Below are 262,230 nucleotides of genomic sequence, written 5' to 3'. Positions count from 1 at the left end.
GGTAAGATTGCCAACTGTCCTTTCTTAGAAGGCTGTCTTTATTCTACCATTATATCCTTGTCGCATTTTCTGTGTTAAAATGCCCTTTTATGAAATCATAGTGCTGGGAGAGGGTATTTTTTATGTCCTTGGCTAAATAAAAAGTTGGCACAGGGTCCTGTGTTCCCAAAAGTCATTTTTGAAATGTTATTGGTTTGTGTATTCCAAAAGTCTGGGATCCCCTGCTATAAATGATAGAGCATGAAACTGGAAAACAAATGTCTAGAATGAAATATGTCTGTCATTTACTGCCTGTGTATGCCTCAATCTTCCTCGTGTGTAAGATGGGTTTAATGATATGTATCTCCTAAGTTATTGTAAAGACTACATGAGAAAACAAATGTGGCGAGCATGGCTTCTCATATGTGGTCGGTTCTCAATAAACCCTGAACAATGGAATATTGAATGAAACCACTGTTTGCCAACAGAGGGGGAGACACTTGGCCTTTGGAATCTGATTTTAGGTCATATTCATCTTAATTGCTGTTGGGATGAAAGGGTTGTCTTGCTATACAGGATTGCTTTTTTTGAATTCTCCATCCTCGATATGCCCTGGCCAGGTGTCCAGAAGGCAGACTTTCTTCTCTCTGGGATGGGCATTTGCCTAAGTGGGATCAGAGGGGACTGACTCAGAGGTCACACCCTTGACCCTGTGCTCGAGACCCCCATCAGACACAGGTGCAACTTCATCTTTCTGTTTAGCGAAGATATCATCCTCCCAGTGCACCTTCTGCTCTGCTCTGAGGCAGGTCTGCTCTGTGGGCTGCATCAGGGACATATCAACTTGCTGCTGGGAGTCCTGACCTGGGGACTAGGCCCCCGAGAATTCACTACATTCCCTCGGGTTTCCTTTCTTGAGGCTTCCTGATGAAGAAACGGGAAGGGGGACGGGGCACACAGGGAGCTGGCCCAGTTGGATGTAGATGTATGAAAAGAACAAGTCAACCACCCAGTCTCAGCCTCCATCCCTGAGCACAGCCACACATGGATGGAGGCCGAGAAGGCAGAGCATGGGCAGTTCCCAGTCTGGTCGAAGCAGCGAAAGGCTATCTCAGAGGTTTGTAATCAAGGGTCAGAGTAAGTGGTTCAGAAACTCAGAGCAATTGTCCTCTTGAGTATGTATGGTCAAGGTGGGCTTCCTGGAGGAGATGGAAAGTGGACTGGGTTTTCTAGTAGGGTTTTCTACTGGGGTGTGTGTGTGTGTGTGTGTGTTATGGGGGAAACCGTGAGTGGAACAGCCTGGTAGGGGTGAGGCCTGCTGCATTCTCTCAGTGGGGTAAGCGAGGCATCGCCAGAGGGCAGGGCTAGAGTAAAGGTCCACCTTAAGGGACCACTAAGCTGTTGCCCTAAGCCGGCCCTAGGAGAAAGTCTGCTGTCCCCATAGAAGGAGGGTATTGGGTCCTTCTGATCCCCTCCTTCCCAACATCGTCCCCTCCAGACTCTGGCTGCAAAAATGCCCTGGGAGCCCACATGCCCACCCTTCCCCAGTGACATTAAGGCACTAGTGAAAGAAAGCCCCCCCAGGTTCAACTTCCTATTGGGCTTGCTGCCTGCTTTCTTCTCAGCTCTGCCTGGTTTCTTTAGGATCTGCGAGTGTGAACTATTATATTGTTCTGTTCTCCCCCCCCGCCTCTGTGCAGGACCCCATCTGGGAGTGCCCGGAGCCCAACAGAGCCCAAAGGGCTTTCATCTCCAGGCCAACCCTGGCTCCACTGCCCTTGATCTCTCCAGTCTCCCCATCCTGCACTCCCAGCTGTTCCCCCAGCGCTCTGCCAGGGCCCTGGCCGGGACACCATGCCTCTCTCCTCCCAGGGAGGCAGAAGAAAGATGTGCTGACGGCTCAGCCAGTCCTGGACTGTGTCTCTGTGTCCTGCTGGGGCTCCAGGACGTCTGGGCCACCTGGACTCGGAGCCAGGTTGGAGAGTGAGGCACTTGGGGGAGGAGGAGGCCCCCGAGGTGCCGGCTGAGCCGAGCTGCCAAGAAATAAGGACCAGACTCTCCTCTGCCCCATGTCTGGAATTCACCATCTATCAGGGCTGAAGTGAGTTTAGACAGGGGCCCCGGGGGTGGTTTCAACAGCCTGGGCTGGAGGTGTTAGGGAGGGAAGGAAGAGACAGGATGGCCTGGGAGAGGGGGAAGAGGGAAGAGGCTTGGCAAATGGGGCAAGATGGAGGGTGGAAGGAGGGGTGAGGAGACCTGGGGAGATGGGGCTCACTCGGGAACCCTGAGGTGGCCCAGGGAGTGGGCTCACAGCCCCCCATGAGCACTGGGCTCCCCCCCTACCGCCAAGCCCTGCCCATGCTGTCCTCCCTGACATGCCCTCCGTCCTCTTCCCCACCCCTCTACATTTTCTCCTTCCGCCAATTTCACATCACTCCTTTTATTTATTCAATCATTCACCCGTTTATTTATCTAGCCCACTTGTGGAGTACCTTCTATATGATGCTATAAGGTCCAGCCCCTAAGTTCCAGGCACTTCAGGCTGTGGCTGGAATAAGACAGATACAGAAACTCCCATCTGGAAGACAGGGATGAGGGTCCTGTGATGTGGACAAGTGGCTGGAGAGCAGAGGATGGAGGGGGAAGGGCATAGAGGAGGGGAGCAGGGGAGACGGTCATGTTTGAATTGGTCTCTGAAGAAGGCACATGTGGTTCGGAAGAGTGGAGGCAGAGAGGTGGGAGCGCCAGGCACCGGGGACCGCGTGCACTGGATGGGTCTGGGAGACCGCAGCCCTGGTGGTCCAGAGCAGTGAGCACAAGGACCCTTGGTGGCTTCGTTCTGGAGGCGAAGGGAAGTGACTGGAACCAACTCAAGACAAGCCAGGACTTTGGGCATGACCATCGGGTGGTGCCCTGGGAGCCCAGCCCTATGCTCAGCTCGGCAGTGAGGGAGTGAGAAAAGAATAAGAGGCAGTCCTTGCTCTTGGAGGCTCACAGTGAGGTCACACGAAACCATTTAGTCATCCTCCCAGACACAGAGACCTGGACCCCCGACCCCTGGGGGCAGGTAGTGAGCCACAGCCAGGGCCAGGCGGCTGCTGGGGAGATCTGCTCTCCAGCTCCCTGCAAAGCACATCTTTTGTATGAGCCCCATGGCCCAACCTCACTCCCGCAAGCCCTGCACATCAGGATAACCTGCTATTACATGAGGCTTCTGCTGGACGCCTTCCAGGGAGAGACAGTTCCGCTGTGTAATGAAAGCTGAGCCCCACAGGCCACCCTGCAGGGTCCAGAGCAGAGTCAGAGTCAGGGACAGGGCAATAGAGGCTGTGACACAGACTGACAGGGGCTGTGATAGGGGCTGTGATAGAGGCTGGGACAGGGGCTGGGACAGAGACTGTGGCAGAGACTGTGACAGAGAATGTGACGGGGCTGTGATAGAGGCTGTGAAAGAGACTGTGACAGGGACTGTGGCAGAGAATGTGATGGGGCTGTGATAGGGGCTGTGACAGGGGCTGTGACAGAGACTGTGGCAGAGAATGTGACGGGGCTGTGACAGGGGCTGTGGCAGAGACTGTGGCAGAGACTGTGGCAGAGAATGTGATGGAGCTGTGATGGGGGCTGTGACAGAGACTGTGACAGGGACTGTGGCAGAGAATGTGACAGAGCTGTGATGGGGGCTGTGACAGGGGCTGTGACAGAGACTGTGGCAGAGAATGTGACAGGGCTGTGATAGAGACTGTGAAAGAGACTGTGACAGAGACTGTGGCAGAGACTGTGGCAGAGACTGTGACGGGGCTGTGATGGGGGCTGTGGCAGAGACTGTGACAGAGACTGTGGCAGAGAATGTGACGGAGCTGTGATGGGGGCTGTGACAGGGGCTGTGACAGAGACTGTGACAGAGACTGTGGCAGAGAATGTGACGGAGCTGTGATGGGGGCTGTGACAGGGGCTGTGACAGAGACTGTGGCAGAGAATGTGACGGAGCTGTGATGGGGGCTGTGACAGGGGCTGTGACAGAGACTGTGACAGGGGCTGTGACAGAGACTGTGGCAGAGAATGTGACGGGGCTGTGATGGGGCTGTGACAGAGACTGTGACAGAGACTGTGGCAGAGACTGTGGCAGAGAATGTGACGGGGCTGTGATGGGGCTGTGACAGGGGCTGTGACAGAGACTGTGGCAGAGAATGTGACGGAGCTGTGATGGGGGCTGTGACAGGGGCTGTGACAGAGACTGTGGCAGAGAATGTGACGGAGCTGTGATGGGGGCTGTGACAGGGGCTGTGACAGAGACTGTGACAGGGGCTGTGACAGAGACTGTGGCAGAGAATGTGACGGGGCTGTGATGGGGCTGTGACAGAGACTGTGACAGAGACTGTGGCAGAGACTGTGGCAGAGAATGTGACGGGGCTGTGATGGGGCTGTGACAGGGGCTGTGACAGAGACTGTGGCAGAGAATGTGACGGAGCTGTGATGGGGGCTGTGACAGGGGCTGTGACAGAGACTGTGGCAGAGAATGTGACGGAGCTGTGATGGGGGCTGTGACAGGGGCTGTGACAGAGACTGTGACAGGGGCTGTGACAGAGACTGTGGCAGAGAATGTGACGGGGCTGTGATGGGGCTGTGACAGAGACTGTGACAGAGACTGTGGCAGAGACTGTGGCAGAGAATGTGATGGGGCTGTGACAGAGACTGTGACAGAGACTGTGGCAGAGAATGTGACGGGGCTGTGAAAGAGACTGTGGCAGAGAATGTGACGGGGCTGTGACGGGGCTGTGACAGAGACTGTGAAAGAGACTGTGACAGAGACTGTGGCAGAGACTGTGACGGGGCTGTGAAAGAGACTGTGGCAGAGAATGTGACGGGGCTGTGATGGGGCTGTGACAGGGGCTGTGACAGAGACTGTGGCAGAGAATGTGACGGAGCTGTGATAGGGGCTATGACAGGGGCTGTGACAGAGACTGTGACAGAGACTGTGGCAGAGAATGTGACGGGGCTGTGACGGGGGCTGTGACGGGGATTATGGCAGATGCTGTGATAGAGACTGTGACAAAGGCTGTGACACTCACTGTGACAGATGTTGTGGCAGGGACTGGGCAGGGACTGGGCAGGGACTGAGGAGGAAATGTGACTAAGTCTGGAACCACAGCCAGAGTTGGGACAACAGTTCCTGGAGCCCAGGCCCACACTCCCACGGCCGACAGCGCAGTTGGCGGTGATAGCAGCAACACTGCAAACACATAGGCCCAGCCAGGCCCAGCGTTTGTGGAAACGCCAACAGGCTGAAGCTGCCACAGGAAGAAAGCAAGAGGGAGGTGAGTGAGGCCGGTTCCCGCCCAGCTCTGCTGTGCACTCCTGTCCGTCCGTCCAGGGGCAAGTTTCTAGGCCTCAGTTTCCTCGATAATGCCTGCCTTGGGGAGAGATCAGATCGCAGAGTGAGATAGGGGCTAACATGGACTGACCGAGGGGCCCTGTGAGGCTCCAAGTTATTGCAGGGGGTCTCTGAATCTCTGCAGTCTCCCCAAGCACAGCCCGCTGACTAAGAAATGCGCCTTCCATGTATATGAACAACCATTTACCCCATGTGTGGGTGTTAGTGTGATGAGTAAAAACACACATTTGTTTTAAAGCATAATTGAATTCATAGTCATGATAACTAACGTTTAAGGAGAGCTAGCTCTGTGCCAGACACCACGCCAAGTACTTGGTATGGATTAGCTCATGTAATCCTTGCTAGAGGCCTGTCAGGTAAGTGGTATTATCCCCATTTTACAGATGATTAAATTGAGGCTCAAGGGGTTGACTAACTTGTGCACACTCCCACGGTTAGAGGAAGAGCCAGGGTTTGCAGGCAGTTGTGTCTGACCCAGCCTCTTACCCTCATCCACCACTAGCAATGTTCTCAATCACAACTGCTCCCATGTCAGATGTATTTTGAAGTTTCAAAGTCAAGTGTTTTTTTTTTTAGTGCAAAAGAGGTCCCTGTACTCCAATTGGCTGGGACTTACTGGGAAGAATTCCTTCAGTCCATGGGCATTTGCGGAACTCATCTCCTCTCTGCACCCTACCCCCCAAGGCACTGGGAATTGGGGATGAGCAGGACATGATTTTCCGCCTAAGGAGAGCACAGAAGAGCTATAACGATTCCAAGGGCTATGGTTGTCATTGCAGCTTTCGGTCAGGCTCTCACTGACCACGTGGGTCATAAACAGTTCTGGCCAAGGAGTCATTGTCCTCTCTTGCTGTGCTAACTCTGGAGGCTATTCTGATGGCCCCTTGTCTCACACCCTTCTTGAGTCATGTTCAGAAAGGAAATTCTCTGCCAGGCCCCTTGAGAGGAAGGGCCCCTCAGCCTCTTCACAGAGACCCCCTCCTCTGCTGTCCTTGAGGGATGGCTCCTCATTCTCCCAGACCACCCCTGCCCCGTGGCCAGGAAGTGACATGGTTACTCCCTACGGCTTCTCCCAGACCACTGGGACCTCTACCACCCATAAAACTCCTCCACCCACCTGCTCCTCTGAGGCTCCCACACCCGGCCCCCTCAGGGCTGTCACCCAGGGATCATTGCCACCTGGCTTCCTCCCCACCTAAGTCCTGGAGAGGGCTGCGCTTGAACCTTGGCCCTGACTCTGGGTTTTCAGAGCCCTTCTTCTCAATTTCAGCTACCCACTCCATGGCCAACACCTAGCGCCGCTCCACCTTCTACAGTCTGAAATTCAGGCTCCCCAGTCTGACCTCAGCCTCGTCTCCTTCCACCCTTTCTGGGTCTCCCCATTACACCTGCTCTTTGAGGGTAGAGCAAGCTCTGTCCACCAACCTCCTGCCTCAGTCCCTTCCTTCCCCAGCTTAGACTCCATCACCTCAACCTTCACCTCCAGTGTCCTCTGCTCCCTTGTTCCAGCCCCACGATCCTTTTTGTTTATCCACCTGGAAACTCCAGCCCTGGATCAATGCAACCGCCAACCCTCTCTGAGGTTCATGGGCTACAGCAGCCCTGCTGAGGCAATCAGGGAAAAATCACAGAGCCGCCCAGATTTGCTCTTCCTCAAGTTCATCATCTAGTGTGCCTCGGTGCTGCCTGCCCGGCAACCCCATTGTATTTTCCTATCTGCCTTGTCTTCATCCTGTCCATCAGTTACCACTTCTCCCCAGTGTCCAACCTCTTCCTGCAGGATCCTTCCCATCCACATTTCAACCTGATCAAATCTTTTCTCTCCAAGAAAGGTCCTCCTTGAACCCCACTGTCCCTTTCTGTCCTTCCCATCACATCTAATCTTCTTAAAAGGGTGGGCTTCACATGCCTTCCTTTCTCAACTGCCACTCATTCTTTAGCCCACGGAAACCAAGCTTTGCTACCCATTGTGTCTTCAGCAAGACCAAATCCACCTTGCATTCCTGTCCCTACATGGCCCCTGAGCATCATGTGATGCTACTGACCACCTCCCCTCCCCCCATTCTCCTCCCTTGACTTCAGGAATACATACTCTTCTGATTTTCTTTCTATACCCCTGGCCAGTCCTCAGTTTCCCTTATGTGAGGAGGAAGGTTTCCTCTGCTGGCTCTTCACCTGTTGGCATTATTCCTGACTCTGTTGTGAGCCCTTTCTTTTCTCATGTGATCTCTCTCCCTGGACACTCTCACCAAGGCCCCTGGCTTCACTTCCCATCCTTGCCTTCAGCCCAGACCGCTCCCCTGGACTCCAGACCTGTTTAATCAATGGCCTCTTGGATGTCAAGCACCTCCCCCTCCACATGCTCTTCTCCAAAGAACCCCTGTTCTTCCCACTCAGTGAATGATACCAACATCCCTCTGGTGGCTAAAGCCAGAAACCTGGGCATCATTCCTGACATCTTCTTCCACCCCCTCACCTCCCACATCCAATCAATTCAAAAGTCTTGCTATTTCTCCTTCATAAATATCTCTCAAATATGTCTACTTCTTACCATGCCCACTGACACAACTCTAAATTATTTCTTGCCTAGGCTATGACAGCAGCCTCCTAACTGACCTACCTGCCTCGAGCCTTGTGTAGCTAGAATCCATTATCCATGATGCTACCAGAGTGGTTTTCCAAAATGTAAAACTGGCCATGTCTGCTGAAGACTCTTCAATGACTTCCACTGGACTTAGAATAAAACCCAAACTCTCTAACCTGGCAAGTAAGCTGCTTTTCAGCCTGGCTGACAGTAATTCCCCAGCCTTCCCTCCCATCAGTACCCTCCTTACCCTGGCACTCTACACCCCTGTACTTTCATAGGCTTTCTGCTTATGGTTACGGGGACACTCTTGCGCTGGTGATTATGGAGATGTCAGTTGTTGACAGTTATGGTGATGACTTTAAAACACTGCCCACCACATTTCAAAGGCAGTCCTTGGAGGCAGACCCCATCCCACAGTGCTCCCTTAGTCCTGTCTCCTGTTTGTTTATGTGTGCCCGTCTCAGAACCATCTCCCTTAGGGTTGTTTTAGGACTCTCTGGTCAGGCCCAGGCTATCATCCTATGTTGACTCTTGTATATCAGCCTGAACCTACATCCAATGTCCATCTTTTTCTAGCTTTGAGTTGGGCCCAGCATGTTGGTGAAGGAGCAGCAATGGCAACAAAGGTAGAGGAACAAGGTGATAAACGTAAAGATGCCGCTACCATCAGCACTTGGTGGGGAGACAGACAAGGTCAGCCACGGGACTGTAGAAAAGGGGCTCCAGTCAGTTGGTGCCCCAAGCCCTCTCTTTGCTGTGACTCTGTCTGTGATCAGCCGGTGGGGTGCTTTGTCCTTCTCAGAAGCTTCACTCTGTAGCACTGACCTGCCACCCACTGTCCATGTACGTCCAGGACCGACCCCCATCATGGGGCACTTACTTGGTTTGCCAAGCTGGGGATCTGATACTCCTTGTATGGACAACACCCCCCAATATTAGCATTTATTTGCATCTATAAATATGCATGGAGGCTATTTTCCTAAAATGGGGAAAGTGGTTGGGGGCTAGGAAGAAAAGAGATGAGCAGTCTGGAGGATGATGAAAAGGCATCTGCCCCTGTGGCGGTCTGAGTAATAGTCCCCAAAGATAATCACGTCCTAATCCCTGGAACCCGTGAATGTTACCTTATGTGACAAAAGACACTTGGCAGATGTGATTGTTTTGGATTGTCTGGGTAGGCCCTCAAGGCAATCATTAGTGTCCTTATAAGAGGGAGGCAGAGGGGGATCCAACACAGAACAAAAAGACAGCGTGACCCCTGAAGCATGATGCTATGCTGCTGGCTTTGAAGATGGAGAAAGGGGCCAAGAGCCAAGAAACACAGTGCAACACTAGAAGGTGGAAAAGGCAAGGATTCTCCCCTAGAGCCTCTGGAGGGAGTGCAGCCTGCCAGCATTTTGATTTCAGCCCAGTGAAACTGATTTCAGACTTCTGGCCACCAGAGCTGTGAGAGAATAAAAGTGTATTGTTTTAAGCCAGCAGGTTTGTGGTCATTTGTTACGGCAGCAATAGGAAACTCATGCTGTCCTTTTTCCTCTTCCCTCTCTGTCCCCGCCTCCCCTTCCCCACCCCCCTTCCTTTTGAGTTGGATTAATCCCCTTGGTGTTAGCAGGGAGGCCGGATAGAGGGTGGTAGAGGAGGCATCCTCCTCACCTCTACCTGGGGCTCAGTGCCCTCTGGTTCCAGGGAATGGTGGCTTTGGGAACATTAGAAGGGAGGTGCCTCCTCAGAGCAGTAGTCACACGCAGGTCACTGTTGGAATGGCTTTGCTGGCAGCCGGCACTGAACTAGGACAGGAGAGGAAGAATTCCGGAGAAGCCATATGGGGATTGTGGCTGACGGGGTGATGCCTCAGCATATGTGGCCTCCCTTTTTGGAACTCCCAGAAATACTTGTGGCAGAGGAGGAAGAGGGCAGAGGTCCTGTAGGTGCTGGAAGAGAAACAGCAGGAACTTTGGGTGATGGATGTTAATGGAACTTTATTTATAGTCCCAGACTGGGAGGGTTTGATAACATTTGTGCTCTGTCGCTCTTCCAGCTGACTACACCCTCCCTGCCTCTATAGAAGGTGGCTGATTAAGCAAATAATGACTTACAAACCCTTTTCATCCCCTTTCCCCCTTTCATTTAGTTTTCATCTTTTCTTTTAAAAAATTTATTTATTTATTATTTTTGGCTGCATTGGGTCTTCGTTGCCGCGTGCGGGCTTTCTCTAGTTGCGGTGAGCGGGCTTCTCATTGTGGTGGCCTCTTCCGCTGTGGAGCACGGGCTCCAGGTGCACGGGCTTCAGTAATTGTGGCTCGCGGGCTTCAGCAGTTGTGGCGCACAGGCTTAGCCGCTCCACGGCACGTGGGATCTTCCTGGACCAGGGCTTGAACCTGTGTCCCCTGCATTGGCAGGCGGACTCCCAACCACTGCACCACCAGGGAAGCCCAGTTTTCATCTTTTCTTTATAGAGTTGAAGGAGCACTTTCTATATTGGGGAGAATATTCTCTTTTCTATCATTTATTGCTACAAATATTTATTCCCCCTCACCTCATTTGTTATTTAACTTCTGTTATGGAGTGTTTGCCATGCAGAAGTTTTCAGTTTTATATATTGAAGCATATCAGACTTTGCTTTTATGATCTCTGACCTAGATAACATACTTAAAGAGCTCTTCCCCACCTCAAGAAATATTCACTTACATTTTCTCGTCCATAAATACATTTTCATATACGTATATAATCCATCTTCCCTCGTTAATTAGCAATGTCTCTTTTCTCATTTACTACATTTCTATATACATTTCTGAATTCTGTATCTGTTCCATGATTTCCTTTCCTTTTGCCATTCCAGTATCACTCCTTGCCCCACGCCCCCAAATTACTGCAATGTACTATCTTTTTTTATTTTCTGTTATCTTTTTAAAAAACAGATAAAGGAGTCCCTGTCCTCTACTGCTCATCTCTTTTAGAATTCTCTTAGCTATTTCTTTTACCAGATTAACTATAAAATTATTTGATCATGTTAAAAATCATGCTGGTACTTTGATTAGGATTGTGCTGAATTTATAAATTAATTTGGGGGAATATATATCTTTATATCAGGGCAAGAGGAAGGTCTGTCTCTATTTAAATATTCTTTTGTGTCTGAGGAGAATCTTGCCACGGTTTCAGCCCTCATTTTTGTTTCTTTTTGTTCATTTCTGTCAAGTTCGGAGAGGGTAGTTTTGTAAACCTGCATTTAAGCCACCATGATTCCCAGAAGTCTTTAGATTTGCACTGAATTGAGGGCTAAGGCAGGGGTGATGAGCTAAAGCTGTGGGTGTGGGTGAAATTCGGAAGGAGAGTAAATGCTAAATGAGAGGAACAGAAGCTTGCAAAGCTCCAGCATTTATGGGGAAAGTGAATGCAGTGGATGTGGATGAGGGCAAGCACAACAGAAAGGAGGGGTGAGAAACCAGTGGAGAGGTGTCAAGTAAGCCAGAGGAGGAGGAAAGTTCAAGAATGGCATAGTCAATAGAGGCCAGTGTTGCTGGAAGTTTGTGGAGAATGGCTGTGATGGAGCCGTGGGCTGTGTTGGTTGTAGCTGGTTACTGGTAAGGTGACCATATCACTTAATGTTTAAACTGGGGCACTTGGAGAAGACTCTGGGACAACAGGGATAAACCAGGATTATTCCTGGTAAACTGGGATACATGGTGACCCTGATTAGTGTTGACCCCTGAGAAAGTGATCTCAGTGGATGATGGCTGAGGTGCCCAGGTTGTGTGGGTTTGAAGAGTCAAGACAGTAACAGCAGATTCTCACTTCTTCTCTTTAGAAGTTTGGGTAATAACCTACATGGGAAAAGAATCTGAAAAAGAATGAATATATGTATACATATAACTGAATCACTTTGCTGTACACCTGAGACTAACACAGCATTGTAAATCAATGATACTCCAATAAAATAAAATAAAATAATTTGGCCAGAAAAGTAAGGAGAGAGCTGGGTCATAGCTGCAGGGAAATTAAGGTTGGAGAAGGGTTTATTTGCTTGTTGGTTTTGCAGTCTTGAGGAATTTGTTTGGGGAGGAAAAGAACTTAGTAAAGAGGGAGAGATTGAAGATGTACGATACAGACAGGATAAATAATAAAGAGAGGACATATAGGAGGGGAAGGAAGCAGTATCAACAGCCTATGCAAGACATGAGTTTAGCTTGGAAGAGAAGGAAGGTTAGTTCTGTTATGAGAGGCAAGTAAACGAATGCATGACAAACCGGCAAAAAGTTGAGGTGCAGAGAGGAAACTTGAGGAAACTCGTTTAACTTCTCAAGAATGGTTGCTGAGAAGGAGGTGGGCAAATCCATATAGGGCAAAAGCCTCCAAAAGGAAAGGATTGGAAACACTTCACCCCTTCCCTTGGGGATCAACATGGTCAGACCCTGTCTGATAGATAAGGATTGTTCTGAATGAGGTCCACTGGTGGCGGGAACTGACAGATTGTCCAAGCTCAGTGCCAGGCACTAAGTTGGCAGGTTTCTGGCTGGTGTGTATATGGGGCTGGAAGCTTCTCCCATCCTAGGCACTTTGGAACACTGGGGGTCTTCCTCCATTGGAGAATTACCTTAGAAAACTCTTAGAAATCTGAACCAGTGAGAACATCACTGCGTTGGTGGACAAAGTCACTGAGACTATACAGGACCAGATTCTACAGGGACATGTTGTGGGTAGCAAGAGAAGCCACAGCTAATTAGAGGCTCCAGCGCTCTTGTCACCTGGCCTTGGATGAACCGCCCTTTTGAGGAAGTCCTTGATGTGCTTGAGCAATTCAGTGTGGAGGACGAACCCAAGTGAGAGATACTGTATTTCTTGTTACTTCAGATGGTCTTAAGTGGTTAATTAAAAATACTTATGATGGGGAGAGGGCTCTGCACTTCCACTGCAGGGGGCACAGGTTCAATCCCTGGTCGGGGAACTAAGATCCTGCAAGCCCCATGGTGCAGCTAAAAGAAAAAAGATACTTATGAAATATTTATCTAATTTATACCCCAACTTGATAAAGCAGGTTCATGTAATAGAATGGTATACAGCCATTCAAAATGATATTGGAAAGTAAAATTAATTTGATGAAATGAAAAAGTATTCGGGATGCATTAATTGAAAAACTATTATAAACCCAACAATCCGATTTTTGAAAAGAGTATGTAATATGTCTATATAAGGACAGATATAAGATTGTAGGAATATATACCAGTTAGCAGTGGCTGTTTCTGGGTGGTGCAATGTGGAATCAAGGGTGATTTTTCTTTTTACTTACCTTGACTTTCTAAATTTTCTATGATGTGTTTGTATTGCCTTTTTTTTTGGTAAGTTGAATAACACTTGTTTTGTAAAAGGATTGCCAAGCAACCATAAGACCCTAACCTGAGCCTGAGGGAGAAAGCTGTTGAGGGGCTAGTGGATGCGGTTGGGTGTACTCTCTCCAGCTGCCCTCAGCAGCTTCTCTTTCCAAAGGGAAAACAACCTGGCCAAATTTAGCAATGCACCTAGCCCAGTGCTGCTAGGTGTTGCCCATGGGACACGTCGGGAGGAGCTGCCCTACATTCCCCATCTGGGGCTCCACAGACAGCCCGCCACCCTTGAGCCGGCATCTTCAACCTGGATGACATAAATGAAAGTTTCCCCTCCTCTTCACCCTGCAGACAAACTATTCTGAGCCCATTTGTACCTAAGACCAAAGGGAGAGAGGAGGTTTTAGGAAGGCTGAAATATCCAAGGGATTCTTGGAAGGAATAGACTGCTGTTTGCTGTGGCTGTGACTCTGGTTATGTGAATGCTGTGTTTGCCGCATTGTACGAAGCTATGGTTGTACCAACAGACTGTGGACAGAAGAGCGAGGACACTGTCAGATAGTTTCCATGGCTATGTGGGGGAAAGACACGCTGCCAGACCAGAACCCAGCACTCAGAGGGAAGGCCCTTTCAGTTCTAGCCAGAGTCCTTGGTGGGTCCTATTTAGCATTCAACCTTGAGTAGGAAGGTGAACACGTTCATCCTGCCTTAGGTTGTCGGTCCATCCTCCACGCATCAGTGAGTCTGACTCAGGAAAATCCTTTGGGCAGTTCCTGGGCTCAGAGGCTTTGCTCCAGGTCAGCCCCATTGGAGAGGAACCTAATGATGCTTCCTACCTACATCTGGCTGGTATGTGTAGTTGATGGATATGAGTGGTTCTCCATTGGGCCATGTGGAAAGGTCTGGAGGTTACCTGGCCCTCTGCTCTTTCCAGACTTCTGAGCTTTTAATCCCTGAATCAGATGTCACCACCTGCCCCATGGGAAGCCTGTGAGGCAGCCAGACCTCTGCTCAGTGCAACAGGGCCATCTCTCCCAAGAAGAGCACCTTTGCTCAACAACAGAAGGAGTGAAATGGGCAGGTGATGAGGGAGGGCCCTCCCCTGACCCACCTCCGTGCCCATATGAAATTCTATGCCATCTTTGGTACCTACTAGCTCTCTCTGAGCTTCCCAAAAAGACAGTGAAGGAAATACGCGATTCATCCCTGACTGATGACAGACATTCCATAAATATTTGTTGAATGAAATGAGAGTGGGAGTGAATTAATCAATTACCTAATTTTGTGGGCACAGAGGCCTTACATGGATGGTTGAGGAGATGGACCATTTTTAGAATGGGGAGGGTAGATAAAAATACCTATGGTTCTTGGCCATGAGTAAAAAAGAAAGGCTAACATGCCAAGGTTTATGACTGTGATTCAAAACTTTCATGTATTAATCATCTTTATGTATTAATCATGATACTTTACAAAATCTTCCTTTGGCATAAGAACCGTAGATTTTCAAGTCCAATCAAGTCCAAGTCTCAGATAAGAAAACTGAGGTCCAGAAAGAGAAGGGAGTGTCCAAAGCCACCAGGCTGATGGAGTGAAAGCATGATTCAGGTCTCTTGGCTCCCACCCTGCAGGGCTCTTCCCACTCTCCATGCCTGTGTGATTGGGGTCTTCTGCTCTGGGCAGGGAGGGGAAAGGCAGCTTCTCTTATAAATAAATATTGGTTGGGCACCTACTATATGCTGCATACTTACTATGTGTCAAGCAAGTTGCTAGATGCTGGTGATATAATGGTAATTAGATAGTGCCATGACAAGAGAAGAGATGGGCAATTATGATGAGGAAGGTGCACCTGGTTAGGGAAGCACAGATTTGGGGTGATGGGTTGGGTGGGGGGAGCTTAGGGTGGGGAGCAGACACCCTGTTAGATAGAGTCTCTTTAGGGGCATACCCCCAGCATTCCTGTGCTGCTCTGTCTCCTGTTTTTCTGAGAATGCCCAGCTCCAGGGGCCCAGGCATCCAGATAAGAGTCACAGCTCAGAGTCTAAGGGGACAGATAAGCAGGGCAGTCTGCTCAGATACAGGGGGCTCAGGCAGGGGTGTCAGGCTCCAGAGGGAGGCCCTGGGAAGGAAAGGACCCACTGTCCTGTTTGAGGGGATGTGCTGGGGGAGGTGTGGACCCCACAGCAGAGGCCTGAGCTCCAGGACCCTCTCAGCAGGCCCTCCCACCCCCAGGCAGTCAAACTGGGTTCTGCTCTTCAACCTCGAATCTGTCTTGTTTTGAAGCCAAAGCTTCTCTAGGAGGTCCTAGATGTCTCCTCATCTCCCTTCTCTCCTTTTTCACCTCCATCCTCCCATTGCTGCCTCTCCATCTCACTAGCAACTCGCCCCTCCTGCCTCATCAGCTCACCCTGAGCCGTTCCTTCCACACTTCCTTTGGATAGCTCCTGAAACTCAGTCTCTTCTGGGAAACGAAAGTTTGGAGGCAGAGGCAGAGATGGAGAAAGAGGGACATCCATGATCCTCCTCCTCCTCCCCTTCCTATCCCTAGCAAGAGGGCTAACCAAGACAGGGGCCTCTGTGTCAGTCAGGGGCCCCGCAGGACAGAGAAGACATATTCACACTAGGTCATGGAGGACAGGTTAATAAAGAGTATTTATAGGGGATTTCCCTGGTGGTCCAGTGGTAAAGAATCCGCCTTCCAATGCAGGGGAAGTGGGTTCTATCCCTGGTCAGGAAACTAGACTCCCACATGCCATGGGGCAGCTAAGCCCACAGGCCACAACTACTGAGCTTGCGCGCCTCAACTACAGAGCCCGCGTGCCACAAACTACAGAGCCCACATTCCCTGGAGCCTGCGCGCCACAACTACAGAGCCCACGTGCCCTGGAGCCTGTGTGCCACAACTAGAGAAGAGAAAAAACCCGCACTCCACAACTAGAGAGAAGCCCGTGTGCCACAAGGAAAGATCCTACATGCCTCGACGAAGATCCCACATGCCACAACTAAGACCCGACGCAGCTAAAAAATAATAAATAAAAAAATAAAATAAAATAAAAATTTAAAAAGAGTATTTATAAAGGGAAACCAACAAGGGACAGTGCAGCAGCCCACTGAGAAACAGCGGGAAGTGGCTTCCACCCTGGGCTTGAAGGGACAAATGGAAGGAGCAGTTACTGGAACCTGGAGTGAGCACCTCTCCAAAGAGGGCCACCTGACAGAAGCTGTGGCCTCTCATAGAGGGACAGAGCCCACCCACAGTGGCCTGGCAGGGAGGGTGCCATGGAACAAATACCCCAACCTGCCCTCTGGTCTTCTATGGTGTCTTCCAACGACCAAATCCAACCGGAGGCCAGAGGGCAAGGAAATCCACTGATGCAGTGCAAAAGGTCAGCTTCTCAGGCATTCCACAGTAGGATGGAAAAGTGCAGAGAGTGGGTCTGGAGGGGCACACTGAAGCTATCCAGTTCATCTGACTATGTGCGGGGCACCGTGCTAAACTGTCATATGGGTCATCTCATTTAATGACCATGACAACCCTATGAGGCATGCATTATTATTATCCCCATTTTAGAGAGAAGGAATCTGAAGATCAAAGAAGTTAAGGAACTTACCCTGAGCCTCAGCTACTAAATGGTAGAGTACAGATTTGAACCAAGGCAGCCTGACTCCTGGATTGTGGTTCTGTCTATGTCTTTGTTCAGAATCTGTTTGTCTAAACCAGTGCTGTCTGATAGAATTTTCTGCAGTGATGGGAATATTCTATATCCATACTACCCAGTACAGTAGCCACTAGCCATACATGGCTATTGAGCATGTGAGATGTGGCCTGTGTGACTGAGTGAGAACCTGAGTTTTAAGTTTCATTTAACTTTAATGCATTTTCATTTAAATGGCCACATGTGGCTACCCTGTTGGACCACACAGGTCTAGACCTTACTCTGGATCTTTGGCTGTTGGATTCTGGAGGGAAGAAATGCTGCCCATGTCACTCTGCCGCTCGCAAAACTTCGGGGAGAATGGATCGATTGTCAAAGTCATGGCACTGCAGGTTGGGGTAGACATGGACTGAGAAAACGTGCGGGGGCGTTCAGCTGCCCTCCCCCATCTCAGGCTGAAGAAGCTCATCAGATACTTCCCTCCACCTTCCCCTGGGCAGGAACAGTCTTGGAGGTAGGAGAACTGTGGGTCAGTAAGATACTGGGGGGCAGGGTCCTAAGGGAAATGGGACAAAGACATTTGGTCGCCTTCCCTAGTTAGACTTGCTGGCTAAAATAATCGTCTGTGGTAGGTCCGTTACTCTGAGATTTTATTGCTACTGCCACTTGGCCTGGGGCAGGCCCCTGAGCACTTTTCATGCTTCTTGATCAGGAGTTCTTAACTGGGCTACTAGGGTTCCATGCATTGCTCCAGGGGAGTCTCCGAAGCCCCTGAAATTGTGTGCAAAACATCACATACTTGCACATGTATCTTTGTTCCCTGCATCTGTGATACATAAAAAGGTGCAGAGGCCCTCATCCAGGTCTTTGGAGGAAGAATTGCCTCCAGCTGGCCTGCCCCCTCTCTTGAGGCCCTCCCCCCCTCCTCTGGGTTTCTCCCACTCCCGTGGTTCTGCCGGCAGCCTGTCCCCAGAGCCAGCTGGGGCCATGTGCCTCTCTGCTCACCTGGACACAGCACTGTGCCTCTATCGACTGTCCTATTTAGGAGCTGCTGAACTGACTGCAGAAACCGGGTCTGCATCTGCCCCCTCCAGAGGTGGCCAGGCTTTGAGGTGGGGTGTGGGCAATAGTCCTCTGAATCTCTGGGCTTGCAGGAAGAAGCATGAGTCCTAAAGTCAAGAAAGACTTGCTCTTCACCCTGGATCTGTGCCGCCTTGACAAATTGATGAACCTCCCTGAATCTCTGTTTCCTCATCTATAAAATGGGGGGAATGATGCCTCCCTATAGGGGTGTTGTGAGGATTAGCTGAGGTAATGGTTATAAAGCGCCAGGCACTCAATAAATGTTAGCTGTTATCTGGCACAACTGGATCCAGAAATTTTCTCTACAGTGTCCCTGGCAGGAGGTTGTCCTGCTCTGCCTGGAGAGCTGCCATGTCCTGAGGCAGCCCAGCCCCCATTTGCACAGTTCTGACTGTGAGAAAATCCTTACATCAGTCAGGAACTCTTTGAGTTGAAGTGACAGAAATTCAACTCAAATGGCTCACCAAAAAAGGGAATTATTGGCCCAAGAAATTGGGAAGGGCAGGAATGGAGGTGACCTCAAGAGCTCTAGAGATTCAAACAATGTTATCAGGACTTTCCTTCTCTCCCTCTGTAGCTCTTCACTCTGTTTTTCCATGTGACTGAGGAGAAGGCAATCAACAACTCTCAGCATATATCATCACATCTTAGTGAACCAGAAGAGAGCTTCTTTCTCCCAGTGACCACATATAAATTCCCAGGGGAGGATTAAGACAGGCCAGCCTTGGGTCACATGCCCATCCTGAGCCAATCACTGGGGGCAGGTCCATGGACAATCATGATTGGCCAGGCTTTGTCACATGACCAGAGTATGGGAGACAGTGTACTTTGAAGGTAGCCATGTTGGAACCATGCGGAGTGTGGGAGGGTAGGATCTGCAAAGGGAGGAATGCTGTTTCTAGAAGCCTGTGGAAAACCAGTGGATGTTCACTACTCTTCTTCCTTACATTGGGCCTGATTCTTTGTCCCTCTGACAGCCTTGAGTCCAGTGCCAGCCTTAGCTCTGTCCTCCTGGCCTGCACAAGACAAGGCTGTTCACTCTGCTGAGCCAGCCCCTCACAGATATGTAGGGTCATTATGGCCTCCCCAATCTTCTTTTCTCCAAGCAAAGTTGTTCTAGCTACTCCATCTCTCTGAGTACAATGGATTTCCAACTCCCCTCCTCCTCCTGGGCAGAAGGCAGCAATCTGGTAGAGGTCAGAATGGGGGCCAGACTTGAGAAGTAGCTTTTGGAATGCTGATGAAAATAACGGGGGCTTTAGTATCCCTTTGTGCTGGTCACTAACTTGATGTTTCCCTTAGCCACACAAGGGGAGTTGACTGGGGAGGAAGGACAAGGAAGGGGGAGAATGTAGGTGAGCAGAGGGAGGAAGGTGAGGAGGAGGAAGGAGAGGAGAGGAAAGAGTGGGAGGAGGAAGGGAAGCAGAGGAAGTAGAAGGAAAGGAGATGAGGAGGAGAATGGGGAGGAAGCTTCGGCTCTCTGGAAGCTCTCCAGCTGGGAAACACAATCAACTGCTTTAAAAGGTACCCAGCTTATATGGCACAGACTGTAAGTGCAGAAAGAGCTCAAGTCTGGGGAGCTATCCCCCTGGCTAGTCAGGGGAGGCTTCCTGGAAGAGGGGGCCTTGAAGGAAGAAAGATTGCAAAGCCGAGCCTGGCCCTGGGAGCTTGCTGCAGGAAGTGCAGAACCATCTCTGATTGCCCAACTGGGGAGAAGGGGGCAGGGGAAGGGGCTTCTGCTCTCATTCCCCCCCTTCCCCGCCACCTGTTATTCTCCCATTCCCAAATGGGCTGCTCTGCAGAGGTCACCCCTAGGCTAATGAGAAATCTTCCTGAAGTTTAAAACCAATTAAGCAACAAACGGCTTCTGATTAGTTATTTCTCTTGATGTGAATTTTAATGAACAGTCTCCTCTCTCCTCCCTACCTCCCAAGCACCCTGGGGCTTAACCAGCTTTTGGTGTGCCTTGAAGAGACCTCAGGGGTGTCTGGAAAGGCTAGAGAGGAAGGGGAGAGGGGCTAGGATGGGGTCCAAACAGCTTTTCACAGCACAGCATGCTCCGCCAGTCAGCCTGCATTTTCCCTAATATTTCAGAGTTCCACTGTGTCCTCAGGCAGGGGCTGCTCTTGGAGGGGAAGGGGCGAGGGGTGGGAGCACAGAGAGAAAGTGAAACAGAGAGATGGTGAAACACAGCCTCGAACCTCTGCCAGCGCACTCTAGTCAAAGAGACTGAGCATAAAGCGTAGAAAGTTAGCCCATGACAAAAGCTAGAAATTTTCGGTGAAAGATGTGTGACTAGGTCGGGAATGCCAAGTTGTGGGGCCGCAGAGAGGTGGGCACAGGGCTGCAGGAGAGGGCAGAATGGTGCAGTGGGCAGAACTCTGTTCTCTGGGGATGTGCTGAACAGCTCTGAACAAGGGAGCCTCCCATTTTGGCTACTTATCCTTCCAGAAATGTAGAGATGTAGAGATGCTGGCGATTGCTTGGCCTTCCTCTGGGGACTCTTGTGACCCTCCCGTGAGAAAACATAACAGAAAGTTTAGTGTAAGCCAAAAGGAGACTGGGGTAGGGTAGTGAGTATGCGGGAGATGGCAAGGCACTTCTTTACTGCCCTGAACCCTCAACAGGAGAAACACTAGGACAACAGCGGTTGGACCCTATTCACACCATCCCCATTTCACAGGCAGCAAACTGAGGCCAAAATATTCAGCTCTGTCTCCAGTATGGACAGGAGGGCCAGCTGCAGAGTCCAGCTTTCTCCATCCTAAAATGGGCGTCCTCTAGGACCTTCCCCTAGGACCTAAAGCCCCTGGGGGTAGCTGAGACCCAGAGGGGTACTCAGGAGCCTTGCTGAGCCTTGCTGTTCAGCCCTACACTCCTGACCACTCCTTCTAGCTGAGCAGAAAAGCTCTTAAAAGGCAAATAAAGTCCACGGTGTCTGCTGGAGGAAGGAAAGGGGGAAGCACCTCTTGGGAACTGCTGATAAAAGAAATAAAGATAGATTTTTCTGCAGATTCCTCTTCCTTGTCTCTCTTCTCTTCTCCCTATTCAGAGTACCTCTTTCCCCCTCTTCCTCTCCCTCCTGCCTCTCTCCCTCCCATCCTTTCTTTGCTTCCCAACCATGTTGGCTCCGAGGGACGTCTGGCTGAGGAGTTCCTGAGGGATCTGTCCAGGCCCTGGACTCCCAGGGAAAGCCCCGTGCATTTCACAGTGATTCCCTGAAATTCAGCCCCGCTGCCCAGGTCAGAAGAAAAGCATCATTTCTGGCTCAGGCATCTGAGTGATGACAAATTTAAAGAGGCCACCTCTAAGCCCAGCCCCTTTGGCTTCCATTTTGGGTACCAGGAGCCAGCCTGGCCCAGAAGATTGGCTTCTGACCAGGGCTCTGCAGCCCAGAACTGGGGCCAGCTGTTCCACGCCTGAGATTCTCCTGCACTTGGCCCCATCTCACCATCAAGCACCTGGGCCCCTCTGGTTGGCTTCATTGCCCCAGCTTTCTGGAACATGCTGGCTGTGTCTTCCTCAAGCAGTGGTGATGGATGAGGGGATAGATTGATCAGGTCTCTTGGTGGCAAGGGACAGAACCCAGTTCATACTAACTTGTGCACAAAAAGGGACTTTGTTGGTATATGTGGTGGTGCCAGGTTGTCCCTTATGAGAAGCTGGCTGGGGTCAGGTATGGGATATTGGCAAACACATCCCAACCAAAAGAAGTGTTGAACAGTCAATCTAGGGGGAGCAGGAATACCACTGGGCTTCAGGAACGTTTGAACTCAAGTCTTGAATGCAGCTAGGAATCTGCCTTCCACATTACACCTCTATCCCTGTCTCTGCTTCCATCTGACTACAGATCAGCTTCCTACACCTCCTGAGCTTCACCCCTAACACCTGTAGCTCCTGGAGAGAGATGGGCTCTTTATCTCAGTACCAGTTCAAAAAATCCCAGCAAAGATGTCTGATTGGCTCAGCTTGGGTGCTCCTGCCCCTGGCGCTCTCAACTATGGCCAGCGGACCAAATAACGAAATGGCAGCTCCCATGGGAACCCTACAGTGGACAGGGGGAAGGAGCAATTTACTAGGAGAAAGGGGGCCCTCCCCAGAAACTGAGAGGGGGGATGGAGAGTAGGTATCTACTTCACCTGCTCTCTCACCAGGAGGACTATGGGATATATTTGCAGGTCCTATTACAGAAGTTTTGTGAATATTACTCTCACCAGCTCTGGTTTGCTAGGGCCACAGACAAGCTGGATGTATTTCCTTCCCTCCTTCACACCTCCTAACTTGTCATCCTGACTCATGGACTGCTCTTATCTGTCACCCCAGATGTTGGCCCTGGTAACCCACACCTACCGTCTTGCCCTGGCATCCTCTCATCTTGGTCAGCTTTACTTAGCAGCTGGAATAAAGTCCAAAGACAGAAGCCTGGGATTTGAAGTTTGAATTAAGTGTCACCATTTACGACCTATTGGATCTTTTTTTTTTGGCTGCGCCACGTGGCTTGTGGAATCCTTGTTCCCCAACCAGGGATCAAATCCAGGCCCCCTGCAGTGGAAGCACAGAGTCCTAACCACTGGACTGCCAGGGAATTCCCTACCTATTGGATCTTAAACAGTTTCTATGAGGTCCTGATTCCTCACCTGTAAAATGAAGATGATAATAGTACCTAATCAACGGGGTTATGGTACAGCTTATAAGAGGTAGGAAATGTAAGCTCTGGGCACCTAGTAAGCACTCAATAAGTGGTAGCCTGAAAAAAAGCCATGCCAAGGTGTAGAGTCTTCTCAGCTCCTTTTTCAAACAGCAAGACCACTGTATCTGAGCAGGAGCTATTTGTGGCAGGTGGGAAAGGTGGTGGGGATTGTCTTCCAGTTCCAGGCTCCCAAATGCAGGCTGAGGGAGGGAAGCTCAATCCCCCTCCCCAGCTAAGTCCACACACGTCCCTTCAGGCCAACTCTGGGGAGCTCCCTGTTTGCTGGGAGAATGCCAAAGACAAGGTGAAAGCCCTCAGGCCTGCCATTGGCCTCAGCGAAAGGACTGATTCCCTAGAGTCTGTCCTGAGAGCAGAGTGGATCAGGGGAGAGGGACCCTGCATGGGACCCTGGCCACATCTGTCTAGAGTAAGCTCCAGCTTCCAAATATTTCAGGCCACGGGGAAAACCCTGAACGCAGGGTCCCATGGGGCCACGGTCTGCATCTGTGTTCAAATCAGCCTTGTGTATAAGCACAGAGTGCCCCTTCTGAGGAGCTGGCCATGACCAGGTATGGGATATTGGCAAAACACATCCCAGTGCCTTGTTTGGGCCAGCATCCCTGAGCTGCCAGCTGGTAGGCATAGTAGTGATGGGTCGGTGGTGAGGTGCAACAAGGAGGATCAAAGACATGGGCACACACATGCACCCACACACTGCCAGCCCTGTGTGCAGAGGGAAACAGATGGCCAGGACCAGAAGCTCTACCTGAAGCCTCCCAGATGCCTTAATAATAGTAACTGAGCTGCATTTACAGAGCACTTACCATGTGCCAGGCTCCGGGCTAAACTCTTTGCCTTCACGATTTCAGTGAATACTTTCCATGACCCCCAGATCTGGGCGTTAGTATCCCTGTTTTACAGATGAGGGAATCGAAGCTCAAGGGTTAAGTAACTTGCCCAAGGTCATACAGAATGTGACAGAGCCAACATTCAATCCCAGATATGTCTGATTTCAAAGCCCTGTTATCCTGCTGCCCACCTGGTACTTCAACAGACATAGTTTTCTGAAGGAGAGATCCAAAGGGGACGAAGGATTCTCCAGTCAAATGCACTGGTTCTTAGAGGGAGGCCTGGAGGGGACCAGCCTCAAAATCCCCTGGGGAAGTTGCTGAAAATGCAAGTTCTTGGGTCCCATCACCTCCCTCCATGCATCCCTTCCTCCAGTATTGATTCAATGGGGTTGGGGGCCTGGGAATATGCATATTAGGAAGCTGCCTAACTCCCATGAAAATAACTTCCTTTCCCATTGTAAAATAATAATACTGCTCATTGTAAGATCTCTGAATCCATGTGGGGCTCAGGACTCTGCATTTTTAATACATTCTCCAGAAGAAACCTATGTTCGCTGAAGTCTGAAAACACTTGCTCAGGGGTTTGAACACGTGGCCTTCCTTAGGTCAGTCCCAGGGATCTGCACAAAGGACCCTGGGGACTCCACAGTCTGACGTTTGGGAGAAGGGTGCTCCTTAGGCTCCGGTAGGCTCTGTGGACCCAGCATTAGAGGGAGGGCGGAGAGGGCAGTGTGCTCTACTCAGAGAGGGAAGCTCTACTGGGCTTTTCTGTCCACAGGGGGATGCAGCAACAGCTTCTGCAAGAGCCCATCCTCCCTCTGCTTCCCTGTCCAGGACCCTCTCCCTGGGAAGCCTGGGGCCACTCCTTGGATCCCTACTCGCTGAGTTCCTCCCACACCATTCTGCTAGACTCACAAAGCATCTCTTCCAAGAATGTCCTCCCCTGGGTAATTGGACCCTCAGGCCATTGGCATTTAAAGAAATGTTCTTGACCTTTTCAGCAGTTCCATAAAATCACAAAATAGAACTCTAAATATTACTGCAGACTCCTACTTGCCCAGACCCTGGCAAAGACTCATTTTCCAGGCCAACTCAAAAATGAGAGAAAATAGCAAAATTGCTAGGAAAAAAGGGACTCTTCTCAAAATCTCCCTTTTGGTAATCATCCCATTATGGACTGCTATTATCTGCATCAGAACTCTGTCCTCCACTACCACCGGCACCACCAACACATCCTCCCCACTATCACCACCCCCGACCACCCTTACTCTGTTCCCATCATCCCCTTAATTACATCATTCCGTAAAATATGGAGGATTTATGCTCTTGAATCTCCACAGTGTGATAGGTCTGCTTGTGTTTTAGATATTTGATCCAGGACCTCTCCCCACGTCTCTTCTTCCTCCATTGGTATGGAATCAGATGAAACAATGGATAGGGAAGGACCAACTACCGGCTCTGGAGGGAGACACAAGACAGGACAGAACCTTGGGAGGAGAGAATGAATGTGTTAAAGATTTTGAAAAAAATCAAGAAAATTTGAAAATAGATTAGATATTGGATCAGGAACATCCCTTACATTTACACAGCTTGGGTTAAGAGCAGAAATTTAAATTATTTTTCTCATGTTTCAAAAAAACGTTTTGTCATCTAAAAAGGAGTCAGCAGACTCCAGTCCGCAGGTCAAATTCAGCTCTTGGCCTGTTTTTGTATGGCTGTTGAGCTAAAAATGGTTTTTACATTTTTAAATAACAGCTCTGTTGAGATATTCACATACCATAAAGTTCACCTTCTTAGAGTGTACAATTCAGTGGTTTTCATTATATTAACAGAATTATACAACCATTACCACTATTTAATTCCAGAACATTTCATCATCCCCAGAAGAAATCTGTACCCTTTAGCAGTCAGTTTCCATCGCCCATCCCCACAATCCCTGACAACCAGTAATCTACTTTCTGTCTCTATGAATTTACTTATTCTTGACATTTCATATAAATGGAATTGCACAATATGTGAGCTGTTCTACCTGAATTCTCTTACTTAGCATAATGTTTTTAAGGTTCATCCATGCTGTAGCATGTGCCATATATGTAGTGTGTATGAATAATATTCTATTGTATGGATATAGATGTGGTGTTTTCTGATATCACTTCTGATACCAAATGTGTGGAGTTTTTCTCTGACACCAAGTACATGTCATTTTCCCACACCAAAAACAAACAATTCTCAGATACTAACTGCATGTCAACAGTTCAGTTCAATTCTGACGCTAACTATCTGAGTTAGCACAGACCTCAGAATTTAAGGACTCAGTCCCAGAAGACTGCCCCCATTTCAGATGCCAGCCACAAACAGAGTGCCCAGGGTACTAACACTTCTGCCTGTCTGACTACAAATTCAGGAGCTGATACCCCTCAGTTTCAGTAATTCACCAGAACAACTCATGGAAGTCAGGAAAATGCTTTACTTATAATGACTGGCTTATTATAAAGGATACAAATGAACAGCCAATTGGAAAAGACACATAGGGCAAGGTATAGGGGGTCCAGAGTGAGGCATGGCGCTTTCATGCCCTCTCTAGGGGACGCCATCTTCCCAGTATGTCAGTGTATTCACCAACCCAGAAGCTCTCTGAATCTCCTTATTCAAGAGTTTTCACATCCTCCCTGGAGGTCAGGGGATGGGGCTGAAAGTTTTCATCCTCTAATCATGTGTTTGGTCTTTTGGGTGACCAGCTCCCATCCTGAAGCCATCTAGAGACCCCCACCTTGAGTCACGTCATTAGCATAAAATCAGGTGTGGTCTAAAAGGGCTCTAAGGAACAACAGAAAACATTCCTATCACTCAGGACATTCCAAGAGTTTTAGGAGCTCTGTGCCAGGAACGGGGGACAAAGACCAAATGTATTTTTTATCATACCATGGCATACCACATTTTGTTTATCCATTCATCAGTAGATGAACATTTGGATTGTTTCCACTTTCTCACTATCATGAATGATGCTGTTGTGAATATTCATGCACAAGTTTTTGTGTGAACATAAGTTTTCAATTTTCTTAGGTCTACATCAAGGAGTAGAATTGCTGGGTCATGTTTCACTTTTTGAGGAACTACCAAATTGTTTTCCAAAGAGGTTGTATATGTTATATTCCCACCAGCAATGTGTGATGATTCCAATTTCTCCACATCCTTGTCAACACTTGTTATTGTCTGTATGTCTTATTTTAGCTATCCTAGTGGCTATGAAGTGATATCTCATTGTGGTTGGCTTTTACATTTTTAAAGGGTTGTAAAAGCAAATAAACAAACAAACAAAAACAAAGAATATGGGACAGAGACTGTAGGCTATATGTAGCCTATTTAGTATCTGGATCTTTACAGAAAATGTTTGCAACCCTTGGTCTGAAATATTCTAAATTATCTACTGAACTAAAAGGAAAAAATACAAATCATATATCAGGAGTTTAAATCCAAATTACTTAGCTAAAGCTGAAATTTTATTTTAAATTTTTTATTATATCTTAAGTATTTTTATTAAAAATATTCAGAATTTTGTACAGCAGAAATTAAACACAACATTGTAAATCAACTATACTTCAATAAAATTAAAAAAAATATATTCATGGGAATTCCCTGGTGGTCCAGTGGTTAGGACTTGGCGCTCTCAATGCCGGGGCCCAGCTTTGATCCCTGGTCAGGGAATTAAGATCCCGCAAGCCTTGTGGCACAGCCAAAAAAAAAAAACAATTAACAATTTTAGCATTCATTGTCTTTCTAGTTGCCAGAGTTAAGAATCAGCATCATACTTCAGGGATATCACATCTAGATCTAACATACAAATTTAAGAGTAACATGAATTCTTTAATTTTGCAAAATATTCCTCAGTCACCATATACAACTATTGCAAATACTGTAATTCATGAGTGACTCCAGAACCATGAACTAGAATATGAAGAGAAGCAAGAAAATGGTCTCTTGGCACTACTAGGAAGGATACTTCATTACACAAAATCTACTGCATTCATGCTCTCTAAGAGGAAGGATTTGACAAGTTAATTTGTCTTTTCTCTACTTAAGTGCTTCTGCTGCTAAAATCCTGCAGGCAGTGGACACATCTCCAACTTTAAGAGCAGCATAGTTCAGACGCCTACTGAGTGTTTGAATGCAGACCTTTAACCTAGAGGCCCTGGGGCAAGAAGGGTGGATAAGCCATTCTCTGGGGCCTGAATTTGTTAGTTACAAGAGTGGATGTTAGAGCTCTGGGCCACTTGTGCCAGACCTCAGTGCTGTATCCAGAGTGGTAGAGGTGCCCTTGTGATCCTTAATAAATTTATGTTCTGTGTGTTTGAAATATGTGGGAACCTCTAAAGAACAGGGACTTGTTCAGATCTGAAAGTAATACTATATTATTATATTAGAAGATTGAGGTATTATTATTAATTTGGTTAGGTGTGGTAAGGGTATTATGGTAATTTTTAAAAATCATCTGCTAACACAAGTATTTATGGATGAAATGATGTCTAGGATTTGCTTTATAACACTGCAGCAAAAAAAAAATCATGGAGATAGATAAAATAAGATTGGCAAAGTATTAATATTAATAGTTGTTGAAGCTGGGTGATGATATGAGGGTTCATTTCACCAGTCACTCTACTTTTTATATGTTTGAAATCTTTCCTAATACAAAGTTAAAAATAATAAAATGAAATGGAAAAGGACAGGAAGATGGGGGGGAGGCAGAGATATGCCTGCCTCCTGGGAGGGTGGCCACATGCTTCTCCCGGAGAGTGCAGGAGGAAGGCAGCAAGAACACCCATGAAGGGCCCCAGACGCAAGTAACTTTCCTAACCAGCTCCATAGAAGTTGGATAATAGCACTTGAACCTGAAGTAAAGGACTAATTAGTCCTTTCCAGGATTCCAGCTGTGCATGCAACACATGGTATGGCTACTTTGATGTGGACTGTTCCAACCCTCCCTTCCACAAAGAGGGTTCTATTTAAGGTCAGGTTACACCAGGAAGACTGGGGATTAGACGATCAAGCGTGACTGGGATGACAGATGACAGAAGAGTTACTGAGAATTTATGGCTTGACCTGCATGGTAGCTCTTTTCCATATAATTTTAAAAATTAGGAGATAAGTTCAGGAACCAAAAAAAGTATATAAAATAGTTGAACAAACATCCATGTACCTACCACTCAGCTTGGCAAATATTAACATTTTGCCATCTTTGCTTCAGACCTTTTTAATAAATTGAAATAAAATATTATGGATACAGCTAAAGCCTTCATGAATGGTCTGCAATTCCCTTTCTCCTCAGAGGTAACCACTAGCTTCAATTTGGTGTTCATCATTCCTATGAACATTTTAATATCTAAACTGCATAAGTACGTATCTGTAAATGATAATTAGTACTGCATTGCATATTTTTATTTTATTTTATTTTTTAACATCTTTGTTGGAGCATAATTGCTTTACAATTTTGTGTTAGTTTCTGCTGTATAACAAAGTGAATCAGCTATATGTGTATATCCCCACATCCCCTCCCTCTTGCGCCTCCTTCCCACCCTCCCTATCCCACCTCTCTAGGTGGTCTCAAAGCACTGAGCTGATCTCCCTGTGGATTGCATATTTTTTAACTTTATATAAATGGTATCACACCTAAGTATCCTTTGGTAATTTGCTTTCTTTCACTCACATTTTTGTAGGATTTATCTATGTTGATCCTGATTATATCACATTTATTCATTTATTCTTCTGTTGATGGACATTTATGTCGATTCCAACATTTCTCTAACACAAACTATGCTAAAATGAAAATTTTTTTATGTTTTCTCATGCACATGTATATAGCTGGATTTCTATATAGCTGGTAATAAAATAATTGTTGATTTCTAGGGTGTACACATCTTATATTTAGTAGCTCCTCTCCAAAGCAGTTGTGTAAGAGTCTGTGTCGCATCAGACTTCTTTTTTTTTTATACATCTTTATTAGAGTATAACTGCTTTACAATGTTGTGTTAGTTTCTGCTGTATACATCAGACCTCTTAATTTTTACCTATCTGTTGAGTATGAAATGATACGCCATATTGTTTTAATTTTGCATTTCACTGATTATTTGTGAGGCCGTGCATCTTTTCCCTTGTATTGGCCACTGAAACTTCCTTTTCACCTTTGCATTGTTGGTCCTTTTCTCATTGATTTGTAGAAGTTCTTTGTATATTCTATATACTGACCCTTTGTTGGTTTTATGTATTGCATAGCTCTTCCCCCCAGTCAAAAACTTGATTTCTCAGTAGTTATCTTTTTTGTGCAAAAGTTTTTATTCTTAATGTAGTTGAATTTATCTGATTTTTATTATTGTTGATGCCTTTCTGCCCTAACTTAAGACATCCTTTTCTACTCCAAGGTCACATAGATACTCTTTTATATTTTCCTCTGAAAGTTCTAAGGTTTTGCCTTTCACAATTAGATCTTTTAATCCATCTGGAATTTATTTTTGTGTATGGTATGAGCTACAGTTCTAATTTTTTACATGAGTATAACCAATGGTTTCAGCACCACTTACTTCTGATTCAAAATTCTACTCTATCGTATAATACATGAAACATCCATATAGGCACAGACATGTTGGTGGGCTCTCTATTATGTAGGATTTTCAATTTGTCAATGTTTATTCCAATAACACACTCTCTTAGCTACCATAGCTTAGACTAAATCTTGATATCTGGTCAGGGGAGTCTCTCCTTCAAATCTTTCTTAGCTGTTTTTTATCCTTCACTATTCCAGGTAAATATTAGGATCAAATTGTTTTGTTTCACTAAAAACCTTATTGAGATTTTGCCTGAAAATATATTGATTGTAGATATTTATTTGGAGATAACTGCCATCTTTACAATTTTGGGTTTACTCAAATATAAATATTATATATATATAAACATATATATATAAAACATATAACATAGCATACACACACACACACACACACACACACACGCACACACTTAGGTCTGTTTTAAAATCTTTCAATAGGGTTTTGTGATTTTCTCCATTAAATGTCCTGAATGTTTTGGTTAGGTTTATTCTTAATTATTAGTTTTGTTTTTGTTTTGCTGTTTTACTTGTATTTTTAAATTATATTTTATAAGTATTAATGCTACTGTATATGACTGAAATTGATATTTTAGCATTTTCATCTTCTATTCTTAGTTCTAGTAATTTTACTGTGGATTGTCTTGGATTTTTCTATGCAAATAATTTTCTAACGCAAATTTCTCTGTAAATAATGATGGTTTTGCTTCTTCATTTTTAATACATTTTGACAGCTCTGTACTAATTGCCTTATGCTTTACTAGAGGTATGTTTTTTTTCTTTCCAAGATCTTTTTTTTTCTTCTGCACTGGCTAGGAACTCACAGTACCTTACTGAAAAGAAGTCGTATTGGTGGCCATCCTTGTCTTATTCCTAACTTTCAAAGGAATGCTTCTAACACATTTGCTGTAACTTTTTGATTAGTATCCTTTATCAGGTTGAAGATGCTCCCTCCTAGTCTTATTGCACTACGAGGATTTTTGTTTTTAATTGTGAATGGGTATTGAATCAACTGCTTTCTCTGCATCTCTTAAGAAAGTCGTATGAATTTTCTCCTTTAATGTGTTGATGGTTCTGAGTTTCAGAGTTTCAGCATGGGCTTGTACGCAGGCTAGATTCATCTAGAGAGGATGCAGGAGGATGGTGACCACCACTATTAGAACAGGGTGCATTTCCTCTTTATCCAGCTGCAGTTGGAATTCACGATGATATAGATCAGGCCCCACTGAGGCAGTGTCCTCAGGCTTTACAGCTGCCTCTCTGACGAGCCATTTTTCCTCTCACTCAGAAAATGGGAGAATTTCTCTGAGGAATGCTCACACAAGCAGAAGACCCACATCCGGGGGTCCTTCTGCCAGTGAAGGCCCCACTGTGTCATGGGTGGCATGTACCTTCGAGACAGTAGGTCAAACTGATTTGGAGGAAGGCTGGAATGGCACAAGAGTGGTGGTCAGTAGGTAGATGGCTATAATGGGTGAGTCAATTCTCCATCAAGAATAGCAGTGCAGGGACTTCCCTGGTGGCACAGTGGTTAAGAATCCACCTGCCAACGCAGGGGACACGGGTTCGAGCCCTGGCCCGGGAAGATCCCACATGCCACGGAACAGCTAAGCCTGTGCGCCACGACTACTGAGCCTGCGCTCTAGAGCCCGAGAGCCACAACTACTGAAGCCCGTGCGCCTAGAGCCCATGCTCCGCAACAAGAGAGGCCACCACAATGAGAAGCCCGCGCACTGCAACGAAGGGTAGCCCCCGCTCGCCACAACTAGAGGAAGCCCGCGCAGCAACGAAGACCTAAAGCAGCCAAAAATAAATAAGTTTAAAATAAATAATAATAATAAAAAAAGAATAGCAGTGCAGGAGATGGGGGACAGAAAAAGATGCAGGAAGAATCATGTTAACCACATGGGGCTGAGGAGCGGGCTCCAGATAACCCTTGGGATCCAAGTATGGCCCAATAGTGAGGGAAAAGGAACCAAAGCATTGGGGTAGACGTGGTGAGCAGTTCTTTATATGTTAAAGGGTTGAGGTGCTTCAGAGACTGATTTATTCTGGCCTGTGAAAATAAAGAAATGGGAAAATTCCCGCATCTGAGGACTCTCATTTATATCATGACTGACTCTCATTTACATCTATCATAAGGGCAGATATTCTTGTTTCCTTTGTTCACCTAGACCAGAGCCTACTATACGAAAGGCATTCCACCTTTCCAATATTTGTTAAATGAATGTTTGTTGACAATTGAATGAAACCCATACACAAAGCAGTCAGCACAGGGCCTGGCACACAGTGTTGCAGAAGCCATAATGGCAACTCTGGGCGCTGGTTGGAGAGATGCTAGGTGAGTAGAGGCCCTCACAGAATTTCCAGAGAAGTCTCAGACAGGCAGTGTCTCCCTGACCAAGCCCAGGATGAGAGAGCATGGTAAAAGGGCAGCTCCAGCCTCTCTCCCCTCCCCTGGCTTCCCTTTGCAAACCCTCTAAAGCGCAGTGGAGCCAGACAAAAGAAAAGTGACAGGAGCATGTCAATTCACAGAGGCTGCTCTCCTTGGTATGGCTTCCCCCAGCTCATGCTTATTTGTTTCTGTTTCACTAAGAGAATGAGACACATATGAACATGTGGTCTGCTTTATTCCTTTCCCAGGAGCTGTCAGCTGGCCTGTCAGAAGTTATTCTTGCAAAACCATCAGTGATTAGAAAATACCATGGTTGGTCCCCTTTCCTTGGTGCCTCCAACAGAACTGCAGGAAAAGCACAGATCGCATCTTTCCCTCCCTCCCCTCCTATTACCCCTCTCCTGTCCTCTCCTCGCCGTGTCCCTGCTGGGGAAGATTGGCCTCTCAACTTCCATTCTACCTTCTAGTTAGATTGATGAAAAAGATAAAAGCTATGTTTCTTAGACTCCTTTGCAGCTAAGCTCCTGGATTCAAAGTAGCTGTCGCCAATAAATGCTCTCAAATTATACTTGGAAATAAGAAGTGAGGGGGAGGCCATCTTACTGCTGCCGGTGGTAAGCAAGGTTGATAGGGTTTAAAGGCTATGGCAGCAGCTAGACTCAGACTTCCATTGTCCAGTGTCCAGCTTTGTGGGATTAAAGTCCAGTGGTGTCTGTAGAATTGGCAGCAGTAGTGCATTCCTGATAGCTTCAGTGGTGTGTTCATTTATTCAGCAGCCTGGTGGCAGAACCCTGACTTCCACACCACAAATCTCTTCCCAAAACATACCTAATTCCTTGTGTTAAATCTCCTTCTGCACAAAATACTTAGAATGATTTATGTTCATTGCACTGAACTGCTTGATGCATCCACCCTCTGCTAGATCCCCTAAGTACAGGCAGACCTCAGAGATTCTGTGGGTTTGGTTCCAGACCACTGCAATAAAGCAAATATCGCAATAAAGTGAGTCACATGAATTTTTGGTTCCCCAGTGCACATAAAAGTTATGTTGACACTATACTGTAGTCTAAGTGTGCAATAGCATTGTGTCTAAAAAAAAAGGTACATACCTTAATGAAACATACTTTATTGCTAAAAATGCTAACCATCACTTGAGCCTTCAGCAAGTAGCAATCTTTTTGCAAAATAACATCAAAGATCACTGATCACATCACAAATATAATAATAATGAAAAAGTTTGAAATATTGCAAGAGTTACAAAAACGTGACACAGAAGACATGAAATTAGCAAATGCTCTTGGAAAAATGGTCCCAATAGACTTGCTTGACGCAGGGTTGCCACAAACCTTCAATCTGTAAAAAACGCAATAAAGCGAAGCCCAAAACAGGTATATCTGTATGTAACACTTTGCCCAAGAGAGAGTTCATTTCAGTTCAGTTCAGTTCAGTCTGTATTTATGTCCACTGTGTGCCCAGTCCCTTTTCTTGGGCCTTGTCTTCGGGAAGTTTCTAGTCTGTTAAAACAGCAATAGGCTCACACACAGGGGTCTGTATTAACAGTTGCAGAAGGTACTGTTGGGGCTTTCCATACACTGTCTTTGCTTCTCATCACAAACCTGTGATGTAAGTGTATTAAGAGTGCTTTTGGCCATGAGCATTAGAAAACCCTTCCACTTAGACAAGTAAGGAGTTTATTTTTTTCCTGTATGAATATGGTCAGGTTAGAAAATTCAGGACTGTATGGCTGGTCAAGGTCATTATGAAGAACTAGTTTTCTTCTCTCTACAATGTTTTACCACCATTAGTGTGTTTTTTTCTTCCTTGAGTAAAATAGAATGGATGCTGCACCTCTAGACATCCCATCCATGTTCCAGGCAGAAAAAAGGGGATTGAGGGAGGTAAAAAGTAAAGGGTAAAAAGCAACAGCCTCCCCCTTATCAGGCATTGCCTTTTATTCTAGAAGGGAAGGCCTCCCTGGGGCCTTCTGCCTGCATCTCATCAGCTAGAGCTGTGTCATGTCATGGCCACCTCTATCTGAAAAAGAAACTAAAATTTAAGTATTTCACTTACCAGCCTCTGTGGTAGAGTGAGGCAGGAGATAATATGGTTGAAATGAATGCTGAACCAGCTGATCTACGGTATTTGCCAGGACAGGTGTTATCCCAATTTTACAGATGAGGAAACTAAAGCTAAAAGAAGTCACATGATGAGCCTGAGTTAACTAAAGGAATGTGGACCACATACAATATGTCAATCTGTCCTGTAGAGAATTTGTGCATTGCACAGAGAGAGGTGAAGGAGTACCTTTCATCAGTGTCTATGCCAGCCTCCTTGGCTTCAGTGCCTCTTGTAGGCATCCCCAGACCTTGGACAGGAAATGTAGACTTGTAGAATTCTTGAGGCCACTGAGTATCTCTTGAGAAATTGACCTTTCTGATGCTGGAGCATTACCGTGGGGATGTATATGGCCAACATATCAAGGCCACTCGCCAGCAACTTTGTGTGGCACCAGCAAGGAGCATCAGGGCTAACAGAGAATTTTGCTCATTGTTGAGTTGGTGTAGAGGTTGGTTACAGCATGTGGGATAGCTTAAAAGAGAAATGGTGAAGAGGTAAATGGCTTGGGAAGGTAGAGGTGGAGGAAGAGTCTTTGTCCCTGTTGAATTGGCTTGGGCTTGAGTGGACAGAGAGACCTGGGGTGAATGATGGTGCCAGAGAGGAGCACTGAGATAGTTCTGAGGTCAGCAGCTGTTGTGGATGCTCCACCACAAGACCTCAATGAAGGTAACTATAAATTTTTGAGAGATTTGAGGAAGGCCTAAATAAATAGATGTATATGCCATGTTCTTGGACTGGAAGTCAATATTGTAAACATATAAATTCTCCCTAAATTGATCACTAGATTCAGTGCAATCCCAGTTAAAATCACAAGATGCTTTTATGGAACATGACAAAATGATTCTAAAATTTATGTGGAAATGTAGAAAGTGAAGATTATCCAAGACATTCTTATGAAAGAACAAGATAAGGGAACTTGTTCTAGCAGATATCAAGATTTATTATGAAGTTATGGCAATTAAGACAGTGTGGTCTTGGTGGAAAGATAGAAAATTGAGCCAATGGAGTAGAATAGAGAACTCAAGAATAGCTTGTGCATAGATAGACACTTAACATATGAGAAAAATAATATTGCAGATTATTGGGGAAAAGATAGGAGAAATGGGAGGTGATCATATAAATGGGTATCCATGTGGAAAAAAATCTGACCCTATCACCACATCATCTACAAAAATAAATTTTTTTGGATGGATTGGAACATTCTGGATAGATTGGAGTCCAAAAAATTAAAGGTAGAATAATAAAGTCTTTAAAAGATAATAAGGGAGAATACCTTCATGATCTTAGGGTAGGAAAAATTTTCATAATACACACAAAAGGTACCAACCATAAAAGAGAAAATTATTCGACATTAAAAACTTTTGTTTATCAAAAACACTATTAAGAGAGTGAGTAAACAAGACACAGAGTGGAGGGAGATATTTTCCACACTGACATTATATAAAGAACACCTACAAATCAGTAAGAAAAAGACAACATAATTTTAAAAATGGTAAAAAGTACTCGAACAGACGCATTGTAAAAAAAAGGAGGTCGAAATGGTGAATATACTTAAGGAAAGGGATTCAATCTTATTAGTCATCAAGGAAATGCAAATTAAAACCACAATGAGATTCTATTACACATCCATCAGATGGGTTAAATAAAATTCTAAAGTCTGGCAGCACTAGGCATTGGCTAGGGTGTAGGGCAAGGGGAACTTTCTTACACTGTTAATGAGAGTGTAATGTGGCACAACCACTTTGGAAAACTGGCATTTTCAAATAAAGTCGAAGATTTGCTAACTCTGTGACTCAGAAGTTCCCGAATAAGAACGTACATGGGCAAGAAAGTTCATAGCAGCATTGCCAGCAAAAGCATCAAACTGGAAACCCCCATGTTCATCAACAGTAGAATGGATTAACTGTGGTATATACATACAATGGAATATTATACAGCAACAAAAATGAAGCCAGCTATATTCAACAACATAGATGAATCTCACAAACACAATTTTGACCAAAAGAACCCAGAAACAAAGGAATAAGCACTACATGATTCCATCCATATGACGTGTAAAAACCAGCAAAACTAAACTACCTCATCTAGGCTTGCATACTTAAGTAGGATATGATTACTGTACATACCAGGGTAGCATACACCTCTTGGGGAGAAAGGGGGTTGTGATTAGAAAGGGACACATAGAGGTGCATCAATGGTGCTAGAAATATTCTTTCTTGACCTGTTGATTATCTGGTGTTCACTACATGAGAATGATTAAAATCTACATCCATGTTTTATGTACTTCCCTGGGTATTATATTTCAGAATTATACTCAGAAAGGACTTTAAGAGACGTTCTGATTTAGGCCCATCCCCATTTTCAGATGAGGCAACTGAGTCTGAGAGCTTTAAATGACTCATCCAAGGCTCAATCATCAGCACCAGGAATAGAATCCAGACCTCCTGCTTCCAGTGTAAAGACTCTTCTCAATCTACTTTACATTTGTCTCAGCCCACGCATCAATAGTTCCAATCAGAAAGGATTAGCAACACAGCTGAGAGAAGACCATTTCTGGGTGACCTCAGTTATCACTAGGGCAGGTAAAAAAAGCCTTATCCTTCTCCTAGGGTTCCAGCCCCATGCTGATGGTGCAGGGAGTATTAGGAACTGAGACTGGAGACTTGACCCTGATTTCTTTTGGATTGATCTCCTCTTATTTCCCTGCTCTGCTCCACATTACCTGAATGGCCCTTTTGGACCTAGAAGTCCTGGCTGGTGTGACCAGCTCTTGTGATTGTACCTTTTATTTCCTCTCAGTCAAGAAGAGAATGACCTAAGAGACATAGAGTATAAGCTCTGAGAGGGCAAGAACCATGTAAGTCTTGTCCGCTAGGCACTATATTCTCAGTGTCCAGCACAGGGGCTGGCACAAAGAAAGAGCTCAAGCAATACTGACTGGTCATTTGTTAAATGAGGGTTGGGTGGTCATTAATTGAATGGCCAGCCTAGGAGGGCTGTTGGGCGAGAAGGAGCTGGGAGTGAGATGGCGATGGGTGGAGCTGAATAAAGGTCCCATTCCTTACCCAAGGCAGTGCACGATGAGTATATGGACTTTGTAAGCCACCAATGCTTGGGGAAGGGAGAGAGCAATTGTGGGCTATCTGGTCCAAGAAATCACATTGGAACTGAGTCTTAAAGGATAAACAGAAATTGATAAATGGAAAAAGAATGGAAGATATTACAGCATGGGCAATGGCAGTGACGTGGGTAAACTCCAGCCAATTTGGGGGATAATGATGGGTTTGCCCTCAGAGAATCATTCAGGTTGGAGTGTGTCAATTCAGTCAGTGTGTCTCTCTGCCCTTTCTGATTTGGCATTCAGGAGAGCTTTACCCCATGGCTCATCACGGCCAGGGCTTCTGCACGGTGAGGTCATGCTTCCTCTATGGGGCCCAGCCCAGAGATCTGCACTCGGTGGCTTTGCCGAATCCCCCTTTAATCATTGGGCTCTCTGTCAGCAGTGTTCTTCCCTGTGACCATCTGGGTTCCAGATGACGGTTCTCCCAGATGTCCTGGTTTGCATTTTTTACAAGTTGAAGTACACTATTCCATCCTGGCTATCCCAAAGGCCCCAATCCTTCTTCATTTGGTCCCCCTGGCCCCCCCATATTTTCAGCAACCAGTGTAATTAATGTGCTGTCTAATTTGTTTTCCTGGAACTGTGATTATGCTCAAGCTATCTCAAAGCTTTTTATAGTAATTACTGGGAAAAAGTCTTGGAGACTATGAACTGTGCATGTGGAGTGAGCTGTTATCTGGCCCTTGGACACTTAGATATTAAAAATCTATCCAACTGTGTCTGCCTACATTTGCATTTCCAAATTTTTAGGTTAGAGGGCCTTTCAGTTGATTGAATAATGGGTTAATGGCATCTTCGCTCTAATTAAATCGAGATTGTCTCTTTGTGAAAGTGCACACTTGATAGTCTCTATCTGGATCATTCTAATTGCATTCTTAGAGCATGCCATGGGAGCTTTAAAGAAGTGACTGTCCTGTGTGAGGGTAGAAACTGTGCAAAAGGGAGAGGGGCAGGTCCAGGAATGCTCAGAGGCCATCTAGTGCTGTGTATTCGGTGTTGCTATAACATAAGACTCAGGAGAGCAGGGACCTGCTCTGTTTTGTTGAGTCCCATATATCCTGTGTCTGCCACTGTTCTCAATGCTGGTCCTTGGTGCTCGAAAACTAGTTCTTGAATGAATGAGTGAATCAATGAATGAATGATTTACAGCTGTGTTGTCATACTGACAACCCAGTGGGTAATCTGGATGGTTGCTTGGATACAGTTTAAATCCCAAATTTCAAAATATGGTTTTAGGATCTAGAGCTTGAGAAGGTCCTGGACATAGGAGAAGCTAGGTTTGAGCAGTTTCCATGTCTCTCCAAATATATGCTCCCATAATGAGCATTCTGTTGTAATTGGAGAGGCCATCTCCTCAACAAACTCTTGCCTTGCTAATAGCCATCTCTTTTCTATGCCAGTTATTCCATATGTCAAAAACTTTTATGTGAAATCCTCTCCTGATACAAATTCTGGCTAATCTAAAACATACTGCTCCCTCTAGCCGTGCATCTCTATGCTTAACTCTAATCTTTTTTTTTTTTTCCTTAACCCTAATAATCCTTGACTGCAGAGAAAGACTCTGTGTTGTGGTGGGAAAAGTATTCTGGGCATGTCCATTACAAAGACCTAGACATAAAATATAACAACCATTATTTTTTTTTAATGTGTGGTCCAGCTTAAAAGAAAGAAAAGTGAGTCTTTCATTAGCCATCAGGGAAATTCAAATTAAAACCACAATGAGATACCATTTCACACCCACTAGGGTGACTATTAAAAAAACAAACACAAAATAACAAGTGTTGACGTTCATTATGGTAATTACACCCACATTGTCTCTGAAGTTATGTGCTGCCTCCTGACCTCTCTATTCCAGAATTCTATCATCTCGTTGACGCTAGGGCTGCCAGATCTGCAGCAGCATCTCGTACCATCAACCCTGGCCTACAGAAGGCAGACAACACTGAGCCCCCTCACTAGCATATTCCTCATTGCCTTAATGAAGGAAGTGTCTTCTGGGCCTTCCCAGGGAACACAGTCAACTGGAGTGCTCTCTGGTATTACATAATAAGCCCATTCTAATACTTACCTCTTTGAGGGTTTTGACCTCCTCCTTAACACTGCTAAGACACCTCCACCTTATTTCCTATAGACCATCATTGGTTCCAAGCTTCAAGCAGCCATTCCAACAGCTTATTAGTGCCAGCTCCAGGCACCCTTGCCATGATATTAAAGACAAAGTAATGGAAGTGTCTCCATATCATTAAATCTTCCATACCAGCCCTATATTCAAATCTTTTTGTCCAGTAATCTTGAGGTCCATCCCCATATATGTTTTTTCACATATTTGCTATGTTCTGCAGCTCTTTCGGGGAATAATCTCTTTTATTCCATAGGAAGGACAATATTTTCCCCCTAAGCCATGCTGAAACCTGACCCTAGTTATCAATCTAAGGCTGCTTTCCTAGAAGTTGGTGGGGGGCACCCCTGCTGGCCCAGAGGATTCCAGGTTCTCAAAGGCTTCTACCCAAATATCCCTATCCTATGTGTCAGGGTCCTGATCTCACCTTACCAGGGCCCTGATTTTAGCATAGATTTGTTAGGGCTATGAATGCATCTTCCTTCATAATCAAATCTTGGCCTGATTTTTAGCACAATCTGTTCTCTAGCTGAAGGAAATGAGGGTCACTTTAAACATTGCCATGCAGGCCCGATGGCCTTCACAATGTGTCTTTGATTTGATAGTAGGCTGCTTTGAGCTTGTTTTTTTTTTTTCCTTTTAGATTTCTATGGCAGTTAACCAACAATTATGCTTTGAGTTGCAAGAAATAGAAAACCCAAATCGAACTGGATTGAAAAATACAGGGGATTTATGGGCTCACATAACTGAAAAGGACAGAGGTGAGGAGAGCTTCAGGGCTGATTTGGTTCAAAGGTTCAGCGATGCTGTTCCCCTTCAGAGACTGGTTTCTTCCCTCTTTTTGCTCTGCCTTCCAAGGCTCCAGCTTTACCCCAAGGCTGGCTCCCTTCATGGTGCCAAAGTGGCTACAGAAGTTCCAAGCTTTGCTGATACTTACCATGATGTCCCAGGGAGAGGACCTCTCTCCTGGTAGCTCTTTCAAAAGAAGAGGAAATTTTTTTCTCATATGGCCCAGACAACTGACACTTGAGTCTCCTTGGTCATATTGTGTCACATCTCCATTAGTGAATCATTATCCTGCTTATCTCGGGACAAGCAAGGCCCACCCAAAGCAGATGGGCTACCATGGGGAGGGGTAGCTATCTGAAAAAAATCTTGGGTATTGCTAGAGTGCTGGCTAGGCAGCTAACAGATAAATGTATTTAAGTGTATTCCAAATTTTTACTTACAATGAACTTGTATTTCTTTGGGAATTTAGAAACCATAAATGTAAAAATGCTCTTTGATATTTATAATAATAGTGTTCTAAATGCAACAAAAAGTAGCAAACTCCTTTCACTAGACTTTTTCATAGTAATGTATAGAATGAGGCCAGCATTCTGAAATCAGCCTTAATTTAATAACACAATTAGGGGTGATATTCAAAATATTTAATGAGGGCTTCCCTTGTGGCACAGTGGTTAAGAATCCGCCTGCCAATGCAGGGGACACGGGTTTGAGACCTGGTCCGGGAAAATCCAACATGCCGCGGAGCAACTAAGCCCGTGCGCCACAACTACTAAGCCCGTGCGCCACAACTACTGAGCCCACATGCCACAACTACTGAAGCCCGTGCACCTAGAACCCGTGCTCCACCACAAGAGAAGCCACTGCAATGAGAAGCCCACGTACCGCAATGAAAAGTAGCCCCCGCTCACCACAACTAGAGAAAGCCCGCGAGCAGCAACCAAGACCCAGTGCAGCCAAAAGTAAAATAAATAAATTTTAAAAATATTTAATGAGCAGTATGGCACAATTATTAATCAGGGTGGTCACCCAATCAATCAGGTGGTCAGTGGCTCTTACGCTGCAGCAGTGACCTCAGCCACAATTATAGTTACTATCATTTAGCAGACACCATCACATACAACTGTCTGGTCTACCTTCAGTCACCAGTGCTGGGCACCCCATAGCCCAGGGATCCTCACTGACACCCAGCCCATCACTGTACGTGGACAGGGGAATTCCCACCACCAGACACACAGCTTCAAGGGAGGTCAGGACTGTCACTGTCAAACACCAAGGGAACCATGGACTAAAGAGAACAAAAATAAAACTCAGCAAAAGCCTTCCTGGTCATCTGTTGCGATTATTGAAGAGAGACAGCATCGGAGTCAAGACAAGCCAGTGTCAAAATGAGCTTGATCATTTGTAGCTGTGTCACGTTGGGCAAGCTACTCCACTTTGCCAAGCTTCAGTGTTCACATCTATAAAATAAGTAATACAAGAATTGCCCTGAAAATTGGTTATGAACATTTAGAGGTAATGTAAATAAAGTGTTTAGCTCAGTGCTAGACACTTTAATCACTGAGTTAATCGAACATAAGTATCTGTTATTACCATCTTGAAGACACTGGTTGAAAAACTTCAGACAACCCAGGGGCTTACAAACATCCTTGTAGAAAGATTAGCTCTCTGATTTCTGAAGTAAGGAAACTCAGCCACAGACCTCTCCATCATTTCACCCCCATTTTGGGCTTGAACCATCCATTCATCCACGCTGCCCCTGTCTCTATAAATATAATGGGCTGACAGCCACTAGTGCTGGAAACAGCTCTTCCTGAACTGGAATTTCTGACAGCTAACTTCCACAAGCTGTTCATGAGTTATTTCAAGGGACATTTTGCTGTCAATCACTTACCCCTGAAGTGGACTGCACAGCCTGCTCTGCACCCAGGATCATGAGAGGGGCGGGTGCAACATTTGCTTCTTGGAAATTAGAACACTAGTTAGTGACCCATAAAAGGAAGTTGAGAAAAGGACTGCAATGCTAAACAAGGAAAGGAAACTAGTCTTACCAAGAACTCCATACATGTGAAGCATTATGTCACCTTGCAGAATCCTTGTAAGAATCCTGGGAGGCGGGTAATAGATTCCTATCTTACAGGTAGAGAAACTGAGGCTCAAAAATGATAATTTGCCCCATCCAGTAAAGGGAGGCGATGAGTTTCAAACCTAGGGCTCTTGGACTACAAAGTTCTTCCAGTATTTCTCAGAGGTGGTGCTGTGGGTATTTGGGGTGAAACAGTTTTTTATCGCACAACGTTTAGCAACTCTGGTCCCTGGGCATTAAAGGTCAATAGGATGTTCAGGTCATTGCAACAACTAAAATTGCCTCCACACATTTTCAAACCTCCCCTCATGGAGGGGTGGGATGCCCCAGGCTGAGAACCACGCAGATGGATAGATCTATGACGAATCTATCTGTAATAGATAGAACAGCATCCAATTTCAGAACAGGATCCTGACAGAGAGTAAGAGGAGGAAGGGAGCTTTGCAGATTTCCACACCTAGTGTGGAAATGCATTTGTGAATCTGATTGTGTGTCTTCCTACCTGGAGTTAATAATGCTCCTCTACACATAGTGTGTGCATGCAAACCAATGTGCACATGTATGAGGTGTGCCCTTGAGTATGGAGTATCAAGTCCCAGCCTCCCAGGCCCCCTACTTCCTTCCTCCACCTTCCATCAGTCTCTTCTGTCCTGTTGAGTCCCCCTCCTAAATACATCTCACACCCATTCCTGCTACCCTGCTCTACATCAGACCTGTTCACTTCTCATCTGGACCATTGCAATGGCCCTGCCTGTGGTTGCAGATACCAACAATTCATTCTCCACACCGATGCCAGCTTGATCTTTCTAAAAGGCAAATCAAAAGACCACATAACTCTCTAGCTCAAAATTCCTCTGTCACTGACATTGCCTTCACAGTTTTAGAAGCAGACCCTATATCTAAATGAAATCTTCAAACAGAAGTGCAATATGTAAAGCAGCTAAATGCAGGACTGCTCTGTTGAATTATGTAGACTCCTTAGCAAGGCATACAAGGTCTTTCATGATCTGTCCCCTGCCTACCTCTCCAGCAACATCTCTTAATGCTACAGAAGGAGTGTGGCTTGGTGGCTAAGCCACCAAGGACTCTAGAACCAAACTGCCTGCATTCAAATTCTTTGCTATCTGTGCACTTACTATCTGTGCAAACTTGGGGATATTGTCTTACATCTCTATCGCTGGGTTTCCTTACTGGTAAAATGGGCTAATAGCACTTCATGGAGTTCTTTTAAGAATTAGGTTAGTTTATATTGTGAAGCACTTAAACCCGTCCTGGCATATAGTAAACACTCAGTAATGTTAACTCTTATGACCTTTCTTATATCTTACCTGGAGTTGCCCTAAACTACAGGTTCCCTGAAATGTTTTGCTACCCACTCCATTACTTTGCACACCGTATATGTGTGTGGGTAGTTGCGCAGGGCTTGGCTGCAAGACCTGGAGTTATGAGGCTACTTGAGAAAGGAAGGGACTTTATTGTAAGGACACATGCGGACAGGATCTAGCATCAAGAAGCTATCCAGTACTCAAGGGGACTCCAGGCACCAAGGGCTCTAACCAGGTCCCCTCTTCTCTCCGAGCACAGGCTTCATCATCCTTCTACTCTGACTGGACAGCCCACTCTGCATTCTCTAAATTCTTAAGGGGTTCAGTCTGATTGGCTAAATTCAGTTTCCAGTGCCTGTTAATTGGTTAAAGCACTTTGTGCCCAGTTACTTCATAAGACACAGTCTTCCTGCCAGGAGGCCACCTCTCGTCCAATCAGCGGCCTCTGTACTTCAGAGGATGCTTTGCTTTTCTTTGAGTTATGTGCTGTGGATGAGGCAGTACAGCTGGAAGGGAGGTTATGATCAGTCTTCTCACATAACATCTTGCGACCTCCACTGGAATGACCTCCTTCCTACCTCTCTGCCCGGCAAACTTTCTATTTACCTATCAAGTTTGAACTCATGGACCACATGCTTCCCTGGTTTCTCTTCCCTGATTCTCCCAAACAGAATTGGGTGCTGTCCTTACACGTGCTGGACCTGGGTACAACTCTTCACTGGAGGATCTATCTTATCAATGTCTGTATTCCTGCCTGCCTATCTATTTTTAAAAACACAATTCATATATAACATTGTATTAGTTTTAGGTGTACAACATGACCATCTTTTCACAAGAATTTCTCTTGTGTCTCTAGCACCTGGCACACAATAGGTGCTTAACTGTAAATTTTATTAGTGAATGAAAGAAATCTAGATATTTATTCAAAAGAAGGTAAATTTCAGCCCATGTTTGTTCTCTTTGCTGACACTGTATCTTTTCTTCAGAACTAAGACAAGTTCAAATCAGAGAGGAAAAAATAGAAAATTGGGAGAAATAGATGTTGTTTCTGTGACATTTTCAAACCCTCCCCCACTACCTGGAGGCACAATTGCCTCTCATATCTGCTTTCTCTGCTCCCTCAAATTGGAACGTCTTCCAAAGGCTCCTCATGTCCATCCCTTGTCGACCTAGTGCACAACTGTTCACCTCTGAATAATCTCTCATGTGTTAGCTTCTCTAGGAACATGTCTTTGACCTCCTCCCCTTCTGGACCTAGACACATCATTCCTCTGTGCTCTGTGCTAAGTTTGTGTGGTGCCCTGTAGTTGCTTTTGTTACATTTATCACATAGGATGGAGATTTATTTCCTTACGTATTTGTCTTTTTGCCTAGAAAGGAGCTCACTGAGGGCAAGGAGAGGGATTTATTCATCTCTATAGCTCACATGCACCCAGGATAGTCCCTGGAACGAAGTAGGTGCTCAATACATGTGTGCTAAAAACAAACAAACAAACATGTGGGTTGAATGAATGAATGAATATAGGGTGTGTAGCTATTCCAAAATAGCAGAACATTCCCAAACCCTTTAGCTTAGTCTTTGAAAAGTGATCTTGCTGCAGACCTCCTTTTTTCATTGTGTTTGGTTCAGAGTGAAACTACTTATTTTCTCTTCTCATAGTTTTCACAATCTCCCTGAACATATTTCAGCTGACTAGAGGGTGTAAGGGGATGGAAAAATATTCACTAATGTTCCACTGAGACCCACTGTAAACGTTTTCAAAGTAGTTTTTGTATGATTGTTTTGCCTAAACAAGGTCTCAGCACTCACATTTGGACGATATGTGAAATTCCTCTACTATCCCTAGCTTCTTCATGCTTCCTCCCTCCTTTGCTACCTTTCTGCCATTTCTAGGTCTGACAAACGTGCATTGTGCAAAATGCCAAGATGTTTCTGCAAGAAGCATTATTTAAGGCAAAAAAAAAAAAAAAAGCTTCTTCTCGATGCTTATTAGCTCAAAAGCACTGATTCCTCACACCATGCATGAAAATAAATTTCAGATGTATTGAAGACCTAAATGTGAAAGCAAACTGTAAAACTGTGAGAAGGGAAAATAAGTAAATATCATTATGAGCTTCCAAGAAAAGAAAGATATCTTAAATAAAACATAAAAATTACAAACAATAAAGGAAAAAATAGATTTGAGTCCATTAAAAATAAAAAACTAATTATCATAGGGAAAGTTAGAACACAAGTAAAACACTGGGAGAAAATATTCACAACATATCTAGCAGACAAAGGATGGGTATCTAGAATATACGAAGAACTGCTATAAATCAATAACAAAAAGACAAACTCAATAGAAAATTGAGTTTCAAAAGGATATGAACAAGGAATTCATATAAGAAGAAAACGAAATGGACAGTGAGCATATGAAGAGATGTTTAATTTCACTAGTGATCAAGGAAATGGATATCAAAACAATAATGACTGTTATTTGCAAGAATTAAAATCAGACAACACCAGTATTGAAGAAGATGTGGGAAAATATGAATTTTCAACAGCATGGACAACAATGTAAATTAGTACAACCACATGAGAAAGAAACTTGGCAATTGCTAATAAAATTGGGAAAATGCATACATGTGACTGAGCAATTCTATTTTTAGGTTTACACCCTAGAGAATAAATTATACATGGTTACCTGGAAACACATAAAAGAATAAAGCTGGATTTTTTTTTGTAATCATGATACATTTGGGAACATTTTATGTCATAGTGTAGATTCACCCCAAAAACAGAGACCAAGACAAAGTCTTGCATGTTTATTTTGGGAAGTGATTCCTGGAAATAGAGGTGGGGGAACTGGGAAGAATGAAAGAGGGAAGGAGGGAAAGCCAGTCCAAGAATAGGTATGTAACTGGTCACCATTGTAAGCAACTCTAGTGGGGCTCCATTCCACTATAGATTTCTTTGGGAACCACAGAGAAAGCACCATGAAAATGTATTCCCCAGGGATAGAAGATGAGCACATTTATCCATGGTCTTCCAGCTTCCATTGGTCCAGGATTGTCCTATGGGGTGTTAACTCTCTTACTTTTCCAGGTTGTATGCTTGTCAGAATGGCTGAGTAGGATCTACTGGAACTCCCAGATTGTTCTTATCCTTTCTTTCACATGCTCTACCTCTTTGTCTTTTTGTCCTCCTTTCTGAGAGAGTTTCTCAACTTTATTTTCCAACTCCTCTACTTTCTTTTATATTTGTTCAACATATCTTTTATTTTCTGAAAGCACTCTTTTCTCTAATTGCTTCTTTTTTCATAGCAACCTGTTCTTGTTTTACAGATGCAATAGATTTTCATGTCTCTCTGAAGATTTGAATTATTATTTTTCTTTTCTTCTCTATGTTATCTCTTTTCTCTGTGGTCATTTATCCTTTCTTGTAGTCTCTTTTTTATGGTGGAGATTTTTCTCAAATATCTGATAATATTGTGGGTTTTTATTTAAGAGTGAGGCACTAAAAAACTGATTGCAGCTATAAAACGGGTTGGGCTGTAGAATTGGTGAACTTTGCTTTATGTTATCAGATAGGAAGTTCACTTTTACTCTGAGCAGCCCCCAAATGCCAGATAAATAGGAGTTATTTAATCTCTCCATGAAAGAACCTTCTGCTTGAGGAGAAACCCTGTGGCTAGGTATTTTACATTCAAGTAGTGAGAAGGTGTTCCATTCATAGACATTCCGTTAATCCATCTGTTTTCTGCCCCACATTTTACTCTGCCTTCTGGGGATACATGCCATCTCTGCCAGGCATGTTGGCTTTCTTCTAGGCTATATCATCCTTCTAAGATTCTCCAGGCTGCAGTTTCCTTTGATCTACTCTATCAGTTACCCTTCCTCATGTAATTTTTTTCTCTTCAGAAACTTGTTGAAATGTGAACAAAGTTCACAAAGTTCTCCTCTACTTTACTTTGAGATCATAGTCTTTTTCTCCCAGGTGAGTTGATATCTACATTTATTAATATGAAAATACGTTTGGTCTTTTATATTTCTTTGTTTTCAATACTTCTTTTTTGATATTTTGCTATACTGATATTTCACTTTATAATCTGTGATTACTTTTCTATGTGTGTACCTGTGTGTGTGGTGTTTTCATCTGATAATTTGAACATTTTATAGTCTAATGTTCTTCTAGTTGATAATCTTATAATTCTAACTTTATATAATGTAATTAATTTTATCATATAGCTAAACTTGAAAAGTATGATTTGAAAATTTATGTTTTTAATAAGAGTATAATCTATTTACATTTTTGTTGGTATCTATATGTTTGAATTTTCAGTACCAGCTTACACATGATTTCTCTTTACTATTTTTCTTTATTCTTCCTTTTTGTTGATAGGTTTTTCTTTATCCCAACCCTCTTGTTTTAGTCTACTCCTTTGGAACAAAGATTATACTTCTATTTTTTTAGTAGCTTCTCTAATTTGTTGAACATATACACACTAAACTAACTTTTCTAACAAAATTGATGTTATTAAATATTTTAATCCTACTTTCAGACATTGCCATAATTTAACTAGTTTTTGAACATCTCTTGTCCTCCATGTTGTTGCACTTCTTTGGAATTTCCATTTTACATTTTTACACAAAAAGTATTTTTTACCAGTCAATTTCTCTTCATTTTAAACAAATTTCTGTGCTATCATTAAATAAATCCTTTAATAATTATTTTAGTGAGTGTCTGGAAGTATAAACTTTCTTAGTTGTTATTACATTGAAAATGTATTTATTGCTTAAATTGAACACTGAATTAGCGAATATTGAACCATTGCTCCTAGGGGAAATGCAGGATTAGGTTCCTGAGAGCCTCTGGTCACCACATTTCATCAACTGATCAATACATAACCTTGTTTTATGTGTGTTTCTGTTTAATGATACCTTATTTAATATATATTGTTGATTCATTAACATAGAACTCAAAGGCAACAGCACTATAACTCATGTCTGAAGGATGCTTATCTAACACACATATTTTCTCCATAAGGCATGTCACAGCTTGAGCTTAGGAACACCAGCCAGCACTTCAGCATTATGCTTGGGAGCCATTTTAAACAGTGAAATCACCAACAAAAAAGATAAAAATGTGAAAAACATGGCAGTAGGTAGACTACAAAAAGGACCCTAGTTTATGATATGAGAGCTGAAACAAGAAGGCTGAGTGTTGCCTTGTTCCACCTTAGGTGGGACCACAAGTGTCTGATGACTCAGAATTTTCCCCTCAATGCGTATGTCTATGAAGGACCACAAAGGTGTAGCATGTATTGATTGGGGCGGGGGGTTGGGGGTTACAAATAAATTTTAGTGAGTAGGCATATTTGCAAACATGGAATCTGCAAATAAAGAGGATTGACTATATATGTAGCACAATGACTTTTCACAAAGTGAAGGCATCCATGTAACAAGCACCCAAGTTAAGAAATAAAATATTTCTAGCATCCCTTTGGGCCCTCTTCCAAGGGTAACTACTGTCCTGACTTCTAACATTGTAGATTAGTTTGTCTGGTTTTTTTTTCACATTATGTCAATGTAAGCATTTGTTGTGTATTCTTGTGTCCAGCTTCTTTTTTCAATATTATATTATCTGTATTGTTATATATGATATATAACATAATCCATGAATTATATTCACCCATGTTGTTGTAGGTCATAACAGTACTGATCATTTTAAAACATTTTTGTTAGTCTATTTTATACAATTAATTTTTTCAGAAGTGAGTTTGTATTGCTGTTGTTGCTTTTGTTGTCTTTCCTAGAATTATATTTCCTCATGTGTTTTAGACTTTCGATTTTTTAAAGTCATTTTAAGTGGGAAGTTCTCTTCTTCATCTTTCCTTTACTTTCTTTTCTTATTTTTAAATTAAAACAATTTTTTTTGGAGTATAGTTGATTTCCAATGTTGTATTACTTTCTGCTGTACAGCAAAGTGAATCAGTTATACATATACATATATCCACTCTTTCCTTTACTTTCTAGTAGTGAAGGGATGTGTTGCTGCCTTCCTCTAACCCCCCAGGCCCCAGTCCAGAACCAAGTCTTATAGGGGTGTTTCAGCGCCCCTCTTCTGCTGCAACGTTGGGGCTATCCCGTCACAGAAGCTATAGGAGACTTGGCTCAGTTCCTGCTTGTGAGGTTGTGTCTGTTCAGCTGCCTCCTTAGGTTCCTATCAACCTGGAAACAATTACACCAAGCAGCAGGGTGGCAGCCTTGTTAGTCCCCCTTCAAAGGAGGGGCACTGACTCCCACTCCTGGCTTCGTACAGGGAACCTGACTCTATTCTGTGCCTTGTGTGGAGCTGTTTGGCTCCTGTTTCTCTGTTGGAATGAGTCTCCTGGACTGTCTGGGTCCAGACTTGGAGCCCAGCATGACCCTGGCTTCATCCTTGCTCACTGTTGCGAATTTCTGGCCCCAGAGATGCTTGCCTTGTCTTTGATCCCAGTTATCTCTTTTTGGTTATCTCTTCTTATATCTGACCTGTCACTGTTATGTGTCTGGAGAAGGAAGAAGCTGTGGAGTAGTAAACTTAACTATATACTATGGTGCCTGGAAGTCTGCACTGCTTTGTTTTACAAGGATAGCAAAGCCATTTTTAAAAAATTAATTTATTTATTTATCTTTGGCTGCATTGGGTCTTCTTTGCTGTGCGCGGGCTTTCTCTAGTTGCAGCGAGCGGGGGCTACTCTTTGTTGTGCTGCACGGGCTTCTCATTGTGGTGGCTTCTCTTGTTGCGGAGCACAGGCTCTAGGCGCACAGGCTCAGTAGTTGTGGCTCGTGGGCTCTAGAGCAGAGGCTCAGTAGTTGTGGTGCACGGGCTTAGTTGCTCCGTGGCATATGGGATCTTCCCGGATCAGGGCTTGAACCCGTGTCCCCTGCATTGGCAGGCAGATTCTTATCCATTGCGCCACCAGGGAAGTCCCATGCAAAGCCATTTTTATTCAGATAAATAAAGCACTGTTCAAGAGTCCCCACCCAGGTGGAAACAAACCAAATGTCCATCAAATGATGAATGGTAAACAAAATGTGGTATATCTATATAATGGAGTATTAGTCAACCATTAAAAAGAATGAAGTACCGACGATACATGCTATTTACATGGATGAATCTTGAAAACATTATGCTAAGCAAAAGAAGCCAAACATGAAAGGCTGTCTATTGTATGATTCCATTTATATGAAATATCCAGAACAGGCAAATCTATAGAGATGGAAAGCAGACTAATGGTTTCCAGGAACTGGGGGAGGAGAAAATGGGGAATGACTGCTCCTGGGTATGGTGTTTCCATTTGGAGTGATGAAAATGTTCCAGAACTAGATAGTGGTGATGGTTTCACAACATTGTAACTGTCCTAAATACCACTGATTGTACACTAAAATGGTTAAAATCATGAATTTTATGTTATGTGAATTTTACCACAAGACAAAAAAGAGTCTCCACCCTTCTGCATACCTTCCCTACTGCTTCTTTTTGAATGTATCACTCCTACTTTGCACCAACAAAATACCTGGTCTGTACCTTTAGTGAGCATCTTCCACATTACACTGCAAATTAGTTGTTTTTGTGTCTGTCTCTCTACCAGACTATAAGCATTTTCAAGAGAAGAGTTGTGTCCTATTCAGATTTCTCTGTTACCTTGCTTAGTGTCTGGCACAGAGTAAGCCCAACAAATGCTTGCTGAATAAAGGAATGAACAAATTAGCTGAACTCACATGACCACTAAAAAAAAAATCACTCTTTCTCTGGGTCTCTCAATTTATTGTTAGAATGATCCCCTGGGGAAAGGATTTTCATTTGGAAACATATTGTGATGCACTCAGGGCTGAAGTCTTTGGCATGAGAAAACAGTGCAAGCAGCCCTGACCATTCCCTGGGGTCCCCCTAAAATTTTGACCTCCCAGCTTCTGTCAGTCCTAACCTACCATCTGCTGGAGGTGCAGTTGCAATGGCTGCAGGCTCAAATATTCAAAATATTCTCAACAACTAAGCTCAAACATGCTTCTGCTGAGTCACCCTCTGGCACAAAGCGTTTTCTTTACAATGCTCTCCTCTATCCTCTGAGGCGTAAATTGTAAATATCGTAGCTTCACTCTACAGAGGTGGGTTAAATGACTTCTCCTGGGTCAGGCAACAAATGATGGAATAAGTGATGCATCAGATTGGAAGAGACTTCAAGGGGGTCTTCCTGTCTATGCTCTGATATTTGACTATATATTTGTAGGCTTCAGGGTTGTAAATTTCCTGAATATACAGCTCTGAGATTAAGATTTTGAGATACAAAAATTTCTTCCTCAGCTTTAGCTTCAGTTCTTTATGATATGGCTGAAGATGTTTCTTCTTGTTCCAATTTGCGTGGAGATAAAGATAGGAAAGGGTTCATAACCACCTCCCCCGTGTCAGCCCTTTATACCCTCAAAATGATTTTTAAGTTATCCATTTCACTCTTTCATATTAAAATTTGCAATCTTTTTGTTAAAAATAATTGAGGGCCTACCATGTGCCAGGAACTCTGGATTCCAACATAAGTAAAATATAAGCCCTCCCTTGAAGGTATGAGTTCATGGTCTTTCTTTAGCGTTTGCTTCAAGTTCCTATTTCTGACTCTAATCCAGCTTGGTAAAATGTGCCCCCAAATCTACCAGAAGGCAAACATTTTACTAGCTTATTAGTATTCTCTGTGTGTTTAACAAGTGGAAAAAGTCTGTATTAATCTCTCTTCATGTTGTGCCAGTGATCAGCAGCCTGTGGACAGGTTGGAATTGTCTGTGCTCAGTCACATGGAAATCCCTTCAATTACCTGAAATAGAGCAGTTCGTTTTTGCCTGCGAAAGAAACAGAGCAGAAACTTGAAAATAATTGCTTTCTAGAAGTGAGTGTAGAGTTCCATGGAAACATCCCTTTCTTACACAGCATTCCCAGGTCTGACATCATGGAGACACCTCACCTGGCTTGACTTATGCAAACAGGGCTTTTCTGGGAAACCCCACAGCCGCCAGCAGTGCCCTGCAGTTTGCAATCACTGTGTGGTCCCCAGAGCTGTTGCTGAGGGACATGGCAGGCAAAGTAGGGGTGCATATTTCTCTATCATCTAGGAGACCCAAGGAGACTGAAGCGATCATTTCCTTTGCTGACTCAACATCCTAGGGAGAGGGGTTGGATGGGGTCCCTGGCCTGCTTTGAAAGAGACGTGTGAGGATTCCAAAACCAGCCCTGCAGCCTGCCTCCAACGATTATGCTGACTACTCATGAAACCAGCATCTCTCTGTCATTTGTGCCACCTGCAAAATAGAGTTACACAGTAAAAGGATTTGGGATCAAAAAATGTTCAGTGAAATAAATGACCATTTTTTTATACTTTGGGGCTACGTTTTAAAAAGCTGGTAACAGTCTCCTAAGAGGGGGATGGAGTAGCTCCTAGTCACCTGCTATTCATTAGTCCTGATCACAAATGCTGTTGTTCTACTGCTGCTGGTCAGCAAGGCATTGGAGGGTCTGCTTTGGATGCGAGAGTGACTTTTCCCTCCTCTTACTGCCTTTTGTACCATCTTCTTGCATGTGACTATATTATAGCTAAATATATGAAGGCAGGGAACTGTCTGCCTTGTCTGTCCCTGTCTTAGTTTGGGTTCCCCCAGAAGCAGAGCCTGAGACAAAAATTCAAGTGCACGTAATTTATTTGAGAAGTGATCTCAGGCAACACTGGTAGGGGAGGGAGACAGGGAAGAGAAGTTAGCCAAAAAAGAATCATCACCAAGCAAGTTACATCATGGGTAACTGGAGCCTGATCCCACGGGTGAACTCTGGGGAATGGGGTATTACACAAATCTCAGAGTTGTCCCACTTGAGGAGTGAGGAAATTGGGGTATGTATATGCCAGTGTCCATTAGTCATTGGTTGAGGGCTGTTCCTGTGTAATATTAATTTTATATCCATATAAGAAAATGAACCTTAATTCTTACTTCACTTTATACAAACAATTTAATGCAAGGAGGATCATATGTAAAAGATAGAACTATAAAGTTTCTAGAAGAAAGCATAGGAGACTATGTGTACAACCTTAGAGTATGCAGGGATTTCTTAGGTAGGACAAAAAAAGCACTAAAAAAAACCCTGAAAAATTAATAAATTGGACTTCATTCAGAATTAAATACTTCCGCTCTTTGGAAAACATTGTTAATGAAATGAAAAGGCAAGTAATAGAATGGGAAGAATATTTTCAATACATATATCTGAAAAAAACCTGTATTTAGAATACGTAAAGAACTCCTACAAATCAGTAATGGCAAAAGTTTTGAACAGATGCTTCATGAAATAAAATACACAAATGGCCAGTAAGCCATTTGAAATGAGGCTCAACATTATTCATTATCAGGGAAATGCAAATTAAAACCACAATGAGATATCACTATATATCCACTAGAGTTGCTAAAACTGAAAGGACTGGACAATACAAATGTCAGCAAGGACAACTGGAATTCTCATATTTTGCTGGTAGGAGTACAAAATGGTACAACCACTATGGAGAACTCTCTGGCAGTTTTTATAGGGTTAAACATATCTAGCTCTAGAAACTAGCAATTTCACTCAATATTTATTGAAGATAAATGACAGCATATCTCTACAAAAAAGACTTGTACAAAAAAATGTTCATAACAGCTTAAAAAGCCAAACAAACAGAAAACAATTCAAATGCCCATCAACAGGTGAGGAACAAATCATGATATAATCACACAATAGAATGCTATTCATCACTAAAAAGTAATGAACTACTGGTACATACAACAACATGGATGAAGCTAAAAGACAAAATAACACTGAACAAAAGAAGCAGATATAAAAGAGTATATTCTGTATGGTTTTATATATATATTAAGTCCAGAAACAGGAAAGCTAATCTACAGTGATTAAAATCAGACAAATGGTTGCCCTTGGGAGTTGGAGACTGACTGGAAGGAGGCAATCCTAAGGGAACTTGGGGCTTTTGGAAATGTTCTGTATCTTGTTTGGATGGTGGTTACATGAATGTATATAGGTGTCAAAACTTGCCTAATCGAACATATAAGATCTGTGCTTTTTATTGTATAAAATTACACCTTAATATTACAGATTTCTCTTTAACAAAGAAAACACAATGGCCATTAAAAACACAGAGTAATTTGCTCAATGTTCTGTCTACCTCCCCGTCTTGCAACCTGACACTAGAGCATATGCTTCAGGAGGGCAGTAGCCACATCGGTTTTGTCATCTACTATATCCCCAGCACCTAGTACAGTGTCTGGGACCTCTTGAACACTCAAGTCACATTTGTTAATATCATAGGTTTTTAAGAGCCTCTGTGCATTGAGCTGTGGCTTTAATCTCCCTTTGCAGATATGATCTGTTCTTGGCAGACATTGGTGGCCCCAGAAGCTTGAGCACAGGTGCATTGTCTAGGAAGGGAGCTTGCAGGTGGGAGCCCAGCAGGACCGTGGGTGTCCTTGGGCACTGACAGGGTCCCAACTGTGAGCACCATCTGCTCCTGTGAAGGGTTCTGACAGCATCCGCAGCCCTGGGCCTGGAAGGTGAGCACCTCTGAGACCGAATGTCAGGCTCCCATTCCCATCCTCCTGCCTACAGGGAGCCCACGGAAAGTCACTTTAACCCTGCAAATAGAAAGTACCCACAGTGTACCGCTTTGTAATTTACCAAGAATTTTCCCACGTATGATCTTACTTTATCCTCCCTAGGACCCTGTAAGGTGGGTATTTGCTAACCCTGTTTCACAGAGAAGTTAAGTGACATCCCAAGGTCACACAGCTGGCAAGTGCTGGAATTGGGATTCAAACTAAGTTTCTAACCATTTACTACTATATTAAATACAGTACTACTATGTCATTTAAGGACCTTCAGAAGCCATTTCTAAAATCTGACCCCTTCAAGCTCTACTGGATTAATGGAAAGCTAACTAAAATATATCCCTTGTCTTGAATGCAATTTATTCTACACGTCCCTCAAAGATTAGTCTGCCTGGACCACCATTATGATAGTGTCACTCCCCTATGCCAATTTTCCATGCTCCTCACCATCTACCAAGTAAAATTCACTCTCCTTAGCTGCTGTTCAGTGCTCTTCTGCCTAACTCACCTTTGTAGCCTCATCTTCCTTAAAATCCCTTGCATTCTGGCTGGTTATGTCACTATCCTCACCTCTGCAACTTTGCTCCTCAACTTGCCCTCCATCTGGAATACCAGTTTCTTCCATCTTCCCTTGGGATGCTTTTTCTCACCTTTCAAGTTAGGACTGAAATGTCACTGCCATTCCTGTTTGTGGACTTTTACCCTATCTGAATCCTTAGAGCACCTTCCACTTGGCATTAACTGTCGGGTATCATAGGTACCTCTCTTTGTCTTTTTTATTAGATCCTGAGGTCCTAGAAGGATAGATGCTGCCTTACCCATTTCCATAACCCCTGTGGTGCCTTACCCATTTCCATAACCCCTGTGGTGACTAACATAGTTATATACTGTAGATATTTAATGGTGCTTTGTTGAGTGAATAAATTACCACTTCTCCAACCATTGTCTATACATTTAATACCCTTTGAAATGCATGGTTTTAAAAACTGTTTGCATTTTAACTCTATTAGTTTGGTTAACATAGCTTCCATCTTCCATACACAATGCTTCTGATTTGACACAAACTGGATAGATACCCAAATTCTTTGCAATTGGGGTGGACACATGGAGAGATTGCAGAGTCCACAGTTCCACTCTGGCTGTGTAACCTTATACAAATTGCTTCTACTCTCAGGACATTATTTTGCCTCCATCTATTTAATGGGGGTAATAATCTCTGTTTTGCTTCTTTAATTTACCACAAGGTTATTGAGAGGACAAATGAAATAACAGATGTAGAAGTGCTTTGTTGATTATAAATCACTCAGGCCTGTCATTGAGTTGCACCTACTTTTGATTGAAGCACACCTTTCACTGTCTGCAACATCCCACCCATTCTCTACCTTCTTTAAAAGAGAACTTGCCCGTCTGGAGGGAATATGTCTAGTGGGCTGCAGGATGATGAGGAAATAACCCTACTTCCTGAATGGTGGGTGGAACTGGGGCTGTGTTGCGGTGGGGTTGAGGTGAGCAGCGCCACTGTCATCGGAAAGTCTTCTGTGAGGAAGGAAAACACACTTGTCCAGACAGCCTCGAAGAGCCGGCCTAGTCCCAGCACGTAGAAGTCACAGGGAGTCGTCCAGTTTTCCCAAAGGTCTCAGAGCAGCCGGACAATGACCTGGGCTGCCTGAGGGAAGGGGAGGGCCCGAACGAAGCAAAGGCAAGACCAACTACCATTTATAAGCGTCACAGCCCCACTTCAAGATGGAAGTTACCATCCTCACTCTGTCCACCCCGACAAGAAGACGCTCAAGGTACACAGCTACGCCTTTAACCCGAAGAGCACCGCCCCCAACCCCTACTCCCCTCCAACTCCCCCACCCCGCTCCTCCTCACCCAGCTTCCCGTTCGAGTCTCCGGGGCCTGTCCATTGGCTTCCACTCTTGGGGAGGGTGGGCCTTGGGTCACCTCGCTTCCTGATTGGTTAGTTGAGCCGATTGGCAGGCACCCGCGAGCGGCGGCTGCGCTAGCCAGGAGGCTGAACATGGCGGAGGCGGGAAAAGAGCACGCGGACTTCGGGCTTCCGGAAGGAGGTGCGGCACAGTGGCCTCTACAGCGGTATGGCCGCTTCATGCCCTCGGGCACTGGAGAGCCGCCTGGGCCTGGCCAGGAAGCTGGCACAGCCTCTTCCCCAACATGGAAGGTGAGGCCTGAGGGCGGGAAGGGCCGGGAGGCTCTCACCCCGCCGCGGGGAGGGAGGGGAGACTGTGGCCTGGTACCCGAGTGCCCTGCTGAGAGCCACGCCGACAGAAGGAGAGGACTGATAGGGGCGGTTAGCCGACAGCTAATGTAGGAAATACGTATAATGATTGGAACCCAGTGCATTCTCAAAATAATTATGCAAGGGAGTGGTAAACGTTCATATATTCGACAGATATTTACTGAGCGTCAGTTATGTGTTAGATTTTATTCACGGTGCTCGGGGATGTATATCAGTGAACAAGGTATAAATGATCCCTGCCCTCGTTTGTTTTTAGTCTAGTGGAGGACATAGTATTTATGCAGATACTGTATAATTATATAAACTAGTTTCACATCCCTTATGTGGAAGGGAGGGTTGAATAGTCTTTAATCAAGTTGTCTTTCTTCAGGCAGTCAAGCATTACACAGAAGAAGGACTAAATTTGAATCCTAGCTTTGCCACTGAATTTCTGTGACCTTGGTTAAGTTACTTATTCTCTCTGTACCTTATTTACCTTATCTTAGAATAGGGATAGTAATAGTATCTACTTGGTAAGATTGTTGTGAGCACTGATTAAGTTAATATATATAAATCACCTGGAACAGTGCCTCATATAAAGTTATGTAAGGGTTTACTGATATTATCCTTTTTTTTTTTTTTTGTCCTGGTGATATGTTTTAATGCCATGGGTTGCTGATCATTCAGTTCCTTTTGGTCTGGCTTGACTATTGGATGTGGACCCTGGGGTTTTGGATTATGCATGTGTGTATATGTTGGTGTGGTTTGGGCAGCAGCGGGTAGGAGAAAAGTAAAAGAAAGAGAACAAATATTCCAGGTAGAGTATGCAACGTGTGCAGAGGCCCTGCACCTGGAAAACCTCAGCATTTGTAATGTGCAGACAGAAAGAGTAAGGCTGGTGCTTAGAGAACAAGGAGACTGATAACATGGGATGAGGTTGTCTGGAGAGGTAGGCAGATGCCTTGTGAACAGTGTCCTAAAACCAATAGGAAGCCACTGAAGGATTTTAAGTTGGAGCATTTTCATCTTTGAAAGTTCACTCTGGTTGACGTGTGGAGATAGAATTGGAGAGGAATAGAATTGGAGAGGAATAGAATTGGAGAGGAATATGAGTAGAGTCAGGAAGATCACATAGAATGCTTTTGCAGTGTGGCAGGCAAGAGATGGTAATGACTTAGACGGGAGGGCAGGGGTGGGAGGATGGGGAGGGAGGATGGCAGTAGAAATGGGGAGACCGGGCATGTTAAAGCTATATTTTGGAGGCCAAAATGACAGGACTTGGAGATTGATTGGGTATAAGTGGTGAGAGTAAAGAACTTTTGGGTTTCTGGCAGGATCAACTGGGTTGGGAAACATTGGAGGAGGAACACTGAAGGAAAGATCCAAGACTTCAGTTTCAGATGTATTGGGTTTCAATGTGTTTATGCAGCATCCAAGTGGGGATATTGAATGGGTAGTTGGGTATGCTGGTCTAGACTCAGAAGAAACATCTGGGCTGGAGATGTAAATGTGTCATCAACACGAAGGTGACATTTATAGTTATGAGATGATACGAGATTCCAGGATCAAGCCCCAAGGTAGGTCAGGAGGGGACCGAGTCCCTAAAGAAGATTGGCAAGGGACAGAGAGTTGGGAGGCACCCAGGAGAAAGCAGGTCCATCAAAGCTACAAAAAGTTATTTCAAGAGGGAGAGAACAATTAACTTTGTTGAATAATGCTACAGAGTGAAGGATAATGACGACTAAGGGGTGTCCATTGGATTTAGCAACATGAAGGTCCTTAATGGTCTTTACCAAGAGAAGTTTCAGTGGAGTGAAGGGGGTGGAAGCCAGATAGGGGTGGGCTGAAGAGTGACTAGTAGGTGAGGAAGTGTGGCCAATGTGCGTGGACACCTCTTCTCAGAGACCTGGCTGTGAATGTGAGTAGAGATGGGGCATAATGAATTGTTCACCAAATCTAGACTATTAGAGCTAAGACCATTAAAAAAAGCATTAAATACTTAGTTGTACTCTTGTGGAACACGGTATCCTGAGAAATTGTATAGGCTGCAGATGCAAAATAGGGTGAATAAAGAGTTAAATTGAAGAATGACTAATCTATAATAGGATCTTGTAAAAAAAACTGGGAACGTTTGAGGACATAATTAATTTTTGAAACTGCCCAACAGGTTCCTTGATACCTTCTCTTAACACCCTTTAAACCCTTTCTCCTCAGGCATCTTTGTTGGATGCATGGCCTCAGATGCAACTGGGTAACTATTAGATTCCTATCTTGCAACCCAGAGGCCAGGGACATTCGACCATCCGAAGGAGCTGTTATTACTTTTTTTCCCTTTTCTTTGCAAAGCTCTTCATAATTGCGTATAAGGAGCAGCACTTTTCAACAGTTTTCTGATGTTTGGCATAAAGCCACAGCTACAGTGACAAGGGATGAGGTTTGGCTTTTGCAGTGCTTTTGAAAACTGAACATTTGTACCTTCCTTTGAATCTGTGCCGAACCATCCTACCTGCTGTGATCAGTTTCAGCCCAGGTCTGTCATTTTGGGAGGGAAAAACGAAAGAGAAAACAAGATTTGTTCTATTTTATGAGTTCTGTGACTATTGTGCAATAGTAATGATAAAAGATGAGCCATCTAAAGAGCTTTGCTAAGTCCCATGTGAATTTTTCATTTTAAAAATATGTGGTACCTGCAGTAAAAAAATGTGTTAGGTAAAGCATAAAAATATATTATTGTGGAGAATAGAGTCATTCTGGGCTTTTTTTTCTCTAGGGGACCTTTAAGTTCAACCTTGAAATCTATTTTGAGTTTTTTCATTTTTTCCTGAAATTGTGGGGAGAATCTGATTTCCTGGTACTGTTCTATATAGTTGTTTAATTACAGAGAAGACTTTCATCACAGTGGCTACATGCTAAGGCAAAAATGTTGACTTAAGAGAAAAAATGAATAGTACAACAAGTCTGGTACTTCTAAGACTTGAAGTCCTAGTTGAGAGGTAAAGTCAAGTCTAAGACATCTTATATATAGACTATGGAATGTATATATTGATTTATTTGTCTGAATTGAATTATTATGAAAAGTTACTATCTGTAGATAAGTTAACCACAATTTGGAAGCAAATACCTTTTTGTAATACTGTAAAAAAAAAAAAAGTGTGAAAAAAAATCAACAGTTTAGAACTGTGCTACTCAGATGTCAATGTGCATGGAAATCACTTGGGGATGTTTTTGAAAAATGCGAATTCTGACTTAGTAGGTCTGGTATGGGCAGTGAAATTCTGTAGTTCTAACCAGCTTCCAGGTGATGCTGATGCTGTTGGTTCAAGGACCAGACTTTGCGAGGCAAGAGTGTAGAAGACCTTGAATGAAATGGGCAGCCCTATAGTAAAATTAATAAAATAAATTTGTGGAGTTATGAGGTAAGGCAATCAGATTCATAATGAATATGCAAACATTTTATTAATAGGGTTAATATTTAAACCATCTGTCATTTAAGTGGAATGAGCAAATGAAATACATCTTGAACTTGATTTTAATTCCTTACATCTGTTAGCCCAGCCTTTCTGAAAGGATTATCATAATAACAGATTGCTCCATTTTATGTATTTTATGGCTGAATGTAATTTAGTTTACTAATTTGAGAATAATTTTGAAAGGTGATGTTAATCGCAGGTTGCTTTTATTTTATTTATTTATTTTTTAAACATCTTTATTGGAGTATAATAGCTTTACAATGGTGTGCTAGTTTCTGCTGTATAACAAAGTGAATCAGCTATACATATAAATATATCCCCATATCTCCTCCCTCTTGCATCTCCCTCCCACCCTCCCTATCCCACCCCTCTAGGTGGACACAGAGCACCGAGCTGATCTCCCTGTGCCATGTGGCTGCTTCCCACTAGCTATCTATTTTACATTTGGTAGTGTATATATGTTCATGCCACTCTCTCAGTTCGTCCCAGCTTACCCTTCCCCTCCCCGTGTCCTCAAGTCCATTCTCTATGTCTGCATCTTTATTCCGGTCCTGCCCCTAGGTTCTTCAGAACTTTTTTTTTAGATTCCATATATATGTGTTAGCATACGGTATTTGTTTTTCTCTTTCTGACTTACTTCGCTCTGTATGACAGACTCTAGGTCCATCCACCTCACTACAAATAACTCAGTTTTATTTCTTTTTATGGCTGAGTAATATTCCACTGTATATATGTGCCACATCTTCTTTATCCATTCATCTGTCAGTGGACACTTAGGTTGCTTCCATGTCCTGGCTATTGTAAATAGAGCTGCAATGAACATTGTGGTACATGACTCTTTCTGAATTATGGTTTTCTCAGGGTATATGCCCAGTAGTGGGATTGCTGGGTCGTATGGTAGTTCTATTTTTAGTTTTTTAGGGAACCTCCATACTGTTCTCCATAGTGGCTGTATCAGTTTACTTTCCCACCAACAGTGCAAGAGGGTTCCCTTTTCTCCACACCCTCTCCAGCATTTATTGTTTGTAGATTTTTTGATGATGGCCATTCTGACCGGTGTGAGGTGATACCTCATCGTAGTTTTGATTTGCATTTCTCTATTGATTAGTGATGTTGAGCATCCTTTCATGTGTTCGTTGGCAGTCTGTATATCTTCTTTGGAGAAATGTTTATTTAGGTCTTCTGCCCATTTTTGGATTGGGTTGTTTGTTGTTTTGATATTGAGCTGCATGAGCTGCTTGTATATTTTGGAGATTAATCCTTTGTCAGTTGCTTAATTTACAAATATTTTCTCCCATTCTGAGGGTTGTCTTTTGGTCTTGTTTATGGTTACCTTTGCTGTGCAAAAGCTTTTAGTTTCATTAGGTCCCACTTGTTTATTTTTGTTTTTATTTCCATTTGTCTAGGAGGTGGGTCAAAAAGGATCTTGCTGTGATTTATGCCATAGAGTGTTCTGCCTATGTTTTCCTCTAAGAGTTTGATAGTGTCTGGCCTTACATTTAGGTCTTTAATCCATTTTGAGTTTATTTTTGTGTATGGTGTTAGCAGGTGTTCTAATTTCATTCTTTTACATGTACCTGTCCAATTTTCCCAGCACGACTTATTGAAGAGGCTGTCTTTTCTCCATTGTGTATTCTTGCCTGCTTTATCAAAGATAAGGTGAACCTTTTTTGTGCATGGGTTTATCTCTGGGCTTTCTATCCTGTTCCACTGATCTATATTTCTGTTTTTGTGCCAGTACCATACTGTCTTGATTACTGTAGCTTTGTAGTATAGTCTGAAGTCCGGGAGCCTGATTCCTCCAGCTCTGTTTTTCTTCCTCAGGATTGCTTTGGCTATTCGGGGTCTTTTGTGTTTCTATACAAATTGTGAAATTTTTTGTTCTAGTTCTGTGAAAAATGCCATTGGTGGTTTGATAGGGATTGCATTGAATCTGTAGATTGCTTTGGGTAGTATAGTCATTTTCACAATGTTGATTCTTCCAATCCAAGAACATGGTATATCTCTCCATCTGTTTGTATCATCTTTAATTTCTTTCATCAGTGTCTTATAGTTTTCTGCATACAGGTCTTCTGTCTCCTTAGGTAGGTTTATTCCTAGGTATTTTATTCTTTTTGTTGCAATGGTAAATGGGAGTGTTTCCTTAATTTCTCTTTCAGATTTTTCATCATTAGGAAAAATGATGTATAAGAATGCAAGAGATTTCTGTGCATTAATTTTGTATCCTGCTACTTTACCAGATTCATTGATTACCTCTAGTAGTTTTCTGGTAGCATCTTTAGGATTCTCTATGTATAGTATCATGTTGTCTGCAAACAGTGACAGCTTTACTTCTTCTTTTCCGATTTGGATTCCTTTTATTTCTTTTTCTTCCCTGATTGCTGTGGCTAAAACTTCCAAAACTATGTTGAATAATAGTGGTGAGAGTGGACAACCTTGTCTTTTTCCTGATCTTAGAGGAGATGGTTTCAGTTTTTCACCATTGAGAACAATGTTGGCTGTGGGTTTGTCATATATGGCCTTTATTATGTTGAGGTAAGTTCCCTCTGTGCCTACTTTCTGGAGGGTTTTTATCATAAAAGGGTGTTGAATTTTGTCGAAAGCTTTCTCTGCATCTATTGAGATGATCATCGCTTTTCTCCTTCAATTTGTTAATATGGTTTATCACATTGATTGATTTGCATATATTGAAGAATCCTTGCATTCCTGGGATAAACCCCCTACTGGGGTTTATCCCAGGATAATTGATCATGGAGTATGATCCTTGATCATGGTGTATGATCCTTTTAATGTGCTGTTTGCTAGTATTTTGTTGAGGATTTTTGCATCTATGTTCATCAGTGATATTGGCCTGTAGTTTTCTTTCTTTGTGACATCTTTGTCTGGTTTTGGTATCAGGGTGATGGCCTCGTAGAATGAGTTTGGGAGTATTCCTCCCTCCGCTATATTTTGCAAGAGTTTGAGAAGGATAGGTGTTAGCTCTTCTCTAAATGTTTGATAGAATTTGCCCATGAAGCCATCTGGTCCTGGGCTTTTGTTTGTTGGAAGATTTTTAATCACAGTCTCTATTTCAGTGCTTGTGATTTGTCTGTTTATATTTTCTGTTTCTTCCTGGTTCAGTCTCAGAAGGCCCTGCTTTTCTAAGAATTTGTCCATTTCTTCCACGTTGTCCATTTTATTGGCATAGAGTTGCTTGTAGTAATCTCTCATGATCCTTTGTGTTTCTGCAGTGTCAGTTGTTACTTTTCCCTTTTCATTTCTAATTCTACTGATTTGAGTCTTCTCTCTTTTTTTCTTGATGAGTCTGGCTAATGGTTTATCAATTTTGTTTATCTTCTCAAAGAACCAGCTTTTAGTTTTATTGATCTTTGCTATTGTTTTCCTTCATTTCTTTTTCATTTATTTCTGATCTGATCTTTATGATTTCTTTCCTTCTGCTAACTTTGGGGTCTTTTTGTTCTTCTTTCTCTAATTGCTTTAGGTGTAAGGTTAGGTTGTTTATTTGAGATGTTTCTTTCTTGAGGTAGGATTGTATTGCTATAAACTTCCCTCTTAGAACTGCTTTTGCTGTATCCCATAGGTTTTGGGTCATTGTGTTTTCATTGTCATTTGTTTCTAGGTATTTTTTGATTTCCTCTTTGAGTTCTTCAGTGATCTCTTGGTTATTTAGTAGTGTATTGTTTAGCCTCCATGTGTTTGTATTTTTTACAGATTTTTTCCTGTAATTGATATCTAGTCTCATAGCATTGTGGTCAGAAAAGATACTTGATATGACTTCAATTTTATTAAATTTACCAAGGCTTGATTTGTGACCCAAGATATGATCTATCCTGGAGAATGTTCCATGAGCACTTGAGAAGAAAGTATAATCTGCTGTTTTTGGATGGAATGTCCTCTAAATATCAGTTAAGTCCATCTTGTTTAATGTATCATTTAAAGCTTGTGTTTCCTTATTTATTTTCATTTTGGATGATCTGTCCATTGGTGAAAGTGGGGTGTTAAAGTCCCCTACTATTATTGTGTTACTGTCAGTTACCCCTTTTATGGCATTTGCCTTATGTATTGAGGTGCTCCTTTGTTGGGTACATAAATATTTACAATTGTTATATCTTTTTCTTGGATTGATCCCTTGATCATTATGTAGTGTCCTTCTTTGTCTCTTGTAATAGTGTTTAATATAAAGTTTATTTTGTCTGTTATGAGAATTGCTACTCCAGCTTTCTTTCTGACACCCGGCCAGAGCACCAAGACCCTGTCAGCCACATGGCTCAGAAGAAAAGGGAGAAAAAGAAAGAAAGAGAGAGAGAGAGGGAGGGAGGGAGGGAGAGGGGGAGGGGGGAGGGGGAGGGGGGAGGGAGGAAGAAAATAAAGTTATTAAAATAGAAAAAAATTATTGAAAATAGAAAAGTAATAAATAAAAAGAAAGAGAAAGAAGAGAGCAACCAAACCAAAAAACAAATCCACCAATGATAGAAGTGCTAAAAACTATACTAAAAAAAAAACAAAAACAAAAGCAAAAAACGGACAGTAAGAACCCTAGGACAAATGGCAAAAGCACAGCTATACAGACAGAATCACACAAAGAAGCATACACATACACACTCACAAAAAGAGAAAAAAGAAAAAAATATATATATGTAAAAAAAATTTAAAAAGGAAGAGAGCAACCAAATCAATAAACAAATCTACCAATGATAATAAGCTCTAGATACTAAACTAAGATAAACATAAAACCAGAAACAAGTTAGATGCAGAAAGCAAACCCGAAGTCTACAGTTGCTCCCAAAGTCCACCGCCTCAATTTTGGGATGATTCGTTGTCTATTGATGTATTTCAGAGATGCAGGGTACATCAAGTTAATTGTGGAGAATTAATGTGCTGCTCCTGTGGCTGCTGGGAGAAATTTCCCTTTCTCTTCTTGTTCACACAGCTCCTGGGGTTCAGCTTTGGATTTGGCCCCACCTCTGCATGTAGATCGCCTGAGGGCGTCTTTTGGGAAGTCTGAGGTCTTCTGCCAGTGTTCAGTAGGTGTTCTGTAGGAGTTGTTCCACGTGTAGATGTAGTTTTGATGTATTTGTGGGGAGGAAGGTGATCTCCACGTCTTACTCCTCCGCCATCTTGAAGGCACCCCCGCAGGTTGCTTTTCAATTAAAGTTTTACCACGTTTTTCAGATTCCAAGGATTTCTCAGACATGCCCTAATTGGTTGAACCTGACAACTTCTTATTTTTTTCCTTTCAAAGGGAAAAAAATCCTTTAATTTTTAAAGAAGGAACTTAAAATAATTGCCCTACTTAGAATTAAGAAATACAAAATGAAGTTTGTACTTGAACTGTTAAATGCAGATTCAACATAAGATATACTTTGGGTCCTCTTAACAGTGTCCTTTTTTTCTTTATATTCCTTGTGCCTGCATATTACCTAGCATATGATAGGTGCTCAGTAAATGTCTGAGTGTGTGGTAACTTTTCTGAACTTTTTTTATGATAGTGTGCTAATTATGATGTGATAGCTACTATTTATTGTTTACTTTGGGATATTTCTTATAGCAGCCCTATGAAGTAAATATTATTATCCCCTTTTATAGATAAGGGAACTAAAACTCAGAGAGGTTCAGTGGCTTGCCCAGGAACACAGATAAGTTAAGAGAGAATTCAGACCCTGTTTTTCATGCCTCTAAAGCTTGTTACTTTAACCACTATGCTGTTTGTCTTAGAAGTGTTAATATTTCATTTGGGGAATAGCAGTTCAGTTATGTAGATGAGGACTTTTGAGATTAACACACAGGGTGAAAATGATAAAAATGATTGTAGGGTTTTTTTTAAGGAAAATTTAAGATTCAGTAAAAGCCCAAGAAAATTATTTTTGAAAATAGTGAAGTAGTAGTTCTTCTTTGCATACCTGGTAATTTTTGATTGGATGCCTGATATGAATTTTACCCTGTTGGGTGAAGGATATTTTTGGATTCCTATAAATATTCTTGAGCTTTTTGCTGGGATAAGTTATTTGGAAACAGTTTAATCCTTTCAAGTCTTGCTTGAGCTTTGTCAGGTGGGACCAGAGCAGCATTTGATCTAGGGATCATTTTTTCCCACTCCTGAGGCAAAATTCTTCAACATACGTACTCTACTCTACGCAGTGTCCTTAAATTATGAAGTTTCTCACTCTGGCTGATAAGAACAGACCCTATTCCCTGCCCTGTGTAAGCACTCAGGATTCTTCCTTTAAGTCCTTTCAGGTGGTTTTTTGCCCAGCCTCTGGTCATTTGCTCACACATGTGTGTATGCTGAAGATTTGAGGAGGGGTCTCTCTTGGTACAGCTCTCTCTTCTCCGGTATTCTGGCTTGCAAACTCTAGCCACACTGACCTACCTGGACTTGGCAGCTCTCTCCCCTCTACTCAGGGACAGCTCACCAGGTTCTGCCTGTGCTCCTTCTCCTTGTACTTTGGCCTGTAAACTTTCCCCAAGAAGTAACTAGGGCAACGGTAAGGCTCACCTCCTTTCTTTCTGTTATTTCTCAGGAATCGTGTCCTTTATTACTTGATATCCAGTGTCTTGAAATCTGTTGTTTCCTCTAATTTGTCCAGTTTTTTAGCTGTTTCAGGCAGGAAGGCAAGTTTGGTCCCTGTTACATTATGTTGGCCAGAAGTGGAAGTCCATAGTGGGTCATTTAATTCAGTCCCATTTTGTCATTTTCCACTTCAGTTCATCAATTCAACAAAAATTATTAAATTATCTATTTGGTACTTGGCATTTAGTTAGGCACTGGAGAAGCTATGGAACTGTCCTTGTGTTTCATCACAATCTTAAAATATTGGGGCACTTGAGCACAGGATTACAAAAATAGGTAGGGTCTGATCACTAGAGCGGTGTTTCTCAAAGTGTAGTAAGTAGGCAGAGTACTTTCAACAGTCCCTTGGGGGTGCTTGTTGAAGATGCAGATTCATGGTTCTTGTGCTAGACCTAATGAATCAGAATCTCTGAGGGTGACTGTCTAGGTGATTCTTATGTACTGCAATCTGTTTTCATGCCCCATTTCTGAAGGAAAGGTGGGGAGAGGGAACAATTGATAAAGTAATACTGATACTATTTAATGATTTATAATTTATGAAGTATTTTCATAAACCTCTTCACACTAATTCTCACATTTAATAGCTCTATTTAGATCTAATTACCATGTTATATACAAGAAGCTGATGCCTGGCTAGGTTAAATAGCTTGCCAAAGGTTTACATGGGAGTGGAAGAACTGATTCTAAAAGTCTTGTCTTCCTCAAGCCATTCTGCTGTGCACTGCTGCTACCGACAGTGGTATCTTCTCTTATGAAGATGTACGGGTGTCAAGAGTTACTATTCTTTCATGCAGCTTGCTTTTTTAAAGAGTTAACAGGTTATGTTGCTTTATTGATTAGGATTAAGATTGGCTCTGAATAATAGAAAATGCAAAATAACAGTGGATTAAATAAGACGCAAGTTTATTATTCACATAACAGTACAGGGCTTGTATGACACTCCACAGTGTCAGGAAATGAGGATCCTCCTATTTTGTTCCTCTGCCACGCACGGCCGTGGTCTCATAGTCCAAGATAGAACTGATATTCTAGACAGCCTGGTGGAGGAAAGGATGAAGAAGTAGACAAAAGATTCACACCTGCTGTCCCCTAAGGAAGTTTCTGGTAAGTTGCCACATGACACCTCCTCCTGTAGTCAGAACTTAGAGCTGTGGTCATCTTAACTGTATGGACAGCTGGCATATGTAGTCTGAATTCCACGAGATCATGTGTCCAGCTAAAAATCAGGGGTTCTATTACCATATAAGAAAGAAAATGGTTATTGGAGAACAAGAGAACAAGTCTCTTCTGAATCTGGAGACTGCTAAGAAATGAAGGCTTATTCCTGGGGGCCCTGGTTGGAACTCAAAAGGCATTTCTAATAACAATAGCAACAAACAAAAAAACTTATTTAGTACATAATTACTATATGTCAGTACCTAGAATGGTGATTGGCAGATACCCCCAAATCTTTATTGAATGAATGAATCAAGGTCAGGTATTCTGGTAAGTATCTGATTTTGCATTATGTCATTTAATCTTTCTAATGACCCTATAAGGTAGTTATTACTTTTTTTAAGTATACTTCCAAGTTGCAAAACAAGGATTTGATCCTAAATCCATCTGATTCCAGATAATGTCTTTTTTAAAGTAGTAGTCATTGGTGTTGTTCACCAGATATACTAAGATTGCATATCCCTGGCCTCTTTGAAGTTGTGTGTCATGTGACTGGTTTTGGCCAGTGAAATGTGAGCAGAAATGACCTATGTCAGGGACAGGAGCTTTAGGAGCCAGTATATGATTCATTGTTATCTTTCTCTTTGCTACAGTGTTGCAGGTATCTGCCGCTCTGTCAGCTTAGGTCCTACTGTGAGAAAGATGGGCAGTGTGAGGTAGAGTGGGAAGACAGGTAGAAAGAGGATGCATAGGTAGTGTGAGTGAGAAATAAAACCTTTGCTTTGGGGGGTTGTTAATTTCTACAGCATACTCTAGCCTACACCTGACTGATATAGAAATAATTTTTATAATTGTGGTTATGTTTAATTGAATTATATGTCACATACAGTGACATATTGTAGATTGCTTAGGCTTTTGAGGAAGAACCTTCTAACAGATGTTCTAACATTTTTTTTCCTATGACAAAATTTTTTTTCCAAAGCACCAGATTATAAATACATATTTCCAACTCTTTTCTCCTTCAATAAACAAAAGGTTCATTTTATTGTGTAACAGACATAGTTTTCATAGAGACTATGCCTTGTTTGCATAACATGATTTAAGGTAGAATTTATCTAGACAAATATAGTGAAGTTTTTGTTTTCAGTTTAGTTGTTGAAGGAGTCTAAGAAGTTATAGTTTAAAATGAGGCCTGAGAAAATTAAAATTCATTCATGTTTAGGATTTGTTCCCTGCCTACCATGTGCTGGACACTATTCAGGGCTCTGTTTAGAGATGATTAAGGCATCACCATTGGAAGATCTAGCCAATTAAGCTCAAGTACCTGCTCATTTGGAATCTAGGGTGCTTTTCACCTAAAAAATGACAACATGGCATCCGAGAAATAAATTAGAGTGTTTCTTGAACTCAGATTTAGAAATACAGTTTGGATATTGGAACTGTTATGGGCGTAAGTGAACCTTGTTTGTGAATAAATAGAAGAGAGTGACTATGAAGATAGCAAGGCAGGTGTGAGAGTTGCAGTGACCTAGGGTAGGTGTGCCAATGGGAGGTACCACTTTCTGGTATACTTGGTGATTTTCATAGGATTTATTAGTTTGGGAGATTTTTAAACGTATTGGAGAAATGTCCTAGGACTGTGTTTTATAGAAAGAACAATAACCAGAAGGGCCTTGATGGGTAATCAGGGCATAAAGAACTTATTCCTCTGTTGCATGGGAGGTCTTTTGAGTAAATATATTTTGCTTATGGCTACTAATCAAAGTGATCAAGTTAACTCCAATAGCTAGGTTTAAAAGGACTAGATAATTTCACGATTATTAATCTTATTTGGGTATATGTGGTAAAAGAAGGGGAATCACATCTCATGCTCTGATGCATGAGATGATATTTTTAGATTCTAAAGAAAGAACAGATTCCCCAGGTATATATAATTACTTTTTTTTTCCTCTTTGGGTGTTATGCTCTTATAATTGTGTTTATTATTATTGTTACTGTTAACACTTTGCATTTCTGTGAAACATCAAAAGCAAAATACTGAATTTTACAGTTTGGTAGTGGGTATGTAGCAGGGCCACTTTCATTAGCATAATATGTCCTACAAGTTTGTTGAAATAATTTATGAGGCTCTTTAGCTACCAGGAGTAAGTGAGGAGGCAGCTAATAGCCTACTTAACAATTTTGCACATTTTTCATATTTTATGATGCATAAATCATCAATGTGGGCCAATATATAGAGTGCTGACACTTTCTGAGGGGTCTTAAAAGCAGGAAAAAACTCAAGTACATAATTTGTCACATCTGACAAGTAACACTATTTTAGCCTTTCATGTAGGTATAAGTTACTTTAAGGTAAGTACATTTGAAATACTTTTCTATATTTTCATATATTTCTTTTAACCTTTTTCCTAATTAATTTTAGATTAGTCCTATAGGACATACGGTCTTGCACAAATACATGAATATAAAATAGGAAAAGGCTCTCTGATCATTTAACCAGTGTATAAGCTGTGCCTGAAAAGCTGTGCCTGTATAAGCTGTGATAGGCAGGCTCTGTATCTCAGTGTGTGCTACTGTGTTGATGGCAAAATACTACAATAGCAAGAGCTCAGGTTGATGTAAATCTTTCCCCAGTTTTATTGAGGTATAACTGATGTTTGACATTGTATAAGTTTAAAACGTACAACATAATGATTTGATAAATGTATATATTGCAAAATGATTGCCACAGTAAATTTAGTTAACCATCCATCACCTCACGTAGTTACAAATTTAATTTCCCTTGTGATAACTTAAAATCTACTGTCAGCAACTTTCAAATATACAATACAATTTTGTTAGCTATAGTCATGATGTTGTACATTACATCTCCAGAACTTATTTAGCATATAACTGGAAGTTTGTACCTTTTGACCACCTCCACCCATTTTGCCCACCCCCGCCTCTGTTTTCCACCAATCTGTCCTGTCGCTATGAATTTGTTTTTTCTTTAATTCCACATATGAGTGAGATCATCCAGTATTTGTCTTTCTCTGACTTATTTCACTTAGCATAATGCCCTCAGGGTTCATTCATGTTGTCACAAATGTCAGGATTTCCTTGTTTTTTTTTTAATGGCCCAATAATATTCCATTGTGTGTTTGTGTGTGTGTGTGTGTGTGTGTGTGTGTGTGTATACATACCATATTTTCTTTATCCATTCATCTGTTGATGGACACTTAGATTATTTCCCTGTCTTGGCTATTGTAAATAATGCTGCGGTGAACATGGGGGTACAGGTATCTCTTTGAAATAGTGATTTTATTTCCTTCTGATGTATACCCAGAAGTGGAATTGCTGGACCATATGGTAGTTCTACTTTTAACTCTTTTTTAGGAAACTCAATACTGTTTTCCGTGGTGGCTGTACCAGTTTACATTCCACCAGCAGTGCACAAGGGTTCCCTTTTCTCTACATCCTTACCAGCACTTGTTACCTCTTGTCTTTTTGATAATAGCCATTCTGACGAACGTGAGATGATATCTCATTGTGGTTTAGATTTGTATTTCTCTGATGATTAGTGATGTTGAGCACCACTTCATGTACCTGTTGGCCATTTGAACATGTTCTTTAGAAATATGTCTTTTTAGGTCCTTTGCCCATTTTTAAATTGGATTATTTGATTTTTGGTGTTGATTTGTATGAGTTCCTTATATTTTTTGAATATTAACCCCATATAAGATAGGTGGTTTGCAAATTTTTATCCATTCCATAGCTTGTCTTTTCATTTTGTTGATCATTTCGTTTGATGTGCAGAAGCTTGTTGGTTTGATGTAGTCTGCTTGTTTATTTTTGCTTTTGTTGCTTGTGCTTTAGGTGTTATATCCAAAAAAAAAAATCATTGCTGAGACCATTGTCAGGGAGCTTTTTCCCTTTGTTTTCTTCTAGAAGTTTTATGGTATCAGGTCTTACATTTAAGTCTTCAATTCATTTTGAGTTAAATTTGTGAGTGATGTAAGATAGGGATCTAGTTTTATTCTTTTGCATGTGAATATCCAATTTTCCCAGTACCATTTATTGAAGAGACTGTCTTTTCTTCATTGAATATTCTTGGCTCCCTTGTCAAATATTAGTTGATTTGTATATACATGGGTTTATTTCTGGGTTCTCTATTCTGTTCCATTGGTTTATGTGTCTAGTCTTTTGCCAGTACCATAATACTGTTTGGATGACTTAAATCTTAAGCAACATTTAGGTTAGCAACTAGAAAGAAGAGAAGATATGAACGTGGTATATGTTCTGACACCTTAAAATAATCTTTTTCTTTGAAGACTTTGTCGTTAAAAATAACTTTTTTTGAGTTTTTTATATTGTGCTAATGTGAACATTCCAGTAAAATGGTAAATTATCACCCATTAAATATATTTCCCAAGAGCCAGAAATAAGTAATTTTTTTCTCAGCTTCTTGGATTATATTAGGCATTATGATGTTTGGAATTTCTCGGAAGAGTTAGGATATTTCTTGTAGCATCCTTTGTAGTAAGCTGAATGCTTTTTTTTACCCTTGCTTCTATTTAGTCAACAAAAAAGCCTTATGTAAAACTTTTTGATTATGCTTGAATTTCTATATAATAAAGGTAGACGGAATATACGGTAAACCCACATGTACATATCAGCAGCTTCAACAATTACCAACTCATGGCCAATCTGACTTCGTTGCTACCCTATCCATGTCCATCATGTTATTTTGAAGCAAATCACAGCCATCATACCATTTCATCAGCTATTTCAGTTGGTATCTCTAAAAGATAAGAACTTAAAAAAACAATCGTAATATCATTTTCACCCTAAAAAAATAATGTTTTCTTAATATCATCAAATAGTCATTGCTCAAATTTCTAATAGTCTCATAAGTTTCATAATTCTTTTAAACAGGACCATACGTAGATGATTGATTAGTATTTCTTTTATTCTTTAAGGTTTCTTCTATGTGATCCACCTCTCTTCCTTCCTTGCAGTTTATTCGCTGAAGAAACCGAGTTCTGAAGAATTTCTGACAGTATGATTTTGCTGACTGCATCTCTGTGGTGCAGTTAATGTGATCCTTTGTCCTCTGTATTTCTTGTGAATTGATAACTGAATCTAGAGGCTTGATCAAGTTCAGGTTGAGTTTTTTGTTTTTGTTTTTGGGGTTTTTTGGCCCGACTGCTTAGTAGGTGGTTTAGTCTTCTTCCCATTGGAAGTGTGTAATGCCTATTTATCTCTCTGGGGAGTTGCCGCTATTGAAGCACAATGCCTAGAGCCATTAATTAATTAGGAGTTGCAAAAATGTTGATATTCTAACTTTATCATTTTTCTTCATTTATTATCTGGAATATAAAATATTTTATATTCTTTACAAAAGTAAAGAAAGATTTCCTCATATCCAGTAGAGTTTACCTGGAGGTCAGTTTGTATAGGAGAGGTAGGATAAATGCTTGATTCTTTGCCTTCATTTACTAAAAAAAAAATTGAGTTTGTTCTCCAGAATCTTCTGGTGTTGGAGAGTGACTTTTTTTTAAGACTGGAAGCTTTTAAGATCTTTATCCTTTAAATTTAGAAATTTTATCAGGGTGTGTCTAATTGTTGATTCCCTCCTCCCCCCCATCAAAGCCTGGAACTCGAACCTTTCCATCTTCTGTCTCATATCTCTGCAGTTGTGGAATAGTTGTTCTGCTATCTGTTTAATCATTGCCTTTGCTCTGTTTCTCCCCTTCCACTTTAGCTCCCGTTAACATTTGTTCTCCTGAGGCTGAGTCTTTGCTCCACATTATCTTGTACACATGATTTCTTCTTTGTAGTTATGCTCTGTGTTTCTGAATATTTCTCCTACGTGATCTTTCAGACCATTAATTTGGTCTCCAGTTCTTCAGTTAAGCTATTGAATTTTTATATGTTTTTAGCTCCAAGTCTCCTTAAGTGTTCTTAATAATAATTATTATTAGGACTTCCTTGGTGGTCCAGTGGTAAAGAATCTGCCTTCCAATGCAGGGGACGTGGGTCCCATCCCTGGTCGGGGAACTAAGATCCCACATGCCGCGAGGCAACTAAGCCCACGTACCACAACTACTTAGCTCGCACGCCTCAATGAGAGAGCCCACGTGCCGCAAACTACAGAGCCCACGTGTCCTGGAGCCTGCGTGCCACAACTAGAGAGAGAAAACTCGCATGCCACAACTGGAGAGAAGCCAGCGCGCCACAACTAGAGAGAAACCCCAACAGACCACACCGTAACAAGAAAGATCCTGCGTGCCTCAACAAAGATCCCGTGTGCCGCAACTAAGACCCGACGCAGCCGAAAAAAATAAGGAAAATAACTAAATAAATATTAAAAAAACTAAAATAATAACAATATTATTATTATTGTTATTATTTTTTGGCTCAAGCTGATGTTGATCTCCTCTGGCAGTTTTGTTCTGCTAGGAGCCACCTGTTCTGGGTTTTCTGTTTGTTCTTTATCGCTTTAGCCTATCTGGTATGTTGTCGTTTTCCTTTATCTAACTTATGCCTCTTCTTACTTTTGGGGCTCAAGTCCAACATACCTTAAGCGTTAAGTGTTGGGAGGTGCATGAGTCTCAGCCTTCTAGGTCTTCTGTAGAGGAGTAGAAAGGACTCAGCTAAGTAAGTTTCCCAGCTCCACTATGACACCTTAGAGGCTGGGAGACCAGTAGGAATTTCAGAATACACAGGCTGGTCTTCTTGGGGGTGGAGGGGATGACCAATTTCTACGGGTTAGTCTCTCTCCCAAGAACTGGGGCATTCCTGCCTTTGCCCTAGGGCTACTTGCTTAGGCTAGAGCCTCCAGTCTCATCCAGGGGGAAAACTCAGCTCTTTTCATCTGGATCCTGAGACCTCAGCCCACCCTTCTGGCCCACTTGGATGCTGATTTTAATAACTGCTCAAGGAAAGGTAATTGGTATTTGGATTGGATTTAGGAAGGGAAGACTGCAGGGATGCAATCAAATTACATTTTTTCTTGAACCTCTTGGAAGTCTTAAATTAGACATTTTCAAACTGAGCATACCGTAAAGATCTTTCAGATGAAATATTGCAACAAATATATGAAAAATAGTAACTGTGGAATTCCCAGATACCTGGTATCCTTCCCACGCGATACCTAGTAACCTTCCCATGCCGTCAAGTCTTTGCTCAAGCCTCACCTCAGTGATGCCCATGCTGACCACCCTATTTTAACATTCATGCCCTGTCTTTACACTCCCATTCCCCTTACCCTGCTTTGTTTTTTCCCTAGCTCCTAGCACTTTCTTACATACTAGATAATTTACTTATTTATTATGTTCAGTGATGTGCCTAGAACATATGAAACCCAAAATGGATAATTTTTAACACTTTCCTCCCCTAAATGATGAAATTATTTTCATAAAAATTTCATAAATGAAATTATTTATTATGCAGACAGTGAAATTTATTGAGATTCATTATTATAAGCGTGGCAGTAAGATAAATAAGAAAAAGGAAATGCACGCTATAGTATAAGGCAGGAAAAAAAGCACAAATGTTTAGCCAGTTTTTTATATCTAGGTAAATGTCTGAACTTTGCTTCTTTGGTTAGAGGCTGATATTTTATGTAATTGATTTCTCTTTAACTTATAAGTGATTTTAAAAAATAATACTGAAAATCTCCAAACATACAATCTAGGCAGCTAATGATAAAATTGCTGATATGTTTTATTCTCTTTTTTGTTATTTAGTTTGGAAACATTTAACAGTTTTAAAAGAATATTTTAATATTAAAGGTATTATTCAAATTTAGTAACATTTTGAGTGTGAACTAAAATTTGCATTTGCCAAACAAAAATGTTCCATCCCGTTGCTTGCACTTTCGTTGTTTTAAAATTTTAAGCACAAATATAAATGCCAAAAAGAAGATCCCATAAAATGACAGCATTGTAATAACTCACGTTCTGTTTCTTGGTCTTTACAGTCCCTGTGCTATCATTGTTTATTTTGAATCTATGGTTTAAATGCAGAAGAGTATCATACCACAGGGTTGAAGTGAAGTGCATCCTAAGAAAGGGTTTGAGACAAGAACTTTGCATTAGGCAAGCTTGAAGTATGTCAAAGCCTTGTGAGCATCTCTTGAAACAGATGTATGTGGTTAAGTCTGCATGTATGTGGGCCAGCTTTATAACTGGGAGTTTTCCAAATGAATGTCTATGTAGAAAACAACGTTTATTAAAGAATAAATAATAAAAATCTGTTAATTTGAAACTTACGTGTGTATTATTTAAACTCAGCAGTAACTATAGCAATTGTTTAGAACTTAGATCAACAAAAGATTTTTTTCAGGGAGGGGTATTTCATCAGTGACATTGATTAGAATTGCTAGCGCATGATAGTAATAAAAAGCAGCTGCTTTTTAGTCAGTTTGACTATTGTTTATAAATTCTCAACAAAGCACTCCCTTATTGCCTGTACCAGGGTTGACTGCTCCCACCATTCTACCCTTAGTGTGCCACTAATTATATTTATTGTTTACAGTTTTCTGTACCCTTGCCCTGCATCTCATCCCACATTAGCTCCATGAGGGCAGCTAATGTTTTGTTCAGTGATGTGTCCCATCTAAGAAAATGCTTGGCATCTGTTAGGTGCTCAATAAATATTTGTTGAATGAACAAATGAATCAGTGAAGCTCATGGTCAGGGACATTCCCTTCTATGTTTTTTTTTTTTCTTTCCCGAACATTTATAAGAGAGATCAGTACATAGTGAGTACTTTGTTAATGTTAAATGACTTAAATGCTTGGTATATGGTCTCTTTTCATGAATTTCCACATGAATTGTAGAATCAGCTTGTTAATTTCTACAAAAGAATTTAGAATTTTTGATTATTACTGCTGTAACAAATTGCCACAAACTTAGTGGCTTACAAAAACCCAAACTTAGTTTGTTTACGCTTTGCACACAGTTCTGGAGGTCAGAAGTCTAAAATAGGTCTTATGAGGCTAAAATCAAGGTGTCAGCAGGGCTGCATTCCTTCTGGAGGCTTTAGGGGAGAATCTGTTTCTTGCCTTTTCCAGCTTCTAGAGGCTGCCTGAATTCCTTGCCTTGTACCACCCTTCCATCTTCAAAGCCAGCAGTCACATTTCCTTCTCTGACTCTGACTCTTCTGCCTCCTTCTTTCCTTTATAGGGACCCTTCGGATTCCATTGGGACCATCTAGATAATCCAGCATACTCTCCTAGTCTCAAGATCCTTAACTTAATCACATCTGCAAAGTCCCCTTTGCCATGTAAGATAAGATATTCATACGTTCCAGGGATAAGGACAGGAACCTTTGGGTGGGGATTATTATTCTGCCTACCTCAGCATCTTAACAGTATTAAATCTTCCTATCCATGAACAAAGTATAACTCTCCTTATATTTACTATGTATTAAATTTCTGTCAGTTTTCAGTGTGCAGATCTTTCACTTCTTTTGTCATATTTATCTCTAAATATTTCATATTTTTCATGCTATTATAAATTTTGATGTTTCTAAAATTCCAAATCCAGTTGTTCTTTACTAGTTTGTATAAATTTAGTTTTCATTTATTGATCTTGTGTCTTGCAGTCTTTCTAAAATTCATTTATTCTAGAGAAATAAATTGGATTTTCTATATAAATGATTATGTTGTCTGTGAATTAAGACAGTTTTTCTTCTGCCTTTCCAGTCTGGAAAGGAAAGGCTTTTTATTTCTTTTTCTTGCCTAATTACAGTGGTTAGAACCTCCAGTACAGTGTCGAATAGAAGTGGTGACATTCTTGTCTTGTTCCTTATCTTAGAGAGAAAGCTTTCAGTCTTTCACTATTAAGTATGATACTAACTATAGTTTTTTCATAGATCCTCTTCATCAGCTTGAAGTTCCTTCAATTCCTGGTTTGCTGATTTTTTTTTTTTTTGTACTCAGGAATGGATGTTGAATTTTGTCAAATGCCTTTTGTATATTCTTTCATCTAGTGAGGTGATCCTATGATTTTTCTCTTTTAGTTTGTTGACATGGTGAATTACATTCAGTTCAAAATACTTCCTGATTTATCTGTTAATTTCTTATTTACCCATGGGTTATTTAGAAGTACATGATTTAGTTTCAAAATGTTTGGGGACTTTTTCAGAGATATTTCTGTTATTGATTTCTAATTTAATTTGTGCTCAGAGAACATACTTTAAAATTTACTAACACTTGTTTTATGGCCCAGAATTTGGTCTCTCTCAGTAAATGCTCTGTGTACACTTGAGAAGGATATATATTTTGCTGATATTGAGTGGAGTGTTGTATAAATGTCAATCAGGTCATGTTGGTTGATAGTGTTCACGTCTACTATATGCTTGCTGATTTTCTATGTTTATCAATTATTGAGAGAGGGGTGTTGAAATCTGACTATAATTGTGGATTTGTCTATTTTTCCTTACAGTTCTATCAGTTATTGCTTCATGTATTTTTTATGGTTTTTACAAATATTTTGTTTATTTTAATGAAGCTGGTACTGACGATGTCCATTTAAAACCTATATCCCAGGCCAAAAAGTACAAATAGAGTCAAAAAGAGCAGTGTTCTGTTGTATACACTTCTGCATGAATAACTTGAACTGCTAAGGAAAATTAGAACTTTTCTGGGATCTTCTGACAAGGTTTGTCCTTCATCTTAAAATGCTTTCTCTTCAGTGAAGCCATCTTTGGAGCTAGTCATTTATTCTCACCACCTTTGTCATCTTGACTCCAACCTGATATTCCTCTTCTTTTGGTCCAGACCCTCAGATTTTAAAAGTAGCTTCAAGCTAAGGAAAGGTCATTTTTCCACAGTTCAGTTCTCTGAAAAACTTCCATCTCCCACTGAAAGTCATAGTCCAAGAGTGAAGCAGTCACGTGCTAAAACTTCAGGGCCAGCTGGAAAGTCATTATGAACACTCGCATTAGTCACTGTTATTTATCACAAGCGTGCAAATGCACAGTCCTGGAAAAGGCGGCCTCTCTGTGCACACATGTAATTTTTAAAAAGGAGACGGCAATATGAAGGGGGCTGAGGTTTGATCACCAAAAATCAGCACAGTGAAAACAAACAATAATGAATAATCGACACTAGAATGCAAATTACCAGATGTTTTAAAGAGATGCCAATTTTCAATTCTGTTTTGAACATCACATTATGAAAGAACTATTTTTAAAAATAAAGGATTAGGGAAAATAAAAAAAATAAAAAGAATATCTAAACTGTTGAATGACCCCTGTTTGTTCCTGATAAACTTCAATCACATCTTCTCCCTCTATTACCAGTTCTTTTGGAGTATGATTATCAGCAATTCTCTGACCTTCAAAGAGAAACCTGGGTGAATTCATGGGAACTTCCTGTCTTTGACAGTATGATTCTTTGAGTTTCTTGAGATGTGTTGTCATTTTCACTTTGAAGTAAATCTCACTGCTCTCCTGTCCTGTGACTTTGAGTTTAATATATTCTCCTTCCTTCTTATCTCCCAAGTCCTCAGTTGAAGGTTTTGCCTCCTGGTCAGACATGGTGACGGTGGCTTCCCCCGGGGTCTCCGCACAGCAGCGGCCTTGGGTAGGCAGAACCTTGCCTGCTTCATGTATTTTTCAGCTCTTATTGGGGGCATGAATGTTTAGGATAATTATGTCTCTTGATTAACACCTTGTCATTATGAAATGACCTTCTTTATACCTTTTGGTAGTCTTGCCTAAAATTAATAGCTATTCCAGCTTTCTTTTGACTAGTATTAGCATGGTATATATTTTTCTCACCCTTTTGTTTTCACCTGTTCATATTTTTATATTTATATATAGTTGTGCCTTGTCTTCTCATCCTGTTGTCAGATTGCCTTTCATTGGGATGTTTAAGCCATTTACATTTTTTTAAAATAAAATAAATAAATTAATTTAAATAAAATAAATAAATTTTTAAATAAAATAAATTTATTTTAAAAAATCTCTTTAGAGGGCGAAAAAAAGAGCGGGAAGGGTGTAAAGAATAAATAAGGAAAGAGAAAAGGATTCTTAGTAATTTTTCATGTATTCTCACTGAAAAATAATGAAGAGAAAATGGGTAGCTGAGAAGCAAAACTAATCCTGATTAAGGCCATTTACATTTAATGTGATCATTGAAAGGGTTAGGTGTAAGTCTGTAATCTTGCTATTTGTCTCGTGTTTGTCCCACCTGTTCTTCCCTTTATATTCTTATTCTTGCTTCTTTTGGATTCATTGAGTGTTGTTTTTAATCCCTTACATCAGTCTTCTTTTAAAGAAGATATGTAGACAGATAAATAAGTAAATATAAAGAAACAAAATTGGAAAAGGGAATAAGAACTATCTGGTCTGGGTAATGGGGCAGGGAGCTGGTGGCAGTTTTCACTAGGATGGTCAGGAAAGGTGACATTTAAGCATATGACATTTAAGCAAAGACCTGAAAAAGATCAAGGAGTGAGTCATGTAGATCTAGGAGAAGACAATTTCAGATAGAGAAGCCCTGAGTTTTATAATCATGAATGTGCCTTGTAGGTTCAAGGAGCAGCAGAGGCCAGTGCGGCTGGAGCAGAGTGGCCAAAGGGGCGATGAGAGCAGAGAGGTAATGGATTGTGGAACACCTTGCGTGAGTCTCTGAATGAGATGGAAAGCTGCTCTAGGGCTTTGAGCTGGAAATGACATGACGTGACTTAGGTTTTAAAAGGATCACTCTGGTTACTGTATTGAGAATAAAATGTGTTGGAAAAGGGGAGCAAGAACAGAAACTAGAAAGCCAGTCAGGAGGTTATTATAATAATCCCACTAGAGATGATGCCAACTCAGACCAGACCTGTGAGAAGTGGTTAGATCCTGCATATTTTGAAGGATTTGCTGATGGATATGTGTATGCAAAAAGTAGAGGATTCAAGAATGATTCCACAGTTTGGCCTAACGAAATGGAAAGATAGAATTATATTCTGAGATGGGAAAACTGGGGGAGTCAAAAGCCTATAACAGCCTGGTCCATGGTAGGTGCTTTGTGTTGTGAAAGGCAGTCTTGGGCATGCAGTCTTGCAACCCCCTCTCTTGGCTGTAAGAATGGGCCTTGGGCCTGGAACACTTACTTAGCAAGAAATAGAGTCCTCACAGCCTGTGCTCCTGTGTTCTGCTTAAGCATCATATGGCACCTGGCCAGCCCCATTGTTGTATCTGTCCCCTGGGGGGAGAAGGAGGAGTCATTGTACTGTAGCCATGAGGGGCGGGTGCAGGCCAGCTGCCCTGCATGGCTGCCTAGGTTCCCCCTGCGGGCCATGGGGGAACCAGCCCCCAGTACTGATACTGATCTTGCTCTGTTTCTTCTCTGTGTGAGTCAAGTGCTGTTCCCTCCACTGCTTGACTGTGTTGTTTTCCATGGTGACTCCAGTACCAAGATGTAGTGAGCAGAAGTGTTTGGACTTCTACACCTGGTGACAGGCAACAGATGCCACTTGCTCGACACTTTGTAAATATTCGATGAATGAATGAATGGGAAGGTTTGGACTTCAAGTTAGGGGCTGCTAATTTTGAGATGACTATTAGACCTTTAAGTAGAGATGTTGAGTGGTCAATTAGATGTAAAAGTTTGGGGATTTCCCTGGTGGTCCACTGGCTAAGACTCTGCACTTCCAGCTGCTCGGGGAGCTAAGATCCCACATGCCGTGCAGTGCGGCCAAAAAAAAAAAAAAAAAAAGATGTAAAAGTTTGGAGGGCAGGGGAGAAAAAACAATAAAATTATTTGGAAAGAATTGGCATCTCCATAACGAGTGTTTCTACCCAACAAGAGGCATATATAAGAATGTTCATAACAGCATTATTTGCAGTAGATTTAAACTGGAAAACAATATTCATCAACAAAAGAATGAAAAAATAAATTGTGGTATAATCATAGAATGGTATTCTACAGTAATGATAACGAATGAACTGAGGCATATGCAACAACATTGATGAAGCCAGACATAAAAGAATTCTGTATGATTCCATTCATATAAATAAAACTAAACTATGGTGTTAGAAGTCAGGATGGATATTAGAGAGAGGAGGGGGCAGATAGTGATTGGGAGATAGCACTAGGGTACCTTCTGGAAGGCTTCTGTTTTTTTATCTGAGTGGTGATTGTGTGTTTACTTTGTCATCACTCATTGAACTGTTCATTTGAGTGTTGGACACTTTTGGGGATATATGTTATATCTCTAAAAAAAAAAAAAAAAGTTAAACTGTTATGTTAGAATATTGCCTCCCAAAGAATTTGCTTAACAGACTCCAGTTTCAATAGCTATGCTTCATTCCTAGCTATTCTTGAGGTTTTAAGTGGTCATGAAACATACAAGATAATCTATTTAAACTATAATGGGTAGAGCATTGTACAAATAACTGAATTCCTAATATTGGGAAAGAGGATGAATAACAACCACTGAAAGAAATAATGCAGGGTTTAGCATACCCACCTTGACATCTAAAATGTTATTTGATTTTTAAGTTTGGAATTGAAAGTGAATTAGAGAAAACTCAGTAGGAAATCTTGAGTTTAAATATAGCAGTGAAGCTTCAAACCCCACATATGGAACTATAAGATAGAACATTATTTCTCAATAGAATGCAGTAACCTTATAACGGTATACTTGAGTTAGGTATGTATTAATTATTTTGAGCTTTGAGCATTAAGGTGAATCTATAATTTCATCCTATTGTTTATACAAGGATGTTTATCTTTACAGTGTTTATCAATGATATTAAAGACACCTATACAGTGTAGTCACTTAAGACCCAAATCCCACTCTTAAATATCTATGAGTCATGACCTCCTTGACATTTTGCTTTAATTGCCTCAACTCCCCACCACAACTGTAGACCAAATCTAACAAGATAAAATATAATGGGGGTAAATGTAAGGTCTTATGTTTAGGTTCAGATGCAGAAAGTAAAAGTATGATTTACCGACAGAGATGATGAAGTTTCAGGGGGTTTTATTGATGTAAGATCACTCTTCAATGGGACTACCCCCTCAAAAGATAAATGTAATTGTAGGCTTCATTACTGCAAGTAATGGAGATAATTGGATCACACAAAGAATATTATGGTCAGTTTGGGGCACCCTATTTTTAAGAGTGACATTACAAATTAAAGCTCATCCAAAGGAAACACCAAGTTTTGAGGGGTTGTGAAAAATGGATTATGTGGCTAAAGAAACTGACTCTGTAGTCTGACAACAACCTGTAAAGCATTATCCCCATTTTACAGAAAGGAAACTGAGGCTTACAGATAATTCATGATTTATTAAAATGTAATTCAAAAGTGGTTGGCTCAGGCCCCATGTCTCTTGATTCTTCATTTACTGTTGTTGTTTCAAAATATTGGTTTTAGTTATATTTTATAAAAGCCTGGCTGTTAACCCTTATATGAGGAAAACTTGAAACTATAGGGGAATGATTACAGATTAAATGAGGGAAAGGGAACATTCAGAGTGGGAAGATCAGTGTGAGAAGATAGTTTGGTTATAAGTTTATTAGTATTACAGAAATGTCTTATACACATTTCTCTCTTTTTCAAGGTTTTTGACTCCAGTGAAGAATCTGGGCATCTTGTTCTCACCATAGTTATATCGGGTCATTTCTTCATTTCCCAAGGACAGACACTGTTGGTAGGTTTTATGCATATAGTTTAATATGTAGATATATTTATCTTTGTAGCTTTACATTAATTTTGTATCCTCAAGGTTCTTCAGTCTCATTGAAATTCATCAAATTAACAAATTCAACAAATTAAGCATTTATTGAATGTTCTGTAACAGTGGGAAATAAAAAAACATAATGAATATTTCCTGCCCTAAAGGGGTTTAGGGTTTTGTTGGGAGTCAAAGTGGATCGAAGGATTGAGATTAATCGGTGTTATAAAGGATTCTTCACTGGGGAGATTGGGTTGAAGACAGGTTAGATTTATAGAGAGATGGGTGTGGGTTTTCCGGATAGAATAAAGAGCATATGCAGAGGGATAGATTTGAGAAAATAGCTAAAAGAAAACTTGAAGCATGCTATTATCAATTGATAGAGTCCTCTATAAAACTCTAATTTTATTTTATTTTATTTTTTATTAAAGTATAGTTGATTTACAAGGTTGTGTTAGTTTCTGGTGTACAGCAGAGTGATTCAGTTGCACATATATATACATATTCTTTTTCATATTCTTTTCCATTATAGGTTATTATAAGATATTTAACATAATTCCCTGTGCTGTACGGTAAATCCGTATTGTTTATTTTATATACAGTAGTTTGTATCTGCTAATCCCAAACTCCTTATTTATCCCCTCACATTTCCTCTTTGGTAACCATGAGTTTGTTTTCTATGTCTGTGAGTCTGTTTCTGTTTTGTAAATAAGTTCATTTGTATCATATTTTAGATTCCACATATAAGTGATCATATGATATTTGTCTCATTTACTTCACTTAGTATGATAATCTCTAGGTTCATCCATGTTGCTGCAAATGGCAAAATTTCATTCTTTTTTATGGCTGAGTAGTATTCTGTTGTGTGTGTGTGTGTGTGTGTGTGTATACCACATCTTCTTTATCCATTCAGCTGTCGATGGATATTTAGGTTGTTTCCATGTCTTGGCTGTTGTGAATAGTGCTGCTATGAACATAGGGGTACATGCATCTTTTTGAATTAGAGTTTTGTCCAGGTGTATGCCCAGGAGTGGGACTGCTGGATCATATGGTAGTTCTATTTTTAGTTTTCTGAGGAACCTCCATACTGTTTTCCATAGTGGCTGCACCAACTTACATTCCCACCAACAGTGTAAGAGGGTTCCCTTTTGTCCACACCCTCTCCAGCATTTTTCATTTGTAGACTTTTTAATGATGGCCATTCTGACCGGTGTGAGGTACCTCACTGTAGTTTTGATTTGCATTTCTCTAATAATTAGTGATGTTGAGCATCTTTTCATGTGTCTACTGGCCATCTGTATGTCTTCTTTGGAGAAATGTCTATTAAGGTCTTCTGCCCATTTTTCGACTGGGTTGTTTGTTTTTGTTGTTGTTGAGTTGTATTAGCTGTTTGTATATTTTGGAGATTAAGCCCTTGTCAGTTGCGTCATTTGCAAATATTTTCTCCCATTCCATAGGTTGTCTTTTTGGGTTTTTTTATCGTTTCCTTTGCTGTGCAAAAGCTTGTAAGTTTGATTAGGTCCCATTTGTTTATTTTTGTTTTTATTTCTATTGCTTTGGGAGAGTGACCTAAGAAAATATTGCTACAATTTATGTCAGAATATGTTTTGCCTATGCTCTCTTCTAGGAGTTTTATGGTGTCATGTCTTATGTTTAAGTCTTTAAACGGCCTTTGTTTTAAAGTATGTTTTGTCTGATATGAGTATTGCTACCCCTGCTTTCTTGTCATTTCCATTTGCATGAAATATCTTTTTCCATCCCCTCACTTTCAATCTATGTGTTTCCTTCGCCCTAAAGTGGGTCTCTTGTAGGCAGCATATTGTAGGCTCTTGTTTTATTATCCAACCTGCCACTCTATGTCTTTTGATTGGAACACTTAGTCCATTGACATTTAAGATAATTATTGATAGATATGCATTTATTAACATTTTAAACCTTGTTTTCCAAAAGCTCTAATTTTATAAAAATGCATACATTCTTTATTCTGAATATACATAAACACACACATATTGTAGGAAACTTTTGGAATAAAGAAATATATAAAGGAGAAATAAGAATCTCCTTGCTTGAAAGTTCATTTTTTTTATTGAAGTATAGTTGATTTACAGTATTGTGTTAGTTTCAGGTGTATGGCAAAGTGATTCAGTTTTATATATATATATATATAAATAAATATATATATAATAAATATATATATACACACACACATATTTTCAGATTATTTTCCATTATAGGTTATTACAAGATATTGAATATAATTCCCTGTGCTATACAGTAAATCCTTATTGCTTATCTGTTTAAAAATTTTTTTTTAATTTATTTATTATTTATTTATTATTTTTGGCTGTGTTGGGTCTTCGTTTCTGTGCGAGGGCTTTCTCTAGTTGTGGCAAGCGGGGGCCACTCTTCATCGCGATGCGCGGGCCTCTCACTATCGCGGCCTCTCTTGTTGCGGAGCACAGGCTCCAGACGCGCAGGCTCAGCAGTTGTGGCTCACGGGCCTAGTTGCTCCGCGGCATGTGGGATCTTCCCAGACCAGGGCTCGAACCCGTGTCCCCTGCATTGGCAGGCAGACTCTCAACCACTGCACCACCAGGGAAGCCCTGCTTATCTGTTTTAAATATGGTAGTGTGTCTATGTTAATCTCATACTCCTAATTTGTCCTCCCCTCCCCCTTCACCTTTGGTAACCGTAAGTTTGTTTTCTTTGTCCGTTAGTCTGTTTCTGTTTTGTGAATAAATGCATTTGTATTATTTTTTAGATTCCACATATAAGTGATGTCATATAATATTTGTTTTTCTCTGTCTGACTTCACTTAGTATGATATTCTCTAGGTCTGTTCATGTTGCTGCAAATGGCAAAATTTCATTCTTTTTATGGCCGAGTAATATTCCATTGTACATACCACCTCTTCTTTATCCATTCATCTGTCGATGGACATTTAGATTGCTTCCATGTCTTGGTTATTGTGAATAGTGCTGCTACGAACATTGGGGTGCATGTATCTTTTCAAATTAGAATTTTTGTCTTTTCTGGATATATGCCCAGGAGTGGGATTGCTGGATAATAATGGTAACTCTATTTTTAGTTTTTTAAGGAAGCTCCATACTGTTTTCCATAGTGGCTGCACCAGTTTATATTCTCACCAACAGTGTAGGAGGGTTCCCTTTTCTCCACATCCTCTATAGCATTTATATTTGTAGATTGAAAGTTTATGTTTGAATTGGTATTTAGAAACAAAATGAATAAAGAAACAAGACAATTATTAACTTCCAATCAGAGAAATTATACAAGAAAGGAAATGTAAGAGAAGGTTATTACATCATTTACATTGACATAATGAATTTGTACAAATATTTACTGAATATCTACATAGGCATAATTTATTCACTTAACAATTACTGTATGCTTGGCATTGTACTAGGTGCTAAGGATATAGCAGTGAACAGCAAAGACATAAATCCCTATCATCATGGAGTGTCATCATTCTAGTGGGGAGAAACAGTAATAAACAAATAGGTCAAATATATTTAAAAGACATGAATTTTTGGTGAATCCCTTACACATTCTGTTATAATATGGCAGCATCCCACAGTTGTGTATTGTGATGATTCATCTTTCCACTCTAGTGGAAGATAGCCTTATCTGAATGTGAGATGACCTGCAAAGTCATCTTTGCTTTCCTTGTGACTTTTAAAATTGTAGCACTACTTGTACAGTTGTGCTTTATCTGCCACTGTTAGGGCTTTTATCAGCTGCCAAGAGGTAAGATTTGTTGTTCAACTTCGAGTGTAGAATCCCAGATGGTGGACTGACGGATGCCTAGCACATAGTTAATTCTCCTTGTCAGTATCATGGGTCTTTGCTGAATGGTGACATTAATGCAATTTGGCTTCCTCAGACATAGGGGCCCACCCTGTTCCTTGTCTCTGCTCCATTCTTTTGCACCAATGGTAGATGTTGTTACAAACTTGGTATCATACATGGAATGATTTCTTGCACTGCAGTAACAAAACCAAGTTTATCAAATTCCAAGACATCACTATTGAGAAATATTGTAGCTCTACAATTTGGTGCATGTTGTGTATACATATATAACTTGAGTAATATTTTTTAAAATCTTCTTTAAACTCTATTTATTTTTTATTATACCAAATGTTTATATAATTTCAATGTGAAAAAAACTTACATACATTTGTTAAGGTCTCATTGTAATCTGTGAGATGGATCACAAAGAAAGAGGTGAATGATATAAGCCATGGTCCCCAAAAAATTCACTCCGTGCATTTTGATTCCCACAGTGTACTTTTTGTGTAAATTTGTATCTTCAAGATGATTTCTCAGATGTAGTCATAAGCCCATCTATCAAGGGAGTTTACATCAGCAGATTGGGCAAGCACATCACAAGGAAGTTATTTCCAAATCTAAAGCCCAGGATGGGCTGGGTCAGGCCCTAGGCACCTGCTTTCCGTTGCCATCATCACAGACTTCCTGGGTACCTCACAATATTCAGTGTGAAAATAAAAAACACCCCAAGTCTTACACCAAAATATAGGCTCTTAGAAGTATGCTTTTAGCTTTTTTAAAAAATAAGACATTTGGGGGGGCGTGGGGGGGGATTTGAGACATAGTTAACACTTATTTTGGCAAGATAGCAATGAAAACCTGAAAAGCATAAGCTATGTGTCCAGATGCAAAAGTCATCAAAGAACCATAGTTTATCAGGGGAAAAATCCACACTGAACAAAAGATACAGTATGTCTACATATTTTGAAATTGTAATTTGAATCAAGAGTAAATGCTGAAAAATTATGCTCAGTGTTTGCTAGAGATTAAGTGTGCCTTTTCCTGCTTCCCCCAAATAAAATCGTAGAGCTTACTATTTAATCACTCCCCAAAGTTTCAGTTTTCTCTCAGTATAAAGCAAGAGCTACATACACATAATAAAATGTTATATGTTAATGTAATAATTCCCCTGGCTCATCCAACGTGCAAGTGCACATGACTTCAAAGACTACAATTTGGGGCAAGTATAGAAGAAATGAAAAAAACACAATTCAAGTTTCAAAACCTGTTCTTAAAATTTTATTTATAGGACACTCAGGTCATTTTAACTTCTCAGTAAGGTAAAGGTATTGCACTGTCATTTGATTATCAGTCCACCTTGGCATGGGAAGAATGTACATTACCACATGCCAATCTGAGGAACTAGAAATAAGACTTAAAAGTACTACATTTCTTAATGACTGAGTAAGGTATTTATAAGTAAGTTTATGTTCACATTCTGCTGAGACCTCTTTATAGTCTCAGCACCTGACAATATCTAACAGGCTCCAATAATCCTATCAGGTTAAATGATGATGCAACATTTTTTAAAGGAGCCAATTATTTCAGCTTACTTAAGTCATTCAGAGCCAAAAATCTGAAGAGCGAGCAAAATCAAATCTTTATTTTTATAACTATATAAATGTGATCCAAATGGGTCCACCACTAATTTTTCAAAAAGAAACATGCTGTAAATAAGCACACTGCATCTGCTCACTGATGTGTGTATGGACTCCCTAGATGTCTTCTTGGGTTTAAATACAGACCACTCACAGCAATACATTTTTAGTAGAAAGTGTAGCATGATGCTAAGCCATTTTAGCTTTTGCACATACATGTTGCACTTCTGGCTGATGATGCAGAAAGATTCTCAGCATTAAACTGTTAAGCTGGGCTGCACCCACCCCTTTACATGGCATCAATATCAATGTCATCGTCCTTGTTGTCAGACTTTACAGCTTCAACTTTCAGTACACTGGCAGTTTTTGAACACACCACCTCAATATTCTCATCTTTATCATCTTCTTCACCAGCACAAGATTCTTCCTCTGCTTCCTTCAACCATTTTATAAAAGGTTCCACTTTGACACGAATCTCTTTGGCAAGTTCTTTTGAAACATATTTCTTAGAGGCCTTTTCTGACCAGCTAAGGATGGCTTCTTCCTCCAAAAGGTCTGCATAATACATCTCCTTCAAGATTTGTGGAATCTTGGAGATGAGCTGAGCTTGGTGCATTGCTACCACACACTCCAAACAATGAAGAAGGTACCGTTGAGCTTTTTTGTTGTGACAAAATCGTAAGAATTGGTGCCTGTATTTCTTAATTTGTTCTCTAATGTTCTTATTAAAAAGAACTTCAGTCAAAATAAGAGGGCCCATGGCTTTTACATCCAGTCTTTCTGCTTCAGCTACAATTTCTTTGTCAGATGAGTCAATACTACCTTCTTCTTTTTTTTTCTTAACAAAATCAAACAAGAGGGCTTCCCTGGTGGCGCAGTGGTTAAGAATCTGCCTGCCAATGCAGGGGACACGGGGTTGAGCCCTGGTCCGGGAAGATCCCACATGCCGCGGAGCCACTAAGCCCGTGCGCCACAACTACTGTGCCTGCGCTCTAGAGCCCGCGTGCCACAACTACTGAAGCCCGCGCGCCTAGAGCCCGTGCACCTCAACAAAAGAAGCCACTGCAATGAGAAGCCCGCGCACCACAAGGAAGAGGAGCCCCCACTCACCACAACTAGAGAAAGCCCGTGTGCAGCAACGAAGACCCAACGCAGCCAAAAATAGAATAAATAAAATAAATAAATTTAAAAAAAAACCAGGATATTGACACGCTCTTCAACAGTCCTTTCCAAATCATCACTGAGGGTTAAAACTTTTGCGTGGTCACTGATTTCATCCATTCTTCACCTTTGAGCTTCCTCTGTTGTATCCTCCCCCCAGTCATCATCTTCCTCTTCTTCCACAGCATGTGGAGAAGGACTGATTTCATTGGGTGGTGGTGGTGGTGGTGTCTCACTGCTGGACACGGAGCCATTTTCCTTGTCTTTGCCCTTTCTAGTTTTCTTTTCCTTTTCTTTCTTTCCTGAACCATTGTCACTATTCTCAGGTGGGATTTTGAGAATGAACATGCAGAGTTTATGATGTGTGTCAAGCGTGCCTCGATAGCCACAGGCTTTACAAGAATTACCTGTTGTTTGCTTCTTTGGATTGACATGCACATCCATTTCGGGATTCTCACACTCAGGACAGAGAACAAATTTTTTAATGAATCCATCCAACATGCCTTGCAGCTTATTCGCCTCATGAGATCCACTGACAATGTAACGGTCATTCTTAACGTCATACTGGGTCTGTGCTCCCAGTTCACAACCAGAATATTTTGTGGGATACGTTGGAGGCCAATTAAGCGCTTTGGCTATGTCAACCATGTTGACTATAACTGTCTTGATTCCATTTCCTTTGCCCTCAACCTTGGCAATCGGACGGGGCATCTTGTAGCGATAGAACTGGTCTGACACGCTGCGGTTGACGTTGACAGACATTTTGGCTCATTAGTGGCTTTATCAATAAGATGAAGAGATCTTTGATTGCAACTTTTTGGTATCCCCTGTCTGGAGAATAAGGGATAACATAAACGACTGCAGGAGTTCTCGGTCTCTGACATGAAAAATTTTTTGCCACTGAGGCTGTAAGCTTCTTGCTTGTATGCTGTGTTTCCCCATTACAGGTACAAATGGCTGCGCAACAGCTCGTTTTCATCAAATAAAGACATAAACCCAACGTTGCTGTCCCGGGACTGGGATGAAGTGAGGCACGCGCGAACCCGAGTCCGAGGAGCGCGGCAGAGGCAGCACAGCGAGCAGTGGCCGGGCCAGGCACCGCCAAGCAGCAGGGACGGGCTGTCCCAGCGACGTCTGGGGTCCACACCCTTCAGCGCCCGGGGCCTGGCGACCTCTGGAATGTTCTCGCTGTCTGGAATATGGTTGTTTTCTTACTCCAGTTTCCCTAGAAAGGAAAACCTGAAAGCAAGCTTGCGTGCTGATGCTTTATTAGGAAGAAGTATAACCCCAGGGCAGTAAGAGTGAGGGCAGAAGAAAAGTAAGTAAAGAAGGAAGCTGTACTAGGTTGAATAGGGTCCCCCAAAACTCATGTCCATCCAGAACCTCCAAATGTGACATCATTTGGAAATGGGATCTTCATTAGGTAAGATGAGGTCACACTGGACCACTTAGGGTGGTCCTTACATCCAATGGCTGGTATTCTTATAAGAAGAGAGATACAGAGATGCACAGACACGCATGGGAGAAGGCATGTGAAGAGGGAGGCAGAAATCAGAATGATGTGTCTACAAGTCATGTAAAGTCAAGTATTGCCAGCAACCACCAGAAGCTTGAAGAGACAAAGAAGGACTCTTTCCTAGAAACAGCAGGGGGAGCCTGGCCTTACGGACGCTTTGATTTCAGACTTCTGACCTCCAGAACTGTGAGACCATAAAGTTCTGTTGCTTTAGGCCACCTTGTTTGTAGTCCATAATTATGGCAGCCCTTTCACACCCATAGGACTGATCTGATGATGGATCAGGGCCAACCACAGTCACCTGGGAGAGGAGTGCTCTAAATCACTTCTGGGCAGGGCACGTCTTGGTCCAGCACTGTATGCCCAGAGCAGTGGTCCTCGGTCCTGGGTGCACCAGAGTCACCTGGAGAGTCTGCAGAAAATGCATAAGTTCTGGTCTCACCCCCAAGGGATTCGAATTCAATAGGTCTGGGGCAGGTCCTGGTCCTCAGACAGGTCCCTCCATGCTTGCAAGATGGCTGCTACAGCTCCAAGCGGCAAGAGGTGTCCTGTACAGTTCTTGGGGTCTCAGAACACTCTGGGCCGTGTCCAGAGGCAGGAAACAAGAAGTCCCTTCTCGGCACAGCTTTTTACGAGCAGGGGATCCATTCCCAGAAGCCCCACCAGAGCCTCTGCCTTCTGGCCAGAACTGTATCACAGGGCCCCTTCTTGCCCACCTCTGGCGGTGGACTTGAACAAAGCTCTCTTTACTCTTTGGGCCAGAGAGGGACCCACACCACCCCTTAGGGCAGATGCCCCCACTTGGCTCTGCCAACAAGGAGGGAGCAGAAGGGATGGGTACTGGATAGGCCACTGCCGGGTCGGCCCCTGGCCTCCGTGCTGCGGTGTGGGAGAGCATGTGACTGTCTAAACTCTTTTTAAAAAGATACCTTTATTGAGGTATAATTTACACAAAATAAAATTCACTAATTTTAAGTGTTCGGTTTGATGGGCTTTGATAAATGTGTATAGTTGTATAACCGCCACACAGTCATGATATAGAACATTCCAATTAACCCAAAAAGTTTCCTTGTGCTCTTTTGCAGTCCATCTTCTCTGTCCACCCTTGGCACCTAGCAAAACCACTGATCTGCTTTTTGCCACCATAGTTTTGCCTTTTCTAGAATTTCACATAAATAAAATCATACATTATGTAGCCCTTTTTTGTCCAGCTTCTTCCACTTAGCATAATACTTTTGAGATTCATCCATATTGTTCATTTCTTTTCATTACTGAATAATACTCTGTTTTGTGGATAAACCTAATTTGCTTATCCATTCAATTTTTGATCAACATTGGGTTGTTTCCATTTTTTGGCTGTTATGAATGATGCTGGTATAAACATTTGTATACAGCCTTTTGTATGAACATATAGTTTCATTTTTCTCTGGTAAATTCCCAAGAGAGGAACTGTTGCTGGGTCATATAGTACATCTATGTTTAACTTTTATTATAAGAAACTGCAAAACTGTTTTCCAAAGTTGCATTCCTACAAGCAACGTGTGAGGGTCCAGTTGTTCCATGTCCTCACCAACACTTGGCATTGTCAGTCTTTTTAAGTTTAACTATTCTTGTGCATATGTAGTGGTATCTCATGGTGGTTTTAATTTGAATTTTCTTAATGGCTAATGATATTGACCATCTTTTTGTGTGTTTATTTGCCATTTGTGTATCTTATTGAAGTGTCTGTTTATATCTTATAACCTTGTTTAATTGAGTTGTCCGTCTTTTTATATTTGAATTATGAGTTCTTTTTCTTTTTTTGCATTTTAAAAAAAATTTTATTTTATATTGGAGCATAGTTGATTAACAGTGTTGTGTTAGTTTCAGGTGTACAGCAAAGTGATTCAGTTATACATATACATGTATCTATTCTTTTTCAAATTCTTTTCCCATTTAGTTTATTACAGAATATTGAGCAGCATTCCCTGTGCTATACAGTAGGTCCCTGTTGGTTATCTATTCTAAATATAGCAGTTTGTGCATGTCAATCCTAAATTCCCAATCTATCTCTTCCCCCTCCACCCTTCCCCCCTGGTAACCATAAGTTCGTTCCCTAAGTCTGTGAGTCTGTTTCTGCTTCGTAAACAAGTTCACCTGTATCATTTTTTTTTTAGATTCCGCATATAAGCGGTACCACATGATATTTGTCTTTCTCTGTCTGACTTACTTCACTTAGTGTGATAATCTCCAGGTCCATCCATGTTGCTGCAAATGGCATTATTTCATTCTTTTTAATGGCTGAGTAATATTCCATTGTATATATGTATCACATCCTCTTCATCCATTCATCTGTCAGTGGACGTTTAGGTTGCTTCCATGTCTTGGCTATTGTAAACAATGCTGCAGTGAACATTGGGGTGCATGTATCCTTTCAAACCATGTTTTCCTCCAGATATATGTCCAGGAGTGGGATTGCTGGATCATATGGCAGCTCTATTTTTAGTTTCCCAGGGAACCACCATACTGTTCTCCATAGTGGCTGTACCAGTTTACATTCCCACCAACAGTGAAGGAGGGTTCCCTTTTCTCCACACCCTCTCCAGCATTTATTGTTTGTAGATTTTTTGATGATGGCCATTCTAACCGGTATGAGGTGATAACTCGTTGTTTTGATTTGCATTTCTAAGAGTTCTTATTCTGATTACAGCTCTTTTATCAGAAATGGGTTCTGCAAATATTTCACTCAGTCTGTGGCTTACCTTTTCATTTCTTAGCAGTGTCTTTTGAAGAGCCAAAGCCTAAAATTTTAATGAATTCCAGTTTTTTCTCTTTGTATGCTATTTAAGAAATTTTCATCTACTCTAAGATTGTAATGATATTTTTCTGTGTTTTCTTCTGGAAATTTTATAATTTTAGATCTTAGATTTAGCCCTGTGGTTCATTATGAATTTTTAGTAGTATTTAATAATGTTAATGTTTATTATTATTTGATATAGAATCCCTTCTTCTCTTCTACTAAGGCAATGTGGTATTGAAAAAATTACTATGTTATGGACATAATCATGGATCTTAGAGAATCTACTTCTGGAACCATTGAATTAATTTTTCATATATAGTGAAGGTTAAGGGTCTGGGTTAATTTTTTTGCACATACATAACAATTGTTCCAGCATCATTTATTGAAAAGACTAACTTTTTGTCATTGAATTACCTTGGCACCTTTGTTAAAAATCAGTTTGCTGTGTATGTGTGTGTCTATTTCTAGACTCACTTTTCTGTTCTGTTGACCTAAATGTCTGTTCTTAATCCAATAACATACTGTCTTGATTACTTTAGCTTTGCTGTAATTTTTGAAATTGGTAGTGTAATTCCTCCGTGTTCTTTTTCTAAGTTGTTCTGTCATTTGCATTTTAGAGTCAGCTTTCCTGCAAAAAAAAAAAAAAAAAAACCTGCTGGGGTTTTGATTGGGATTCCTTTGAATCTATAAATCATCTTGGGGAGAATTGACATCTTAATAGAGTCTTCTGACCCATGAACATGTTATAACTCTCCATTTACTTATATCTTTTATTTATTCCATTTATTTATAAACTTTCTCTCAGCAGTGTTTTGTAGTTTTCACAATAGGTCTTATACGTATTTAGCTAAATTTATCCACACATACTTTATAGTTAAGTTATTATAAATAGAATTTTAGAAATCCCAATACCTAATAATTTGTTACTAAGGTATAGAAATACAATTAACTTTTTTTTCATGTTGACCTCATGTCCTGTGATCTTGCTGAACTCATTTATTAGCTCTACAGCTTTTTTTAGATGTTTTGTCATTTTTTCTACACAGGTGATCTGTTGTCTGTGAATAGACAGTTTCACATTCCTCCTTTCATTCAGTCTGTATACTCTGTCCAGCTCCCTGCTCTTTTTTCCCCAGATTGCACCAGCTAGGACATCCTTTAGTGAGAATTGACATCCTTGCCTTGTTCCTGATCTTGGGGGAAAAGCATTCAGTCTTTTTACCAATAAGTATAGTGTTAACTGTAGGGTTTTTGTCAATACCCTTTACGAGATTGAGGAAGTTACCTTCTATTCTAGTTTGCTGAGAGGTTTCAGTCATGAATAGGAGTTGAATTTTGTTGAATGCTGTTTCTGCATCTACTGAGATGGTTTTTCCTTTTTTAGTACTGTTCATGTAATAAACTTTAAAAATATTTAGTTCTTATGAATCAATGTTTATTATAGAAATATTTGATTTTTTAAATTATGTGTATGTGTAAGTGTGATAAAAATAAGAATACATATTTAAAAAACATTTTGCCCCCTAAATCAAGGAACAGTTTTGTCAGTTTATGCAATGTGTTCACAGTATTTTCTGGGTTCCACAAGAACCAACACATAGAAGAGGAAACATATTTAGATTATAGCACATTTCAATTGCAATTTTCTGTTGGTATTACATTTACACACCCTCTCCCTTCATACTAATCTGGGTTGTGATATATTTTTAGAATTTTTCCCATAAAAGGGAAGGACAGGATAGCCATGGAAAGTTTTAGCCACTTCTGTTTTAGTATGAGAATCTAATTATTGGCATGGATTAAAGTGTGCTGTATTTGTACTATCAAATTTTGTAGAAGCTGCACAACCAAAAAAAAAAAAGTACAGCGTCATTTCTTTCGGAGAAACTGATTGCTATGGCCCAGTAACAGCTCCCTCTGTGATGTTTTTGTTGAAATCCAAACAAGCTTTGGGCTCTCTGCTTGGACCCGGGCAGCTGTTTAAACTTGATTTCCCTTAAACTTCATAATTCTCTGCCACCTCCTGTGAGGTCCATGGGAACTTAATGCTTCAGATTAAACTGTAGCTTGGTGTACAGTAGTACCATAGGTTTCCATTTTGCTTGTTAAATTAGCACCTGCATGCACGTGAGGACATTAGTGTCAAAAGGCTCCATGCAAAACCACCACTAGGCCATTCTGTTATTTCTTTCAAAGGGTTGGTATAGCCAAAGGGCCTGGAGACCTTGACTCCATCTTTAGTCTACCTTGGCCCAAGTTCAGCTGGCTTCCCCTTTCCAGTCTTGGCATTTTGAACAGATTCTCTCTTACCTATGGTGGGCTTTTAAAATTTGTTTTTAATTGTGGTAAAACACACATAACATAAAACTTATCATCTTCATCATTTTTAAGTGCACAGCTCAGTGGTATTAAGTACATTTACATTGTTGTGCAGCCATCACCACTGTCCGTCTCCAGAATTCATTTCATCTTGAAAAACTGAAACTCTATACTCGTTAAACAACAACTCCTTATTCCCCCTCTCCCAGCTCAGCCCCTGGCAACAATCAATCTACTTTCTGTATCTATGACTGTGACTACTCTATTTACCTCGTGTAAGTAGAATCGTACAGTATTTGTCTTTTTGTGTCTGGCTTATTTCACTGAGCACAGTGTCTAAAAGATTCATCCGGTTACAGCCTGTGTCAGAATTTCCTTCCTTTTTAAGGCTGAATAATATTCCATTGCATGTATATACCACATTTTATTTGTTCTTCTGTCAGTGGACACTAGGGTTGTTTCTACCTTTTGCCTATTGTGAATAATGCTGCTATGAACATGGGTATATAAACATCTCTTTGAGACCCTGCTTTCAGTTCTTTTGGGTATATACCCAGAAGGGTTGTTGGACTATATGGTAATTCTATTTTTAATTTTTTGAGGAACTACCATACTTTTTTTCCACAGTGGGTGCCCCATTTTACACTCCCATCAACAGTGCACAAAGATTCCAATATCTCCACATCCTCACTAATGGTTGTTATTTTCTTGTTTTTTTAAAATTGAGGTATAATTGACATATAACATTATTAGTTTCAGGTATACAATGGTTCGATATTTGTATACATTGCAAAATGATCACCACAATAAACTAGTTAACATCCATCACCTTACATAGTTAAAAAATTTTTTTCTTGTGATGAGAACTTTTAAGATCTATTCTCTTAGCATCTTTCAAATGTGCAATATAGTGCAGATCTTCGTTAATATGGGATTATGTCTTGATAAACCCATCATAAATTGAAAATGCTAAGTCAAAATTCATTTAATACACCTAACCTACTGAACATTATAGCTTAGCCTAGCCTACCTGAAATGTGCTCAGAACATTTACATTAGCCTACAGCTGGGCAAAATCATCTAACACAAATTGTATTTTATAAAGTGCTGAATATCTCACGTAATTTATTGAATAGTGCACTGAAAATGAAAAACAGAATAGTTTTAGGTGTATTGGTTGTTAATCCTCATGATCCACTCGGTAGCTGGGGGAGCTGCAGCTCACTGCCACTGCCAGGCGTCACGAGAGAGTACTGTACAGCATATTGATAGCCGGGGGGAAAAGATCAAAATTCAAAGTACACTTTTACTGAATTTTATCGCTTTTGTACCATCATAAAGTTGAAAAATCGTTAAGTTGAACCATCATAAGTTGGCAACTGTATGTATTATTAACTATGGTCACCATGGTGTACATTACATCCCCATGACTTATTTATTTTATAACTGGAAGTTTGTGTCTTTTGACCCCTTTCACCATTTCTCCCACTCCCCACCCCTACCCTGGCAATTGCTAATCTGGTCTCTATATCTATAAGCTTGTTCTTTTGTTTTTGTTTTTAGATTCCACATGTAAGTAAGATCATACAGTATTTGTCTTTCTCTGTCTAACTTATTTCACTTAGCATGATGCCCTCAAGGTCTGTCCACGTTTACAAATGACAAGACTTTTTTTTTTATGGGCTGAATAATAGTCCATTGCGTATGTATACCACATCTTCTTTATCTGTTCATGCATTGATGGACACATAGGTTGTTTCCATACCTTGGCTATTGTAAATAATGCTGCAGTGAACATGGGGTGTAAATGTCTTTTCAAGATAGTGTTTTAACTTTTTTCAAATAAGTACCCTGTAGATTGCTGGAGCATATCGTAGTTCTATTTTGAATTTTTTGAGGAACCTCCATGGTGTTTTCCATAGTGGCCGCATCAATTTACATTTCCACCAACAGTGCACAAAGGTTCCCTTTTCTCCACATCGTCACCAACACATGTTATTTCTTATCTTTTTGATAACAGACATTCTAACAGGTGTGAGTTGATATCTCATTGTGGTTTTGATTTGCATTTCTCTAATGATTAGTGATGTTGAGCATCTTTTCATGTACTGTTGGCCATCTGTATGTCCTCTTGGGAAAAATTTCTATTCAGATCTCTGCTCATTTCTTAACTGGATTGTTTGGGGTTTTTTGCTGTTGAATTGCAGGAGTTCTTTATATATTTGGATATTAACCATTATCAGATATATGATTTGCAAATATTTTCTCCCATTCAGTAGGTTACTTTTCATTTTGTTGATGGTTTCCTTTGCTGTGAAGAAGCTTTTTAGTTTGTTGATATAGCCCCACTTGTTTATTTTTACTTTTGTTGCTTTTGCTTTTGGTGTCAGATTCAAAAAATCATCACCAAGATCTATGTCAAAGAGCTTACTATCTATGTTTTCTTCTTGGAGTTTTATGGTATCAGGTCTTATATTCAAGTCTTTAATCCACTGTAAGTTAATTTTTGTTTATGGTGTAGGATAGTGGTCCAGTTTCATTCTTTTGCATGTGGCTGTCCAGTTTTCCCAACACCATTTATTGAAGAGACTGTCCTTTCCGCATCGTGTATTCTTGGCTCTTTTGTGGTAAATTAACTGACCATGTATGCCTGGGTTTATTTCTGAGCTTTCTGTTCTGTTCCATCGATCTATGTATCTTTTTTTTATGCCAATACCATACTGTTTAATTACTATAGCTTTGTAATATAGTTTGAAATCAGGGTGCATGGTATCTCTAGCTTTGACCTTCTTTCTCAAGCTTGCTTTGGCTATTCACGGTATTTTGTGGTTCCATTTAAATTTGGGGATTGTTTGTTCTACTTCAGTGAAAAATGCCATTGGAATTTTGATAGGGATTGCATTGAATCTGTAGATTGCTTTGGGTACTGCGGACATTTTAACACTATTAATTCTTCTAGTCCATGAGCATGGACTATCTTTCCATTTATTTGTGACTTCATTTTTTTATTCATTAACGTCTTACAGTTTTCAATGTACATGTCTTTCACCTCTTTGGTTAAATTTATTCCTAGGTGTTTTATTCTTTTTGATGCAATTGTAAATGGGATTGTTTTGTAATTTCTCTTTCTGGTAGTTCGTTATTAGTATATAGAAATGCAGCAGATTTTTTTTTTTTTTTTTTTTTAATTTTATTTATTTATGGCTGTGTTGGGTCCTCGTTTCTGTGTGAGGGCTTTCTCTAGTTGTGGCAAGCGGGGGCCACTCTTCATCGCGGTGCACGGGCCTCTCACTATCATGGCCTCTCTTGTTGCGGAGCACAAGCTCCAGACGTGCAGGCTCAGTAATTGTGGCTCACGGGCCCAGTTGCTCCACGGCATGTGGGATCCTCCCAGACCAGGGCTCGAACCCGTGTCCCCTGCATTGGCAGGCAGACTCTCAACCACTGCGCCACCAGGGAAGCCCTGCAGCAGATTTTTGTATGCTAAAGAATTCATTTATTAGTCCTAACAGTTTTTTTGGTGGAGTCTTGAGGGTTTTCTGTATAATATCATGTCATCTGCAAACAGAGATAATTTTACTTCTTCCTTTCCAATATGGATGCCTTTCTTTTTTTGTTGCTTAGTTGATCTGGCTAGGACTTCCAGTACAGTAAGTCCCCTACATGCAAACCTTCAAGTTGTGAACTTTCAAAGATGCAAACGTGTGTTCCATCAGTGTCAGGTATGAGTGAAATTGCAGCTTGCCCTCTGTCTCCTGTTGCTGATGATCCTTCAGCTCTACCATTTCCCACCTCCTCTCCCTCCTCCAGTCAGTAACTGTTCTTGCCTGTTCACTCAATGCCACTGTACTACTGTACTTTTCAAGGTACTGTACTGTAAGATTAAAAATGTTTTATTTTTTTGTTTGTTTTTTATGTATTATTTGTGTAAAAAGTATTATAAACCTATTACAGTACAGTACTATATAGCCGATTGTGTATAGGCTAACTTTGTTGGACTTAACAAACAAATTGGACTTATGAATGCACTCTTGGAACAGCACTCATTCGTATGTAGGGGTTTACTGTACTATGTTGAATAAAAGTGGCTATAGAGTGGGCACCCTTGTGTTGTTCCTAATCTTAGAGGAAAAGTTTTCAGCTTTTCACCATTGAGTATGATGTTAGCTGTGGGCTTGTCATATATGCCCTTTATTATGTTGAAGTATATTCCCTCTATACCCACTTTGTTGAGAGTTTTTATAATAAATGGATATTGAATTTTGTCAAATGCTTTCTCTGCATCTATTGAGATGATCTTATGATTTTTATCCTTCATTTTGTTAATGTGATGTATCACATTGATTTGTAGATGTTGAACCATCCTTGCATTCCTGGAATAAGTCTCACTTGATCATGACGTATGATCCTTTTAATGTATTATTGAATTCAGCTTGCTAATATTTTGTTGAGGATTTTTACATCTCTGTTCATCAGGGATATTGGCCTGTGATTTTCTTTTCTTGTGGCATCCTTGTCTGGTTTTGGTATCAAGGTAATGCTGGCTTCATAAAATGAGTTTGGAAACATTCCCTCTTCTATTTTTGGAACCTCTTCTTCTATTTTTTGGAAGAGTTTGAGAAGGATTGGTATTAATTCTTTGAATGTTTGATAGAATTCACCAGTGAAGCCATCTGAGCCTGCACTTTGTTTTTTGGGAGGTTTTTAATTACTGATTTGATCTCCTCACTAGTAGCTGATTTGTTCAGATTTTCAGTTTTTTCACCACTCAGTTTTGGTAGGTTGTCTAGGAATTTAACTGTCTCTTCTAGGTTGTCCAGTTTGTTGGCATATAATTGTTCATTATATTGTTCAAATGTAGTTCTTATAGTCCTTTATATTTCTGTGGTGTCAGTTGTAAGTCTCTTCCTTCACTCATATTCTTCGAGTCCTCTTTTTTTCTTGTTTGAGTGTTGAGTCTAGCTAAAGGTTTGTCGATTTTGTTTATCTTTTCAAAGAACCAGTTCTTAATTTCATTGATTTATTTCTATAGTCTTCTTAGTCTCTGTTTTCTCGTTTTTTTTTTTTTTTATAGTAGCCATCGTAATGGGTGTGAGGTCATATCTCATTGCGTTTCCATAATGGTTAGTGATGTTGAACATCTTTTCATGTGCTAGTTGGCAGTTGTTTATCTTCTTGGGAGAAATACCTATTCAGGTCTTCGTGTATTTTCTGATTGGGTTTTTGGGTTTTTGTTGTTGTTGAACTAACTGTAGGATTGAGTGTGTGTGTGTGTTCTCTTAAAACTGTAACACATCTCCAAACATACAACACAAATACACACACACATTCCAGCTTGTGAATGTGTTTTGTTTTTGCTAGGTTTTACATGATTTTCTTCTTCTTTTAGCTTGTGCTGAGTGTAGGATGAGCACTGTGAGCCTTTTTTAGTCTGGGGACATGGAGGCGTGGCTTTTCTGGGGCACAGGGTTCTGTACCTTGCTGTGCCCTCATGCAGTCACCCTTAAGTATAAGATTGCTCTCGCCACCTGCTTCTTTGCTGCCCGCTCAGTCCTGCTTGGTTCCTTCCCTCCAGGTGCTGGAGCTCCTGATCATAGTGAACTTATCCTTCAGTGAGCTGCCATCCATTTTCTTTCACTCAAACTCCTTTTTTAAAATGTGGAATTCATAACTCCTTTTCGAATATTTCTCTAAATTTAAAAACATATTCTGTTTACAATTATAAATCTGTAAAGATCTACCTTTTATTAGTATCTCCCTTCTTGACTCACAAGTAGTTTCAGAATCCAGAGTCTTAAGCCAAGATTCTTAAAGATAGCCAAATGGGGGAAATTATTTCCTAAGACTTCAGCCTCTATTTCCAGGTACTCCTTTTTATCTCAGTTGGTTCTGATTCAGCACAAGTGTCTTCACCTAAATAAAATTATGTCTGAAACACAGAAGTTAAATGGCCTTGAGACAATTTTAATTCTATTTTCTTGGGAAATATGAGTCATCCTGGAAATGGGGTTTATAGTTTTTGGTTTGTTTTACTTTTCACACTCAGCCCAAATATTCTTCCAAAAGAAATAGTATGTTTACCAGTGAAAATGTTATATTCCTATTTAAATGAGCTCTGGAATCTTCCAACACTAATTTAAACCCAGTTAGTTTAAAAATATTTGTCCAAATCATAGTCTCAATTTCAGAATTTTCTGAGAGGAAAGATTTAGCACAAACTTTAAAAATCAAGTTATTCACACAGTTAAATTCTTTAAATTAGAACCAGTCTTTGGTCACTTTTTCAGGAAGGATCAAGGAAGACAGAGCTCTTCATAACTTTATTATTACCCCCTTCCCACATTTAAAACCACTGGCATCAATTAATATCACTTTTTTGTGTTTTGTTATCCTCCTACAGAGAGAGTTGGGTTAGCAAGAGTTAAAGCGTTTTGCTGCTCTATTTTTATACTTTCCCACATCTAAATAAACTTCAGCTCTTACGTATTCCTGGCCTGAAAAGTTGCTGTCTACCCATCTGAAAGACATGTGAGGGGGTCCTCTATCGTATCTCCTCTATCTCCCCTGGCTTTTCAGCCCTTTGGGAATCTGTGATCATCCTCCCCACCTTAGTGAGATGGCAGTGAGTTATGCCTTAGACTATCTTGTCTTTACTCTTTTGAATTATCCCTTGGGCTCAACTTTTCAGAGGTAAAGAGAACAGTTTGTGAACTCCACTCTACGACTACTCCAGGGGAAAAACTCACATAACTGCTCTTGTCTCTCTCGTCTCCATCCATACTTCCTCAGGCAGCGTTCCCTCACTTGTCTTCCCAACACTCCTTCCAAATTCTTTAACGAGGGTGGTGGTGTGTCTGTGCCAGTCTCACTTCTGATGCCAACTGATGTATTTCAGGTGGGTGGAAGGAGAAAGCACATTCATACACAGTGGAGTTAGATTAATTTCCTTGCTTAATTGGCAACGGCAATAGAATCTTTTTAGAAGTGAGGTGACCACTCCTGGCAGCAATAGGTACAGTGAATCTCAGCAGAGCTTTCCCTGACTGTGTTGTCTGATGACACCGTTTTTGCCAGGCTCTGGAAAAACTCACTTTTTCCTAAGCCATAGCCCATTTATACTTGGGATTTATGTTACCATTCCAGAAAAATTTATCCATTAGCTTCTGACTAAGGGAATGTTTACAAGCATTGGATTCACATCTAAATCTTTTTCTAAAGTTGAAAGCTGTCAGTCCTCAGGTGTTTCTGTAAGTTTTTCAGCGTTCTGGAAATCCACAGTGTGCTTCACATTTCTTATTAAGTTACTGGGCTTTTGTTGTTGGTATTATTGGCATTATCTCTCTAGAGTAAGAATATTACATCTTTAAACGTATGTTGAAATATTTTTTCTTGATTTGTTGTTGGCCTTTTTGAAAATGAGTTTTATTGGAGTATAACTTACACACATTAAATGTACTCAATTGAGTTCACTTGTGAGTTTTGATAAATGTATACAACTGTATAAACTACCATCACAATCCTGATATGAAACATTTCTCTTATCGCCAAAAGTTTCTTCTTGCCCACTCACCCCCATCCCCAGGCAACTGCTTTGTCTTTTTACTCTGCTTTCTATCACTACAGATTAGTTTTGCCTTTGCTAACAATTGATATAAATGGAATTATATAGTACATACTCTTTTTTGTCTGGCTTCTTTTACACAGCATAATGTTTCTGAGACTTGTCCGTGTTGTTGTGTGTATCATGTTCTCTTTTATTGCTGATTAGAATGTCATTTTATGGGTGGTATCACATTTGTTTATCCATTCACCTGTTGATGGATATTTGGGTTATTTCTGGTTTGGGGCAATTATGAATAAAGCTGCAATGAACATTTATATACAAGTCTTTGTGTGGACATATGTTTTAATTTCCTTTGGGAAAAACCTGGGAATGGAATTGCTGGGTTGCATGGTAAGTGAATATTTGACTTTATAAGAAACTGCTGTGCTCTTTTTCAAAGTGGTTGTATGATTTTGCTTTCCCACCAGCTCTGTTTGACAGTCCATGTTGTTCTGCATTCTCGTATTGTCAGTTTTTTATAACTTTAGATATTCTAGTGTCTGGGTAATGGTATGTCATTGTGGTTTAATTCTCATTTCCTAGATAACTAATGAAGCACATCTTTCATATGCTTATTGGCCAGGTTAAGAAACAACATTTTACTGAGGTATAGTTGACATTGTAACATTATATCAGTTTCAGGTATACAACATAATGATTTGATATTTGTATATATTGTGAAATAATCACCACAATAAGTCTAGTTAACATCGCTCACTATACATAGTTATAAAATTTTTTTTCTTGTGATGAGAACTTTTAAGATCTACTCTCTTAGCGACTTTCACATATGCAATACAGTATTATTAACTACAGTCATCATGCTGTATGTTACATCGCCATGACTTATTTATTTTATAACGGGAAATTTGTACCTAAGAAACAGAACATTTTGAGTACACCAGAAACCTCTCTCATATTCCCTTCCAGTCACTACTATAGACCACCACTCTCCCAAAGGCTAACCACCATTCTGACTTCTAACAGTACAGATTAGTTTTGCCTGTTTCTGGACTTTGTGTAAAATGAATAATACTCTTCTCTGTCTGGCTTCTTTAACTCATTATTATATGAATGAGACTTGTCCTTATTGTTGTGTGCAGTTATAGATTGTCCATTCTCATTTTGGAATATATCACAATTTGCTTATCCATTGTATTGTTGATGGGTGTTTGGGTAATTTCCAATCTTTAGCTATTAGAAATAGTACTGCTGTGAACATCCTGGTATATACATCTTTTGGTGAACACTTGTATGTATTTTTCCAGGAGTGGAATGGGTGAGTTTGAAGCAAAATGGATGAGTTGTAGAACAACACTTCTCAAACTTTAATGTGCATATGAATTACCTGGACTCTTAGGAAAATGCTGAATGTAAATCAGCAGGTTTTGGGTGTGGTCTGAGATTTTGCATTTCTAACAAACTCCTAGGTGATGTGTTGCTGCTAATCCATGGACATACTCTGAGGGAGAGGTCAGAGAGTATGCCTACATTAAGCTTTGGTAAGTACTGCCAAAGAGTTTTCCAAAGCGATTATGGCCAGTTTACACTCCCACTAATAATGTATGAGAGCACTCCACATTCTTTACAAAACTTGGTATTTTCTTTTTATTTTGGCAATTTGGGTAGGTGTGTAGTGATATCTCATTTTGGATTTAATTTATATTTTTCTTATTACTAATGAGATTGTATACTTTTTATGTTTATTGGCCATCTGGATATCCTCTTTTGTGAAGTGTCTGTTGAAATCCTCCCATTTTTCTATTAGGTTATCATCGATACACTTTTTACTTCTGTTACTACATTTTTTTATTCTGTTATGTTTTTTATTCTGCTATCACATTTTTGTTCTTCTTACTTATTTCTTATTTCTTCCAACTCCCACTTATTTCTGTCTTACTCTTAGCCAAACCTCAGTCTGTTACCTGATACTGGATCTTTCATCTCTTGTTTCAAAAAACCTGTTTTTAAAAATTTTATTAAATTTCACACAGGTAGTTTTAATTAAAAATTTACTTTGTTTCTAGGTTTTTTTCAAAATGATATGCCCTTTTTAATCTTGAGTGTTATATTTCCCTCTTTCATTTTTGTTGCAGAATGATTTCATAGATGTGATGGTGTATTATTTTCTCCTCCTCCTCCTCCTCTCCCCCCCTCCCCATCTTCTTTCTCCTTTTAAGCCCTCCTTCTCCTCTTCTTCCTTTGCCCCCTCCTTCTCCTCCTTTTTTCCATTTTATTCATCCTTATGCTTGGAGAAGTCTCATCAAGAGACCTGTGGGTAGAGTCATCTATAATAACCTCATTGTCCTTGGATACTCGTAGATTTTCCTTTCAAATATTGTATAACAGTACAGATTAGTTTTGCCTAATAGAAATCTACATGTCTGTTCATCCACCCAAAAGCCTGAGAGGAGTGGGTTAGGAGCCTGTCCTAGCAGGGGAGTCATGTCTCTAATTTCTCTTATGAGGAATGAGTATTTTGCTAGCCACAGACCAGCTGTATGCTGTAGTTACTCATCCACCTTCCTGCTATATCCGCCCACTGTTTATGGGAGAAATTCTTAGATTTCCTAGATCATCATTTGGTATACTGCAGTACATGTCTGGGGCAGTTGTTTCCAGTGCTCTTGGTTGGTAGTGGTAAAACAGATTCCAGATGGAGGGTTTCTTATTTTTTCCTATGGCCCACCTATTCCCTAGCTCTTGTTCTCCTTATTAATGGTGTTTTTGCCAGTATCTCCTCTGCTTTCTCTCTGAGTCACAGCACTTCTTTCTCAGGAAGATAAGTCACTAGTTGACTCTTGACATCTTTCTTCCATCCAGATCTATCTAACATGTCTTGCAGAAATTCTTCAACAGTTTTGTCATGTGAATGGCATCCATTCCTAGCTTCTATATTGATGTAGTTCTCTCCTATTTTAGACTTGCCTGGCATTTTAATTGTGATGGGATGAAGGTGTGAGTTACATGCCTATATTCAAGAAGTTCTCATCTCCGGAAGTATAAAACCTTCTAGATTATTTTCCTAATGTTTTTTCCACTAAAACACTTTTAGTGTTCTACCAAAATGTACCTTTTCTCCCCATTGGGTAACAAACAGTTAATGTTTTGAAATTTTCTGTGAGATTTGGTTGTTCATGGTGTCTCAGATGAGGTTATGTCTTAGTAGTTGGGTGATCTGCTGTCAGTGGGCTAGAATATCCAAATACAAATCAAGAACGTTTACGTAGATGAAAGTAATTCACTTATTATAGTGGATCAGACAAATGGGGCACTCAAATTGGGTGATCTTTGACCTAAGCCTGAGCTACTTTGTTATAGTAAGTGTTTTGTGGAAAGTGAGTATGTATCTCTAGCTTCACTGATATGGTAATGGCTCTGATAGGGAATTTAAGGCCTTATCTAGCCTGCTTTGCTTTTAAAACTATAATTATATTTTTGTTCTGTTGCACATCATTGTGGCCTTTCTATGTATTCCTTATCCTTTCTTCAGGGACTAATTATTGACAATAATTTTCAAAAGAGCTTCTATTTTATATTTAGTATGAAAATCTTAAGCATATGAAGCCACTAATATTGACCATTTCATTTCTTCTTTTTCTCATCTTTTTTCTTTTCTCTAAAGTGAGTCATAATTTGGGAATAAAGCTTTTGAAAGAATATTAGCTACTCACAATGAGAGTTATTTCGGCATTTAAAACCCAAGTGCCTTTTCCCCCCCTCCTTTTTTCATTTCCTAACATCCCAGAGTCAAACATATTTGCCAGATTTTGTAGATTGTGTCTTTATTTTTAGAGCTCCCATTTAGTTTACAAGATTTGTAGTTTGGAAGAAAAAGTGCCTCTTGGGGGCTAAATTCTGGTTGATTCTTGTTGTGTGATGTTGAAAGTTTGCACCAATATGTAGCTCACCAGTTATCTGTGATATGTTTTACCATCAGTGTCATAACTTCAAACAAAACATTGTAAATACCACGGTCTTAAAATTTCTTTTACAGTACTAAAAGAAAGTCTTCAAACAAAAGTTTTCTTCCCATCATTTTTGAATGCAACAAAATAATTCTTGGTTTAATTTATGTCCCTATTACCCTCTTGTCAAATTACATGGCATGAGTTTAGTCATAGTTCTCAGCCAGGCTTCTAGATTCCCTTCTCTTGTTAAGAGGTTATAAAATTTAGTCTTTCCGAAAACACATCTTTGGTATAAGATTTTTTCCCACAGTGTTCAAGTCTACACTAGTTTCAGTTGAATCAGCTTTACTTAGATTCCTTTAAAATAGCAAATCTTTCATTATTATTGGAGACCAGTTGTCATTGTTTAGATCACTAATATTAACGAAGAGGAAATGAGCAGATTTTACTTTGACTGTTACTACTTAAACTCTTCTTTTTAAACCTTTAAAGTAATTTAATACTTGTGAATGTTTCATACTTTGGTGGAGCTTATTGAGGAGACAAAATTTATATCCTTGAAACAAAGAAAATGCAGTTCCAAATGATGAGGTTTAGATTATAAGCACCAGCACCATAATCTTAAAAAAAAATCTTTTTATTTGGAAATAATTTCAGACTTACAAAAAAGTTGCAAAAATAGTACAAGGAATTCCCATATACCCTTCACCCAGCTTCCCCAAATGTTAACATAGGACAATGATCAAAAGCAGGAAGCTGACCTTGACACAATACCGTTAATCGACAGACCTCATTCTTATTTCTCCAGTTGTCCCACTGTCCTTTTGCTGACCCATGATCTAACCCAGGATTTCCAAATTACACTTAGTTGTCATGTCTCCTTGAGCTCCTCCAGTCTGGGACAGTTCTTCAGTCTTTGTCATTTATGGCTTCTACTGGCCAGTTATTTTGTAGAATGTCTCTGAAAGACAGAGATGTTTGACCTTTCTCAGCTCATCATCCTAGGGAGTACATGATGTTGATATGTCTCATTACTGGTGATGATAACCTTGATTACTTGGTTAAGGTGGTATCTACCAGCTTTCTCCATTGTAACATGATTGTAACATTATTGTTTTTCCCTTTGTAATTAATAAGTATCTTGTGGGGAGATATTCTGAGGTATGCAAGTTTCCTGTTTCTCATCATGCTTTTGCCTACTCATTTTAGCATCTGTTGATGATTCTTGCCTGCAACAGTTATTGCTCTGATGTTTGTCAAATGGTAATTTTCTATTTCTATGATTCTTTCTACATGTATTAATTGGAATTCTGTTATTTAAAAAAGGGTTTTCCCTTATTTATTTATTTATTCATTTATTTGATTATATCAGTATGGACTTAAGGATATTCACTTTATGCTATAGATTGCCATTCATTACTATTGTTATTTATTTTGCCACTAACACCATTTTATGAGTTAGAGTATCAGGGTTTTAAAATTTCCTCGTGTACCATGAAATTCAACTTTAGGCAAAATATCCAACTATTCTTATCCTCAGTGCAGTCAGTCGTAAAATGGAAATAATGCCTGCTCCTTTGTACATAAAATAGATTTCCAAACTATAAAATGATACAAATGGTAACAATGTCAATTACTTTGTTGTCAAATGCTGGTGAGTGTTTATTTATTTTTTAAAAATTTATTTATTTATTTTTGGCTGTGTTGGGTCTTCATTGCTGCGTGCGGGCTTTCTTTAGTTGCGGTGAGCGGGGGCTACTCTTTGTTGGGGTGCGCGGGCTTCTCATTGCAGTGGCTTCTCTTGCTGCGGAGCACAGGCTCTAGGTGCATGGGCTTCAGTAATTGTGGCACGTGGTCTCAGTAGTTGTGTCTCGAGGGCTCTGGAGCAGTGGCTCAGTAGTTGTGGCGCACGGGCTTAGTTGCTCCGCAGCATGTGGGATCTTCCCGGACCAGGGTTCGAACCCGTGCCCCCTGCATTGGCAGGTGGATTCTTAACCACTGCACCACCAGGGAAGCCCCTGATGGGTGTTTAGAGATCCAAGTTTGTTTTCAGGGGCAGACTTGAGAGTTAATTCTTTTAGAATGTTGACTTATTTCTATAGGGAGGGCCAAGAATGGAAATGGCCAGAAGAAAGCCAAAAATAAATCATAGAAATACAGAGCAGCATGTATTCTCACATTCTGCTGTATATTAAATACCTTCTGAATTCCCTAGGATATTATGCAATAGTAAATATATTTCTTTGACTATTAGTTTTGAAAACTCCCTTGTTTCATATAACAAAACATATTACCAAATTATATATTATAATTGCTTGGCTTATAAAAACAACATTAACTTAATTTTTTCCTGTACCTCAAACTGTTGTTTGGTTTGGAAATGTTATCTCTGGTGTACGTTATTAATGGATGTGTGAAGCACACAGAGCCATGAGGTGTTGTGAATGTTATTACTCTTGGCTTTTTTTTTTCTCCAATTTGCCTTGTGAGTCTTTTTAGGTACTAATGACAATACTGTGTGCAGAAGTCCTTGATGTGACTTTCTCTTATTTAGTTTCTGAGTCAGTATATATGTCCAATGCTCAGGATCATTTATTCCGCCATCCTGTTTGCTCTAGGTTTGGAGGATCTATTGAGGAGGATCTAATGAGTGCTAAATTTGTGATTTAAGATTTTATTTTATTTTTGTCTTTGGGGATGAAGGTTTTATTTCTTCCTGTCACAACAATCAGGCAAAAAATAGTAGACTAAGCTGCTAAATAAGTAGGTCAACTTGCCTGAGCATGGTGAGGTGGCAAATTCAAATGAGATTTCCTGACTTCAGCAGTTATTAGTGCTGGGAACAGGGAGTAGAAATAGCAGTATTTGAACTGCAAATAGTCAAGGAAGAATAAATGTTTCCACTTTGTTCAACATTTGTAACTGAGGAAACAGAAGATTTCATACCATGGAGTGTTTTTTCTATTTCATGTTAATAAATATGGCCAAATGAAGGCGTGAAACCAGAATGAAATAAAGAAGAGATTACAGTAAATGATTATATTAATGGGCGTAGGCTATTTCAGTTGGCATCTTCTGTGTTCTGGTGCAATAAAAGACTAGACTTGCCACATTGTTGTATGTATATGTTTATAAGAGCTAAAAAGAGTACTGAAGGTATCAAAGATTGCTGTTTTGTGCCAGTTATTTGGGGGATGGATGTTTTGTAAAATCCACGGAGACCTCAAAATCAACAATAAATGCTATGAACTTCAAACTCTGTGATTTAGCTTAGCTTTAGGTTTTAGTTTGGAATTTCATCTTTTTTTATTGGTCTTTGGCTATTGACTTGTTTGCACAGTGGCACTCAGCTGAACTCTCCCTGTTGTCACTGCTGTTCTAATCTGGTCTACCAAGTACCTAAAACTCTGCTGTTGACAGTGAGGACGTCGGGCTCTCTCATGGAACACCTGCCAAGGCTTTAGCACTTCTAAGTCAATTTACTCTGATTCCTTTTATTTAGTGGAACTGAAACCCCTTATGAGGGGGAAGTACTGTGGAAAAATATTTTTAATTGCTGCAAGGCCAAGTGGAGAATTTTTAAACAGAAAAATTAAATGTTCATCAGAATTCAGTTTGACCATTGCTATGGAATGCAGCCCTTTATGCTAATCATTCAGCTTGACGAAGAATCACAGGCTAATTTTTAATAAATTATATTTAAAAACAAAATATCTTTAACACTCATGTTCCCTTCATCTTAATTACCATCACCTCAATTTAGGCCCTCATTATTTCTCTTCTTTTTTTTTAATTAAAGCTTTATTTGGAAATAATTATAGATTTTAGGCCGTCTTTATCTCCTGCCAGGGTTACTTAAGTAACCACCCACCGATCACTTCTCTTATTTTCTTCTTTTATCTGTACTGGTATCTGAGTGATCATTCTAAAACACAAATCTGATCAGATCATTCTCTTGCTTATGGTTGCTTCAGTGGCTACCAGTTGCCTTAGGATAAAGGCAAACTTTCTTAGGGAGAATGCAAGGACTTTAATGATCTGGCCCCTGCCTGGCTTTTCTGTCTTTAACTCCTGCACTTCCTCAGTGACTTGTGATCCATGAAAACTGTAGTTTTCCTTCTCACCTTTGCTTTTAAAATTTCTCCGCCCGGCATGCTCTTGTCTCATTGTCATATTGATTAGCTCCTGTTCATGCTTCAAGACACAACTTAAACTTTTTATTATAGATATTGTCAAACATATGCAAAAGTAGAGAGGATAATATAATGAACCCCTGTGCATCCATCACCCAACTGCAGATTATCAACAGCAAATCTTTCAGCTTTTTTTTTCCAACTCAGTCTTTATTGTAGTCTTACATGACCTCCCTAGGCAAAGTGAGCCACTCCTGTCCTGTGTTCTCCTTGGCGCCATGACCATCCTGCTCTTAGAATGCTTGTAAGTTGATGTAATTACTCATTTACCTGTCTCCCTCTCTAGATCTTAAGTCCCTTAGGATAGGTACCAAGCCCTCTATACCTGGTGTTCACTGTGCCTAATGTAGATACTAACACGTAATTAGGTGTTTAATAAATATGAAAAATAATCAACCAACTTCATATCTTCCTCATTCCCACTTACCATCACCCCAACCTCCCCTTCGTCCCAGAAATACATACATAAAAATACCTTCCCACCAAAGAAGCCAGATACAAAAGAGTACTTATATTCAAGAGGAGGCAAAACTAATCTATGGTGACAGAAATCAGAATAGTATTTACCTTTGGCAGTGGGTAAGGTGGGGACATTATTGACTAAGAGAGATCATGTTCGAGGGAGACTTCTAGATCCTGGATGTGTTCTGTCTTGATCTGGATGATGGGGTGTGTGTGTGTGTGTGTGTGTGTGTGTGTGTGTGTGTGTGTAAAATGTATCAAACTGTAAACTTGTGTGCTTTGCTATATGTAAGTTTCACATCAATTTTTAAAAAAAATCCTGCTCTCCAATTATTTCTTTTCTTTTTGTACCACCATTTTCTTGATTACTCAAATTGGAAAACTGGGGGTTGCTCTGGATTCCTCCTACCCTCTCCTCTGAGTAAGTAACATTTGAATCCTTCCCTTTCTATTCATCCCCGGCACCTAGAATGCAGACCAGCCTATAGATGGGCCCACTTTGTGTTAGGTGTTCCCTGGTCTAATGGGTTGAGGGACAGAGTCATTGGACTTAACTACCCATTTAACAGTAGTTGTAGTTCGGGAAGACGATGATTTACTAACCAGTCTGGATTATGTGCGAATTTAAGGCATGTCTGTGAAGCCATTTTCAGTACCTAGATAGGAGGTACTGAAATGAGGTATGATATTTGAAGTGGAAAAAAAAAAAAGCCCCCAAAACTACTTATGCTTATTGCAGCACATTTTCAAGGGTGTAATATTCAGTGTAGTTGAGTAAATGTTAATTGAAGTTTTTAAAAAAGTTTTTATTACATGTAGTGTGGAAGTATATAGTAGAGTTTAAGGCAAGATACATTTTACACAAGTATTCCTTGTCATTTTTCCTCCATTGGAGAAAGGGTAGTAAGAGTAAAAATCTATAGGAAGGTCCAGGATAAATGGTGAGAGTTTATCCTGTGGGTCTTTGCCAGTCTTATTATTGAAGAAGGACAGAATTGATTCACTTTTAAACAAGCTGATTTCATGTTTTATTTTTCAGAATAAATGTTTCATTAGGTGGAGAGCAGATACAAAGATGCAGTATAACCACTGGAGCAGTAAATACTTAAATATATACAGTTCAGGAATAGAGTTTATTTTCTTCTGAAATGAGTTTTATTAAGATCATATTCTGTAAATAAGCTCAGGACTTAAGAGAGTTCTGTTGTGAAAAGTACAACACTAAGAGTGATCTTAGTAAGGAGAGAAAGCAGTTTTGGTTTATACAGAATGCAACACTTTGTATACTTTGTGGTCTCCATGTCATCATTAAATAACAAATATTATGGAAAAAATGAAAATCATATTTGATATTTCAAGCTGAAGACTAAATTTCCATAGTAACATTTTATCACACTAATTAAGTTTAGATTCTATTTAAGGAAGTTTTAGTACTGAAAATTTGTTAGTACATAAAAAAATTGAAAAATTTGTGTTGATTTTGTGACATTCTGGCCCATTCTTTAGATTACCATTACCTCCCCCCAAAAACTATTTGCAGACTATTATTTGAAAAAGGATGATCTCTTCAAGGCATGTATTGGTAGTGAAGTTAAATAATCTTGTTTTTGCCATTTATAAGGAATTATAAAGGAAGATTTAAGGGTTATTTAAAGATACTTTATTATGAAAATATTTCAAATAGAAAAACATAGGGAAAAAAATAAAATACCTTGCACCCAGCTTTAACCAGTCTTTAATGTTTTTCTATGTTTGTGTCAATTCTTACTGAAATCAATTGCATTGATAAGAGAAATGCAAATTTAAACTCCAGTGAGATGCCACTATATGTCTATTAGAATGGCCAAGATTAAACAAACAAAAGCTGCAATACAAACTGTTTGCAAGGATGCGGCGTAGATGGAGTTCTCACACTTTGCTGTTGGGAATGCAAAATCATACAGGCAGTAGGCAAAGAATTTGGCAGTTTCTTGTAAAGTTAAATATATGCTTACCGTATGACCTAGCAATAAAGACCCTTAGATATTTACTCAAGTGGAATAAAAACCTACTTTCACATGAAAATTGGTTCACAAATGCTTATAGCAGCTTTATTTATCACCCCAAACTGGAAAGAACCCAAAGTCTTTCAATCAGCGAATGTATAAACAAAACTGTGGTACATCCAGGCAGTGCTCTCAGCAATACAAATATATGACTGCTGACACACAGCAACATGGATGAATCTTAAATGCATTTTGCAAGTAAAAGAAGCCAACTCGAGAGGGCCTACTGTATCATTCCCTCTACCTGATGTTCTGCTGTGTTTGTTTGTCAAGCTCATAGAACTGTACATTACAAAAATGTAGATTTTACTGTATGTGAACTATACTTCAATAAATGTGACTTTAAAATTTCCCCCATCATTTAAGGATATAACAAAAATATTTACAGAAAAAAAGTGCTGTGATGCCTGGGATTCACTTCAGAATTATTAGGCAGTTGAACTACAGATGAAATAAGATTGGCTATGAATGAATGGCTGTTGGATTGGGGGATGAGTCCACAGTGTTCGTTTTACTGTTCTCTCTACTTTCATATGTGCTTGAAACGCCCTATAACAAAAGTTTTTTAATGTTGCTAATCTGATGGATGTGGAATGGGATCTCATGTTTTAAATTTTTATTTTTCTGATTACAATGAGCTTTCGCATTTTTTCATATTGGCAACTCAGGTTTCCTCATCTGTGAGTTGCTTTTTTTGTCCCATGCCCATTTTCCCATTAGGTTGTTTGTCTTTTACTTACCAGTGTTAGACCTTTATGTATTCTGGATACTAGTCCTTTGCCATGGACTAGTATGTGGGCTGCAAATCTCTTCTCCCAGTGTGTGGTTGGCATATTCTAATTAGTTTATGGTGGCTTTAGCTGTATGTAAGTTTCTAGTTTTTATGTAGATGGATTTATCAATGTATTTATTTGTGTTATTATCTTGTTTCAGAAATGCTTCCACAGAAATATTTTCATATTCATTTGTTTTTCACATTTCTGTCTCTGATCCTTCTGGAATTTATCTTTGTGTATAGTGTGATGTAGGAACCCAGTGTTTTTTTCCATATGGATGACCAATTGTCCTAACACTATCCTTTTCTTACAGTTCATCCCTGGGCTGCCTGCTGATGTTGGTTCCCTTCCTGGGCTACGGTCCTGTTTGGCAGGAATCCTAGCCCTACCTTCCTGCTCACAACTAGCAGTTGTTTCCCCTTCCCTTGAGTTTCTTTAGATAACTTAGGATTTACGATCTTTAGCTTTGCTTCCCCTCCAAGTTTGAAAATTGGTCATTTAAAATTCTTCCTCAGAAGTGTACTTTTGGAGGAGGGCAGAGAGAAGAGCAGACTACTGCTGATTTTACATGTTGGGCTGCCCTGGAATGAGCTGTTTACATCATTTTTTTGTTATTTATTAAAACATTAATTATACATATATGCTGCATAAAAATCTTATGAGCTTTGTTTTAATGGATTTTGTTAGAGAATATAAACCTTTTATTGTATTCTATTTTAATTTGGATTAAGAAACCCTGGACCTTGGGGTTGTCTAAATTTCTACAACAAAATTTCATCCTTCTCTGTAGCCAAACTAAATCATATTACATTCCTTGTTCATGTCATATTCCTCTACTCCTCTGTACATTTGTATTTGCTGTCCTCACTTTCTAGAATGACTTTTTCCCCCTTCTCTGCTTCATGTTATCTTCCTCACTAGTATGTGAGTTCTCACAGTCATATTTATCTTTTAATCCCATTTACCTTGCACTGTTCTTACAGTGTAGTAGGAGCCCCTGTAACTGTTTGTGAATGATCCTGCATTCACTGTGGTATTCTTCATGTATCAGACTTTTAAATTTCTCTGTAATTTTATTTGGCATTTGGTCAATCTTAAGTTTACCAATTAAATATGTGTGTGTTGTTATTAGTCAGGTCTTACCATGTGTACTCAACCTATTTGTCTCAAATTTGCTAAATCCACCAAGATTCTTATGAAAATAGTTTTTGTTCCTATTGCTGTATATGTAAATTTTCTGACCATCTCTTTGGTGCAGGCTAGTTAGGATCCCTTTATTATTATTATTTTTTAACCAATGCTCTTTGCCCTAAATAGAGCCTTTTCTTATCCAGTGTTCAGCTCTGGTTCTCCTTCTTAACCTGGTTATAGTTCATAGAAAATTCTGATTATAGCTTGTTTATTGTAGCTCTTTAATGTTGTACTTTTAATTTGAAAAGGCTTTCTTTTTATTTTTATTCCTAGTGATGGAGCATTTGAGGAGGGCATGCCTGAGAAATGCGGTTTGTGCAGAGAACATCCTTTCCAAACTGACAAAGAATTAACGTCCCACTGCTTTTTTTTTTCTGTTTATAAATAAATGTTTTCAGATTGATTTAGTCATTTTATGCAGAAAACTTACAGTAGGCCCCATAAATTAAAGTTAAGGAAAGCTTTGTTATTTCTTAGAAGCTGAAAGCTTTCCTTTTTGCATTTGGTCTTTTGTCACACACATTTTTTAATAATGGAAGAGAGAGAACAGAGAAATAGGACTCTGAATTGTGACCCTTCTCTTTTTTTAAAAGCTTTGCCACGTTGTCTTGATTCTGCTTTTAATGTCACATAGTATTGTCTAAGCTGTACTGAAATAGCAAGAGGTGGCATTATACCTAGCTCAGCTGGTTCACCGCACTGTTATAATTACTACTGCTTGTGAAATCTAAAACTTAAAAGTTTAAAAAGATGGCTGTGGTGCTGATATAACATGGCTGAAGTGCCACTAGGAATGAATGCAACGGAAGTGCTGTATTTAATACTTCAAGAACTAGATCAGAAATTAATGTCAACTGTGAACAGTGTGGATATACTTGGTTTGATAAGGAGTATAGTTTAATTCAGGCATACTTATTTCTTGATCAAAACTAAATTCAGTCATTTGTAGAATCGTTGTTACAACTGTAAATCTTTGCGGGGGGGATAAATGTAAATGAATGAAGGGTTTTTATAAATCCTGTCTTATATGCCTGAGAAACCAATGACCACGTCAAACTTACGTGCCCCTTAGGAGATCAAAAGCAAACAGGGTCTGAGAGAAGGTACTTATATAAATTTGTGTACTAACTTCATAAGTTAGAAACTTAGAAAGGATTTTCTAAATTACCAAGGAAAAGATCAAGAGATACTGACTATATAAAAGTGGAAAACTTTGGTATGCCCAATAAAATCCATAACCAAACTAGAAAAAATTTAAAATGGAGTAGAAGTCGTTTCTAAATCAGATATAAAAACCCAGAAACCCAGAATTGATAACGTTTGCCACATTAAAAAATCAAAATTTTCTGCATGGAGAAAATACCATAAAGTTTTTTTTAAAAAAGGGGAAAAAAAATGACAAACCAAAAAAAATTCAAGTCAACACAAAGTGTTCATTTCTTGGATTATGTAAAGAATGTCTACAATTCAATTAATAAATTATAACTCAACTTAAAATGGGCAAAAGATATAAAAAGATTATCCACAGAAATGGAAACTATGTATGTGTATAATTTAGATAAAATATATCATGTATGCATATCTGCTTGTTTATATAGAGGCTTTACAAGACCTTGGTTTCAGTGGTTGCTCAGGGAGGGGAACTGGGTGGCTGAAAGACAGAGAGAAGAGGACTTACTCTTTTTTTTTTTTTTTTAATTTACCATTTTAAAAAATTGGTTTTAAATGAGTGTTACCATAGATAAGCACAACCCAATAGAAATATCTGTGATGATGGAAATCCTTACTGTCCAATATGGTAGCAATAGTCACATGTGCCTATGCCTGTTGAACTTTTGGAATGTGGTTAGTTTAACTGAGGAGCTGAATTTTTAATCTCCTTAGATTTATTTATTTATTTAAATTGAAGTATAGTTGCTGTACAATATTATATGTTACAGGTGTACAATATAGTGATTCACAATTTTTTAAAGGTTATACTCCATTTATAGTTATTATAAAATATTAACTATGTTCTCTGTGTTGTACAGTATATACTTGTAGCTTATTTTATACCTAATAGTTTGTACCTCCCACTCCCCAACTGCTGTATAGCCCCCTCCCCGCTCCCCACTGGTAACCACTAGTTTGTTCTCTGTATCTGTGAGTCTGCTTGTTTTTTGTTATATTCACTAGTTTGTTGTATTTTTTAGATTCCATGTGTAAGTGATATCGTACAGTATTTGTCTTTCTCTGTCTGACTTTATTTCACTTAGCATAATACCCTCCAAGTCCATCCTTGTTGCTGCAAATGGCAAAATTTCACTCTTTTTTATGGCTGAGTAATATTCCATTGTATATATATATATATATATATATATATATATATATATATACCACATCCTCTTTATCCATTCATCTTTTGATGGACACTTAGGTTGCTTCCGTATCTTGGCAATTGTAAATAATGCTGCTATGAACATTGGGGTGCATGTTTCTTTTTGAATTAGTGTTTTTGTTTTTGTTTTTTTTTGGATATACACCCAGGAGTAGAATTACTGGGTCATATGGTAGTTCTATTTTTAGCGTTTTGAGGAACCTCCATACTGTTTTCTACAGTGGCTGCACCAATTTACATTCTCACCAAGTGTACAGGGGTCCCCTTTTCTCCACATCTCGCCGCCATTTGTTATTTGTGTTCTTTTTGATGGTAGTCATTCTGACAGGTGTGAGGTGATATCTCATAGTGGTTTTGATTTGCGTTTCCCTGACGATTAGTGGTGTTGAGCCTCTTTTCATGTGCCTGTTGGCCATCTGCATTTCAAAGAGGACCTACTCTTTACTTTGAAATATTGTTTAATATTTAGAGTATCTATTTAATAGATAGATACTCTAAAAATATGCATGTGTATTTTTTATTTTCCATTACATATTAAATAGATACTCTAAAAATATGCATATGTGTATTTTTTATGTTAAAAGTAGACATATGGAAAGGTTTCCCAGGGAGGTAAGATTGCTTCCAGGCTGAGTCCTGAGGAAAAGTAAATTAAGGTAGATCAGCAAAACTTTGTCACGCGAGATCTTCTTTGCCATGTGCGGGATCTTTTTTAGTTTCAGCATGCAGGATCTTTTAGTTGCAGCATGCAGGCTCCTCTGGTTGCAGCATGTGGGCTTCTAGTTGCAGCACGCTGGATCTAGTTCCCTGACCAGGCTTCAAACCCGGGCCCCTTGCATTGGGAGCGCGGAGCCTCAACCACTGGAGCACCAGGGAAGTCCCAGGGCCAGTTGTGTTTTTTAGATAAAAATGATCTTCTCACAGTAGTGTAGAGAAGAGGTAGGGTGGGCAAGAAGATACTTTAGGAGGCTGGTTAGTAAATCAAGAAAATGGTGGCTTGTACTAGAATAAAAAGAAATGGATTGATTGAAGAGATATTTAAAGCTAAAATCAGTAATTAGTGGCAGATTAGAAATGGGAGTAGGAGAGAGCAGTGTGAAGGGAAACTTCCAGGTTTCTGGCTAATGCAGCTCAGCTGAAGGTAGCATCCTTCATTGTGGTTAGGGGACTCCAGAGAAGAGCCAGCCTGGCAGCTGGGTGTGTGTGATGACCACGGCTTTAGTTCTGAACAGTTGGAATTTGAGGTGTCTTTGAGACACTCAAGCAGAGATGTCAGTTCCACATGTCCTCTTTACTGTTTAACAGCCTCTGGTTCTTTGAAGGTCAGAGAGAGGTCTGCACTAGAGATATGATTTGGGAATCATAGGCATTTAAATAGTAATTGAGACTGTGGATGTGGTGAGGATAGCCTGGGGAGGGGATAAAAAAAATGAACAATGGAAAGAGGAGGTTGAGGAGAATAAGATAGCAAAGGAGGTGGCAGAGAAGGAGCTGTCAGGGGTAGAAAGAAAGCTAGGAGAGTGTGGGGTCATAGAAGCCAAGGCAATCATGTTTCAAAAAGGAAAAAGGGGTCAGCTGTGGTGAATACTGCTGAGACATTGAGTAAGAGTAAAATTTTTTAAATTAGTTAATTAGTATGTTGTTAAATGAGAACATGTAGAGTTTTGAAAATGGTATGGCAGTTGGACAGGGAAATCTGGATAGATAATTGAACTCTTAAAAAGTAAATTATGTTTGCTTTAATCCATGTATTAATTAAATTCTTTGGGTTGCAAATAACAGAAACCCAGCTCAGTTTCCTTTAAACAAAATCACTTATTGCCTCGTAGAACTGTAATGTCCAAGGATAGGAGTGGCCTCTGGGACCACTGAATCCAGGGGCTCAAACAGTATCATTAGCTATGTGTCTCTGTATCTCTGTCTTTGTCTCTCAGCTTTGCTTTCCTCTAAGGGAGGATCTCTCCTCATGGTCCCTGGCAACTTCAGGCTTTTTTTATCCTTACAATCCTAACGGAAAGAGTGTTCCTCCTTCCCAGTTTTAGCAGCAATCTCAGGACTTACTTGGATTTTTCTAATTTATATCACATGCTTATCCATAAACTAATCACCTTGGTCAGAAGCAATTAGATATGCTGACAGGCAAGGCCTGAGTCACCTCCTCTCCCCTGGATCTGGACCAGGTAAGAAAGTAGTCCTGTTTGAATCACGTGGGCTGTGAATAAGGGAGAGGTGATTTCCCAAAAGAAAATCAAGATGTGTTCCCAGAAGAAGGAAGAATGTGTGCTGGGCAGGTATAAAACAACAGACATCTATTTCAACTGTAAAAGAAGCCTTTGGCTCAATATATTTGAGTACCCGCTTCTGCAGTGTACTTTGTAGGCAATCTTTTGGCCTAAAGGATGGCTGGATCTCTCTGTTACTGTAACTTACAGAAAGAGCCCCTGGGTCTGATTCTTATGGTTAGAGAAAGGTAATTATTCTTGCTGCATGTACTGCTACCAGTTTGGGAAGCTGAATAATAACTAATCTTCAACGAGTACTTGAAAAGATGCTCAACATCACCAGTCATTAGAGAAATGCAAATCAAAACCACAGGAGATATCACCTCACATCAGTTAGGATGACTACTATAAAACAACAAAAACAGAAAATACTAAATGTTTATGAGGATTTGGAGAAATTGGAACCCTTGTGCACTGTTAGTGGAGTTGTAAAATAGTGTAACTGCTATGGAAACTCTTATGAACTCTTACGTGTCTGGCTTTTTTCACTTAGTATGTTTTTGAGATTCACCCATGTTACAGTAGCTCATTATCTCTTATTGCAGAGTTGTATTCCAGCTTATGAATATTCCACAAGTTATTTATCCAGTTACATGCTCCTGGACATTTGAGTTGTTTCTAGTTTGAGGCTTTTCTGATTAAAGCTATTATGAACATTAGTGTACAAGTTTTTTTTTTTTTAAGTGTACAAATTTTTGGGTAGACATGTATTTCCATTTTCCCTGAGCAAATTCCTAAGAGTGAAATTGCTGGATAGTATGGTAGGTATGTTTTTAACTTCATAAGAAACTGCCGAGACTTCCCTGGTGGTGCAGTGGTTAAGAATCCGCGTGCCAACACAGGGGACATGGGTTCGAGTCCTGGTCTGGGAAGATCCCACATGCCACGGAGCAACTAAGCCCATGCGCCACAACTACTGAGCCTGTGCTCTAGAGCCCGCGAGCCACAACTACTGAAGCCTGCGTGCCTAGAGCCCGTGCTCCGCAACAAGAGAAGCCACCACAACGAGAAGCCCACGCGCCGCAATGGAGTAGCCCCTGCTCGCCACAACTAGAGAAAGCCTGCACGCAGCAACAAAGAGCCAACGCAGCCAAAAATAAATAAATAAATAAATTTATAAAAAAAGAAACTGCCAAACTGTTTTCCAAAGTAGTTGTACCGTTTTAAACTGACCAGCAATGCGTGAGTATTCCAGTTGCTTCATATCCTAGGCAACACTTGGTATTGATAGTCTTCTTAATTTTAGCCAATCTATTGGGTTTGTAATGGTATCTCGTGATTTTAATTTACATTTCTCTGATAATGAATGTTGAGTATCTTTTAATGTGTTTATTAGCCATTAATATATCCTCCTTTGTGAAATATCTCTTTTGCTTATTGAGTTGTCTGTCAGAGGTTTTTAAAAAATACATATTCTGAACTTAAGACCTTTGTCTGATGTAGGTGCTGTGAACATTTTCTCCCAAACTGCGGCTTACTTTTTCATCTTCTTAACATCGTCTTTGGAAGAGCTTAAAGATTTAAAATTGTCAGAAGTTCTATTTATGAAATGTTTTCTTTATGGTTCATACTTTTTGTGTCCTATATAAGAAATCTTTGCCTACCCCAAGGTTGCCAAGATTCTCTGATTTTAGAAGTTTTATAGTTGTAGCTAGTATGTTTAGGTCTATGATTTATTTTCAGTTAATTTTTGTATATGGTGTGAGGTAAGGGTCAAGGGTTTTTTTTTTCCCCACATGAATAATTCAGTTGTCCCAGCACCATTTGTTGAATAGACTATACTTTCTTCGTTGAATTGTTGTAGCACTTTTATTGAAATCAATTGCCTATGTATGTGGGAGTCTGTTTCTGGAGTCTCTTATGTGACATGGATCTATATGCCTATTCTTATGCCAAAACCATACTGTCTTGATTATCCTAATTTTATAATGCTCTTGAAACTGATGGTATAAGTCTTCCAATTCTGCCATTTTCAAGCTTATTTTGGTTATTCTAGGTCCTTTGCATTTCCGTATGAATTTTAGAATCAGATCTGCAAATTTCTATGAGATTTTAATTGGGATGTCCTTAAATCTGTATGTCAACTTGGAGAGAATTAAATCTTAACAGTATCATAATCCAGTCTATGAATATGTATATCCCTCCCTTTGTTTAGGGCTCACTTCATTTGTTACCCTTTTATCAAGTATCACAGTCTTGCGCTACTTGCTTTCCATTGTCTGACAACAGTTGTTTCCAGTAGTTTGTCCAGGTTTCTAGTTGTTTATGACAGAAGTATAATTTTTGACCCTCTTATTCCTTCTTGGCCAGAAATGGCATCATAGCTTTTGAACTCCTCAAATCTCCCCATAAAAAAAGATGAAATAGGAATGCAAAGCCCAAGACCCATGGATAACATCTACAACAAAACTAGAAGACTAGGCATGTCTTTGACCCTCCGAATACAAGTGGGTGAGGCTAAATCACTGACAGCTGAAGACCTGTGTGATCTCATCATCTGCACAGGAAGAAACAGGGAGGCAGCTGAGATTCTGATACCTTGAGATTACTAAAGGCATGTCAGAACTCAGGAGTCAACTTGAAAAGGTTCTCACTAGCCAAAGAGAGACAATTTCAGGATCAATAACTGCAGTGGATTGAAACAGCAAATATATTTAAATTTGTGAGTTTCAAATGATACTTCAAAAAAAAAAAAAACTCCTCATTGTCATCGTTGGAGTGTACTAGGGAACCACCTCATTATTTTGAAAGCTGGCAAATAAAAGAAGCAAGCATTTATCCTGCCTTTCCTATTTTTACCTAGGGTAACAAAGTATAATAGTTGATGAAGCAGTGTTTCTCTGTAGATGTATTTCAGCTCATAAATGAAGAATGAATGAAAAAACTAACACATCGTTTTGCAACCACTGATGAAATTAAATGAGTCTAGGCAGTGACGATCAATGGCTGCTAACTTCACAAAAAAAGGACAAGAAGACATTCCTGTGGAATCACACACCACCACATAGGAAGTAGGTACAAAATCTGGGGGAAAAAATCAAACCTGAACTGATCAAGCTTCTTGATCTAATTACCAGTGTATAGGAATTACAAGAGAAAGAGGTACCTAGTAAAAAAACAGTAAGGATACAATAACAAAATTTAGCGAGGATAACTCTACAGTAGGGGTCGGCAGAGTATGGCCCATGGGACAGATCTGACCCATTGCCTGTTTTTTTGTGGCCTGTGAGCTAAGAATAGTTTTTAAATTTTTAAATGGTTGGAAAAAAACTAAAAGAATAATATTGTGCAAGATGTGAAAATGATGTGAAATTCAAATTCCAGTGTCCACAAATAAAGTTTTGTTGGAACACAGTCGTGCTCATTTGCTTATGGCTGCTCTTGTGCTACAGGGGCAGAGTTGAGTAGTTGTAACAGAGACTATAGAGTCTGCAAAGCCTAAAATATTTACTCACTGGCCCTTTACAGTAAAAAACAAAACAAAACAAAAAACCTGCCAGTCCTTCATCTAGAGGACTAATGACCCAGTTTCTTCAACCGAAAAAAAAAAAGGGGCGGGGGGAAGAGATGAAAGGAAGAACCAGTAAAAAGAGACTTACAAGACATATTACTTGTCGTAATGTGTTCATCTTATTTGGCTCCCTATTCAAAAAAATGAAGCAACATAAAATAAAATCAGAAATGTGAACAGGCAAAGATATTTGATGATATTAAAGAATTGTGAAATAAGATTGGCTATATTATGAAAATTGTGACTGGAAGATGGATGCATGGTAGTTCATCGTACTGTTTTACTGTTTTCTCTACTGTCATATATGTTTGAAAATCTACATTGCAGAGTTAAAAATAAATAAATTATTTCAAAATAAAAGTTTCTTAAAAATCAGTTCAGGGGTCATTTCCTCTGGGCCTTGTAATCTAATGCCTCTTTTCTGTGCTTCTGCAGAAACATGGAACTTGCCACATTGATTGTTACTGCTAAATGGTTATTTGTTTGATTCCCCCAGACTATCAGTCCCTGAGCGTGGGGGCCATGTGTTATTTGACTTTGAGTCATAGAATCTGGCACATAACCTGGTACATATTAGATCCTCAATAAATATTTTTGGAACAAATTGTGACTTTTCACAGCATATTGTGATTTCTAGATGTTAAATATTCTAAAACATAGTAATCTTTATTTTGTTGACATTATTTATTAATTTTTATTTATCTTATGCCTTCTGAACAGCCTGTATTTCAGCATGAAGCCAAATTATTTATATAGCTCTTACAAATCAGGAAAAATATAACTCTAAAATGAAGCAAGTTATTGAATGGACATGTTAGTTTGAGCTGAGACAGGATGTTGTTTATCTTTATGCTAAGTGTGGTGAGATTCCTTCCAAGTAAGACAGTTATTTCTTCTCCAAGCACAATATTGCGTGTTTCTGAGTGTAGCAGAAATATCCATATTCAAATCTAAGGTCAAAATCTAATCCTCAAACCAACTATAAATTATTTTTTATTATCTACCTTTTTGTTCTTTATTTGCTTAATAAACAACAGTTAGTTATGATTGTTGACATTTTAAGTTTAAGAAATCCAATGCTTTGCTCACTTTCTTTTTTCTGCATGTTGTTACCTTCATATTCTGCAGAAGCACCTTTATCATGGATGTTTTCTTTCCTGTTTTCATTGTATTTTGAACCTCACAAACCCTGAGCTCCAGGGAAAGTGAGTTAGAAACACAACCCTGAAGCTTAAACCAGGATCTACTTTTCAAATAAATCACCTGGCACCTAAATGCCTCACATTCATGGAGAAGCCTTTTTGGTACCCTGGGCTTGGGGACTCGGATTGTGGATTGTCAAATGGTTAGTCATCAAGTTATTTTTGTAACCATATTCTCCTATGCTGTTTTCCTCTCAGTCAGGGTATTTGTAGCAGATGTAAGCATTTTTTCATTGTTGTTTCCATAAAAGTAAAATGCTGTGTTCTCTTCAAGGCAATTACGAGCATATCTAGCATGGTTTTAAAGCTAATTTACCTAGCTAAATGCCAATGACCGCTACGATACCCTCTTGGCTTGCTTGCTCAAACTGATAGATGAAGTCAGACCTGAGAGGTATCTAAAGCACTAAAGAAACTGGCTCAATGATAGAATCAACGGCAAGGGAAACAGGCTTGGTTAGGGTGAGAACACAGGTAGTTTTTTCCACCAGCCTTGGACATTAGATTGTCGATTGTCTACATCTAAGCTCTGCAATCGTTTATTTAGGTCCTCTTCTCTCTTATTTTGATGGCTTCCTTTTGGTTTATCTTTATGGTAACTCTTACGTATAACAACAGAGGGCAAGGAGAACATGGATAACTAAAATCTGGAAATGAAGTTCATAATTTATAATACTTGAAAGTCAAAACCTGAGGCTCTCTTTACATAAAAGTGTGGTGTGGCGCCTCACCTTTGAGTCATGTGGCATTCTGGCCACTGCACCTCAGGGAGACTGTGCAGAGCTGGACAGCATGAGGGGATGGGTCCAAGTATGACTGGAGGAAATGGGGGTGTGAGAGATTGGCATTCTTTTTTTATTCAACAGACATGCAAGATACAAAGATGAATGAAACACAGTTCTTGCTCTCATGGAGTTTGCAATAAAGTGGGAACTAGAAAAGGAGGGATAGAAAGACAGACATGTACATAGATATTACAGTGCACAGGACCTCCCGACTGCTGAATTCAGCACAGGCTTTTAGCCTTTATTTTTTACTCCATCCTGGGCATCACCTGACACTGTTGACCATTCTCTACTAGAAAGTCTCAGTCCTCTAAGCTTCCATTCTCCTCTATCCTAGACATGATTTCTTGGTATTGGCTTCTGTTCTTTTTGTCTGATAGTAAATTTGGTATTTCCTAGAGTACTTCGCTCTCCTTCTTCCTGCCCTGTACCGTCAATTCCAAACCACTTTTCCACCCTGGTACCTCCAGGGCATGTGACAGACTCATCAGTTAACAGTGCCTTCTTAGGCAGTGATTTTTGGCCAGGTCGGGGAACAGTATCCCAGGCACTAGGGAGAGAAGCTCCTTGGGTGAGTGTGATTCATTCTCCCTTCCCCTTGGGCAGATTCCGTGTCATTTTTAACCCCTAGCGCAGTGGCCGGCCATAGTAGGAGCTTAGTGATGGTGAGTGTTTCCATAGCGGCAGGTACAGTGTGCTGTGGGAGCACAGAGCAGGTCACTTAACTGAGAAAGTTAGAAAAGGCAGCACAGAAGAGCCATCAGTTGAGCTAAACTGAATGCACCAGAAGGACAAGCCTTAAAGGAGATTCTAAGAGGTGGATTTTCAAAGATAAGGAGCTCAATTATTAAAATGTAGGAATATATGAATGACAAGTGGTTAGGTACACAGAAATCTTTACTAAATCCCCAAATATTAGGACGGAAAAGTTCTTTCTGAATCTTGAATAAGATGAGTATAAGTAGGGAATTCCCTGGTGGTCCAGTGGTTAGGACTCTGCGCTTTCACTGCTGAGGGCGTGGGTTTGATCCCTGCTCAGGGAGCTAAGATCCCGCAAGCCACATGGTGCAGCCAAAAAAAAAAAAAAAAAGTAAGGTGTTCTGCATCATTGGACAGTTAATAAATTTGTGGACCTCATTGTTCCCAAGAAATGATATTGGCATGAAGTATTTTGTTAATTTTCATAAAGTTTCATTCTTTCATTCACTCAAAACTTACTGAAACATGTTCAAGTGTCAAAGACTATATAATAGGTGTTGTATGTATAATGGTAAGCAAAACAAACATAGCCCCTGCCTGTTATATGGGGTTATAGTCTAGTGAAAAAATAAGCATTACGTAAATAATCACTACAGACACACACACAAACTGTGATAAATGCTATGAAAGAAAAAAGTACAGGGCTATGGGAAAGTGTAATAGTGTGTCCCAGTTGAGATTAGGGTGAAATGAACAGTGGTTAGAGGTTAATTAGGTAAAAAGTCAGAGGGGAAAGGCAGAGGGAAGAGATGTATGAAGTTCTAAAGAAAGATGGTTTGGACAGATTGAAGAGGAGGAGCCATAAAGTGGCTCACCTCAGAGGCGCTGCCGGGGAGGAAGGCCGTACCCATTCCCGGCACAGCCACTGCAGAGTCCTGAACTGAGGGGCTGCTGGAGCTGACCTAGCAGCCTTTGCTGAATATTGTGATAGTTGCTGAGGATTCAGGGGGTAATAAGACACATTCTAGAACCTGCCTTGCCCTGCCTAGGGATTCTTATTCTTATCAGGGACAAAGAAATGTAACTAGTTACAATACAGCATGATAAGTACAATAAGATCCTGAGAGGGCATAGAATTCTGAGAGGTCAACCAGCTTTGCCTTGTGGGGAATGGTTGAAATAAAGCAGGGTTTTCAAAGATCAGTGAAAAAGGAAGGCCATTTTAGGAACAAGCTGTACAACGAAATCAAGGTGTGAGGAGCAGCCAGATGCAGCAGTGACAGTGTAAGTGGAGAGGATGGTGAGATGGAAAAAGCTGGGGATTGGATCTCTAAGACCTGGGGATTGATTGGTATTGAGGGAGAAGTGAGGAAAGGAGTCCACCAGGATACCAGGTTGATCACTTGGGGTGACTGGTGAATGATGCCATTCACGGGGGTGGCAATGTGTGGGAATGGCAATGTGTGTGGAGAAGAACTGTCCCAATCTGGGCGAGTTTACATGGAGGGATCTGTGAGCTAGCCAAGTGGAGATGTCTCATAAGACACAAAGTGGACTAGAGGTAGGAAGAGGTGAGGCCAGGCCAGGGCCAAGAACTGCTCATTTCTCTTCTTTTCTAATGAACTTTTTATTCTAGAATAGCTTTGGATTTACAGAAAAGTTGTAAAGATAGTACAGAGTTCCCATAGACTTATCATTTATTTAGGTCCTGCTTTCACCTCTTCCTTGAGTTTATGCCATATTGGAATGGGAATCCTTGTTTGCCTAAATATTCCCACATGCATGCATATGGGGTTTAATGTGGTTCAAAATTCAAAACAATATAAAAAGATATATAGTAAAAAATTTTACTTCAACCCCTGCCCCATCTGCACTGTTCATTCCCACTCCCTACAGATAACTGTTTTTATTAGTCTCTTGTGTACTAATCCTTCCAGTTTTTAAAATGTAAATACAAGCAAATAATAAGAATATACATTGTATGTTCTCTCCCTTTCTTATACAAAGGTACCACATCATGGACATTGTTCTGCAGCTTGCTTTTCTGCTGAACAGTGTATCTTACAGATCAATACATATAGACCTGCACTGTCCGGGAAGGGAGCTACAGGCCATATGTGGCTACTGAGCACTTGAAATATGGTTGGTGCAACTGAAAAACAGAACTAAAAAAATTTTTTGTAAACATCTTTATTGGAGTATAATTGCTTTACAATGGTGTGTTAGTTTCTGCTTTATAACAAAGTGAATCAGCTATAAATATACATATTTCCCCATATCCCCTCCCTCTTGCATCTCCCTTCCACCCTCCCTATCCCACCCCTCTAGGTGGTCACAGAGCACGGAGCTGATCTCCCTGTGCTATGTGGCTGCTTCCCACTAGCTATTGATTTTACATTTGGTAGTGTATATATGTCCATGCCACTCTCTCACTCTGTCCCAGCTTACCCTTCCCCCTCCCTGTGTCCTCAAGTCCATTCTCAACGTCTGCGTCTTTATTCCTGTCCTGCCCCTAGGTTGTTTTTTTTTTAGATTCCATGTATATGTGTTAGCATACAGTATTTGTTTTTCTCTTTCTGACTTACTTCACTCTGTGTGACAGACTCTAGGTCCATCCACCTCACTACAAATAACTCAATTTCGTTTCTTTTTATGGCTGAGTAATATTCCACTGTATATATGTGCCACATCTTCTTTATCCATTCATCTGTCAGTGGACACTTAGGTTGCTTCCATGTCCTGGCTACTGTAAATAGAGCTGCAGTGAACATTGTGGCACATGACTCTTTTTGAATTATGGTTTTCTCAGTGTATATGCCCAGTAGTGGGATTGCTGGGTCGTATGGTAGTTCTATTTTTAGTTTTTTAAGGAACCTCCATACTGTTCTCCATAGTGGCTGTATCAATTTACATTCCCACCAACAGTGCAAGAGGGTTCCCTTTTCTCCACACCCTCTCTGGCATTTATTGTTTGTAGATTTTTTGATGATGGCCATTCTGACTGGTGTGAGGTGATACCTCATTGTAGTTTTGATTTGCATTTCTCTAATGATTATTGATGTTTAGCATCTTTTCATGTGTTTGTTGGCAATCTGTATATCTTCTTTGGAGAAATGTCTATTTAGGTCTTCTGCCCATTTTTGGATTGGGTTGTTTGTTGTTTTGATATTGAGCTGCATGAGCTGGTTGTAAATTTTGGAGATTAATCCTTTGTCAGTTGCTTCATTTGAAAATATTTTCTCCCATTCTGAGGGTTGTCTTTTCGTCTTGTTTATGGTTTCCTTTGCTGTGCAAAAGCTTTTAAGTTTCATTAGGTCCCATTTGTTTATTTTTGTTTTTATTTCCATTTCTCTAGGAGGTGGGTCAAAAAGGATCTTGCTGTGATTTATGTCAAAGAGTGTTCTTCCTGTGTTTTCCTCTAAGAGTTTTATAGTGTCTGGCCTTACATTTGTGTCTTTAATCCATTTTGAGTTTATTTTTGTGTATGGTGTTAGGGAGTGTTCTAATTTCATTCTTTTACATGTACCTGTCCAGTTTTCCCAGCACCACTTATTGAAGAGGCTGTCTTTTCTCCATTGTATATTCTTGCCTCCTTTATCAAAAATAAGGTGACCATAGGTGCATGGGTTTATCTCTGGGCTTTCTATCCTGTTCCATTGATCTATATTTCTGTTTTTGTGCCAGTACCATACCATCTTGATTACTGTAGCTTTGTAGTATAGTCTGAAGTCCGGGAGCCAAAAACAGAATTTTAAATTTTATTTAATTTACATTTAGGTTTATAAATGGAAGCACTGTAAAATATTTTCCCATTAAACTCAACTCTGTTGTTTTGGTAGGATTGCATTTCACTTTAACCATTTAAAATACAGCATCTAAATTGAAATGTGGTATAAGTGTGAATCGTGCACTGGATTTCAAAGACTTAGTACAAAAAAACTATCTTGATAATGTTTTACAATGTTTGCATGTTGAAATAATAATGTTTTTGATATATTAAGTAGTAAAATTTTACCAATTTCTTTTTGCTTGTAAAATGTGGCTACTATTAAAATTACATATGTGGCTCAAACTGTAATTTCTACTGGACATCACTGTTACAGAGCTGTTATTTTATTTTACAGTTGTATGGTATTCCATTGCATAGAGTATCATACTTTATTTAACCAGTCCACTGTTGATGTATACTTGTTTCCAATCTTTTACCATTAAAAATACAGAAATGCTTAACCTTCTCCATGCATCACTTCATATGTGTGCAGGTTGATCCGTGAAGTGAATCTCCCATATTGAGGTTGCTGGGTTAAAGAGTAAAAGCATTCATAATTTTGATATCACCATATTGCCCTCCATAAGAGTTGTACCAGTTTGCACTCCTACTAGCAATGTGTGTATGTGCACTAGTTTCCCCACATACTGCCATTTGAAACCACAGTATCTACATGTTGGGGATGTAATAAGGAACATGTTTCTTTTTGCTAGTTCTGAGAGTTTTAAGAAGAAATCACAAATGGTTTGCCTAATTTATTTTTTCATTAAACCTCCTATTGATGATAAAACTCTTAGAATCAACATTTTAGAATGGACTCATTTTTTTTTTCCTTTTGTTACTGAAAAGTGTGAAAGAATTAACCCAGTTTTCCTGGACTACAAATTTCTTTGGAAGTTATAGCTTTTGTCATATTCAGATCTAGGAAGAGAGATTTTGTGAGAGTTCAAAAAACTTTTTCTTTTTTAAAGAGCTGTAGACTTCTCACATCCCTCCAGCAGCCTCCCCTGGCTGTGGTGGACTAACAGTACAAGGCAGATGCAGTTGCATGGTTTTGCATACTGTCCGTTTATCAGTTCCCTGGATGAGTTCTACTAAATTGTAAACACATTCTAACTTAATGGGCTGCGTAACTGAGGAAATCTGCTGACAACGTAACTGAGCTTATAAGTAGCCATAATCATTAGACAGTCCACTCCATTTACTTTATTAGTAAACTACAGAAAAAGTTTATCTTTACACCTTTAGTTGTCCCTCTTTTGAGACTTGTGTGCCCTCTACTGCCCTCTTTGCCTTTTTTGTTTTTTCAGATTGAAATGAAGAACTAAGCATTCAGCATCCAAAACCAAATTGCTTCAATTTTCCATTCATAGGAATCTGAAAATAAGATTCTCATGAAGAGAAATCTCACTATATAGTTGGGGATATGGCAGATAACTTAATGAGTATAATGGAAACTCTTGGCATCCAGAGATTATAAACTCACATTTTGGCAAATCCTAGAGGCATAGAAATGTATCTTATAGCAAATATGACTATGGGCATTTACTATCTTTAATAGTTTATTGATTTTCAATATGAAAAGGTTAAGAAAAGGAATAAAAGCTGAGACTATTAATGTTGATCGTGATGCGGGAAGAACACTAAGGACACTGGGACTCACTGGAAGGGTCATCCTTGGCAATTGGTAATATTGAGTCATTTCTATTGTGCTTACGTTACAGAATAAATAAATAGACAACTTTCTAATAGGAAGCAGCTGCACCACAGCTATTCTTCATGTCCCTTTTTGCTTCTGTTGCTAATTTTGTTTAATTATTTTGTTTCAGGAAGGGTTTTCACTCATTGGTAGCAAGAACTGGTTGAAGATTGTAAGACGCATGGATTGTCTGTTGTTTGGAACAACGATAAAGGCAAGATGCTTTTTGGCCAACTGTTTTTAAGTAACTGATCATACCCTTCTCATATGCTAAGTGTGTACGGGAGTGGGTGCAGGAGCTTCTCTTTGCAGGTGAAATGGTACTGGGAAGAACACGTTTAAGAAAGGTTTGCATTATGAGCAAAACATGAAAAAAGGAGTGTTAAGAGGCAGAAGCATTGTTAGTAAGAGGATGTTGCTGAAGAGCCAGGGCTTGGATTGATCTGTCAGTAACTGTCTGACAGAGCTGTGCAACCATTTTCCATCCCCCAGCACAAAATGGGAGGAGGTGGAGTTACATCATTGTTTGTCTTGCTATTTAGATGTTTAAAAGGTGTGCATTTTCAAATACTTCACTGAATATGTCTTTTCATTTTTTCTCTTTAATACTAAATAATAAAATTCTCTTTTATTTGCTTCCTAGCTGTATTAAATGTAAAGAATGATCCTCATCAAAGCAACATGAAGACTAATCACCTGGATTATTTTCTTTCAGAAATAACTATAAAAACCAATCTGTTAACATTCACTGACTAGATAATATTGAAATTTAGGTAAAATATCATAATTTTTAATGGGCTCATAGACTGAGAGTTGAAAGAGGTCTTCAGGAGCATCTAATAGGAGGGTCTTTATCAGTCCCTCCAAAGGATCCTCAGAGAATTCAGAAGGTCCATGAACTGCATGGATTTTCACTGACTTTTTTTTTTATTATTATTAATTTATTTATTTTTGGCTGCATTGGGTCTTCGCTGCTGCACGCGGGCTTTCTCTAGCTGTGGAGAGTGGGGGCTACTCTTGGTTGCGGCGCGCGGACTTCTCATCGTGGTGGCTTCTCTTGTTGCGGAGCACGGGCTCTAGGCCCGCAGCTTCAGTAGATACGGCGTGCGGGCTCCGTAGTTGTGGTGCATGGGCTTAGTTGCTCCGCAGCATGTGGGATCTTCGCAGACCAGGGCTCAAACCTGTGTCCCCTGCATTGGCAGGTGGATTCCCAGCCACTGCGCCACCAGGGAAGTCCCTTCACTGACCTTTAACTGAAATTTATCATTTCCTTCAATTATGAATGTTGGCATCAGACCACATTTGCACCAGTAGAAATCACATATCTTCATATCACGTTTCAGTTGTTTAAGATATCTTAAATGTCATTTATGCTCATCACTACCCCAGTATTATGGTGGTTGTTAGTCCTGCTGCTAGATCTTTTTATTGAGTACATTAATAAGGAAGCATGTATATTATTAGTTTACAAATTAGTGTTTTAATATTGTAATTAATTATTTCAGTATACTTGGTTTCTTTTGTACTCTTATATATTTTATGTGATTAAAAACATTGTTCTGAGAAGGCGTCCTCTGGCTTCACCAGACTGCTGAAGGGGTCTGGAGCACATACTCAAAACATTCAGGAGCCCCTGTTTTCATTTTACATATGAGGAAACTGAATTCAACATAAGCCAATAGCCAACTAGCTATCAGAAAACTGGGCCACCCATTGGTCTTCTGACTTCCAGCCCAGGACTGTGTCATGCTGAATGAATGTAGGCATCTTTTAAAAAGTTACACCATGCCATATGTCTGATATTTGAGTTTTAATTTTTTCCTGATTATGTTAAATTTTTAAATTAACTTTAAAGAGAAAAATAAAAAATAATTTGATCACTCAAAAATAATAATTAACATTTTGACATTTTTACTAGGCATATATATTGTATCCATTAGGAAAGTGTTCAGATGCATGTGATAGAAAATCCACGTATAATGGCCCCCCAAAATAGGGGGTTATTTTTTTGACTATATATGAAATCCAGAAGCAGGCAGTAGCTAGCAATTGGCTCAGCAACTCCACCCTGCTGAGGTCAACACCTTTGCAATTCCCTTGGCCTCTCCCTCACATTTTCAAATGGCTACTACAGCTCTGTTATATTTCCATTCATAGGAGACCAGCTTCATTTGTTCCTTTTATAAGGAAATCATAAGCTTTCCTGTAAGGCTCTCCACCTCCCACAACCCCTGACAGATGTTTGCTTCTGTCTCATGGACCAGAAAAGTGTAATGTGGCCATCCCAATCTGCCAAGATTAGCAAATGAGTGTTTGGCTTTTCCAGCCTCTGGTGTGGATTGGCTCATGGCAAATGAACAGTGTCTGCCATATAGATAATTTATAAATTTGGGATTGTGGTACACAGAGTGCTTTGTATCCTGCTTTCCTCATGTAACATTATATCTGGAACATTATACCAAGTCATTTCTTAAGTCTTTGAAAACATGATTTTCCATGACTGCCTAGTATTTTTACTGTTTGGATGCACCATGAATCAGTTAAGTAATTCCTGATTTTTCACTACTGTAAAAATGTTTTGATTTTCATAAGGATTTATTTACAGGGTTCTTGAGGTAGAAGTACTAGAAGTATGAATGTTTATTTTGTAAATGTGCCTTCCAGATAGGTTGTCCCTGTTTCTACAGCACTAACGATATGTAAAAATGCTCATTTATCCACATCCTCTCCAACAGGATGATATAATTTAAATTTAAAAACAAGTTTCCAATTTGATAAGCAAAAATGAGCATCTTCGTTTAATTTGCATTTCTTTGGTAACTAATGGGAATGAATATTTTTTGTGTGTTTCTTAGCCATCTGTATTTCTTCTGTGAATCACCTGTCTACTGCTTTTGCCTAATTTTCCTCTTCAAAATCTTTAGACACTCTATGTATAGAGATTACATATAAAATGCATGTATAGATGTTATATAGAAAAAAACATGTGTTTTGTGTAGTTATATAATTTTATATGTGATATTTGTGTATATGTCATATACTTCATATACAGATTTTTAAATATTTAAGTTTAGGATCCTTTTGTTATTGTGAATGGTATTCTTTATCCCAAACATATTTCTAGCTGCTATTACTAGATTTTTTTTTTCTGAATTATTTTAAATTTAGCTTCCTTACTAAACTTTTATTAGCTCTGATAATTTAATTTTTAATTTCTAGGAAAGTAATTTTATAATCTGCAAACAGTGGTAATTTACTTCCCATAGTTTGTACTTACTACTTTTCTCACCTTACTGAATTATCTAGACCTTCCAGAACACTGTAATTAGACAATTATACAGCCATCCTTGACATCTTACTGACTTGAATGGGAACCAGTGTTTAGACATTAAGAATATTTCTGGCTGTTGATTGGATACTCTTTACCATGTTAGGGAGATAGTCTTTCAGATATAGTTTATTTACTAATACTTTTATCAGGATTACAAATTAAATTTTAACAACTATCAAGATCATGATTTGTTTCATTTTTTTTAACCCCTTGATCTATTGATATATTAATACTGAGCCAACAGATTCTTCTTTTTGCCTTACCTGGCAAAGGGTACACAACTTTAGTGCTTCTTGCCTTGGATAACTTTTAGTTAACCAAGTATTACATAACAAACATTCTTGTTTAAATTGACAAATAGAAGTATTTTGAAATAAAACTTTCATTCCTTTGACAGAAATTTAAAACTTAAATTCAGGGGGCAATAAAGATTATACTTCTTTTCTCTCTGGCCCAAATAAGTAGATTGTATAAGATCTGCCTACTTGTAAGGTGGGCTTCCTTTTTTTCAGTAATTGTAATCAAAATGGTCTTGGCTGATTGGCTAACATATCTGAAGAGACTTTGGTTCAAAGGAGTAACCCTAAACCACTGTCCTCACCTCCAGTAACTCACTGAAGAATTTTTTCATGGTTTTGTCTAGCTTCAGCCTTGAGTATCACCTCTTTGTTTCAAAGCAAAGGATCAAAGAAAATGTTTGTCCCTTCTCTGGTGAAGTCCTTTTTCCATATACCCCCAATCCCAATTTCTACAAAGAGGAATTCACTTCTAGTGGTGGGGAAAACTGCTCCGGTTGGGCTCTTAGTGGTGATGGGAAATTTCTTATAGATCTGGGTGATGAATCTAAAACCAGCAGGAAAACATGCCTATGTTTGTGAGGATTTTCATGTCTCCTTGGCTGTCTTCCTACATGGTGCTAACTGGGCCCTGCGTCTTCCTGTGTGCTATACCCTGTAACATTAGCTATAGAGCCTGCGGCTTAAGATCTCTGCATGGAGATGCCATTCACACTTGTGAGTCAGCATTTAATTGGCCCAGTGCTTCCCAGATTTCTTGTGTGTATGTGAAGATAAATGTACAGAGACAAGCACTTACCCTTAACGTGTTTCCTCAAGGAGTTTTCTATTAGTTGTAAGAACTTGAAATTAAGTGTTTTGAAGCAGGGTGGGAACAACTTAAAATATAGTAATTTGGGGAATTCCCTGGTGGTCCAGGGGTTGGGACTCCATGCTTTCACTGCCAAGGGCCCGGGTTTAATCCCTGGTAGGGGAACTGAGATCCCACAAGTCGTGCGGCGTGGCCAATATATATATATATATATATATATATATATATATATATATATATATATATATATATATGTGTGTGTGTGTGTGTGTGTGTGTGTGTGTATAATTTTGAGCTAATCTCCTTAGATGATAGACACTGGAGACTGTTTAGTTGGGACAGTTCATGGCTGTTAGTATATACTTGAAAAACTTTCATTTCACAACAAGGAGCTCTTTCTGACTTTTAATTATGGTATAAAAATAAATCTCATCAAGATTTTCAACCTAGGAGTCCTTTTTGTTAACCATGTGGCAGGTTTTCTATTGTGGTACCCCATGACACTAAGGATGTGGGATGAAGATATAACTCATTTTCAGATTTTTCGTGATGTACCTTGGCTTTATCTTGGGTCCACATGTATTGAAGTGGTATTTCTGGTTTCTGATGATAAGCTCAAATTCTGTCCGAGAATTTTACAGAAGCAAACATGGAGCAAAACATCAGTTAGGCTATCAGACATAAAACCTTCCCTGTCATTTCTTGGAACTACATTTCAAAGAAACCCTAACTGTCCAAACTCATTCTTATGTACACTCACATATATATGTATATAGATACCTCTAGACAAGTGGTCTGAGATTTCTGCCCTACATATATACTTAATAATTCTGTTTCTACATATAGCTTTCATCTAGCTATGAGGCACAATTTTTTATGTGATTACTTCTCAAAAGGTTAGATAATTACAGAATCATCATGGAAATAGCTAATATAAAGGTATTTCATATAGATGTCCCCAGGTACAGTCTAAACTAGGGTGAGCTGGAAACAGCTAATTAATTGTAAACAAGAATGCTCAGTTTCACAGAAGATTCATAGAATTACCAAAAACTGAATGTAGAGTTCTCTTACCAGTTCTTTCCCCTTCCTTAAGGAAAGTTAGCTTTCAGAGACTCTTGATAATTTGGGGATTATTCATCCAAGAGAAAAATGGCTGAGGAAATGAATAGGCAATACACAAAAGAAAAAATACAAATGACTAATACACATAAGAAAAATATTCATATTTTTTCATTGTTGGAGGGGGCAGTGATAATGGATTACTTTTATACTCAGGGGAAAAAAAATTAAATGTATTAAAAAATGAAGAGAACCCAACAGAGGCAGTAAAGGGGCAGTGGTGTCTATTCTTCTAGACATGATACCTTACCACTACTTAGCCATACCAAGTTTTCTGTATCCTAAAGATGTGGCTTTGCTTGATGGCTTAGTATCTAAAAATTTAAATAGGGTAAACTATGAACAGGAAAATCAAGGATTTTCGCTTATAGGAACTTTCAGGATTTTGTTAACTGTGGTTAGAAACATTTTCCAGTTAGCAGTGTGATTTGTGTATTTAATAAATGAAAAATGCTGTTACTATGTTAGCATCTGAATTTCTTCACAGAAGAAATTGAACAAAGGTACACAATACATACGACCCATTTGGGGTGGCTTTTGTGTAAGCTGAGTCCTCTAAAACTAGGCAGGATATCAGACTAGAAAAAGGAAACTACTTCTATTAAAATAATGGGTTTATTGTTATTGTTACAATTTAGTTCTATTTTTTAACTTACAATTAAATAAATTTGATGTAGTTGCCACTTTTAAAAATTTTAATTGCATCTCTCCCATATTTGCGGATTTGCCAGGGGATGTAACTCATACAGCAAATTAAAGGCAACATGTGACTGATTTGTCTGTGTGATTTGTATGTTAAGTCTGGCCTCTTTAAGGATAAAGGGCACTACAGATTATTAATATGAGATACATTAGCTCTCAGCATTTGCCTGTCCCCTGATCCCGTTTTGTTTTTCAAATTCACTGGCTTGTATAATGTGGTATCTACCTGGTTAGCTCTTTTATATACTCAGGTTTGGAAAATTTTGTTGAGCCAGGACTATTAGCTTCACTGATTTTCCACCTGAGGAATTAGACGGTATGAAACCTTTGTTCCAAAGTAAGACAAAACATTGATCTTTTACTGCAGTCAGTATAGTGACCTTCCTGGTCTTTATGATATGGGATTTTCCATTTTTGCTGATGTCTGCCAGTTCCTTGAGGGAAATGAATTTAGTATGAGGAACAGCTCCCAAAAGGGAGAAGAAAACTAATTATTGGCTTTTCTATACCCACATCAACAATCTAGGGTAACTACTCCCTTATTCATACATCTTCCCCTTCAAACAAAGGGAAGACCTCACAGTAAATAAAAGTAAAGTGATAGGACACGAGGGTCACTGAGGATATCTTTTGATTTGTCACACAGAACAAGAGTCGTATGTTCCGGGTGCAGTTTAGTGGAGGCTCAAAGGAGCAGGCGCTGGAACACTGCTGCAGCTGCGTGCAGAACCTGGCCCAGTACATCACTGTCCAGGTGCCTGACGGAATCAGCCAGGAGCTCAGGCTGAGCCCTAGCCCGCTGTGGACAGGTGAAAGCCAAGGGAAGGGCCGTGTGCAGAGCATCCCACCACAGCATGATGTAAGTAGGCGAGTGTGTGGCTGTACGAGAAACCTGACAAGTTAATGCTCGATGGGGGCCAAAATCACAGTGGAATTTGCTGAGTCCACCAGGTTTGTAGGTTAAGGATATCTAATGTTGACTGACTTATTTTTATTGATGTATATATAATTAACTTATACTATTAGTTTCAGGTGTACAGTATAGTGATTTGATAGTTTTATACATTACAAAATGATCACAGTAAGTCTAGTTACCATCTTTCACCATGCAAAGTTATTACAGTATTATTGACTATATTCCCTATGCTGACATTAGATCCCTGTGACTCATTTATTTTATAACTGGAAGTTTGTGCCTCTTAATCCCTTTCATCTAGTTTGCCCATCGCCCTCCACTCTGCAACCACATTTGTTCTCTGTATTTATGAGTCTGTTTCATATTTGTTCGTTTGTTTTTTAGATTCCACATATTTTAGTGTGTGTGTATATATACCTCATTTGTGTATATATTCCGTTGTGTGTATGTGTGTGTGTATACATATACACACACAGACCTCATCTTACCCATTTATTGATGTACACATAGGTTGCTTCTGTATCTTGGTTACTGTAAATAATGCTGCACTGAACACAGGGGTGCATGTATCTTTTATTAGTGTGTTTGTTTTCTTCGGATAAATACCCAGAGTGGAATTACTAGATCATATGGTAGTTCCATTTTTAATTTTTTGAGGAACTACCGTACTGTTTTCCATAGTTGCTGCCAATTTACATTCCCACCAACTGTGCATGAGTTCCTTTTTCTCCACATCCTCACTGACACTTATTATTTCTTGTCTTTTTGATGACAGCCATTCTGACAGTTGTAAGGTAATGTCTTGTGGTTTGATTTGCATTTCCCTGATGATGAGTGATGTTGAGCATCTTTCCATGCACCTCAGGCAAGGGCAACAAAAGCAAAAATAAATAAATGGGACTGCATCCAACTAAAAAAAGCTTTGCACAGTGAAGGAAATCCTCACCAGAACAAAAGGGCAACCTATTGAATGAGAGAAGGTATTTGTAAATGATCCATCCAATAAAGGGTTAATATCCAAAATTACAAGAACTCATACAACTCAGTATCAAAAAAACCAAACAATCTGATTAAAAAATGGGCAGAGGACCTGAATGGACATTTTTTCCAAAGAAGACACTGAGTGATTTTTTTTTTTTTTTTAATTCAAGGTTGAGTCTCACTGTAGCTACCTGTAATACTAGAAATTAGATTAGCTGGGAGTCCCAGGTGTATTATGGGTATCACTACAGAACAGTGGTTCTCAAAGCATGATCCACGGACCCTTCCCTGAGACCTTTTCAGGGGTCCACAAAGTCCACATTATTTCTGTAATAATATTAAGATGTTATTTGCCCTTTTGCTGTATTGATATTTGTGTTAATGGGACAAAAGCATTGTGAGCAAACCTGCTGTCACCTTAGCACAGATCAATGCAGTGGCATCCAACTGTACGCAGTCAGGTTTTTCACTGGTCACTGAAGAAAAGAACCAGCTAACAAAACCATCTGTATTCTGAAGCACGATGGCTTTCTCCTGGGAAAGCACCTGTATGACTGCACTGGGTGCTGAACCACCTCTTTCTTCATGGAACACCGTATTACTTGAACAACAGACAAACTCTGGTTATTCAGATTTGGGTGTTTGGTGGACATTTTCTCGAATGAAGTGAGCCTGTTATTTCAAGAAAACAACTGACAGCATTTATTGATAATGATGAAATAAGCTTTTCGAGTGAAAATTAGAATCCTGGAAAACTTGTATCTGCCACTTGAGCTTCACAGCTTCCTAACCCAGAAGACCTTCCTGATGGTACTACTAATGAACGTGATTTTTAAAATAATTAAATGACAAAATGTTTCAACATTTGGGAGATCTGTATAGTCCAGCGAACCAGTATTTTTCAAGTGACGAATACATGATGCTACAAAATCATGCATGGATGAAAGACCCAAAGTGCAAAATAGGGACTTCCCTGGTGGCGCAGTGGTTAAGAATACACCTGCCGATGCAGGGGACGTGGGTTCGATCCCTGGTCCAGGAAGATGCCACATGCCACGGAGCAGCTAAGCCCGGGCACCACAACTACTGAGCCTGCGCGCCCTGGAGCCCGCGCACCACAACTACTGACCCCACGTGCCGCAACTACTGAAGCCCGCATGCTCTAGGGCCCATGTGCCGCAACTACTGAGCCTACATGCTGCAACTACTGAAGCCCACGTGCCTAGAGCCTGTGCTCCACATCAAGAGAAGCCACCACAATGAGAAGCCCACGCGCTGCAACGAAGAGTAGCCCCTGCTCACTGCAACCAGAGAAAGCCTGCACGCAGCAACAAAGACCCAACGCAGCCAAAAAGAAATTTTAAAAATTATTAAAAATGTATAAAGATCACAACAAATTTTTCAACGTGCAAAACAGACTAATGGATTCTATTTACTTATTTATTTTTGTACCCGTTAATCTCCCTCACCTATTTCACTCGTTCTCCTTCCCCATCTCCTCTGGTAACCATCTGTTTGTGCCCTGTATCTATGAATCTGTTTGTTTTGTTTGTTCATTTGTTTTTTAGATTCCACATGTAAGTGAAATCATACAGTATTTGTCTTTCTCTGACTTACTTCTTTCAGCATAATATCCTCTGAGTCCATCCATGTTGTCACAGATGACAAGATTTCATTCTATTTTATGGCTAATATTCGTTTGTATGTATGTGTGTTTGTACCACATCCTCTTTGTCCATTCATCAATAGACACTTAGGGTTAGTTTGCTTCCATATCCTGGCTACTGTGAATAATGCTGCAGTGAACATAGGGGTGCATGTATCTTTTTGAATTAGTGTTTTTGTTTTCTTTGGAAAAATACCCAGAGTGGAATTGCTGTATCATACGCTAGTTCTGTTTTTAATTTCTCTTCAATAAATGGTGTTGGGAAAACTGGACTACTTTTTCATACCATATACAAAAATAAAATCAACGTGCATTAAAGACTTATATGTAAGACCTGAAACCATAAAACTCCTAGAAGAAAACATAGGCAGTGCACTCTTTGACATCAGTCCTAGCAATATTTTTATGGGTCTGTCTCCTCAAGCAAGGGAAACAAAAGCAAAACTAAACAAATGGGACATCAAAGTAAAAAAAGCTGTTGCACAGCAAGGGAAACTATTAACAAAATACAAAGGCTGCCTACTGAATGGAAAATATTTGCAAACGATATATCTGATAAGGGGTTAATATTCAAAATACACAAAGAACTCATACAAATCAACATTAAAAAAATAATTACAAAATGAGCAGAGAACCTGAAGAGATTTTCCAAAGATATACGGATGGCCGACAGACACAGGAAAGATGCTTAGCATCACTCATCATCAGGGAAATGCAAATCAAAACCACAATTCAAGCTCGAGATGGTGAAGGACGTGCTCTCACCCCTTCTTACGAGAAAACCAGAATCACAACTAACAGCTGAACAACCATTAACAAAAAAACACTGGAACCTACCAAAAATGATAACCTATATCCAAAGACAAAGGAGAAGCCACAAGACGGTAGGAGGGGCGCAACTGCAATAAAATCAAATCCAATACCCGCCAGGTGGGCAACCCACAAAGTGGAAAATAATTATACGACAGAAGCTCTCCCACTGGAGCCAAAGTTCTGAGCCCCACTTCAGGCTTCCCAGCCTGGGGGTCCAGCAACAGGAGGAAGAGTCCCCAGAGAATCTGGCTTTGAAGGCCAGTGGGATTTGACTGCAGGACTTCCACAGGACTGAGGGAAACAGAAAATCCACTCTTGGAGGGCACACAAAGTCCTGTGCACACCAGGACCCTGGGGGAAAAAGCAGTGACCCCACAAGAGACTGGGCCAGACCTACCTGCTACTATTGGAGAGTCTCCTGCAGAGGTGGGGGGAGGGGGGGGCTGTGGCTCACTGTGGGGACAAAGACACTGGCAGCAGCAGTTCTGGGAAGTACTCACTGCCATGAACCCTCCCAGAAGCCACCATTAGCCCCACCAAACAGCCTGTAGGCGCCAGTGCTGGGCTGTCTCAGGCCAAACAACCAACAGGGAGAGAACACAGCTCCACCCATCAGCAGACAGGCAGATTAAAGTCTTACTGAGCAGGCCCTGCCCACCAGAGCGAAAAGACCCAGCTCTACCCACCACCAGTCCCTCCCATCAGGAGGCTTGCACAAGCCTCTTAGATAGCCTCACCCACCAGAGGGCAGACAGCAGAAGCAAGAAGAACTACAATCCTGCACCTTGCAGAACGAAAACCACAGTCATAGAAAGTTAGACGAAACAACAAAGGATTATGTCCCAGATGAAGGAACAAGATAAAACCCCAGAAAAACTAAGTGAAGTGGAAACAGGCAACCTTCTGGAAAAAGAATTCAGAATGATAGGGAAGATGATCCACGATCTCGGAAAAAGAATGGAGGCAAGGATTGAGAAGATGCAAGAAATGTTTAACAAAGACCTAGAAGAACTAAAGAAAAAACAAGCAGAGATGAACAATTCAATAACTGAAATGAAAACTACACTAGAAGGAATCAATAGCAGAATAGCTGAGGCAGAAGAACGGATAAATGATCTGGAAGACAGGATGGTGGAAATCACTGCTGTGGAACAGAGTAAAGAAAAAGAATGAAAAGAAATGAAGATAGTCTAAGAGATCTCTGGGACAACATTAAATGCACCAACATTCGCATTATAGAGGTCCCAGAAGGAGAAGAGTGAGAGAAAGGACTTGAGAAAATATTTGAAGAGATAATAGCTGAAAACTTCCCTAACATGGGAAAGGAAACAGTCACACAAGTCCAGAAGCACAGAGAGTCCCAGGCAGGATAAACCCAAGGAGGAACACACCGAGACACATAGTAATCAAATTGACAAAAATTAAAGACAAAGAAAAAATATTAAAAGCAACAAGGGAAAAACGACAAATAACATACAAGGGAACTCCCATAAGGTTACCAGCTGATCTCTCAGCAGAAACTCTACAGGACAGAAGGGAGTGGCACAGTGTATTTAAAGTGATGAAAAGGGAAGAACCTACAACCAAGAATACTCTACCCAGCAAGGCCCTCATTCATATTTGACAGAGAAATCAAAAGCTTTACAGACAAGCAAAAGCTAAGAAAATTCAGCACCAACAGACCAGCCTTGCAACAAATGCCAAAGGAACTCCTCTAGGCAGGAAAGAGACCAGCAACTTAAAACAACCTTGTACATATGCAGACTGCTATATCAAAACCTCATGGGGGGAGAGGAACCAAGATGGTGGAGTAGAAGGACGTCTCTCACTCCCTCTGGCGAGAACACCAGAATCACAACTAGCTGATGGACAATCATCGACACAGGAAGACACTGGAACTCACCAAAAAAGATACCCCACATCCAAAGACAAAGGAGAAGCCACAATGAGATGGTAAGAGGGCGCAATCACAGTAAAATCAAATCCCGTAACTGGTGGGTGGGTGACTCACAGACTGGAGAACACTTATACCACAGAAGTCCACCCACTGGAGTGAAGGTTCTGAGCCCCACGTCAGGCTTCCCGACCTGGGGGTCTGGCAACAGGAGGAGGAATTCCTAGAGAATCAGACTTTGAAGGCTAGTGGGAATTGATTGCAGGACTTTGACAGGACTGGGGGAAACAGAGACTCCACCCTTGGAGGGCACACACAAAGTAGTGTGCGCATCGGGACCCAGGGGAAGGAGCATTGACCCCAGGGGAGACTGAACCAGACCTAGCTGCTAGTGTTGGAGGGTCTCCTGCAGAGGCGGGGGGTAGCTGTGGCTCACCACGGGGACAAGGACGCTGGCAGCAGAAGTTCTGGGAAGTACTCCTTGCTGTGAGCCCTCCCAGAGTCTGCCATTAGCCCCAACAAAGAGCCCAGGTAGGCTCCAGTGATGGGTTGCCTCAGGCCAAACAACCAACAGGGAGGGAACCCAGCCCCACCCATCAGCAGTCAAGTGGATTAAAGTTTTACTGAGCTCTGCCCACCAGAGCAACAGTCAGTTCTACCCACCACCAGTCCCTCCCATCAGGTCTCTTAGATAGCCTCATCCACCAGAGGGCAGACAGCAGAAGCATGAAGAACTACAATCCTGCAGCCTGTGGAACAAAAACCACATTCACAGAAAGACAAGATGAAAAGGCAGAGGACTATGTACCAGATGAAGGAACAAGATAAAACCCAAGAAAAACAACTAAATGAAGTGGAGATAGGCAACCTCCCAGAAAAAGAGTTCAGAATAATGATCGTGAAGATGATCCAGGACCTCGGAAAAAGAATGGAGGCAAAGATCGAGAAGATGCAAGAAATGTTTAACAAAGACCTAGAAGAATTAAAGAACAAACAAACAGAGATGAACAATTCAATAACTGAAATGAAAACTACACTAGAAGGAATCAATAGCAGAATAACTGAGGCAGAAGAACGGATAAGTGACCTGGAAGACAGAATGGTGGAATTCACTGCTGTGGAACAGAATAAAGAAAAAAGAATGAAAAGAAGTGAAGACAGCCTAAGAGACCTCTGGGACAACATTAAATGCAACAACATTCGCATTATAGGGGTCACAGAAGGAGAAGAGAGAGAGAAAGGACCAGAGAAAATATTTGAAGAGATTATAGTCAAAAACTTCCCTAACATGGGAAAGGAAATAGCCACCCAAGTCCAGGAAGCACAGCGAGTCCCATACAGGATAAACCCAAGGAGAAACACACTGAGACACATAGTAATCAAATTGGCAAAAATTAAAGACAAAGAAAAATTATTGAAAGCAGCAAGGGAAAAACGACAAATAACATACAAGGGAACTCCCATAAGGTTAACAGCTGATTTCTCAGCAGAAACTCTACAAGCCAGAAGGGAGTGGCATGATATACTTAATTAAAGTGATGAAAGGGAAGAACCTACAACCAAGATTACTCTACCTGCCAAGGATCTCATTCAGATTCGATGGAGAAATCAAAAGCTTTACAGACAAGCAAAAGCTAAGAGAATTCAGCACCACCAAACCAGCTCTACAACAAACGCTAAAGGAACTTCTCTAAGTGGGAAACACAAGAGAAGAAAAGGACCTACAAAAAAACCCAAAACAATTAAGAAAATGGTCACAGGAACATACATATCAATAATTACTTTAAACGTGAATGAATTAAATGCTCCAACCAAAAGACACAGGCTTGCTGAATGGATACAAAAACAAGACCCATATATATGCTGTCTACAAGAGACCTACTTCAGACCTAGGGACACATACAGACTGAAAGTGAGGGGATGGAAAAAGATATTCCATGCAAATGGAAATCAAAAGAAAGCTGGAGTAGCTATACTCATATCGGATAAAATAGACTTGAAAATAAAGAATGTTACAAGAGACAAGGAAGGACACTACATAATGATCAAGGGATCAATCCAAGAAGATATAACAATTATAAATATATATGCACCCAACATAGGAGCACCTCAATACATAAGGCAACTGCTAACAGCTATAGAAGAGGAAACTGACAGTAACACAATAATAGTGGGGGACTTTACCACCTCACTTACACCAATGGACAGATCATCCAAAATGAAAATAAATAAGGAAACAAGCTTTAAATGACACAATAGAACACATAGATTTAATTGATACTTATAGGACATTCCATCCAAAAACAGCAGATTACACTTTCTTCTCAAGTGCACGTGGAATATTCTCCAGGATGGATCACATCTTGGGTCACAAATCAAGCCTCAGTAAATTTAAGAAAATTGAAATCATATCAAGCATCTTTTCTGACCACAATGCTATGAGATTAGAAATGAATTACAAAAAAAAAAAAACCGTAAAAAACACAAACACATGGAGGCTAAACAATATGTTACTAAATAACCAAGAGATCACTGAAGAAATCAAAGAGGAGATCAAAAAATACCTAGAGACAAATGACAATGAAAACACGACGACCCAAAACCTATAGGATGCAGCAAAAGCAGTTCTAAGAGGGAAGTTTATAGCTATACAAGACTACCTCAAGAAACAAGAAAAATCTCAAGTAAACAATCTAACGTTACACCTAAAGGAACTAGAGAAAGAAGAACAAACAAAACCCAAAGTTAGCAGAAGGAAAGAAATCATAAAGATCAGAGCAGAAATAAATGAAATAGAAACAAAGAAAACAAGAGCAAAGATCAAAAAAACTAAAAGCTGGTTCTTTGAGAAGATAAACGAAATTGATAAACCATTAGCCAGACTCATCAAGAAAAAGAGGGAGAGGACTCAAATCAATAAAATTAGAAATGAAAAAGGAGAAGTTACAACAGACACCGCAAAAATACAAAGCATCCTAAGAGACTACTACAAGCAACTCTATGCCAATAAAATGGACAACCTGGAAGAAATGGACAAATTCTTAGAAAGGTATAACCTTCCAAGACTGAACCAGGAAGAAACAGAAAATATGAAGAGACCAATCACAAGTAATGAAATTGAAACTGTGATTAAAAATCTTCCAACAAAGAGAAGTCCAGGACCAGATGGCTTCACAGGTGAATTCTATCAAACATTTAGAGAAGAGCTAACACCCATCCTTCTCAAACTCTTCCAAAAAATTGCAGAGGAAGGAACACTCCCAAACTCATTCTATGAGGCCACCATCACCCTGATACCAAAACCAGACAAAGATACTACAAAAAAAGAAAATTACAGACCAATATCACTGATGAGTAGAGATGCAAAAATCCTCAACAAAATACTAGCAAACAGACTCCAACAACACATTAAAAGGATCATACACCATGATCAAGTGGGAATTATCCCAGGGACGCAAGGATTCTTCAATATACACAAATCAATCAATGTGATACACAATATTAACAAATTGAAGAATAAAAACCATATGATCATCTCAATAGATGCAGAAAAAGCTTTTGACAAAATTCAACACCCATTTATGATAAAAACTCACCAGAAAGTGGGCATAGAGGGAACCTACCTCAACATAATAAAGGCCATATACAACAAACCCACAGCAAACATCATTCCCAATGGTGAAAAACTGAAAGCATTTCCTCTAAGATCAGGAACGAGACAAGGATGTCCACTCTCACCGCTATTATTCAACATAGTTTTGGAAGTCCTAGCCACAGCAATCAGAGAAGAAAAAGAAATAAAAAGAATACAAATTGGAAAAGAAGAAGTAAAACTCAGTTTGCAGATGACATGATACTATACAGAGAATCCTAAAAATGCCACCAGAAAACTACTAGAGCTAATCAATGAATTTGGTAAAGTTGCAGGATACAAAATTAATGCACAGAAATCTCTTGCATTCCTATACACTCATGATGAAAAATCTGAAAGAGAAATTATGGAAACACTCTCATATACCATTGCAACAAAAAGAATAAAATACCTAGGAATAAACCTACCTAGGGAGACAAAAGACCTGTATGCAGAAAACTATAAGACACTGATGAAAGAAATTAAAGATGATACCAACAGATGGAGAGATATACCATGTTCTTGGATTGGAAGAGTCAATATTGTGAAAATGACTATACTACCCAAAGCAATCTACAGATTCAATGCAATCCCTATCAAATTGTCAATGGCATTTTTTACGGAACTAGAACAAATCATCTTAAAATTTGTATGGAGACACAGAAGACCGTGAATAGCCAAAGCAAGGGAAAAAACGGAGCTGGAGGAATCAGACTCCCTGACTTCAGACTATACTACAAAGCTACAGTAATCAAGACAATATGGTACTGGCACAAAAACAGAAACATAGATCAATGGAACAAGATGGAAAGCCCAGAGATAAACCCATGCACCTATGGTCCACTAATGTATGACAAAGGAGGCAAAGATATACAATGGAGAAAAGACAGTCTCTTCAGTAAGTGGTGCTGGGAAAACTGGACAGCTACATGTAAAAGAATGAAATTAGAACACTCCCTAACACCATACACAAAAATAAACTCAAAATGGATTAGAGACCTAAATGTAAGACCGGACACTATAAAATTCTTAGAGGAAAACATAGGAAGAACACGCTTTGACATAAATCACAGCAAGATCTTTTTTGATCCACCTCCTAGAGTAATGGAAATAAAAACAAAAATAAACAAATGGGACCTAATGAAACTTCAAAGCTTTTGCACAGCAAAGGAAACCATAAACAAGACAAAAAGACAACCCTCAGAATGGGAGAAAATATTTGCAAACGAATCAACGGACAAAGGATTAATCTCCAAAATATATAAACAGCTCATGCAGCTCAATATTGAAGAACCAAACAACCCAATCCAAAAATGGGCAGAAGACCTCAATAGACATTTCTCCAAAGAAGACATACAGATGGCCAAGAAGCACATGAAAAGCTGCTCAACATCACTAATTATTAGAGAAATGCAAATCAAAACTACAATGAGGTATCACCTCACACCAGTTAGAATGGGCATCAGAAAATCTACAAACAACAAATGCCGGAGAGGGTGTGGAGAAAAGGGAACCCTCTTGCACTGCTGGTGGGAAATGTAAATTGATACAGCCACTATGGAGAACAGTATGGAGGTTCCTTAAAAAACTAAAAATAGAATTACCATATGATCCAGCAATCCCACTGCTGGGCATATACCCAGAGAAAACCATAATTCAAAAAGACACATGCACCCCAATGTTCATTGCAGCACTATTTACAATAGCCAGGTCATGGAAGCAACCTAAATGCCCATCGACAGACGAATGGGTAAAAAAGTTGTGGTATATATATACAATGGAATATTACTCAGCCATAAAAAGGAACGAAACTGAGTCATTTATTGAGACGTGGATGGATCTAAAGACTGTCATACAGAGTGAAGTAAGTCAGAAAGAGAAAAACAAATATCGTATATTAACACATGTATGTGGAACCTAGAAAAATGGTACAGATGAACCGATTTGCAGGGCAGAAGTTGAGACACAGATGTAGAGAACAAACGTATGGACACCAAGGGGGGAAAACCACGGTGGGGTGGGGATGGTGGTGTGCTGAATTGGGCGATTGGGATTGACATGTATACACTGATGTGTATAAAATTGATGACTAATAAGAACCTGCAGTATAAAAAATCAAACAAAAAAAAACTAATACTAAACTTTCTTTGGGTTATTTGTATGGAAATATGTTAATATAAATGTTTCAGACATTACATGAAATTTCTAAAACTCTTATATGTTCTGGTATAATGTTATGTCATAATTCTAGTTATTTAAAATGTATATCTCAGGGCTTCCCTGGTGGCGCAGTGGTTGAGAATCTGCCTACCAATGCAGGGGACACGGGTTCGAGCCCTGGTCTGGGAAGATCCCACATGCCGTGGAGCAACTAGGCCCATGAGCCACAACTACTGAGCCTGCGCATCTGGAGCCTGTGCTCCGCAACAAGAGAGGCCGCGATATTGAGAGGCCCGTGCACCGCGATGAAGAGTGGCCCCCACTTGCCGCAATTAGAGGAAGCCCTCGCACAGAAACGAAGACCCAACACTGCCTAAATAAATAATAAATAAACTTATTAAAAAAATGTATATCTCAGAAATAACTAAATTTCCTTGTCAATTGCATTATTATGAACTTTAATCAAATCTTTAACCATGGTCATTTTTACGTCTTTTGTCATTTACAGACAGTTCTGGGTGTACTCTGATGCTTTTGCAAAAATGTTCCTATAAAAGGGTTTCATCTTCAAGGAATTCATGGAAAAGACTCTGACAAGTACAGGTTTCTGCTAACTGACTATACTGCTGAATTGAATGAATAAGCATTTTCAGAACTCTAATGGAAAACTGATGAATTCATAAAAGTGCTAACAAAAGATCAAGATGAAAAAAAAATTAATTACATGGGACTGAGTGAACTGATGAGGATGATTATAATTTTTGTGACTTTGAATAAAAAAAGAAAAAAAAGATTTAAAAAATCTATAAACAATAAATGCTGGAGAGAGTGTGGAGAAAAGGGAACCCTCTTGCACTGTTGGTGGGAATGTAAATAGATGCAGCCACTATGGAGACCGTATAGAGGTTCCTTAAAAAACTAAAAATAGAATTACCATATGACCCAGCAATCCCACTACTGGGCATGTACCCTGAGAAAACCATAATTCAAAAAGAGTCATGTACCACAATGTTCATTGCAGCTCTATTTACAATAGCCAGGACATGGAAGCAACCTGAGTGTCCATCGACAGATGAATGGATAAAGATGTGGCACATATATACAATGGAATATTACTCAGCCATAAAAAGAAATGAAATTGAGTTATTTGTAGTGAGTTATTTGTAGGTGAGGACCTAGAGGCTGTCATACAGAGTGAAGTAAGTCAGAAAGAAAAATAAATACTGTATGCTAACACATATATATGGAGTCTAAAAAAAAAAGGTTCTGAAGAACCTAGAGACAGGACAGGAACAAAGACGCAGAAGTTGAGAATGGACTTGAGGACACGGGGAGGGGGAAGGGTAAGCTGGGACGAAGTGAGAGAGTGGCATGGACTTATATATACTACCAAATGTAAAAGATAGCTAGTGGGAAGCAGCCGCATAGCACAGGGAGATCAGCTCGGTGCTTTGTGACCACCTCGAGGGGTGGGATAGGGAGGGTGGGAGGGAGACACAAGAGGGAGGAGATATGGGGATATATGTATATGTATAGCTGATTGAATTTGTTATAAAGCAGAAACTAACACACCTTTGTAAAGCAATTATACTCCAATAAAGATGTTAAAAAAAAAAAAAGACGACAATGGTATCACCTCACACCAGTCAAAATGGCTATCATCAAAAAATCCACAAACAATAAATGCTGGAGAGGGTGTAGAGAGAAGGGAACCCTCCTACATTGTTGGTGGGAATGTAAATTGGTACAGCCACTATGCAGAACAGTATGGAGGTTCCTTGAAAAACTAAAAATAGAGCTACCATATGATCCTGCAATCCCACTCCTGGGCATATATCTGGAGCAAAACATAGTCCTAAAGGATACATGCACCCCAGTGTTCACTGTAGCACTGTTTACAATAGCCAAGACGTGGAAGCAACCTAAATGTCCATCTACAGAGGAATGAATAAAGAAGATGTGGTACATATATACAATGAACTATTACTCAGCCATTAAAAAGAATGAAATAATGCCATTTTGCAGCAACATGGATGGACCTAGAAATTGTCATACTGAGTGAAGTCAGAGAAAGACAAATATATGATATCGCTTATATGGGGAATCTAAAAATAAAATGATACAAGTGAACTTATTTACAAAACAGAAACAGACTCACGAACTTAGAGAATGAACTTAGGGTTACCGGGGGGAAGGGATAGTTGGGGAATTTGGGATTGACATGTACACACTGCTATATTTAAAATGGATAACCAACAAGGACCTACTGTATAGCACAGGGAACTCTGCTCAGTATTATGTAACAACCAAAAAGGGAAAAGAATTTGAAAAATAGATACATGTATATGTATACCTGAATCACTTTGCTGTACACCTGAAACTATCACACTGTCGATCAACTATACTCCAATATAAAATTAAAAGTTTAAAAAAACATTAATGAGAATGACTTCAAAGTTAATGCTGTTTTTTATTATCTTAAAATCAATAGTGGATACTCAAGTGATCATTGTATCATTATGTCTTCATGTATTTTATATTATTTTGTACTTATTCATGTTTTAATAAAAATAAAACGATTAAAAAAAAAAACCACAATGAGATATCCTCACACCTGTCAGAATGGCTATTATCAAAAAGACAAGATGTGGAGAAAAGAGAACCCTTGGTGCACTCTTGGTGGGAATGTAAATTGGTACAACTGCTATGGAAAACAGTACAGAGATTGCTTAGACCAAAGGATTTTAATATAACAGAGTATAAAAAGTTCCTTGCTGTGATTTCAGATTCTATCTTGAAACTAACCTTTAAGAAACTACCACTTGTTGAGTTTTGGTGTCATATCAAGGAATATCCACAATTACCTGAAAAACCCATTTTTTTAAAAAAACTTTCCATCTATATATCTGTGTGAAGCCAGATTTTCTTCATATACTTCAACCAGAACAACATGTGTCGGCAGATTGAGTGCAGAAGTGGATAGGGGAGTCCAGCTAGATATTAAAGAGATATGCAAAAGTCATTATATTTTTGTGTTAGGAAATATAGTTTTCATTAAAATGTTTTTAATATAACATGTAATGGTTTTATAAGTTTTAAATGAATATTTAAAATTTTTGTTTTAATTTCTAACAGATAAATATCACATGTAACTCAAAACAAAAGCTGTAAGTGTAAAGGAGTCTTGTGATGAAAGTTTGAGAATCTTTATTACAGAATTTCTCCTCGAGGTACATATTCTAGCATTTCTTTGGCATAGTCCCACATGCTGCTAGCATAAGCTACCTCTGCTCTTGGGATGAAATTCCAGTTTCATGCTGGGTTTTCTTATTTTCTATTTTGAGTAATGATTTTCCAAACCTGGCTTTCCATCACTTCATCCTGGAAGTTCCCCTTAAACTCACTGGGCCAAGACAATTCACCTTTGTTGTTTTATCACCCACTTTCTTTTCATAGTTTATCTGGGGCGAACACAGATTTACATTATTTATCATACAGTGTTTTTCTTTAAACAAATACTGTATGATTTCTTCTTGACTATGTTTAATTTGCCAAGTCAAACTTTGATGTTTTAGAATTCTTCCCCTTCATTTGTTTCTGCATGACTTTTGTTGTGTACATGTCTTAACACTAAAGCTGGTTTTTGTTTTTTACAAACCCTGGATCTAGTTTAAAACATTTTTGCCTCATCAGCTGCTGCTGTATTCTTTAAGAATCCCCTCTCTACAGATGGGATGGAATGGCTTATTATAAGGTACTTTCTTGATTATGACGAAACTTTCATGTCTTTTCTTGATTCTGTATTCAAGTCTTCCTCTGATCTGTAGTTTGGTGTTCTGAGTAGATGAGATGGCACAGTGTTGTGCAAAGACCACAGGCTTTGGAATCAAAATGGATCTAGGTTTGAATCCTAGCCCTATTAGTAGCTACGCTGATCTCATGCAAGTCACTCAACCTCATCTGTAAAATGGTGAGACTGAAATTCTGTCTATAAGCAGCTAGGACAACACCTGGCAAATATCTAAATAACATGATCCATTATTACTATTACTGCCAGTGCTGTTACCCTTTCAGATTTGCCTTCCCTTGCGAATGAACAAATGAGCATCCTGGTCAGTTATTACTGAGGGTTAAGAACTCACGAGTCAATAGGGCCATGATAAGATGGCGTGTCTGATGCTGCAGAGCAGGAGACAAGATAAAGCTACTGGGTTAATTCACCAGCATGCAGACATTGTGAAGCACTACCTAGAACATTCTAGTCTTCCTAATGACAAAAAACCCTAAGGCTTGCCCTTAGCTGCTGCTGTGCAAATTTGCTATCATGCTGCCTTTTTCAGAATCCAATTCAAGAGGTGCAAGCTCTGGCCTATATATTTTCTTTTGTCTAAAACAGTTATTCTCTTCTTTGCAAATAGAGATAATTCCATGTCTATTTCAAGTTCTTGAGTCACTTCCTGGCTCTTTTGTTTTTACTTTTCCTCAGCCTTGTAATTTTGCTAATTGTGGCCTAACCAGGTATTTCTCAACCTGAGGGCTTCTAAGGCAACCCAGCCTATTCAGAGAGGGGGGCAGTTCCTAGGTGAACTCTTTCCTCTGTTAGCACGAGAAGTCCAGCAGAAAGTGGCCAGGGGCTCGTTCCTGTGTGCACAGAACCTTCCATTTCTCTGCACTTGGGTAGAGGACTGTCCAATCCTTAGAGCCACCCCAGTAGCCTCAGCTGCTTCCATCGCGCTTGGCTATAGTTCAGTGTGTATGGCATATGAATTTTGGTTGATGTCTTTCCCAGTTGTTTGAAGAACACAGTGTGAGCTGAACTGATGTGTCTCCTAGGAAAACATCAAATATCAGAGCTGGAAGAAACACTAGAGTCTGACTTTTCCAGATAAGGAAACTAAATAGAGAAATGGGGCTTGCCTAAGGATTCTAGACTCATTAAAGTCCCTTACCTTTTTGCTCATATTTATTTTAGTATTCTTGACTAGTTTTCTCTTTGTTCTTTCCTTCCTCTCTGTCCTGCCACCCCATTTTTGATGCTTCCAGATATGCATTTCTGCTAATACGCACTAACTAGCAACAGTCAGCTTCCATGTAGAACGTTTACTTCTGGCAGTCAGAACATGCTGCTGATAGAGACACCTTCCAGGGAGGGTCTTGGATCCTCCCTGTGTGATACCACTAGCTCCAACTGTCTGGAGATTAGCACTACAAGCACCACATGTATCCAAAACATAACCAGGCCTGCAGACACGTGGCTAGGAAGGAGGAGTGGTGGGGCTCTTGGAAAAGTTCGTGCTTTTAGGTGGAAGCAGCCCTCAGAGCCTCTTATGCCTCCAGGCCTCCTTCTATACCGTATTCACTGTTTGCCTAGAAAACATCCCCTATGTTCTGCTAGAGAACAAGCCCTCCTGTAACAGGTTCCTTTGAAGCAGCTCAGACTCTAAAGCATTCCTACCATTCATGCTTAGCGCACACAACCCTCCTGTACTCCCCTCTACTGTAAGCCTTAAGTCTTATATTTACCTCCATTCCAGCACTTCCTGGGTTGTATTCTAATTGTTGTTTTACTTGCTAAGTTCTTACTGGGCTGTAGGTTCTTGAGGGCCGGACCTCTACCTTGTTCTTTGTGGCTCCCTTCCCTTTATCACCCCAGTGTCTAGTACACAGTAGGCACAAACATTGTTGAATGAAGATATCTAGGAATTTTACTAACAAAAGAACTCATTCCCTCAGAATGTCTAAAATGAGATTTTTAAAACTTTTATTAAAAATGTAAGATTATCTTGCAGCTATAGGGTTTTTTCCCATTTTCCTTTTTTGCAGTGAACATGTATTACTTGAGTAATAATTTTTAGAAGGTGACAAATGATGATTATCAGAAGCTGGGCAATGTCCACTGAAGACAGAAGTACACCACGGTGTCGGACAAGAAAAAGCACTACCAGCCTATGAGACATAAGGAACACCAGGCACAGGGCAGGCGCCTCAGATTTAAACTGTCTGTACCTCTACTGTGGTAAATCAAGTAACAGCCAAGCTTAAACCAGGACAGACTACATCAACAATGATCTTAGCACTTTTACTGATGTTTTCTTTCTTTGAACATGAATGCATGTGTTTCCACTTCTTTAATGGCCTGTTCAGCCAGTCGCCTGATTGTATGTAGTTTCACTGCAGTCACACCAGAACCCGGAGCAGCAACAGTGGGTACTGGCTGGCACAAGCACCCCAAGAGGAAGGACCTCAGTGGCCTGGTTAGCTCAGGTAGGGCCTATTTCCATGTTCAGTTTTCATGTCAGGAAAAACAGTGATCCCGAAGAATTTGTATCCCTCTGTTCAATCCATTGTTCTAGAACAGTAACTTAAAGTGTTGCTATAGAAGATGGTAAAGACAGAGACAGGCCATCTCCACCTATCCTTGTTGTAAGATTAGACACGATGACATATACTGAAGAACTATTCTCCTGAGGAAATAAAAGATGAAGAGTGGTCTATAGTGTTAGCCTTTAAATGTGTGAGATAAAGAATTTATTCACCACCTATCCCAGAAAGGAATACAGGTAAGAATTTCAATTTAATTTTGGAAACGAAATTTGGAAACTCTTCTAATACAAGTATCAATATGAATTTGGAGTCATATCAAGGATAGTTTCTGTAGGGGCAGATATTCAGTGTGAGGATCTCAGCTAAGGATGTGTGGAGACCCGGGAGGATTCAACTCTGTTACCACAGAACTGCTTTCGGACATGCCCTCTCCCCTTGCAGTTTGCTGTTACCAAAGAAAGACTCCTGCAGAACTATTCATTCAGGCTCAGGGTTCCTGAGGCCTGGTCTGCTGGGAGCTCCTGAGGATGGTCTCCTCCTCACTGCATTCCCTGCTGTGCTCGACAGCAGGCTGTCAGCCTGTGCTTTCCACAGAATTCTGCATGGAATTCATCAATATTCAAGGATGAATTTCCTTTTTAATTTATCTATTAAACTGTGCTAACAGTGGTATGAGAAAGAAAATACAGGTGTTTTCTCCATCTGGCTCACCACTCACTCAAAATAAATAATGGACTATCACAGGGCAGACATTATAGTGTCCAGTTTGTAGCCTCATATCTGCACTGGGGTTACAGGTTAACTGATTCAGAGTGGCTGAGCCACAGAAAAAAAACATGAGCAAGGCAGTGTGTGATGTCCTTATTCAGGAAGTATCAGTTGCTATAAAAGGTGTACGTCAGCCCAGTTTATTTACATCATATAGGAGAACCATGTATAAAGAAGAAAAAGCACCAGGCTGGGAGCTCAGATATGTTACTTGTTTGCTCTAACCTTCTAGACAAGTTGTTCTTTGAATATAAGTTTGGTAAAACTCTTTGAAAGCAACTCAGCAATATAGATAAAATTTAACTTTATATCTTATTACCTATAATACCATTTCATCTACACAAATATACATACAAGGATGTTTTTCAGTGTTTTTTATAGTAAAATTGGAAACGTAATTATTCACTAATAGGATACTGAGTGGTTAAAGAGTGCTATGACCATAGGTGGGATAAAAATGTAGTCACTAAAAGTGATGTCTATATCTATTGACATGGAAAGATATTCATAGTACATTGTTTTTTAAAAGGCTACAAAATAGCATGATTTTTGTAGTAAAAACACACAACGTAAGTTTGGAAGGAGATACACTAACATGTTAACAGTGGCTCTCACTGGAGAACAGGGCTCCATTTTACTTTCATTTTCTTCTTTCTACCTTTAGATACAGTCTGGTTTGAATTTAGAAAAGTCAATTTCTATTATAGATAGTTCCTAGAGAAATGTCAGTTGTATACATATATACCAAACCATGCCATCCATGGAGAGGGTAGAAAACCACCTACCTAAGTAGAATTAACATGAGGAGCGAATAAGAAGGCTGAGTCAAAGGCCCAGACGTAATTGAACCACACACAGAGCTGGAGCCATCTTCGTCACGTGGGACTCTTGTGGATCCAGTGTCGCCTTATCTTCCACATTGCCAAGCTCAGTCAGACTTTTATTTGAACTCTCCTAATATTTAAATATTGGCAGCTTAGTCAAATGGTATTAAAATACAAGTTACCAAAGAAGGCATACAAATGGCAAATAAGCATGTGAAAAACACACATTATATGACATCCTGGAAAAGGCAAAACTATAAGGTATGGAAAACAGATCATGGTTGCCAAGGGTTGAAGGTCTGACAAGAGCAGGTAGCATGAGGGACTTTCTGGTGGTGGTGGAAATGTTCTGTCTTGATTGTGGTGATGGATACATGCCTCTACTTGTCAAGCCTCACGGACAGGACCAGAATAAGCGAGATAATTGTGTCCTTGGGATGGTCAGTTTGTGACCTCTCTGTATTACATTCAGAACCCAGTTTCCATATGATGAACTGCTCACACCCATTCTTCCACCTATAAGGTGGGAAGGATGAACTAAGTTAGTGGCGTCCATTCATCAATAGGCTTATCAATCCACAAACTTATCAGCACCATACTCTTCATTGAAGCAGGATCTTAACTTTGCAAATCGTTTCATTAATATACTTGAAATACCTAAGGATACAAGTTTATCTCACTTTGTATATTTAGAAACATTATGTAAAGGAACTCTGCAAAGCTAATTAACACTAATTTTTGGTGTCTGTTTCCCAAATCTTTCCTTAAGGCAAAGTTTTTCTGTGTTCTATTATTCAGGCTGTTGCTTTCTCCTGTAATCTCTAATAAACTACTCTTCTGCAATCCCCACAGTCTCTCCTGGCATCAGAGGAGCTGCCCATGGTCTATGAACAATCTGCATGGAACACAGAAGAGTTAGGCCCCTTTCTACGCTTGTGCCTCATGGATCAGAATTTCCCAGCATTTGTGGAAGAGGTGGAAAAGGAACTGAAAAAGCTGACAGGGCTGAGCAACTAACATTCTATGTACATACAGAACTGAGGAACTTGAGCGCAATGGAAAAAATGCTTCCTCCTAAGATTAGAAAAGATACTAGAATAAAGAGTATTATTCCAACACCTTTTATCAGTTTTATTTTTAAAAACAGGTGAATCCACTTTTTTATACATCATTGCACTTCAACAATTACACAAAACACAAGTCCATGCATCTACCATTACGCACCGTGTGAGAACCCTGCCGGGTGTGAAAATCTACACTCAATGAAAAAATACAGTGTCAACCTCAAAGTATAACTAGTTGCATAGAATACCATGCTGTAACATTTCAAGGTCATTGAAAACAAAAGGTAAATTATAAAAGTTTGCCTTAATTGAATGTACAATTAGGTTCAACACATCAGTGCAAAAGGATTTAAGAATTTACATGATTTAACAAAAGAAAAAATAATCACTTAAAAAGCAATCATACATATATACTGCAGTTCATTATATCCATTCAGTGGACTGTTCCAGCTTCTTATCAAAGTCATAGGTTAAGCCCTTAAAATTATAGATTTCAGTTTATATTACTCATCTTTATGTACCAGAACTGAACAGTTTCCTCATCTGACAACATATAGTAAGGAATGAGTATCAGCAGCTTAAAAATGAAACAAGCATTTATTTTATTTTGGATTTCTCCCACCCCCAAAAATATAAATATATATATATATTTATATACTGTATATATCTGCAGGTTTTGCTGTACTTTACAAAAATGTATCACTAGATGGCAGCAGTGCATTTTAGAGCTTTGCCAATTTAACAGCTGCATTAAGTAAAAAACGGTGCATGCATGATCTGATCCTCAGAGGACCTTTTTACTTCTATTTAAATATTCTACCAAAGGGAAAAAAAAAAAAACAACATTCACAGCACATCAAGCCCAAAATAGTTTACACCTTCTACACTGAAGCACTGTTTAAAATGTACCTGGCTAGGTCACCCTTACAGGAGAGGCTAAATAAGGCATGCTTTAGACAGTCGTCATGGTGCTGCTCACTTGAAAGGGAAAGAACCAAAGAGGTACAAGCAGAAAATTTAGCAGGTCATGTTGCCACCAGTTTCAGGAACCTAAAGATCTGTGAAGAAAGAGTATTTAGAAATTAAAAGAGAATATGCACTATTACTTAAGACTACACCAAGTGCCTATAAAACAAAGCTTTGGTTCAAACAGCATGCTCAGGGATGCGGTGTGGAATTCTGATCTCCATGTGCCTAACCGGAAGGTACTCCAGCCCAGCTGTGCCTGGCCACCATTCTCGCCTTGCCCTCAGAAGCAAAGTGGGACCAACTGGCCTCTGAGAATAATCCACCTAAGAAGGTGACGATTTCATTTTTACCTCTTTTTAAAGATGTAAGTAAAGTGGTAAAGTGATGTTTTGAAACATCATACATATTCTGAAAAGCATTTATGTAAATAAGTGAAAGAGCTCAGCTGAAAATCTTCCTTTCCAGCTGCTACACTGGACAGACAACTTGTTCCACCAGTATTGGCTGCTCTTGAAATCAACTAAAAGATCTTGCAACATAACACCAACTACTGAAGAATTTTTAATAAGGTCAACAGAGGCACATTCATTTGAATATAATTTTTTAAAATTTCTAAAGAAGGCCATACTTACATTATAAGTAGTACTTAATTTGTGTTTCTCTGGCGCAAGTTTTTATCTTTGTGATTGTTGGTAGAGTTGGTTTTCCTTTGGAGGAAAAATTGCATTTACAAGAGTTAAACTCAAGGTCAGTAGCAACTTTTGAAAGTATAACACACGGAAATACAGGGAGTCTTCCACTTACTGCCATCCCTGGTATAGTAAGAAGTTTTACTGCACAATATTAATACACAATTAATATTCCTTGTGTAAAGTGCCTACATACCTTAAATTAATAGATCCTTTTGACTCCCAAGGCAGACAATATACCGGTAACTTTCCCTTTGATTTGTAAACTATAATTACTATAAAGGTGAAATAGCAGTTTTTTCTCTACTCAACACCACTGTCTCTTCTCAAATGATAAAAGATACTCAATTATATACAGGCAGTGCTGTGCCCTCTGGCACTTAATAATTTGGGCACTGTTTGCCTGCCTCTGACTCCTTAGTCCCCAACTCTAGGAGATTCTGCTAATCTTGGATTGATTCAAAATTTGCAATTTTGTCTCTTGGATACACACAATTTAATGGAGCCAGGCAGTTTATCCATGCTACAGTCGAGCTTGAAATTAACTTTAACAAAACCTGAAGTCTCAGATATACTGGTGATTTCCCCCACATTATCAATTTAAACGTATGGGGTGTGCAAAATTTTAAACATTTTTTTTGCATGGTATTCCACTTTGTATTGCTACTAAAAAAACTGTATGGCCTGTCCTGGGAATCAAATGGCAATCAGTCAACTCCATGTCTGGCTAAGAAGTCTACACTGCAACAGTGTTTCCACTCACTGTCTTCCCCTACAGTCTTAGCTAGCCCTTTGATTAAACAGCAAATACAAAATAACCCAACCAGAAACTACTGAATCAATGTCAAATAAAGTACTTACATTGGCCCAGCTGGTTCATCGTCTACACAGGTGTTCAGTTTTTAATAATCCATTGAGAGACAGAAGAAGAAGGGAGAAAACTGTGAGACTGCATAAGGATTAACAGAACAGCAAATGGCAAGTGGCAAACATGGCTATTCATAGCATTTATTCAAGGCCATTCCATCTGGAGGTGCAAAACACTCATGGAGTTATTATTTCTAGATTCAGGTTTTTAATGACAGGTATGTTGTTTCAATGGTTTTAGTTAACACTTTGAATGCTTGTCATGAAAAACTGCAACTGTAGCGGACAGATAGGCTGCAATATCATTATACTCATCTTGTCCCCAAGTTCCAGTGGTTCACTCTTAAATAGATGAGAAGACAAACCAACATTTCAGTTGTAAAATCCTGCTGTTTGTTTTCTTGTGGTGAATGCATGTATAGTTTGGGCTCAATCCTGCAATGTAGATGGATGTGTATGTTCCATATGTAAACCACACATCCTCACTTCCCCAAAGGACACTGTTCTTGCTGTTTTGTAATCTTTAGGAGAGTCTTTAGTCTGGAGAATGAGATAGAGGAAGCCACAATGGTTCAACCTAATACTGGGTCAGCCAGGGTAGGCTATACCAGCAACAAGTGTAGGTAGACCAGAGGATGTTCTGTGACAGACCAGGGAAAGCTGAATGGTGCTGACATCCCTCTAGAAAAGACTTCAGATAGAAAAACTGGCTCACTCTTGTACCCTGGCCAAAACCAGAACCCAAACCCAGATGAGCCATGAGTTATCTTTTTTTTTCTTTTTAATCGAAAAGCTTACATTATCTGAGTTTAGTTAGGTGCCTTCTTAAATTGGTATTTTCTGATTCTGATTTAAGTTTTTCTTTCCTGTTTCAACTAAGGGAAACTTGGTCCCCTTTAATCAGGGATATATGTGTGTGTGTGTATGTGTGTGTGTGTGTGTGTATACACACACACAGATTTTTTTTTTTTAAGGCCCACAAAGGTGGGGGAAACAAGTAAGTGCTCTTAGTTTCTTTTTATTTTACAAACGTCAGGTAGACTAAATGATTCAGAACTGAAGGCTTCTAGAAAAACTCTCAGCAGGATTCCACAAGGGGGCTTGGTGCACATGAAGCAGTTATGGAGATTACAGTCTCAGTGTAGGCATCTGCAGGAGCACACGTCAGGAGTAATGTCTGTCAGAGGGAGACATTGCTCCACCTGTTCCTTTGAGGCAACGGAGAGGCAAAGCCACCGCCAGCACACACAGTGACTGGAGCAAAAAAAGATTTCAAAAAAAAGAAACAAAACAAAACAAAACAGAAACAAAACTAACCACAAACCAGTGACTTAGCCAGAACAACAGGCTAGCAACACACCAGTGTCCACAGGATTCTACTACTAACAATAGTACACTATCGAACAGTACAGAGAACAAACTAAGACTTAGACACCCAAGACATCTGTGTGCTGTGTATACAGTGGAGATATACAAAGATGTATCAGGTACTGAGACACACGAGCCCAGCCTAGATCCTCCCTCACCACAACACCCTAACGCTCTCAGCATCCTGGCCAAGCCAGCTCAGCTACATGCTAGAAACTAAGCACTTCTGGGACTTACAGGAAAGGACACAGGAGCAAACTTAGAATATTTTTAGTGCTCTGGCTGTGCACCCGAAAACACAAAATTCTAAAGCAAGATAGCTGATTCAAGAATATCACCAATCTACTCCCAATTTTCAGAGGAAAAAAAAGAGGAGAGGGAATCGCGATAGCCAAGCTAATCTTTTCAAAGCGTGACACTTCAGCACTGACCCAAGCACTTCACACCATGAGCTTTTCTTTCTTCAGTAATGGGGATACATGTACGCCCTGGTGTCTGACTAATAACGTCATTTTCCAGCCCAACAAGCCGATAACGTGCAAAGGGCTGCATGAGGGGTTTTAGCAACAGTGGCTCTGGTGTAGCTGCCATGCCTGCAAGTGGGAGCAGTTGCTGTTCACACTTGTGCCTACGTCTCACGAGCCCCTTCATCTCTCCCCCCAAATCCACTTCCACATTTATAAGGAACAAAGAAAAGAGCCTCAAGTCTCCCACCTTCCTGGACTGAATCACTATCTGCAGCACCACTCTCCCTTTACAGGTCAAACAACAAAACAACTTGACCTCTAACAAGGAAATCAGGAGAGAGGGAAAGAACAAAACTACAGATAAAAGGTACGAAAATCAAAGTAAATGAGGATTAAACAGCAAACTGAAATCCAAATTAGTTGTGAAAGTGAATGAAGTAAACTTGAAGAAAAGTGTTAACATTATGAACTGTGCATCGTATAGACTGAAGCGGAGATTAAACAAACTCCAAAAGCATGCATATCGCTCACTTACCACCATGTTTTAAGGGTTTGATGCAATTGAGGGGGGAAAAAAAAGAAGTCATAGTAACCGGCAAATATCAACATACCCCCAAACCCTCAGGGCAAAAGACAGCCGCTTAAACAATGACTGTTCTCTCCAGCTGGGTATTACTCACAGCCACTGACTAGATGAGAGGAAGAGGGCTGGGGGAGAGTGGAAACAAGATGCTTCTGGAATCCATCTTATGAGTGAAGTTCCTGGTGGACCTGTTGCACACACTGATTCATTCAGCTGAATGTTGTCTTCCCAAGTGAATGCACTTAGAGCCCTCATCCCCTACATCGCCTCAGAATCTGGAAGGGTGCTCTGCAATGCCTAGTAAATAACAGATTACCTGATACAATACCACCTCCAAAAAGATGGCTTTAATGTCAAAGTAAGTTGACTGTCTGGTCAAAGCTCCTTTTTCACTGCCTTCATCTCACTGAGGATGAGGTTTTATGGTTTCTAAACCCACTTAAATTTTGCCTGATCTCAGCAGAGTAGCATTAAACCCAAAAGAGAGTAACAATTATTTTCAATTTCTTTCCTTATTCAGTCCTATTGTATTTTCTTCATAAGGTAGCTTGTTACTGACCCAGATGACCCCTGGTTAAGAGACAACACGTGTGTTTTGCATATCATTTTTAAAAGTCACATTCCTTTTCCAACATTCCTGGCCTCTTGTAAAGCTTCATATGCTACCAATGTTTTGACCATTTAACTGATTTTGGAACATTAGACTAGCTCTTAATTCTAAAGTGTTAAAAAGAGTTTGGATACATCACAGCCACTAAAAATGGTTCCCACAAAACCTCAAATATCTTTTATACCAGTAACTTAAAGGAAGAGTGCCTATACTTGCTTATAAAATTATCTCCCTAACGTGATAATGGAAAACTCTTTTTGATGCCAGCACTTCTCTTAAATCAGCTCCTACTGTTTTCATTCAAGGTCAGCAAAATGTGCAGTAGAACTGAAGGCCCAAGCAACTAAGCAGGTTCACTCCCGATCTCACCAGGGTATTGGGAAAAGACTTAAAAGCACACTAATCACTCTCTGGGTTCAGTCAGCAGGGAATCAACACACAAGGTGAGCTCCAAACATATGTCCAGCTGTAAGGTGGATGGAAGGCTAGCGGGATGCTAGTTGTATCTAGTCTTTTTAGAGAATTATCATTTAACATTTTCAGAGAATGTAGTCAGGAGGTGAGTAAACTGAAAAAACAAAGCCCTTACTTGGCTCCACAATTCACCTGTTACTAAAAACATTGAAGGTTTAAGGTGATATGCAGATAATCTACCTACAAGACAACCCACTGGGGCACCGATCCTGAAAGACACCGTAACAGTGACCGAAAGGGATTTAGATGTAAGTTTCACTTACAAAATGTCCTGAGTATGCTCCAGTAGACAAGAAGTCATGGGCCTTTTTTGTTTTCCCCCTGGAAGCAGCTAAACCTTAACCCTAAGTATTTTCTATGTGAGAAATCTAAAGCAATATTTGCTCTTCTAGTGAAACATACTCAGGCTAAACTATGTAAGTTTAAATTTGTGTGTTTTTATACTTCTGTATTGTTCCCTTAGTGCTTTTCTAGTACAGCGCCGAGTTACCAAAAACTCACAGACTGCCCAAATATGAATACTATGAGTTTTATATGAACTTTTTTCATAAAAAAAAGGTCCAGTGACTCAGAAATAAATCACTGCTATATCTTGATAATAGTGTATTCATTTGGCAGAGAAAAAGCATGTCAGGCTTATTTTTTTCAAAAATCAATTTTCACAATTGTATAAATAAGTCAACACAGAACTACAAACGGTTGTCTGACAGGTAAAAATTCATCACCTCTAAAACTCCAAATCTGTATCAGGTATAAGGTACCTCCTCATTCATTCCAAAAAGGAGTGTATGCATATATCTATATGTAAATTTGAAGAAGGGCATATGGGAGGAAAGCATATGAAGTGAGTTTGCTCTTGTGAATTGCATAGGAGTTGAGGGGAAACTGGCTAAAGAAGAAAAAGACACAGCATAAGGAAAACTCACAGAGGAACAATCAAATTTTCAAAAAAATTACTTCCAGGAGAGAAGAAAAAAGGGGAGGGCAGGAGTAGGGAGGAGTCTGAGAAAAAGAGGCAGAAAGACAAAGAAGAAAACTATGGGATGGAAATGCTCGAGCAAGGGCATGTGATAGAGAATGGAGCCTGGACCGTGCTGGCTGTCAGGAGGGGAAGAGAGAGAAGGCAAACATTGCAATGATTCCAGCATCCCAGATTTTTCGCCCCAATTCAATAACAACAACAAAGTAAAAGCTGCTTGCATTACAGTATTCTTCTAAGACACTACAGCAAGGTTTTACTTTGCACTTACCCTGCAGTCATCTCTTTCACATAGGATTCATTCACTGCCTATAATAATTTATCTTAAAAAGAGATATTTTCCCTCCAGGAAGCTGTTCAGATTTGCTGGCCACAGGTGTCTCGTATAACAAACTCGTCCCCATTTGTGTTCAACAGCCATGGAGCTCTTAAAAAAAAAGATAGCTGCTTTCCCTGGGCAGGTGCCTGCACTTGTCAGATAGAACCAATACTAACCATTCCTCAAATCTAACCTGACGGTCTCTTCCACATATACTGGGATAGCAACCTGGGTAAGTGAAGCGGCTTCCTGCAAAGACAACAGCAACCTCTGACAGGGACAGGCTAAGCCAATGTGTCACTCTGCCAAGAGAGGGGCAGCCAGCCTTGTCTTAAAGTAAAAAGTCAGGTTTTGAAGCCCATTTTTACCTTTTCCTACTGACTTTTTACATCTCAATCTTTCCAAAGGGAAAGCTGAGAAAGGCGATATTTAGCAAAGCAAAAGCATTCAGCCCTTTTCAGGAGTGAGGCATAACTGCTCCTAATAAGCCAATGCTGAAAACACACTGACAGGCAACTCTCCCCCTTTAATCTCAGATCTAGACATAGGTACTCTGCCTTAGAAGTCCTAATTTGCAACAAGAAAGAGAAATTTAGAGAAAAAAGCATTATGCATATATGAAAATCCTAAGAAAGCACTTTTGCTTCATAGAATAGCAGTTCTGTGGACCCAGGAGAAAGAAAGTAAAAATCCCAGGACACTCTTATGTTGCAGGGCACGAGCCCATGTATTTACAAAAGCCCATCTGCTTCCAGCTGACGTCCATCCCATTCCTCCATCTAGTTCACTGGTGAATGTACATTTGGATGGAAGTCCACCAGGTCTCCCCACATACATCGTTAGTGTCACCAAATAACCTTTCCACCAGCCTCACTACAATACTCGCTCTACCTAGTGCAGGCAGAGAGACTTAGGAGCTGCTGAGAAGAAAGGAGAAGAAGGGGAGGTGGCTGCTGCTCTCAAACATGTCCTTCCAGAGACTCTGGAGCCACTGGCATGCCTTCAGGGCTGCGCTATTCCTGAGGGAGCACCAAAACTCCCTTAGTATTCTCCGCTGACACACATGGCTGGCACTGGGTCCTGGCCAGCCACAGGGACACAGACAGCTCTCTGGGGCAGGGTACAGCACCACAGTGCACAAGCACAGGCCCAGAACAGTCAGACCGGAGTTGGCATCCTCCCCATCACCCAAGGCACTGAGTTTAGGTGCACACCCTTCCAGCCCAATCAGTGACAGGCAAGTGGTGGTAATGGTTGGCTGGCCAATTAATTTGTTTTCGCTGATGCTGTTATAGGGCAAGAGAATGGGGCTGGGGAGCTAGTGAGGAATCTGAAGTACTACTGGTGCAAGTCTCCATCAGTAGTCCCCCCCCATTATAATAACAGGGTTAGAAATGGAACATCCATAACAAAAAACATAACTTCCAGGACCTTTTCTGACTCTAAGCATGTCTAACCATCTAAGATTCTTATTCTTTCCAATGCCTAACAATTGGCTGTGGTTCTGCTGCTATTATCCACTCCCTTCTCGGACCCTGGGCCAGCTTGAGGGTGCCACCTCAGGCAGGGACTCCAGGTGTTACTGCTTAGCTATGTCTTAAACTGGGGGTGGTAATGCATCAGATGCTCTCCACCATTCTTGTCTGTGAGACAGACAAAAAAGCCAAATGGCAGGGGCCTGCTTCACCACAAACCTTGAAAACCTTCTGAAGGGACCAACCAAGGGAACCAAAAAGTGGCTTGTTCCAATGGCTTTTCCCAATAACAGTCTGACTGGACTGGGGCAGTTACCTACAGGGGCTATACCAGGCAACCATGTGACAACCAATTAGATACCTTAAATCTGCCTGAAAGGCCAGGTGGCCTGCGATCTTGGGGTGGCTTCTAGGCTTGACTTGGATTCTCCTCAAGCTCAATCTGCCTGATGATCTGTATTGAAGGAGGACAGAGCTGAACAAAGAGACTGACAACTGCCCATTCCCCACAAGGGGCCTGAAGGGCAGATGGGACCGGGGTTGGAGAACACCCACATGGAGGAACAGAGCTAATAATTATAGCTCAAGGTGGCTAATCTTAGGGGTAGGGGGTGAGGAACCAGTATAAGAAATTTTCCTTCTCTCCTTTTGGGACTGAATCCCAACATTCTTATAGTCCTCTTTGCGTGCTTGGAAACCACCCCAAGGCTTGGAAACCAGCCCCAACATTACAGCTATTTTGTAGGGATGTTCTTACCGTCAGGAACTTCATCTGGCCTCTTCCTCTTTTCATACACAACAATGATCACCACAAGGATGATGATTTCCGCCAGAATTCCCAAGAAGGGCCAGAGTGGGGCCAGGTGGCTCCGTACCCTGAGGATGGTGACAACGGAGGCAGAGCCAATGGAGTTGGTAGCATTACATTCATACTCGCCAGGATCTTCTGTGATCTGCAGGTTTGTGATGCTCAGCTCAGTGTAATTTTCCCTGTTGATGATGATGAAGCGGCCAGAGGTATTGACAATCTCCTGCTCAGGAGCAGATAAAGTGATAACACACAAAGATCAGAGTAGGTGAATTAGTGCCCAATACAAGGCAACACTAACATCCTTAGCAAGACACTGGACGGGATGAGGGAGCAGTGTCTAGTACCATCTTTGTCCAAGGGACTTTGAGTACTTGATCACTGACTGCCCTTCAATCTCAACAACAACCAGTCAACAATCTTCTAGCAGAGCCAGGGTAAAAGACTCCCCTGCTGTTGGTCCTCTGGACTTCTCCAACTTGTATGAAGTGAAGGGAGGTCCTACCCTGTAGACCCAGAAAAGACCAACTCAATTTAGAAGATGCTGCTCCAAACACCAGGTAAGAAACCGTAACCAGGCAGAGGATGGAGAAGGGGTGTGAGCTCCGTGGTCAGGCATGTATCTGGTAACATCAGGCCTATCTGATGACTTCAGAGTCAGCATATCTACTTCACGCTTGGTGAATTCTGCAAAGTCTCCCTACACTTCCTCTAGAAACAATGCTAAGAACTTGCTCCTAGTCAGAGTGGGGGAAATTCGTAACTTCCACTTCCTTTCAGAATTACAGGGTTAAAGGAAAGTTTATTCAATCAATCAACAGATATTTACATTAGCATGTTACATGTTTTATATCCTACCTAAGGGGAAGGTGAGATAGAAATGGAAAAGCATGACACAAAAATGAACATGGAGATTGGCCTCAAGAGGGAACCAGACCTCCAAAGGGATGGTTAAAGGAACGTGTAAGAAGCCCCAACAGAGGGTATGTATAGGGCCACATTGCAATGAGGGAGTGGACATTGCTGGAAAGAGTCAGGGAAAGTTGGAGAAGAGCTAACATTTGAACTAGGCTGTGGGGGAGGAGAGCTGATCAAGCAAGACAGGAGTGCTCCAGGCACGTGTGGGAAGGCAGAGGTGAGAGTATGACCAGGGGTTTGGGTGGAGCTGGGACAGGTTTACAGCACTGATCTCATGGGATACTAGCAGGGGAAAAATCTGACTCATGTGTCAGTTCATATGCAGCAACCAAAGGATAATCAGAAACAGTAGAGAGGAAAGGCAAAGATAATCCCCAGAATGATGTCTAGCTATAGCATAAATCATGTCTACGTTTGAGTGTGGGTATGGCTGGAATGGGAAACTCACAGCCTTCAAAATTAGTTATTCTGTGAAGCTTCAACCCTAGGACTTGAAAAGCTGCCAACTTCTCTAACTCCTGCTCTACTCACTCACTAATTCCATGTTTTTCACTTATGACCTGAGGTGATTAGTCAGTGTGACCTTTGGTCCACAAGCCTTCAAAGGGTATTTTAAAAATACCACCATATGCAAGAAACTTCAGTGGTTTTGCCACTAATTTCCCTTGGTTAATATGTATAACCTTCCCAAAGAAGCTGGATTAAATGATCTCTAGGGTCCCTTCTGATTCTGAAGACTGGCAGTCAAAGAGGATGCCTGAAAAGTAGAGTGCTAGGCATACAAAGCCTGGGGAGGGATATATGACACCCCCTCTGACAGAATAGAAGACTGGTCAAGCATTAATCAGAGAGAAAGTGAGAGTCTAAAGTTTTGACTCTCCCAATACCATCAAGAATCATCCCACAGATTGGAAAAGATGTTTTCTTTGACCTTTTCTGGAGCAGATACTGTCAGATTTCCAATGTCTAAGGCTGCCCATGGGCCTCCTTAGATTGTCTCAATTCCTAATCAGTATTTCATGTGTTCCAGGAATATACTATTAATTGTTCTCACTGCCTTGCCTTCCCAAAAAAAACAAGAAAAGTACGTTAAGACCACTTTATGAGCAATATTTTCTTTAGGATAAATGTACCAGAATAATAGTAAAATTTTAAGATTGGGGTTAGCTCTCCTTGGTGTCTTATCTTGAAGGTAAACAGCCAAATCCTTTACCAGACAGACAGCTTTAACAAATCAGGTATAGGGATTCCATGCTGGTCAGAGACTGCCAATGACCTCCAGATTCATGATGTAACCACCAAGACTCTAGAAAGGGTGACCCAAGCCACGGGAGCCAGTATGGCAAGTTGCAGAAACTAGTCCAGATGTCTAGACCTCCCCAGGAGAAACTCCAGCAGCCACAGAGACCCACGTATAGAGAACCAGGGCTGCCTCCTACTCACCACAGGCATACCGTTCTCCTTCTTGCGCCAGATCCACTCTGGGTGGGGGTAGCCAACTGACTTGCAGTACATCACGGCATCCTGCCCTTCATTCTTGTTCTCACTCCGTTTATGGCCAGTGATGTCAGGAGCAGCTGTGAGAAAGAGTGTTGAATACAGTTACCATGGGAGCCTATGCTGAACAGGATACGAAGGCCCCAACTATTGGCTCAGAGCCCTGCTTCTCCTTAGACCCACCCTCATATTCAGCTTTGATAACATGCATTTCAGGTCAGAACAGAGCAATGGAACCAATCCCTTGCCCTAACCTCCCACCCACCAAAGCAGACACGAGGATTACTATATGTGAAGTTCTACTAATAATACAGGTGGTTCTCCAACCTACTGGAAGGGAGCACAGGTGCAACTGCATAAATTAAGTCATCCTTTAAAGAAAATGCAAACAGAAGCTATTACCTTCTCTGCCAGTCATGGTTTTTTCTTAATACACCTGTGTTAGCAATAATTATGTATTATATCAAATGCCACATATTCCCTTCAGGAAATGAGAGATCCCTGAGATCAAACACCTAAAATCAAGTCCTACTGCAAGGTATATAAAAACAATTAATGCTTGGAGAAGCTACGTGATGAATATCAATGGCCAAGGCTCTCCCAGAAAAGAGGGAATGCAGCAAACTGGTCTTCACAAGGGAAGAAAGAAATGAACAGGAAATTCAACCAGTGTCCCAAGAGATTTTATTAACCGCTTAAGAATCTGATTTATACACCTGATTTGCAGTTATCTCAATGAACCCAATCTTAGGGGAATTTCTAGACATGCTAGAAGCTGTTGATTTTCTCTGCTTTTAGGGATCACTTAGGAAGAAATAAACAGCACCTGTGGTTTAAATATTAGATAAGTTTCAAGGATCCAATAAGCCTGAGATAGGGGCTAATTCTTTGACTTTGGCCTTCTTTGATCTTAACTGTATTTTCCACCTTACCACACCAGTTACACTAATCTGAAAGCAATAAAACTCAAAGTAGGCCAGACGTCACTTTGTTGGCGAAGATGGGAAAGAGAATCAATAGGCCTGGTCCAAATTCCAGTTTTGCTGGTTATTTAATTATTCTGTGCTTGAACTCTATACCCCATTATCAAATGGAGTTATTTCTAGCCGCTGCCTATATCCAGTGTCTTGCATAGATAGATAAGATGTCAAAATATTCATTTTGAGACTGTAAAAGCCTGTACAATTGTATTATATCATGGGCTGACCCCATGTTTCCCTTCTGACTGGCTTGGCTTTTCTTGGCTTAAAAATAATCCAACATCCTGCTACTCCTAGACTGTGCTTCCCAGACCACCTCCTGAGGCACCTGGATAGGAAAAGAATGAGCAAGGCTCCAAGCCATCTCCACAACCTGCCAAACTAAGGCCTGCTCAGTACTACTCAGCGTGAGGTGTTTTCTAGATAGGACATTATAAAGGAAATATCTGTTTTTCCAGGCACAGTTCCTCACTACAGAAGGGAATGAGTCAGGCTGGCTCAAATTCCCATCACACCAAATTTCTCCCACAGCCAGTCAGTCACTGTTCAACCTGGTCACCTTCTTCAGAGCTTCCTGCAGTCAGTAAATATTAAGGACCATCTTAAGCAATCCAAGGAAGGAACACGCTCCATAGCCATACTTAAACACCATCAGGGGGGAGGAGGGAGACACAACAAGCAGAAGAGCTACCACATTTTGCCTCTAGTTGTGTTTCATTCATTGGACAAACATCTGTTGAGCACTCGTTACATGCCAAATACGTCAGAGTGGTGAAGGCCATTCTGATAAGGTGAATTTTAGCACAGTCATGAAGAAAATAAGGGCGTAGGCCACATATATCTGCGGGAAGAACACTCCAGGCAGAGGGAAAGGCAAAAGTTTTGAGGCAGAAGCATGCTTGTTATGTACAAGGACAGCATGGAGGAATTTGGCTGAAACACAGGGGGACGATGGTAGGAGACCAAATCAGAGAATGGAGCCCAGATTGGACAGGACTTTGTAGGACAATGAAATTACTTTGGCATTTACTCTAAGTCAGCTGGGAAGCCACTGGTGAATACTAAGTGCAGGTATGAAACTATCTATATGCTTTAACAGGCTCCCTCTGGCTACTATGTGGACAAAAATTGTAGAGATGACAGTGGAAGCAATCCAGGCAAGGGGGAGAGGGTGGTATGGATGAAGGCAGTAGCAGTAGAAGTGAGGAGATTCTGGATATATTTTATAGGTTAAGTTAATATATTTGTTAATGGACTGAATGTGGAAAGTGAGAGAAAAAGAAGTCAATGATGATTCCAAGGTTTCTGGCCTGAGTAACTGCAAGAATGGAGTTGACAGTTACTGAGATGAGGAAGACGGCGAAGAATTAGCGTTTTTTTTGGTTTGCTTGTTTTTATTTTGTTTTGTTTAGGGATGGAGCAATGATGGTAGTAAAAAACCAGGAGTTCAAAGTTTAGGACATGTTAAGACTTATTTAACAACCAAGTGAAGTTGTCAAGTAGGCAGCTGAATATCAAGTCTGGAGCTCAGGGAAATGGTAGAGACGTAACTTTCAGAAATCAGCTTACATGTGATGTATTTTTCCACTTTCATTCTCCTTTGCCCCACAGAGAATACTCACTCTATTTACTCTGGCCCAGTTATTTGACTAATTCCAATGTATTGTGAATTCACTAACATCAGCTTTTGCCTTGGAGACTCATCCCTAAGATTACACATAAGAACCACCTAGAAGGTTAAATGTTGAGTTGGTTTATGGCTCCACAGTCTCTAAAAAGCTACTATTCTTGAAGGCCAAGACCTGGGGAGACGGGTGGGGATGGCCTTCACTCCTGCCTTGGTGCTCAGGAGAACACCAAGTCCTCCTTTCATTCATCTACTTCCAGATTCTACAGAGGCTTCTATTTACAGATGGGAAGGCGCCTTAAAGGCTACTGTGTGCGGAGACTATACAGGAACTTAGTGTGCATCCCCACTCCCCACTTTATTGGCCACGTTTACACAGTGAAGCCTGTTAAGAGTTTCCAATGGTTATTAGATCTACTGCTGCTTTCTCCTCAACTCAGCAAAGAATACTGAGTGAAGCTTGGGAATAATGTCCTCAAAAGAATAATGCCCTGATTATTCACCCTTGAACTGGTGGAAGTATCACTAGTGTACCAGGAAGACAGAAGATTAATAACCCAAGTCACATCACTCTAACCTTATAAGGAATGATTATAACAACTATCACTTTAGCCTCTGGGTCAATGAAGTTTTTTCACTTCTCTCTGTCCTTTATGGTTGCTGCTCAATCAGAAAGCCTGTTCCTGCCCCACCAGCTGAGCAAGACAGCGGACCCACGGCAAGAAAGGTAACTAGGCTCTCAGAGCACATGTCAGCAATAGTCAGAGAGGGGGCCCCTTAGGGCTCAGAATCCACCTCTTAAATAGTCCACAAATTCTTTGATATTCTTCCCTGTAAGAGGTAGAGCCTAATTTCCCTCCTCTTGAGTGTGGGCTGGACTTAGTGACTTGATTCTAAAGAATAAAATATAGCATACGTTTTATATATTTATAAAATATGTATTTTATATATTTTTTCCTATATAGAACATGAATCAATATATAGAAAAAATATATCTATATGTAAAAATAAAGGTGTGCAACTAGTTCACAAAATACAAAGTGGCTTTCCTTGCCCTCCTTCCCTCTTGCTCGCTCTCTCGCTCTCTCTCTCGGAACACACGCTCTGGGAGAGGTTAGCTGCCATGCTAGGAAGACACTCAAACAGCCTATGAAGAGGCCCACGTAGTGAGGAATTAAGGCCTTCCTCCACAGCCCCTGAGGCAGCCATCTAGGAAACAGACCCTCCAGCCCCAGCCAACAACTGGAGAGACCCTGAGCCAGAACCACCCCACTGATCTGCTCCCAAATTCCTGACCCACAGACACTATGAGGTAATAAGTATTGGTTGTTTTAAGGTAATTTATTATGCAGCATCAGGTAACAAATATAACCACCCAATAAGGCAGACATTACCCCATTTTTATAGATTAGAAAACTCAAGTTTGGTAAAGTTATTTAACATCTAAAATTATACCGCTAGTAAATGGTATAGCCAGAATCCAAATTCAGGGCTGACTCCAGAGGCCATGTTTTTTGTACTTTACCATATAGAAGGGGAAATCACCAAACTAGAACAGAGTCCATAAACAATAAAAATATACAACATGCATTAATGGTAACTGCACAGCAAACTGCCCAAATGTTATCTTTGCTTGTAGATGTACTAGAACGCTCTAGACCTAAGGTGGGACTGATTTATCTGTCAGAGTTTAGCTACTTCATATACTATAACGTAAAGAGTTTTAGACTTAAGCCAGAGAAATTTGGCTCTACTGAGACTCTATTACTCACTGAGTAACCTAAGGTGGGTCATTTAAAATCCTTTGGGTTTCAATATTTACTCTTGTAAAATGGGAATAAAATACCCACACTTCATAGAGGTCTTATGAGGATTAATTTATATCTCTATACCAATCTAGCACATGATTGGAGCCCAGGGTCAAAAATAAACATTTAAATTGCATTATTAGTTAGGGAAAGGAAAGGTTAGGCTAAGACAGGCATTATGAGTTCTAAGAAATCAAAAAGATGCTGATTATTATGTGTTTTCTCCCTATTTGCTAATATAAGCAGGACTTTTGTTTGTGGCTCTAATAAAGTTTACTCAGGTCAGATACTGACAAATTATACTGATTAGTGGCCTATTTATATTGATTATGGTGCCTCGCCTTATATGGGCTTGCCACTTAATAAGGACCTACTTAACTAGGTCCCGTTGGTCTGCAGGCAGGTCTGAGGAGTCGGACAGAGCAAATACTGCTTAATTCCCTTTACCTTCTCAGGGAGGCAGAGACTGGGTAGCAAAGAAGTAACAGAGATCCTTAGAAGAGATCACACACCCACTTGGGAATTAACTCATGATCTGGCCTTGTTAGCTACATACTCTAATCCCATGAGTTAATGGATGGACCCTTCCAGTATCCTAATAAATGGCAACATCAGGGTTCCAAAAGTGTCTTAGTTACCCATCAACACCTGACCCAATGTCATTATCTAGGCGTTTGGCTGAGGACAAAGGTATGTTCCTCAGTACCCTCTGCTGCCTAACCCACAGGCATTTAAAGCAAAGCATCCAGCTTCTCTGCCAGGCTGGTGGCTGTAGAAAGTGCCAGCTTAGGCAACTGAGGCATGTTCAGCTGAAGATGATGTTAAATAAAGTTAACACAACAGAGCTGAGACAGGATCAAGGTATGGGGCCTCTTACCTGGACTGCTCACTTTTCAAAGCAAATTCATAATCTTGCAACTCATTTTCAAAGAAACTCCATCCTTAAAGATATTGCACAACGTCTCATCATACAACACACTGATAATGTAGAGATGGTCTCTTTGCTTCCTTCATGCAACCTATCAAATCCCAGAGACACCTCATATTTCCTATAGGCAAAAATAGAGGCTTGGCTGAAGGCAGAGGGAGAGTTAAGATTTACTGCTAGCCAAGGGCCAAGCCCAAGAAACAATATGAGACTGGCTGAGATGGAAGCAAGAAAGATGTTGGGGGACTTCCCTGGTGGTGCAGTGGTTAAGACTCTGTGCTCCCAATGCAGGGGGCCTGGGTTCCATCCCTGGTCAGGGAACTAGATTCCACATGCATGCCGTACCAGAGAGTTCTCTTGCCACAACTAAGGAGCCCGTGTGCCGCAACCAAATAAATAAATATTTTTTTTAAAAAGAAAGATGTTGGCTTTTTGGCTCAATAATTATACAGAATAGATTCATCAGTGTTTGTAAAGACTAGAGCAGTCTGGGACTTGCGCTGCCTTCTGCGGAAGAGGCTTTTCCCTTTCCTGCAGGTGAAACCACTGAGTAGGAGGCACTGAAGTCTCCACTAAGAATGATTCTAACCTTGGCTGTACACTATAATCATCTGGAGTGCTTTTAATAAGCCTGATGCCTAGGCCACATTTCATATACCTTAAATCAAGTTTGAGAACCACTGCTCTAACACTTTTCCTGGCATCAGTGTTTGAGATCAGGGGACTACAAGTGAGTGTCTCATAAGACAAGGAGATATACACGTAGACGTGTAGGGGGCACTGAGGTGACAGTCTCAAAGTTAAGAACCTGACAGTCACTACTACTAGGAAAAGCAGCTTAGAAATCGTTTCCTTCACTAACCCAACCTCTCATCTGTGTCCACATAAGGGAACCACAGATCTTTAGAGCCTTACAAAACCTTCAAGATCATCTATCTCATCTTACTTCATCATACACTTGGGGAATCTAAGGCCCAACGAAGGAAAGTGACTAGTCAGGGCCACAGCAAGTTTTTTTTGTTTTTTGTTTTTTTCTAACCCCAAGTAATTTATGACCTCACTATACCCCAAGCTGAACGCATTGACTTTTTTATATCTTTTTTTTTTTTTTAAACTTTGGGTTTGTTTGTTTATTTATTTATTTATTTATTTATGGCTGTGTTGGGTCTTCGTTTCTGTGCGAGGGCTTTCTCTAGTTGCGGCAAGTGGGGGCCACTCTTCATCGCGGTGCGCGGGCCTCTCATTATCGCGGCCTCTCTTGTTGCGGAGCACAGGCTCCAGACGCGCAGGCTCAGTAATTGTGGCTCACGGGCCTAGTTGCTCTGCGGCATGTGGGATCTTCCCGGACCAGGGCTCGAACCCGTGTCCCCTGCATTGGCAGGCAGATTCTCAACCACTGCGCCACCAGGGAAGCCCCCACGGCAAGTTTTTAATGGCAGGTCCAGGATTGGAACCCATTTCTTCTGTCAGTCCAAGACCCTTACATTGTTACATGCTGAACACAGCGGTGTGGCTTAGTGCTTAGGAACATGGGCTCTGGTACTAGGGTGCTTGGGTGAGAACTCTGGCCCCACTGGTTGACTATGTCACACTGAGCAAATCATTCAATTCCCTTGGAGCCTCAATTTTCTCACCTGGAAAGTGGAGATAATAATGGCATTTACCTCAGAGCTGTGAAGACTACAGGAGAGGAAAGGGACAAGTAATGTGCCTGGCACATAGTAAGCACACAGTAACGTTAGCTGTTCTTATTCTTATTAAGGTAGGTCAGGGTAGCACCCTGAAGAGAGGAAAAGAAGGAACAGGTATGGTTATTTGGGTTATATGGTTCATGTTCAAAATGTTCAAGCAGCTTCAAGATATTATTGTTATGCTTTCAGAGACTTTTCAAGTCAGGGCAATTCTGAGACAGAACCAGCTTTGACATCAGCTCGAACTTCAACTATGTCACAACCTCTAAGCATCTTCACCTCTCAAACTAGCTGCCTGTCAAACGAATAAATGAGCACAAAAACGCTCTGCGTGCTGAAAGTGCTGTACAAACGTGAGAGGTGTGTTATTACTCCTAATAATGGTATCTGTCACCATCACCATACAGTCCGCCTCGGCCAGTGTGAACTTTGATACATCAGTTTTAAGGCCACGCAACAGAGTAGGAAACAGGGATGCAGGGCAAAGTCACTTCTAGAAATCCTAACATTTAGTCATAGTATTCAAATAGCAAGAAAGCTAATAAGCAGGGAGAAGAAAAACAAGATCAATCTTGGCTCTCATAGCCACCAAAAGACTGAAACTCATTTGAAATGCCCAATGAGCAGGGAGACACAATGATGGCCCTAATAAAACACCAGACCCAAACCTTTCTGGGGCTGGGATGTACCTTTCACAAGCGGCAATGGCATGTCTGTCGCAGAGGACTTGTTGTGACCACCAAAATCCTTTTCTAAAAACAGCAATAAAACTCAAACTCCTTGTTTACTGGATTAATCAAAATGGTTGAAGGGTGAGGATAGGGTTTGGGAGTCATGAGAGGTATTTTCTCTTTTCAACTTTGTCAATTACATAGAAAACTTTAACTTGTTTTTGTGAGCACATTTTTTAATTTCAGAAAAGGAAGAGGAAGAGGGAGAGACTAAGGGCTAGAAAAGTTGAATAATTACAGGAATAGAAAATTCAACACCTATTCTTTCACAAATGCTGTATGGTAAGGTGTGGAGTCTCCGGAAGACACAACCTCTGAGGAGTCAAAAAGCTCAAAAAGGAAAGAGAAGCCTCCCCAGAGTTATCTAAGCAGATCCCTAGAGAGGCTGGTGATAGGACCGAGGTCCCACAAGGTGTAGTCATTGCTGTTTCCTCTCCCCCTGGCCAGCCCTGCTCCATCTTCCTCCCCCAGCATCTGCTCAGGTCACCTGCCAAATACCTAAGAAATGTAATCCTCAACAGTAATAGTATCTTCCTGTTTATACTGTGCCTCATTCTTGTCCTTTAAAAAAAGAGAAAGAAAAAACAAACCAACCTTACTTCAGGTGCAAGGCCTTCCCTACTACATGTATACACGACCATCCTTAAAATTCCTTTCTTGACAGGGATCTACAGGCTAAGGTGGAAAAGCACTGCCACCTCAGGTCTGTTCCCAGATATGTGTCCCTCCCTCTGATTCCTTCAGCCTTTTTTTCTTTTGTACATAACAAGTAACTCAAGATTTGGTCATGTGACATATAATGCCCAGTCTCTGGCTAGTCTAAGTCCTTCACTCCTCACAGTGCTGAGCCCAAACAACACCCCAGGGAAGTTTTCAACTGCAGGGAAAGCCAGATGGGGAAGAAAAGGGCTGAGTGTAGAATAAGTGCTAAAGAAATATGTATGTATGGTCTGAATTATATTGCCCTGAAATGTCGATTTAGTTAAAACCACAAATGAAGATTCTCAGAGACTCCTTCTGGCAGAGGTCACTTATGTTCCCTGAATCCCCTGAACTTCTCTGTTCTTGAGTGCAACCACCTCTTGCCTCTCTATTACTCAGCAGAGTTTTTAAATCATTATAGCTATAAAAAGATAACTGTCTCTTACCCCACCCTAGAGGAACTGAGGAAACAAGAGTTTATATGAAAATGCTGTGGGAACAACACATATACTGCTGTAAATTCAAGGCAGTTTTCTACCCCAACCATAATCGGGAGCTAGCTTAGAATGTCATCCTGGGCCTATGGCAAACCCTCCTAAACTTACACAAGAAAAGCCAAGTGTTCAGTCTTTACCAGACCAAACTCTCTCTAACCTAAAAGACATTAAGTTTTCAGCTGTTCTCTATCCAGGTGTCAGGGGAGAGAAGGAAGAAAGACTAGAATTCCATATGAATTTTCTTGACAGACTAACGTTATCTGCCCAAGCTAGTCACAGAGTACGTTTTAGGATTATATAAAACAGAATTCTCTTAAGGTCTACTTCTTTAAAATGAGGATATTAATACCACCTGCCCAATCCACCTCACAGGGTTATTGTACAGTACAAATACAACAGAGCACAGTACGTGCCTTCACTATGGTGAGATACTGTGCATGTTGTAACTTCCTCGGAAGACACTCCTGACTGCAGCCTCCAGACCACTTCTTATCTGCTAAAGAGAATGTGAGGAAAGATGCCTTTGGGGCCATCGGAACCTCACCTTCTTAAGCAGACAAACCAATGGAAAAATAACTCTCTTTCTACTCCTGAAAGTGCTGCTTAGAAATCATTAACGCTTGATCAATATGATTAGAGTTAGTTAAGACTTGGAATTATATGTAATTACCCTTTAGGCTTGGAGACCTCGATTAACTAGACACTAGACACTCTCCCTCCCTCACCCATCCCATTCCCTCTGCACTTGAACTTTGTGCCAAAAGCTTAGCCTGGAATGTTGCAGGGCCTCAGATCTCATATGAAGGAGTGAAACGTCTCCCCACGTAGCTCAGCTCATCCAGGTGGGGAAGGGCCCTTGGCTGGCTAAGAGAAAACGCTTTATCACACCTTCATCCTCATGTTGAATAAATATGGCACTCTTCAAAAACAGAGATAAACCCAGATCTCTACAAGAAAAGCCACGGAGTTAATCAAATCCTAGGTTCTCTGGCCTGTGTGGACTGTAACCATGGCACCGTGACTCCACCCCTTCAGGCGTTTAGAATCGAATCTGGCCACGAGAGGAGGCACTGGCCGTCCTTACGTCAACAAGGACACAAGTTAGGGCAAGTGTCACCAAGACACTACTTTCCTTCAGTAACAACATATAATAGAAACTTTGACTGTGTCTAAGATTTTCTTGAGTCTGAATTTTTAGTCTTCCAAATATTTTAAGAAAAATCTGAATACCTGCTATGTAGGCCATTCCCATTTCCTAAATTTATCCTTCCAGCTTCTAGGGATCACCCTATAGATTTAGAGAACAAGTTTGTCCTTCCTAAGCAAAATGAAAAGGACTAAAAAAGATCCTCATCTCTTCAGTCTGACCTCAAACAGTAGCCCTGCCTCCCCATGGTCATTTTATAAAATGGAAAATCATAGGGATGGGAGTCAAGACCTGGGTTCTATGCTAGCTCTGCCACAAACTCACTGTGTGACAGAGAGCTAGTGGTTTCACTTTTCTGGGTCTCAGCTGCTTCTTTGAAATAACACAGGAAAGCTGGGTTAAACGTTAGTTAGCTCTGACTCTTACAGTTCTATTGGCCTTTCTTGCAACCTTCAGCTACAATCTCATCTTTAAGATGCCATGCACCCAGAGTTTTTATTACAATTCTAATGAATTACCTACAAAGAGTTTATATTCACCCTGCACACTGTACTTTGCCAAATCCTGGCCCATTGGAGATATCTACATAATAATACTTCAAAGGCTCTAAGAGCTTTACCTAAGGATGAACCATATGAAACATTTGAACTACAAAAATTGAAACATCTTTTGAACTACAAAAACAGCAATTTCATATGGTTCAACCTACTATATTAACTTATTTAATCCCTCTAACCTACCCACGTGCCACGTGTTAGGTTTTACAAATGAGGCAACAGAAGCATAGAGAAGTTAATAACTCGCCATGGTCACAAAGACAGTGAATGATGGGATTTGGATTTAAACCCGGGCAGTTGAGCTCCTGACCCTTCAGTCCTAACCATAATATTATATTGCCTCCCGTTATGAAAACAAGAAAAGCTCAAAGACTGGAAGCCCAGACCAAGTCAGTGTCTCAGAAGGAGAGTGAGAGGCTCACACCGCAGCCTCTGTTGGGTTGTACCTTTTACTTCAATGGTGGCATTTGCTTTAGGAGCATTGAGAAAGTGATATACACAGTGGTATTCGCCTGAATCCTCAGCTCTCGGCTTATTGATCCTGCAGAGATGAGAAGAAAAATCAAGTAAGGAAGCTGGGAACAGTCAAAATACACAACAAAAGGAGGATCAAAGGGGCAACCACGGACCCTGCTCTCCAAGTCGTGCCCCTACATGCAACTCACCTCCTCCTAACTGAAAGCAAAAATCTCCCTCTGTGTATTAATAATTTACTTCTTACTGGGTGTCAGGAATACAGGTCCCTAACATTAAGATGCTCCAGTCTATTGGGAGAAATAAACTACAAAGCAAGTAATCAAAAGAGAGGGCTGTACAAAGTACTATAATCTACACTTAGATACAGAAGATGGAGCCATCACCAAAAAGTTCTTGCTCACCTGGTGGTTCCAGCCAAATAAATAAGAGCAGAAAAAAAGCAAATCCTTTTCTGCATCTCCCTGAAGACTTTTAGTAGTAGTGTTCTTCCTACCCTGCATTTTAGTCGCGTGCCTTTCAATAAGTCTACTAACAGGACATAGGAATAATGGGGAAAAAAATCTGCCATCAGAGCATCAGCCACAGAGATGCAGCTCAATTCTTAAGACTTTTAGGTGCAGCTAGAACTCCAGGGCCCTGCATGATCTGGCCCCTCTCTAGTGTCATCTCAGCCGCTTTCTAGCCCTACAGGTCTCTTTTCAGTTTTTCAATGTGCTGAACTTGTTCCTACCTCAAAACCCTGACACAAGATGCTCCTTTATATAGAATGCTCGTCCCATCACTCTTAGCCTCTTAAGTCCTTCTCCATCAGTCTTGGCTTACACGTCACTTCCACCTCCCAATCTAAGTGACATCCCTCTCCCTGACATTCTCTCTCATACTACACTGTAATTCTTCACAGCACTTATCACAATGTGTAACTATTTATTTATGTGATTGCTTGATGAATGTCTGTTTTCCCTACAGACCAAGTTCTATGTAGATAGGCACTGTTTATTTGGTACACAATTCTATACCCAGCACATACCCTGGTGCCTGGAATATAGTAGAAAAATGAATAAACACATGAATGAACACAAACTTAGAGTGAATAGCTATGCACAGATCCAGACCAAGTTAAGCAGAGTGAAAGAAAGGACTGTAAGAAGTGTGTATGAAGAGAACAGTATTTCCTCTGAATCCTATAGGGTGATCCTAAACAAGCTTTCTTGGCCCTGAAGGTCAGCTTCATATCAGCTCAGTTCGTGCTGGCCTAGACACATCCCCCCAAATGTGCAGAAAGGCTGGTGTGTAATTACAGAAAACAGAGAAACATCAGCTTCCAGTTGAGAAAACAAACATTATTTTGCTCCTACTCTTTTGCTCAATGGTTAAAATATGATACTTGTGATGGTCAAATCTCCACTGCACTAATGTCTGAGAAAAACACCTGACCTCAAACACTGGCCAAATGCATTTATCCATCTTACTGTTCATCCCAAAAAAGACTTGAAGAGAGTATGGATGAGGAGAGACATAGCCCACCCACAGGACTGTCTCAGCATACCCATGGCAGCATAAGATTCTAAGAGGAGCTGTCAACAGTCTTCTCAATTTGACACAAATGCCTATTCTTATATCAATATGCTCCCAATAGGGAAACAGACACAAGTTAGCTGCTCTTAGCAAATGTTCCAGAGTTAGGAGGAGGAGGAGCAGCAGCAGCAATATCTTTAGGGCTTAGACTTGCCTACAGTAAGTTCCTTGAGAGATGACTCCCAAACTTGAGGCCATGCCTATGGGCTCAAAATCTCCCCACAACATTTCCTCTGACTAGCTATTGGGAAGTAACTAAAGCAAATCAAAAATGTCCCCTACAGGCTAAGCAGAAGCAGGATCTGAGACTGGCTCCATGGCCAACTTATTAGGTGGCCCAAGGGCCTTATCAGTTGTTACTCTACAAAATGTGAGTCATTACTCTACAGATTCCCTGAAAAACTCTGACAATGCAGAACACTCCCCGGAGAGCTTCAAATAGGCTGAGGAAAAATACACTACCATGTTTAAAATAGATAGCTAGTGGGAACCTATGGTATAGCACAGGGAGCTCAGCTCAGTGCTCTGTGATGACCTAGATGGGTAGAACTGGGGGGTGGGAAGAGGAGGTCCAAGATGGGAGGGGATATATGTATACATATAACTGATTCACTTTGTTGTACAGCAGAAACTAACACAACATTGTAAAGCAATTATACTCCAATTTTTTTTTAAAAAAAAAAAAGAAGAGTCATTCTATAAAGTTAGGTTCAAACTTTACATAAAGTTACAGTTCAAAGCTTTGGGGGTAACATAGTACAAGACCCAAGAGAAACATGATTGGACGTGTGGTACCTTGCAAGAGGTATTATAAAAAAACAAACTTGTAAAACTAATGGACAGACCAAGAATAGATGCCTTTTATTCCACTCAGCATCTCTATTTGATTAACCTTTTCCAAACTACGAGGATATAGCTGAGGCTATGTTTCCAATTTTATATCAGAAGAAACTACAGTGGAGAGAGATTAACTACCTTGCCACGAAATGGTATAATACAGCAGAAGAACAAACAAACAAACAAACAAACAAAACGGAAAAAAAAACAATGACCTAGATTCTAGAAAGTCAGAAGACCTGGAACCTAGCCTTGGTTCTGCAACTTATTAGGTACAGTATGCTGCCTTGAAAGCAGTCAAGCATTATTACTCTTTGAGTCTCAGTTTTCTTACCCGAAAAAAAGGAGGATCCACAAATTAATGTGGGTCAATTAAATAAGGGGTATGAAATGATTTCAATTCTGCAAAATACTGCAGAATGTCCTTGCTACTACTAGGTACACAGGTTTTCCTGGTCTCACTCCAGTGCACTCTTTCTTTGCACTGCATCATCCTGCCAAATAGGATTAGCTGATCCTTTTCAACTAGGAACAAACTATTCTGAAAGGTGAGGTGCCAGGTGTTCTAGATATTTCCAAAAAAGTACCAAATCTCCAGGTGCTGGGTAACTTCTGCCAGCAAATATCCCCCTTTCATCAAAGGGTATTTCCAGGCTACCATCCTTTTCCAGATCACTAATGAGCTCTGTATCCACTGGTCCTGATCAGGTTATGATCATAATAAACACTCCTAAAAGGTAATTCACTAGGAAATCTACTCAGTGGAAATATCACTTAGGGTGATATTGCTCTAAGAGTCCTAGATCAGATTCCAATCTGATTCCTCAAACCACTGGATTTAGTCAAGAGACCTGCATTCTAATTGTGGCTTTTTTATTGACTAGCATTGTTACCCTAAGCAAATCACTCCCGATGCCCTTAGCTGCTCTATCATCATAGTGAAGGGATCTTTTATGGCTCTCAAACCTGGCCACTCATTAGAAATCCTTTCTAGATTCCTGGGCCTCACCCCAGATATACTGGATTAGAGTCTCCAGGGGAGGACCATGTCTCTCCCACATAGCATAATTACAGATTATGAATGTCAAGTAAACTCAACCATGTTCCCTCCCATCTTCCCAGGAGCTGCTAGCCCCTCTCACCTGTATTCCATGTTGCTGGCATTCTTACGAGTGGCAGTCAGTTCTACCCCATTCTTTGTCCAGTAGCTGTATGTAAGGGTGTGAGAGTTGGAGGTGAGGTTACACTGCAGGGTGACAGAGGGCGCAGGGCTTTCTCGAATAATGACTTCTTCACTGGTGACAATCCTTGGCTCTGTAATAAGAGTGCACAATGATAGGGAGCCACAGTTCCATGCTCTGCAGCCCTGGCCTGAGAGTTGGATGGGGTAGGTTGGGGAGACTAGAAGAGGGAGGGCAGACAGGACCACATGAGGAATTTCACTTTGCCACTTTGGAGGAAGTCAAGAAAGGAAAAACAATGATTATAAGCAAATGACCACTAGCGCAGACAACAGCCTGAAGACCAGTTGGCCTAGACGTGAAAAGAATGGGAGTATTATGAATGCTTGCACTGGCAACAATCCACTTACACTTTTGAATACCACCATTTTATGAGATAAGAACCACCAACCAATTCGGCTTCAATTAGAAAATCAGGCTCCACTTTGCAGTTCTGAAGACAAAGGCAATATCATTTAGATAACTAATAAACTAATAAACTTCCTGCCTTGTAACAGTAATAGTTATAATTAGGCATGTATGGCTTTTCCCACATTTAAATCTGATAAATCTATGGCAAACCAGCCTGGCCATTAATTATGCAGAAAAAGACAATGTAGATCCTAAAAGCAAATTTCCTATTGAAAGTCTATTGCATTTTCCAAATTTTGCCAAGAGAAAACTGTTAAGGAACCATCAGTTCTTCTCTCCAGCCCGTATTTTACTCCAAAGACAAAATTTTTTCAGAATTGCACTTTAAAACACTTTCCATTCTAAGATAATCATAACTAGAATGTGGTATATGTTGGTATGATGGGCTCCTAGAATTTTAGAGCTGAAAGGCCCTTAAGAGTTCAATGAATCCCACTCTTTAAGAGCTAGAAAGGTACAATGACTTGTGCAAGGCCATAATTATTATTAGTGACAAAGCTGGGCCTAGAAAACACATCTGACCGAATTCTTTAACCCTCCTCCTCCAACCCAAAAACACCCCCATACACCTTCCACCCTAGAGCAAGTTATATACTTCATCTTCTGGTTCTACCTGGGCTTAGATAACCTGGGATCACTCATTTAGTATCTACAAATATAACCTATTTGAGTCAAACATTATAACACATTGAACAGAAATTTTTTAAGGCACACTATATCAATACCGTTACTGTAAGGTTCATCTTTAAAGCACTTTGAATTCCATCACTATATTAAAGTCTTGAAGTTTGTTTATTGTCTTTTGTTGTTATTTATCTTTAATCATTTCCCATGGTTAGTTCTTTTTCTACTTTTGGTCAAACATTTTCAGGTAAAGTCTAAACTAGCCATCTTTTCCAATCCACAATCAGAGGTATTTGCTCTTTTACTTTTTTTCCAATTCTTTCTCAGAAATCCTTGACTAACTTCCCATTTCCCTACACCTGGCTACTTCCTGTCTACAACTCTGTAGCAGCTCCCTGACACCATTTTATAAAGTATAGTGCTGACTCTTAACTCTTGAAGACAAAACTCTCTCCCTTCACTGGAACTAAGCTTTGTTCATTGTGCAGGAAGCAGGAGAGGACGGAGAAGTCATGGGACACTTGAAAAAGGTAATGCCCAAGCACCTCCTAATCAATGTAACATTTCTGATTGTAGAGCTCATATCGTCAAAGAAACTTGTGATAAATAAAGCAAATCCTCAAGTTTGCTCAAGTAAATTGGTTCTAATTATTTTCCAACTCTGGCAAAAGGATAGTGGTTATCTTTCATTCAGCACTGGTCCTTATCCGTAACATCAAACAGGGTCTCTATGTACAGATAATGGAGGCATAGCAGCCACTAAGACAGAAGCAGATGCATGTAAACACATTAGCGCAGTGGTGTCCCATGGTTTCCAAAACACACTGGACAGAAGCCAAATCCCTGGGCCTCAAGTCGAGCAGAACAGCTGCAAACCCTGCAATGGAAGGCGCACACACACCATCGGCAGAAAGCACCACAATTTCAGGAAAATCAAAACCAAGCAAAAACAAAAGCGATAAAAAGAGAGAACCAGTACTCCACAGAAATTAAAAAAATATAAAGGCAACATTAAAATCCAAACACACTTTTAGATTTTTACTGAATTTTTATTATTCAATTTTATTTTCTGTCCCATTTGGGACTCGCCTTCTGGTTCTTCCTCTCAGACTGCATTGAGAAAGGGTAAACTCTGAGGCCAAGAGCTTCCAGATGCTTAAATTACAAGGAGGCCAAAGCAAATGCTACTCTTACCTGTGGTGATGCAAATGACCACTGCAGCTCAGGGAGATTAAGAAGGTGATGAAAGCAACCTGGTAGACTTTCTGCCAAGAATTCTCAGAAGGCAAAGGAAAGCACTTTTTCCCTTAAGTGTTTAAGATCCAGGAAAGAGTCAGCTGGGAGCAAGTCGATAATTTTAATAGGTTTAAATATGATTCTGCACCATAGGAGGGTTGTGGGGTGGGGTAACCTCCCTCCTGTAATTGCTGTATACGGAAACCAGTGCTAGACCAAGCTCCTTGGCCTCGGTGCCACATCTGCATTCTGCACCAGGATGAAGGTGGGGGGCTTTTATTTCTGATCGAACACTGGCGGTCAAGCATTGCCCATGACAGTCCAAGAGAGATGAACATTTAGGAGAAGCTCAAAAATTCTTACCTGCCACTTACTCCTATTTAGAAGCACTGGTTAGGAGACCCTTACTTACCCTAGCCATCATTCATATGTAGAACATGCTATGGACAGAGAGAGAACCTAAAAACTGGGCACGCTTCTCTTCCTGCCTTACATTACTGCCAGGAGGTCATTCTTAGATAGAAAATTTCAACTTCCCCTTGGAGACAAATGTCCTTGAGGGTGCTGAAATCATAAAAAAATCCAATTAGAGTGGAATTCAGGGTGTTGAAAAAAAAAGAAGCCTGGCTCTCTAAAACAGTTAACTAGCGTCAACTGATTGACAGGGAGGTCTAGGGAGAGTCTGAACTAGCCAAGGTTTGTTTCAACCACATGCAGACACCCCAAAATTAGGAAGCTTATTTCTAAGTAAACTGGGAGACTGCTGTATACTCTCCAGATTAAGAGGTAGGTACCCCAAAGCCTCATCTTCTTCTAGCCCCAAGGCATGACCTTTTAACTATGAGTCTACCTGAGTCAGGCTCCTGCAAGTACAAGTACCAAATGCCCAGCCCAGTCCATGCCTACAAACTTCTGCAGAGCTTTGTGGCCATTTGGGTAATTCTGCTTTTACAAGGAAAGGAGCAAGGGGGCAGGAGAAGGAGGCGTGCAAGGGAAAAAAATCGTTAAATAAAAGAAAAATCACTGGGTTAATGTTCCCCATTTTCACATAGACAAGGTTTTCTTTTTCCCTTTCCAGAAGCAGGTTCTCTAATTCAACAGTGCCAACTGCAGCAGCCTCTAACTCTACTCTAAGTCCTCTTCATAGGCATCTTCTGAGTTGCTATAAAGAACAGACAAGTAACTTGCTATTTTCCATAGAAGTATATAGATTCAAGGCCCATGTCAGATTACCTCCTGTGTTATTACCAATATCCTCATAAATGTAATTTACTATTTTTATTTACTCTCTCTAAATCAATCAGTTCTTTAAGCCTGAACTGGCTCTAGGGACTCCTACTGAGTCCTTGACAAGAAGGTGTAAAACCCAGAAGATCTTTCCATTAAATGGAGAATGCTTCCTCAACTATAATAAGGACAGATGTGGGCTAGAACTCTTTCTGGCCAGAAGCACTGGCTCTGTGGTGGCTTCTCCCTCCCTCTCCTTCCCACCATACAAGCAGCAAGACACTATCCAGAAAGAGGTGGCCACAAAAGCTCCTGTGTCTGATGTCTTACTTGTACCTGCTACTACAGATGAAGGGAAGGATTCTGAGCCAACTGCTCAGCTCACTGTTACCACACAGAGGAACAGGGTTGGAATTTAGTTTCCTTTTTTAAGACACAAGAAAGGCCAGTGTGAATGGCTTCCAAACTATTTCTGGGGTTGCCAGCCTCTGGAATGATAAGTGTGGCAGTGACTGCTGTGCCAACAGTCAGTCATCAGAGTCAAACTATCTGTCAACAGATCCAACTCTGACTTTGAAACAGCATGATGGGGTTTTAAAAAATACTTTGCAGCTTAGAGTCACCTGGCTCCTAACAGCAAGACATAAGGAGGAAATCTCAGGCTGCTGCTTTTAAGAGAATAGGAGACTAGCTGGGCAGGACCAGTGAGGAGTATACTGCTGCAGTGGAGGGCTGTTATCAGAGAAGCACATGCTACTGTTTTAGAAAAGAAAAAGAGCTAGAACTATGGAAATATCCAAGCTTACATGCCACCCAACAACCAAAACACATCACCACACCACACTCATGGCAACATTCCCATCACAGAACAGGATGACACTAAGTCACAGTGAGGGAAGAGGCTGGGCAGACACAAACTTAAAACCATAGAGGTGAAGGCAGCTACTCAGAGAGCTTCAAACAGTTGAACAGAAGAAATAAAAAGTAGTTAGACTGGGGAGAGAAATAAAAATAGAAAGGCACCAGAGAATAAATCAGCAAAAGGATAGCAGAAAACCTACTACAAAATTAAAGTAGAGGGAAAGAAACAATTCAACACTATCCTGGTTTGACTGCTTGGTTTTGTGAGTTTTAAGTGTTTTTTTTTTTTTCTTGTTGTTAGCCTCCCCAGTTCTCCCTCCCCACCTCTTCCCAATGCAGATGATTTTGGACAACCACAGATTTCCCCAAGTTCTTTGTTCCTGAGGAGAAAGACACAGAGAAGGGTTGGGGGATAAGGGAGGTAAAGAGGACAGCAAAGAAAAAAAAAAAGTTGCCACAAATATTTTCATACACTACAACCAGAAGGATCGTGGGTTTGAAAAAACAAAGACAAGGGGTAGGGTGAGTGATCATACTGGGGAAGAGGGAAAGGAAGCAGAAGGGAAGGGTCATCGGGCCACCTCTAGTGACTACAGTACTACTACTGTAGGGTGCTGGACTCACTCTGAAGGACGCTTATGGTGGCCTGGGCTCGAATCCATGTTATGGAAGGGTTTTGCCTCAAGTCATTCCTCTTGGGGTCGTTGCTGGCCCTGCACTCGTAAGTCCCAGAGTCCTCCAAGGTGAGCCGGGTTATTCTCAGCACACTCACGCCGTTTGACCCGTAGGCGGTGTTTACGGTGACACGGCGCTTCCGAGCACCGTCCCACAGCTGTCTGAAAGACTCTGCCCGGTTGACTTCTGCGTACCACCACTGGATCTCTGGCGTGGGGCTCCCGACCACGTCACAGTACAGCTCAAAGGCGTCCCCAGTGAGCTTAGTTTCTGACATGGGCGACTTGACAAACCCAGCTAGAGGGAGGGGGAGCAGGAATGCAGTGACAGGCCAATCAGAAAAAAAAAAGAATCAACAGGTGTTAATAGTAATTTAAAGAAAAGAAAAGAAAAGAAAAAAGCAAATGAGCTGCAAAGAACAAAAAGGATTCATTTTTAAACTATAAAGAGACAGTAAACAGCATTTCATACAAGCTTTTAGAAGAAGAACCACCCTGGGAAGCTTATGAAGCAAAGGCAGGCTAATTACAAGCTGGGGCAGCCCAGGTGCTGGCCAGGCAGAAGCAAGCCCACTGGAAAGCGTTTTAGCAATGGGCCCAGCCAGTAGGAATGAGAAAGCCTCGGGTCTCAGGGAAATCTCTTTCCTTAGAGCACAAACCATTACCTTTCCAAACTCAGGCAAGTGATGAAAGATAACCGGAAGTGACAATAGGTTATATGCAAGTCAGGATCTCTCTTTTGGATGGGTGAACACTTCGTTAGACATGCAATGTCTTTTATGGGTCACAACAAGAAGTGTTAACTGATCTACTGACACCTTCTTTTGGGAGTCAGAATCCAAATTTCAACTGAAAGGCTAGCAAATTTCTCTCTCATGCAGGATCCTATCCTGAATTCAGGTTAAACTTTCCCCACATCCTCTTCTTCCCTGGGCCCATGGCAAACAACCCAATTGTCTGTGAAGCAGCCTCTACCTGAATGCAGACCCTCAGGCACAGGAGAGCAAGACAGTCTGTACTTCAGAGTAAGAAATACTATGGGGGTCAGCTCAGGAGTAGAACCAACAGTAACAGTTACTCAACTCATTGCCAGTGTCTGGAGGGACTATGCCCTCCATAGTCCCATAAATTTATACAACTAAAAAAATCTCCTGAAAAGTCTTAAAAATAACCATGGGATAAAAACAAAAATAAAAACAAAACAAAAAAATAACCATGGCATTTGACAGGCTCTCTTCACATAATTTAGTTGCCTGGCTCCTAGAGGCCAGATCAAAAAGAATGAGAACTGTACAATGATGAATGAAACTAAACTCTATGGTGAAGGCTAGGCCTCAACAACATTGCCAGGCACTGCCCAGGAACTAAAAGTTGATGCCTACTTCCAACGGCCCATAATTTGCTTGAGGTTACACTTCCATAAGACAAGGTGGCAATGGCAAAAAGAGAGTAAAAAAAAATCCAGACTTACTGGAAGAACTTGGAGTGGGGTCCATATCACAGTGCAAGCATACTCTCTCTCACCCATTTACTCCACCACCAAGGGTTCGTTCAGCATTTTTACCAATTCAGGCTAAGGTATTCAGTATCTAAAGTACAGGTGAGAAGCTAAAAGAGGGTACTCTGAGTCACTCTTGGGACCAAGCCAGATCCTCTGCAATGAGCAGAGTGGGGCCAGTATCTACCAACATCAGGTGGAGAATATTTCACAGGAGAGGTATGAATTCAATGGAAGTTTTCCTACAGACCAAAAGCCAAGGATATAATGGGGCTGGCTGAAAATGCAGGTTGCTAAGTGGAAATTTTTCTGTTTATATCCATAGAAGTATTTGCCTTTGGAGATAAACTCTACACCAGGGACCTCAGATGTCTAAGGGAGGTACTACACTTACTCAAGTAGAGGTCAAGAACTCCAAATTCATACTAGTCCTTCAATTCATAAAAGATTCAGAGTCTGGGAAGGACAGGAAGCAGTAATTAACAGCCTTAGATTAATTGTTCTGCCTTCAAATGCCACTCTAAACTACCTTTTGAGATGCAACGTCAGTTCCTTGAAAGGAACTAGCTATGAGAGGCCCCAAGAAGCCAAAAAGATATCATTCTCAGATGCAGGGGAAGTTTTAGAATTCCAGAAGGGAGACACCAAGCCCCTGCAAGAAAAGCTGAGCTCACTCCCAGATAAAGGGGTACCCAAGAAGCTATGTTTTAGTCTCACAAACTGCCACCTGCCCACCTGTCAAAGTTAATGCCAACTAATATACAGAGAGAAGGAAGCTGGTTTTGTTCATTTTACTACTGGTTCAATCACTAAAGAAAACTGGTTATCAGTAAATCCCTAGAGAGCAGTAAAAAGTATTACTCTGTTTTAATCATATTCTTGATCGTTAAGTGGAAATCACAAATGCTTATTCTCACATTCTCTGTGAACTGGGGGAGTTTATGTCCTCTCGAATGCTGTGATTATGTGCTTGATTATGCTCTAGAAATATGTTGCTAGTGGATTTGTTCTGTATTTTTTCTCCCTTCTTCTGAACTGCACTTCAAAACAAGCTTAGATTTAAGTCTGTTCATCCAGTCTACTAACTACGCTAACGTAAAAGGAATGCCTGCAAATATGTCCAGAACCACCAAGAACCCATCCGATTCCAATATAATCACAAATCCCAACACACCACAATTCAAAGGTAGCTGAGAAACAGTCTGAACACAATTCCCCACTGCAGAGAACCAAGAAAGTCACTCAAACTGACACTGCAACCACTGGACAAGACACTCCTAAAGAAGGAGGAATGCTGATTTGATTTAGTTCAGTTTTCTACTTGCATACAGGACAAGAGGACCAAGTTGAAAATGTCCTTTGAATTAGTAAATTAAATGATATATATTTAAGCAAACTTATCCAAAAACAAAAGTAAAAATCCCTTAAACACTAACAACAGACATCTATCTGTGCTCTCTTTGACAGCTATTACTAGTATTACTTATCATTAGACATGTATATCAACAGGTAACATTTTCTAAGTATGTGTTATGTGTTAGATGATGTGCTAAGCACTTTTACATGATCTCATTTAATCCTCACAACAGGACATAGGTGCCATTATAATCCCCTTAAAGATGTGGAAACTAAGGCCCAAAAAAGTTGAGTACTTTCCCCACAGTTATAAGCTAATAGTGAAAGAGTCTGGACTGGAATCCAGGTGTGTCCAAAGCCAAAGCATGGTCTCCTAACACTTTCCACAATTGCGGTCAATGTGCCTCACTGGGCCAGGAAAGTTTTTGTAGTTAAAGTTACAGATATTTTTGTCACCACTTAAATGTAATTAATTAATTAATAATTTCTAGCTATGAAAATTCAGGACCCCTCCATTGGAATGTGCAGCACACTACAATCACTAACTCCTTAAAATTATAATTCTATTAAAGAATGGAGATAGAACAGCACAGAATCAAAGAGGTCCTAAAGCAATTCTGTTTGTGCGTGTGTGTGTGCTGGGGAAGGGGGAGAGAAGAGTGAGAAAACAGAAGATGGTTCAGAAGCAAGACTTCCCCATAGTTCTGATGATTCCACCACTCTTCTCTTGAAAAGCCTGGCTTCATAGGAAAGAGTTTAAAAAAGACATTACAGGCAATTCTCTGGTGGTGTGGTCAGTGGCCAAATTAATAAAGGGCAGCACCTGAAACTTTTATAAAACTTAAGAGTTTACAAAGTGCTTTCACACATATCACATCTCACTTCGTTCACATAATTTCACAAGGCTCACAGGGCAAGTACAGAGACAGGTTCATGATTTGATCAAGATCACTTAGGTAGCTAATCCTGAGTGGAGCTGGGATCAAAACACAGGTCTTCAGCGCTTAGTCTATGGTTCTTTCCAAAAAACCACACTGCCTCTAAACAAACCAACTAGGGGATTCCTTGATAGCTGAACGCTCATCAAAAATCATGAAAGCAGATCTATTTCTCCTCCTAGCAGTAGGGAAAAGGAAAAAAAAAAAAACACCCTCTCTACACAGTACTGTGGCAAGGGAAAGTTTATTAGCAACCATCTACCTGATTATCATCCAAAATTAGCTCCAATTCAGGAGAGGAGAAGAACCAGCTCGCAGCAGCAGCAGCAGCAGCAGCAGCAGCAGGAGGCAGGCAGCTCAGAGCCTGACTCACTGCCCTGCCTTTCATTACCACGGGCTTTCAAATATGTGCCCTCAACATGAGAGCACACACTGCCTAAAGTTGGGAGGCTAGCAAAAGCATCTGTTTGATCTCCAGGTCAAAGCTCATCCAGTATTTTGGAAAGAGCCTAATTTCAGAAAAACAACCTCCCGCCCCTTCTCCACCATCATCTCCACCCACTGTAATATGTAACTGGGCTCAGATCTCAAACAGGTTTGACAAAGTACTAATATCACTGCATTCAGTTCAACAATGATAAAGAGGGGAGCCAAAGACTGGTCACTGGCTTTGTGGGACGGAGGAACTAGAAGCTGAGGGTGGAGTAGGGTGGCAGGCATAGTATAAAAAATGAAGACAGTAAATCCAGGAAAACCATAAAGTAAAACAGCATAACTGGGGATGGGGGATGGGAAGCGAAGATGACAGCTGGGGCTAGCAGCAGAGAAAAGGAGGAGCTCTCTGGCAGGAAAAACTGGATGTGTAGATATGTAGCAGAGTGAGAAGAAAAAGGGAACACAGAAGAGCAAGTTGAGCCCAATCCCAAGAAAACTGCTTTTACATATGCCCTAAGGTAGCAAAAAAGCTAACCTAGCTCCACATGAGGGATCATCGGTGATTTCACCGAAATTCTCATTTACCTCCAGGGCAATCAGTGACCAGATTATAAAACTCACTTATCTCGCTCTCTCAGCTGACTACTGCCAAGGCCAGGCCTTTAAATTTAGCCTGCTTTTGTCACCTTTTATTTTTTTTTAAAAACAGCTGTTCCCTTCAAGCCCCTCTCTACTACTAATTCCCTGTGGGTGGCTCATGTTCTTTCCTTCACGCTTCATAATAAAGAGGAGATGACAGCCAAGGACACAAGAGCTTTCTCTCCCCCTCCCTCACTCACTCATATCATGCACCTCAAAAAGAAGAAAGACTCTGAGCCAGACAAACTGATATCTAACTGCAGTTATAGGTATGGTATTTCAAACCTAAGTGACTACGACACAGCCTGACTGTCCTTACTGTTTATTTTATTAATTCTTTTTTTATGAAATAAACTTCTTTATTTATTTTTTGGCTGTGTTGGGTTTTCGTTGCTGGGCACAGGCTTCCTCTAGTTGCGGCGAGCGGGAGGGCTACTCTTCGTCACGGTGCGCAGGCTTCTCATTGCAGTGGCTTCTCTTGTTGCGGAGCACGGGCTCTAGGCGCGTGGGCTTCAGCAGTTGTGGCACACGGGCTCAGTAGTTGTGGCTCGTGGGCTCTAGAGCACAGGCTCAGCAGTTGTGGTGCACGGGCCCAGCTGCTCCACGGCACGTGGGATCCTCCTGGACCAGGGCTCGAACCCGTGTCCCCTGCATTCGCAGGTGGATTTTTAACCACTGCACCACCAGGGAAGTCCCCTTACTGTTGATTTTGACCACTTATCACTATTCCTCAATACCAAAGGCAGGTCATAAGTCCATATGCACTCATTCTGTGTTTACCAACCAAGGGTAAGTCAGGCCTGAGGCTCTGAGAGTGGATGAAAATGGGGTAACCTCATTCTCTACAGCAGGAAGGATGTATATGGGTCTGATCTCATAGATTAGTCTGCTCTGTAGGTGAAAGATGGCAGCAATTACAAAGCATTTTCCAAATTCAAACCTGTTCCTTTCACAGCTACCTGTATCAGGCAGACATGACAAAGGCTTAGAAATTAAGATCTTCTCCATCACTAGCTTCTAAGCCAGGGCCCATCCTTTATTCTGAAATTATAGTATCAAAATAGCTAAAATAATCTGCTTCGGCATATTTTAGCCAGCTTTCTGCTTTAAAAAAAAAAAGGAAAATCTAGTTGAAAGGAGACTATGTGGTTTAGTGGTTAAAAGCAGCAAACTCTAAATTTGGATTACATCGAGGTGCTGTCACTAATTCTATGACCTTAGGCAAGTGACCTAACCTCTGAGCTTCTCCCTAATCTGTAGACCTGGGCTAATAATAGTAACAACCTCAGAGAGTTATTGTGAGGATTACATGAAGTTGACATAACACAGCTTAAAACAGTGCCTGGGACATAGTAAGCACTCAATAATGTTAGCTATTATTATATGTCTCCATAGAAATAATGCTGAACAAGCCATATGCAGCAGCCTTCAGCACTGTTCCACAACAGACTGGGAAGCAGAAACTTTGTCTTAAATGAGTTCCAACTTAGAATCCAACTTCTTCAATAAACGACAAAAAATTAATTTTAACCTTTAAAATGAGAACTGGAATGGAAATATTAATTGCAGAAGGCAATGAAAAAGTTGGGGATTCTTCATTCCTTCCTATCCTTAGAGCAAACTAAAATAGGGAGAGTGATAATAGCAGTGTGGACTCAAAGAATTAGCAAATGTTATTTCAGAGGTATAAGTCATTAAATCTGAGATACTATGAACAATACGGAAAGCCCAAGAGTAATGAGAATAAAAAGAGGCAGTACAAGATTCTCCTTTAAAAAAAAGAAGTAAAGAATAAGCCTACTAATTACAAATTAAGCTGCTAAGCAATGATATATGGGAAGATACTGGATACTGGGCAGGCCAAACTGTAAATTCACAAAAATGTAAGATAACATGGTAGTTACAGGATTCTGGATTACGTCAGATTAGTTTATTTTTAAAGAAAGAGTGTCAGCTTTTGAGTCAGTACCTCCACAGCTTAAATTCTCTTAACTTTGAACAGTTTCTTCAAGTGAGAATGATGTCACTTAGGGTAGTTATAGAAGTCGTGTGATATATATGGAAGAGTTCTGTAAAGCTCTACAATGTTAAGTTACTTTAGGATAGATAAGGAATAAGCATCTGATATGACTGATCTTCAACAAGGATTTTCATTCAGTCCTGTTGTCAATTCCCTTTGACAAGCTAAACAAGCATGATCTACCTAGATCCATGGGACTAAAACTCAGTGACCAAAAAAAAAAAAAAAAAAAAGTTGTAAGTATGATAAAAAGCCACAGGCTTCTCTCAACCCAGAAAATACACACAAACAAAAATTTGCATATAACACAGGGGTGTCCCAAACACCAGGTTAGACACCCTGAGTCTTGACTGTACTGCTATTGGATGTGTGGATAGATTAAGTGTCTCTCTATTTAAACTGAGAGCTCACCTTATAAGGAAATGAGCCATGGTTTACAACATCTGGGTTGGTTTCTTCAACTTCTTCAAACTCAGTCTCCTCATCTGAAAAATGGGGATAATAATTCCTACCTTCTTCACAAGGTCATGGTGAGGTTCACATGAACAATGTATGTAAAGTTACTTTGTAACCTGTAGAGCTAAAAATGTAATTATATAACATGGCCATTTTATGTAGGCATTCTACTCTGTAACTTAAAGGATGACCTAAACCATTCCTAGGTATTCTGTTGAGGTATCTCAAAAACACTGTGGGTTGAGAAAGTTGGGGGGACAGGGCTCAGAGACTCACCCATGGTGGATGGGAGTTGTCCATCATACTTTTTCTGAATTTTTCAATTTTCCAAAAGAACAAAGTATTGAAAACCAATGATTCAAAGAATTTCAACATGTTTCAAATAGGATGTGACATTAAATAAGGTAAGATTGCCAGCATTAAATTTTTTTAAATTAGAATAAACTCTAGTTTAAAAAAAAAGAGAACTTGACACCAAATCTAAGAAATAGAAGGGACTGAACTTTTTAATAGCAGAGAGAACAATCAGCTCAGAAATGACCTCTCTTGCATTTCTTCATGCATATCCAACATGCTCCAGGCAGGGGCTCAGTAACACATGCCTATGTCCCTGAATATCCTCAAATGGGCTATAACAGATTGAAAACTCTGCTTACAGGTTATCTATCATAAAATTCTAGCCCTTAGTCTATGCTTTTATAGTCCTCAGGTAAACAGCTTCATTATTAAAGACTCTCCTTGAGACTAACAACATTTCTTCCTCACCTCAGGGAGGAAAGGGGAATTTTAATTTAATCTTGAGCAAAGAAAATGAAGTTAAATATAGATCAGGTCTCAATTTTGACTGTGACATCAAAATAACCATAACCTTAGTTTTTAAAAACTAAGGATGTGTCGAAGGGGGAAAAATGCAGTAGCCACAAACTGCTGTCAAGCTAGTCTTTTCAGGAATTTGAGAAAATCTACTTTCTAACTCTATAAACAGTAGTCAAACTGCTAGTATACAAAGGAAAAAAGCTAGTTTTGCTAGCCATTAAAAACCACAGATGTCTCATCCAAAGGAAACAGACAATGCATACAAACCAGCAGTATCTCAAAGAGTGTTCTTAATGAAAGGTTTCCTTTCCAAGAAACCCTTACATATTTAAGCAAATGCTAACAAAAGCTCTTACCCCAAGAGACTGTCAAAACTGGCTAAGGACCAATCTAGAACCACACCCAAAGGGAACGCTGAAGACAGAAACAAGTTTTTTGGCAGGGGGAGACACTATTACAGAGCATTTTAAGAGTATGCCTCAGTTGACCCTTCAATTAGGATTTATTAAAGGCAAAATGAAAACAATACTCTAGAAAGGTTGAATACTCCAGTTAAATAAACCATTCATTCTCAAAAGCCATGGGGGGAATTCCCTGGCAGTCCAGTGATTAGGACTCAGCGTTTTAACTGCTGAGGGCCTGGGTTCGATCCCTGGTCAGGGAACTGAGATCCCACAAACCGCATGGCCACGGCCAAAAACAAAACAACAACAAAAAACTAAAAAAAAAAAAAAAATTATGTAATCCTTACCTATACCACTCAAAAGCCATGGGTAGTTACTAATCAAAAGTTAACCTCCACTAATTACTTTTTCTGTGAATTTCACTTGTCTATAGATTCAATATAACTTTTGATAACAAACTCACTTTCTTGTCCCTGACAACATACCAACAATCAGGATTTAAATATTAAAAATAACACAAATTCAGCTCATTCTTCCAGAGGATAATACAATTCATCTCATTCTTTCATCCTCATATATCCCATGAGAATGACAATGAACACAAGTAGTTGGAGCTGACAGTCTGGATTTAATCTAGAAGACATTTTAACTGAAAGAGGTAGGAAGCCCCCTCTCCCAGCTTCTTTTAAACAGCCATTCCCAGAAGCCAGAGTCAAATACTTTGCACACAGGGAAATTCAATCTTTGAATCACATCCCAGGATGTTAGGTAATATAGTCAGTCCCAGTCTTCCCAGTTGATGAATTATTTCCAAAGCATAAATAGCTTATAGCGGAAACCACACTGGAAACTTTGTTATTATATATTAAAGGCAATACTTTCCTTAGATGGCAAAATCCTAGAGCAGTGATTCTTAAACTATCATGCATTAGAACCACCTGTTAAAACACATACTGCTGGGCCCCATCCCTGGAGATTCTGATTCAGTAGGTCTGGAGTGGGGCCTGGGAATGTGCATTTGTAACAAGTTCTCAGGTAATGCTGGTATTGCTGGTTCACAGACCACACATTGACAACTAATGTATTAGAGAGTCTGAAACTGCTAAATTTTTAGCTTTTTCAAATAGAAGAGAATAGCAGAAAAGGAACCACACAGATGTTTCTGAAACCATATAAAGACTCTCCTAGCAGCTGAGTCTGTGATTCATAACCAAAAGAGGGAATGTGGCCAAAATGGTTTCTAAAAAACTGTCACTCACTATGACTTCATAATGACTTTTATCTTGTATTCGTTCAACTTATCTGTAAGTTGAGAGAAGGCTTTCAAATTCAATTTACCAGTTACTGAGGGCTTATTTACTAAGGACTGTGCACAGGGATAATTAAAATAAACTTTGCTCCTAAAGGGACTCAACCTTGCAAAACATGAGACAGAAAAATAATTACAATACAATTGACAATGGCCACTTTTACAACAGATGTGTAAAAGACAACAAAAACATATACGAAATGATTTTGCTGGGGGGAGAGGGCTTATATACGCACAGAAACCTTACGCATAAAATCTGAGTGCAGGGACTTCCCTGGTGGTGCCGTGGTTAAGAATCCGCCTGCCAATACAGGGGACACAGGTTCGAGCCCTGGTCTGGGAAGATCCCACATGCTGCGGAGCAACTAAGCCCGTGCGCCACAACTACTGAGCCTGCGCTCTAGAGCCCGCGAGCCACAACTACTGAAGCCAGCACTCCTAGAGCCTGTGCTCCACAACAAGAGAAGCCACCACAATAAGAAGCCCGCGCACCGAAATAAAGAATAGCCCCCAATCACCGCAACTAGAGAAAGCCCGCGCAGAGCAACGAAGACCCAACGCAGCCAAAAATGAATTAATTAACTAATTAATTTAAAAAAAAATCTGAGTGCAGTCTTGTCAGTTGGGGAGATGGCCTTGCTCTAGGCAAGAGGAAACAGTTTTTTTTTTTTTTTTTTGAGGAAACAGTTTTGAGCACAGTGTTGAGAAGTGCCAGAAATGATTAGTTCTAAATAAAGTTCAAAAAATTCAACATTTTTTGAGTGCTTTTATATGCCAAGCACTTGTTAAATGTTCATGCTATTCATAAAAATAAGACAGTCTATGGCCTCGACACCTCACAATTTAGGGAAAATGACAAGCATCCTCTGCAGGCTAAGCAGCTTGGAGTTCTTTCTATAGAATAAGTGATGTCATGGATCTGACTGGTGGCAGTATGAAGGATGGATGCAAATTGAGAAAGGAGTTAGGAAACTCATTCAATAATCCAAATGAAAAATGAGTCTGAACTAATTAAGAGTAGCTCTAGGAATGGTGAGAAGATGATGGATGTAAGACATGTTTACAGGATAGAATTAACTGAAATTACTGACCGTGGAGTGGAGAGTGATGCTATAAACGGAATAAAGGAAGGCAGGCTGGGAATTGGCTTTGGAGGCACATACAGGATGGGCTATGGTGGTGAGATGTTCAGATGTAACCAAAAAATGTGGATCTGGTATTCAAGAGAGAAGCAGAGGCTAGAAATATGCACTTGGGAATTATCAGCTTAGGTGGAAGTTGAAGCTATGGGAGGAAATGAGATCACTCAGAGGATGAAAAAGGAACCGAGGATGGAACTTTCTGCATAATTATAGTTCCTTCCAAATGATTCACCAATGAATGTAATGCACTTTTATTAGGATAAAATACACCAAAATAGGAATTAATCCCTTCCTATATCTGGGCAACACTTAATAACATTAGGTAAACAATTTATTATTCTGTTTTGGGAGATTAAAAAGAAGGATCTTCACATGTTCTTGCTGTCAATGACTCAGATAGAAGGCACAGTATCCATGCCAGAATCTCCCAAAGCAACATTAGACTTTACTTGAGTAGACCATGTAATGCTATTAGCCTTAACAAAGAATCCTTAACCTTTCATAAAAATAGCACCTATTTGGCTCCAAACATATCTTGGGAAATGCTTTTTCTTTGAAAAAGCTAACGCTTAATCCCGACTAAATTTTCTCAACTTTTAAAAAAGGAAAACGTACAGAATCTCAGCCTAAAGCCCAAGGCTAAACCAACTCTCACTCTGCACTCTGCAGTAGAGACTGAAATGAAACAAAGCCAATATGCCACAGACCAAGTGATTCCAAAGGGGGAAAAAAAATCAACAAGAATTGTAGCTCCTATTTTACACTGTGATAAAAGTTTGTGAAGTCTGCAATGTTTATGTCCTTCTTCCTGCCTTCTGGTCCACTTCAATATTTCTGTAAATACTAACCAGATATGATTTTGGAAAATAAGGGAAGTGCCCAAGAGATTCTCCACTTCAACAATGGCACAGAATGGGAAATTTCCTTCCCCACTCTGGGCCCCAACGGTCTCTAAATTTAAAATTTTGAGGAAACTCAATAGAACTACACTGAGTTTTACTTTCCATTTTTTAAAAATGACTTATGAAAACAAATTTGACTCCTTTACCTACGCACCATGTTAACAATGTGTTGAAATTGCAACTTTCCCACTATTTAAATTGTTATGATGGCAAAATTATTTATATGAGTCCAAGGAATGTTTGGTTCTACACACTGTTCATGGAGATCTGTACTTCCTCCCAAATCTCAACAATTAATATAATTATAGTTCATTCCAGGAATTTCACTTGCTTCTCCAAAGGGGTTAGTAACATTAAGAAAGTTTTACATTTAAACAGGAGAGGAGAAAAAAGGAAGCCACTGGACAAATAATTCTTAAAGCAATAAGCAACTTCACCACCACCACCCATAAATGGGAATTTAACATACATTCAATCTGTTGTTAAAAAGAACTAAGATCCTTCTTGTGGAATTTAGTAAGCCTATCTAGAAACAGACTATCAATAACACTTTCTTAAAATTAAATATACTTCCAGACAATGGAATATTATTCACTGCTAAAAAGAAATGGGCTATCAAGCCAGGAAAAGACATGGAGGAACCTTAAGTGCACAAAGCAAATCTAAAAAAGGCTACATACTATATGATTCCAACTATATGACATTCTGGGAAAGGCAAAACTATGGAAACGGCAAAAAGATCACTGGTTGCCAGGGTTCAAGGGCGAGGTGGGATGAATAGGTGGACCTCAAAGAATGTTTAGGGCAGTGAAACTATTCTCTAGTAATAATGGTGGATATATGGCATTATACATTTGCCAAAACCCGTAGAAGGTACAACACCAAGAATGAACTCTAACGTAAACTATGGACTTCGGGTGATAATGATGTGTCAACGCAGGTTCATCAACTGTAACTAATGTACCACTCTGGTAGGGATGGTGTTAGTGGAGGAGGCTGTAAGTGTGCGTGTGGGCAGGGGATATGTGGGAACTCTCTACTTTCTGCTCAATTTTGCTGTAAACCTAAAAGCACTCTAAAAAATAAAGTCTATTTAAAAAACTAAATATACTAACTGAAAATACTTATAATTATGTACTGAGATTTATTTGCCCTTGGGATTGAGTGTATCTGATTGCAGATAAAATTTTTAATGATACATAAATGCACAACTACCTTTGAGCAATGAGAATTCAGTTTTACCCAGACAAGCTAAGTAACATCCACCTATGTTGTGTTTCTGATGCAAGCACAGAAAACACAGGGCTCTTTTCTAGCCTATAAATCGTCTTAAACCTTGAGATCACCCTGATCTCCACTAGGCTATCTTTATTAATGCCCTCCTAACTCCACTGAACAGAAATCTCCCAGCTTAAGGAAAAGAATCTTACCCAGTACAGGAAGACGTTTCTTATGTGTTCATCACATTAAGTACTCGAGGGCAGATATTACATTTATGGGTAAAGTAACCACATAATTTACCATCAAAATGAGAACACTTTTAAGAAGGAAAGGGATGTTATGAATAATTTTGTTGCAATAGGCACAAACAGAATTATGATCACCCTACTTCGGGAAACCTGGAGGTTGTGTTGTGTACGATCAAGCAATTAGAGTGGAGTTATCCCAAAGTAAAACTCTAGGTCAATTAACTTCCAATTCTAAACACAGTATATTTGTGATTTACAAACTTTTCCCAAGAACGTTGAGCAATAATTTTCTAAGAACCCTTTTGATTGTTAAATAGCTACGCCTCAAATTTAAATGTATCTAGTCCTACAAAAGCACCTCCAAATTCCTTGGTTTTTTTTTTTCCCTCTATCAAAACTGATAAATCCTCAACCCCATTCTCCTACCATTATTTGGTAGCTATACCACCCTTGGTTCAGATAATTTTCCCATTAACCAGAATCTCTTGCCTTACTGTAAAGTATGCAGTATATAATCAAACCCTACTACCTTGATTTCAAAAGACAGTATACAAAGATCAATGAACCCTAGTATTTGAAAAAGGTAGCTCTCTACTTAGTAGTCTGAAAGTATTATCATATCTAGCAAAATTATAAACCCTGCTACAGAATAGGCCGAGATTGACTCTCTAGAATGTTTTATCAGGTACTCTCTGATAGTGTTTCAAAAATGAATGCCAAACTGCATGGTAATAAAATGCTAGACATATCAATTTAAATTGTGACTTTAAAAAAAGTATAAGAATGTGTAGAGGGTCTTCCCTGGTGGTGCAGTGGTTAAGAATCCGCCTGCCAATGCAGGGGACACAGGTTCGAGCCCTGGTCCGGGAAGATGCAACATGCCACAGAGCAACTAAGCCTGTGTGCCACAACTACTGAGCCTGCGCTCTAGAGTCCACAAGCCACAACTACTGAGCCCGCACGCCTAGAGCCCATGCTCCACAAGAGAAGCCCACGCACCACAACGAAGACCCAATGCACCAATAAATAAATAAATAAATAAATAAATAAATAAATAAATTTCTTAAAATGAAATATTGTATAGAAATCGTTCCATTTAATAACAAGGGTTATATGTAACACTCCATATAACATATATATTAAAATATGAAACCTCAGTTCCCTTGTGTGTATAATTAGAAGATTGGAACAGATGATTTCTAAGGTCCTTTCAGCTCTAATATTCTGTAAATCTATATATTATACATGCTCAATTAATTGAAATACAGTATTCTATAAATCCATGAAGATGCATGAGGCAATAATGTGTTTGTGAGAAAGAGTATATTTTAACAAATTATAAATCATCTAGAGACCAGGATACGTCTCTAATTTTGTATCCCCACAATTCCTTGCTATACATATTATACTCAATAATATTTGTTAAAAGAATGCTGAGAAACACAATTCTCATTAACCAAGGATTAAGCTTAAAACCCTTTCATTAAATTTCATCCTATTAACAACTTAAAATGTACTAGTGATTATGAGTACTTTAATGAACAGTATAATAAATAAAACCATCTTTCTTTGACTAGGAGAGTTTTTCGTATCAGAGCCACCTTTCTGAATATCAAGAGAATCATAAATTCTAGGAGACTAGACTATGACATATTTGAATTTACCAGAGATTTCATAGAAGTTACTTTTTATTAAAAAAAAAAAAATCAAATCCCTAATGTCAGTTTGTTTTCCTGCTATGCATCCATTAATACTAATAGGCAAGGAAATAAAAATTGAGTGTAAAACAGATTTCTGATTTGAAATTTTACTTTACATTAGAATGCAACTTTCCCATTCTTTTTCAAATTACGTAATGATTCTACCCATCATCAATTCTAAAAAAGAAGGAAGTTCAGATTCCCTGTAAACCTCCTAGAATCAAAAACAAACAGCCTAGAAATCTCTTTCTTTGAAAAGATAACCTTTAAGAAAAACATCTGTGGGGAAGGGGCAGGGAGTAGGACATTTTCTAACTAAAATTATTTTTTTTTAAAAAGAACATTCCAAAAAGATTACTGAACGCATAACTGAACGTCTCTGAAACCAAATTATTATAACAGCAGCTAAGCTTTATTGATCATTCATATATGTCAGGCATAGTGCAAAGTATATTATATAATTTAATTCACTACCCCTTAAGGTTGTACTGTCATTCTACAGATGTGCAGAGGCAGGAGGCACACCCTGGCAGTTATAATTCCAAAGCTCAAAACACTATACTATACTACACTACCTCACTAATAGCAATGTTTTGTTTACTATGGACAATTAGAACTAAATAATATCATACATACATTATTTAATTCAAAAACATTTTATCTTAGGATAACTGTCACACAGCATGTTCTATTATACTTCTTTCTCATCACTGTTACCAGTTCAGGCTTTTATCACTACACCACCATCCCCAATTATCTAACTTACCTCTATGGAACTTCTATGTGGGCCTGTGAGTTTAAAAAGTATTTGACATTACTAACTGTGACTTAACTGTTTTAAGCTGGCATTCCTAACTAGTAAACTGAAACTTAGTAGTAGATCTCCAGTTCTTACTGGCAGATCTTCAAGGTGGTTGCTACCCCTAAGATTTTCTTCCCACCAAGCGATGAAACGTTAATAGTACTTTCAATCCTTTTCCAAGCAGGGTCTCAATAGCACACCTCTGTTTTCTCCTATCGAGTGCATATTCCTGGATTTCAAAACTCAGGACAAATGACAGGTAGCTCTTTCTCACAAAGAAGCTGACAAACCTTGCAATAAAAATTAGTTTACCAAGTCCATTTTGCATAGGATGATTATCTTTGTGCTATTTGATAGATTCTGCCTTAAAGGGATCATCTTTCTTTTGGTCTTATTTTCAACCGTGGACACATGTATTAGTATAAATATTTTAATCATCTACCTTGCGAAGTATCCACAAGACCTTTTTCAAGCAGATATCAAGACTGCCCAAGTGGACTGTGAACCAAAAACATCCTTGTGCAAAAACTTCAGAAGTAGGTCTACAAAGGGGTCATCCATTTCACTAATTTTAAAACCCTGCTCCTTAGGCCCTAAGGATTCTTTGGAACAATTAGAGGATTCCCTCTCCCCCAAACAGCTCATTTATCTAATTAACAAATTAAGATTTGACTTATTTTTTAAATAAAAAGAAAAAACTTTCTACTGCTATAGGTTGAAAGTTCCTAAATTTAATTCTTGCCCCAATCTAACACTTAGATATACCATGGTCCAAAGAGGCTGTAATGTAGTTTCGAACCCTCACCAGAATCCAAAATTCCTGATTCCTGTTCATTAATGTTCCGTCTACTAAAATCTGTTCCTTCCTCAATTCCTCAGGAAATCCCAATATTCAGTCAACAATCTAAATCTACTCTCTTCTTTCATAATTACTTCTCATTTGTACTCTTATCTTGTTTCAGGTCTTCATTATCTCATAACTCCACAATCAGGTAGTACCTCTACCTCCACAATGAGGTGGAGAATCAGGTTATATTACTTACCTACTGCCCCAAACACCAGCAAAAATTATTGCTGCTTCTCTTGAAAAGGGATAGCAAAATTGTATACAGAATGCTTCCATTAAAAATTAGTGGCGTGGTCCCAGGATTATTTACATGGCTAAATAGTAAATGTATAAACATTTAAGATTTCCACCAAAAAAATATGACAGGATAAAAATACAGCAATATATTGTTCTTTTTCCATTTAATGAAGCTTTTCCCTGTTTGGAATGAGAAAGGTCCTCCCAGTGTGCCAATTTCTATATCAAGAATTCAGTCATCAACATAATTCCCTTCAGTGACAGTAACAACAGATGTATCCTAGAGGCTCCATACACTTATATAAATGAAAATATCTGTCACTCCAATTACTATACTCAAAAAATGAAGGCTATAAATACCACGATGAATTATAACATAATTAATACTACTAGAGCATTACAGCCTGTAAATGACATGTCTACAAAGAACAAGCTTTGAAAAGATACACAACAAACTACTGACAGTGCTTATTTGAGGAGTGGGAATTGAGGGGTAAAACTTTAATATTTTACTTAAAACACCTAAGTATAATTTGAAATTATCATGTTAAGCAAGTCCTTTCCTAATTTTTTAAAATCCAGTAACTTTCCTTCTTTTTCAAAATTTTAAATTAAATAATTCCACGTCAAAATGTTGTTTAATCACTATCCAAGGTAGGAAAAGTCATCCCCTCTGCCTGCTAATATTGCCTCCTGTAGTTAGCTATATTCATTCTTTGAAAGTTCAACCTGATGAAAACTTCATTAAATTCTAGGCAGAGATAGCTGACAAGCTTATATATCTGGTTACCTCAGGCTCACCTGGTACTACTGGGCCTGTCAAGTTTTTCCAATGGTGTATTTTGAGAGTTTAAGACTCAATACAATTCTTGAGCTTTTTCAGTGACAAATGGATAGTGTTGCAGAATGGTAAGGTGACACTCTTCAGACACTACTAAAAACACATTCCACTCAAATTCTTTCCCATTCTGACTTTAAATAGCTGGTAAAATATACATACCTGTTACTGAAATACAAATGCCAACAAGCTCCTACTTCTGGCTATTTCTGAGCAGTTTTCACTATAGCTTAATGCTGTTCCTAGAGCTAATAACTACTACTCTGTATACTCTAATGGGGTTTTTTTTCTTTAATGCTTATCAAAGTTTGCCCTTTCATCCTACAGCTGTAAAATCTGATTACCCCTAACACTACCCCCACCCCATAAGTGAATTTTAATGTCTACCTGCCACGGAGTAGCAAATTATATGCTCCATGGGCATACATTTCAGAATGTTTCATGTGCACTCCACAGTAAGAGGTAGCCTTGCAGGGTTACCTCTAAAGCACTAAAATTTACCAGCCCACACCAAGTACCTCACAGTTCACAATCAATATTCATTACTAGCTGCCTGCCTGGAATTCTTTCTGCCTTGATGTCCTCAGTGCCTTCAGGAATTAACTTCCTTTGTAACTAGGCCTCGAAGGCTAGCTAAGCTGCTTCTGAGAAATATGGACATTATGACCCTGTGGGGATTAAAATATTTAAAAAGCACGTTAGAAAAATCTCCATATAAAGAAAACCATTAAACAGCTACTAGGAAAAGCAAAAATACCCAGAAGTCATAATATGCAAACACACGAGCTCAAAAGTCAGTCAATTAAGCTAAATTTTGTCTATTAGAAGTATAATAGAATTTGCTACCTCTCTGCCCCTCAAAAGGATTCAAATAAAACAGGACAAAGAATTTAAAAGTGCCAAATGTTTATCTAGAAACAACTGAAGATACCAGAAAGGATAGGACCAAGTAGATATGGGTAAGAAGACACTAAAGTTGAGATAGGAGAAACTGGGGGTGGCGGGTTAGACCTTACAAAAATAATACATACATATCACTAAAACATAGGGCTCAAAATCATATTATGGAGGAAAACAAAGATGAACAACAGAATCTGAGAATAGGAACAAAGAGATAAAGCACAGGTATTGCTTTAACCATTTAGATCAATTGTGCTAATTACTAAAGAAAAATGAAAGTTAAGAAAACAGTTTCTGCTGCTAAAGTATGAAAACAAGATGTACAACAAGATGTATATGCCTCTAAAGCATTTTACACGAACCAAGAAAACGTAAAGCTTTCAGAACATTCACTGGGCAATTGAAAGAAAATCATACACCAGAGTTTCCTAGTAAAAATCATGTTGCTACATTTCTAACTCAAGTAACAACTATAAAAATATGTCACTTCTGGGTTTCCCTGGTGGCGCAGTGGTTGAGAGTCTGCCTGCCAATGCAGGGGACACGGGTTCGAGCCCTGGTCTGGGAAGATCCCACATGCCGCGGAGCAACTAGGCCCGTGAGCCACAACTACTGAGCCTGTGCTCCGCAACAAGAGAGGCCGCAATAGTGAGAGGCCCGCGCACCGCGATGAAGAGTGGCCCCCGCTCGCCGCAACTAGAGAAAGCCCTCACCCAGAAACGAAGACCCAACACAGCCAAAAATAAATTAATTAATTTTAAAAAAAAGTCACTTCTATAGCATAATCTAATTTTGAAGATGCGATAAAGTACTGCAGTACTAGCAAAATTATCTGCTCCAACGTTACTTCAAAAATAAATAAATATGCTAAATAAAGATCACTGCTCTGCTAAGATTGAAAGCTAACCTCAAAGACTAAGGAGGCTATTCTACTGGAATAGTTTGGAATCCGTACGTTTAGTGTTACAAGCGTCAGGCTCCAAATAGCTTAAAATGATCAGGCTCCAAATACCTTAAGTGGTAGGTAGGTTGTGTGTTAACCTAAAAATTTCATTTTAATTACTTCCTTGTTTCTGTTAAAATTAAGAAGCAACTAATATCCCCCATATTAGAGATTCCAAATTTCATAACCATTTCACTATAAGGCATAGCTAGCTTTCAAACAGATTAAAAAGTAAACCAAGATAACTGAAAGGATATTAGTGGCAGAGAAAAAATTTTATCAAACATGCATCTTGTGTCAGCTATCATGCTAGTTCATTTACGCATGCAATCTCATTCTAACCTGTGAAGGTGTGTATTATTCCAAATAAACAGATGAGGAAACAGAGTAAGAGGCTTGGCAAAAATCAAGACTCCAATCCAATCTTTTAGGCTTCAAAATCCATATCATAATTCTTTGGTGAAGAGCACACAAAATGCGGGCCCACTGACAGTTTTATTTGACCAGCACAGTATTTTTAAAAGCCCAGCTTTCAGTGTTTTCAGTCAAAGCACGCGTTATATTCTCCACTTTAGCAAACGGTACTTGCCTAGCTCCTATGGTAAACTAGTTTGCAATCCCTGCTTTAATGCATGTCAACAAAACGGTACTTGCCTAGCTCCTATGGTAAACTAGTTTGCAATCCCTGCTTTAATGCATGTCAACAAAAAGAATAAAAACAAGTGAACAGCTACTCTCCTTGCCTGTCCATTCCTAAAAGAGGTGTGGCTTTGACCAGGGGTTGTCCCGGGAACTAGGTGCTGTAATCCTTTATCAGAGGATACTTACAAGTGCAGACACAAAATGGAGATATTCTCAACAGGGGCTGCTCTGACTTTTATGGAGCATTCTGAAAATTTGTGGGTATATTTTTGGTTAACACAATGATTGGGATAGCATTACCAGCCTTTAGTGGGCTGGGACCAGGGATCTTCAATATCCCACAAAGTAGGAAAAGTCTTGCACAACAAAGAATTGTCCCTCTTTCTACACAACTTTCAAATGACATTCAAGATGAAAACTTGGTCTGAGCCTAGAACCTAACTCTGTTTTAAATACACCACAAAGTATTCTTGCATGGTTTTAATCATCATTCAACTTTCCAGGAATGCAGTTACTATGTAAAGTGAGGATAGATTGTACTTTTGCTTCATTTGGAACTTTACCAAGAGTTGTTCACCTTTTCAGAAAATCACATTATCAACAGCAATGCCACCTGTGATATCTGAGTCACTATTACAGCACAACTAAGTCTGCACTTGTAGCTGTCACATTCCTGGTTTTTCCACATATGGACAAAAACAGCAGACTACTTCATTGTCTTCCTGTGCTCATGCCTGAGCATTTAGACTGAACTACTGAATAAATATTTTACCAAGTTATTTTCTCCTTTATATTACATTCAAGGGATTATATATATTTTCTTAATAATGTGTATGTAGGTTAAAACACCTATGAATTTCACTTCAGGATAGCAAAAGCGAGTTACAAAAATGTGTTATAAAGAGAGGGTACAAGAAAGATACCTGACATTGCTTTCTGTCACACACCTGGGAGAGGGAGAGAAGGAGGATGAAGGGTAACACGGTGTCCCTGTAACTAGGTTTAACTTGAGAACAGTACTGGGAGGTACGTAACAAAGATTATAAAAAATTCAATATTGACCTTCCCTAGTAGAGGGAGATAATTCAGTGAAAAGGCTAGTCTGGTAACAACCATCTAAAATGCACATGTTATGATATGATATAGTCATAAAACCAACCCTGAAATAATCTGGCCCTTCTCACTAGAACTTTATTTTCCTCTTCACTTTCCTATGAACTACCAGAGTTGTAGTTAACCCATTAAAAGTAAACACTTTATAAGTACCAGGCCCTATAATTCAAAGCTATACATACATGCCACTCTACAGTAAAGCAGTTTATAAAGCACTTTCCATACATTATCATCTAATCTCATAAAAACCCTACAGATTAAGTATTATACTAATTTAAAAAATAAAAACCATAGGAACTGAAATAGAAACAGAATTCAAGGCTACTGCCAAATCCAGCGCTCTTTCCATGCAACTACATTGCCCCACAAAACGACCTTTTGAACATAGTTTTTATTTACATTTTACATTTACAAGGGTAACAGACTGTATCAATTTACTTATCCAGTACTATTGTCTCCAACTCAGTTTAGGCATCAAATTTAAACTATACAAATTTTCTAGTTTCATAAAAACCATGAGTTATTTTTAATACTTCTTAAAACTGCCTTAAATATATTTCAAATGAATATGTTTAAGTATAGTTATGATTATGCTTTATGTTACTTAATATCATTCACCCTGGAGCCTATTACACTGTTCATTTCTTATTATTTTTATAGCCACCTCACCCCAGTCCACACCAAAAGAAGGTAGATCTCTTATACTGAATGACTGACACAATGACATACCTCTGATCAAAGACCTTACAATAAATCTCATGAAACCATGATTTTTTCTTAGTACTGAAATTTAACAATAAAGAAATTACATCCCTCATTCACTTTCCCTGACTCTCTAAATCGGGTGGTTATAATTAAGCAAGTTAAAATTATTCTGAACCCACTAGGAAGAAAAGGGTGTGGTCAGTCACATCTTCATTCATTCTTTTTCTTCTTTCAAGACAAGAATGCAAATATGTTCCAAGCCCCTAAGCAAAAACTGAAAAAGGACAATCTTTGAACCAATAGCCCCAGAAACATCTCTATCATATACCCTCAGGCAACAGTGCCCTAAATTTTAAAATATTTTAGGTAAGGAGAGAAAAGGGGAATTGCTAAAAAAAAAAAAAAAAAAAAAAACAGCCTGAGGCCCTCTCCTCACACCCTTCTTGAAAATAGCTTTAATTTTTAGAGAATAAATGAAAAACTTACTCTGTCAAAGGTAAGGTAGCAGAATTGAAAAAAAAAACATATAGAAATGTGATGTAACCAGAATAAAATAATACTACCCTAAACTACACTTACTCATACAAAATTTGCAATATAACATGATTTTGCTCATATTAAATCTACTTTTTAAAGGTTTCTTTTAATACACAAAAACTCACCAAATTACAAGACTCTTTGTTAAGTTCTAAATGGAAGGTCAAAACAGCAAAAAAGACATTCTTCTAGGATCACCAGATGTACGAAATAAAAATTCTTCGTTGTTTATCTGAAATTCAAATATAACTGGGTGTCCTGCATTTTACCTAGCAACCCTACAGTCTTCGAGCTAATTAAAGTGAGCTCCCATCTCTACCAAAGTATTGCAGCACCAGCTCCACTCATAAAACAGGCTGGGGCTTCTGTCACAGCAGTATTTTGACTGAGAAGCCTTAAGAGTTAGTCTGGAAGTGCTCATTTCCTGATGATAAGCCTTTCTTAATAGCTAAAATTTACCACACAAAAGAAAAGTCTAATTTCTAAGAGCCAAAGGTTAAACTTTTACTAGGTTCCATCCAGCCTAGTGAATGAACTCTTACAAAGCTTATGCTTCTGTGTGTGAAACAGAGATTGGAAAAATTTCAGTGTAGATTTTTGATAACTAAACAAAAAAGTTGCTTATGAAGTTTACAATAAACAGAATCCTGTTTAAAGTATTACAGGCAGGTCTTAAAAGCTACTTTAATGGATTCCAGAGTTAATCTACCATTTTTCTTGAATTCATAATCATAGAAATTTAGAGTTAGAAACAAACTAATTTCTGACCCTTAAAAACTTCTGGAACAGGAATTCCCTGGTCCAGTGGTTAGGACTCTGCGCTTTCACTGCTGAAGGCCTGGGTTCAATCCCTGGCCAGGGAACTAAGATCCCGCAAGCTGAGTGGCATAGCCAAAAAAAAAAAACTTCTGGAAAGCCCATCTCATTTCCTATTAATTCCCATAAAGGTTTTTTTCTCCTCTTGAGCTCCTAAACGAGTAACAGATATAACAGAAAGAGATACTCTCTTGTTTTATGAGGTCCCTGTCAACCAGCTCTTTGCCCTACTTATAATGGCTCTAACTGTGAGTGACTGCAAATAACTCTATTCTTCTGCTAGTTTCATTTAAATCACCTTTTTAATACTAAACCTATGCTTTTCTTCCCAGTGGTCTAGGCCACTGCTCTTTGATACAGCCCATCCATCTTTGGAGACTGCCTAATTCCCTTACTTCATTTACACTGCTACCTTGAAGGTATTAATAGATAATCACATCCCCCTAGTGCTCCCTTTTCCTAATTTTAGCTCCTTCAGGCTTTTCTCCTAAGTCTCATGCTACCATCAATGTAGAACTATCTGCATCTTTTCCTAAATGTGGTTGGAAAGTGTTAGTAATTATTTGGAGTTCAATCCTAGTAAGAAAATGGAAACCATAATTTTGATATGTGATCACTATCTTCTTTGTCTAAGGGTAATTCAATGACAGTTCACTGCAAGTTATCTGAAACCTCTTTACACTTGCTCTTTTCCAGCTTCCTGGTTTGCATTAAGGCCATTTATTTCATCTTCCTTGATGAATTACTTGAGATTCAGCATAAACGATATTAATTTCCATGCTGGAGCTGCTTAGTTATTTTTTCCAGGTGCTCCCAATGGTTTCCAACCTGTTAAACTTGTATAATCAAAAAATCTTAAATTAAATTTAACATATTCATTCAATCTATGGATTGAAAATTATTTCACAGATAGTTGCCAACACAGTACAGGACATCTTGCCTTTTTTTCCTTCAAGAAGCAATGTCTAAAAATAAGAAAATAAACTTGCTACTCTAGGATCTTAAACAGGAAAGGCAAATGACTCTTCAGTGATGGTTCTGCTTTCTGTCTCTTCCCTTGGCCAGTGTTCAAGTCATTCTGTACTCACCAGAAATGTGCCTCAGACACAGCATCAGAGAAAGCATTCAGCTCAGAATAAATTGTAGTGCTCCCGGTCCTGTACTCAAGCAATAACTCAAAGGTAGGGCTAGGGAATAATGACTATAAGCGCTAATTTAAAAGAAAGGACAACTAAACATACTGGGAAACTTGTGCTTTGATTATGATATTCAAATTATTGTAGCTTTCCCTTTTTCTGAAATTCAAATGGAGAGGGGGAATCAATATTGTATAAGTAATGGGTAACATTAATTAAACAATGCTATATTTTCTTTACTAATGATGACTAATAACAGTACATGTTGATATTACTGATAAATGCCTCGTGAAAGTCCTTATGTTTACAAAAATCATCATATTGCTTCAGACTACATAGTATATAAAAATAAAACAAAACTACTCCATACTTGAAAATGCTCTGTTTTTCAAACATGAGTCTCATAGCTTGTTAATGAATTACGAAATCAATTTAGAAGGTCACAATAGTTTCCTTCAAATACATTAGAGTAAGGAAAGGTATTATTTCACAAAACGTTACATATTTCTGCATATACTTAGTCACAAATAAAGTCTATTTCTTTATCTGGGTCAAGACAAAAGTTTGAAAGCCTTTTGCTAAAGGGCTTTTATATTTTTAAAGTCATTACAACATAATTACATATGAACCAAATTATTTCTATTTTACTAATGTAAGTTAATCCCTAACTACATTTCAGCACCTAGAAAATTTTAGTTTGTAATGTTAATTTTTCAGGTTATTTTTAAATTAATAAGCAGCAAGGATGTGGCTAATAACTGTTGACACTACATGATGATTATATGGGAGTTTTTACATTATTCATTCTACTTTCTAACGTTTGAAATTCTAACAAAATGTAACAAAGAAAAAATAGGAAATGGACCTACCCAATAAGGTAGTATAACAAATAAATTTATAAACTGAGACTTTGACACTCTGTTTCTAAGGAATATCAATCTACAAACTTGCTCAGATTTAATTCAGGTAACACTTGGGTTGCCCTGTCCAACTATAACGGACAGGTTTAAAGGTCTTTAACAAATGCATAGGGACAGGAGAAATTAATTCATAAACAGAAAGCAAAACTCCTCAAAGGATAACATAAAAATACAATTAGTTAAGTGTGCTTCAATGTCTCTTCAACAGTCAACTACTTTTCAACCAACAAAGAGAACACAAAGTATCTACCTACCTGGCAGTGATTTTCATTTCTTAATTGTTTAATTCACACTGGCAATTTTCCTAGCAAGCTTAATATGCGATCTCTATAACAGACACCATTCTGCCTTCTTTGAAACATGAACTACAAGTGTTGTGTGAAGTAGGTTTACAGGCAGTTGGATTTCAAAACAGTGCATGCCCTCAAAGTCAATTTTCCTTAATTCCAAAAAGTTAGTTTCGAAAAATTTATTAAAACGAAGTATTCTCTCTCTAGGCCTTTTAACCATTAGAAGCAGTACCTAAACTGTAAGGTCCATAGCACTGTGTAATTTTAGAACTGGAAGGGAATTTACACATCATGTAGTCTAGTGGTTTACAAATACTATCATCAGGAAGAAAAGAAGAATCGATGACATAATTTATATATGCAAGCACACTCTCTTTTTTTTAAATGTATCTTACTGCATATGGAACATTTTGCCTTGTCAGTATTCTGTCAGAAAGGACTTGACATTTTGTCTTGTATTTTATATTTAATCACTTTTAGAATGTGAGTATACATTTGGATAGGATTAAAACTATGTGTGCAATTTGGAACTTCATGTTTTCTAATAATAGAGCCTTACATAATATATAGAATCCTGACACCTTCCGAGTGATCTCAAATCATCTCATTATATTTCACTGTCTAGTCAATTTGAAGCAATACTTAGGTGTAACAATGATATAAATCAAGACAAAGCAAAGGGAAGCAAAGCATATCCAAATTGACATACTTCTGGGAAAAACCATAAAGCATATACCATAAGGTTCCAGTAAATAAGATTATTTAGAAAGAAGGTTAGTCTTAAAACATTCTATAATTGTTTCCAGAAATGCAAAAGAATACCATTCAGTTCTTTTTAGTACAAGGAACTTAACACAGTATGTTTCCATCAAAGCCGGCCACAGCTTTAATGAAGAGATAAGACTAGGTTTTCTAAATTTGAAACACAACGAAAACAAGAAACAAAAAAAAACAGTAGATGTGTGAGGAACATCAAATAAATCTACCACTAACTTACTGTATGCAAATAAATGTAGATACCTAGGGGAATTCTTTAAGTATTTAGTAAACCCCCATTTCCACACAGACCAATTAAAAGTTCTCAACGATAACGAAAAAGTAACCTCAAGTTAATTAAGTTTGATTAATAAATGTCTATTTTTGCACATACACAAAAGCAAGCAACAACAAAAAAATTAGGCCTACTTTCAATTTTAGACAACATAGTAAACTGGAATTGTACAAATCCTGACTCTTGAATAAACCTGAAAAACATACAATTTACTTGTGTATTCAATTTTTTAATGTAAACATCAATACCTTTTGGAATAATGTTTTTACATAGCATCAGTAAAATATTTTACTTTAAATTCAGTGAGAAGTTTACTTCTATATACATAAGCCTATAAAATGCAACAGTTTATATTCGACTAGTTTTACTGGAGAAGTTTCCTGCTTTCACAACGCTAATCCTTACCAACTAAAATTAGGAATTCCGGGGGAAAAAAAATCCACAAGAACCTCACAATTTAAAAATGCATTATCTAAGGTGCTTAAAATTAAGCTCCATATCATCAATGGCATTTATAAAAATTCATGTAAAATGACAGTGTTTTGTTTAAAGAGGAACACTGAAAGCAAGGCCAACTGTTCACAGGCAGTGATTTTGCATCATTACATATTTTAATTTTGATGTTCAGATTTACTTTAGAGGACCCTGGTCTATTTATTCTTTCTAACAGATTCTATTTTTCCAGATGCTTGTCAAAGGAAGATTCATTCCTCACTCTTGCTTCCTGTTTTTCTCCTTGTACTATTACTATAGCCTTTCTTCTGTCTTTTCTCTTAGAACTTCATTCTCTACTTCTGACCCTGTCCAGACTGTGCTCACTGTAAACAAACTGAATAGAATGCCTCAGAAATTTTTTCACACAATTCACTTCTTCCAAAATTTCTTTGCATAATTTTATTCAAGCTTTTATTGAACATCTCCTGTGTGATATCCACAACAGTCTCATTATTTTCCTACATGCTTCATTTGTATAGATATTAACACCTTATCTCCTTCCCAAATTGTCTTGAAAAAACACCTTTACATAGACCCAGCAAAATTTCAGATTCTAAATATGAAAAAACATCTTACTTTGAAAAAGTCGCTCAAACTAAATAAATGAAAAACAATGTCCAAATTGACAGAGCACTTTTCTAGTCATATCTGATCATCTCTGCAGGCCCAGTTAAATATTTACTTTTATTAAAAAAATAAAAATAAAGACAACACAATTACATTTTGTCTTTTATTAATGTCTAAAGGTATACTCCACAGGAGGAGAAAATGTTTCACATCAAAACTCTATTAATGAGAAAAATCACAGGATTCCTTCAAGACAAAACAGTCTAATTTTTCATGAGAATCTGTATAACTCACACAAAGTCAGACCTGTAATGAACTTCAATTTTAATTTATGGTAAATCTTTGGACTGTAGGATACATTTACATATAAAGGCTTTTATTGCCTTTTATTGTTTTAAACCTTGGTATACTAACATGTTAAGCTCTGTTATGTCTGACAACACAAAAACCTACCTGCCTCTTTTTCTAATTTGGATCCAGAAATCTTGAAAAACAAAGACTAGAGCCCAGGAACAGATCCTGATGTTGTAACATGGCCTTACCACCCTGGTCCCCTGACCAATTTCTCATGCCTGGGTGCTTCATTACATCAGTAGTGACACTGTTGTCAGTTGCCTGAGAGTCTGGAGGCTTATGATCTCCTTAGGAAATGCTAATAAATTCCAAGGCAAATAGTTTCTTCTGGTCATTTAAAATCTTATTTGGACTAATTATGTTAAGATTTGCTGCTTGATATTTGGCATGTCATTTGTGCCACAGTTGCTATAGATAACACGTCTTCCACTGCTCATTTTAGTTCACCCAAAGGAGAGATGCACTATCAATAGCAAACGTCTAAAAACATACTCAGGGAGAGAAACTGCCAAACCACTGAAGCAAACAGCACTTGACAGAAAAGAAAAAGATTCATGAATCATCTAATGCAAATACTGGCACTGTTACAAAGCACAATGTTCACAACTATCTAGTATCACCCAAGCAAAATGGTTTCTTAAAATTTAGATCATTAATAAACTCATTTTAGATTATTCGACTCATCTTCTCCCCCTAAACAGTGTTGTCTATTTTTATATTTTCAGTATGAATATATTATATTTTTACACTCCACATTCATTCATCAGTTAACATCTCCAACACTTCACTGTGTGCCAGGCACTACATTCTATTTCTCTTATTCACAACAATGAGATGCTATGAAAAGGTGCTACCTAGCCATGAAAAGATATTTAGTTCACTGAAAGAGAAAGAAAACCATGAAATCTCCCAGACAATGAAATGGAAGTATGAACTTCCTCACCAGAATCTACAATTGCAGAGGCAGCACAGCTGGTCACTTTTATTAAAAGGTTACATGAGCAAAAAGCACAAATCTGGGGCCTTCAAATGGTCTACTTAACTTTTTTCAAGATGACAGTGAGCAGCATTAACGATTAAATGCTTGACATATACATGAAAAAAAATAATTAATAATGGTATTTTTAAAGGATAATAATAGCAATAGATAACATTTACTCACTATAGTAAACATTTAGTACATATAGTATTGTTATGCTACATATAGTAATGTAGCATATGTTACATATAGTAACATATGTTACATATAGTAACAAGTGTTACATATAGTAAAAATTTACTCCCTACTGAGACTCACTATATGCCAGGCAGAAACCTAAGTGCTTTATGGTCATTGTCTCATTTAATTCTCACATCATCCCTAGGGGATTGGCATTATTATAAACCCCATTTTACAGATGATAAAACTGAGACTTGGAAGTATTAAGCATCTTACTCAAGGTCATTCAGCTACCAAGAGATGGGACTCAAACCCAGGTCTATCAGGATCCAAAGTCTGTGCTCTTGATCATCATATAATACTGTCTAGTTTACACTTATTCAATTTTAATTTCAGTCAAAAGCTTTCAAAGTCTTACCAGGAAGGTTATACTTTAGGACAGGTTTCTTCCTTTAAAATGACACGTTAAATAGGATTTTACTTGAAACTATGGTCCTACAAGTCTAACTATTTGGATGGGAAACAAATTCTATCTGAATGAAAAATCCTGAATCTCTATGGTAATGGGTCACAGCTAGAAGAGACCTTGAGAGTCATCTAGTCCAAATTCTTCATTTTAGGAATAATGAAAAACATCTATACTCAGTCTAAACTACCACATACTCAATCCAGAAATACTTCGGTTTGGGGACGTTTTTTAAAAAGTCATCATTTTAAATAGATAATCCAACTTTTCAAGATCATCCAGAGCATAGTATCCATTTCTGAAAAACACTATAAGAAAATACAAACTCCATGACATGAGGTCACACGATTGTAGAGCTATTACCAATTGAAAGCTTTAATCTTACAGACATGCTATAAAAAGCTATAAAATGGCATCCTTACCTACATGGACTCAAACTCAAAAAAATAGCCATTTCTTCCTTGAATTAAATTTACATTCATTTGGGTCAATTACAAGCTCAGCTTCACTTCACCAGTCATGTCATGTGACTGAATTCAAGCTCATTTCAAGGAAAAGGCTGCACTATGCTGTATTTAGAACACATATCACTGAGAATAGCCAGATGAGTCTTTGTAGGCCCATCCAAAAACCCTGCTTTAGTTGCTAAGAAACTACAATTTCACCGTATTATAAATTTTTGAAGAAGCTATGCCAGCACAGAGATTAAACATGTTAAGATCAAAAATCTCTCACCTACTGTGCCAAATGAAACCTTGCTTTTTACACAAATTGAATAGCTGAAATTAGTATTAGGCTTAAGTCATATTGTTAACACAGACTAAAAACTGATAAGACAAATCAAAATAACTCTACCTTGCCTTCTTTAGTGGCCTCATGCTTTGGAGGAAAATAGGGAAAATACCCAATATGCTTCGTATATTCAATGCTAGAGACAGAAAAATGTTTCCTTCCTGACCCCTGCAGTGATAATTCAAGGCCATGAAGCATACATAAGATTTTATTTACACAATTTGGTATGACAAACACTTACATTTAACTGATGCTTTTTCGATCTTTACTGATATATTTTCACTGTAATCTTCAGCATTTTAAGCCTAGATTCTCCTTAGAATGCTTAACTCCATTCGCTCTTTTTTTTTTAATGAAAGCCATTTTAATTTCAGCTATTACAAGAGTAATTTTAAATTGTTCTAGCATAACAACAAAGAAACATCGAAGAATTAACAAAAGAATTTATAGTTCACTCTTCAGTACAGTCATGTATGAGTTCACCCTCATAAATTTTTTCCTATAAAAATATTTTTAAACCTCTTAAAGGTTGTTTCCACAAGAGCAGAAACGGGTTCACAATACTTCTCATCTCATCTCTGAAAGATCAATTCAGCAGCTGAATTGTAACACATACCTTTAACAATCGGAATCTTTTTTTGTCTAGATCCCCCCTCACCATGCTTCCCCACCATTTCTCCACCTTCTGTAAAGAGCTTCAGTTCGAAACCCAATTCTCTCCTTTCCACTGTACCCTGCACACATCCCAGCGACTACTTTTATGTTCCTCAGAAATAATGTCTCTTCTGTCTTGAAACTTTTCGATCTTAAAAACCTACTTCCTCCATCTCTCTCTCTCTCCAGTGACTGCTCTCAACCCCACCACTGCAGTTTCAGCTGCGTGTCCCTGCCTTCCCAAAGGCCCCAACCAATATCAAACAGCACTTGCCAAAACTCAGCTCCTCCCTTCCCTAATATATCCTCCACACTGCAAACCAACATTACACCCCCGGCTTCCTGCATTTTACTCCCTTCCCTTATTTTCTGTCTTCCCCCACCCCCATCTCTATAGCCAGAAACCCTTATTTCTATAATAAATAATTCCCCCTACCTCAGTTTCAACCTTTTCTCCCCATCCTCTGCTCCTTTCTCCTCTCCTTATTTAGAAACTCCTTTTTGCTCTCCCAATCACTACCCTAGAATGCCCAACACTCCACCCTCCTTAGTAAACCCAGTTCTCTTCCCCCACCTCGTTTAGAGCCACCGCTGCTCCTCTTTCCAGATCCCCTACTGCAGTCAACCCACTATCTTGGCTTTCCACCCACCTTCCCTCCACCTCCACAGCCAAGGCTCCCTGATTCTTTACCCCCTCCTTAAGGCTCTAGTACTCTGCTCAGTATTCTTCAGTACTCCCTTCCCCCCACGTCTCTCTTATTTTTTAAGGATATCACCAGTCTTACGGGGCCCCAGTAGAACCCTGGACGACCCCAGTGACCCCAGTGTTCTCTTGGGGAGCCTGACACCACTCTCCGTCACCTTAAATACAAATGCCTGTCTTGTGCCGCCTTTAAACGCTGCGCCCCCTCCTCGCCGTCCCCGCTACGCCAGCTCCTCACGTCGGCTTCCTCGGGGTCCCCTCCCCGACTCGGAGCGACAAGCCCCACGACGTGGAGCCTCTAAGTCAACAACACCTCAGGCTCTTATCGGACGCCCCCACCTCTCGGATAGGCGCCTCCGGTTCTCACACCCGCGCCTCTTCGAACTCCCGACCGGCATCTGCTCCTCTCGGGCCCGCAGCCCCCCACACTCCGACCGCCGGCCCCCCTCCCCTGGCTCCACCACCTCCTCGGACCCCGAATGGCCCTCTCCGGCCGCCAGCTTCCCTCAGCCCCCGCCCGGCCCGCCCCCGGCGCCCCGCTTACCGTTCTGAGCGGCGCCTGGCCCTGGGAGGAGGGAGCCAGAGACCAGCAACAGCGAGAGGGCCAGGGCGCTGGGGAGCGACGAGCCCAACATTCTCCCTGCAGAAGACCGAACAGCGAACGGGCCGAGGCCGGAGCCGGGGCCGGGGAAGGGAGGGGAGGGAGGGAGGGGGCGGGCGAGCGCGCGAGGGAGAGAGCGAGGGAGGCAGCCGTGGCTCAGCTCCGTCCTTCCTCGTCCTCCTCCTACCGCCGCAGCGCCCAAGCCTCGCGAGACCTTCGCTCCCGGCCGTGGGCGGCTGAGGAGCAACGGCGTCAAGGCTCGCGAGAAGAGGCGGTCTCAATCGATCTTCCTGCCCCTCGGACTCCGCGTTCCGCCCCTGCAGAGGCTGATTGGCCTAGCGCGAGATAGCTCACGTGCCGGGGGAAAAGCTTCTGGCCACGTGACGGGGAGAGGCGGAGCTCTTATTCTCGGCCCTGGGGAACGGAGAAGTCTGCGGTCTGTTTATTCCTCTGTGAATGCGGGGAGCGCACATAAGAGGAAGCTTTGGGAATATATTTCTCCGCCCATCCTGCCTTTCAGTTGTTGGAGCTCTTGGCTGCAAAATTTAATGCAACGCCGACTCTTTTAAGCCTTCCTCTCATTGTTCCCTATCAAAGTCCTGATGTTTCTTCCTTCTGGACTTTGACCTTAGACCCTCTACTGGCATCTGGCTTCAGCTTCCCATTTTAACCCCGTGTATTAACCTTCTAGGCTAAATGATGCACTCCCCGTGCCTGGTATTACCTTGTGCTTTACTGCCTCTACATCTGCTCCCTCAGCGTGGAACGTCCTCCTTTTCCTCGCCCTTCTATTCCCCCTCCCCCATTTTGGCCTTATTTTAGCTACTTAGAATCTCAGGCCTGAAGTTCAACTAGACTAATTGTTAGTTAGACAATTTAGGCACTAAATTCTACAAGGAAGTAATCTTGTATTAACTTATATGAAGAATCTTCAGAAGCATTTTTGTGCAGCGAACATTCATTGAGTACCTACTGTGTACCAGGTTTTCCCATCCGATGTGAAACCTGCATGAAGAAGTGGTCCCCACTCTCACGAAGTTCACAGCCTAGTTTATCAGAGGAGGGAGGAAGAGGACAAATACGACCTCAAATAGCAAAACGACCCATAGGAAAGGAGCCAGCCGAGTGCTCTGGCAATGTGGTCACAACTTTTCATGGAAGTTTGGGAAATGCCCTTTTTCAGGGTATTTTTGGTACTACCCTGAGCGCCGTCAATCCTTGGTTGGCAAAGGATTTCTGTGGCTTAGCTCATCCCTGACTCAGAACAGACATCTTGGGGAGTGTCTGTGGAGTGAAACTGAGAGGAATCAAGTAAGCAGTTCTGGTGACCTGACTCAATTCGAAGAGAAAACTTGAAGAACCTAGAAGAAGGAGCATTCACCATGACCCTCACACTCTCAAGCCAAAGTGGACTCAAGCTTTCAACATGAACCAGATAGCTGATGGTTCCAGACTGAGCTTTCTAGCAAGCTACAACTATGGCATGTTGTTGATTGAAATGAAACTATATCCTTCAAGACTTCAGGTGTGTGAGTGACAAAAAGGTTGGCATGTATCTTTGGACAAAGGCCAGTCTGCAGACAGCTCTGGATGGAGGGCTACAGGGCTGCCTGTGGTGGGACCAAGATTTTCAGCTGATGGAAGCTTCAGTCGGATGCAGCCATCCTGCCTCATCATCAAAATCCCCATTTGATTAGGAGTCCTTACAACAAGGAATCCTTACAAAATGATTGTGCTCATTTAGTGGGTAGGGAAACTGAGGCTGAGAGAGGCATAAATTACCCAGGGTCTGAATGGTTTTGGTAATCATTAATACCAAAAAATTTGGTTTGCCTCCTTCTAGGCTCACGGCAGGAGTGCCTTTCCTTGTCCTCTTGAAGTTGGGAGTGGCATGTGACTTGCTTCCACCAGGCCAGTGAAAAGTGACATGCATCATTTTCAAGCAGAAGCATTTCATTTCAGTTGCAGACACCATAGCATACTCTTTTCCCTGCATGGTGATCAGTGATCATGATCACTAGCATGTGTCAAAATGAAGCTTATGTCAGCCTGGGTCCCCAAGTTAGCACGATAAGCCCAGGCCTCCAGCCAACCCATGTACAATAGGTAGTGTCTCTTGACTTAAGCTACTGAGATTCAGAGGTGTTTTCTCCTGCATAACTTGTACTATTCTGGTTAGGGGAAAGATGAAATTCAACTCCATCCCACTACTACCACCACCATCTACTAGCTGTGGCTTGGACAAGTGACCTGTCTCTCTGGATCCTATTTATCTGTCAAATGATGCTAATGATAGTACATACTCAACTCATAAGATTATCAGAGCAATAAATGAGTAAATTTTTGTACAATGTTTAGATGAGTTTCTGTTTCATGTAGACACTCAAATGTTGATGATAATGATAATAAATACTATTGCTGCTGCTGCAACTTTAACTCCAGCCCTGTGCTCTTCCCACTATGTCATGCTTCTTACAAAAAGTGATTCAGGAAGAAAATTTTAAGTACAATGTTACCATCAACTCTCAAAACCTGCAGTTATGAGGAATCTTTTTGCCTAGAAGAAAACGTCCTCAAATCCCATGTGCTAGTAGCTGTACTTTTAGACCCCCTTTTAGGGGAAAACCAAAACCTCCAATAACTCAGTAACTTCTTTAAAGGAACCTAGGAATTTAAATTTTTTCTCTTTTTTAAGGTTTACATGCACTTAAAAATCTCTCTACAGGTAAGTGCAGCTATGCGGGAGGATGGCTGAGCTCCTTGTAATATCTCATAAGAGCCCTTAGGGGTCCTCAGTGGTCAGGCTGAGACACATTTTCCTGGCCTCCAGGGACTGCTTGGAGGTCTGGCTTTCCAGTATTGATAGTGCCTCCTGGTGGCAAGACCTGTAATAAAGCATTCCCAATTGAAAGGCTTTCCGGGGTGGGTTGGTTGGTTGGTTGGTTGATTTGTTTGTTTTGGTGTGGTTCATTGTCTTTGGAAGGATGCCAGTGAAGATGATAGTAGTGTTAATAGAGTTGACTTTGAACTTCCTTATGGTTTCCCTACTCCCTCCTCTGCAAAGATCTGCTCCTTTGAAGTTCTTTCCATTCAGATACACCACCCTGCCCATCTTGATTGCTGTCATCTGACCCACCAACATAATCTTTTTCCCTGCTCCTTCCAACTCTTAGCACCATCCTTGAACTCTATGGGTGAGTTCAGCATCCATGTTGATGATCTAGTCAATACCCTAGTCTCTCATCTCCAAAAACCTACTCAACGGAGCCACCCTTTCCAAGGTTACACCCTCAACACCTTAATCACCCATAAAAGGCTCTATCTTAGGAATATGAAAATATAATACCTCACTGTCCATTTACCCTCCTATCCTTTCAGTTCCATGTGCTAGGACCCCATTTGCTGCGATTCTTCAACCTCATTGAGACCTCTAATCCATTAATCCCACAAATTCTCATTGTCCATTCCTCATTTCCTTTCTGGTCCAGTTTAGAGCCCAAGATTCATCATTATAATCGTTTCCTTACCCACCTCAATCTCTGATATACTTTCCTGGAAAAACCACAACCTGGCTAAGCACTACACTCTGAGATGAAGTTTCATGCCCTGCACCTGAGCAGCTGAATGTTGCCCGAGAAAAAAATCACACAGACAGGCTGAATGACATCATTTTAAATTCATGGTCTCAAACCTCAAAACTCAACACCACCCAGCAACCCCACTCTTTCATATGAGGTAAGCATGAATTTGCAATTGCGATGGTCACATGCAAGAAATGCTCATTTCTTTCTCTTCTTTAAATCAAATTTAATCCATTCTGAGCACCTTTCGGCCAAGATGACAAGAAATTCAATTTTGGTCATTATGAGCCTCCCTCCCTACTTCCCAGAGTAATATGAAATTCCGAGGGTTTTATGCAGTCCAGGACATTACTGGTTTTTTGGTCTGGCCTTTTTTTTTTTTTTTTTTTAAGTTCACTCTGGTTGCCGCTGGTGTGTGCGTGGCCCAGACCCACATGATCCCTTGAAGGGGAATGGTTTGGTGCTTCCCACCACTTCCCTCACCAGCCTCACCCGACACCCCACTCCCTTCCTGCTCTTTGTAATTGCTGTGCTCCTTCTCACCTTGGAGCCTTTGCACATTCTGTTCTCTTTACCTAGAATGCTCAACCCCCATCCTCTTTACCTGGTCTACTTCTCATCCTTCAGATGTCAGCTTCAAATCGTCCCTCCTTAATATGAAAATTAAAACCATAATGAGATACCACTTCACGAACACATTCAATTTAATAATTTTTTAAAAAACCTGACAATACCAAATGTTGGTGGGGATGTAAAGCAACTGCAACCCCCATACACTGCTGGTATGCATATAAAAATGGCAGAACTACTTTGGAGAACTATTTGACAGCTTCTCATAAAGTATATGTATCTAATCCGTGACCAGGAATTCTACTCTTGTATCCCCACTGCCCAAGAGAAATGAAAACATATTTCCACAAAATAATTTATACAGGAATGTTCATAGCAGCTTTCACAATACCCAAAACAGGAAACAATCCAAATATTCATCAACAGGTGAATGGATATACAAACTATGGTATATTCATACAATGGAGTACCACTCAGCAATAAAAAAAAATGAACTACTGATACATGCAATAATATGGATGAATTCAGAAGCATAATGCTGGGAGAAAGAAGTGAGACGCCCGCAAAGAAGTATGTACTGTATGATTCTACTTATATAAACTTGTACAATAGGCAAAACTAATATATGTTGATAGAAATCAGATCAGTTTCAGTGTTTTCCTGGGAGACTGACTAGAAAGGGTCATGTGGGAATTTTCTAGTTATGGAAACTTTCTATGTCTTGATCTGGGTGATGGTTAACATTGGGTGTACATTTGTCAAAATTCATTGAAATTATACCTCAATTAAAAATGTGCAAAACAAAACCGTCCCATTGTCAAGGAAGACTTTTCCGGGCTCCATAACTCAATTAAGCCTTGCTATTGTATACACTCATTGCTCCATTTCCCTTTTTTTGATATCACTTGTCACAGTTGGGATTTTACTTTTATTTATGTGGTTATCTGACTCACATCTGACTCCTTTTCTAGACCAGGAGGAGGAAACCATGACCGACTTGTTCACCACTGAATCTCCAGTGCCTAACACAGTATTTGGCATGCAGGGGGTATTTAGTGAATAGCTCCTAAGGGAATAAATGAGTCACACAGCTGGACCCAGAATCTGAGACTCCTGACTCTCAGTCCAGTGCTCCTTCCACTCTACCATCCCAAGGAGACTCTAGCAATTGCCAATGATAGATGACCAGCCCTCAGTGCTTCCTTTCTCTGTACCATTAAAAATTGTTATCAAGCCTTGTATGATGGGTTAATTTAACGTATCTCCATATCCAGTCTCCCCATCTAGAATAACCTCATTATAACAACCTCTCCTCATTATAACAGCCTCTTATATTTCACAGCTTTTCACAACTTACAAAGCGTTTCCACATTAGATATCCCATTATTTCACTTGATCACCAAAACTCCATTTCATAAACAAGATAATGGAGGCTCAGAAAGGAGAATGACTTATTCAAGATCCTCACTTGGCAGGTAATAAAATCAAATAGAATTTGAACCCAAGTCCTTTGGACTGCAAAGGGAAAACGCTGAGGGTGGCTGTCATCATCTTCAGGAAGACAGTCTCCTAAGATGACCTTCTTCAAACAGCATGAATCGTATCTGAGGATGAAGCAATCTCCTTGGGCAAGGTCTGCTGAGGTTGGTATAAGACTGGCTCAACTCCTGGCCAGGAGTTTGGGTTGCTCATCATTTCTTCAGAAAGCGCCTTGGGTACCATCTCTACTATGACAGCCAGTGCAGGGATAGGACAGGGCAAGTTAACAGCCAAGTCAGGCTTGTGTTAGAGTCGGGCTTGTGGGCTTTTAGGGGCTAATATCGATATATAACCGCCTTTTAATCCCTGCTCAAGTATAGACACAACTGAGACAGACATAGGAGTCTGTATCCCCCTTTATTTTATGTATATAAAATATATGTGTACATATTTATATATAATTATATATATAATATATATGTATATAAAATCTCTGGGGCTGTATAATAGTATATATATATATCTCCAGGACCCATCTTCAGAGATTTCGACTTAATTGATCTGTGGAGAGGCCCAGCATGTGTAGCAGTGTAATGCACTCTAATGTGCTGTAATGCCCTGCTTCTCAAACTTTGATGCACATTAGGTCACCTGGGAACTTAAAAAAAATCCCAATCCCTAGACTGCACCAATTAATTCAGAATCTCTGGAGGGGAGACCCAAGCATCAGTATAGTTTTAAGGCTCCCCAGGTGATTACAATATGCAGCTAAAATTAAGAACAGGTGCGCAAATGCAATCAAAAAATTTTTTGAGTATGCAGCAGAATGATAAAGAAAACTGTTAAAAAACAGATTTCTGGGCCCTACTGTGTTGGGGGGGCTGTAGCTGGCTTATTAAATTAAGAAATGCAGATTATGACCTGTGACTGAGGCGTCACAAGCCACCACACAGGGGCAGCAGGCAGCTCCCTCAGCATCCGAGCTCCCACTACCCCGGGTAGTTTTGATTGAAGGCACAGTTTCAACATACGGACGCAAAGGAAGTAAAGTTACAAGGTTTAATACTCACAAATTCCAGAAACGGGGTGGGGGGCACGATGAGCTGGAGGAAGGGCAGTCCTCCTTCTCAGGTCACAAGGGAGCAGGAGATAGAGAGCACGGCAGCAAGCACCTATTACATATAAGGTGATTGGGGTAGAGGTCGCCAACTTTTCTTGGGCTCAAATCTAAGTGGTTATTTTTTTTCTTATTAGTTATTTATTTTATACATATTAGTGTATATATGTCAGTCCCAATCTCCCAATTCATCCCACCACCACCACCTCCCCCCTGCCACTTTCCCCCCTTGGTGTCCATATGTTTGTTCTCTACATCTGTGTCTCTATTTCTGCCTTGCAAACCAGTTCATCCATACCATTTTTCTAGATTCCACATACATGCTTTAATATACGATATTTGTTTTTCTCTTTGACTTACTTCACTCTGTATGACAGTCTCTAGGTCTATCCACATCTCTACAAATGACCCAATTTCATTCCTTTTTATGGCTGAGTAATATTCCATTGTATATATGTACCACATTATTTTAAAAGGTGCCCTGGGAAAAGCAAAGTGGGAACTTGTGGCGGGCATCCTAAACTCAAGTCCTTATCTAAATGTCCAGACTCTGGGTGTGAGCACAGTTGTTATACTGTAAAATGCTTAGATGACAGTTCAAAATAGCTGTTTTCTCATCACACCCACACTCAGAGTCAGTAGCGGGGGTGGGGCGCTGACAATTTGCATTTCTAACAAACTCGCAGGTGATGATGATTGATGCTCTTGGTTTGGAGACCACACTTTGAGACCAGTCCCTCCACAAGGCAAGGCAAAGAAATATTTCCTCCATCAGTTGACACAGCGATGAGGAAGGCCTGATGTGATAACTTTCATCCCTGAGGGTCCATGGGAAAATAATTATGCCCAAATCAGCCCAATTAGCCTACATGGTGTTTTAAAGAGGGTTAATAGGGCTTCCCTGGTGGTGCAGTGGTTAAGAATCCGCCTACCAATGCAGGGGACACAGGTTCATGCCCTGGTCCGGGAAGATCCCACATGCCATGGAGCAACTAAGCCCGTGCGCCACAACTACAGAGCCTGTGCTCTAGAGCCCGCGAGCCACAACTACTGAGCCCACGTGCTACAGCTACTGAAGCCCGTGTGCCTAGAGCCCGTGCTCCACAACGAGAAACGCCACCGCAATGAGAAGCCCGCGCACCGTAACGAAGAGTAGCCCCTGCTCGCCGCAACTAGAGAAAGCCCGCACGCAGCAACAAAGACCCAATGCAGCCCAAAATAATAAATAAATTTATTTAAAAATATAGAGGGTTAATAGGTTCTGATTTTAAAAGGGATAGAGTCTGCAACACTGTAGCTAGCATCAGAATGCCCAAGGTGCTTCTAGGTCGGTGATCTTCCTACCGTTGGGAATGAGTTGGGAAACTCATTTCTGGTGTTTCCATGTTAATGATTAATTATAGTTGTAACAGCGGTGTCTTCTTGGTATTGTCCCTTTCTCCTGAGAAATGTTCTGATCCGCATGGCTCTAATCAGACCACTTTATTCTTGCGAGACCCTTTTGCCCTGTTTTGTTCAAGGGATGTCACCAGACTCCAGCCAGGCTACTCAGAAGCCCTGGGAAATTTTTTGGATTAAAATTTAGGAAGGTCAGTCTCTCTCTCTCTTCAGTGATCTAAACTATGAGATATGAGACTTGAGGTGTCAGTGGCCAGAAGTCCTCCCATGTGCAAGAAACCAGTCTGCAGAGAGAGGATGAAGCTGACAAACAAGGAACAACGATGTTACCTTTCCACTGTGAGCTCCTCAAGGAGGGGCATTATTTACTGTTTTATTCCCCAATGTCTGGCATAGTATAAATGGCACAAAGAAGTGTGTCAGTAAATGTTGTAGACAGTTTTATTAAGGTATAATTAACAGACAACAAACTGCACATATTTAAAGTGTACAATTTGATAACTTTTGACATATTTATACACTGGTGAAATCACCACCATTCGTCACTCCCGGAAGTTTCCAGGTGCCCCTTTATAGTCCCTCCTCCCACCTCTCCCCACCTGCTCCCCAGCAACCACTGACCTCCTCTCTGTCACTGTAAGTTTGCTTCTTCTAGAGTTTTATATAAATGGAACCATATAATATGTATTATTTTTTGACAGCTACATAATTATTTCGAGATTCACCCATGTTTTTGTTGTGTGTCAATACTTCATTTTTTATTGTGAGTAGTATTTCATTGTATAGATAAATCACAATTGGTTTATCCATTCACCTGTTGATGAACTTTTAGGTTGTTACCAGGTAATGCCTATTAGAAATAAAGCTGCATGAACATTCATGCAAGACTTTGTATGGACATATGCTTTCATTTCTCTTGGGTAAATGCCTAGGTGTGGAATGATTGGGTCATATGGTAGGCATGTGATTAACTTTTAAGAAACTGCCAAACTGCTTTCCAAAGTTGGTTATACCACTACGTTCCCTGTGGCATTTGGAACTTCTGGTTCTCTCACACTAACACGTGGCAAGGTCAGTCTTTTACATTTTAGTCATTCTAATAGGTATGTGATAAACCATGTGGTTTTAATTTGCATTTCCCTCATGATTAATGATAATGAACATCTTTTTATGTACTTATTGACAACCCATACATCTTCTTTGGTGAAATATCTATTAACATCTTTTACCCATTTTTTATTTTTTATTTTTGGCTGCCTTGGGTCTTCATTGCGGTGTGCGGGCTTTCTCTAGTTGCGGCGAGCGGGGGCTACTCTTCGTTGCAGTGCACAGGCTTCTTATTGCGGTGGCTTCTCTTGTTGTGGAGCACGGGCTCTAGGCACATGGGCTTCAGTAGTTGTGGCACGCGAGCTCAGTAGTTGTGGCTCGCGGGCTCTAGAGCACAGGCTCTGTAGTTGTGGCTCACAGGCTTAGTTGCTCTGCGACACGTGGGATCTTCCTGGACCAGGGCTCGAACCCATGCCCCCTGCATTGGCAGGCGGATTCTTAACCACTGCGCCACCAGGGAAGCCCCTTTTGCCCATTTTTTTTGTTTTTTTTGGTTTTTTTTTTGTTTTTTTTGTTTTGTTTTGTTTTGTTTGCCCATTTTTAATTGAGTTGTCTTATTATTGAGTGGTAAGAGTTCTTTATATATTCTAAATATAAATCTTTATCAGATATATGTTTTACAAGTATTTTCTTCCATTCTGTGCCCTGCTTTTCATTTTCAGAATAGTGCCTTTTAAAGAGTAAAAGTTTTAATTTTGATCAAATTATTTTATCAACTTATTCTTTTAATGTTTGTTTTTGTGCCCTATCTAAGAAATCTTTGCCTAACCCAAAGTCATAAAGATTTTCTCCTATGTTTTGTTCTGGAAGCTTTAAGTTTTAGCTCTTGCATTTATGTCTATGATGCATTCAGAGTTAATTTTTGTATATAGTAGGAGGTAAGGGTCAAGATTTCTTCTTTTTTTTTTATGCCAATTGTTGAAAATACTATTCTATCCCCATTGAATTACCTTGGCAATTTTGTTGTGAATCAGTTGTCCATATATGTGTTGTCTATTTCTGGATTCTATTCTGTTCCATTGATCTATATGTCTAGCCTTCTACCAAACCACATCTCAACTACTATAAATGTATTCCCCAAGTCTTAAAATAAGATAGAGAAAGTCCTTTGGAAATAATAAATTTGTGAGTAAATATTTAAAAAAACTTTTTCTCATTTTTAACTATCTTTAAAACGTAATTGGACTTCCCTGGTGGTGCAGTGGTTAAGAATCCATCTGCCAATGCAGGGGACACGGGTTCAAGCCCTGGTCGGGGAAGATCCCACATGCCGCAGAGCAACTAAGCCCATGTGCCACAACTACGGAGCCGGTGCTCTAGAACCCGTGAGCCACAGCTACTGAGCCCATGTGCCACAACTACTGAAGCCTGTGCGCCTAGAGCCCGTGCTCCACAACAAAGACAAGCCACTGCAATGAGAAGCCCGTGCACTGCAACGAAGAGTACCCGCTCGCTGCAACTAGAGAAAGCCCACGTGCAGCAATGAAGACCCAACACAGCCATAAATAAATAAATAAAACATAATTGACTGCTTAAAGCAAAAATAATAATGTATTACGGGGTTTATTACCTATGAAGAAGTGAAATGTATGACAACAATAGTATAAAGGGCATGAGTTGGGAATGAGGAGTATACTGATTTAAGGTTCTTTATACGTGAAGTGATATAATATTGTTTGGAGGAAATATGTGGTCAACTAAAGATTTCATGGAGCAACTACTAAAAGCAAAAAGGTAGAGTTAATAAATGAGAGTGAAAATAAAATGGAATCTTAAAATATACTCAATTAATTCAAAAGAAGTCAAGAAAGAGGGAAAATTAACAAAAAAAAATGGGTCAAAGATAAAACAAGTAGTAATATGATAGATTAAAACCCAATCAAATTAACAGTTATATTAAAGGTAAATAGGTTATGCACTCCAATTAGAAGACAGATTATCAGATCAGATAAAACAAAAAACAAGACCCAACTATATGCTGTCCATAAGAAAGCCACTTCATATATAAAGACACAGATAGGTTTAAAGTAAAAGAATTGAAAAAGTATACAATGCAGACATGAATTAAAGGAAAACTAGAATGGCTATATTAATATCAGACAAAATAGATTTCAGAAGAATAAATATTATCAGGGAATAATGGAAACATTGCATAATGATAATGGGATCAATTCACCAAGAGCACATAATTTGAAATGGTATGTACGTGAAAACAGAGCTTTATAATACATGAAACAAAATCTGATAAAACTGAAAAGTGAAAGTCCACAATTATAGTTAGAGCTTTAACACTTCTCTTTCAGTGATTGATAGAACAATAGAAAGAAAAATCTGTAAGGATATAGAAGACTTGCATAACCCTATCCATCTACTGGACCTAATGGTTTTTGTAGGACACTATACCTAATAATAGCAGAATATGCATTCTTTCCAAGTACACATGGAACATTCACTAAGATAGCCTATGTTTTGGGCTATAAAACACATCTCAACAAATTTAAAAGTATTGAAATCATACAAAGTATGTTCTCTGACCACAAAGGAATATACTACAAATCGATGAGGGAAAGATATCTGGAAAATTCTCCAAATAATTGCAAATTGAACACCATACTTCTAAAATAACACAAGAAGAAAGTATAACGGAAGTTTAAAATATTATGTTTGAGTAGTCTATTACATTTTTAAAAGGTTTAAAAATAGGAAAAAGTATTTATTATATTTATACTCACATATTTACCACTTCTAGAAAGCTTCATTCTTATGTATAAATCCAAATTTCCATCTGGTATCATTTTCTTTCTGCCTAATAAATTTCTTTCTGCCTAATAAATTTCTTTGTCATTTGTTACAGTGCTGGTTTGCTGGTGATGAATTTTCTAGGCTTTTGTTTGTCTCCTTTGGAAGGTATTTTTGTCAGGTACAAAATTCCAAATTGACAGATTTTTTTCTGATTAATGAAAGGTGTCATTGCATATGTTCTAGTTTGCATAGTTTCTGATGAGAAATCTGTAATTCTTGCTATTTTCCCTCTGAACATAATGTGTCTTTTTGTTTCTGGATGCTATTAAATTTTCTCTTTATCACTGTTTTTTCCAGCAATTCAATTATAATCTGTGTTGCTGTTTGTGGCTTTGTTTCTTATACTTGGAGATCATTGAGCTTCTTGGATCTGTAGGTTTATAGTTTCATCAAATTTGGAAAATAAGCCATTATTTCTTCTAATAAGTTTCTGTCCCTCTCCTCTGTGCAGCTCAAATTATACCTATTTTAGATCACTTATAGTGTCTCATAGGATTACTAGGCTCTGTTTATTTTTTTCCCCAATCTTTTCTTTTCTCTATATGCTTCATTTTGGATAGCTTTTGTTGCTTTCTCTTCACATTTGCTGATCTCTTTTTTTTCTGCAGTGTTTAATCTGCTCTTAATCCAATCCTGGACAGATTTCATTTCAGATCATTGTGTTTTTCATCTCCAGAAGTTTCATTTGGATCTTTTTATATTTTTCATTTGTCTCTTTATTTTTATATTTTCCTTTCCATGTTGAACATATTTATAAGATTTAGAATAGCTATTTTAAGGCCCTTGCCTGCTAATTCCATCATCTCTGTCTTTTTTGGGTTTGTTTCCACTGATCAATTTTTCTCCTGGCTTTGTGTCATGTTTTCCTGCTAATTTGCATGCCCGGTCATTTTCATTGCATGTTTTACGTGGTAACTTGTTGTATGTTGCATTTTGTTGTATTTCTTTAAAGAGTGTTGGGCTTTGTTTTGGCATGCAGTTAAATTATTGTGGATCAGTTTGATCATCTCGAGGCTTGCTTTTCTGTGTTGTCATAGCATAAGAGCAGCTGTTTTCTCAGGTTTATTTAAACCTTTTATTAAGGTGTTCTCCTGCTGAGTATGCCCCTCATATTACAGTCTTTTCACTCTGGCTGGTGGGAACAAGAACTAGTCCCAGCTGTGTGTGAGCTCCAGGAACTATTCAGCCTACTGTTTTCCAATGGTTCTTTCCCCAACCTCCTGGAGTTTCACCCCAATCATGTGCAGATTAGACTCAGCCAGAGACTAGATCCTTCTGCTGATCTCTAGAGCTTTCTGTTTGCACAGCTTCCTCCTTTCAGTATAGTGCCCCACAAATGCTATAGCCATGACAGCCTCTCCAAATTCCGATCTCTGTCTCCTCAACTTAGCAATACAAATTCTGGTTGAGTTCTCCCTCCCTGCACCCAGAAAACTTCCTCAAGGCAGTAAGCTGGGGCAATTTTAGGACTCACAATGTTTGTTTCCCTTCTCTCAGTCCTGTGCTGCGTGTTCAACTCACATTGCCTTCTTTACAAGATCAATGATATGACCCTGAGATGCTTGAAAGAGTCCAGGTCAAATAGATTCTCTTTTGCTTCCTATTTGGACCATGGCTTTCTTATACAGATTCTTTCCTAGAATTTCTAATTACCTTCCTCTCTTGTTGAGAAAACAAATATGGCCATAGCACTAAGCTCTTCCAGCTTCTTATCTACCATTTTTGCTTGGAATCTATTCTACTTTTCTTGTGGAATACATTCTATCCTCTTGATGTGTTATTCTAATATGAAGTGGTTGGCTTCTAGATCTGTCACCGTGTGGTCTTAGTAAGACTCCTCTACCCTGGTGAACACTATAGGAAGTATTGTAGTGAACACTGGTAGATTCCCCAAATCACATGCCACCCAGATAATCAGTCTAGGTCAACAATGATAATCCCATTCACTTTGCTAGTGATTGGCTCCGAAATGTGACTCAATTCTGGGTAATGAGACACAAGATAAATTAGCAAAGGGCTTCTGGTAAAGGTTTTCTTGTTCGTAAGAGGGAAGAAACACAGAAAACACAGCCCTTTTTCTTCTTTTGGACAATGTCATATGTAGATATTACACCTAAAATTGTAGGAGCCATCTTGCTATCAGCTTGAGGCTGAAGCCAATGCTAAGAGATGACAGAAGACAGATATGGAAAGAACCTGGGCTCCAGATGGTGTCACAGAGTTAATGAATCAACTAATTCTGGAACCCCTACATCTGGACTTTCCATTTCCTTTTTGCTTAAGCCAGTTTCTGTTTCTTAGAGACAAAATAATATTTTATATGGAAAACACTGCTGGATGCCTGTCCAATATTTTTTCTCCTTTTTAATAAACGTCAATATTTGTTTTGTTCTCCTATTGCTACCTTTTCATAGCAGCATATTCTTACTTTATAGATGCAGTTTGCTTGATTATCTTCGGGAACACTAATTCACTTAAGATTTTTTAAGTCCTGTTTCCTGAATTAACTTTGTTTCCTCTAGGGTTGAATGTCCTATTTGTTCATCTTGGTTCTCCCATGCTGTTGGTTTTCCTAATGTCTGATGATTCTTAATTGCCCATTTATATTTTGTAATGCAAGACTAGGTTGATATATAGCTTATATTCATTCTCTTAATACTTAAAGCTCCATTTCCACGACTGATTTCTCTTCTTTATTGCAGGATTGATGAAAGGCTCTAGGTCAGAAACAGTTGGAAAAGCTCATACAGTGGCTAAAAAAAGGAAGACTTTAAAGGTGAGTGCTTTATTTTATTCATGAGTGGGCTGCATTTTAAATTTTCTTTCTTCTTTTCCTGCATTTATGTTGTGAATTTAAAGAATTGTCTTTGACCTAACCTGATTCTCTGATCCCAAGACCTGACTGAGTGTCCCCTTCAGGCAGATTTTCCAATTTGATTAGAGTGGTAATCATGGCTTTATCCTGGGGCCAAACATTGCAGCCAGCTGCTCTATATATAGAGGAGATGATGACTGGCTCAATCCTCCAGGGCAGACCTTTAATTAGTTATCCATGGTCCACTCATGCTCCCTGCCCTTGTTAACTCCTTGAAGCTCTTCGAGAAAAAGCATCTCTAATATATGTTTCAAATCTCTGCTATATTTGTTTAGGATGCAATTTGCTCTGCTGTGCTTTCTCCATCAATTGCATGTCATCTTCATTAATTGATCTTTGCTTTTGTGGACCTCTGGTGCATTGGATTGAATTAATCCTCAGTTCACAGTAATCAGTTATCATCCGTCTACAATGCTCCATCATCATTACCATCATCATTATTGGTACTACTATTACTATTATTTATTTTGGTCTTCATGCACCATTTCAACTCTTATTCTTCTTTATAGGAAGAATGTATTTTTACTTCATGTATGTTTGTATTTTTAACTTATATAAATGGTACTAAAAGATTTGTTTCTTTTTTGTCAGTCAACATTGTGTTTTAAATATATATCCACAATATTCTATAAATATACAATTAATACTTTAGAATGGAATCTGGTAGTCCATTATAATCCTCCACTACATTTATTTATTTATTTATTCTCTGGTGTTGGATACCTAGCTTACCTCCAACTCTATACTCCCACAGACACTTCATAGGGATTCTTATTTCCCCATATATTTCAACACTTGCTGTTTTTCTACTTTCTAATTTTTGCCCATCTGAGGGACATGAAGTAGTATTTCATTGTTGTTTTAATTTATATTTCCTGAGCATCTCTTCCTAGCTACATGTTAACCACTTGGATTTCCCCATCTGCAAATTGCCTGTTGGGATATACTAGATTATGCTACTTTAACAACCAAAAAATTTTGTTGCCTTAAAAAAAGAAATGTTTACCTTTTGTTCTTGCTACATGTCCATAGTGGCTTGTCAGAGGGGCTCTAGTCTTTAGCCACTCAGGGACCCAGGATGATGAAGCAGCCATAATCTTGGACACTGCCAGTCATTATCCCAGAGGAAAAAAGAACATGATGAATCATGCATTGGCTCTGGAGCTTCCACCCAGAAACGACACAAATCATTTCCACTCACATTTCATTGCCATAGCTAGTTACATGGCCACATTTAACTTCAAGAATATGGGAAAGTACAATCCTACTGTCCAGAAGGAGGAGAACTGAAAATATTTGGTGAACAACCATCATCTGTCCTTCTAGTCAATAAATATTCAGTTGGTTTTTTCCCCTCATAAAAAAAATACACCCCAGGATTTCCCTGGTGGTCCAGTGGTAAAGAATCTGCCTTCCAACGCAGGGGATGCGGGTTCGATGCCTGGTAGGGGAACTAAGATCCCACATGCTGCAGGGCAACTAAACCCACGCGCCACAATTGTTGAGCTTGTGAGCCACACTACAGAACCCACGCACCCTGAAGCCTGCATGCCACAACTAGAGAGAGAAAGCCCTCAGGCCACAGCTAGAGAGAAACCCAAGCAAACTGCATGCCTTAACAAAAATATCCCACATGCCTCAACAAAGCTCCCGTGTGCCGCAACTAAGTCCTGATGCAGCCAAAAAAAAAGGAAAATAAATAAATATTATTTTTATTTATTTATTTTTAATTTATTATTTATTTTATTATTTATTTTATTTATTTATTAAGACAACTTCCTACCTAAGGGAGTTGTCTAAACATTGTAGGGGAAGGAATTTTTTTCCTTTTACTCTTCTAGGTTCTCTGCTGGGGCCCCTATAACAAAAGACAGATTAACAAGAGAAAAAAACCAGAAGGTTATTCACATGAATATTTCATATATACATGGAAGAAACTCAGGGAAGAGTAACTCAAGGAGGGTGCTTAGAACTCTGGTTTATATAGCATCTTCAACAAAGGACAATAAATTCATAGAGAAATGACAGGACAAAGGAAATATTTTTTTAGGCTTCCATTTTTTTAGGCTTCCATGGGCAAACTGTGGGAAGGTAAATATATAGGGAACTAATGGTAGATAGAGGCTAGTTAGTAAATTTGTTGTGTAGATTCCTCTGGTGTTTCCAGGCTGATAGGGTCTAAAGTTACCTCTGGTGATTAACTTTTGTCCTTTCTAGTAGAGAAGGGAAGGGGGACACCTTTGAAAATTTATGTCCTGCTTTAAGGCAAGTAGGAAGAGAGCAGGGAGCTTTTCTTGTATTTGCTTCTTCTCAATTGACTTCAGCTCAATATAGTCCTTATGCCAAAGTGTCATATTTTGGGGTAACATATTCTGGTTTTCTGTATATTCCATACAGTCATCCCCACCTTCTATCCCGGGGATGCATGTATTCCTTGCTTTGACCCTGATTTCCTTCCCTGGGAGTAGCTACCTTGTCCTTTATCCTTTTCAACCCCTGGCTCTACTTTCTGGAAGATTGTTTACTCTCCATCATCTTCTTTGGCCTTATCTGATATAGGCATTACCGTATTTCCTGCCCACTGATGGTTGGGGACCCTAGAGTCCTTTAAAGGCTCAAAGGGTCACAGACTTTTAAAGTTTACACTTAAAGTTTCTTTGGCAACATAATGCTCTTCAAAAACTTACTAGTCTTCTTATTTATTTGATTCCAGTCAGTTCCATATGACAGAGCTCATCCATAGTTATTTTCTAAATGAACTTCTTGGATTTGCTACATTTCTTTCTCATCCTATTCCCCACCCCTTCCCTTTCACTTAGTTGCAGGTAAGGTATTCAGCTTTTGTGGAAGAGCTGCACATTTAGACTCTATCCCAAGATCTCTTTTGTCAAATTAGAAGGAATTACTGAATACCTCACCTTCAGCTGGACCCTCACTTTGAGACATCTTAATCCATTCAAAAGTTTTTATCACTGGATGAAATAGCCACAGACTTGACTTGATCCTTGAAAAAAGGCTGAGATTTTAATTGGCCTTTGATCTTTCAAGTCCTTCTCATTTTTCCTTTCACTTGTTAGGGTCGAGAAGCAGTTATCACTTCCAACTGTTCAAGACCCCAGTTTTCTGGTCCCTCTCAATTTCCTTCCATTCCTGCTTGGAAATGTGCCAGTTATTTTCTGAACTTATTTCAAATGCAGTCAACAGAAACTAATGCTTACTACTATCTTCTTCTCCCCTAGGTTATTGCAGGTGGCAATTTTATCCAATATTTTGCCACTACGTAACATGAATTGCTGTGCTTCCAACAACTGCTCACAGTTTTCTCACCACCTGATGACCAGTTCCTAATCACTGCCACAAATTTTAGATAATATTGTTTGGTAGGACCCCACTTCTCTATCAGTCAGGATAGACTAAATTGTGCTAGGGTGACAGATGACCATGAAATCTTAACAGCTCAGACCTACAAAGGAGTATTTCTGGGTCACTGCGAGTCAGCAGGAGTCTCCACTTATCAGAGCCACTCAGAAACCCAGGCTAATGGAGTCACCACCATCGCTAACATTGCTTGTCACTACACCAAAGGGAAAAAAATGTGGTAAGCTGCACAATGGCTCTGCTTCTGCAGAACCATTTAAGAACTTTAAGCTTCTGCTTAGAAGTGTCACTTGTCACTTCCACTGAAATTTCACCAACTAAGCAAGTTATATGGCACTTCTAACTTCATGGAGACAGGAAGGTGTAATCCTACCACATATCCAGGAGGAGAATCAGAGATATTGGGGGAATGGAACTAATGACTACTAGTCTCACATACTTTGTCCATTTTTATTGTGGCTCCATTTTTATTGTGGCTCCTGTCATTTTCTTGTTACTTGTTAGAGTTCCTTGTAGGGTCTAGAAGGTATTGCTCCCTCATCAGTTTTCAGTGTTGAAATTATCTTCTCTCTGCCACTGATCTGTTAACTTTGTCTATGGTGTCCTTCACTGAGCAGAAATCCTTTATGTTGATGTAGATCAAGTCATCAATTTTTTCCAGATGAAATTTTCTGCGTTGGGGGTCTTGTTTAAGAAATCCTTTCCCATCCCAAGGTCACAAGATGTGATCATATACTTTCTTCTGTTAACTCCATATTATACTTTTCACATTTAGATTTTATATATATCTAGAGTTCACATTTATTTATTTATTTGTTTATTTATGGTTGCATTGGGTCTTCGTTGCAGTGTGCGGGCTTTCTCTAGTTGCGGCGAGCGGGGGCTACTCTTTGTTGCAATACATGGGCTTCTCATTGTGGTGGCTTCTCTTGTTGCTAAGCACGGACTCTAGGCGCATGGGCTTCAGTAGCTGTGGCACGCGGGCTCAGTAGTTGTGGCTCATGGGCTCTAGAGCGCAGGCTCATTAGTTGTGGTGCACGGGCTTAGTTGCTCTGCGGCATGTGGGATCTTCCCAGATCAGGGCTTGAACCCATGTCCCCTTCATTGGCAGGCGGATTCTCAACCACTGCGCCACCAGGGAAGTCCAAGAGTTCACTTTTTAAAAGGTGTATAGATCTTTTATTGTAATCCTTACAATGAGCCAATATTCTCAATATCATCAACTATAAAATTCATTATTTTTCCACTGATTTCTGATTCCATGTTTATCATATTTCAAGTTCACTAACATCTGTTTCTGTTCCATTGACCTATTTATTTGTTTCAACTCCAGTTCTACACTAGTTTTAGCACTATGGTTTTGTAGAATGTGTTAATACATATTAGGGAGAATCTTTGCTTTTCTTCGAAGTTTTTTTAGTGATCAGTGATCTTCTATTCTTCCCTGTACATTTCAGAATCAATTTGTAAAGTTTCTAGATTACTTTTGATAGGAATTCTACTAAAAGTATCAATTAATTTGAAGGATAATTTACATCTTCGTGATGTTAAAATTTCCCATTCTTTAACATGGTATATCTTTCCATATATCCTGGTCTTCATTTATGTCTTTTATTAGATATTTAAAGCTTTTCTAGTATATTCTTTGATAGGTTAATTTCTATATATTATATAGTTTTTATTGCTACTGTGAATGGTATCTGAGTTTATATTACATTTTCTGGTTGTTAATAAATGATGTAGAGGAAGGCTATTGATTTTTAAATTTTGTTAATATTGCAACTGGGCTTACTAATCTAAAAAATTATCTGATATTCTCTTGAGTTTTCTATTCATATGATCACATTTATCATTTGAAAATAATTACATTTTCTTCTCTTCTTCTCCAAACCTTAAATCTCTTTCCTCACTCTTTAATTTGTATTATTATAATGCTAAGGTTGAATAGTGGTGGGGATATTATTTATCCTTGGCTTGTTCATAATTTTAATACCTTCATTAAGCATGATGTTTTTCGAGGTGTAAGTTATATTCAGTGAAAATCATAGCTCTTCAATGAACTATTTAATCAGTTTTGGTGGACACAGACATTTGCTTCACCTCAGAATGCCCCCTTGTGCTCCTTTACAACCTCTCCCCTCTCCAGAAGCAACCATTATTCTACTTTTTATAATTATGTTAATTTTGCCTATTCTAGAATTTCGTGTGAATGGAATTATAGCAGAATGTATTTTTATATGCCTGGTTTCTTTCAATCAGGATAATATTTTAGAGATTCATCTATGTTGTCACTTGTATCGGTAGTGTGTTCCTTTTTACTGCTTAGTAGTATTTCATTGTATGACTATACCACGTTTTGTTTATTCTCCTTTTGATGGGCATCTGGGTTATTTCCAGTTTGGGACTATTATGAATAAAACTGCTATGAACATTCTTACACAAGGCTTTTTATGGACATATGTTTTTATTTCTCTAGGAGTGGAATTGTTGAGTCATAGTGTAGTTGCATATATAACTTTTTAAGAAACCACCAGTTTTCCAAAGTAATTGTTTCATTTTATACTTCCACCAGCAACATGTGAGACATCCAGTTGCTCCACATCTTATACAACATTTAGTATTGTAAATTGTTGTAAATCATTCCATTTTACTCGCTATGTCAGGTATGTATTGTCCTTATTGTCCTTACTGTAATGGTGCCTAATTGTTTTAATTAGCATTTCCATGATGACTAACCTTTTGAGCCCCTTTTTTTTCATCTATGTATTGACCATTTGTATATCTTCTTTTGTGAAATGTTTGAGTTTTTTGCCCATTTAAAATTTTTTGTTGTTTTTATTTTATCATTGTGTTGCAAGAGTTTTTTATATATTGTGGATACAAGCCCTTCATCAGATAGATGTGTTGTGAATATTACTCTCAATCTGGCTTGCCTATTTTCTTGATGGTGTTTTCTGATGAATAGAAATTTTTAATTTTGATGAAGTCCAACTAATTAGTATTTTTTTTATGGTTTATACTTTCTGAATCCTCCCTGAGAAATCTTTGCCTACTTAGAGGTCACAAAAATATTCTCCTAGTACTTCTAATAGCTTTATTATTTTAACTCTTATGTTTCAGCCTGTGATCCTTCTCAAATTGGTTTTTGTGTAGTGTGAGGTAGGGGTTGAGGTCCTTTATTTCTCATATGGATATTCAATTTTTCCAGCACCATTAATTGAGGATATTTTCCTTTCTCCATTGAATTTCTTTGACATTTTAATCAAAAAATCATTTGACTGTATATATGTGGGTCTATATCTGGACTCTCTATTTGATTTTGTTGGTTTATTTGACTATCCTTTCTCCAATAGTACATTATCTTGGCTGCAGTTTTGGTTTGGATTTTTTTGATCTGAAAAATGTCATTATTTTGCTTTCATATCTTGAAGAGATAGAATTATGATAGAATTATTTTTGCTGGAGATAGAATTATGTTTGCAGTTTTTTTTTTCTTTCAGCACCTTAAAATATCATTCAATTTCCACAGCTTCCAAAATTTTGATGCAAAATTATCAAATCTTATTGTTGCTCCTTTGAAAGTACATATGTGTCCTTATTCTCAGGCTGCTTTTTGCTTCTTAGCTTTGGTGTTCAGCTATTTGCTTATTAAGTGTTTAGGCGTTATTTTCTTTGTATCTATCCAATTTGTATGTATGCTTTCACCAAGCATCTTGAATCTGTACATTGATATCTTTGATCAGTTTTGGAAAGTTTTTAATCTTTCTCTCTTCCAACTTTGCTTCTATCTCATTCTCTCTCTCCTCTCTGCTTGGACTCCAATTGCACATAAACCTTTGATCATGTCTCACATGTCTTTTGTGTTCTCTTCTTTCCATTCTTTTTTCTCTGTGGGCTTCAGCTTGGATAATTTATTCTTTTATTTTTATTTTTTTAAATTTATTTATTTATTTATTTGGTTGGGCCAGGTCTTAGTTGCAGCATATGGGATCTTCACTGTGGCATGTGGGATCTTTAGTTGTGGCATGCAGGCTCTAGTTCCCTGAGCAGGGGTCGAACCTGGCCCCCCTGCGTTGGGAGCACGGAGTCTTAACCACTGGACCACCAGGGAAGTCCCAGTTTGGATAATTTATATTGACCTTTGTGTTTACCAACTCTGTCTGTTGCTTTTAAACCCATCCAGTGAATTTGTAATTTCAGATATTGTACTTTGCAGTTCCAGAAAATCCATTTGATATTTTTATAGATTACAATTATCTGCTCAAGTATTCTTTTTAACAATATTGTCATATTTTCCACTTTCCTCTTTAACATACTTGTAATAGGTATTTAAAATGCCTTGTCTGAGGCAATAGAAATAAAAGCAAAAATAAAGAAATGGGACATAATCAAACTTACAAGCTTTTGCACAGCAAAGGAAACCATAAAATAAAACAACAACAACAACAACAACAAAAAGACAACCTATGGAATGGGAGAAAATATTTACAAATGACGTGACTGACAAGGGCTTAATCTCCAAAATATACAAACACCTCATACAACTCAATAACAAAAAAACAAACAACCCAATCAAAAGATGGGCAGAAGACCTAAATAGACATTTCTCCAACAGGCACCTGAAAAGATGCTCAACGTCGCTAATTATTAGAGAAATGCAAATCAAAACTACAGTGAGGTAACACCTCACACCGGTCAGAATGGTCATCATTAAAAAAGTTTACAAGTAATAAATGCTGGAGAGGGTGTGGAGAAAAGGGAACCCTCCTACACTATTGGTGAGAATGTAAATTGGTACAGCCACTATGGAAAACAGTATAGAGGTTCTTAAAAAAACTAAAAATAGAGTTGCCATATGATCCAACAATCCCACTCTTGGGCATAAATCCAGACAAAACTATAATTCAAAAATATATATGCACCCCTATGTTCATAGCAGCACTATTCACAATAGCCAAGACATGGAAACAAGCTAAATGTCCATCAACAGATGAATGGATATATACAATAGAATACTACTCAGCCATGAAAAAGAATGAAATAATGCCATTTGCAGCAACATGGATGCAACTAGAGATTATTTTACTAAGTGAAGTAAGTCAGAAAGAGAAAGACAAATGCCATATATGATATCACTTATATGTAGAATCTGAAATATGACACAAATGAACTTATCTACAAAACAGACTTACAGACATACAGAACAGACTTGTGGTTGCCAAGGTGGAGAGAGGGTGGGGGAGGGATGGATTGGGAGTTTGGGATTAGCAGATGCAAACTATTATATATAGAATGGATAAACAACAAGGTCCTACTGTATAGCACAGGGAACTATATTCAATATCCTGTGAGAAACCATAATGGAAAAGAATATGAAAAAGAATACACATATGTATAACTGAACCACTTTGCTGTACAGCAGAAATTAACACATTGTAAATCTACTATATTTCAATAAAATAAACATTTTTTTTTAAATGTTAAAAAAAAAACACCTTGTCTGGCAAGATGGCAGCAGTGGTGACCTTCCTCCAGCTGCTGGCCCAGGGCGGCTTGGTGGTATGGAGCCTGCCCAGGGGCGCCAGGTGCTTCGGGGTGTGGTCCTTGCCAACTGGTGAGGAGGTCACGCACACTGGCCAGGCCTATGACCATAAAGACTACAGGAAAGTTCAATTTGTAGGTTGTCAGAAAGAGGTTAATGAAAACTTCACCGTTGATCTGATAGCAGAGTAGCCTGTGAGCGAAGTCGGGAGTCAAGTGATATCATGTGACAGGGGTGGGGGGGTCCAAGGCCACCTCAAAGTGTACATAAACTAGGACAAAGAGACAAAGATGGCGACATGTGGCTACTGTGGACTACAGTTCAGACAGCACCATCCCTAGGGGGATACATGGGAGCATTTCAGTGATGGAGTGAAAATCAGGAGACCCTGGTGCTGTACGTATGGCATCACAAGTGCTGAATAAAGGGTGTTCTCAAGGAAAAAAAGTAATAATAAAATAAAAACTCCTGTCTGCTAACTGGAAAATATGGGTCAACTGTGGGTCTTCTTCTATTTTTTTCTGAGAATATATGATCACATTTTCCTCCCTTTTCACATGCCTTATAATTCTTTATTGTACACTGGAGATAGTATATACATGAAGTGAGACTGAAGAATTTTCCCTAGATAGGTTTTACCCTTCCTATACTAGGCAGATAAAATACAGGGCCAGTCACAACAATGTGATTAGAAAATGATCTAGATTGAGGTTGGGTTGTAGTTCTTTTTGACTCAGTCTCCCTCTGGTTTGGTTGAGAGCTAGTCAAGTCTCTACTTCCTTAACCATAAGGCATCGTGGGAAATTCATTTATGCCTTTCAGATGTTTGAACTTAGCTCTTTAACCTCCCAACCAATACAGCTTCAAAATTTGGCAAATATCATGAGAGGGAGACCATCTATGTGTTTGACACAAACCTTCCTCCCTCTAGCAGGACTTTGTCTCCTAAGTACTGTGAGTCTGTGGGAAATTTCACTTTGTTATTCTGCACCCTCCCTATTACACACACCTCCCCCCAGCCTCCTGTGCCACTCAAGCACATAACAAATGTTCTGTGAAAGAAGACTGCCTATGCTTGAGGGTTCTTTTCTATCAAAGGTCCCGTATCTTTAACTATGGAAAATAATTGGACATTGTATTTTAAAATACTTTATCTTCTGTTTCTTTTTCTTTTTCTGAGACTCCAGTTAAATTCATGTCATCCACTCCACTTTTGTCATCCATACCTCTTAACTTTTGTTTATCTTTTCCATCTCTATATCCTTCCTGATACTTTTTATGTTGGTTTTTGTCCTCTGCCTAATCTTCCAACTCTCTCATCTGTTCTTGGACTGAATACATTCTGCTATTTACCCCCATCTACCAAGTTACTTGTTTCAATGATTATATTTGTCATTCCCAACATTTCTAGTATTTTTTTTATAATTGTTTTTCTTACTTTATTTTTACAATGTCCTCCCTTATGTCTTGAAGGGATACGTGTATTGTCCTTAATGTAAATTCTTCTTCTGCCCAGTCTGTTCACTTCACTTCTGCTATAGTCATTCTTTTGTTGGTTATTTTTGGCTCTGAGCTCATGTTCCCTTGGAAGTGTCAGCTCTCTTGGCCAATAATGTGTACTTTGGGAGGAGGAGTGAGATTAAAGACTGGGTTCCAGCTTTGGCTCTTCCTGGTGAAGTTATGAGGGGAGTGCCTCAGGGTGTAGAGCCTCTGAGCATCTGTTTCCTGTTCGTCAATGATCACAGAGAAGCCAGAGAACCCTGCCTTCCAGGGAACATCTCTGAGCTTTGCCCTAGTCGCTCCTCTTTTCTAAGAGCTGCCTCGCTCTGTGTAGTCATTTTTCCCAATCAAGGTGTGGAAGGAGAGACTGCTCGGTGGCTGGCTGCCTGCCTGCCTTTGTTTGTTGAATCTATTTCTCATCCTAGCTGGCTCCAAAACTGCCTTGAGGTTACCTTGTCATTTCCAGCTGGTGCTATGTTGATGTTTTCTGCCCACAGACGTGAGAAAGGGCAGGCTACCATATATCTGGAGAATTGTGGAGGAGAGAAAATCCACAACTAGAAAGCCTTCCCCCAGATTCTCATCCATCCATGATATCTGACTTTCTCCACCTCTGATCTGCAGTATTCTGCCAGACTGGGATCCGTCTGGCTTCTGTTTCTCCAGAGTTAGGTTCTGGGATACATCACCCGTCTCTCACTAATACAGTGTCTTCGGGGTTGAGTTTGGGGGAGGGAATCTTCAGTCTACTTAATTCAGCATCAAGATGGGACTCTGAAACCTCCATCTGCTTTCCATTATCTAGAAATTTCCCAGTATTTCTGACCTGCCAATGGCTCTTCATCTTATTTCCTATTTCTGTTGTGTATTGGTTATTTTAAAAATTGATTATATATCTGTTCTGTCATTTCAAACACAAGACCATGTTCTGAAAGCCTTCCTCCTCTTCTTTTGAAGGATCTCCTACTTGGTAAGAAGCTGGGGTCTCATCTTCCTTCTCTCTAGCTTTCCCATCTGTTAACACGGGAGCAAACGGACTAGATGGTGTTTGAGGGCCTTCCTCCTCTCATGTGCTATGACTCCAAGGATCAGGCCCAGCTGTTGTTTGGCTCATTTTCTTCTTTGCATTCCACATTAGTTCAAAAATGTGGGTGGAGGTGCCACATTCTCCCTGACCTCATTCTGGTCATGAGTAGTCAGAGAACAAAATGGAGAGCTGAGAAATGAATACAGTTTCCTGTTAGAAGAAAAGCATAAACCATCTACAAAAACAATTCCAAAAATGAGCAGCTGAGCTAGGTGAACAGAGGACTATCCTGAGAAATGTAAACCTGGTGGCAGGGGCTGGGGTGTATGGAGCGGGGTATAATTTAAGGATTTCTTATCATTCCCAAATCAAAAGCAGACTTCCAAATTACTTTTATCTTGTCCTCTGGTCTTTCAAAGGCCCTGTCGCCCCCAGGAGCTGCTAATGACTAATGTGAGATCATAACCCCCTAGGAGATAGGGGTGTCTCTGTGTGGCCTATGATGCCAGAAAACAGGGTGGTAACCTGAATGACCTCCAAGTATCTCACCTATCAAATACTCTGTGGTGTCTCTTTGTAGGGGCAGAGACCATGAATACTTCTGGGAAGAGCTAAAATCCACTTTCACTCTGAGAAGGCTTGGGGGAGTTGGAAAGAGCACCAGGATGCTCACTGTCTCCTAAATCTAACCTTGGACTTGTATTTGATTATTCAGCCTGTGGTTCCTGCCCATAAAGACCTGAGTCTGACAGCTCTAGAAGTGAGAGGGATAGGGTGGTGGTATGGCCTTTGAGGTCCAAGAATGAGGCATAGGCACTGTGCCATCCAAGGCACTCCTTGCCATCCATGATTTTAGGCATCATAAGGCCATAGCCTATTGATAAAGGACCTCAGCTCAAGCCTCATATACATATGGGAAACTGAGGCTAAGAGAGGTCAGAGACTTGCCTGATGTCACATAGTGAGTCAACAGCTGACTTAGAATTAGAACCCAAGGCCTCTTATTCCCATGCAGGAGTCTAGTACCTGTACTCAGGTTCCTCAGGTAAGTTCCTGAAACTTCTCAGACCCCACTGAGTTTGAGGGACACCCTGGGTCAGGCATAGAGCAAGGGCTAATTAAACATGTATTACTACTAATAGTACGGTGGATGCTGTGGTGTGCTGCTGGGATCCCCCTTCATGACTGAAGAACTTGTTCCCCCAGCTTCTAGCAGTACTGCAGGAAGATGGCTCTCAGCTGTAAGTCTTCTTTGGAAACTACTTCTGCTGAACAAAGTAACCTGGATCAGGCCATTCCCCCTTCCCAGGAGACCCACATCCAATGGTGGAATGCTTGGGTACAAAAGGCCAGCCCTGACTCTAACACGGGACAATGCTAAAGAGGTCATCCCAGCTTCAGAGTGCCCCATGGCATTGGCTCAGGCCATTCCTGCAACTGTATTGTGGCCCAAAGTCTCTCTCTGCCCAGTTCTTTTCTTCCTAAGGTGTTGAGCCCAAGAGCATCCCTAATAAACTTCCTGCATGCTAATCTCCATCTTCGAGTCTGCTTCCCAGTAACCTGTCCTGCCACACTTGGGTTGAATTACAGTCATGAGGAAGCTAGACCTTGGGAAGGAGCTGGGGTCAGGTGGCTTCATTAATGGAGGGGAAGCCCTGAAAAGAGATGGCTCAGGAGGTAGGGCACAGACTCTGAACCTGAAGACCTAGATTTCTGCCTCCACAGAGCAGCTATCTGCCCTATTGTGATCTTGCCTGCAACCCCCCAAACAGATGGGGGGAAGAGGACATGCGATTATTGCTGTTCCAAACTGTGATCTTTCATGACTACTTAAAAACCATGCTGTGTGTCCCAGAGGATCAATCTCTCTCATTCTCATTGCCGCTAACCTAAATCTTTACCCTTTTCTCAGGCTCCATCCACTTACTTCCCTTGCTCTTAACAGATGATCCTGCCTTCTACTTCACAGGAAAAAAAATGAAGCCTTTGGTGGGGCCTCCATTGATTTCCCATCTCTCATCCTTATTACCCCATCATCAGCTCCTTCCCTCCAGCCCAAGGAAGGAGTGGGTCTCTTAGGCTCTGAATCCTGTGTCTTTCTGCCTTCTCAGAGATCGCTATGTGCCAAGTATCATACCTCTTCTCGCTCATGGGACTTCTTCTCTCTTGGTACCTTCCCACAGGCACATAAACATGCTCAGGTCTCTCATGTCTTGAAAAAACTGCAATCTTTTCTCATCCATGTGTTCTTCAACTACTGGTCCTTCCATTCACCCATCCATTCACTCAACAAACTTTAATTGAACACCTACTATGTGCCAGGCACTATTCTGGGTGCAGGAATACAGCAGCGAACAAAAGAAAATCCTGATTCTCATGGAAATTATATTCTATGGGGGGAGATAGAAAATAAATGTGTAAATGAGTAATATTATAATATTGTCAGAAGGTAAATAAATGCTAAGTGGAAAAAATCAAGAAGAGTAAAGGGATTAAAGAATGGCTGGGGATGGGGGATTGGTGGGTATCATTTTATATAGGGTGGTCAAGGAAGGCCTCCCTGGTAAGGTAACATTTGAACAGAGACCTGGAGAAAGTAAGGGAATGAGTCATATGGACATCTGGGGGAAGAATGTCCCAGTCAGGGGGAATAGTAACTGCAAAGGTTCTGAGGCAAACATACCTTGTGTGTTCAAGGAACAGCAAGGAAAGGATGATGGAGTAAAGGAAGCAACAGGGAACATGGTAGGAGATGAGATCAGAAGGATAGCAGGGAACCAGGTCACGTAGGACTTTGTAGGCCAACATAAAGACTCAGCTTTTACCCTGGAGAATTCTAAGCAGAGGAGTGACTTAATTTGCCTGTGCTTAAAAGGATTACTCTAGCTTCTGTACCTAAAATAAACTACAGAGAGAAAGATAGAAGCAAAGAGACCAATTAGGAGGCTATTGCAATACAGGCAAGTGATGGAGATGGGTGGTAGCAGTGGAGATGGAGAGAGTTCATCTGGTCTGAAGGTAGATCCAGTAGGATTGGTGATATGGGGTGTGCAAGAAAGAGAAAAATTAAGGGTGACTGCAGATTTTTAGCCCAAGCTACTGGAAGAATTGCCATCACCTGAGGTGCAGACGGCTGCAGGAGAAATGGTTTGTTTTTGTTTTGTTTTCTTTTGTTTCACTGGCGGGGGGGGGGGGATGGAAATCATGATTCTTATTGGAGACAAATGGAGATGTCAAGTAGGCAGGTGGAAATATAGAATTCAAAACACAGTCCAAGCTGGAGATTTTCTTTGGAGAGTTATTGGCACATAGATGGTATTTAAAGTGATGAGACGACCAAAGGAGTGGCTGTAGACCCAGAAGAAAAGAGTTCTGAGTACCAAGTCCTGGAGCTACCCAACATTCAGGGGTTGGGGAGAAGAGAAGGACCCAGCATAGGAGACTAGAAGGAGCAACAAGTCAGGTGAGAAGAAAAGCAAGAGAGGGGAGTGTTCTAGAAGCTGGAAGTGTTACAAGAAAGAGAGGGAATGAATCAGGGGAGAGAGTGAACAGATTGATGATCAGGAGAGAGGCAGAATGACTGGAGTGTGATGCCCTTGAGTAGGAGAGAGAGCACAAGAGGAGGGCCAGCCTCAACACCCACCTTTCACCCAGAGCACTGGCGGGGGGGCAGGGTGTGTGGCAGGCAGAGTATGTGGGCCCAGGTGCTCTGTCTCCCCTCCCAGCTCTGCTCTTCTCAAGGGTTTTCCCCCTTCTGCCTCCATCACCTGATCCCTTTCCTCCTCTCAGACCCATGAGGCACACAACTGGGGTAATCAGATCAAGGTCTTCCCAACCCGTGCATTGTCTTAGAGAAGTGCTAGACCTGGGCAGGACCCTGATGCTGTTCACTTGTCAAATTAGTCCCTTCCCTCAAGGTCAGCTAGAAGCCCACCTCCCCTGGGAACCCTTCCCTGACCTCCACAGCCCCAGTCCACTCTGCTTTCCCCTCTTCTCTCCTCCCACTTCCTCCTCCAGCTCCAAGCATTGAGGAGCATCCTTGTGGCCCTAGGGTGAGGTGGGGATGGAAGCCCTATTCAGCTGTCTTTCCACTTACCACCAGGAGGGGGCTCAGGGCAGCAAGTGCTTATGTCAACCATGGAAGAAAGGAACTTGGGGAAAACAAGAGTGGAATTTGGAGGCAAATTTACTCCCTTCCTGGCTTTGCAGACCACTTGTCCATGGTGGTAGTTTGCTTCATTAGTCCTGCCTGCTACAGGGCCGAGGGGGAAATCCTTCCGGTGCTCTCAGTGAGAAATGGCCGGCTGCAGGAGAGCATGGGGTGGATTCTTTTGGAGGAAAAGGAGGCAGAGACCCTGAATGGCTGACCCACTTCCCCCCCACTACATGGCCAGTCCTTGGCAGGGCTGGGAGGTGAGCCCTGGTGTCCTGGCTTCCAGCCTACTGTACTGTCTATACCACAGTCCCACCAGCCAGGGTTAAGGTGTTCCCTCCAGAGTTCAAGTTTTCTTTCAGTTACAACATGTGGTAAGCATGGGTGAGGAACCTGGAGGAGAATGAGCCTGGGTTCCTGCCCCAAGGGAGCTCTCAAAATGCCTATGGAGATAAGGCATGAGACAAGCAGAGAACACGGTTGACAGCACATGTCAGATCAGATCAGGGTTGAAGTAGGTACCTGCACTCTGAGGGGGACTTAGGGAAGGAAGTAACCGATTTGTCCAGTTTGAGAGAACCACTTCTGATAGACTCCCTTTCCCTGAGGGGAGGGGATGGAGCTGTGTGAATATCTACCAAGGGCGGAGGGTGTGGAGTGATGGAGAGGAACCACATTTTGACAGCAATGCTGACCCCAACAGAATGGTGAAGGGCTGATGGGGAAATTTCTAGGGTGAGGGGAGAAACTTGGTGGCTGGGGTCATTCCTTAGAGGTGGCCACACATCTCTCTGAGTGGACAGTCATTGCTACTGCTAAGATTCCCTCTCAGAAACCCGAGGCCCATCACCATTTGTCTGTGGAGGTGTCGGGTTTCCTCGGAAAGTCTGGTTGTAGAGATTTCTTTAGAAGTTGTGTTTGTGATGATCTCATCATGGGAAATGAGGAAAGGAGGAGAGGTGCCAAATATGTTATTGTGCTGAAAGTCCTGTTTTAAGAAAACAAGTGCAAGATTGTATTCATTAGCAACTGCCAGCCACAAACGTGGAAAAAGCAGTTAAGCCAATGAGGCATGATACCCCACATCTGATGCGGGAACCTTGGGTGAAGTGGGCCAGTGGAAAGAAAGCCTGGTTTCCAGCTGGTGGGAAGAAGCAGGGAGGGAGGTGCCCTGTAAGAGGACTGAGCCTTTGGTCACTGACTGGAGATGCTGCAGCTCACACAGCTTGTCTCGGGTCGTCTTCCCCAGCAGCAGGGACCCAAGTGGAGACCTGGCAGTGGCCAAGACATGGTCCGAGAGAGGTCACTGCCATCACACACTGTATTTCTTCCAAAGAGAGGGACAGTGGGCTGAGAGAAGACAGGGAGGGAAAGGGGGCCAGGACTGGCAATCGGTGGTCCTGCCCCAGAAATTAGAGATTGACATAAAGAACTGGCAGGTTAAGAATGACCCATAAGGGAGGACTGAATAAATTGTTCTCAGCACTGGGGCAGTGAAGCCTTCCCTTGTGTCCCTACCAAGACTGGGACTATGGTAAGATGTCCTGAAGACGCCCAGGCACACTTTCTCAAGCCCAACTAAAACCAAATGACCATACTGAGAACATGTGACTGAAAACAGCAATATTAGTACTTAAGACTTAGCACGTGGATTGAGATTGGGGTGTCTGGATTTCAAGAGGTTTATCCACTGTCTTCCTTACAAGGATCTCCACTGCCGACTTCAGATGCTGGACCCCTTGTTCTCCGTGCCTTATTCTTCTAGCTGGAACTCTTTGTCATCCTGTTATGTGCTCTCTTCTCTGAGTCTGTCATAGGCCAAACCTAAGAGCAGGACTAGGGTGAGGGTGCCCTAAATGAGGCATCTATGATGCAAACTTGAAGGAGGTGCTCACTCTCAGGGCCCTGCAAGTGCTAATAACTCAACTACTTTCACGTGATTAGAAGTCATTAGAAAAAACCCAACTCCCATTGTGATGACAGATTTCCCTTGGCATTATGGTGCAGTTTTTATGTTCTCGTTTTGTTCTTTAATTCTGGCCCAACCCTCCTATTGGGAGGACGACCCTGACCCTCCAGCAGCAGGATACAGGCTCTGAGATGGATTCCTAGGACTGGGAACATTGTAAGCCTGGGTTATGGAGAAGGAGGAGGCAAGGGGGAGGGGGCTGAATGGCTCCACCTGGGACAGATAATGAAGAAGGGATGGTGGGTCGGATAGAGGTAGCTAGTTATACAAGCCTGGTTAGGGGTTAGGGGGTGTTTTGTTATTTTGTAGTGTGTGTGTGTGTGTGTGTGTGTGTGTGTGTGTGTGTTGGGGGTGAAGTGTTCCCAGATGATCCTCCCAGGAGGATTATTATTTTAATAATCATTTAATAATAAATGTTATTATTTTATTTTGCCAGACAGAAGCTTCCAGCTGGAAGTATTTGGATCTAGACACCTGAAGTCTACTCCAACACTCAAGTGCCAGAAATAAGAAACTTTCTAGCAGGAACCTGCAGTAGTCACTCTATACCATATTCAACTCTACACTGGATCCATTCATTCAGGGAAACGGAGTTGACATAGACAGTCTGGGCTGGCTAGGAGTGAGAGGGGCAGGTTGGGGGATGTGGCCTTTGCCAAGACATCAATGACTTGAGGCCTGAAAATGCAGACAACTCAGGAGGTGATTTGCAGCAACCAGCCTGAGTGGAGGTAGGCCAATGCCAAGATACTGGTGTCACAGGGATCCTCGGAAAAAATGCTCAAATTGAGCCTTAAACCCCAGTGCTACCAAGAATTGATTTTTCTTTCTTACAGACATGAAAGATTTTGAGTATTGCCCTTAGGTGAGGCATGTCAATGTCTCTAAGCTGCTTTCTGAAAGATGGACTGCTTAGCTGCTCTATAGAGCCGAAAACATCTGTATAGCCCCCACTTTAAAGCTAGGTTAAGGAATCCAGTTGCTGGATTTAAGAGTATTCAAACAGATGAGGGAGACACTTGTCCTTTCGTATGTCAAAGGAGGCCAAAGGAAATTGTCTTTGAATTTCACCATGAACTCAGAATTTCTGTCCTGGGGAGAGTAATAAGAGGGTCAGAACACCCCTTCCCTTTGCCAGAATGGTGGTCTGATGTTCCTTATAGGTAGCCTCGGGAGGACAAGACTATGAAGGGTCACCGTTCCTCCCTCATCAATCCTGAGTGAGCAATGGCAATTCGAGGGCCAGGCCAAGGGCTGGAAGCAATCCGGGGCCAGGGTGGCAGCTCCACAATGCCTTCAGGAACCAGGCTCCTTCTGACTTTCTCCTCTGCCACCCTTACTTAGCTTTTGTCCTAATGGTTGCAAAATGGCTGCTTTACTGTCTGGTTTTGTGTCTGCACTTCAGGCACAAAGGGAAAAGGGAGTGAAAGGCAAAAGGCAAGGCTCATGCCAGCTAAGCCTGCTCTGTTCTATTTTTTTAATTGTGGAAAAATAAACACAACATAAAATTTATCTTAGCCACTTTTAAGTGTATAGTTCAGTAGTAAGTGCATTCACATTGTTGTGCTATCAATCTCCAGTCTCTTTTCAGCAAAACCGAAATTCTGTACCCATTAAACAATAACTCCCCATTCTCCCTCTCCCAGTCCCTGGCAACCACCATTCTACTTTCTGTCTCTATGAATTTGACTACATTAGTACCTCATATAAGTGGAATCATACAATATTTGTCTTTCTGTGGCTGGCTTTCTTCACCTAGCATAATGTCCTCAAGGTTCATCCATGTTCTATCATGTGTCAGAATTTCCTTCCTTTTTAAGGCTGAATAATATTCCATTTTATTGATGGACACTTGCGTTGCTTCCACCTTTTGGCTATTGTGAATAATGCTGCTATGAATATGGATGTACAAATATCTCTGAGACACTAATTTCAATTCTTTTGGATACACCCAGAAGTAGAATTGTTGGATCCTCTGGTAGTTCTATCTTTAGTTTTTTGAGGAACCACCATGATGTTTTCTATAGTGTCAACAATCTCCTTTAACAAAGGGCTTTCCCTGAAGCCCCAACCAGTGAATTTCACTTCCATCTCATTGGCCACATTAGTTCATGTGACTGCCTCTAGCTGCAGGGGAGTCTGAGGAAGACTGTATTTTCAACTAGGCGTAGAACAAACATTCCCTGACCTGAGGAGATTCCTGTGTGCTGGGATGGTCTAGATGTTTGTGTCCAGGGCCAAATGTCTGAGTCGCAGCTGAGCCTGTCCTACAGACACTCTGCCTATCCCCTGCCCACAGTGTTTGCCCTTTCTGGTGGGTATCAGCACCCTCTTAAGCCACTGCTTCCAGGAATGACAGCCAGTACTCATTTCCTTCCCTCCTGACCTGATCTCTCTAGCAATTATGATAAAAGTCTTCCCCCAGCCTCTGCCATAAACTATATACTATATAGTTTATGCTATAAACTACCCTGTGCTGTTCCTTCACTGTCCATCACGGCTGAATTGTGCCTTCCCTGCCAGACTGTTAGTCCTTTGGGACAGGACCTGTGTCACCACCTTGGGGCACAAAGCACAGGACTGACTCCTGGTCGAGGAAAGGAAAGCAAATTCCTCTAGATTAGTTCTAAGTCCTGCTGCGGGGCTCGTGGATCTCTCAGCTCAGGGGCACCTCTCCCTGGGATGCTTCTCCCCCAGGTCTTGAGGCCTATTCGGGGCTACTCATCCTGAGAACTGTGAGGCCAGGCCCAGGCTGGACAGGGCTGGACAGAGCAGAGAGAAGCAGTGTGGATTGGAGGGAAGGCTGATGACCTTCAAGAACTCTGGACCAGATGGCCTGGCCTTGATCCCTCCACTCTCTGCCCCATCCCTAGGAGCAGTCACACAGACACAGCCGCTATCAAACTTACATTCAGAAACTCATGTGCACTTAGATGCAGAGAGTTACTCACAGGTGTTCACAAATACACACACCCATGCCTCACTGCCACACACAAACATACTACAATTAAGTGTGAATTCAGCACTTACATTCAAGGGGGCAAATCTTGGTTCCTCCACTTAATGGTTGGATATCCTTAAGTAAGTTACCTATCTCCTTGTGTCTTAATTTCCTTATTTGTGAAAATGAGGATAATAATAGCAGTTACCTCATTGCATTGCTGGAAAGATGAAATGAGATAAAATGGTAAAGAGCTTAAAACAGTGGCTGACACACAGAGATGAACATGTATCCATGCATGTTTCCTAAGCCCTCTCCCATATTGCTGCTGGCACTTGGTGGTGGGTCTGGCTGTAAGATAAATTGGAGTCCCTTTATCTCTCTGAGCCTCAGTTTTCTCACCTGT

The 262,230-nt window shown here is 40.3% G+C and overlaps 4 protein-coding genes and 1 pseudogene across 5 annotated transcripts; 2 read left to right on the top strand and 3 right to left on the bottom strand.

The window, feature by feature from the left end:
• The first annotated feature begins 57,770 nt into the window (after positions 1-57,770).
• On the top strand, positions 57,771-161,832 carry REC114 (REC114 meiotic recombination protein). 2 transcript variants are annotated; one of them, XM_061180081.1, is made up of 6 exons: positions 57,771-57,929; positions 84,739-84,828; positions 134,707-134,790; positions 141,485-141,697; positions 159,077-159,163; positions 161,668-161,832. In XM_061180081.1, exons 1-6 carry the CDS (start codon positions 57,771-57,773, stop codon positions 161,830-161,832), a joined length of 798 nt encoding a protein of 265 aa, XP_061036064.1. The 2 variants fall into 2 exon arrangements, with proteins under 2 accessions (XP_061036064.1, XP_061036065.1); XM_061180082.1 differs by lacking the exon at positions 134,707-134,790.
• On the bottom strand, positions 79,974-80,767 carry LOC133085753 (small ubiquitin-related modifier 1-like). The gene is made up of 2 exons (XM_061182943.1): positions 80,424-80,767; positions 79,974-80,033 (listed from the first exon to the last, which is right to left on the bottom strand). The coding sequence occupies exons 1-2, from the start codon at positions 80,709-80,711 to the stop codon at positions 79,974-79,976; spliced, it is 348 nt and encodes a 115-aa protein (XP_061038926.1). The 5' UTR covers positions 80,712-80,767.
• On the bottom strand, positions 90,586-92,278 carry LOC133085067 (eukaryotic translation initiation factor 5-like). Its single transcript, XM_061181944.1, is given in 2 exon segments — positions 90,586-91,154; positions 91,499-92,278. Coding segments are annotated over 2 exon segments (1,290 nt in total). The 5' UTR covers positions 92,220-92,278.
• A 99-nt stretch (positions 161,833-161,931) lies between the features above and the next one.
• Positions 161,932-226,636, bottom strand: NPTN (neuroplastin). The gene is made up of 8 exons (XM_061180083.1): positions 226,329-226,636; positions 188,602-188,773; positions 185,017-185,111; positions 173,849-173,982; positions 171,437-171,710; positions 164,399-164,420; positions 163,481-163,555; positions 161,932-162,937 (listed from the first exon to the last, which is right to left on the bottom strand). The coding sequence occupies exons 1-7, from the start codon at positions 226,417-226,419 to the stop codon at positions 163,495-163,497; spliced, it is 849 nt and encodes a 282-aa protein (XP_061036066.1). The 5' UTR covers positions 226,420-226,636; the 3' UTR covers positions 161,932-162,937; positions 163,481-163,494.
• Positions 226,637-250,200: 23,564 nt separating this feature from the next.
• On the top strand, positions 250,201-250,575 carry LOC133084610 (NADH dehydrogenase [ubiquinone] iron-sulfur protein 6, mitochondrial-like; annotated as a pseudogene).
• Positions 250,576-262,230: the final 11,655 nt, after the last annotated feature.

Source organism: Eubalaena glacialis, chromosome 2 (assembly GCF_028564815.1).
Source record: "Eubalaena glacialis isolate mEubGla1 chromosome 2, mEubGla1.1.hap2.+ XY, whole genome shotgun sequence".
In the NCBI taxonomy this organism is placed as follows: domain Eukaryota; kingdom Metazoa; phylum Chordata; class Mammalia; order Artiodactyla; family Balaenidae; genus Eubalaena; species Eubalaena glacialis.
Note: the sequence above shows the minus strand (reverse complement) of the source record. Positions and strands in the feature narration are given on the sequence as shown.

Excerpts from the sequence above, each read along its gene's own strand:
- REC114 (XM_061180081.1), top strand. The coding sequence starts at position 57,771 with ATGGCGGAGGCGGGAAAAGAGCACGCGGACTTCGGGCTTCCGGAAGGA. Across the intron at positions 57,930-84,738 it reads CCTCTTCCCCAACATGGAAG|GTTTTTGACTCCAGTGAAGA; the intron begins GTGAGGCCTGAG and ends CTCTTTTTCAAG. Across the intron at positions 141,698-159,076 it reads GCATCCCACCACAGCATGAT|TCACACCAGAACCCGGAGCA; the intron begins GTAAGTAGGCGA and ends GTTTCACTGCAG.
- LOC133085753 (XM_061182943.1), bottom strand. The coding sequence starts at position 80,711 with ATGTCTGACCAGGAGGCAAAACCTTCAACTGAGGACTTGGGAGATAAG. Across the intron at positions 80,034-80,423 it reads TTTATCAGGAACAAACAGGG|TGGGAGATGGAAGTTTTTCA; the intron begins GTCATTCAACAG and ends TATGACTTTCAG.
- NPTN (XM_061180083.1), bottom strand. The coding sequence starts at position 226,419 with ATGTTGGGCTCGTCGCTCCCCAGCGCCCTGGCCCTCTCGCTGTTGCTG. Across the intron at positions 185,112-188,601 it reads GCCAGCAACATGGAATACAG|GATCAATAAGCCGAGAGCTG; the intron begins GTGAGAGGGGCT and ends TCATCTCTGCAG. Across the intron at positions 173,983-185,016 it reads TGCCACCATTGAAGTAAAAG|CTGCTCCTGACATCACTGGC; the intron begins GTACAACCCAAC and ends TCTTTCTCACAG.